Source organism: Typha latifolia, chromosome 14 (assembly GCF_019914945.1).
Source record: "Typha latifolia isolate L0001 chromosome 14, TyphaL0001v2, whole genome shotgun sequence".
NCBI lineage: Eukaryota > Viridiplantae > Streptophyta > Magnoliopsida > Poales > Typhaceae > Typha > Typha latifolia.
Genome location: NC_133099.1, coordinates 2,063,546 through 2,334,442, shown reverse-complemented (window position 1 = coordinate 2,334,442; position 270,897 = coordinate 2,063,546). Strand labels below are relative to the sequence as shown.

The window sequence follows — 270,897 nt, the reverse complement described above, 5'->3', positions numbered from 1 at the left end:
AGATAAAGCAAGCACTCTTCAGGAATGCAGGCTATGGAGGGAGGTGTTTGTAGAGATGAATCCAACTGGGGTAGAAGCAAGCTTCAGAAGCTTAGAGTTTATAGATGAATAAGTTATAAGATTTGCTTGCAGCTTCCTTTCTCCAATATTGGGTTGTAATCTCTTATAAATATTGTGGGGGCAAAAAAAAAAAAAAATTGAATGTAACTAACAAGTACTCCTTATGTTAGAGTGTTTGATTTGACTATTAATTCTCATTCTCAAGTGGAGACTACCTCATATTTCTATCAATTATATTGATGGAGATGTCTAATGTCTTCCAACACTTACACTTGCCTAAGTGGGGACTTATCAAGACTTTGAAGCTTCCCTATACTTTCTTGCCTAAATTTTCTAAGCTTAATTCAAGATTCAGGCCATCAAGGATCTGGGAAGTATTGTCTTATTCATTGGCCCTTTGGTAAAAGCTTGTAGGGGACCAGCCCTAAATCCATATTTCACTCATTAGAGGATGATCCAGGCTATCTTTGACCCTTTAATCTCTATTTATTTTTCATAATTAAGCCGGCAAAGTAGAGTTGGCCATTTGTATTGTTCCTTATTATATTAAAAATGGCATCTCTTAGTGTGACGGTAGCTTGTGTTATAGCGACTATCATGTGTTAGAACATTCTTTTATTATCTGAAATTTTCTACATTGATCCTAATCCCTAATGTCGGCATTCTACTTTAAGATTAATATTGCCCTCATATATCATCGCCAGATAATGTATATCATATCTTTTAAAATGTTTCTTAGTTTGCGATATATATATATATATATATATACACACATATATATACTGAATATGGAAAGATAAAAATTATTTCTATAATAAAACTAAATTAGGGTTAGATGAGGTTTAAAAATTATTAGGTAACGGGTGAATAAATATATATCATATGTTTAATATAGAAAATTATTATTACCATGTCCTTTTGCATTATTAAGCCACCAAAATTGATCACAAATGATCAACATTTGTTTGGAATGAAGGAGAAGAAGGATAGCTTGTGTACCAAAGCTTATGTAACATTGTTAGTAGCTATAACCTTTTTCGCATTAACCCTAGCTGGGCCAACATGGGCCGGGCCTAAAGGCTTCCAATTTGAATTTTGATAAAACCCTAATCCTGGCCTTGTCATAAGAAATGAAGCTACACAAAAGTTATATTGTTGGAATAATATGTAGAGTTAAAACCTCATATTTGCTAAAAACATCGAGGCAACACACCATACCTCGAGCTAAGTTTAATTTAACAAGCACCTCAAGAAATAGAAATGGGATATTTCCTTCATTTCAAATGATACTCTTATTTCACTCTTCTAATATGGTCTTTGAGGTTAAACAATCAATAGTGTGACTAGTAAAAAAAATACATCCTTTATACATAAACATCCATAAACTGTAAAATTTCATCATATTTGGGGCTATTTGCACTAAAAATTCCTAAAGTTATAGTAACAACAAGATTCCAAGTCTTAGTATTATTTAAGACTTAAAAAAAGGAGTGCAAATGCTGCCCTTCAGACTTGCTCAACGATCAACTCATCCACCGGGCTTTCTCCACCGGCACTACCATCGAAACAAACATTAGGAAACCTCGGCACTTTGCTCCAACTCACACGACTCGTCCCCTCCCCATCGCCCCACAGAGCATACGCCTCCTCCCCATGCGCTGCATCGTCTCCCACCTTGAGATCCTCCTCTTCCATCCTGAGAGGAACAAGTCGTCTCACAGCGACGCATATGGCACTCGTCACCACTGCGTTCCATCCAGCTACGAACGCAGCTCCGAGTAGTTGAACTCCGAATTGCTTCAGGCCTCTCATGAGGTAATCTCTGTGCGAGCCATAGAGCAAGCCGTGGGCGAACTGGTCCTTGCCGTAGAAGCGACAGACGAGGCGGGGGTGCGCGAGGAGGCCGACGAGGAGGCCGCCGAGGACTCCGGCCACAGCGTGAGTGTGGAAGACGCCTAAGGTGTCGTCGACGGTTTGGAAGAAGGGCAGGCGCTTGTGGAGGACCATCATCGTGTACCATGGCAGGGAGCCGGATATGACTCCCATTAGCATTGCAGCCCAGGGTTCCACGATCCCTGCGCATATATGTATTAATCAATGAAAATTTCTTTTTGAGGGAGAGATGAAATAATCCGGTTAGCTTGAGCCCTGCTCCATGACCGATTGTGTTTAGGCTCAAATTTAATTTCAAATAAACGTTCTCATTCAGTTTTGGTTGGATAAAAATGTACCATTTATATTTTATAGGTCAAGATCTAAAGGTTCATATTAATTTAACGATAAAACGCCAGCATGCCATTTGCAGAAAGAACCCTACTAGTATTAGCTATTTGATTACCACTTGGGACTTGAAAAGAGTGCAATGCGGCATGCAGACCTGCGGCGGGGGTGATGCAGACGAGGCCGGTGATCATGCCCTGGACGGCCCCGGTGACGGAGCTCTTGCGGTGGACGAGCATGTCGAGGGAGAGCCAGACGAAGAGGCTCGTGGCGGTGCAGAGGTGGGTGTTGAGCACGGCCAGGGAGGCGATGCCGTCGGCAGAGTCGGGGGCGCCGCCGTTGAAGCCGCTCCACCCGAGCCAGAGGAGCCCGGCGCCGCCGAGCATGTGGATGATGTTGTTCGGAGGGAAGTGCTGCCTATCATGGGCTATCCGAGGACCAACCTAACCGATGATCATCCAATATGGCAAATATATTAGAGAAATTTTCATTTCACACCTTACATTATGTGTTTATATTACGATTTAAGCCCTGCGTACGTACTCAAGGGTATTAAGGATGTAAATAATAATAATAAAGACAAAGATGGGAGTGCTTTTGCTAAATTTCTGCACTTCTTGGAAAGAGGTCATACCCAATAAGCGGCGGTAAACCCAGCCACCCCGGACGACAAGTGGATCACATAACCCCCGGCGAAATCCAACAACCCGCACCGGTACAAGAACCCGCCGCCCCAAATCGTGAACGCGCCAATCGTGTACGAGCACGTCAACCATAAGGGGACGAACAGCATCCAAGCGTAGAAGTTCATCCGGCCCAGCACCGAGCCGGCCAGCAGTATCACCGTGATGGCGGCGAACATGAACTGGAAGATCCCGTAAGTGGCATTCGGGAAGAACCCAACCTCACTGTAATCCAACTGGTAGTCTTGGGCCAGTAACAGGCCGGGTCGGCCCATTAAGGGGTTCCAAGGGGATCCGAAAGACATGCGGTGGGCCCACAGGACCCAGCAGACGAGGACGGCGGCGAAGGAGTAGAGGGCCATGAAGGCGGAGTTGACGGCCCACTTCTTCTTCACCATGCTGCCGTAGAGGATGATGAGGCCCGGGACGCTCTGGAAGCCGACGAGGGCGGTGGCGGTGAGCTGCCATGCGTTGTCGGACGTGGAGAGCCACGCCGTCTCCGACGGGGAGGAGGGGAGAGGTGGGCCCTGCTCTGAGGAGGTGGAGAAGGGATGCATCCTTGGAAGGGAAGGGAATGGTGGAGTACTGGTTTTGTTGGTGGAGGAGGAGATGGCATTGGAATCATCTTTCTTGTCCTCATTTTTGGGTGGTTTTGTTTTGTTTGGAAGCTAGGGAATTGAAAGGGATTCTCTCACCATTCTAGGAGATCGAGGGAGAGAGGGAAGTGTGGGTTTAGTTGATACAAAATTTGATGGAGATGGAGTCTACGAGGGAGTTGGAATTCCTATCTTGTGGAAGTATATGCCATGGAGATTGGAATCTTGTGAGTGTCCTCTTCTCACAGGAGCATTGGTGGGGGTGAAGTAGATGACTAGATGACACACTCACATTAATCGTTAGATCTAAGAATATATTCATGCAAATTAAAGATGGTCACGTCACTTGTTTGATCTAGGAATTCATGCCAAAGCTTTTAAAGATTCACTTTATAGTTTTAGATTTCTCTCCCTCCACGTAGTAGAGAGAGAGAGACAGAGCCTAGCTGGCAGTCTAGCTAAGAGAGGTTCATACTTACTTAATTCCAACGGTTTTCACAGTTTAGACAGTGACGATCGGTACGAAAGGGAGGCATACTAGCTTCTTCCTGTTCGTCCATTCGGGACGGGGCAGGCAGCCGACCACATACATGAAGAGAAGAAGAGGGTTCCTTTCCTCTTCTGGAAAGTTACTTTAACTTCTTTTATGCAATTATGAACGTAACGGAACTTTCTGGGTCATTCCGTTTTCTTGTTGTTTCCCACCTAGGTGAACCCAAAGCTAGAGCACAGGTAGAGCCAGTTGAAGCGTCCGAGCAAGTCGATCCAGTTTCTTCTGGTGTTCGGTGGCTACGTACTTAACAATTAGTTTAGGTCTTGTTTGGTTTGAGGCTAAGCTCGAACTCAATTAATTAATTTTATTTTTTAATTTTAATTTTTTTAAGAGTAAATTTGGTTAGATATATAAAAGATTAAAAAAATATTTAATTACTGAACCAGGTTAGAGGTCCTTAAACCAGTTTAGAGAGGTCTCTGAACTCAAAGCAAAAAACGCCTTAGAAATTATATTGAATCCCACCTAAAACCCTACTTAACTAGTGTATTATATACTAAGGATTCGGCATTTCTAGGGCAACTCACCTATAGTCATGAACTACTTACTGACTCATGATCACTCTCTCCCTTGCATGAACAGAGAATTCTAAAATCATAAATAATTAGACTAGGTATTAAAATAATTTATTTTATTAAAAATAGCACTAAAGAAAAAAAAACTCTCGATATGAATCACCAAACTTTAAGATCACAATGTTGAGTTTGTGTGCACAGACTTATTTATTGATTAGAATAAGAGGGGTTATCCTAATTAAAACTCTTTTTATTTGGAAAAATAAATCCTGGCCAAACTTGGAACAAGAAAATAGGATAAATCTTACTTATCTGAAAATCACCAATCTTTATAATATACATTTATAGTGACTATAATATATTAGAATATATTATTGAATTGTAATATGACTATAATATAAATATATTAAAGTATGTTTGGGGTGAAAATATTTTTATGTAAAATATCCAATTGTGATGCTATTTGTAATAGTATCTATATTATGTAAATTATGATGAATTAATTCAAATTACTTTGACTAGAAATTCTCCAAAAAAAAAATCAAGATATGATAATATACTAGTTGTAAAATAAAAAAATTATAATTTATATTTAAATTTAAACTTATTTTTTATCTTTATAAAAAAAATTAGAAATATCTATTTACATTAAACTAGGGACAAAAGCATTAAGGTAAATTAGTCATTTTTTATCCCTTATCCCAAGTTTCACGATCAAAAACCATCTTAATTATCTCATATTTTTATCCCAGTATTTATTCTTCTTTTTACAGTCAAACACCCAATAAATAATTGAGATTAAAAAAATCTTTATTAAGAGATTAGTCATAATTTATCCGAATCTCAATTTATTCTTATCCCTAATCAAATGGGACATAGATTTCTGGGCTTCCCGAAAGGCCTCAGCCTCAGCCCAGAAGATCAATCTTTCTTCTGGCCTCTTTAAAAATTTAAACAAATCATAGCCTAGCCCTTGCTTTAATGGAATATATCTTGAGGTGATGCTTTTATACCAAGGACAAATAAGATATTTATACTAATTTTGAAATACTTTAATACCTTTTTTAAATTTATAATCCTAATCTAACAGCTATAATAGTCAGTTTTCAACATCACATTATATTATATATATAAAAAGACATATTAGCCTAGAAAATTAAATTACGTGCAGCTAACTTTTACTCACATTCTTTTCTTCTGTTCAAATTTATATCTCTTAGATATGATTAACCTTAATTATAAGAGATAAATTTCAATTTAAATTTGATTCTATTTGTTATCAAATTTAAGTTTAAATTAATCTTAAACTAATGATACATGTATCTAAGTAATTAAAAAATAACCAAAGAGATAAGTTTAATTAAATTTTCATCAAGGTAACTATAAAAAATATCAATACACTAATCTTAATTAAGAGTATATATGTTTTTTATTTGATAAATGGTTAAGTTAATATAATTATCAAAAAAATAACGCGAAGGTGATATATATAAATCTGAAATTTAAAAAGATATATACATAAAAAAGATCAAGGGCCTGTATACAAAAGAACTCATTAATAAGTGTTGTTGAGCAGTTATATATGACTTAAATTTTTAATATTTTTATTATACTCTTAAGTATATCAATTGTTAGATTTTTATTATACTAGATAGAAGTTGAGGGTATGAAAAGAGAGCTAAGTTGCAAACTCTCGAAAATTTATTTAGTTTCCAAATTTGCGATTTCAAGCCACTTTCCATTCTCTTTACTATTTTAGGTCAAATTTTGAAGTATAATATAATATATGGCCTTAATAAAGTGTCTACATTCATAGACGTGACTTATATCTATAATAAAAAATCTTCAAACCTTATGGTCTTGTTTGGTTTGACCGGAATAAGTCACTTCTTTTAGAACAAGCTCTTTTTATTTCATAATAAGTGTGACAAATAGGGAAAAAAAAGTTCTTAAAACAAAAAATTAGAATAAATCTCGTGTTTTGAAATATCTCTATATAAGTTCATATACAAATTTTGTTTTAAAAAAAATAAATAAATGAAAATAAAAAATCTACTCGTATTTGGTCCACGTCCAATCTCCATGATTCGATGTTAATGAGCTTATTATGATATCAATTATTCATACGTGTTAGAAATGTGTGCATTATAATTGAAAAAGGCAATATATCAACATATGAGAAGGTCGTAACTTAGTAGCCTTTTTATGAACACGATTATCATATGCCAAATATTGTCTCTTACCAATTAAAATCCAGATTCAATGAATTGGTAGTCGATTCAAGCAAACTATAGGATATGTGCTGGTAAGTGTGAACAACTTGGGCCAAAAGATAGGTGAGCACGGGGTAAGCCCCTTGTGAATGAGTAGATCAGTTCGGATATAGTAAAACTCTATCCTCGTTAGTGTCCACATTCAATGAACCACTAGTAAAATGCAATTTTTATTCGACTTTATCCAATTAAGTTCGTTAGACGGACAATCATATATGTGTCAACGCATTATGCATTTTATGTAAATAAATTAAGTCAGAAAAATAGATATGTTAACGCGCATTCGATGATGAGTAAATCAGCTCGGACAAAACTTTATCCTCGTTAGTGTCCACATTCAATGAATCAAATGCATTCTACGTTTTATGCAAATAATTTAAGTCAGAAAAAATAGATACGTTAACACGCATCCGACGATGAGTAGATCAGCTCGGACATAATAAAACTCTATCCTCATTAGTGTCTACATTCAATGAACCATTAGTAAAATACAATCTGTGTTCAGACTTCATCCAATCAAATTGGTCTAGATAGACTGTCACATATGTGTCAATGCATTCTGCATATCATGCAAACAACTTAGATTAAAAAAACATACATATGTTAGCATGTATCTGGCCATGCCCTCATTAGTGTCCAAGTTCAATGAACCACTAGTAAAGTAAAATTTTTATTTAGCCGCACCTAATCAAGTTGGTCGAGATAGACTGTCAGATACATTTCAATGCATTCCAAGTATCATGCAAATAACTTGAATAAAAACAACCCCCTTTACTAATAACGCATTAGATCCTCCAAACATAGCATGCTCTAATTAATCCGTATACTCGTGTCTACATTAAATGAACCAGACATACACTTTCTAACCTACAATATTTTTAACCTTCTTGCACATCGTAGCCTGGACGAAGGATTTTAAGAAAAAAATAAGAACAATGCCACGTAGTTTTATGTTGTAAGGACGTGGTTTAAGTGGTGAGATATTTTAAACCCTAGCATTGGTCAGCTTGCAATCGACCGTTAGATCTCATGCTAGACAAATTTAAAGCAGTTTGACAACAAATCTAGAACTGTTACATAACCTTGGTTTTGAAAAATCTTGCAAAAGATGCTTCAATTTTAATCTCCATTGTTTCCTTGTGCATTGGAGAAGACATAAACAACTTAGATTCCAAAGATTTTATAATTTAAAAGATATGAATCCAGTAGACTTTGTGAATCTTTGAAATGAATTTGTGCCCTCAAAACCATGCCACATTTGTGATCTTTTTAATATAAGAACCACTAAACCATGCACTATATATCATCTTGCATTTTTTTAATAAATATATATATATATATATATATATATATATATATATATATATATATATATATATATATTCAAGTTCTAGTGCTACTATTATGTCCACATTCAATGAATCAACTTCTCAACGTATATTTGCACACAAAATCTAAATAAATGGATCGCTCTTTTATTATTTTATTGTCTCACTTTGCTGTCCTTCATTTTTTAAAAATGTTTTGGATAAGATTCTTCAATTATTCTAATAATACTTCTATTATTTTGTATATAGTAAAAGAGAGAAAAAAAAAACCGTACATAAAATAATAGCGATCTGGTTATATATTATTTCACAAAGTAAAATGAAAATTATTAGAATTTTCGTACAAATGAGATATATTCTTTAAAGAAAAAAAATAAAACTAAATAGATGATTTCATTTTCACATATTATCCAGGAGATAAAATATATCATTAATGTGAGCAAGATATTCTTTAATTTATATACGGATATTAACTGCCTTTCTATGATTTAATCAGTATTTAACATTGGAATGGTCCAATGTTGAAAGTTTTTAATGATATTAATGCAGCAAAGGGTAACAATTAATAGATGTGCAGATAATTTACTCCGTATAGAACTAGAATGACATACTAATTCACCCTATATAGAACATAATCTATAGATTAATATATCTCTAAATCATATTTATGTAGAGAGAGAGAGAGAGAGAGAGAGAGTATATTACTAGGGATTAAAGTTTCCCGTGACAAAGGCCTCTAAGCAAGATTAGACTTATTCTAATCCACTTAGAATAGATGTATAGTTTGATATGAAAATGAGGAGGTAATAATACCCGCAAATTGATATCAAGCTAAAATATAGAAGGTAAACTATAATTTATCTCTTATTTAAAAAATTATTATTTTTTAAATGTTACAAAGCTGTTGATGCCGACATCTGCATGCTTCTCTCTCTCTCTCTCTCTCTCTCTCTCTCTCTCTCTCTATATATATATATATATGTACGAATTGACTTTTAAATATTTCATTAAAGAATTAGCATTATTAACTAGTAAAGAGTATTCTCAAAATATTCTTTATCTCCTCTCTCTGTTGACTTTTAAATATTTCATAAAGAATTAGCATTATTAACCAGTAAAGAGTATTCTCAAAATATCCTTATTTTTTTCATATTGTTTAAATATGAGAATAAAAATAGTTGGCACATAAGATTGACGGGCGGCGGCGGACCGTCAACCGTCCGGATTTTTTCAACCTATCATGCACTCCGATTGCCCCCATCGACCAAAATTGGATCTCCATGATCTTCAATATATTTTTTAAATCAGATCAGATATACTGAGAATATCTCTCATATCCTATACGACTCGTTCAAAACTCTACAATAAAATGATATTTTAATTGGTAATGTACGTTAAAAAGAAAAAAGAAAACGATATTTTTCTCTAATTTGATAAGAGTCCAGAACTGGGATAGAATAAGATAATGTCGGTGGCGGAATAAGTCATCGTATTCGTACCGCGAACAAGTCCTCCACTGGGTGAAACCGCGGCGAGTTACCGGCGTTAATGATCCAGGTTGGCACGCCATGCCACGCCGCGCCGCGTCGCGTAGCCTTGTCGACTCTTCGCGGCCTCGAAGGGCCATTCTGGGCCTATAAGTCCTGGCCACGTGGCGGATAAGCAGTTCGGATAAGACTCGTGGCAGAATTAAAAAGCCACGTCCAACTTGGATAGCAATATCCATCCCTAGAATAATATGAAGATGACGGAAGTGCATCAATCATCACGTTTATTTATTCGGGTCTTAATTCCACGTGCACGTTTATCCTCGTGGATAGAACTATTTAGTAATAACTTTAAATTAATTTGTACGACCAGAATTATTACTACTTCTTATTTGCTTACACTGACTTCGAACGACTTATCCTCCGGTCTTTATTAAAAATAAATAAAAATTAGAAAATAAACTTATCCTGCAGTAATGGATCAGACAAAAAGGACACAAATATTGCAAACAAGAATAAAAATATTTTTAATGAAATTTTATTAAATAGTTAACATTTGAGACATATCTATGTGAAAAATATAAGAGCTTTAAGAGGTATTTATATAAATATCAACTTTTGAAGGGTACAAGTGCAAAAATCCAAAAAAAAGAATACAAATTCTTGTGAGTTTATCTGATTACACTTAAAATCCATAAATATCCTATCATTTGACTTCTAAAAATGGCATTGAACAAAAAAAATAATTCAAAACTAAATCCTACTAAATTTCTTTGCAATTTTCTTTCATTATCTGCTGTTAGACTAATTAATCTCATATATTAGTACTAGCTGAGAGTTAATTTGATATGGATTGGTATTCCAATGGTCGAGATATTTGATTTCCTAGTAAAATAAAATGTTGGCAGTTCTACTCATCTCAGTAGCGATTTATAGTTTAATTGAGATAGTACCATAAATTCTTACTATACTGGGAAACATACAGTCTACATCTATGTGCTTAGGCTAAAATTCAGATTAATGCTAATTCTAACATATATACAGCTGTCTTGAGAGACAATAATTTTAACATAAAATAACTAAATATCTTCTTCTTTTTTTTAATTTGCAACAGCTAATTAGATTTCTTTTTAGCTGCGGATCTTCTATCTTATGCTTATTTCATCCTAATCTTTCTCATCTTTATATTTTTAAGGAAATTTATATATAACACCTTATTTTTTTAATAAACAAAATTATGATTTATATAATATATTTTTACTACTTACAAATCAAACCTTATAATTTAGCGAGTATATAGATAAAACATCATGTGTTAAATTTAAATTAACACCGTGAGAATATTCTATTAAATAGAGGTATTTTATTTCTAAAATAACTAAAATGACCTTAGTATAACTTAGTTGAGAGTAATTTCATAATATTTATAATATAATTAACTTAACCTAAATGTTTGGTTAAGTTTAACTAATAAATTAACAGTAGGGTATTTGCTGTATATGTTCGCTAAATTATAGAGTTCGATTTGTAAATAGTAAAAATATAGGGTGTGAATTATAATTTCGTTAAAAAAACATAGTGTTACATGCAAATTTTTCTATATTTTAAACATTATAAATATTCAAAAATAAGAGGGTATAAATAGTAAAATGATCAAAGCTTAATAATAATTTTAATAAAAGTAAATTAAATATATTATTATTTTTGGATGCAAAATCTAACTATTCTAGGTAGCTTTCCAACGGCAAATATTTGATGCAGAAATATATCTAACCAGGCCTCATGGAAAGTAGGTTAGTCATGTCTCCATTCTAAGGTCATACAACACTAAGTCCAATCAAAGGGCATATTCCATATATTCCCATCGTCATAGCAGTACAATCTTCCGAACTACCGTTCACAGAAATAATAATAATAATAATAAAAAAAAAAAATCGAGTAAGCTGCGATCCAAAGCTGCAAAATTATAAAACTCGATGCGAGATCTAGTTTTGCATCACCAACCCGAATAAAATATTAATTGCCAATTAGCGTTGTGTTGTACTCCTTATCCCCTTAACGGCTAAGAAAATGTCGCCATTCTAAAGTCATGCACTCCAACTCAAAATTCCGTTCCTCCTCTGACTGTGATTTTCTGGTCCACGTGTTTTTGCTCTTCTTCCAAGTCTTTAGCACGTTTACCACTTGCCACTTGCATACCTGCCCCTCCAACTTTATTTATTTATTTTTTACTTCATTGCCATTTTCATTATATTTTTTTTGCATTTCAACCCTTGGATTTGGGTCTTATCTACGAAACAAAGTCGTGGATATATTTTTTACCCCCTTTTGTTCTTCAGTGAAACTAAAATTTAAATAGATTTATAATCTATTTAAATGAAAAAAAAAAGACTTGCCAAAATGTTGGAAGAGGAGGACTCGTCGCTTTCAATACCTGAATTTAGGATGACATGAAAAGGAGTATCTTTAAATGATAAGTATGAAAGCAAAGGGAAGTGTTGGCTGATTTGGATCTGACTGTGTATATGAATGCAGTCAATTGGATAAGAATTTGGAAGAGTGAAAAGAAGGACAACTTGGGCAACTATTTGCTACTAGTATTATTATTTCTACTATTTAGATTTTGGGTGAATTGAGTAATTAATTAGAGACATCTCGTGAATAGTGTATGTCCTTATAAGTAAATATATATATATATGCCATATGAATTGCTTTCTCTTCTAATTATTAGGGAAGTTTTCAAATAACACCTTATAGTTTTAAGATTTCTTTTTGACATTGTCTTCTCCGAGAATTTTATATTGTGAACCGAGTTAAGGTCAATTTATTTGTGGAGATAATAGCAGTGATGTTAATAAAAATGGTGAGATATATAAGATAGAGAGCGAAAGGGATAATGCTAGATAATGATGGCGTGGGGTTTATCTGTGATTTAGAAATGAAAAAAGGGAGAGAAGATGGACAACATTAAAGAGATGGGGAATCAACGGATGAGGAGAAAAAAGCTAGCCAACGACTAGGGTTTGAGGGAGGAGGGACAAGAAAGTTAGCCTTACTATACTAAGGGGATTGATAGTCGAGAAGGAAGAAAATAGCGTCGGCTTTGGATCTAAAAAGAATGTTGAAAGATATGAGGTAGGAGACGATAGAAATGTCATTATTTTTTCATAATCCCAAAATGACTACTTTTCATATATTTAGGAGCTAATAAAAATTTAAAATAATTTAAATTAATTCTAACACAACGATCTCGGCGTCGGGCATTTGAACGCCATTGAACGGCATCTTGAACACCGTTAGATAGACTGCACTCTTAGATTCAAACGTTCGAACTACGACGACATCCATTCAAACACAAAAATCCAAGAGCAATCAACATATTTTGGCACTCGAACATTGGGCTGCCATTATTTGAATGCCAAAACCTGAGATCATTTATTCTTTAATGGGGTTGTGACTTTCAAACTCCTGCAGCAGTTGTTTGAATTTCAAAACCTGAGATCACTTATTCTTCGACAGGCCTATGACATTTAAATATTATGTTGCGACTGTTAGAACATCGTAGCCTGAAAATTGCTACTGTTGAAAATAAAATTCTAATAATAATATGATTTGACCTAGCAAATACCATGTCTCCTCTAAAGTGATCCTATCGGGCCAGGATCACATTATTTTGTAACTTACTCTCTTCCTTTTCTTCCCTATAATTTTTATATAATATCCTACTAATACTTAACTGCCATTAATTCGGTCTATAATTTATATAACTCTACTAATAAAATTATTAAAATATCATTAAATTTTTTTTAACCTAGACCTATATCCTTTTTCCTAATCTAATCACCTTACCCTACCAATCTATAAGGTAATTTAGGTATTTAAAAATTATATTTAATATTCTAATAAAATATTCCTTGGTAAGTAAATTCTCCATAATAATAAAAAATTGTCACTGAATCCCATAAGATCAACAAATTTAAAACTATTATTATTTAATATTAAAGATAACGATAATTTAAAAGAAACAATTTTTTTTTGAAATTGAAGAATTTTATATTTCTTTTTAGTCCTTCCATCATTTGTTTGTTAACTTAAACTTAACCCAAGACGTGGCTCGACATTTTTTTATAAAGTGGGAAAAGAAGGTCTTATTTGTAATATAGTTAAAAGGTAGGGTGTTATTTATAATTTTCTGAACGGTATTTGCTCATCAACTTCTTCTTCTTTTTTTAAATCGTATGCATCTATGTCAAGAGTAATTATAAGTACTTAGTAATATCCTCGGACAACTAAGTATCATCCGTACTATGCAACGTAGCATTTTAACTCTCTATTGGTCAATTTGAGCCTCTAATTTTTTTAATTGATATCTAAAGCCTACATAGAGTGGCAACCAGAGGGTTGAAATCGAAAAAAGTCGTACAAAGACGTGGAAATCAAGATAAGGCCACCATAATTAATCACGTTTTGACCAACAAAAAGCTAGTGGGCTCGGAGGATAATTATCGGATATTCTTAGCAACTATATAAGAAAACAAATCCCCCTCCCCCACTTCCTCATGCCTCCCATTTTCTCTTTCCTCTCCTCTCCTCTCCAAAACTGTAATTAGAGCTCTTCTTTCACTTCTCGTCACGTGAAATTTGAGAACGATCTTGGGGTCTTGGCCACGCTAATGGCAATGGAGGACGCGCCTGAGAGCTGCAGTAGCAAGGGGACGGACGTCTCGTATGGGAGCTCGCGGAAGCAGCAGCAGCACCAGCATAGGAAGTTGGAGGTCTACAACGAAGTCCTCCGCCGTCTTAAGGAGGCGGAGCTGCCGGAGACGCTGAATCCGAGATTCGACGACGAGCTCTGGGCTCACTTCAATCGACTTCCAGCACGGTAGGGTTTCTTGCGAAGAGATCCCGTCTTTCTTGTCGGGGATCTGAGTTTTGTGGACTAGGTTGAGCATAATTGGATCCTGGAGATGGTCACGCTTTTTCGTAAACCATGTAGCGATATAATTTGGCGTTTTGGTGAATGCTTGGTCTGGGTCTACTGTCTAGTCTTCTGATTTCTTATCGAGATTCTTATTGTAACATATCGGTTTAGGATGATGGCTCTGAGCTCACGTCATTAGCCCAGGGTCACGGTAGGGTTTATCTCCTCAATCTTTTGTCGTATATCACGGCAAGATTTTCATCTTTTTTTTTTGCAAATCGACGATCTGTTTTTCTAAATCAGGGTTGCGTGACTGATGACGAGACAGTTATTGTTTTGTAATCCATTTGATGGTATAATTTGGTGGAAGATATTTGATGTGCTTCTGCTTTTTTGATTTCCTATTCAAGTTCTTGTTGCAAGATATCTGTTTACTTTGATGGCTAATTTTGTTTCTTTCTGATTTGCCCACCTTGTTTGTCATATTTTGGTTTTATAGATATGCGATGGATGTGAATGTCGAGAGGGCAGAAGATGTTTTGATGCATAAGAAATTGCTCGAGCAGGCCCGAGATCCTGCAAACCGGCCTGCATTTTCTGTGCGAGTTGTTCAGGTAAAGGTCTTTTAATTGCTTTATGTTCTAAATATCAGATAGTGGATTAGATTTTGGTAGATTGATCTGAGTAGTCAAAGACTTGATTGGTAATTGCAGTAAATTTTTTTTTTTTGTGCTATTTAGGTAGACAATTTCGTTAAAACTCATTTGATTAAGATAAGATCTGATTCTAAGTAACAAAAAAAGGACAGTTATTTTCCTTAAGTAACCAAACTCTTCTGATGAAGAATAATTCCATCCCGTGCGTGGTCGATAAAGAATAGTTCTTTTCTTTATGCGCCTGCCCTTTATTTTACAGTGACTGTAACCAGTAATTTTATACTTAATTAGGAGCTGTATTAGCTTACATGCTCACTCCTCCCTATAGACCTAAACGTTGATGTAGGTCAACAGCATTCATTTAGATGAACTATTTTACTGAAATTTTCTTAATCTATTAATATTTTGATATTGATTATTTGACAATCTGTCTTCTAGTCCCTCTTTTATTTAGAAGAATGTAAAGTTGAAGTTTCTGATATTTAAGTGTCGCAAACTGGTATTGAAGTTGTCAGGCTCTACAATTTACTGAATGTCGTATCATATACTGATGCTAAATTTTTTCACAGATATTCTTACTTAAATTCTTTACTGTCTTGATATGCACGCTTCCAAATTTTGTTTAGTAGCATGTACATTCTGCAAGAGCTCCTTTAGCCTCCATCATGATCATGCATTTCTTATTCTGATCGCAGTTAAATGATTCTGTGTTATTGTTAAGTTATTGGAGCATGTATGTGATACTTAAAGAGTTTAAGTTTTAGTTAACTATTTTTTTCCCATGATAGACTTATTGTGATTCCTGAATGTCTTTCCATTTATCAAGGGCTTGAGTAATTGGATTAGTAATTTTACAGAGAACATAAATATAGGGTATGCCTACCTTGTTATGTGACTTAATGGAATCTCAAATTTTCTTTCGAGATAATTAAAAGATTTTGTGCTATCATTTTAGATTTTATCTGTTTTCTCTTGAAGCTCCATGTTCATTCTTGCCCTGCTTTCTGTTCTTTCAAGTTCTTTTATTACTTTCCATTTTGAAAGTAAACTCAACCATGGGCTACTAGTGCTATAGATAATAACTATGTATCTGATCCACTGCTTCATGGAAAAGTATTTGTCCTGTAGGTATCTCCAGTTCTCGATGGTAATCAGGGTGATTCTGTTGGTTCCAGCAATTCCGGGGAGGCAGTTTCTTCTAGATTGTTGTGTAGTCAGAGGTATGTTGTTTCTCTCTTTACTATTTGAATTGCCTCAAATGTGAAGATAACATCTTATCTGCTTGTTATAAGATGCCTTGTAGACTGTAGTCTATGGAAGATTCATTCCATTTTTCTTATTCTATTTCTCTTTTCTTTATTTATGTTGTACAATCCTCAGCATTCACCCTCCTCCTGCCTTTGGTTCATCTGCAAATCTTGAGGCACTTGCCCTCGAAGCCAGCAAGTCTCAGGCTCAAGATGATGATAGTGTTGCAGATCCTGTTCAACACTTTTCCAGGTGATTATTTGTTTTAATTGCTTTTATTGTTGAACCATTATACACAAGAATTATTAGATGGCATTCAGTATTTTAAAAACCTTATGATTTTAAAGATGTATGCTGATTGCTTAAAATGCAAACATCACTTCTAGTGAGCATGTCATTGAATATTCCCAATGTTGTTTTTCTGCATCAATAAACTTGCGATATTCATCAAGCCATAGAATTTTTTAGGAAGTATTTATCTTTTCATTCTGGCAACTGTGCTTGTCAACATCATAGAATGCTCATTCTTAAAATTGTGTCTGCTCTGCAGAACACACTAAATTCAAATATATTCTGATATAATTTCAGCCTTTCAGGCCCATGCATGAAATCACATTTTCAACAGACGACAAACCAAAGCTTCTTAGTCAGGTATTGTATTCCATTTAGAACTCAAGCTTCACGTCATCTTCTCAAAGGAAGAATTTATTTTGTATTTTAATTATCTATTCATTGAGAAAACTTCCTAATTATTTTACCATATTGAAGGAATAGATAAAACAAACAAGAAGCTCTAGTAAAGTATACTTGTTATATCACTATAGCAGTAAAATTTTAAGTGATTAAAAATGTAAATCAAGATAATAATATTTCTTTGGATAAATATGCATTATCTTCTCATAAAACATAAAAAGACTCATGCATAATATCTCTCTTCCCCCAACATGTGGTAAATATCTACCTGTATGAATAAAGGTATACAGGGAGAGATATCTGTCCATTGATAATTTTGGTACCCAATTCCATGTGTCTTAACAAAACCACTTTTAAGTGGAGCTTACAAGTTCTTTAACATTTAAATGACTAGGTATTGCAGTGTCACTTTATAAAGAATATCTGAGACGCATTTCATGATCCTCATCTTTATAATAAGTAAGTTTAGTCTTTGTCTACTAAAGAATCGGGAATGAAATTATGGTAGCCATTTTGTACCTTTTCTCTCGTTGATGACTTGTTTCACAAATCTATTCTGCAATAATATATATTACTCTGATATTTGCAGCTTACTTCTCTGCTTGGTGAGCTCAGTCTTAACATCCAAGAAGCACACGCATTTTCAACAAATGATGGTTACTCATTAGATGTCTTTGTTGTTGTTGGCTGGCACTATGAGGTATTCTTCATGTCTCAAATTCTAAATCTCTATTCTGTGGTCCCTGTTTAATTGTCTGTGAAAAAAAACCCTGACATGTTCAACATGCCTATGTATATATTATTCCTTCTTCATTTGCATTTTATGGATAGTTTTATCTGCAAAATGTGTTCTGCGTTTGATTTATACACATCCAGAGCAAGCTATATATTGATATTTCTGATATACTTGCTCAATACTACAATGAGTATCAAAGAGTTGGTGGTCTTTGATGAAGCAAACATTTGTATTTGTTAAAAGAATCAACTTTTCTCCTACTTCAGTATATATATATATATATATTTGCATTAATTCATCAAGCAACATGCTTAGTGTTTTTGACTATATTTAGGAAACTGAGCAGCTAAAAGGGGAACTGGCGAAGGAAATTCACAAGATTGAGGTAACTCTCTCTCTCTCTCTCTCTCTCTCTCTCTCTCTCTGGTCTTTCTGCAGTTCACCTATGTGCAGGGTAATTTATTGGACTGTTAAAGGGTATCCATTTCCTGAGAATTGGCTTTTGATGCTAACAGCATTGGTTTTCCATCACTTATTTTTATTATTTGCTTGTCTAAATCATGGTCTGTGTTAAATCTTTTTTAACGACAATATTGTGTTTGTTTCACAAAAACCATTTTAAAACTTCTCTCATTTTTTTAGATGATCCATTTCCCATTAATTCTGGTGTGTAGTTGTGTACTCCACAAAAATATAGCCTTACGTACAAACGTGACTGGCATCATGTACACCCTCACTCGCTTTTAATCTTCTACTTGCATTCTTTGAAGTTTGCTGTCTTCATCTCTTGAACTTCTGTTAAAAAATTATGCATCAGCAATCCTTAGGTTTGTGATTCTGTTTGGAAATCATTACAAGTTTCTTGCTTAATTTCTTGAACTGTTATTAGTTATTTATACATTAGTTCTCCTAGGTTTCTGACTCTGTTGGAATTCTGTACAGATTCAAACGTTGTCAGCATCTAATTCATGGCCTCCTCTAATGGAGAACACACAAGCTGCAGAGAAATTATCATCTGACCATGTAGCAATACCTACAGATGGGACTGATGTATGGGAAATTGATGTCAACCTTTTGAAATTTGGAAATAAAGTTGCATCTGGATCTTATGGTGATCTGTAAGTTTCACTTGCTGACCATCATAGAATCTCCTTTTAACATTGTATAGTCACTTCTCTTATTTTCTGTTTTTTTTCCAATTCCCAGCTATCGTGGTACATACTGTAGTCAAGATGTTGCTATTAAAGTACTCAAGCCTGAGCGTATTAATCTGGATATGCAGCGAGAATTTGCTCAGGAAGTCTTTATTATGAGGTTGGTTGAAACACTGCTTTCCCTTTATTTCGTGGTTGACAAATGACATCTGTTTGCTCCACATTTGTTTGGCTTAACACCAGTTAAGATCATGATGTTCTTATCATACAATTTTTTTTGTGTACCTGGTGAGCCATTAGTTTTGATGTTTCTGATTTTCTACTGTGTGCCGACAAACTTTTGTGTTTTACTGTGTTGGTCTTTACATTCGTCATATGGTTTTGGTAATTGCTGTAGAATCATATGCAACTTTTAATACGTCATATGATTTACATGGTTATTGATGATTTTGCAGCATGCCTACTTTGTTTTGCACTTGTGATTTTCTTGTCAATGTTTTATTTGTTCTAAACATGCATTATAGTCATAAAAGAATATGTTCTGACACTCATGTTATGTGTGACATGCTTTCTTTCATGGTTCTCTATAAGTCTATATCTATGCACCTTTCATTGTCATTTACTTTTCTTTCGTAGTCAGAGCTGTGGTATCTTTTTGAACAGTATAGGATCTGATTTTCTGAATGCATGTACTTTTAGGAAATACTTGTAGAAGTACATTAAGAAAGATACAAGTGACATGGAAGATGGCAATAGGATCTTATCTTTAGTACTTTGAGTGCATTTTGATTTTATTAAGCCACAGAGAGGAACAAAATCCCTTACCTCTCTTGGAAATCATTTGTTATTTATGTCAAATATCTCTTTTGCCTAATTTCCTTTTTCCCTTACTTCTATGCTTGCAGAAAGGTTCGCCACAAGAATGTTGTGCAGTTTATTGGTGCATGTACCAAGGCTCCATCCTTATGTATTGTTACAGGTAGGAGCTTAGAAATTGAGATTGTTACTTGATTTTATCTCACTGAGCATATAATGTAAAGGTGATAGTCACCTCATGTATAATTTTGAGTCTGAGGATCTTCTTCTTAATCTTTGTATTGTCCTCAGAGTTTATGTCAGGGGGAAGTGTATACGATTTTCTCCATAAACAAAAAGGTGTATTCAAGCTTCCAGCTTTACTCAGAGTTGCAATTGATGTATCAAAGGGAATGAGTTACTTGCACCAAAATAATATTATCCACCGAGATTTAAAGGCTGCCAATCTTCTTATGGATGAAAATGAGGTAACTTAAGGACATGCTGTGATTAGTACTTACCTAGAATAATCTAAGATCAGGATAAACTGATGGATCAGTCATGACATTTGTCATGGCTTAGATATTTTATGGTGACATGTAGCTTTAGCTGCTGTCCCTTAAATGTTTGATATCATTATCTATTTTGAACGTTTCAAGTCTCAACCACTATCTTCTTTAGTTATTTTCTATTTGCATTATATGTTAGCTTCTTTCTAGTTTCAACACACTGATGGACATTTTAATGTTTTCTCTAGCAGCCTGCTACTCTTGTCAAGACATTAAGCTAAATCATTGTTTCAATAAATTGACTTGCTTGTACGGAGCATATATTCTGAATCTCTTTTGGGAATTCCTATACCATCGATTCTTCTGTAGAATGCAATTGCTTCCAAATATCCAGACAAGAGAAAATGCCTTTTTGTTAATCCTTTTCCTTCAGCTTGTCACCTTTAGCTGGATGAACTTACAATTTGTTGATATTTTTCAGATCATTTGTCAGATTTTCCCAATGTTAATCTTTAAACAACTTGAGAGTTTAATTCATGCTGCATTTCTTCTTCCATCCTCAGACGACATCATGATTTTCCTTCATTAGCACTTGCCATGTGTATCCATTGTATGTGGAGAGACTCTGTACTCACCTATTTATATTCGTTGCCTCTTGTATGTATCTATTTTGTTAAGAAATTCTGCATTAAAACAAATATCAACAGGGGTGCTGGGCTGCTCGTATTTCCATGGGTTTGCCTTGGTATCATGTTCACTGATTCAATTGATTAGAAATAAATGAATCAATGTGTCTTGTCTTTTTCTTTTGTTTAATTACTTATGTACATGTCTTTTCTTCTTCCACATCAATCTTGTCTAATGTCCGCATCATCTATTTTACAATCCACCATCGCCCTTAGTATAGTTTGACTCTAAATAAATCATTTATCATACAGGTTGTGAAGGTTGCTGATTTTGGTGTTGCACGTGTCAAAGCTCAATCAGGAGTCATGACTGCAGAAACTGGGACATACCGTTGGATGGCTCCTGAGGTAATATCTTTGAGATATTCTGTACTTATTAATTAAGTTGCGATCTTTATTGATGTGAACAATTGCCATCATATGGTCTTTTCTATTTTGTCTAGGATGGTCCATTTATTTAGGTTTGGTCACATACATTTGATTTCCTAAATAGATGAGATGGGACTTATGCACCTATTTAGCATTTGTAAATATTGGAGCAGGTTCATTCTCAATCTATAAATGAAGAGCATGGGGAGATTGTTCTCTCTGAAAATTTTGCTGCTGCTCATATGTAGTGCTCAAGAAAGCCAGTATTTTCTTTTCTTTTTTTTCCCCTGCATCTAAGGTGGAACCAATACATACTTCTGAACTTCTAAGAGGGGTTCACTTAAAAGGTTTCATGCAAGATATCTCAACTTTAAGAAAGGTTTTCAATGTTATTCTTTAAAAAAGAAAAGAGGTTATCACTTATCACTTATCAAATGCAACTGAACACTATAGTGATGAAAGCAATGTCTTGAGGTGAGAACTAACAGAGGTAATATGTATATTAGTCCACATTATTATGAAGAATTGTTGCTATAAAGTTCAAACTCGAAGTAGGGAGAATTCTGATTGTGTGGTCGGTTTAGCAGCTGCTTACGTGCTGTTAAAGAAGTTCATTTGGAAACCAAATTGATGTAGAAAAGTCTTTTAAGTTTAATCTTTCAAATTGTGTGAGTAAACAAAGAATAAGGCAACAAAAGGCTATTGTTTAAGTTCAATTATATGTTTCAGTATTATGATCTTGTTTGTTGAAATATATGTTCTACAGTGGATTGCAGTACAGCAAGCAAGAATAAGGCAAACAGTGAGACAATGTTAAGAGTTGGCCTACAATAAAAACTAATACTTGTTAGTGCCCTATCATTATGTAGAGACTGTACCTATTAGACTGAAAGCGATTACACTAAAAGAAGGCACCAATTCGATATGCCCAGCCTTCATTTCTGGAGAGGTTGTTTTTGTGACTCAAAGCCATGACTACATCTGCACGGTGGTAAACCTTACCATCACACTAGGTGATGCCATCTAAGTACGTGGTAATACTCTGCCTACTGTAATGTGATGACTAGAGCATTAAATAGTCTTGAAGAAAAAAGATCACTGCAACCTCTTCAATTGCGTCAGCTTTAAATACTTAACGAATGCTTAAATGCAAGCAAACTGACTGAGTTTGCTGGGCTCTTTTTCTCCTATATACCCTTCTTAATTGCAACATCAGAAATAGAAATTTTGCGATCACTTGGTAAGACTAAATGAATGATCTTATGCATTACGCAATTTGAATTTGCCATTATATTATACTCTATCCGCTAAAAATACTTTGTGCCTCTATGTATTCCAGTTGGTGATTTTGACATTCATTTGCTTCATATTTTAGCAGTATAGATTCTGTATTGCCCATAGACATATTGCTTATTCATGGTCTCACTGTAGGTCATAGAACACAAGCCCTATGATCACAAAGCTGATGTTTTTAGCTTTGGAATTGTGCTATGGGAGCTCATTACAGGAAAGGTAATTCCAGCATTTTCCCAATACTGTATCAGTCATTAAGGTGGATGTGCATTTTCAGTTATTTGATATTGTGTTTATGTTTTACTGTACTAGATTCCATACGAGTACCTGACACCACTACAAGCAGCTGTAGGAGTAGTTCAAAAGGTATGCCTCATGTTCCAATCTCTTCGTGGTTCTGGTTGTGTTTGAATCAGTAGTAGGAAACCATCCATTTTTTTGTTGTCTATAGGAAGTGTTGTGCAAGTTCAGGAAAAAAGTTTTAACTTGACAGAAGCTATATTTGGTTCCCTTTCCAAAAGGATGTTTACAATTCTGTGATAGTTGGCTTTCATAAGTCTTTATATGTCCTTTGTTGGACTGTCTTCGTTTAGTATGTACATCTGTCACAATAACTAGATAAATGTTAATTAAGAAACAAAGTGGTCAATCTGGTGCAAACTTCCCTCAAAAAAATTGTAATCGTCATCTAGCAAATTTCAACATAAACTTTACAGTACATATTCCAGGAATAATCTGTGATGCTGGTTTGAGCAAGTTAAACTCATCCAAGTATCTCTTCTTGTCTCTGCTTAATGTGTTAAATATTCCTTGTGTGCAAATTGATTAGTTCCTATAAGGATGGATGGGGTTAAGGAAAAGAGTGATAAGGCATGCTCATTTAACTTGAGGTTAAATATGAGTAACAGATCAGCTTTTACTGACTGAATGGAGGAGCTTCAGACTAATGATCAGTCAGTCAAAGTTTTACTAGTTGAGTGATCATGCTTCTTTAAGATTTTAATCAATTAGTAACTTTTTCCCTTTCTACTTTTCTGTTCTGAGTTTTGGAGCTATTCAATATTAGAAACGAACTACAATGTTGCACTTGAGGATGCTGATACAGCAAAGTTAATTTTCTATGGGATTTTCCAAAAAATAACATGCGGCAACCTTTAATTACTATGTGGATGAACTAAAGACTTGAGCACGTATTCATATTCCATGTCTAAATATGCTATGCTCTTGGGATTATACATTATCAGATCTTCAAGACTGTACATCCTTGTCCATATTATTCATTGACATTTGCATAGGCTTGCTTACATATTTACATCATAACCTGGCAGATTCTTTTTTTATCTACTTTTTTTACATACTTAATCATTACAGCGATCCTTCTTTGTCTACAGGGCCTGAGACCTACAATTCCAAATAATACTCGACCAAAGATCGCTAATCTGCTTGAAAAATGCTGGCAGCAGGACCCAAATGAAAGGCCAGACTTTTCTGAAATATTAGAGACTCTTCAGCGAATTGCCAAAGAGGTTCAGCATCCAGTGTTTAATTGTTGTCTACTTGTTTCTTCACTTCCTTATTTGGCCTATTGTCTCTTATCCTCGTAAGTTTTTTTATAGAAGAAAATTAGACTCACTGTTGTATCAAACAGGTTGGTGATGACTCTGAAGATCGCCGCAAGGAGAAAACGTCAGGAGGGTTTTTTTCGGTTCTCAAACGGGTCCACTAGAGCGAAATGCTGTCCATAACTCAATCTGTGCTGCATAATCTCATAACAGGCAATATCCAGTCCCTTGGTAGAGGTAGTACGTTAAATATATGTACAGTGTTCTATTTGATGGCCTCGTTCGCAGACCAAGATCCAAATGATTCAGTTCCATTATTCTTTTTTATTTCATTGCCTTCTCATCATGTTAATGCTTTTGATTTGTTGTACTATCTCATTACATCGTCCATAACTAGGAAAGATGTTGTATAGATAGTATTACTGATCAATTTTCTCCTAACAAGTTTGTTGTATTAAGATGTCTCTTAGCCTTTGGGCTCTCTAAGAGAACTTCTGTTGGCTTGATTTCGTTTTGGTGGATATGAAACTTCTGTGATCATTAACTCGGTCATTCGTTTTTTGGATGCTTTTGGCATTGCCTTAAACTGTGGCAGGTGATGTCTTCCTTTTCTGATTCCTCCTAAGTTGGTAGCGTAATATAATCAATCTGGAGCATCTTGCATCTGCGTTGAACCTCAAAGTCCCTATATTTGATTACCATAAAAAAAAAGGGAAAAAGTTATTTTATGCACACTGTTTGCAGATTGATCAAATGGCTATTGTGCTAGAAATCGATTCCTGAGGTGTTCCTCATTTTACTAGTTATTTTTCCTTTCAGAACAAATCTTCTATCAGTTCTTTATGCTCAATATTCTATCTCTGTGTATTTTTGGCGTTTTTTTTTGTAATAACCGTCAAAAACATTATTTTGTGTGTATATATATACACTTCAAAGCCTATTGTTTTTGCATCAGTATCCTTCTAGTTGCTTTTTGTTTACTCTACGTTCAAAAGCTGAACCGTTTAATAGAAAAAGACGATGCCCTACGCGAGAGTAATAATAAATATACATATAACGTGAGGGTATTTTTATTATTTTATTATTAAATGAATTGAAATTAAACTATCGGTTAATTTTTATGAGTATCAATGCAATAAAGGTTTAAAGGGATATTCATATAAAAAACCTAATATTTTGAGGACTACATAAATAAATATAAACTTTAAAAAGGTACAAATATAAATAAAAGAATTTAAGAGAGTTGCCATGTAAAAAAGAAAATGACAAATTGAGATAAGAATGCTACATCAGTAATTCATGGCGTTCACCTGTCTGCAGGTGTGGTAAAAATATGGGGATGGAAATGGAGAAAAAGGGCAAAACTGAGAGAGAGAGAGAGAGAGAGAGAGAGAGAGAGAGAGAGAGAGAGAGAGAGAGAGAGAGAGAGAGAGAGAGAGAGAGAAGTAAAACAGAGCAAGAGTGGTTGTACTAAACTTGTGTCCCCCAAATATTTCGTGATGAACTCCACTTCTATTGAACTTATTCCCATAATTTCAACCTATCCGAAGCCTACAAGTTATTAACCCTTTAGCTTATGAACGATAGTATTCGGATTTGTAGGATTGTCACTAACCACTAAGTACTGTTGCAAAATCCCATTATCTAGATAGAACGACATAATAAATTCTCAATTTACTTTTCTTTTCGTTCTCTTTCTTTTCCCAAACATTGTGGTACTAAGCAAGCTGGCTAGAACATAATGGTGTTTCACAGAGTACATGCAAATTTGTTCTGTTGACTGAATTTAAAAAAGAAAGGTAAAGTGGAGCTAAGACCAAGCGAGTAGCCCTAGATTTACTTCTTTTTTTTAATTTATATATATAGAAAAACCGCAGGCTCAGCTTTTGCTTTCTTACTCTTTTTCTTTAAGAAAAATCTCGAGGATTAGCAACTGCCATAAGCTAATCCAGTCAGCATTGGTTGTATGAAACCAAGCTAACATATGCCTACTATTCACCCCCAATATGCAACCTATTCTTGAAGTAGCTCAGCCATGCAGATAACTTTGTACTTTTCTACAATATATTAAAGCTTATCAGCCAGGTATAAAACTCTCTATCCAGAAGGTTGGTCCAAACTCTAATGAAGTATCTCTGCAGTCTTTTGCTTTCTTACTCTTTTCCTTTGGACGACGTCCATTTTCTTTTCCCCTTTTCCCTTTAAGAATAATCTCTGCATCTGCAACTGAAAAATACAATGGCTGCAAGCTCAGATGCACGAGATGACGAGATGCATGCAATAATCTCGTTGCCATCGACCATGTAATTTTGCGACTACCACAAGCTAATCCACTCAGCTTTGGTTGCATCAAACCAAGCTAACATGAGGCCGGGTTCAAGAACTGCTGCAGGCCTCCAGGTTGCACTCTTTACCTTTTTTTCCTCTTCTTCTTTTTCTTTTTTTTGACTCTTTTCCTTTCTCTTTTTCTTTTTCTAATTCTTTCCTTCTTTGATGGCTTTCTTCTTCCTCACTCATAGCATCTCCTTTGCTTCTTGGCCGAGTCTATGAACCTGCAACATGTTAGATAAAGAGAGGGAGCTATTGCATCTGTTCAAGCATACCTGAGTGATGGAGCTCATGGCGACTCCAGGGGCGCCTATCGTGAAGGTATACTATGGCAGGCCGATGCTGCCTGACGTGTCGAGGGTACTGGCTTGTCTCTACGAGAAGGATGTCGAATTCAAGCTTGTTGACATGTATGAGGGCAAGCCCATGCCCGCTGATTTGCTTAAGCTCCAGGTAAACTTACCTTAGTCTCTTCCAATGTGGTCATTCTCTCCACATTTCATCAGCACGGAAGATGTCATGTAAGTTAAGCTCCATGATGAGTATAGTTGATCCATGAATGCTTTCTCCCTAATATTGTGCTTCTTTTCCTTCTTTGCAGGCATCAACAAGAGTTCCAGTCCCTGGCATTGAAGATGGATCTACATTCCTATCCGGTAACACATTTCTATTCTCGAACTCGAATCTTAGCATACTGAAAGGATTGATTCAGTTTGCTCATACCTTCTTTTATGAGGAAAAGATCATATCATCCATTCATTGTATCCTGTTTCTTGAGACAATCTGTTTCCAAAAGCAACTATCCCCCCTTTTTATTGAGCCACATGGTAGGTAAGGTAAGTCTGGAGTATGATAGATGGTTCATGATTATGTAGATTAATGTTATACAGAGAATGCATCCTGCTCTGAGATAGACCATGAAATAAAAACAAAAGCTTTGTCAGGATGTATAGGAAAGACTCTACCTTAATCTCAGCAAAACATCAACTAGTATCTCAAGAGTCTCAAAACTTGGTTGTGACCCAAGTCATTCACTCTCCTGCAATTAGATTTTTAACTAACAAACATGAAATTTTTTGGAGAATAGACAACAACTAGGACGGGCAAAATAGAGAGCCTATAAGAGCTTATGAGAAACAGGTGAAGCACCTTCACACAGAAAATATAAATATATATATTTAACAGCTACAAAATTCAGCGGGGCTATGTTTAGAAAATCAAATTATGTTTAAGTTATATTACTGATGATACAATGAAAAGGTGCTGTTTAAAGATAAGAAACCAAGCTTTCAAGTGAATAAAGAACAAGAACAGGGTCATATCTGAATAGAAGTGTTGAGAATCTACCTCTCTAACCTTCTCTTCTGGGCTTACCATCTCCCGGAATAATTTCTGATGCGCCTCAATTAGATACGATATTTGATCCTTTTTCATCACAAACCTCTCCTGGAATTCAAACATTACAACTAAGAATTTAAATGTTCTGGTTTGTGAATTCAGAATCCAGAGCAATATGCAGGTATATTTCAGGAAAGTATGTGGATCGTGGGAATAAATACCTCCTGGGACGGGATATGCTTGAGAGGGCTTCCATTGAACAATGGCTCAAGTCAGAGGAGCAGAGCTTTGATCCCCCAAGTTGGGCACTGGTCTTCCATCTGGCCTTTGCAATGCATACAAGGCTCATTGAACCGGATCGAGCTCTAATTGACCAGAGTGAGCAGAGGCTAGCCAAGGTCCTGGATGTTTATGAGCAAAGGTTAAGCGAGAGCAGATACTTGGCTGGTAATGAGTTCACTCTGGCAGATCTTTCACACCTCCCAAACTCTCACTACCTTGCAGACTCCAGCGAGTGGGCTTACCTTTTTCAGAAAAGGAAGAATGTCCAGAGGTGGTGGGAATTGATCTCTCATCGGCCCTCATGGACTAAGGTAGTGGACAAATTGAACGAAGTATGGGTACCGAAGGTGCTCATTAATGCTAAAGACTCTCCCGCATCTCAGCAGTCTTCATCACAAGTAATGAAATCTATGTCTCCTGCAACAAAGCCTCAAATAATCCACCAACCTATTCCAACTGCACTGAATGCTTCAGTTCAAATGAGTCCTCCATCAGGTCCTTCCTCTCAGCATGATGGTCCTCCATCTGTTAGTCCTCCATCTGTTAGTCCTCAAGATTCTATTGCCAAGTCTGATAAGCAATCTTCATCTACTGCTCAACCCACTCAAAATCTCACTTCTGCTCAGTCTTCCTTACAAGAACCTCTTGATAAGGCTACTCAAACATCATCAAAAGCTCAATTGGGGGACCAAGTCACTCCTACAACTTCTCGTGAGCCTCCAGCTGCCACTCCAACAAGCACACAACAAGATGCTACGAAAAAGAAGTTAAACAGTAAATCAGCAGAGACAGCTCCAAATACTCCTCCAACTCAGCCAGAGACTCAAGTTGCTCCTGCAATTGAACCTACTAGTGAAAGAGCATCTGGTACCAAGACAGATCCTGCTTCATCTCAGACCACTGAGAAGACACCCTCTACTGATTTCACCAAGCAAACCCCACAAAAGCCTTCTTCTCAGACCAGAGAACTTTCATCGAATACTCAATCTACTCCTCGAACCACCACAGCAACAACTCGTATTGACAAAAAAGCCAATGACTCAGAACAGAGGGCAGCATCATCCAGTAATGAACAGTCAGTTGCTGGTGTGCAGTCTACAGAAGTAGCATCCTTGAATGCTAATCCGAGCACTCAACCAGTCTCCACTTCTCAATCTTCAAAAGAGAAGGGCACTCAAAAAGATCGAGAAGCTACTGTTCAGCATTTAGAAGCAGCCTCATTAACTACCAAGCCTATTACTGAAACATCCACTGCTTCTCATGAGAACCTAATTCAATCAGCTCAAGCTCCAGTGCAGTCTATAAAACCAGGCTCTCGTGCTCAATCAGACACTGGAACAACCACTCAACCAGCACAAAAAGCTTCCATTCAGTCTACAGAACCAGAATTCTTGAATGCTAAGCAGCAAATTGACGAACAATCTGCCCCACAAGCTTCGGAAAAACCACTTCCTGCTCAAGTTCAAAAGGATGCAAGTCAACAAATACAACCAGCGACTTCTACTAGTGAGCAAACCACTGGAACAGACACAGCTACTCAGAACCCAACAAAAGAAGCTCCTAGAGATAATGCTCAGTCCACTTGACCAGTTTTATCACTATTGCTTACTGGTCAGACCACAACTATACCAGCTCAAACAGTGATTTCTGCATAGTTGACAGAACCAAGTTTCTTGTTTTCTCAATTGGTTGTTGAAAAATCCACTGCTTCTCTGAGCAGCACAACATCGTTACTTATTGATGAGACCACCTCCTAACTAGGTCAAACAACGACTTCTGCTAAGTCAAAACAATCAGCTTCATTAATTACTCAATCAGCAGCCGGAACAATCACTGCTTTAATGCACAACATGTCACCTTAGACCAACCAAACCACTACCAAAGTAGTCCAAAATATTAGTTACATTCGATCAATAAAATCAGCACCTTAACTTACTTAATTGTCCACTAAGTTGTATGTTTGCTTCATTGGCAATGATTCCTACTCAGCCAATAAAAGTAGAAAAAAACCTCTACAAGGCAATTAAGCAGTTTCAAATTCTATACTACAATAGAACTACCTTCTTTAGCTACCGAGTTGATCACCATTTTGTCCACCACTTCTCTAGACACCACAAATCAGCTTCATCACTATTGTCTATTTGTCAGACCACCACTATACCAGCTCAAATAGTGACTTTTGCTCAATCGAAAGAACCAGCTTCCTCAGCTACTTTGCATTGAGCCTGTTCAGCTCGATACTGTTCATCTTCAACCTACCTACATGAAAATCTGCATAACTTTCAAATCCGCATAACTTTCAAATGGAGAATCTGAATAAAACATATAATAGAAAGCTATTGAAAAGAGGAATCTAAGAATGTAATTTTAATGGATTAAAAGTCAGCATCAAGACAAAACTGAAACGGAAAAGTTTTTCCTAATACAATGGTCATGTTGTGATTTCCTCTCCATATAAACTCCAAATTGAAAGAAAGAAATTCCCCGTCCACAAGGGCCACCTTGGCAGAAAATTATAGTGGTTTTCACCAAAAAGAGATGAGCACAGATAAAGGTTTTTGCATGATGTTAATGACGATTGACAAATCAACAAGAAGATAACTCTAATACCAATGTTGATAAAGTTGCATGCAGATAATGAGTTCAGAATTACCTCAATCGCAATCCTAAGTTTGGATCTTTCACTTGTTACAAGCCTTGTCACCAAACACGAATATTTGATCTTGCTTCCTTATTCACATCTAATTTCGTCTCGTCTGTAATCCCGAGAGAGATCTAACTCCTTATCATGAGGGAACTAACCACATTTCTCTCAAATGTAATAACTTATCTCAACCAATGACGAGTCACCATAACAAATCCAGAGTCATCATGGCCAATATATCGGGATTCTGTTTACATTTGTGAGCGGGTCTTGGTTCGGATCCAATCCATCTCAATAGTTTACATCAAATATGTTCTGTCCCTCATGCTATATATAACATGCTTACTTTCGTAGTTGTCTAGTTTATATCTTTGCGCTTTCATCGATACTTTCCTTTTGTGGTCAGAGTTGTGGCATTTTTATTCTTATGCCACGCAATTAGAAAACAAACACTGAAACAAAACTTAAGAGTCTGAATACAAGATGTGGGTTGAACAAATGACCAATACTCTCTTGGTACAAAGATCAGGTCTTACTAAACTTTAACCAACGTACTAAGTCACCTTTAGACTTCAAATCATTGCGTCAGTGAGTCATAGCTCTAAGTCGTCACGTTGCCGAGCTGCTCCTCCAAACTACTGTACCGCTAAGTTGAGTTGAGCCGTCGAGCTAAGTCATTACACCAAACTACCAAATAATTTTTTCTATAATAATTACTTAGAGTTGGAGTCAGCCCTATGACAACCTTGATTGTAAAGGAGATACTAACTTTTCTAAATTTGGTTCGTACAAGACCTAAATAGTTGCTAATAATCTAAATGCATTTATTAGATGATAGTATTCTAAGCCGACAAGAGGTCTATTAGCTTATGTTAATGATAGTATTCAAACTTGTAAGATTATCACTAACCACTAATTAGTTTTGCAAAATCCCATTATCTAGAGACAACAACATAATAGAGTTTCTAAGTTTACTTTCTTTTCTTTTTCTTTTTCCTAACATTGTGGTACTAAGCAAGCTGGTTAGATCATAATGGTGTTTCACACAGGCACAGTACATGCAAATTTGTTCTTTTGACTGAATTTGAAAAGGAAAGACCAAGTGAGTAGCCCTTTTTTTTTTTTGATAGATAGGAAGCCTGTAGGCTCAGCTTGTGCTTTCTAATTCTTTCCCTTTAAGAATAATCTCGCGGATTAGCAACTACCATAAGCTAATCCAGTCAACGTTGGTTGCATTAATCCAAGCTAACATTTGCCTACTATTTACCCCCAATATACAACTTATTCTTGACGTACCTCGGTCATACAGATGACTTGTACTTTTCAACAATATATTAAGCTTATCAGCCAAGTATAAAACTCTCTATCCAGAAGGTTGGGTCCAAACTCTAATGGAGGATCTCTGCAGCCTTTTTCTTTCTTACTCTTTTCCTTTGGACGACGTCGATTTTCTTTTCCCCTTTTCCCTTTAAGAATAATCTCTGCACCTACAACTGAAAAATACAATGGCTGCAAGCTCAGATGCACGAGATGACGAGATGCATGCAATAATCACGATGCCATCGACCATGTAATTTTGCGACTACCACAAGCTAATTCACTCAGCTTTGGTTGCATCAAACCTTTTTCCTCTTCTTCTTTTTTTACCTCTCTCTTTTTTCTTTTTCTAATTCTTTCCTTCTTTGATGATTTTCTTATTCCTCACTCATAGCATCTCCTTTGCTTCTTGGCTGAGTCTAGGAACCTGCAAAATGTTAGATAAAGAGAGGGAGCTATTGCATCTTTTCATGCATACCTGAGTGATGGAGCTCATGGCGACTCCAGGTGCGCCTATCGTGAATGTATACTATGGCAGACCAATGCTGCCTGACGTGTCGAGGGTACTGGCTTGCCTCTACGAGAAGGATGTCGAGTTCAAGCTTGTTGACATGTATGAGGGCAAGCGCATGCCTGCTGATTTGCTTAAGCTCCAGGTAAACTACCTTAGTCTCTTCCAATGTGGTCATTCTCTCCACATTTCATCAATACATATGATGTCCTGTAAGTTAAGTTCCATGATTGAGTATAGTTGATCCATGAATGTTTTCTCCCTAATATCATGCTTCTTTTCCTTCTTTGCAGGCATCAACAAGAGTTCCAGTCCCTGGCTTTGAAGATGGATCTACATTCCTTTCTGGTAACACATGTCAATTCTCAAGCTATCAATTGTTTTTTAATGCCTACAAATTGAATCCTAGCATACTGAAATTTTTTAATTCATACTGATAAGATTGATTCGTTTTGCTCATACCTTCTTCTATGAAGAAAAGAAAATATCTTCTATTCATTGTTTCCAACTGTGTTTGCTAAATGGATGCAGCTGAGATAAGTTCTAAAGCAAATTCAAGCAATCTTCTAATATATAAGTAGGATGAATCTCCTCTATCTCAAATGCCACTAGTGTGCACCTTTAATCTCTCCAGGCATCCTACATGAGACATTATGGCTTCATTTGATTAAAAATAAAAATATTCATATATAGTGTTATACTTATTTTTTATTTGTAGTTTAGAAGAGAGCTATATTTTTTGTGTTTTGTGTAATACTAGGATAGAGGTTCTCTCCCTAATTCTGAGTTTGAATAAGAAAACAAAGATAAGGGGTCCAGTATCTATGGTATTAGTGAAATCATACAAATACTAACCATGGTATTAGTAATACTAGATTTCGTAGTGTTATGCTACAAACTATGAATAAGGGATCCTAATTCATATACGGGTCCATTATTCTTCAATCAAACGGAGCCTATGATGATTATGGATAAAGCACATCATAGTAAGAAATGGGTGAAGTCTAGCTCAAAAGTTTCAAGATATGCAGACTAATTTACCCCAAACGCAACTATCACCTCTTTTAAATGAGCCACACGGTAGGTAAAGTAGGTGATAAGGACATCAAACCAAACAATATCACACATATGGGCCAACACATGTAGACAGAGATGCACCGTTCGACTGGTTTCACTTTGGGATGGTTATTAATGTGTCATTTAGTCTTAGTTAGACTTTAATTAGTTGCTCTATCTCTTCTCATTTTCTGATATCTTCAGAATATTTCCAGACTAATTATTAGCACATTAGTCATCTCTTCTGATTTGTTTTTGTCTAGTCGGGTGATGGTTCACTTATGATAAGTTCACTTCCGGAATATCTTTTTCCTAATTCCATAATACAACTTCTTATTCTAGAATAACAGTTAAATAACAGTTAAATATCATAATAGTCATATTTCATAATACAAATATTATTAATCAAAATTACATCTTATACCACATACTAATCTAATTACTAATTTACCCCTGATTTGATTATAAGTTCTCTCAAATGTCTTATAATAATTCATTACTACTTTCTTCTCTTCTTAAACATTTTATCAATGTCTTATCGTAATTCAGTATTACTCTCTTTCTAACACCTATAACATGGATGGACATATCGGTCGGCACGCCTTGTGCCAACCGGCACTTGTCGTACAAGTAATGACACGACACTTGGCACGGGTGCGTGCCGACCGGCACGCGGCACGGGTGCGTGCTGGTCATTGTGCCATGTGGAGCCCTTTTTAAATTTTTTTCTATTTTCATCAATCATTATTAAATCAACTGATCAATTGATCATTTAAAAAGCTTAAATAAAATTGATAATAATGAGAGTAAAGATGATAAATTTATAATGGTGATGATGATAGTGATGGTGATAATAACAACACTTAGTTTGGTGGCAATTATGATAATGATGGGACATACGTCCCTATTACACAACCTTCTCAAAGAGAATTATTTTTTCAGAGGATTTGAGTCTGTAGGTAGCAGAACATCAGGAGATGTGCACCTACAGAATGATATGAGTTCATCATTATTACCATCATACCAATCACACCCACCAAAGCTAAAGCACATTTATTATACTCTATATCCACAATCTATATATACTTATGGTGTCTTTGTCTGTGCCGTTCATTCCCGTGCATATTCAATATCTATATCATATCATAAGAGAATTATAAAATTCCTATTTGTATGAAGACTATTTGAGATGTTCTAACGAGTAATACTATCAGTAACTGAGTTTTAAAAAATATCAACAGTATTTAATATAACATTCTCGTATTATTCACGACAAATGAAGTATTTGATCATCCTCGTCATTTTATGTTCAACTAAATATTAATTTTAATTATTAAACTATTATCACTTAATATCGTGTTCAATTATATAATAAAGCGTTCAATCATTAATATTAGTTTTAATGAATGACTTCAATCATAGTATGTATTGAATAATATTCATATTTAATTGTTGATTATCTTTAATAAAATAGGTCATTTACAAAATCATTTAAAAATAAAGTATTATAATGTAGGTTTTAAATTTTTAATACATATATTTAAACCAAAAACCAAAAATTGGCATATCGAAAACCCAAAAATATCTTTAAATAACCTAAAAGGTTTATTAAAAATATTATAAATGTGTGCCAGTGGCACATAAGGGCGTGCCACTAGCACGATAAGACGTGCCGTTCGGCACAGCCCGTGCCACTGGCATGGCCATTGTGGACCTATAATACATAATACTACCTCATATAGTAATAATATATTATTATTATTAAATATTATTTAAAAATAAATTCTTGAAATTAAGTATATATTACAAAATTACTTAATAATATAATATTTAGTTGGATATAATAAAAACATATTTATAATCTAATGTTTATAATATTTTTCTTTTACATTAAATAAGTAAAAATCAACTTAAAAAGTTTAAATATCAATAATTTAATATTCCATGAAAATAAGTATATTTTAAAACGTAGTATTATTATTATTAGATATTATTTTCGAATCTATATATTCAAATATAAATATTTATTAAAATTCTTAATAATATAATAATCAAAATATAATTATAAATTATCTTATTATTAAAATATTTTTTATATCTACTAATAGCATTAAAAATATAATATTAACAAACCAATATGTTTTCCAGTTAAATATTTATTCGAAGATAAAATAATATATTTACTATTTAAACTATGTATTAACCTAATCAAATCTTTCTTTCTTTAAATAATAAAATAAAAATTTTGCGAAAAAATAATATATGAAAGCTTAATATTTTATTATTAATAATCTTATGTTTAAGATAAAAGAAAAAATATATTTCCATGTAGAATAAAATTTTATTATTATCGACTATAAAATATTATAATATTATATAATATTTTTTATATAGTCATTGTATATATAAAATATAAAGCAAGGCATACTTAACGCCCGCGCCTTAGCATTGTATGTGTAACTCTCGCGCCGTAACTTTGCATCAAGCACCCTAACATTGCACACATAATAACATTGCATATCTAACACGCCACTCTTACATTGCATATCTAGCGTCCCGCTCTTGTATTGCATAGCTAGCTTCACACTCTAGCATTGCATACATAGAGTACAGTGCTTTAATTTCCATTATCCTATCAATCTACTTTATATCAAATTGAAAGATATTTTAGTAATTTTTTCTTCTCTACCATCATTTTATATCACATCACAAATAATTAATACACCCTTATTTTAAAATAAAAGTGAACAAAGGAATAGTTATTCCTAAAATAAATCTCTCATTTTGGTAATAATAAATAGGAATTGTTATTCATATTTCAACCCTATTTTAGATGTGAACAAGGCTTTAGGGTTTTCTATTGGCACTATAAATAGTTAAATACATTGTGCTTAGATAGTTTTTGGTGAAATAAAGACATTTTGAAGCTTTCTCCAAGGGTTCTATAAAGATCTCTTCTGATGAGAAATCGAAACCTACGGATTTGATATCCTCTTTTGTTTCTCTTGTGTTCTTCGACATTTCCAAGACACCACAAGACTTCTATGATTTCATTGAGAACCCAACCGTACAGACATTTTCACCTGGACGTCATTGGCTTCCAGATCTGATCCTTAGTATTATATTTCAGATTTCCTCTTTAGATTCAGTTTCAACACGAGGTTCCAATTCTGGATCGGATTTCACTTTCTCATTGTTTCGGACATAATCAACTGACGAGTATAATATCTGATAACATCTGTTTAGACCTCACATCTAATTTGTTGTCCTTAGATCAAATGTTGCTGGTAATCTTATCCCTTACACCAAAATATATGTTTTCACATTAGCTTTTTCTTACAATAGCCTTGTGCTGGAATTTTCTAAAACCTATTAATTTTTTTTACTGGAACCCATAAAATTGTCTATTTTGTTATCCTTAATCTAGCATCTTCCTTATTAGTGATTTGATCTTGATTTTGAGTGAAGGGCCCTAGTCAGAGGAACTATCCATGCTGCTAATAATCTAAGTCGTTCTGTTGAAACTTGAAAGCAAGGTATCTTGCTTGTGACCATATACTATAACAGAATTTCGTATGTTTATTTAGAGGACTTTCTATTTAACTAGTTTACCTTTATTTTTTTTATTTTTTTGACGAACATGCTCTAGCCCTCATTTCATTGAAACTTAAAACAAAATTAATCTAAAAAAATATTAATCCACAAGTCTGTCAAACCCCAATTATAGCATAGGAATTCCAACAACCAAACCATCTACCCACCAGTGTCAAGAATCCTACTTAGCCAAACAACAACCAGTTATAGCACCAGCAAAATATTAACACTAGAAAAACTACAAAAACATCTACAAACAAACAACCAGTTACAGGACGAAATGCAATTTAATCCCGTTGCTTCCATCTTCAGTCTAAATCCACTCGATTTAACTAGTTTGCCTTGATTTAAACTGTTTATTTACTGATTCTCTTAGTGTAGTAGTGTAGTCATTTACATGTTTGTCCTGCATCAGTTGGTCTGAGTGTGATAAATGGTTCATAATTATAAAGATTAATGTTACATGGAGAAAGCATCCTGATCTGAGATCTTGACTATATCTGTCAAGATCTCAAACTATATCTCAAGAACAAAAGCTGTCAGGAAGTATAAGCTCGAACTTAATCTCAGCAAAACCTCAACTTATTTCAAGAGTCTCAAAATTTGATTGTGACCCTTGTCATTCACTCTCCTGCAAATTAGATTTCAACTAGCAAGCATTGGAATTTTGGGAGAATAGACAACAATAGGATGGGAGAAATAGAAAGCTTATAAGAACTTGTGAGAAACAGGAGAAGCACCTACATAGAGAAAATATAAATATCTATTTAACAGCTACAAAATTTACTGAGGCATGATTTTTGTTGTATTTTCAGGTAGATACTATGTTTAGAAGATCACTTCATGTTAAGTTACATTACTGATGATACTATGAAAAAGTTCTGTTTAAAGATATGAACTAAGCTTTAAAAACAAGAACAGGATCATATATGAATAAAGTGTTGAGAATCTGCCTCTCAAACCTTCTCTTCTAGGCTTACCATCTCCAGGAATAATTTCTTATGTGCATCTCAAGTAGATATGATATTTGATCTGCTTTCATCACAAACCTCTCCTAGAATTCAAACATTACAACTAAGGATATAACTGTTCTGGTTTGTGAATTCAGAATCCAGAGCAATATGCAGATATGTTTCAGGAAAGTATGTGGATCGTGGGAATAAATACCTCCTGGGAAGGGATATGCTTGAGAGGGCTTCCATCGAACAATGGCTCAAGTCAGAGGAACAGAGCTTTGATCCCCCAAGCAGGGCCATGGTCTTCCATCTGGCCTTTGCTACGCCTACAAGTCTCACTGAACCGGATCGAGTTCTAATTACACAGAATGAGCAGAGGCTAGCCAAGGTCCTGGATGTTTACGAGCAAAGGTTAAGCGAAAGCACATACTTGGCTGGTCATGAATTCACTCTAGCAGATCTTTCACACCTCCCAAACTCTCACTACCTGGCAGACTACAGTGAGTGGGCTTACCTTTTCGAAAAAAGGAAGAATGTCCAGAGGTGGTGGGAATTGATATCTCGTCGGCCTTCATGGACTAAGGTGGTGGAAATATTAAATGAAGTAGAGGTATGGAAGGGGCCCATTCATGCTGAAGACTCTCCCACATCTCAGCAGTCTTCGTCACAAGTAATGAGATCTATGTCTTCTGCAACAAAGCCTCTAATGATCCGCCAAACTATTCCAACTGCAATGAGTTCTTCAGTTCAAATGAATCCTCCATCAGGTCCTTCTTCTCAGCATGCTGGTCCTCAATCTGTTATTGCCAAGTCTTATAAGCAATCTTCATCTACTGCTCAACCCAATCAAAATCCCAATTCTGCTGAGTCTTCCTTACAAGAACCTCTTAATAAGGCTGCTCAAACATCATCAAAAGCTCAATTGGAGGACCAAGTTACTCATACAACTCCTCATGAGCCTCCAGCTGCCACTCCAACAAGCACACAACAAGATGCTACCAAAAAGTTGATAGCCAGTAAACCAGCAGAGCCGGACCAAGTCATTCATACAACTCCTCATGATCCTCCAGCTGCTACTCCAACAAGCACACAACAAGATGCTCCTACTTCATCTCAACAACAAACAACCTTGCCTTCTCAGTCAGCAATTACTTCTCAGGCCACTGAGCAGACACCCTCTACTGATCAGCTCACCAATCAACCGCCACAAAAGGCTCCTTTTCAGATGAGAGAACTTTCATCAACTACTCAATCAACTTCTCAAACCACAAGAGAAACAACACAGACCACCAAAAAACAAGCTCAAAGAATTCCTGCTCAATCTACATACGAAGCCTCCCCAGCTGCTCAGTGGCCCAATAAAGAAGTTGGTGATTCAGAACACAGAACAACATCATCCACTAGTGAACCGTCCACAGAGCAAGTGCGACAATCAGTTTCTGGTGCTCATTCTACAGAAGTAGCATCTTTGAATGATAATCCGAGCACTCAACCAGCCTCCGATTCTCAAACTTTAAAAGAGTACCTGCCTATTGAAAAGCCCACTCAAAAAGGTCGAGAAGCTACTGTTCAGTATTTAGAAGCAGACTCATCAACTACTAAGCCTATTACTGAAACATCCACTGCTTCTCAGACCGCCACAAGAATGCCCTCCACAGATCAGACCCTCATTCAGCCAGCTCAAACTCCAGTTCACTATATAAAACCAGACTCTCCTGCTCAATTAGACACCGGAAAATTCACTTCTTCCCAAACTATCTTGCAGAAAAGTCCAACAGAAGAGACCACCACTCAACCAGCAGAATTAGCCTCCTCAGCTGCACCACTAGCTACAGGAGAAACCACCAGTCAAGTAGATGCTTCTCTAGACAGCACTCCATTATTACCAATTCATGAGACCACCTCTCAAATTGGTCAAACAATGTCTTCCGCTCAGCCAGAACAACCAGCTTACACAACTACTCAGTCAGCAATCGAAGGATCTACTACATCAATGCGCAACACAGCATCATCCACTATTGACAAGACCACTACCCAACCAGCCCAAAATATTATTTCTGGTCAGTCAACAAAATCAGCTTCTTCACTTACTCAATCACCGATCCAATCGTCCACTGCTTATATGGAAAGAAATATGTCAATGCAAACAGATCAAATCACCCCTCAAGAAGCAAAAATAGTGGCTCCGACTCAACCAACAAAACTAGGAGAAACTTTGGAGGGCAACCAAGAAGTTTTAAATTTTCAAACTACAACAAAAGCAAGTTCTTCAGCTACCGAGTTGACCACCATGTCATCAACCACTTCTTTGGACACCACAAGACCAGATTCAGTACCATTATCTTCAAGTCAGATCGATGCTTCTCTATACAACACTCCATCATTACCAATTGATAAGACCACCTCTCAAATTGGTCAAACAATGCCTTCCATTCAGCCAGAACAACCAGCTTCCACAACTACTCAGTCAACAGTCGAAGCATCTACCGCTTCAATGCGCAGCACACCATCATCTTCTATTGTCCAGACCACCACCCAGCCAAACCAAAATATTATTTCTGCTCAGGCAATAGAACCAGCTTCTTCACTTACTCAATCACCTAACCCCTCGTCCACCACTTACCTAGAAAGAAATCTATCAATGCCAGCCAATCAGATCACCGCTCAAGAAGCAAAAATAATGGCTCTGACTCAATCAACAAAACTAGGAGAAACTTTGGAGGGCAATCAAGAAATTTTAAATTCTCAAACTACAACAAAAGCAAGTTCTTCAGCTACTGAGTCGACCACCGTGTCATCAACCACTTCTTTGGATACCACAAGACCAGATTCAGCACCATTGTCTTCAAGTCAGATCGATGCTTCTCTAGACAGCACTCCATCATTACCAATTGATGAGACCACCTCTCAAATTGGTCAAACAATGCCTTTTGCTCAGCTAGAACAACCATCTTCGAAAACTACTCAGTCAGCAGTCGAAGCATCTACTGCTTCAATGCGTAACGCAGCATCATCCTCTATTGACAAGATCACCGCCGAACCAGCCCAAAATATTATTTCTGGTCAGTCAACAAAATCAGCTTCTTCACTTACTCAATCATCCACCGCTCATATGGAAAGAAATATGCCAATGCCAATAGATCAAATCACCCCTCAAGAAGCAAAAATAGTTGCTCCGACTCAACCAACAAAACTAGGAGAAACTTTGGAGGGCAATCAAGAAGTTTTAAATTCTCAAACTACGACAAAAGCAAGTTTTTCGGTTACTGAGTCGACCACTTCTTTGGACACCACAAGACCAGATTCAGCACTATTGTCTTCAAGTCAGAACGATGCTTCTCTATACAGCACTCCATCATTACCAATTGATGAGACCACCTCGCAAATTGGTCAAACAATGCCTTCCGCTCAGCCAGAACAACCAGCAACTACTCAGTCAACAGTCGAAGCATCTACCGCTTCAATGCGCAGCACACCATCATCTTCTATTGTCCAGAACACCGCCCAACCAGCTCAAAATATTATTTCTGCTCAGTCAACAGAATCAGCTTCTTCACTTACTCGATCACCGACTCAATCATCCACCGCTTATATGGAAAGAAAAATGTCAATGCCAACTGATCATATCACCCCTCAAGAAGCAAAAATAGTGGCTCCAACTCAACCAACAAAACTAGGAGAAATTTTGGAGGGCAATCAAGAAGTTTTAAATTCTCAAACTACAGTAAAAGCAACTTCTTCAGCTACTGAATCGACCACCATTTCATCAACCACTTCTTTGGACACCACAAGACCAGATTCATCACCATTGTCTTCTAGTCAAATCGATGCTTCTCTAGACATCACTCCATCATTACCAATTGATGAGACCGCCTCTCAAATTGGTCAAACAATGCCTTCCGCTCAGCCAAAACAGCCAGCAACTACTCAGTCAACAGTCGAATCATCTACCGCTTCAATGCGCAGCACACCATCATCTTCTACTGTCCAAACCACCGCCCAACCAGCTCAAAATATTATTTCTGCTCAGTCAACAGAATCAGCTTCTTCACTTACTCGATCACCGACTCAATCATCCACCGCTTATATGGAAAGAAATACGTCAATGCCAACTGATCATATCACCCCTCAAGAAGCAAAAATAGTGGCTCCTACTCAACCATCAATACTAGGAGAAACCTTGGAGGGCAATCAAGAAGTTTTAAATTCGCAAACTACAACAGAACCGAGTTCTTCAGCTTCTGAGTCGACCACAATTTCATCCACCACTTCTTTGGACACCACAAGACCAGATTCATCACCATTATCTTCAAGTCAGATTGATGCTTCTCTAGACAGCACTCCATCATTACCAACTGATGAGACCACCTCCCAAATTGGTCAAACAATGTCTTTCGCTGAGCCAGAACAACCAGCTTCCTCAACTACTCAGCCAACAGTCGAAGCATCTACCGCTTCAATGCCCAGCACACCATCATCTTCTATTGTCCAGACCACCGCCCAACCAGCTCAAAATATTATTTCTGCTCAGTCAACAGAATCAGCTTCTTCACTTACTCGATCACCGACTCAGTCGTCCACCACTTATATGGAAAGAAATACATCAATGCCAACTGATCAGATCACCCCTCAAGAAGCAAAAATAGTGGCTCCAACTCAACCAGCAATACTAGAAGAAACTTTGGAGGGCAATCAAGAAGTTTTAAATTCTCAAACTACAACAGAACCGAGTTCTGTTGTCCAAACCACCGCCCAACCAGCTCAAAATATTATTTCTGCTCAGTCAACAGAATCAGCTTCTTCACTTACTCGATCACCGACTCAATCATCCACCGCTTATATGGAAAGAAATACGTCAATGCCAACTGATCATATCACCCCTCAAGAAGCAAAAATAGTGGCTCCTACTCAACCATCAATACTAGGAGAAACTTTGGAGGGCAATCAAGAAGTTTTAAATTCGCAAACTACAACAGAACCGAGTTCTTCAGCTTCTGAGTCGACCACAATTTCATCCACCACTTCTTTGGACACCACAAGACCAGATTCATCACCATTATCTTCAAGTCAGATTGATGCTTCTCTAGACAGCACTCCATCATTACCAACTGATGAGACCACCTCCCAAATTGGTCAAACAATGTCTTTCGCTGAGCCAGAACAACCAGCTTCCTCAACTACTCAGCCAACAGTCGAAGCATCTACCGCTTCAATGCCCAGCACACCATCATCTTCTATTGTCCAGACCACCGCCCAACCAGCTCAAAATATTATTTCTGCTCAGTCAACAGAATCAGCTTCTTCACTTACTCGATCACCGACTCAATCATCCACCGCTTATATGGAAAGAAATACGTCAATGCCAACTGATCATATCACCCCTCAAGAAACAAAAATAGTGGCTCCTACTCAACCAGCAATACTAGGAGAAACTTTGGAAGGCAATCAAGAAGTTTTAAATTCTCAAACTATAACAGAACCGAGTTCTTCAGCTTCTGAGTCGACCACAATTTCATCCACCACTTCTTTGGACACCACAAGACCAGATTCATCACCATTATCTTCAAGTCAGATTGATGCTTCTCTAGACAGCACTCCATCATTACCAACTGATGAGACCACCTCCCAAATTGGTCAAACAATGTCTTTCGCTGAACCAGAACAACCAGCTTCCACAACTACTCAGCCAACAGTCGAAGCATCTACCGCTTCAATGCCCAGCACACCATTATCTTCTACTGTCCAGACCACCGCCCAACCAGCTCAAAATATTATTTCTGCTCAGTCAACAGAATCAGCTTCTTCACTTACTCAATCACCGACTCAATCATCCACTGCTTATATGGAAAGAAATACGTCAATGCCAACTGATCATATCACCCCTCAAGAAGCAAAAACAGTGGCTCCTACTCAACCAGCAATACTAGGAGAAACTTTGGAGGGCAATCAAGAAGTTTTAAATTCTCAAACTACAACAGAACCGAGTTCTTCAGCTTCTGAGTCGACCACAATTTCATCCACCACTTCTTTGGACACCACAAGACCAGATTCATCACCATTATCTTCAAGTCAGATTGATGCTTCTCTAGACAGCACTCCATCATTACCAACTGATGAGACCACCTCCCAAATTGGTCAAACAATGTCTTTTGCTGAGCCAGAACAACCAGCTTCCACAACTACTCAGCCAACAGTTGAAGCATCTACCGCTTCAATGCGCAGCACACCATCATCTTCTACTGTCCAGACCACCGCCCAACCAGCTCAAAATATTATTTCTGCTCAGTCAACAGAATCAGCTTCTTCACTTACTCGATCACCGACTCAATCATCCACCGCTTATATGGAAAGAAATACGTCAATGCCAACTGATCATATCACCCCTCAAGAAGCAAAAATAGTGGCTCCAACTCAACCAGCAATACTAGAAGAAACTTTGGAGGGCAATCAAGAAGTTTTAAATTCTCAAACTACAACAGAACCGAGTTCTTCAGCTACTGAATCGACCACCATTTCATCAACCACTTCTTTGGAAACCACAAGACTAGATTCATCACCATTGTCTTCTAGTCAAATCGATGCTTCTCTAGACATCACTCCATCATTACCAATTGATGAGACCGCCTCTCAAATTGGTCAAACAATGCCTTCCGCTCAGCCAAAACAGCCAGCAACTACTCAGCCAACAGTTGAAGCATCTACCGCTTCAATGCGCAGCACACCATCATCTTCTACTGTCCAGACCACCGCCCAACCAGCTCAAAATATTATTTCTGCTCAGTCAACAGAATCAGCTTCTTCACTTACTCGATCACCGACTCAATCATCCACCGCTTATATGGAAAGAAATACGTCAATGCCAACTGATCATATCACCCCTCAAGAAGCAAAAATAGTGGCTCCTACTCAACCATCAATACTAGGAGAAACTTTGGAGGGCAATGAAGAAGTTTTAAATTCTCAAACTACAACAGAACCGAGTTCTTCAGCTTCTGAGTCGACCACAATTTCATCCACCACTTCTTTGGACACCACAAGACCAGATTCATCACCATTATCTTCAAGTCAGATTGATGCTTCTCTAGACAGCACTCCATCATTACCAACTGATGAGACCACCTCCCAAATTGGTCAAACAATGTCTTTTGCTGAGCCAGAACAACCAGCTTCCACAACTACTCAGCCAACAGTCGAAGCATCTACCGCTTCAATGCCCAGCACACCATTATCTTCTATTGTCCAGACCACCGCCCAACCAGCTCAAAATATTATTTCTGCTCAGTCAACAGAATCAGCTTCTTCACTTACTCGATCACCGACTCAGTCGTCCACCGCTTATATGGAAAGAACGTCAATGCCAACTGATCAGATCACCCCTCAAGAAGCAAAAATAGTGGCTCCGACTCAACCAACAAAACTAGGAGAAACTTTGGAGGGCAATCAAGAAGTTTTAAATTCTCAAACTACAACAGAACTGAGTTCTTCAACTTCTGAGTCGACCACAATTTCATCCACAACTTCTTTGGACACCACAAGAGAAGATTTATCACTATTGCCTGCTGGTCAAACCACTACTTTTCAAGCAGGAAAAGTAACGACTTCTGCTCAACAAGACAATCAACCAGCTTCAAATTCGAAGATCACAATGGGGCCGACTTATTCAGCTACTCAGTCGACTGAGAAGTCGTCCACTGCTTCTCTGGCCAGCACACAATCAATGACCACTGATCATACAACTTCTGAAGCAGCAAAAACAGAATTAGAAAAAGCTCAACAGAGAAATCAAGTATCTTCAAATTTTAGAACAGCCACAAGGTCAGAACCTAGTGATCAGCCAAACACTGGATCAGCTCAAGATTCCACAACTTCTGGGTCTACTCAACCACCTTACAACAGAAATCCAACAACCTAATTGGATTCTTCAATTGATCCAACTAGGAAACCAAAATCTCCCACCTCATCTGACAACTAAGCACTTCATATCCATCAAGTGATATCCCGCTCGTTGTCCCTAAATGATATCCAGCCTCAAGCAGATCCACCTAAGCCAAGAATTCTACTTCCATGCATTGCTATATCAGGTCATTTAATTCCCAATCTCTCCTGCCTATTTTGAATGGTCCATTCTAGTGTTCTGTTTAACTCAATGAGTGCTTTCCTCTTTGTTTCATAATGGTGTTTGTTTTCAGAATTTATCTTTTATTGCTTTATATTTTCCTGATAGAAAAAAAAATGTGGCTTACTGGAAAGAGTATAAATCACACATTACCCGAAATAAGTTGCATAATTTTGTTTCTGATGTGATATCATCTGTGTATTTCTCAAACTAATTACTAGTTATGCATCTAAACAAGATACCCAAATGTGTGATGAAATTTCCAGATTGTCGTCCTGAAATTTTATTTGACAAAGTCAAATCAATGAGGCAAATCACATGCGTCTTCGAATGTCCATATCAAATTCAAAATCTTGTGTGCTAAACAGCATATAGTTGTTTAAAAAATATAAAGTTTGATATAGTAATAGTCTATGTATTTGAACGAAACTAAAACCTTTATTTTCAGTGCCTTCATTTGCTCTTTTGCAAGCCTTTTTCCTTCGTAACAAGTAAATAAGAACACCGTTATTCTTCAGAGGCATTTTAACATAAACCTGGAAGGCAAAACATGTAAAAGTAGAATAGTACCAAAACAACCTTGCTAAGGACACATGGTTTTTTTATTTTGAGTAAATTAAGGACATGAGTTGCTTCGCTAATGTCTCCTGCACATATTGAAGTCAATAAACAACCCACCACCGTCTAGCTCATCATCACATCTCATCTCTCCAATTCAATTGAAATATTACCCAAATCAACAAATACGAGAGAAAGCATACAAAATTAGATTAAAACTACAAAAACTTACTACAAAAATTATACTACGAGACTTTGCGGGCTGCTTTAACCTATAACCGCACGATAGAGCAAGCTGACGCCACGATGGAGAGAGAGAGACCAGATCATGGCCGACGACTTGCCGCCGGAGCTATTGCAGTTCATCTCGGACAATCTTTATCTTACTTCCCAACTACGTCCGAGTCCGTGCGGCGTGCAGATCTCGGCGCAGTCCACCCCCATATCCTCAGCCTCAAATTTTATTTTATTTTATTTTTTCTTCCTTCCTCGTGGGAGAAGGAAACATCTACAAAAAGAGAGTGCATTATTTTTATATTCACATGGTTGCTTAATTGATTTTATCTACAGCAAGTTCTGTGTGCATGCATGAACAAAACTTATATTAAGTGTATGTTTACATTTATCAATTATCATTCAAGAATCCGTCTGTTATTAGATACTTAAATAGACGACTGGAAATCAACTTTTCTTAGATAAAGATACCTAAATCTGATCTCATTGAGCTAGCTATTATAAAAGTATTAACTCATTTGTATCTAAACATTTTAACTCGTTTAATAAATAGAAACATTATCTAGACCCAACCCACACATGTTTGACACCACTTTATCCCCAAAGAAAGCAAATAAATATCTTACCAGCGAGCCTCAATATATAAATTAAAAATAATAATTATAAATCATATCTTATATTTTATTCATTTTATTATTCATATTTCATTTTTAAAAATTTTAGAATCTCACCTCTTTTTTTTCTTTTCCTTTTTGACTAGCGAATATCAATCAAATTATTAAAATATCTCCTCAAAAGAAAATAAAAATAATTTAGATATTTAAAATAATTTTGTGTATATAATAGAATATAAGATTAATTTGTAAAATTCCATCTTTTTTTAGTGTAACAGCTCAAGCTATTAACTATATCTTCTATTTGTCTTTTTACATTACTACTCTGTAGAGGCAATTGGAAATTTTTGCACTAAATTTTATGAAAGTGCTAGATTTCTTGTTTATCTTCTTATTATAGTTTTCGTATTAACTTAGTCGTCCTTCTCACTTAGCTTTTTTCTAAAACATCTTTTCAGAGGAGAATTTTATGTTCGATTAACGTAGAGTTAAAAATTAGAACATCTTCAAAGTATTTTGGTATCTTTTTTTTCATTCAAAATCGACAGGAAAGAAAAGAGGATTGACGTAAGTGAATTAAAATATATGGCGTCATGCATCTAAAATTATCTCAATAATTAGTTATGGAGACTATATAGATGATAACCTGATTATTATAATAACATTCAGTGGAGGTAGCAAGGATATCTTATCTTGGTCATGACATCTTAATTAGCTAACACTAATTTTAAACCACAGTGCAACAGCTAATCTCTGAAGAATATTACTACCAGTTTCATGCTAAATTCTAAGTCTAATATTTATGTATTATGACAAGAGTTAATATATATATCATTAACATTAAGCTTCATCAGCCTTCATTTCAGGTAGCTGAGCCTGTCCAACTTCCTTGGGCTGCACCAGCTTCAAACTTTCTCTATATTCCTGCATCTCTCTCTTGTATCTCTCCTTGTCCTTAATCCCATAATTCTGATAAACCTACAAGAAAACATAACAAAGATGCATTCAGCTCAGCTAAATATGAGAAAAAAAAAGATTGAATAGTGGCATCAATATCCATTCATATACCATTCTTTCCTCTTCGGAGAGTTTATTCCAGGATTCTCCTATCATCTTGCTGAACTCTCTCTCCCTGTGTGGATAGAGAGCTTTAAGCTTGGAATGCTTCTCAGCAAAGAAGAAGTTGTACGCACTCCTGTTCGGTTTCGGGTGCGCGGGATCTCGGTGTCGCCAGCCCCTCTTCCGCCGCCGTCTCAGGTAGTTCGTCCCGCCGTTGGAAGCGGCGGTTGTGCCGCCGGCAGCGACTGCCACTGATGCAGAACCAACTCCTATAGGCTGGTGTACATGGTAGAGCACTCCACGAAGCGTCTCTGAGCCGATCTTTACTGTGACTAAATACCCATGTTCAAATTTGCCATCAATGGATCCACTCACAGTGAAGTTGTAAGATCCTACATGAATCAACATTGAATAGTTCTTAGTTCAAGAGCTAATATATCTGAAACTTTTACAACCAAATATGCCACAAAGTCCACAACTTTGGCTGGAATTTTGCATGCCTGCTATGCCTGCCGTTGCATATGGGTTGGTGACTACTCTAGACTTGAGATTTAACTTCCACCAAATTACAACAAGTCTAATTAAGATTGCCTTAAATTCGGCACACATAATGAGGTAGGAACCAGAACCTTGGGCTAGAAATTAATGACTTGCAGAGCACACAAATAAAACAAAAAAGTAACCAAGTTGTAAGTTAAATTCAACTAGATTAATTAATATTTTCAGCGAGACTAACACACATAAAGGAGCAAATAAAAACATTAGTAAGATCAATAAAAGTCACACCTTTACTTTGTGGCTCAGGATTCAGGCTTCGTTTCCTATTTCTAGGCTTCTGCATTGTGGAGTCTGAGACGATGAGGCCATGATCAAGCTTGCTCAATGGAGTCTTGGTTTGTGAAGAAGCTGCACTCGAAAACCCAAAATTAACAAAAATCTTTGAGGAGGAGGAGAAGTATTGATCGATATACCTGAAGGAGGGATGAGTGGGCCCTGGGCCCTGAAGAAGTACACCTGTTCATAGTGGTGTAACAAGCTCAAATAGTACCTCCTTAGCACAAAGGAAGCACTGGTTGTAGTTGGTGGAAACTTGAACTCGGCAATGACTTCCCTCCATTTCTTCTCTTCAATAACCTAAACTAAACACCATTAGAGCTAGCTCATCCATGATGCTGCTACAAACTCAAAAGTATTGATTACCTTTTCAAGTCCTCCCCTCTTGGTCACTTCCACATACAAGAGATGCAAGTCCAGATCCTTCCCTCCAATCACAGGAATCCTTCTCATCACAAGAATATGCATATATATATATATAAATTAGATCAAAGTTAACAACTTTGAGATGGTCATATATAAGTATAACAACTACATACATGAACTTGGTGCCCATGGAGGAGTGGAAGCGACGAAGTGTATCCATGAAGGCTTCTTTGTCACCTACAATCCCATCATGGGTGTGAAGTGGTGAAGGGTAGAGCTTCTCCTTCTCCTTCACCTCCACCTCTGCAGCCATGGCCAACTTCTCCAACTCCATCTTCTCTACTACTTCTTCCTCGTCCCCCATCACCACTAATTAATGAAGTAGAAAATGGACAAAAGGGGAAGCCAGATGGAGAGTTAACTCCAGGGATGAGCAGCAGCTGGCTAAGCAAATGAAACCCAAATTAGCATGTACCTTTATGGGGGTGAGTAGGTACTCGCCAAAACCAAGCTAAGGGAGCAGCGCAGCCAACTTTATTAACAAAAACACTAATGGACGCGTGGATTTGTAACGGCTACTATTGGTAAGAGAAATAGGATATTATAGTAGAGCATGCGTACGTTGTAAATTAAATACGAGCGATTAATGAGTAGATGGACATGATATGTCATTAAATCATAGCAGCCAGTAGAATTCGAGTAGTTTAATCATCTAGGGGAATTTTCCAATAGCACCTATATTATAGTAACTTTTTATTTACACCTTGTATTTAAGGTATTTATAATTTGATCCCTTTTGCTTAAAGGGTTAATTTGATCTAGACCTCTCGACTTTCTTATTTATAATTTGAGAAATTTTGATATTTTATTTTAAGTATGCATGGATGGTTCTATTCACTTTTTTCTCGCAAGTTGGCTCTAACTCTACTAAGATTTTGGCCGTCTTTCCTCCCTCTTCATCTTTAGCAAACCCTTCCCTTCTCTCCTATCCCAACTGGGTGGGCTACGAGAGGAGGGTGAGAGGAAGGAAGAGGTCTTACTATTCTTGCATTTCTTTTTCCTTTCTTATTTGTTTCGTCTCTCCCTTCAACCTTCTCCCCTTGTCCTCCCCTCCCTCGCCGCAATTAGAGCCCCCCTCCCTTAATCATCTTCGCTACTTGTTGCCTTAGTGGGTTTCGTCCGTCACTAACTGCCTCGAGTTTTTAGCTCCCCCAGTATAATTAGCTGCATCGATCTTCTCTAGTGGTGGGATTACAATTGCAACCCCTTCGTTGTTCCCGATATTTGTTTAGTTTCTTTTGTATTTTGTCTTGCAATATTTTAGTTGGAGATTCTTCTCCAACTTTCGGGCAACTGTGCATCTATAACTTCGAATCGTGATGAAGTTGTAGGCAATCTCCAGATCTCTTATTGTATCTCTATTTGTGCAGTAGGATTTGATATCATGTTCTAATTATTGTGCTGTCTAACTCTTATATTTAAGTATAAAGCTTGTCTCAAACAGTCGTCCCTTTATTTCTTCCTCTCAATATATATATATATATATATATAGCAGACTATCTCCGTGAATAAAACTTGTGAACGTGAACTTTTCCTCGAAAATTAAAAAGAAAACACCTATTTTTATTCTCAATTTCCATCCTATCCTTTTCTCTCAAATAAGGGTAAACATTTATTGGAACCAAAATTGATCTCATGATACTCATCTAATATTCTTTTAACACAAAATTTAACCGGGTCGATGGTTTCGGTCCAGATTCTTGATCAATAGGGCGAAGAGTCAAACGATTTTATACAATTAAGATGGTCGATCTGTCAAAATAAATAATAATTTTTTAAAAAAAAATTAGTAATAATTTGAAGAATCTAAGTGTAATTATCCCTAATATAGCTTTACATAACACCCTAATTATAGGGTGGCAATCAGGTTGGATTAATCGAGATAAGATAGGATGGTGATTTTGCTAATATGATCGTGACTCATTTATTAAACGGGTTATAATTTTTAAACACAATAATGATTGGTCTGTTAAACAGGCTATGGCACAATTTATTAAAATTTATATAAGTTAATCAGATTATAAAGAGATTCTTTTAGATTATAAATATAAATACGAATTGACTCATTTATTATGACCCTAATTTCATTAAACTAAACTTAGACTTATCTAAAATTCGAATGACACACCCCTGCCTGGTTACCTCAAAACCCAAACTTCTTACAGCAACATTAGGGGTGTCAAACAAAAGTTAGCCCAAAACAAAACTACTAAAGATATAGTGTTTCATGTTTTTTCCAGGAGGTAATTATGATTTATGAGGGTCTCCTGCCATTACCTGGCTCCCCTACCTATCTATCTATCTATCTATCTATCTATCTATCTATCATCTATCTTATCTATTAAACCCCCCCTACATCTATATGATGATATGATCTACCGGCACCCTATTATACATTACTATATATAGTTATCAAGTCCTAAGACATGATGATAAAAAATAATAAATAAAAAAATAAAAAAAGAGAGAGAGAGTTTCCAATTAACCCTTTCGGTGTCTCGTTATTCTCGATACTAATAAAATAACTTCGCTGGGGTTTTATGGCGACCGTACGAAATGGGCAGCGAGTGTATCTGCGCCGTACCAGTAGTCGCAGACGAAACCGAATCGCTGCCATATCTTTTGCCGAATTCTCTCGACTTGGTGCTCCCTTTCAATCTTTGTTCTTGTGCCCTTCTCTGCCACGGTTAAGATCTTTGGTTGGACTGCAAAAGAATTTTTAGGGTTCTTTTTTTTCTCATACACGCCCTTCAAAATTTTCATATTTATATTGTATATTATATATAAATTTTACTTTTTTGCATATATACCCAGTTTTATAAATATTTTTTATATTAAATTATTAAGACTACAGATATACATATAAATATCAAAGTTAGATGAATAAGTAATATTGAAAAAGTTGCACATACATCTAACTATGACTTATTTTTATATAAACCCTTTTTTAACAAATTTTTTTACTTAAAAAAAAATACCAATAAATCTTATCATGCCTTTAAAAAAAAAAAACTGCAACTAAATTGCAAAAGTCACCCTTGAACGCACACTACCACCGCACACAAATACACTTAAAAGAGAGGGTGTTATATGCAAATTTGTTATTGGGATTTAGAGGTGGTTGGTGGGGCCGTGTTGTCTTATCTAGGGTTGGAGGGTGGTAACTGCAAAATCTGAGATAGTTTGTGTCCTTGGATGACCAAACATAAGATGGGTCATGATGCTTCATCTGTGGGGGGTGGAGTACAGACATGTGAGATGCTTCCCATTCCTTCTGCTACCAATTTGCTTTATTGTTTCATGTAACGCCTTCCCATAAAACTTTTGTTTCATTCTCCTGAACCTGGGGCATAAATTTTTCATTTTCAACCCTGAAATATTATCACATGATGTCTATGAAGTAGTAACACAGGCGTATGATTTACTTCATTGAACTCTTTATGAACTAACAATCTTCACACTTACAATAGGTAGGTGCCCTAAAGGGGTGGCATGCATTTTTGTTGGTTTCAAATAGTTTAGGAGGTAAAACTAGTAATTTTTTAAATATGAGGTGTTTGGTGTGATATGGGGGGTCATAGTTGGAGGTGAAAATGTGGTTTACTTCTTTCTTTCTTTTTTTTTGCCCTCCCTTAAATTTGTCTATTTTATATCTTAAATTTATTATCTCTAAAGATTATAAATAAAAAAAAGACTCTTCTCTTTTGGAAATTAAGAACGGAATTTGAGTGAATGCAATTAAATCATTGAATGCATTGATCTATTGAATGTTTGAATATACTTTTTTTTGGGGGGGAGGGGGAGAGAAATGTTTATTAAGACATGAAATTATATGACCTATAGGCTATGGAGCAAGGGTATCCGGGTTTGGGTCTAGAAGGGAAACTCCGAAACCGGGCCTAAGGTATCCCTTGAGCTAGTTCATATCCATGCTGGGTATGGGCCCAAGCCCAGTAAAATATTTTGTTTATTGAAATATTCTATAAAAAAAAAAAGAAAACAAATAAATATAATTCATCAAAGAAAATATAACCTTTTGAATAATTATAAATAGAAGATTTTTTAAAAAAAAATCATAATTGTAACTCAGTAGTTAGTAAGATTATTGAATTTCGCTATAGAAATTGGATTAATCAAAGGGTGTAAGATTTAGATTCGTAGGACTCATTTCCTAATAAAAGAATTTATTAAGTTGGCCGATCTATATCTCGGCGGGGGTTACGAGTTTACTGTTGATTAAAAAGGAATAGCAAGTCCATCCATGAGATATGCAGAAAAAAAATAAAAAAAAAATAAAGCCTGGAAGATGAAGATAAAAAGGAGGTATTGAGATTAGATCTCGATTCTCGACCATACTTTTGGTGTGAACATCACATTTCACATCAACCAAAAACTTACAGAGGAGAGTACAAGATTATTTCATCACGTAAGGGATGAAATGATCTGTATGGCTTTATCGCTGTATTGCGCATCCCAAGTACTCCTGACGTGGAGAAAAGCAGTCGACCAAGGAATCTTCTGGAGAAACGTGAAAGACTCTAGGGGAAAGATATTTAAGAAAAAGGAGTGAGAGAAGAAGAAATCTATCTCTCTCTATCTCTGTTGCAAAGAACGAGAAGAGAAGTCTATCTCCTGTTGTTAAAGACGAGGTAGTGGGTCACTAAGTTGGATTAAGAAGAAACTCGGAATCTTCAAAGTAGAATGACTGGTCAAAGAATAGAGGTAGGACCTGCAATGATAACTAGAATTGAACCCTTGCGCGGTTGAAGCGCAAGAAAGTTTAGCAATAGAGATCCTGCTAGATTTTGAGGATACTTTTACCAAATAACTAATGCTATTACTCATCACCTTTACCAAATGGCATGCATTCTGTCCTGCCACAACAAAAAAATTTCTCCCAGGTATAATAAGCTAATATGAACATGAGGAAGAAGTATACTTAAAAGATCCAGAAAGCTGCAAACTGGAGACCAGAAATGTTGTTCCTCTAATATAGAAGTAGACAAAAAGATTCTCAGTGCACCAGAATAAATAAGAAAACTTGAATTGTGTTATTTCTGTACAGGATCAACCACGAAAACTTAGTTCGCCACCAGTTGACGCCACCCCACTATCCTTTGTATGTGACAAAGGGCGTAAATTGCAAGTGCATAGCAATCAGTCCCTTTCAGGGGCATCTCCTGCATCTTTCCTAGCACTCAGGTTTCCAGTATATGACCACACCTTCTCGAGTTCACTAGCAATGAGTTTTGCCCCCTTCATGTCTTGCCCTTGGTAACTGCTTTTACTTATTGAGGGCTGCACTCTTCTAGGGCTTCCAATAACCGGGGTCGAGGAACAAAATGTGGGTGTTGCGAACGGCGATGCATATGGGGTGCTTTGAATTGAGAAGGGGCTGGGAGACATCCTTTTTTGAACCGGAAGTCCACCCAGTCCTCGATTAAATATAGTAACTGCCTCAGCAGCTGCGGACTTCTTTGTTGCATCATCTACAAAGATCAGATCATCAATCCTTGCCATTATGTTAAAAGCCAAACTCTCCATGACCCTCGAGTAACTTTCAAGAATAGACTGTCCTACATCCTGCAATTTCAAACAAAGGGCAAAGATACTTCAGATGCGATTATATATGCACAGGCTACAGTGGCAGAATAATAAGTCAAATTGCTAGTGTCAATCCTCGTCTAGCTACAATCGACAAGCATAAAGAGCTTCTGAGTAGTTTAACTGTTTGGCTAAATAGAAGATCTGCAGGGATGGACAGCAATTTGCATTTGTCAACAAAAGGTTCACAAACTATTCCCTTTTTACTAGCAGGAAAGCTGAGCAATGTTATAAGAATATCTAAAGGAAGAATACCACATCAATCATGAGAGAATGTGAAGGATGACCTTATTATATTGAATCTTGTTCATATCAAGAACAGTCTGTGGAAGACCAGGGTACCGTAGTCTTAAGCTCTGCAGAAGACCCTCAGCCCGTTGGGCCAGAAGTTGACTTCTTTCAGTGTCAGAAACAAGACCCTTCACCTTTCCACCCCAAGATGACTTCTTTGCTTTTGATTGAGCCTGTCCTTTTTGGCCTTTCAGCCTCCAAACGTGAACCGCTGCTTCAATCCTGTTTGCTATTTCCAATGTATGATGCTCAGATGATAGGTCCAAGCAATCAAGGAGACATTCCGGAGAAAATTGATCAGCTGTTATATAGCGGTAGATGATCTCCCCTAAGCATGATTTCCCACTCTGCATGTATGATCAAACATAATAACATCAGAGATCAACATGAATCAGGGCTAATCAAGTAATAAGAAACTATTTTCTCCTATTTCAAGTTGTCGATTACTGTACTTGTTAAAGCTTAAGAACGACACATTGCAAATAATGTCAATGGATATGTATGGCAGCTATAGAAGTGGTCGTTGAAAACAGCCATTGTGACATGTTGCTTCATGAGAAATGTAGAAAAGGTGTTTCCAGTAGCTGCTGGTGCATAATAAATCTCAAACAGTTTATGCTAACGATCAAAGCTAAAAGGGTGTCCAGTTGCAAGAGACTCCAAACGATCAATCATCTAGCACAATAAGATGTGCATAGCTTAACCCCATTATTCAAAGAGGCATTCTCATCATTCAACCCAATGCTTACCAGGGCATCGGGAAAGCCTTAACAATCACACCATGTCACCTCATGAAAAATCGTAGTTCAATGATAATAGACAGGTGGCTTCCAAAAGAATATCGCATCATTCTAGCTTTACTGGTTCCAAGATAAACAGGCATGTAACGATCGAGCACACACCAATATGCTCCAAGACAAACACAATGCAACCAAGTTGCACTCAAATGGAACTGTAGGAAAAAGGTGATTAGGGACAGCATAGAAAAGTAATTTATCATGGACTCTTGATAGATTTTCTTGAAAGTCCTTTTGATTAGATTTTGTTCTTAAATAGTAAGCATCTCTCTTGAATGTATTATTCCAATAGAATTTATAATGCTGCAAGCACTGTAACTGTGGTATATCTACCTGGATCACCATATTGGTTCTCAAAACATCTGATAACCCATCAAAAATCTCCACGTATGCCTCCAAAATTTAGATGTTTAAAGCCAACACAGTTTCATGTTTAACTTCAGCTTTATCTCTGCTGTTAAATTTTCTAAACTCTTTTTTATCCTCACAATGGGTGCTTTCCATTATTGGATCAGAATTTTTAAGCCTGAGCTCGGAGGTTATCATATCTACTTGCAAGTTGGCAGTTCACATCAGACATTACAAAAACTACGAGTACATGACAGCATCAATTAAGGGATGGTAGCTTCCTAGAAATTCAGATCTGACTATTAACAGACAAGAGGTTCACATAGAAAGCCATAACTAATGGCCCTGATCTGGAGAACAAACATCAGAAGCACCTTCAAATATTGACTCATTAAGTAGAAGGAATGACAGAAGAGCATAATAACATGAGACATATTTTTGGACTTGGTGCCACCACCAAAGCTCCTCAAAGTCATAACACCAACTTTGCCAATATATGCATTTAAAAAAACATAATCCTTTTCTCAAGAAATAAGATCATGGGCAAAACCAGGGAAGAAAACCAACAAGTAATAAAGATAGCTTTCCATAAGTTCCAGGAACAGTAGAAAAATTATTTGATGCACTATTTTCCCCCAATGCTTTCCATTCTACAGCCTTCCAATAATATAATTCATTTAAAACAAAATGATGGTATCTGTACTCCCACGTGAGTGAGCAAACTAAAAGAACACAAATAACATAAAGGCAAGGTACATAATATGTGAAAGCAAGAATGGCATTGGCAGTGGTGCTATGTAATAGCAATGGCATATCCTATAAGCAATAATGAAAGTGAGATCCAGAACAACCTCACATAAAAGTATGAAAATGAGATAGCTGCAAACACTTATAAATGGCTGCAGTTGACTTGATAAACGAGAATGAAAAGAACAAAGAGGCAACCGTGTCCGGTGTCCCGTGTCTTGATAAGTAATAGTTCTGAACATTGGAGTTGAAAAGGGAATCAATTTTAAGAAATAATAACACTTTCATGGCTAAATCTTAATAGAAGAAAGCTTTTCTTCAAACAAAGAAAAAGAAAAGGTGGTAATAGTAAAATACCGTAAAAATGAATATAATCTATTGAATTCTATACATGCTAGCTCAATCATTATATATATATATATATATATATATATATATATAGAGAGAGAGAGAGAGAGAGAGAGAGAGAGAGAGAGATCAATTTGCTAATATGCAGGCAGTAATAGGGTCGGTGCCAGTGATGATAAGAATCATAAGAAGCTAGGTAAAATCAGAAAAGGAAACAGTAATTGAAGAAATATCTTATATTCAAAATAAACAGAATAAATATGACACTTAAATAGAAGATAACAACTGTTAGTATTATGATTAGACGTATCATATATTAAATCCCTGATTTCAATGAGAAGCACCAGCAACCATCTCACCAAGGTTCAAAGACATCCAACAGACAAAACAGGTTTGGACATCCACAAGCAGAAAAGTCGTATATTTAGTTATTTAGCCAACAAAACTTTTAAGTAGAAAGAAAAATGACAATATTGGATATCTACTAAGTCGTTTAAGCATCATATATACCTCTAAATAAAGCAAACTTAAGATTAGATAATAAATCATATTGTCCGAGTCTATACCTTAGGCAATGTTTCCAAGTAGGCATCAGGGATTTCCATCTCGGCCAGCACCCCGCTATTGATAGCCATGGCAGCCTTCAATATCTGATTCGTGCAATCTCTACACTGCTGCAGCTTCTTCCTCGAATCCTCAGACAGACCATTAGGTGGCACTCTTGGACACGGGAGCCACCACTTCTCTTCCTGCCTCAAAGAAGGCCTCCCGAAAGAAGAAGAGGCATAGGCCCCGCCAGCATCCTCATCTGCATCGGCAACCAAAATCCCCCGATCGACATACCAAAACTCCGTCTCAAGGAACCCATCAAGCATGCCGAGAAGCATCGCATCGAGCTTCTTGAGTGCCGGGAGATTCATGTACAGATCAGTGCGCGGCCGAGGCACCATCACCTCAAAGGTCCCTCCACCGGGGAATTCTTGAAGCGAAGGGATGAGTTCCACAATGGAATCACTCACGCACAGGAGCCACTCCATCTCTCTCCGCCACATTGCCTTCTTCTGCGGAGCCAGGGGTTCCAGCCTCCACAATTCCCCGAACACCGTAGCTGCATCAAATTTTCCAGCCAAAAACCTCAACAAAATGTAGTAAAATCCACGATAAAAGGGACCGGTTAAAGAGATTATTCTCACCAGAGAGATTTGTGATAGCATTTGAGACGGCCAGGGCAGTGCAGACTCCTTTGCCGCCGCCCGACATGTCTTCACCGAGAAGAAGCTTTGCGAATCGCTCCTTCATCATCTCCACCTCTGAAAGAAAAGTTCGATTAGAAAAGGAAATAAGAAGAGTAAACCGCGAAATAAAGTAGATCTTCTACTAGATCTGAAACCAAAAGATACGCGACGAAGCACTACGAACCAGATAACTCAGTCTCCCTCTTCTCCAGTTTCCCTTTCCAGAACACCACCCCGTCCCCAGGCAAAATCCCCCTCTTCCCCGCCTCCGCCGCCACGGGCCGGGGCTTCTCAACCGTCAGAGGCGACGACGCGAACGAGCTCGACGCTCCGGCGGCCGATCCGCCGGCGGCACCGCCGCCGTACCTCCTGGCGGAGCACTCGCTCGAGGTCTCCGACTCGCTGACGTCAGCGGAAGGGCTGTAACTCCCGCAGCGGTCGTCGGAGGCGTCCTCCGACGAGACGCTCCCCATCGCCGGCTTCCGACCGCCCTCCAAACCCCCGAACCCTAGCCCTAGCTCGAGAAACCAAGAATGCCACACAGATCAGGTGCTCCCTTCGATGATCTCCTCCATGGAACCCATCCGATTTGGATCAACTTCGAGTTCGCTTCCGTGATTCTTGAAGCAAGTGGGAAAAGAGTCCTAAAACTGTCAAGAGAAGGAAGGGGTAGAGATAGAGAGAAAAAAGAACAGTACTGTAGTTGGAGTAGGAGTGGGGGAAAAAAAAAAGAAGGCGCGAGCCGACAACACTCTCTTCCCTCTCTCTCTCTCTCTCTCTCTCTCTCTCTCTCTCTCTCTACAAGTCTAGTCTTTGGTGCAGGGAGCAAAAAGCAAAAGAGAAGCCTCTTGCAGGCGACTGCTTCTTTACCGTATTCCGCCCTGTGGGAGCCACCGGCTTTGCTTTTATTGTCATCGTTATGGCAAGATTGATGCTATACTTGATGCTTGCAAACCCTTGATACTAATTTGACTATGGTGATGATGTGGCATGATCTTGGCATACTAATGTTGCCACGTTAGTGTACGTTACGCAAGTTTATGATGAGATCTCAACCATTTTTCTTATTTTATTTGGTCGTCGCCGTATAGATTCTTATTATGGACACGTCGTTTATCATTAATATAAGTTATAATTTTATTCTACCTATCTTATCATACTTATTTTTAGATTTCCTAGCAAAAACTAATAATTTAAATAATATACATCGTAACAAATAATATTTAAAGCACTTTTACTGTAAATAAAGGTAGGATTTATATATAAATTATCCATAAGATAAAAATACTCCGATATATGTACTTTATTTTATTTATTTTATTCTACTTATTTTATCCCTTATCTTTCATGAGTTCTTTAAAAAGAAGGGTAATTTTTAAATTTCCCTAACCATTTTAAATAATTCTGTAAGGTAAATTAAAAATGAAGTGATGTCATAAAAAATTAGAACCTATTGTAATTTTTTGTGCAAATGATTTAAATTTTATTAACCTTTTTTACCTTGATGTGTTGGGGGACAAAGATATCACTGTCTACAGTCACTTGACACCGTGTGCCACGTAGACAACAAAGAGGCAGTGACGATATCTGACGTGGACGTGAAGTGCTATTGCTCTGTTATATAATTTTGTCCTTTTTACGGGTTAAAAAGAAAAAGTAGATATATATATATTTCCCCGTGTGCACTGTTTGGTGTCCATAGCTTTCGATCGGAAGAGAATAAAAAACTGAATAGGAAAAGGATGATAGGAGCGTACGGTCACGTGAGAAGGGTTTGTAATAATCGCCCGGCCACGAGGGATGCCGCAGAACGTGACCGTTACGTTCGATTCCCCCGTCGTTCCGCAAGAATAACATTTGGATAAAAGTATTAAATGCATTTCATCCCTTCTACTTATCTATATAATTAATTTACGTTCTTATATTTTAGAAAGTCTCGAATCAGTTTCTATAATTAAAATAAAATCTTAAGTTTTTCTATTAAACTTAACGTAAAAATATTAAAATGACTAAAATATCTCTATCGTATTTATTAGATAAAACATACATATTTTGATATAATATAGCAAAATTATCAAAATTATTACAGTACTCTATTAAATTTAACAAAAAAAATACATTAAGAAATTTTTATAAATTACACCCTACATTTTATCTATTTTGTGATTCACACTTGATCTTTTATTTTTTTTTATAATTCTCATTTAATACTCTAACATTGTTTTGACTAACTAATATTAACTAAGTTACTAAAATATCCCTACTATTTTCTCTTATTTTGTATATCTCTCTATCATCTTTCTCACGAACCTCTTTCGCCGTCTTTTTCTCATCTTCCTCACTCCTCCTCCTTCTCTTATTGTTTAAGTTAATCGATAAAATGTACATTCTAATTCGTAAAAAGCCCAAAAACTAACTGTCTCGGTAAAATGATTCCGGCATAAGAAATTTCCAACGAGATCTACTTCGGTCAAAAATCGATAATACTTGCAATATTGTTAGCATAGCCATCTCTTGCATAAATAGGTAAATGCCCATTTTATCCCTCTGACATAACTCGCGTGGTTAGGCTCCTCGTGGCTGAGGAGTAAGGGTATTTTGGGATCGAAAACTAAAAAACTAGTGGAATCATAGGAAGGGGATATTTTGGGAATAGGTTTTCGCATATTATGCATCCTGAGTACTGACAAATAGTTTATTTTATATACATACACTGCGATAAAAATTAAGTTAATCTTTCGAAAACATCTCGACTTCATAAAAATATTTGACAAATGATTCAGTAAAAATTATGAATTTCTCTTTTTTAATTGAACATTGAGATTAAATAATACTAAATAAAATTAACCAGATATATCGGTCGTATGAATCGGAAGTATCGATCACTTTTTTAAATTATAAGGATAAATTTGTCATATTTTATTTCTCTCTTTTAACTATCTATTTTTTTTATAAAAATTAAAAATAAAAAAAAATTATAGGCGTTAATGCTTTTATTATTAAGAAAACAATTGTAAGAAGAAGCAATAAGAAAATACTTAAATTTTAATTATTTTATTAATTTATCTAGTCACATATGTAAAATATCTTATATACCCTTTAATTTATTTCAGTAGATAAATTATTTTTAATAACTAATTTGTTAGTATCGAATATATTTATCATCCAATTCCTTCAAAAAATTATACATTAATTGTATTCTAACAACAGTCAATGGAATAGGGAATATCTTATTACTTTTAAAATTTTAAAAAACCTAAAAATATCTCTCATTTAAATTTTATCTTATTTAAAAATATATATATATTCGAAAATAAAAATGAAATGAAAAGTGTTATTTTTTGATAAATCTTCATAATATTTAGTATACACAATGATATAATTATGTGACCAATTGGATGGAAGCTAACTAACTAACTAAAAAGGAATCACTACATATACTTAATAAGAGTATAATTGCAAGAGAAGGGAAAGGGCCACCTGCCTTCACGTGAATGCAAAGATGACAACGTACTTAGCCATCGACCTTAGATGCCCTTTTGCTTACGAGAGATAATAATTTCTTCTTTCTTTGAGGGTTGGAAGGGTGGGGAATGATGGAGATTTTGGAACCTTTGCCATTCTTTTTTTGGGACAAACCAATGGTGATCAAATCGTTGGCGTGACGAGCTCTTTATGAGGCATGAAGCCAAAGGGCAGACAGTAGTGTTTATCATCTTCTTCTTTTTTTTATAAGAAAAGAGGTTTGAAGATTTAATAATATTCTAGTTAAATAAGTGTTAGTCAAATTTTGTAATGTCATAATTAGTCTTATTATATATATATATATATATATATATATATATATGCGTGTGTGAAAGTTATCAAAATTGTCGAATGTGCATGATTGATAAGCCAACATACATCCAACTGTATTTTGTATCTTCGAACCGACCTAAAAGAATTCTAGTTTTGTAGCATAAAATAAGGTACAGGGGTGGAGATCCTAGGACCATTGTACAGAGTGTCATTCTGAATGCATCCCAATTTTTGGTGCTCACCTTGCTTGGAAGATTAAGCTTGTGGCAAGTATATAGATTGGTGGGGGAAAAGGAATCAAATGTCACTTTCTTGTCAACTATATGTAGATTCCTTCTAACTATTGGGTGTTTTCTTGATCATAATTAATGCCTCAAGTTGCAAACTTTAAGGGGCAAAATATGCCATTAAAGATTAACAGACTTGTGGGGCTTGGGATTAACTCAAATCCAAGATTCTTATTAGAGTTCCGAAGGTTTAATACACATTAAGTACAGATGCCACGCTTAAAAGATATGGTGGATGATAATATTTTATGGGAACTATATTAGAGGCCATCAACCAATCCTTTTCAGTTTATTAAATTTGGCAAATATATGAAGTTATTAAATTTCCATGGAGACACCAACCGGTCGAGTATTAATGGGGTTTATACCTTTGAGGAGTAATTGCTCATTGTTAGGGACTTAATTCGTATAGTTAAAGGGCTACCAAATGTTGGGAAGGAAACTAACCCAACCAAGAAGGTGTAGCAATTAATAGTAATTGGGAGAATACTATATAAGGTAGTAAGCTTTCAGGAGATATAAAAAAAGAAGTAAATACTAATTCACCAAGCAAGACAAACACAGAATAGTAATCATTTATGAGCTTCCTGTTCATCTTCCCATACAAAAAGCAGCAATAATTCTTTTGCTTTGAGTTTAAGGAACTCCACTGAACTGGTTTAAAGACCTGGTTTAGCAACCAAATATTTTTTTTATTTTTTTCATATCTAATTAAGATTACTTTTAAAAATTAAGACTAAAAAATAAGACTAACTAATCGAGTTCGAAGTTTAACCTCAAAACATATAAAGCCTAACATCAAACCAAATAAGGCCTTAACTTTTTAGTTAAAGACATTTTCCAACAACCCACACCTAAGGATTCCATCAAACAGAGAGATGGCCTTCCATATTTTTATTCTTGGCAAACCTTGATACCTGTTGGGTTTCAACATATGTACATCCAAGTGTATCATATAACAGGTTTTAAGAGGGGAAAAAAAACTGATACCATGTGAAGAATGATACCGTATAACATTGAAGATCTCTGTATAACATAGTTATTAGATTACAGCAGCTGTAGACAACTAGTGACCTAGGGAATTGCTTATTTCAACTGTTCTCTTATTCATTCTTTTGAAATTCTGATGGTAAGCAATAGCAACAAAAGTGGTGAATACATCATAGGTTTCATGTTCTTGGACACAAGCAACTAGCCTTGGTTTCAAAGTGACGAAGGGATGTGCTTGAGTAATACGTATCCAGAGAGCACAGCACGATTTCGTTCCTTCACCTTAGTTTGATATATGACTCTGCAAAGGAAACTTTTAGAATTGATTATTCAAATAAAGAAATAGAATTTACAATGTAGCTCAAGGAGGAATATTTACCTTGGGCCTTCAGGCCACATTTCTGTGACTAAAGTTTCTCCTGGATATACATGTAAAAGAAAACGGCCAAAGATGCTTTTGACTGCTGTCGGATCCCCATTGCAAAAAGATTTGATGATAGATCTGACTGCAAACCCAAGGGTACACAAGCCATGCAGTATTGGGCGAGTGAACCTTCAAAACAAAAGCCAATAAATCCGATTGGTAGAGACCAAACCAATGACAAAATCTCTATTCTCTAATAATGCTCGAGAATAAAACTAAGACACAAAGGGGAGCTTGAGAATAACAAAGCATCCCAGCATGATCCATAAATTCGCATATGTTCTCACTGAGAATGTAACTACATGATAAACAAAGAAGGCATTGGAGAAGAGGCAATCATGATATACCATCCCCAGAACTACATATAAAGGTTCCTACATTAATATCAGAAAATTCATTTAAATGAAAGGCAGAGCTCTCTCCTATGTCTGAAGATTCTCTTTCTCGCATGTAAAAGCTTTGATGCATTAGGACCTTCATTTCACATATGCCCGTTAGCTTTCCAGATCTAACAATGCCAGCAACAGAAAATTGACTCTCCACTATAATGGTAGAAGCAGAAGTTCATCTAGTGTAAGAGTTTAACACCCAAAAGTCAAAGATATCGGGCAAGTCCTAGATGAAACTGACAACAATGCACAAAGCAAGAAAGTATATAAAGAAAGGAAGGAAAAGCAATGGAAAATCATACTAGTCAAAAAGATCTCACAAGAAAGATCAGGAATGCAAATTACATACCCTGCAACCTGCGCAACCATAGGATCTGAATGCAAAGGATTGTAATCACCTGATAACCTGTACAGGAGAGCCTGCATCACACTGCAGTAAAGCATCAGGAAATATAGAGGACTAACTAATTTATTGATCAAAACAAAATATCAATACAAGTGTGTAAGACCCAAGGAAATTTTGATAGTATATTGTACGAATTTGTAATATATTCAGTCCAAGATTTAACTGAAGATTGGGAGCAAGAGAACATTCGCAACAGTGTGACAGAAGTTTTTCTATGTATAGAGATCTTTAATGCATAAGCTAGACACAATCTAATTTCTAAAGAAGAATAATCATGCCAAACAAGTAAAAGGATAGAGGTGTAAATATTTAGGGATTTTTATATAATTGCCACTAAAAACTTTTAAAATATTATAATTACCGTTACATTCTTCATAATATCATAATTACAACTGAAATCATTGTACTCTTTCAAAAATATTATTCCATTTAATTAAATTAACAAATCACTATTAAACCGAACTTAGATTAAGACCATTTTACCCTTGTATAAATTATTTCAAATAGTTCCAATTCTGAAAGCTATCCAATAGGACCAATACTTTACTATTATCATAGTACAAGGAAAAATATCTTCTTTTAAGTAGGACAAAAAATGCTAATAAATATTTTATGCTTTAAACTTCAAGAAAGACAGGTATTTTCTAGTTACTTATATGTGTTTGTTAATTTTAACAATAATCTGCTAGGAATATTATGTTAAAAAATTAACTATAATCGTAATTCTGAAAAGGTCAAAAGATTTTAGTGGCAATTATGATATTTTAAATAATATAATGGCAATTATAATATTTTGAAATTATTTAGTGGCAATTAAGTAAAAATCCAAATATTTAGCCGTGATGAAAAAGGTGAGCCTTACACATAAATAAGTGAAACATCACACAAATAGCTGACAAACACATGTCAAAACAGAAGAGGAGCTAAACTTAAGAGATAAAAGAAAGGTCTTAATGCAAAATATTGTTGATCACCAAATGGAGAATATTGCTAATCATGTCAATTGAAGTACAACTAATCTTGCTTTTAATCTTGGCAAGGTACTTTTTATGACCTTGTCACTAATGTGTTTCACTTTGATCTTTTCACTCAAAACAGATATTAAAGATAAGGGAGGAAGGACTAGGTGTCAAAATGTCTATTGCATCCCTTAGTGATCCATATATTTGAACAAATGTAATATCAAAGATAGTCAATAATATCCCTTTGCTTCTTCAAGGCTATGTATTGCATAAAAGTGACATGAAAAGAGATAAATTTCATTACAAGAAAAGGGTATAAACATGCAACAGGATAGGAAGAAAAGTAGCATGCCTGGGATACTTGAGTGTGGTCTTCATAGACAATGGATGGTTTGGATTTTGGAACTGAAACACGATCAACCTGATTGGCTGGATAAGATGCATACGAATATGGTCGTGAGGAATCTGAAAAGCCGCCAGCACCACGTAAGTACACAGTACTCCTGCGAAAGTCAGTATTACGTAAATCCACAGTGTACCCTTATTTAGCAATTCTGCTGACATGTTACTTACCTGTTCATGCACAAGATTTCACCAGAGTCTTTTAGATAGCTAGTAGTTTCGAGCTCAAGAATAGTGGCTTTCCCTGCAGCATATGATATTACTCAGATAATGGATTAAAAAAAAATTCATTCTGCCAATAAAGTTGTTCCTGTAGGCATGTATATAGATCCATTCCAGTAGGTTCCCAAGAACGAAACAGCAGCCAGATTGAGTGAATTGAAGTTAAGTATTCGAATGAATTTGTGTGGTTGAAGCTACTACATATAATGGAAAAGGCACATTCTGCCTTTTAAGTTTTAACCATAAATAGAAAGGAAAGTGAAACATAGAACCAAATGCCCAAATTATGTAGACGTAACTAATACCAGAAACACACCTTTGTCGTGCAAACCAGCAATAGCTACCTTGTTCAGAATCTGAACAAAAATCAAACAAATTCTTTGTCACTAACTGAAAAAAAAATTACACTAGTCATTGAATTTCTTAGATGCTGGCTTTAAACAAAGAACACAGCAATAGCTACCCTATTTGGGTAGTTCAGTTGGGGAGAGTAGTATCCCTTTGACAATATTTTAGGATCCCAGAATTTTACTTAAAATAACTTTCCCTCTCAGAAAATAAGATGTGGTTTAATCTGTGTAAAAAAGGATGAAAAAAAAGAGCATCTGAAAGTCAGAAGTGATAGACGAGACTGCCTTGCTCCACTAAATTATTGGATAGTAGTTGTGACCCCACTAACAGGATCAAAATCATGAAAACTTTTTACAGTGCATGAAAAAAATGGTTCTTCCATTTTGTACAAATTGTTTCATGAGTGTGTGCAAAAATTTGTCATCTTGATAACTAAAATTCCAAACCATGAACCATGTATATAGATCAATAAACTTATAGAACATATTAGTCACAACAATAATGCTTGCTGGCAAATGGCTTACGCTGCTATTTGAAGGAAAAGGCCTATAGATTTCCATGTATTGTTGACCATGCAATAACAGGCTTGGGTCATATCTGGACAAAATCAAAAAGCCCAATTCCAGTTAACTTTATGGCATAAGAATATAGAAAAAAAAAAAATATATATATATATATATATATATATGCAAGATGCAACCCCAACAATAACTAAGATTATCAATGAGTCATCATGAAAACAATCATGATCCGGAAGCAACAGCAACATGAAATGTACTTACTGTAGACCAGGCACATCTACAAGTCCAAGACCGTTGCCATTTTTGAAAGGAAATAGAGAAGCAAAAGTTGGCAAAACCTGCAAATCAATTAAGAACACGTAATCTAACTCTCCAATCCGAACATAACGGAGAAGAATACTACGAAATTTGTTAAAACATCAAACACATCAATAATGTAATAGTTGCTTTACAATAATGAAACTAAAACAAATCTATACTAGTGAGACAGATTGTATCTAATAAAACAATTACCCACGGACATAGATAACAAAACTTCACTGCATGAAGTCATCAACAAAGCAAAGCATTTAGTGTACAGCAATGCTATAAACAGAATAAAAATAATTTCTGACACCATAAATTTTATAGGACCACTGAAAGAGCCAAGAAAAATATGTTATGGGATTCAGATTAGTGACAGACTTACAGTATATCGTTCATCATGCTGCGGGTTGGTCATATTCTAAACAGAGGGCCATGCATACTATTTTAAAGGTTAAGAAAATCAAGTCTCTAAACCATCAGGTCTAACTAAGGTTAACATATAAATATAGTCTTCCAGTACTAAATATAAGTTAGAGCAATGATGTACTAAAATTTTCTTCAAATATAACTTGATTTTTCCGGCCTCCTATAAGATCTCTCCCTCAACTTCCTCAAATCTCTGTCAATAAATCTAGTCCCTCACTCTTAAATTCACTCCCATTTCAAGATCAATCATCACAATCTTACAGAAATTAATCCCAGAATACGAACTTCTGCTAACATTCTTTCTTCTACAGACTTATGTGATAATTAATCCTCAGTAATATCACACTCACACAGCGACGTATTATCAGGAGGAGTCATCAGAATCAACAAGATATTTGGCATTTATTATAACTTATTCTGATAAAACAGCACGCAGAATTTTAGTCACAAATTTATTTGACTAAATAGAAACAAGATAGTAAATTATTCACAGAAATAATCGAGCCAATCGCTTAAATAAATCTTTAAGCAAAATTTCTATTTGCTTTAAAACAAAGAACTAAACTTCGATCAAAGAAACAGAGCAAAACTAAAAATAAGAAATTAGACACCACGAAGTTGACCTGGATATACTCCTGCCCATCCCTGTGGTAAGCATACTTGAGCTCCTTCTCGTCCACCGCATCGCCACCGCAAGCTCCAACTCCGAGGGCATACAGCGCCACATCTCTTCATTCAATTTCCACCAAATTAGAAGCTCAAATTAGACGAAGAAAACAAAATCGCATAACCTTTTCATCGAACACCTTGAGATCGCGGTGGGGGGTGGAAAAACTAACCTTTCGGTGTACGAGAACGACGTCTGCGGGCGAGCGAATAAAGAAGAAGAATGATGTTGATTAGATCGGGAAAACAAAAAGGACAGAAGGAAAGAGATTGAGAAGAACGGAGAGAAGGAAGAGGGATGACCTCGGGGAACTTGTGAGAAATCACGAGATCCGGATCCATGGAGGACGTGGGGTTTCTGGAGATCCCGATATTTGGTGAGGGTTTGCACCTCCTCCTCCAAGGAGAGACGTGGGAAAAGGGAGTGAAGAAGGAAGGAATGCAGAGATGACTAACAAAACGGGAACGCAAAAATTTTGACTCCCTTAATAGAAGTAGTTCGCCACTTGGCCTTATCCGGTATAATAGGATTAAAAAAATTTATACGGATTTATTTCTTAATACTTCGTTTGGGGTATCTGGCCGGGCTATTTATCATTTTTCTTTTTTCAAAAAAAAAAAATCGCCAGAAAAGCTGTAAGGTGAAAGCCAATCCAATGGCTCATTCATAAATTAACAGAAGGCGAGAGAGGGGCAGGCTTCTGACGAACTAATAGGATATCTATTTTGTATAGTAGTCGAACACAGTATGAATAAGATAGTGTTTAATGCCGATGAAATTGATATTATTTGTGTCCAGCTAATTTATCTCAAAATAAATGAGTCTATAAATATTTTTAATTCCAAAATTTAAGTTGCAATTTAGGATGAGAGTTTTTTTTAATGCAAATAAGAAGCCTTATAATATAAGGGTATACACGCAAAATACCCTTAGCATATAGCCGAGGGACCTATCTCTAATTAAAAAGAAATAAATAAAAAGTGTACATAAGCAATCGATCTCTATCTATCTATCTATCTTCGTTTTCTAAGTGAGGGGGAAAAAAAAACAAGGAAAGAAATTAAGAATGGCATCAAACTGAACGTCGTCGTCTTCTCATGTCGTCCGCTCGGCTTATATCTTCTAAATCCTTCGATCGGTCATGGTGTTGGAGGATAACAACCGAGCCCGTATCCATGAAGTCATGGGAAGCCAAGAGATCCCCAATGGGCCCCAGCTCCGGGCACTCGTTCCATTCGCCGAGACCCGACGTCATATGAGTTTGACACACTCTCCCCACTATAAATAACGAGTACATCCCCACCATCGACCTCAGCACCGCCACCGTCTCCGGCCCGTTCCTCACGAGCTTCTCCTCGTAAGAGACGATCCCCGTCGCGACGAACCTACGAGTTAATCCAAACTTTTATATTTGCATATAAACCCCTCAAAATCTTTGATATAATTTCTTAAACTAAGTTAAGCCTAAATCTACGTTTTATTTATGTCATTTCTCAAACTGAAATTATTAGTTTTATATAGGTTGAATTTGAAGATTTAAATAAAAAATTTCAACGTTAAAATATAATAAAAACATAGATATGTTTAAAATATTTGTCATATATTTATTATATGAAATTCAGTTTATATTATATGTTTATAAATTTTATCCAATTATTTTTAATTTTATCTCTAATTAGTATTTTAAAATTCAGACATATAATTAGTGAAATTTGATATAAAGAATAAGAATTAAATATATTTTATCCTCGTATACTGAGTCTCCTCTCTTACTTTTATCTCAATGTTTAAAACAGTATTATGGATATTTTCTATTTATAGTTAATTTAATTCATATATATAGTAATTATTTATTTAGTAAACTCAAGATCAAATTAATTTTATTGCCATCTTCCTAATTTATGTCTTTTTTTAGAAAGATGAGAAATAGATTTAAAATTAAATATAAGTTATAATTTTATTTTTATAACTATTATATTTACTTCTCATGATTAATTTACCAAAAATTTGTTTTAACTTAATTCACTATAATTTATACTATATATAAATATCAAATAATATCTACAATCAGATTTTAATATATTATCAAATATATAACAGCCACGTTGTTGTTATGTCAGCATTTGAATCTAAATTGGAATAGAGATTGGTCGTTCTAATTTATTACCAAGAGCAAATTAATTATTTTTTGTTTGGGATAAGAAGAGAGTGGGATAACTTATTTTTTTTATCCCAAATAATTCCTGGGATAATAGAATAAATATCACGAATAAACATCTTTTGCCAAGATGATTAAAACTAAAATTAGGGCGGTCGAATTGATAAATAGCCTTGCGATAGAGTGTGAATAAAAATACCTGTAATAGAAGTTTGACAGGAACTTATCGTCCTCAACACGCTCATCACCCTCCTCATCTTCGTCAGGGATGGACGTGGTGACTCCGCTGGAGGCCCAGGACGACGACCCCATCCCGACGCTATCACTCGCGGATGCATCTCTCGACGTCGCCGCCGACTTGAACCTGACGACCGTCGCGCCGACCCGAGGGTGCATCGCGAGCCGGCTCGCGTACGCCAACGCCTCCCGGTCGTCCGGCCCGCCGAAGAATAAACAAACCACATAGCGTGCAGAATGCTCTAACGTGCTCGTTGTCGACGACGGTGGTGGCCTCGTTGACTCCGAATCCGACTCCGACTCCTTTTCCCGGGCGACCCTCTCGAGCCGCCGGTTCACGAATATCCCGACCGTGCACGGCGCTTGCCGGAGGACCTTTAAATTAATGTTTTGCCGCCCCTCTTTGCGGCAGATCATCTTTCCGTCGTACCTCTGCTCCTTGTGGAAGGGTAAGAGAACGAGTGACGCCTTGACGTCCTCCGCGCCGTTGCACACGTCCTCGTACATGGTGTCGTACGACGACGCCGCGGTGATCTGCCGGACAGAGATGCCGGTCTCCTTGGTGAAGGCGTCGACGACGATGTTAACTCTTCGTGTTTCCTCGCCGCTGTAGTTGCTGTCCTCCTCCTCCTCCTCCTCCACCTCCTCCTCCTCTTCCTCCTCCTCCTCGTCGTCGTCTTCGGTGCGCTGGTGGTAGAGGCGGGTGATGGCGTACTTCTGGGTGAGCTCGACGAGGTGTAGAAGGTAAACGGTGAGCGGCGAACCAGTGAAGCATGCGGACATCTCGGCGAGGGAGAGGATGCTACGGGCCTTGTCGGGGTCGTGGACGCAGACGAGGAGGCGGAGCTCTTGTTGTGGTTGCAACCATTGGAGGCCGTAGGAGCGGTACCGGAAGGCGTGCCTCTGCTTTCTTACGAGGATGGCGGCCAGCGGGCTGGCGAAGAGGGTGTTGAGGAAGACGGTAACGAGAACGGGGGCCACGATTCGAGGATCCCATACCTGCAAATCAAAGCTCGCTCCTCAAGAATAATGAGTTTGATTTTCTCATTTAGTCGGTGCATAGCGATATTATTTATGAATTAATGCTTTGTGTATCTTTGTATAAAGTCTTAAACTTAAAAATTTTATGCACATTTTGGTCAAATAATAATAATAATAATAATAATAATAATAACTTACTCCTTGGTTGATAGCCAGGGAGATGGTGATGACATCCACCTGCCCTTTAACGTTCAATAGGAACCCCAACACCACTCCCTCTTTGACCGGAATCCCAAGAAAGCTCGACGCCGCCACCGTCCCGGCCACCTTGCCCAGCGTACTCAACCCAACCATGAGAACGACCCATGACGCCGCCGTCTCCCACCTGTCCCCGGAGAACATCGCCATGTCCATCCTCATCCCGGTGGACCCGAAGTAGACCGGCACGACGAAGGCATGCACCGGGTAGCTAAGCTTTTTGATGAGCGTCCTCGCCGTAGGGCCCTCGCGCGGAACCACCAATCCCATCAGGAAGCACGACATCATGCAGTTGTACCCCAACGCCTCCGTCCCGATGGCGATCACGATTACCAGGAAGAGCAGAGCCACCACAGCGGAGAGTCTGACGTTGCGGCGGCTCTTGCAGCATGCGTTCATCCTCCTGGTTAAAATTTGATTGGATTCAATTCATCGTTGGCAAATAAAATTTTGTGCTGTTGGAAAAATGAAATAGTATCTATATTCGAGATTAATAAGCTTTTGGGTCAAATTCGATATCTGACACACTTGACGATCCAGCGCACGGTCCCGACCGCCGCCGCCGTGACGACGATCATGAGAAGGCTGAGCACGGCCAGGCTCCCGGAGCCCCGCAAGTCGTCGCCATCCGGCAAGGTGACCGCCACCGCGAGGATCAGAAAACACGCCAAGTCTACGATGAGCGCTGCGGCGATCGCGAGGCGGCCGATCTCAGAGTTGGTGAGCTTGAGCTCGGTGACGATGCGGACGACGACGGGGGAGGAGGTGCTGGCAAGGAGTAGGACGAAGTCTAAGAAGAAGATAAACCCACAGCCGTGGCTGTTGTTGAGGATGCTGTGCACGGAGTGGGCAAAGATGGCGCCGAGGGCGACGCAGGCTGCAGCGCCGCCGGAGGCGAGGATGACGGAGCGGTGGCCCGTGCGCCAGATGTAGTCGAGGTCCATCTCGAGGCCCAGGAGGAACATGAAGAGCATGCGGCTCACCATGACAAGGCTGTCGAGGTTCTCCTCGTTGTCGTTTTCTGTGAACTCTAAACGACCCAACGCTATCTTCGCCGCCACAACTCCTGCCTTCGATGTTTATGTAAATAAATAATATTAAAGGTCTTTTCTACATATTAGCACGAGCAAAGATCTCCATTCGCCTCTTTTTTCTTTTTAAGTTTTGCGCATAAGTCCCTATGTTCAAGTGTAATGATAAGATTCAAGGATATAATGCGTACAAGTAGCTGGGAGATGATGCTGGGCTGGCCGAGGCGTTTGAGGACGAGGTGGAAGACATTGGAGAGGGTGATGAGGACGACGATCTCGAGGCAGACGGAGAAGAGGATATCGCCGCTGTCGGACTTACATCCGCCGTCCATTTTGTTTCCTTCGGGATATCGGTGACGAGCACGTATCCAAAGCTCCCAAGGTATGGAACTCGTCGTCTTCTTTCTTATCTATAGATACGTTTGTCTCTCTCGGTTGGGCGTTTGGGCGAACGAACTGCTTCGTTTTCTATCTTTCGCCTCGTCCGGTAAAGTTGTTGATAGTAGCTGTCTAAGAGTGTTTGGCTCGAAGTGATCCGTTTCTAAGCTGAGTTAGTTAGAGGGCTAAGAGAAAACAGAGGGTCTCAACCATTATAATTTCAATCGTAAAAAATAAGGTGAATCACAAAATAGATAAAATATTTTAATATATATTATATTAGATGTCAGTAAATTTATAATCATTATAGTCAATTATTTTGTCCGTTTGCTCGAACTTGGCCCATGTCTGCCCAAAAAAGTTTGGGCTAAGCCCCTGCCCAAGTAACTAAGTCTAAAGCATTTCTTCTAACCCTGTTATTACCCTAAAGTGCATTTCCCTGTTACAATCCAAACATGATTTCTTTTGAACGATCGAATTAACCACATGCTAAGATCCAACAAGAAGATGTAGTTGCCAATAATAAGGAAATTAAGAACGTATTGTAGAAGAAATACAATATGTAGTATGAAATGAATTCTTAAGTTCCCTCTATATAATGCCTTACAGAAGTTGGAATAATGCCACAAATATAAAATGGAGATACAAATGAGACAATTTTCTTGAGTTTAATTGTGATATAATGTAGTTACGACCTATCTATGTGAAACAATCCAATGACCTGAGAGGAGAAGAAAATAAGAAACTATTTGGAGTCTCTTCTCTAGATAGAAGAACTTACGACCTGCGACACTTGAGTGCTTCAAACCGGGCGGCAAGCTCTTCGTAATCTGGCAACTTTGGGTGAACACGAGAGCCTACGTTTCCCTTGAGTGTATCGGAGTTACTACAAGAACTTGACTTTTCTTCAAAGTGATCTCTTGGAGGAGGAGGTACTACACGAGGAAACCTTTTAAGAGGGCCCTGGACTCCGACTGAATGTGTCTCCATTTCAGATGCTTCATCACCTTCTGACTCCAGCCCATCTGAGTCATCGAACTTAATATCGGAGTGCTTTTTTCGCCCACTACAACTCCTTCTTCTCGGTATCTTTCTACTATCCAAATCCAAGTTATCCACGCTATCACTTTCGACATAGTCCTGTGAATTGAAAGTCTTCTGTGTGCGCTTCACCTCATCTCTAGGGAACTCATTCTCAGTCGTTGAATTCAATGTTTGCGCTGTTTGCCCAGCATGACTGTTCCTTCTCAATATCTCTCTACTCCTCAAATTTGCAGTATCAATGTCATTGTTTTCTATGTAGTTTGATCTGTTAAAGCTCTGTGAGTCGAAAATCCTCCCTGGGTGCTTTAACTCGTTTACTGAGTTCTCATTTTTCATGGTGAACTGAGCAGAAGAACATGATGATTGCAGGTCGGGTTTAATGAAATCATCCACTTGTGTATCAAAACTACCTGTTTGATCAAATGGATAAGAGTTCCTTTTGGAAAGATAAACTGCAGCCCGTGCAGCATAAACTGCTTCGTCTGCAGACTCTGCTGCTGCTTGAGCAGCTGAAGCGGCATCTTTGAATTGCAAAGTGGCATCTTGATCATCGCAATATCTATGATTATATATACAAAAATAAGAAGAGTAAAATCATGAAACATCAAATGATTGATTATCTGCAATAACAGTCAAGGAAAGATGAAAGGCAGTAGAAAACCTGCGGCTAGTCTTATTTGTTTCTAAACTATTTGGTGGTAGAGTTGTCTTCACAGGAATGCTGCTAGCACTGACAAATGAGCATGGTCCTCCCTGTTAAACATAGCCAACATAACTGTAAAGCCACTGATTTGCAAGACAATTTAGCTAAGAAGATAAACATAGAAGAGAGAAGTAGAAAGTTGTATACAGACCAAAAGTTCTTCTGGAGGCTTGAGAAGCTCCTGCTCAGTTTCCTTTGTATCCCATTCAACCTGGTATTCCTTTGCAATCTCCTTCAAGACCTTTAACTTTACTTCACCAGTAGGCTTCCTAACTGATAACTTCTCGATCAGCTTTACACAAAAGAAATCAAAGTTGAGAGCTGAACTAGTCAAACAGATAGAAGCAAGTAGAGATATGGATAAACATGCAACAAGATCATGGTTTTCCTTTTATTTTTCAAGTGATAACTAAGAAATATTAAGCATTGAAGGTCTGATACTTAGGCATCTCATAGCTTCAACATTCAATCTAGGTCTACGAAAGAATGCATCAACAATACAAATTAACCTTCAGAATACATTGTCAGAAAATGACTCCTGACAACTCAATAACAATTTATTACCAATCGATTTACGCCCGAATCTGGACGTAGATCTGAGGCGGCGGAGACGAAATCTTTTCCATACTTCTTTTCAAATATATCACGAATTCGGCTAAGTTCAGGGATTTCCGAGCACCTTGGAGCTGCAAATATCAAACTAGAAATACCTTCTCTCAGATCCGCTGGACATTCCCTGAAGAGAGATAGCTCACAATTCAGGATCTACTTGCATAACAGAGATAGTTCACAAAGAATCAGGTGGCATTTAAACAGACCTCTGTTTCGCAATGATAGGAAGACGGACCACAATTAGCTCACAGAAAAGCTCAATGATCTCATTAGCCGCCATCACATTCTGCTCTCTAATCACATGCTCAACCTACAGAGAATCAAATATTTATCAATCACTCTTCGCAATCCTCTGAGTCTAAAACCCTAGCAATTCATTAGCCATTAGAGAACAGAACCCGAACAACCACGAACTACGACAAAGAACAAAAATGAGATGAACTTAGAATCGAGAGTAGGATAGCACGCACCCGGATCCGCGCCGTGTCGTCCCGACCGGACTCGAGGAGCATGGCGATGTCGCGCCGCATCTGCCGGACCGTCACCTCCCGCTTGTTCCGCAGCAACTTCATCCGCGCCGTCGCCATCTTGGCCTCTGCCTTGCTGCCATTGGTTCGATCCAAGAGAGGGGGAAACGGGAAGATTAGATCAATCTCCGAAAAGAAGAAGAAGAAGAAGAAGAAGAAGAAGAAGAAGAAGAAGAAGAAGAGGACGAAGAGAGGGAGAGGGAGGAGACCTACCATTTCGAGGAGTTGAAGCGGCGGCGGAAGAGGGAGACGGCCGAGCCCATGAGCTTGCGGAGGGTGGGGATGGGGGATTTGGAATCGGGAGCCATTTGAAGGAGCGAGGAGTTTCGAGGAGTGGGGGAGCGGCGTGGGGAGTTTGCAACGGTAAAGTCGGAGTTTTTCTTCTTCTAATTCTTTTAATTTTCTCTCCTTTTAATTATTATAATGTATGACAGGTGGAGTTTGGAAGCTTTCCGTCTCTAGAAACGGGCGAGTCCGTTCTTTCCATTTGATTCGGGATTCGAACCCATAATTCTGTACGGGGACTGGGTATTGACTCATAACGACGTTGTGGGGTCCAACGAGATTTTCCTACGTGTGTACGAGTATTTTATTTTTCGAATATATATATATATATATATAACACAAATTATAAATCAAATTGTGATTTAAAGTAATGTGAAAAATACTGGATACTAGTTGATGGGGTTGTCAAATTACTATATAAGTCTAAAATGATATAGATATTTTATTCTACAATTATGCATTTGGTGAAAGTAATACAATGATAGAAAGATGATAACTAAGATTTGAAGTATGTAATTTTATACATGGTGTATATTAAAAGAAAGAGATTTGGGATAATTTTAATATTTTAATATCTATTTTTGTGAGAAAAAAGAAATCTTTCGTAGTATTTTTTTCCCATTTAATGGTTTTCATATTAGTATAGATCATAAGAAGCAAGATGATGAGGGTAATTTAAGTTAGACATAACTATAAGGGAGTATTTTATAATTTTTTTTATTAGGTTATATAATCCTCTAGATCATCAGTTAAACGAAGGCTCGAAGAGGTTTCCATCATAAAATTGGCAAAACTTATGGAAAGAAATCTATGATAAATAATGACCTTGCGAAACCCTCTATTACAAAGTTATAAGCCCTTTCTTTTATAGAGATTATAAATTTGAAGGCTAAATATAAACTAAGCAGGAAGAGTTATACTCTCTCTAATACACATATTGGACAACTTGGCATATATAAGTGATAAAAATCCATCAGATACCAATTCAAACATTCATGTGGATTTAAATTCACGACCAACAAATCCTTTTTTTTAAAGACAATTTTGAAATAAGTATTAGGTAATCCAAATATTCAGAATAATCCCCCGAAAGAGGAGAATACGAGGTGCTATATCGAGATGGGCCGTCGAGATTTATTCCTCTTTGTGGGCCTCCTTGGACTCAAGCCCAATTTTGCTTCAATTTGTCACTGAAGTACATTTATCCTGTAGTATGTCAATAAATAATCAAAATGGCGATTTCATTTAAGGGCTTCTTTTTTTTTTTTAAGAATGGAACTAAAAGATTTAGTCTTAATTTTTTAAAAATAAATTTAATTAAATATAAAAAAGATAAAAAGCTAAACTAGTTCAGAGAGGGCTCCTAAACTCAAAGCAAACGAGAGGTTACAGATTAGCCACCACGGTTACAAAATGCTTCATTAGAGTTGGAGACCAAAACAAACATAAAACTAGAAAGACATCGTTCATCTTATGTACACCTGTATCCTAAAGATCAACCCATATTAACAACAAAGTTTTGCTGGAGGAGCAGTTGATTAACTTTGTCTCAGATATTATGCAGACTGAGCGAATAGAGATCAACTCTGAGAGGGATTTACTTGGTTAATCTCTTAGCATATTTTTGAACAATGCTGTGCAGTCGTCAAAAGTTCTTCCTAGCATTTGAAAGACTAAAAATATCTATCAAGGTGAAAGCTCTTTTATGGCTGATCTATAACAACAAAATCCTTACCAAGGATAATCTGAGTATGAGGGGTTAGAGTGGAAGTCTTGCTTGTGTCTCTGCCAAAAGTGGAGATTGTGAAGCATCTTCTCATGAGATATCATTATGTTAATAACATCCAATAAAATAAGTGTTTTTAGATTTTTTTTTTTTTGTTCCCATGAAAGAATAAGATTACTTATTAGGAGCCCGTTTGATTTGAGTTCGAGGAGAGTCTTTGAACACATTCGGGGTTGAATAAACAAACATCTTTTTATCTTTTTTATACTTAACTAAGTTCGTGGGTGAGTTTATATGGCCGATTTGGTTGGAAAGGGATAAAAAAAATTCTCGGAATAAATGTATCATGATAAACAAGAGTGCTTTTTAACTATTTGATAATCAAAAGCAATTCAATGTTATTTTATAGCTTTTAAAAGATCTATTGTGCTTTAATCATACGAAAATTACTCAAAAACATTCAAAAACAATTTAGTGTTATTCCATAGCTTTTAAAAGATATATTGTGCTTTAATTATAGAAAAATCACTCATAAACATCCAAAAGCAATTTAGTACTATTCTATAGCTTTTAAAATATATACTATGTTTTAATTGTAGGAAAATCACTTAAAAACATCAGAAAGTAATTCAGTCTTCTATTTCCAAAAGAAAAGAAAAAGAGTGTTCTTTTATAGCTTTTAAAAGATAAATTGTGCTTTAATTAAAAGGAATTTAATCAAAGGCATTCAAAAGCAATTCAGTGTTAATTAAAAGCATTCAATGTTTTGTCTTTACTAATATTCACACTTTATCCTATATATATTTATTATTTAATTTTATTTTTATTTTTCTCATCTCAAAAATTTTATGAGTTAATTTTAACCTAACAATATCTAACAAGTAAAAATTATTTAAGACTTTTAAAAATAAAATTTTAATTCCCTTTTTATTTTTTTTAATCTTTATAACACATCACAATCGTATTAAGATTATTTTCTATCTAAGAGTAATTGACTATTAAAATACTTTTGAGATATTAAAATTAATATTAATATAGTATAATGTGAATAATAATAAAAATAAAATATTAGGATGTTTTTAATGAGTTTCTCTTAATTATAATAGTGACTATTGACTCCTAGTAAAGCATAAATAAAATTTCAAAGGCCAACATAAGAGAAATGGGTCAAATGACTTCAAAACAAACGTCGAGAATTTATAGCCAATTAATCATACATCAATGCATCATTTCCCATGCATCCATTTTGTACCATCATATGTAGCAAAATAATCCAACCTTTATCCCTTCTGCACCTATTCTTTTATGCAAAATTAATTCAAGTTGATTAATTTCTAAATTAATGTTTCCAGTTTTATTTGAGTTTTTGACCAAACTACTCTTCTTCCAAAAACTTGTTTACTGTAAGAGTATCCTCGAACTTGTTTACCAAATGGGATCTAATTTATTATAGTCCTATAAAAAAATGATGAATTGATGAATATTTTTTTCTTGGACAAAAAACGTTAATCAGTTCAGCATTTTACAGTGAGTTAGACCATATTTGATAAATAAATTTAAGGATAATTAATTTTGATAAAAAAAATTAAAATATTTTGGTTAAAAAATCATTTTATTTATTCTTTTTCTTTTTGATTCATCGTCTATGTTAAATGTATGTATCGGTCACACATATTTAATAATCTTTTAGTATTTATATTTAAGTCCTAATGGCCTAAGATGGTGGAGTTTATGATGCATATAATTTAACTTAGGTGCTAATTGTATAAAATAAAAATAAAAATAGCATGGAATAGGAAAAGTGATGTCAGAAGCCAATCATGTGATAGGCGGTTTCTTTTCTTGACCGTATGTGTTTGTCCCAATTAATGAGCCACATGGCAAGGAAGATACTCCAACGTAACGCTGACTCCTGTCCACTGCCTCACGTGCGAGCTGCTAATGCACGTGAGCCACGTTCCTTATCACGTCCCATCGCGCACTCATAGTTAGGAAATTTATTGAAAACACCCTATGTTTTACCCCTATTATTATTTGCAATTCACTAAAATATTAATCCTAATGCTGGCAGGTGAGGTGAATTCAAATTTTACTGTACAACGCATTACAGGGTGAATTTATTTACTTCTTGTAATTTTATTTATGCCACTTTATTTTTTTTTTAAATTATTATATCTGAATTTAAAGAATAAGATTTCAGATAATAAAAATATACTTCTGTTTAATATATTTGTTATTTAAAATATGATTTATATTATTTTAGATACGCTGTAAATTTTATTTAATTCTCTACAGAATGAAGATTTCTAAATTCAACCTATAATTTTAAAAAAAATAACAATTTTACTTTAATATAAATCAGATTTTTTTTCTCATAAAATAAAATAGTAGGACTCCACTACAATCCACTAATGGTGCTTTTTGTGACCTAGAGGAGAGGAGAGGAGAGGAGAGGAGCGGTGGTGGATTTCTCGGCTGCCTGCCGGCATTAGCAGAACATCTACTCCTCCCACCAATTATGGATGGTGGGATTTGATGCTAAAAAGGAAGAGAGCAGTGTAAAGAAAACGAAAGAGAAGAGAATGGAAGGGCAGTACACAAAGGTTAATGCGACCCCACACCACTATGTGCTCATGAACCAAGTGGGCCACCCTTCCTATCTCTCTCTCTCTTTCAACTCACTGCAATCCCAAAATGCTTCACTTTGGATGAGTGATTGACAAAACTAGTCACCTTTCATTTTGTTTTTCTGTACTAAAATAGAATGCTCTTAAATTTATTATTAAAATTGGTATATTTTACTGTAGATATAACTAAAGCTCTAGACTCATAAATATTTTACATTTTTACACAACTGCTTATTTATATTAACGCTAAGATATCAAATATTTTAGCATTTTATCGGTAGGATTTCATTTAAGTTAGTGTTTCAGTAATTTAAGTTAAATTTTTTATTTTTATACAAAAATATTTATCTTGATAGTATTTTTACCTAGAAGTGAAACGCTGATGATTTCAGTCTATATTAGTAAATAAAATTTAAAACATAAGAAAATTAATAAACCACCCTTTATTAAGATGTTGTTGGCTTCTTCCTCAATCTTGCATCCAATTTCATCACTAGTGCTTACAAACAACTGCAAGTAATTTTTTTCAGGGGTTAAATTTGCTCAGCTTTGTTACAAAAATCTGAGTTTAAAGGGAGGGGAAAAGATTTCAGGATTCAGCAGCAAGAAGTGACAAAAGTTTATTGTCAATATCATTCAGATCCTTAACGTGATTTTTATTTTTAATTTGTCCATTTTGGTCCTCTAATTATTTGCTAATAGTTTAGCCAATGCTTTCTAGATAAATCTTATATGTTTGTAAGGTAATTTTATCATTTTATTCTAACTAGAGTTGATGAAATAGAGAATATTATATTATTTTTGAAAAAGAACAAAATAAAATTAGAAAAAGATTTTATATAATTACTACTAAATTTTTTTAAATATCACAATTACTGTTGAAATCATTGTGCTTAAATATGGTTCAATTAGTTAAATCTAATTAATCATAATTAAAACACAATTTAGACCAAAAAAAAAAAAACTATTTCACCATTGTATAAATTACTAAAAATACTTTATAAGCTATCTAATATATTACTCAATACTATAATACAACAAAATATAATAATAATTTTGAAAGAGTCAACATTTTAATAGTAATTCTGATATATTAAAGAATATAGTGACATTTATAGTATTTGAAAAACTTTCAGTAATAGTTATGTGAAAATTCCAAACACACTCTATCTTAAAACTTATTTAAGAGTATTAATATTATCTTTATATTTATAATTAATTTAATTTATCTACATTAACAAAACCAACAGATAAACCTTTCCCTATCATCTTAACAAATAGTTCATAAATCTTTACCACTAGATCACTACAAGAAGAACATGCCTTAATTAAGAAAAATATCAATTTTGATGATATCATAACCTTGTCAAAAAGTACTTTAAGCCCAAGATTTCAGTGAATTATCTCATCCAGCAATTGCATTTTTCCCCAGAATACCCAAAGCTTCTAAATTATTATCCATCTAGAATGTAGTTAGGGTGAGGGTTTTCAAAAGGGATTTGAGAATAGTAGCTTAACTACCATATCTAATCCTTTCTTTCTTTGCCTTTAATTCTTCTAAACTTAAAGACTTAGATCACTAATCCACAAGTCCATATTAAGGAAGCCATTGAAACCCACATCCTACCCACCAACTTTATCTTGAATTAGTATTGCATTTTAATGCTTACTGAGATAATATTTGGATAAATATCCACCCACTCTAACCAACAAAAGAAAAAGGTGAGTATTGCAAGCTAAGTAGGACCTCCATTTGAGCTCTTTTGTGGACACTGAGAAGTCCCACCAAATCCACAAGATTATATGGGAAAAGATACGCAACTGTGGAGAAAACTTTAGATGGGTCGTTTGAGAAAGAAAGAATTTGACAAATTAAAATAGAGAAATATATTTTTATATAGAAAATTATATCTTATGCTATGTGATTATGCCTTAGATTCACTTCACCACCCCCTATTTCATTTATGTCATATTTATATTGAAACTTTCATTTTTTTTTAAATTATTTTTAACTAATTTACTGTTAAACAGATAGATGCGTTTAATTTGAATATAATTGTCTGATCGCAGTAGGGTAAAATATAATTTTTCCTATTCTATAATACTATACGGTTAGTTTAGGGGGAAAAAAGAGGGGTCAGATTAAAAAAAAAAATTAAAGATAAAAATGTTAACCGCACAAAATAATAAAAATGTATGGTGTTATTTAAAATTTTCCCTATATTATTTAATTAATTATCCTAGGAGGGAGGGGCGTCTATTTGAGAATAATATGAGCATCGTCTTTGGGTACCCAAGTTGGTGAGAAAATTAATTATCATTCCAGTGCTTTTAAAATGCTTCGTACGGAATCCTCTATAGCTATTTCTAATTCCCTTCATATAAATATATATCGATAACTCCTAAGTTTGACTCCCAATAGTTAGTTACTGGAATCAGTGGAGTGGTTTCTTTTTAAAAAAAATGTGATTCTAATTAGTTTAATCTAATTATATTTAAAGTTAACAATCATCTATTTTCATATAAACCCCTTTGATCTCCTCAGCAGTGTCAGTGAGATTATTTCAGTGAACAGTTTTGGATGTTAGAGACAGTGCTGGTCCCTTAAATTCTAAGAATTTCCATTTGACTTAAGAGTCCATTATTGCAAAAGAGAAACCTTAGCTCATATATATATTATGTGCAAGAAAGGCCCTTCTATAACTAAGTTTTGGATGTTAGAAAATTGAAAACACCTCCATAAACGGTGTGCCAATTAAAACCAAGCCTTCCAAAATAGTGGACTTATTATGCAATTAAGCGACTATTTTGTCACATGCGAGTGAGCTGGACTTAAGGTTTTGGTGCCACTTGGTGGTAAACTGGTACTAATATTTATTGCCAAACAGCTGAGCTGATGCCAAAAGACAGCCCACGCTATTTTCCTATTTCCCCCCCGTCCTACCTGATTAACTTGTCTGAGGGACAAATGACTCTATGCCGAAATTTACAGATAACACCCTATAATTCTACTGATTTTGTAGGTTAGAGATGACTGATATTATGCCGCTCCGTCACAGGGTGTTAAAAACAAAAATTAGGGAAATTCTCAAGAAAGCTCCTATATTGTGGAGTTTTATGTTCTAATCCTATCTCGTCACTATTTATAAGGCCCCATTTACTTTGTTCCATCTTTGTTATTTTTGAAATAAATTTTTTCTTTCAGAAATAGATATTCTTTATGTTCACTTAAATGAGAGTATGCTAATTGATTTTGATTTGATATAAAGCAAAAATAAATAAAAAATATATGTTATATTTTTTATAAAAATTACTGTTAATAACTTTGATTTGATATAAAGTAGATCGATAGTAAAAATATTAAGAGTAAATTAGTTAATTGGGTTAGGGTGTTATATAAAATATAATTTTAATAAATAATATTTATATTATAGAATGAGATTATTATAAAGTTTAGAATAAGGGCGCGTATAAGAAAAAAATTATTTCTAAAGTGAATCGGGGCTAAAATAAAAACGGTGCAGAGGCTGTAAAAGTGAATCGGGGCTCATATTTAACAATTATATTATTTTGTATTAAAATTAAGTTTTCTTTTTAATTGTTCTGAAAAGATAAGCCTTTTTTTTCTGTTCAAAAAGATAAGAAAAAATGATAAATTAAATTTAGAATCATAAAAAGCTTATAATGCAGAGGCTTTTCTGAAAATTTCAGAAAAAAACTTTAGTTGCAGTCTGGTTATTTGCAAATATATATATATATATATATATATATATATATTGGATGCATATATTCTGTAAATGAATCATTTATTTTTTATATTGGATGCATATATTTTGTAATAAAATAATCATAATCTATATAAGAGGTTTGCACAAATACTTAATAACTAAAGACTTTTTTTTTAAAACAAATGCCCTATTTTACCCTTAAAAAAGTTGACAGAATATATATGGATATTGCTTGATTTATTTTTATTTTTATTTTTGCATAGATATCTCTTAAAGATTCAAAAACCTTATAAGTAACTACTACAATTTTATATATTTAACTGTAAAAGTAAAAAATATACAGTTCATATATATCTTTCATCTATTAAATTATATGATTGTCATTAACGGATATCAAAAAATAAATTGAAGGGTACTCATGCAAAAAGCTGAGTTTAAAAAGATAAAATCTCGTAAATATGAAACCAGCCAAAGACTCAATGTTAACCTTTTATTTTATTGGTCATTTTGCATGAATTCTCTTCTAAAATCTCTCCATCTCTCTCTCTTTTTCATGATGCTCTTCAATTAAAAGTTAAGTAAAGTTACAATTTTATTAATTAAATACATTCATCTCAGTCAAAAGATATCCTTGACTTGACTTTTGTCTGTGAAGTTTTTTAAAATGTCAATTTTTAATGATTTAAGAAGTTACCTAAATGGTAGCTAATAATAAAGTTTTGACTTTGAGAAATGTAGTCATCAAATAGAACCCTAATTTATTTGGGTTATATATATATATATATATATATTAGTGAATTTTTTTTAAAATATTTTAATTACCACTGGATTTTGCAAAACGGGTTAGTACGGTTAGTTTTAACGAAATATTCGTAGAATATTTTAAATAGATGGTTATTAAAGTTAACAGATGCCTATAAAGATTGAAATATATTTTTTTTCTTGATGTATGGAGTATGAAATTTTATTATTAACTTTTTTTATGAAAAAAATAAAACTCTCTTTTAATAATAGCAATTATATATTTTAAGAATGATTTAAATAATTATACATTAGCAAAATAATTTTATTTTAATCTAAGTTCAGAATTATCGTAATTAATAAGATTTAACTGATGGAATGATACAGAGAAAGTATGAAAAAAAATAGTAGAGAAGAGTTTCCCACCATAATAAATATTAAAATATCAGAAATATACTTTCCAATTTAAGTTTTTTTCTATTTTCCTTGTCTAAGATTATAAAACTCAAATCTTAATTATTACATCTATTCAAATATATGATTATGGAATAAAGAATATAATATATATTAAAAATATTGATAGAAAATTCATATCTACTCAAATAATTAAATAATTAATATTATAGAGATATTGCAGTAATTTATACTTTCTTCGTTAAGTTAAGTTTAGATGAAAAATAATAATTTCATATTATTCTAAATCTCAAGAGGCTAAAGAGAGGGATGTAATTTAATTTTTATCCTTATTTTTACAGCACAGTAAAATTCAGATTTGAACAGAAAATTTGGTGAAGTTCAAGGTGTTATTTGCAAATTTGTGGCGATTTCTACCACCTCTTTCCTCTCGCACTCCGATAAATCTCGAGTACTATCCCTCCCTCAGAACAAGAATAAAATAATCCGAGCATCCCACGTCGGTAGCAGGCATCAAAGTACGGATGTCTCTATCTTTCTCCCATCTCCAACCTTGTCTCCCTCCTCCCGAGAACGGAAAAAGATAATTCCATGTCTCGTGCTCCATAATTCCCCTCTACTTTTCCCCTTTCCTCTTCCTTCCGCCATTAGAGCGAGCTTGGAAGACGCCGCATTACCCTTCCAAGGCCGCATCTTCCCATCGAATCTGACCTCTAGCCTCTCCCCACTCTTCTTGGTCTCTGCCTCCGATGGGTTGCGGCGGCTCGAAGCTGGAGGAGTTGGAGGCGGTGGCCCATTGCCGCGAGAGGTCTCGCCTTCTCGCCGACGCCATAATGTACCGCTACGCCTTCGCCGACGCCCATGCTTCCTACGTGCGCTCTCTGAGATCGATGGGCTCTTCCCTCGACGCCTTCCTCCATGCCGTCCCTTCTCCTTCCTCTCCTCACCTTCCGCTTCCGGTCCATAGGAAAGGCGACCCGCTTCCTCCTCTCTCGCCTTCTCCTTCCTCGGAGCACTCCCACTCCCACATCCAGTTCCGCTCCTCCGATTTGGACTCCGACGACGACTACGGCGACAGGGGAGGCGGCGGCGATTCCCACTTCCATCTCCACTCCGAAGGGGAAGTCAATGTCAGCTATGCGCGCAACCAACCAACTGCTTCCTCTGTTTCCTACGAAGAGAAACCCAAAAGCCCCCAGCCCATCTACCATTATGAGTATGGCTACTCGAATCCGGCCCAAAGGTCGAACTTTTCCTCTGCATCCTATGAGGAGAAGCCCAAAAGCTCCGAACCTATCTACCAGCACGACTACGGCTACCCGTATCCGGCCCCAAGATCGAATTTTAACGACTACCCATATCCTTATTTGAGCTACGGTGGCAACAACGGCTACTACGGGCGCTCCTCGCCACAATCTGACATCCCTCCCCCCGCTGCTGAGGAGGCGCCGCCGCCGCCGCCTCCGTCGCCGCCTCGGACCTCCGCTTGGGACTTTCTTAACCCATTCGAGTCGTATGATAGCTATTACGCAGACTACACGCCAAGCCGGAGCTCGAAGGAGGTCAGGGAAGAGGAAGACATCCCTGATTTAGAGGAGGAACACGCGGCTGTCAAGAAAGTTTATAATGACGAAAAGTTCTCGCCTTCCACCTCGGTGGACGCTGTGAAAGAAGAGAGGATGAGTAATGCGGGGGAGGATATTAGTAGTGGTAGTAGTACTATTAGTACTAGTAGTAGCTTGGAGCATGATGTGCATTTGGTGGAGAAGGATGTGGTGGGTGATGAGGTGCATGGGAAGGCCGAGCAGCGCAATGTGGCTCCGGTCGCGGTGACTAAAACTTACCATGATGACTCGGAGGTGGTGCAGGAGATCAGTACCCAGTTTGCAAGGGCGTCAGAGGCGGCGGACCAGGTGTCGAAGATGCTTGAGGTTGGAAAGAAACCCTACTACCAGAAGAATTCTGCATATAAAGGTGAATTCCTTTTGTTGAATTGTTAAACTATATGCAGTTGAACTCTTTTGTTCATCTGTGTTTGTTGCAAAAAACTTGAAACTTTTGTTGGCCTCACGAACAGTGTCTGTGAGGATGATTTGTGGACTGCCTCCTGCCTCTAATTCTGTGGATGAGAACTTGTTGCAATTCGAAGAAGAGATGGCGATGGGATGTGGCAATCTTTCTTCGACATTGCAGAAACTGTATATGTGGGAAATGAAGCTCCTTGAGGAAGTCAAGGTGTGGCATATCTCCTCTCTTTCTTTTAAAGTTCAATGCATGATATTGCTGCCTATTGATTTATTAAGCCACGGTCAGAATCTTCTTTGAGAAGAGGCTTATGATGGTAAATTAATAGGTGAGTTGAGACTATTTGTTGACTTGGACCTCCTATTTATGATCGAGATCTATAAGATGGCACTTTCGGTTCTATCCATTCCCTCTTTTCTGTTGCTCGTTTATTGATTTTCACCATCTTCCATTAAATTCCAATTATCAATTTTGTCATATGTATGCAATGCTACGTCCACATGGTATTATGAACTTTTTGGACTGTGAAATTCTTTTTCTTGATCTTAAGATTCCTTTATTTTTTTCAATAATTTTTAAAAGTTCCCTAAGAATATCTTTTCTAATAGTGTCTTTCCATTCGTTTGGTTGACCACATTTTAAAATGATACTTGTTGCTTTTTTAATTTCTCCATAGTATCTGCTACCAGCTGCTCTTTTCCAGTTTTCAGTTGCTTGACCCTCTTGGGCTTTTGTCTAGTTTTAACTGTTTTTTTCACTCTACACAGGCTGAGGAGAAGATGCGGGTGCTCTATGATAGGAAACGTGCAGAACTGAAGCGCCTTGATGAGAGAGGTGCTGAGGCTTATAAGGTTGAAGCAGCTCAAACTTTCATCAGGAAGCTATCCACAAGGATAAAAATAGCAATCCAGGTTGTTAACACTATCTCTAACAAGATCAGTAAACTGAGAGATGAAGAGTTATGGCCGCAGATATGTGAGCTGGTCCAAGGGTACGCTCTTTCTTTATAGGTTTTATCTTTGGGTGCACATCATATCCTGGAAGAAAATTTTGTGTCAAGATGAGCAGACATGTATCCATGAAACCTACTAGCGGAGAGATTCTCTTAACTAAGGTCCTATGTCATTTTATCATCACATGATGCATTACAACATATCATTCCTTCAATTTTTTCTTTTCTTCACCTCCTTACGGCGTCGGCAAACGTCCAAAAATGTGGCATCTGTATGTTTGCTGGTGCCATGGTCTTTGTGTTAAAAAAAGAAAGTGGTCTAGTATTATGCTGCTTAACCAATCATTAGCACTGATATGAGAGAACAGGCTCCATTTTTCATTGTTAGATAATAAATTACTTGATATTTTGTCAAATCGCCCGATATATCTGGCTGGAGTTAGCTTGTTTCTTTAACACGACACCTGGATATTGCCAGAAATTTCATGTCAACTGCTGTTTTAATTTTAGAATACCAGTATCACAACTTACCTAGCATATCCTTGTGAATGATGGTCTTCACATAAATTACCTTTGCTTCTAATTAGTAAGTGTGCTGTGTCCGAATAGAAAATTGATGTGATTTTTTTATATTTGAGTACCTACATTGATGACAACAATCTTGCAGGTTAATGAGAATGTGGGGAAACATGTTAGAATGTCATCGAACTCAATGCCAAGCCATATTAGAAGCTAAGAACCTTGATTCTATTGTATCCGCCGTGAAGCTTAATGATGCTAATATGGAAATAACAAAACAGCTCGAGCTGGAGCTACTGGACTGGGTTACAAGTTTCTCTGCTTGGATAAATGCCCAGAGGAGCTATGTTAAAGCATTGAATGGTTGGCTTGTTAAAGGGCTTAATTATGTACAGGAAGTAACTGATGACGGGGTTCCTCCCTTTTCTCCAGGAAGATTAGGGGCGCCACCTGTTTTTGTTATCTGCAATTACTGGTCAGAGAGTATGGATAGGATTTCCGAGATGGAAGTGGTGAATAATATGCAGTCTTTTGCCACAATGGTTTTGCATCTGTGGGAGCAGCACAAGTTTGAGCAGCGGCAGAGGTTAATGGCAAATAGAGATATGGACAGGACACTTAAATTAATGGAGAGGGAGGAACAACTAATGCGCAAGGCATTGGAAGCACAAAACAAGAAACTTGTACTAAGCTCCAGTCAGAGTGGTGTCACATTATCTGCAGAGGTGGTAAATCAGGGGCCTACTGTTGAAATTAGCAGTTTACAATTAAGTTTGCGACAAATTTTTGGAGCCATGGAAAATTTTACTGCTGGTTTTGCTAAAACATATGAGGGACTCTACTTGCGATCTGAAGAAGAGAAGGAGAGGTTAGCAAGAAAAAATGCTAAAGTTCCATAGTTTCATTCAAGGCTTAATGTCACACATTAAGATTCACCAGCCACTCAGCCCATGGTTAAGAAACTCATACTTGTCATTTGAATGAGTAGCGACAAATGTCCGGAGATTATGGTTGTATGGGGAAGTTGCTGTTGGGCAGTGTGTCCTGTCCAGTTTGAGGAACTAGTTGTTGGATCATTCATTTGGATGTGAAAAAGGGATTCTTTCCTGATACTTTAGGAAAAGCTTTATTCAGATATTTTCGTTCATCAGGGCCCGTTACAGCTAATCCTCAGGGCCATCTGGTGTACAGTAGTGTACAATATTGCTACTCAACTTACCCCGCTGCATTTGTAATTGGATTACATCCTAGTGGAACAGATTGGCACCAAGAGTGTAACTCAGGCTCTCTTTGCTAATTTGGTGGAGAATTGCAGAGAAATTGAAGCATCAATTTCTGTGCCTATTGGTGTAAGAAGATGAAGGAACTGTGTAAAGCCAAGGAACAGTGCTTATATATAAATATATCAGCTGCCCTTAACGGCAAGTGACCAAATCAGCTCTGTAAGCGCCTGCAATTAATCAGCTACTCCTACACATTGAACTTGATCATAGTTATTGTTGTCTGGGCAACTAGATTGGATCAATACTGCAGGGATCAGCATTCTCAAAGTCTTTCACATCTGTTAGCATTGGGGATAATATCGCAGTCCCAAGACTCCGCGTTTCTGTATAGTGTTCTGGCGACCATGCAATCGAATATTTATCGTGTTTAATGAGTCATGAGTTATTATTAGTTGTCTAGAGTAGCGAATGCTTATTAATATGATTAGGATCTCTTTAAATGCTAATGTGAATCCTGGGAGGAGTTCGTTGAATCAATGCAAACCTTAAAAGAGTGAAGACAGCGAATGTTTTGTTGGTTTAGTGAGTGCAGGAAAGTAAAAATTCTGAGCCTCCTTTTGTAGCTTTTTTCTTCTTTTTTTTTCTTCAAAGTTTTCTTTTATTACGTGCTTTTTATCATTTCATTCGATTCATTTCTTTGGCTTTGTATATTGAAGTATTATGTAATTTTATTGAGCCGAGTATATGGATTGGTACATAGATGATCGGTTGGGTTATTAACTAATTTATTCGTGTTGGCTCTGTTGCCGATCGTGACAATGATGTCAAAGACTTCATTCGAAGAAACCACAAAGTCAAAGCCCCAGAGAGAAAAAAAAAACACACAATTGGATTTTGCTACACGATTTAAAAAAAAAGAAGTCTAAAGGAGATATACTTTCCGCTCAATTTATTCTCTTGCGTTATGCTACACGATATCCAACACTCCATTTTTTCTAACAAGACTATCCAACTCGCCTTCTAGAGATTGTCTGATTGGATTACTGCCATTCAAATAGAGTGGCTTATAGTGCTTTGAATTATTATTATAAATGCTTTGAGATTAATTTTCTCATTCCCTATGGTCCACAATCCACATCAAACCACATATATTATATACATATATTAACTATCATGATGCCATCTCATACATACTTTAATCTCTTCATAATCCTTATTCTTTTGTTCAACAACCAATTCTGACAAAGAAAAAGCATCATAACCGGAAGCTACGCCGAAGCAGTTCACAAAACTTAGTTTATCCTTCTATTAGTTCCTCTGTCGCTTTTAATTGGTACAAACGGAGACTCTTATCCTTTCTATAGTGTTAAATAGTACACTAGTAATAATGATAGAAAGACAGCAAAGAGAGCCACGTCTAGAAAGAAGAAGAAAAGTCTTGTAATTGGAATCACCCAACTAATATCTTATAACTGTACTTATCCTTGCACTTGACTCAGTGGGCAGTACTTAATGACCCTAAGATTCGAAAAATGAGAAATCAAGTCGGGTATTGGATTTGGATCCGATTACTGCATCCGATAAGATTGGTACAGAGTAATCATCTAGTTATGCTCGGGTTGATAAGCGCTTTTCTCTTGGAATTTAACAAATAACGACCCATCTTGTCATGATATTATACTTGCTGTATTTTCCGCTATTTACAACCCCTCTCGGCTCTAGTCCATTTTCGACTATCTTCTCAAAGCCCGAGTACTAATTAGACGGTCAAAGAGTCGTTTCCGAAATTATCTACATGACTAGGGTGTTATTTGCAAATATGTGTTTATTTAATTTCCGGAAGAAGAGTCAAGGCTCATATTTTGGAAGGCAAGACTTCGCGACCAGTTCCAAGCTCTTGTCTATATAAGCACGCGTTAATTCTTCCTCCAAGCTCACAGCTACAATCTCTTCTTAGACTCCTAAATTAGAAGAAGAATCTATAGATATATGCTACAAAAATGAAGGCGTGGATCTTGGCGATCTTATGCTTGTCCTTATCGTTGGTGGGCACCTTAGCCGAGCAATGTGGAAGGCAAGCTGGAGGTGCCTTGTGTCCTAATGGGCTATGTTGCAGCCAATTCGGTTTCTGCGGAAACACGGATCCTTACTGCGGCAAAGGTTGCCAGAGCCAGTGCGGCGGCAGCGGCCCGACACCAACGCCGCCGACCCCGGGTGGCGACGTCGCGTCGCTAATTAGCCAGGCATTGTTCGACCAAATGCTCAAGCATCGCAACGACGGTGCTTGCCCTGCGCGCGGGTTTTACACTTACAACGCCTTCATCGCCGCCGCCAATTCTTTCGGCGGCTTTGCGACGACCGGCGATACGACTACTAGGAAGAGGGAGATCGCTGCTTTCTTAGCACAGACGTCTCATGAGACCACTGGTGAGTTTGTCGTTAGTAGCCATAGAATTAGTCTAACATGGCCTGGTAGTTTAGCTAAGGATAAGTGGATTTGAGATGTTTGTAACTATGCTCCAGTCAGGGTCTTTGAGTCCTAATTAATTCATATTTATATTTGTAGGTGGATGGGCAACTGCACCGGATGGCCCTTATGCTTGGGGCTACTGTTTCCTCCAAGAGCAAGGTGCTACTTCTGACTACTGCGTTCAAAGCACCCAATGGCCTTGTGCTCCAGGAAAGAAGTATTATGGCCGAGGACCTATTCAAATCTCCTAGTAAGTACCACATAATCACCTAACTAGTAACCAAATACTTATGTCCTAATCAAGTCTAATTTGGGACAAAATTATTTCAGCAACTACAACTATGGGCCGGCTGGGAAAGCTATTGGATCAGACCTACTCAGTAACCCAGATTTGGTTGCCACGAACCCAACTATCTCATTTAAGACTGCACTCTGGTTCTGGATGACACCACAATCCCCTAAGCCCTCATGCCATGCCGTGATCACAAACCAATGGACGCCGTCGGCCGCCGATGTATCAGCCAACCGGCTTCCGGGCTACGGCGTGATCATCAATATCATCAATGGAGGACTTGAGTGTGGGCATGGACAAGATGATAGGGTTAAAGATCGGATTGGGTTCTACAAGAGGTACTGTGACATTCTGGGCGTTAGCTATGGAAATAACTTGGACTGCGGCAATCAGAGGTCTTTTGGCACTTTCGTAGATGTCATGAAATAAAGACCTTATACTACATGCTACGAAAGTTGTATTAAATAAAGTATCTCTTATATTCTACATGAATTGATGAGATAGTGATGTTGAATAACATATCTCTTGCTCTCAAAATAAAAAGAAAAAGGAAAAGGAAAAGGAAAAGGAAAAGGAAAAGGAAAAGGAAATTATCTTTGCTTGCCACTTCCATTTTGTACAATGTCAGTCACAAGTCTGGCCTTTGGCTCTCCATCTAATAAGCCCTTTAAATGTAGGTCTGGACGGCTACCTAAGAACGTCACAAGGCTTTTATATATTCTTTTATTATTTTAGGGGAAAAAAACTTAATTAATCAGCTGGCTAGGTTGAGATCCGAGTCCAATAACTAAAACTGAAAAAGAAAAGGGAAACACCCTCCAAATACACCAAATCCATAATTCCTAAAATTAAAAATATAATTTTCACCACTGGGTGTTTAAAGTATTTTTTAAAATTATTATTTGTCTAGTTCCTTACGCCTTTATTATTTTTTATACCATGGCATGTGGGTATTTATTATTCGAAACCCACATTTTAATTTCAATATTTATAAAACATTTCATGTTAATTTTCTTAATGGATAGCTATCACATAGATGAGTTAAATTAGTTATAGACACAAAATGTTCTTAATACTTTTCACTAAGTTTTAAGTTGAATAAAAGTAAAAAAAAAAAAATCAGATTTTACTGGCTAATGAAGAGGTAAAAATATCCTCTACTCTGTTATTAAATTAAAATTAAATTTAAATTTAACTTGAGACAACAAAAAAGCAAATGACAGAGCAGAACAATATATAATATACTATATAATGTTGTTTTAACAAATAAAAGCGAACTATTGGGTGTTTATTATAAATTCCCTTATATGAAAGACATTTGACAAGGAAACGTAACCCACTTTTTTTTTTTTAATCTCTACTTTGGCTATGCTTCAAATAATATACAATGACATCTCTGCAAGTAATATTGAGATACGTGGCAGTGTGGTTATAATCGTTGTAAACGTGCTCTGCAACACTTAGACAACCATGTCAACAAATATAGGACCACACTGGGTTGGTGCTACCAACTCAGAGTTATCCACATCTCTTCCCCTCGTGCTAATTATATAATTGTACGGGGTTAATTGTAAAAAAAAAATCCTTTTTCACCAATTTACAAAGCCGACCCCAGAGCTCTCTCTCTCTCTCTCTATAAGAACCCATTAGTTCTTCCTCATAACTCACTACAGCTACAATATCTTCTTAAGAACATATATGCTATAAGAATGAAGGCGTGGATCTTGGCCGTCGTATGCTTGTGCTTGTCGCTGGTGGGCACTTTAGCCGTGCAATGTGGATGGCAAGCAGGGGGTGCCTTGTGTCATAATGGGCTATGTTGCAGCCAATACGGCTATTGTGGAACCACTCCCCCCTACTGCGGCCCAGGTTGCCAGAGCCAGTGCGGCGGAAGCCCGCCTCCGCCTCCGCCTCCGCCTCCTCCTCCAACGCCACCGACTCCGCTGCCGCCTCCGGCGCCGGGCGGTGGCGTCGCCTCGCTAATTAGCGAGGCACTGTTCGAAGAGTTCCTTAAGCACCGCAACAACGCTGCTTGCCCTGCGCGCGGGTTTTACACGTACGAGGCCTTCGTCGCGGCCGCTAATTCTGTTAGCGGCTTTGCGACGACTGGTGATACGGAAACTAGGAAGAGGGAGATCGCCGCTTTCTTGGGGCAAACATCTCACGAGACCACTGGTGAGTTTGTAGTTAGTTGGCCAAGTAGTTTAGCTAAGGATAAGTGCCTTTGAAGTGTTTGTAACTATATTTGTAGGTGGATGGCCAACTGCACCGGATGGGCCTCATGCTTGGGGCTACTGTTTCGTCCGAGAGGTAGGTGGTGATGCACTTAACTACTGCGTTCCGAGCAACCAATGGCCTTGTGCTCCAGGCCAGAAATATTTTGGCCGAGGACCTATTCAAATCTCCTAGTAAGTTCCTGATTAAAAAAATGGTAACTTTTACGTGTTAATCAAGTCTAATATATAAAACTATCTCAATCAGCAACTACAACTATGGGCCTGCTGGGGAAGCAATCGGGTATGACCTACTGGGTAACCCAGACTTGGTTGCCACGGACCCATTCATCTCATTCAGGTCGGCACTCTGGTTCTGGATGACACCACAATACGATAAGCCCTCATGCCATGCCGTCATCACCGGGCAGTGGACGCCGTCGGCCGTCGACATAGCGGCCGGACGGTTTCCGGGCTACGGTGTGATCACCAACATCATCAATGGAGGACTTGAGTGTGGCCATGGGACAGATGCTAGGGTTATTAACCGGATTGGGTTCTACAAGAGGTACTGCGACATTCTGGGTATTAGCTACGGGGATAACTTGGACTGCTTCAATCAGAGGTCTTTTGGCATTCTAGTAGATGTCATGAAATAAAGGCCTTGGGGCTACCTAAGTTGTACTAAATAAAACTATCGCTCCTTCAATTCTTCATGCATGAATTGATGAGAGTGTGTGATGTTAATCAAGTATCTCTCTCTCCCTCTCTATTGATGTTGTAGTATAAAATCCCAATTTCGCCACTGAGCTATATTCAGATAAGACGTTATTCCCCATATGAGATCATTACTTCAGCGTGCTACTACCATCTATTTTCACGTTTAAATGCTCAAAGAAGTAAGAACAACGAAAAATAATTCATGTTTGTTTGCACTTAATAAGGTGGGTCATATTAGGACATATGTCGAGAATAGAGGGAGGGAGAGTAAATCGGCGTTTTTTCTTCTTCTCTTTTCTCCATGAGATGGGTCCCACTGGGATATGTGTCCAGAAATAGAGGAAAGATAAGTTTGCATTTAATTCCGTGGATCCTATTGGAAAACATAAATACAATTAAACCCCATCCATCCACGCCTCCACGGTCTTAAATTCAAATCTTCTTATCTAATTATTTATAAATTATAAACAGTACATAATTAATATATATATATATATATACATAGATTAAAAATCTAACGTGTCATTTATTTTGACAGCCTGAATAGATGATAAGGATGACGGTGGGCATAAAAGATTAAAATCCCAGCTTGTATCTTTCATTGGACAACTACAAGGAGCCTAACTCATTTGACACGTTTTAGTTATTCTCTCTTCTTCGTTGCTGTGAAATTAGTTAACCTCATTTAAAGCTATATATATTCTCGTACCTGGAGATCCAATTATTGCATCAAATTCTATTTTGTCCTACGTTGACAAAATTGACAAAAATCATCCTGTGAAATTGACTTTTGATATTTATGTATACTAAAATTAATATTTTCATGTATACTTTCTCAAAACATATATATATATATATATATATATATATATATATATATATATATTTGTGTAGATACCTTTCTGGTTAAATTTTAAGCTAACTCTGAATAATCTAACAGGAAAAGAAGAAAAATATTTTAAATATAAGAAATACTTACAAACTAGAATAAAGATATTTTTTTTAATCTTTCTACATTTAAGTTATTTTTATTTTTTAATGATTAATTAACTTCAAGTGGTATTTATGCAAAAATAAGAATTTTAAATGGTTGAAACATACAAATTTTTTTTTAGAGTATAAACGTAGATATCAATTTTACAGTGCATACAAGCCAAATAAAAGATTTTTAAAGGGTATATATATGAAAAAAAAAATGAAAATTTATATTTAGGTTTAATTTATATCTAGACATCCTTTTGCTTGTATAGTGGCATGTCATCCTGTGAAAATATCAAGAACATGGCATGCCACCCACTATTCAACTTGCGTTGTGACTTTGGGTCTACGAAATTTCAACTCTGGAGACGTGAGTGCAAGACACGAACTTATAAGATATATATACCACTCCCAATCTGTTTGTCTATGTCTCTATGGTATCTCCTTCTCTCAAACTCCTGCATTAAAATGATCAAGGATTCAATCACAATGAATGTCAGGATCATGGCCATCACAACCTTTGCCTCGTTGTTCCTGGCCACCACCCTCGCCCAGCAATGCGGAACTCAAGCAAAGGGTGCCAAATGCCCCAACGGGCTATGTTGCAGCCGATACGGCTACTGCGGAACCACCTCAGCCTACTGCGGCGCCGGTTGCCAGAGCCAATGCGGCGGCGGTAGCGGTGGAGTCGCCGCGCTTGTCAGCCAGGCGGCGTTCGACAAAATGCTTAAGCATCGCAACGACGCTGCTTGCCCTGCGCACGGGTTTTACACCTACAGTGCCTTCGTCGCCGCCGCCAATTCTTTCAGCGGCTTTGCGACGACCGGCGATACGGCTACTAGGAAGAGGGAGGTCGCCGCTTTCTTGGCACAGACGTCTCATGAGACCACTGGTGAGTTTGTAGTTAGTAGTCGTAGAATTAGTTTATAATAAGTTGTCATAGAATTAATCTAAGATTTAGAACTAATTGTAGGTGGGTGGGCAACTGCACCAGATGGCCCATATGCATGGGGCTACTGTTTTCTTAAAGAGAAGGGTGCTACGTCGAACTATTGTGTTAAGAGCACGCAATGGCCGTGTGCTCCGGGCAAGAAGTACTACGGCCGAGGGCCTATTCAGATCTCCTAGTAAGTGTTTGATAATGAGTTAGTTACCCTAAAAGCTAGCTATAAACTATTAGTAATTGGTGACTTGTCTTTTGACACGCTCCTTGTAAGGAAATTTTAGCTAATTAATTAAGCTTGACATCTGTTTGATTGTATTATTTCAGCAACTACAACTATGGGCCGGCTGGGAAAGCTATTGGGTCTAACCTACTGAGTAACCCAGACTTGGTTGCCACGGACCCAATCATCTCATTCAAGACTGCACTCTGGTTCTGGATGACTCCACAATCCCCTAAGCCCTCATCTCATGCTGTGATCACCGGGCAGTGGACGCCGTCGGCTACCGACCGATTGGCCGGGCGGCTTCAGGGCTACGGCGTGATCACCAACATTATCAATGGAGGAGTTGAGTGTGGGCATGGGCAAGATGATAGGGTTAAAGATCGGATTGGGTTCTACAAGAGGTACTGTGACATTCTGGGTGTTAGCTATGGAACAAACTTAGACTGCTACAATCAGAAGCCTTTTGGCTAATTCTATGGCGTCTGTGAAATAAGGTTGTTTGGAATAAATATGCTTATTTTGATATTTATGCAATAGCGTGCAGTGTGATGAACAGGTTTTACACAATAATATTGTGCATGAAATATGAGTGAAAATTTTCTAATTAAATTCTCTCTCTTTTTATTTATGAAAAGAAGCAATTAATTACTTACAAGATCCGAACTAATTCAGCACCGAATTGATCAAAGAGAATGAAGCCTCTAAGAGGTTGGGGCATATCCCAAAGCCAATATTCTCTACAAAGACGGCCTAACTTAGCTGCCATGTTGCCTTGTCTATAAGTACATACAATGTTAACATTTACAAATAATGTAAAATATTGATGCATTCCTATACAGTAGTTCCCTCGCTATCATGTATGAGCTCCACTGGCTGTAAGCAGTCGAGCTCATCCAAAATCACCTTCTTTGCACCCCACTTTTGAGTTGCACAAAGGCCTGCTGCAGTTGCCATAGCTTTTCCCCGGAGAGGTCTACAACCTTGCTTACAGGTTCCCACTTGCACATAGAGACTCTTTGTCAGAATCCCTCAAAGACAAATCCCAATCCACCTAGTTGAACCAAGGGATCAAAAGATTCGTCCATATTAACTCCAGCTACGTGGAGAGGGCTTCTAGCTAAGAAAACTGAGCTTGCAAAGAGTTAGAGAAGGTCCAGAGCGGTCAGTCGGACAGAACACACGAGCCAACCCCAGCACTTTATCAGCAAGGAACCTGGGTGGCACTTAGCACTTCCTAAAGCAATATAACTCTTATAAAGCCGGTAATTACTCCTCCTACTACTAAACAGGTGGTACGAATCGTTTAGAGGAGCAATTTGATGACATTAATTGATGACGGACATCTTTTAAAATTTAAACTAAACGACTTAGTATATTAGTTAAAACTTAGTAGAGTCTAAATACTTTTTTATTTAGCTCCAATCCCATACTTAGCCTTCGACTCTTAAATGATAAAAAATACAACTTGAAAATCTGATAAAAAAGGTGTGATTAAAAGCGGCGGCAAAATCTAACCATATTCTCTCTTTGAAAATATGTATATATAAAATGAAAGCGTGAATTTCTGAACAGATTTTGCGGTAGGACTTAAAAAAAAATTAATACCTTTTAGCCATCGGCTTTGCCTCGTGATCATGGAAAACATATTCGAAGATGGGGAGATGATGACAGTGGTAGTATTTTGAAGTTGTGAAATGGGAAAAATGCGAATTATTCTAAAAAGTTCAGTTGAAAAACAATACCAATTTTATATTATAACAGTCTCTCATGTCGACTAGATTCAAGATAATTAATAGACCCTAGATTTGGATTTTAAATTAAACGGTGCAAATAGGCTTGATGAGACTCAAACTCACCCAAAAAGAAAAAGAAACTCACCAAACTCCATGTTAGTTTACCAAATTAAAAAAAAAAGCACTAATTAACATGAATTAGTCATAATAGCACGGCTTATAATTAAGAAAATTTCTAGTTAATTATAAGATAAATAAGCTTTCCACTTCCATTTCTTCTCTTGCATTATACTACACGATATCAATCCAACACGCCACTATTCATCTAATGATAGAAAATGCCATCAAATTAAGACTCACTTTTATTATTATAAATGCTCGTGTCATCTCACACATCTCTTAATCTTTTCTTAATCCTTTTTTTATTTCGTTCAACAACTATTTATGTGACGAAGAACATCGTAACCGGAAGATACTTCGAAGCAAGCGGTTCACAAAAATTAGTATACTTGTAATTATAATAGATAGATAACAGTGAGCCATGTTTAAAAAATTAAAAATAAAATTCTTGCAATTGGCTCTACTTATTAAAATATTGACTCTAAAATGCAAAATTGACAACAAAAATTTAAGCTGATAAAAATCGATGAACTTAATCGCTTATAATATAACACTTCCCTTCACGTTTAGTTCGAAATAGCCCTTGTGGGATGATTAAAAAACAAAAACAAATAACTAGTGAATATTAATCGGTCATTATAGCAGGGCTTATAGTCAAAGACTTCATTCAATTAGAAATCCTAAAGACCAAAGCCCCAAGAAAGAAAAAAAAAAGTTCTTTGGACCAAAACTACTATCACCAGCTATTTATAAAGGAACTAATCTTTCCTATCTTACACCGCCACACGCCATTTTTGACAGGACTCTCCAAGACGCCATTGTTGTTCAATTAGAGTAGCTTGGTTGCTTTGAATTCTTATTATAAATGCTTGAGCTAACTTTATATTTCTCTATTGTCCACAATCCATATCAATCTGTAGTCCATAACGGGCATCAAATCTAATAGATTATAGATATAACCAACTAACTTCAGTAAAATTGTAAGCACCTTCCCAAAAATTTCTATAACTAAAGGGGTCGCTAGGTTGACTCCATTCTCAAGTAATTATTAAGAAATTTTGTTTTTTTAATAATTTAATTATTTTAGTAATTCAATGGTGTAATAACTTGAAGTGATGTTTTGGTAGCTCGGTGATGCAAAAGTTTAGTATGTTGGTAAAATTTGCTAGAATCGATTTATAGTTTGATGGTGCAATGCCTCTGTATTTAAAAAGAATCGATATTTTGTCTAATTTATATTTAACTTTCGGACTCTTATATGATAAAAAAAAACTAGCAAATATATAAATTAAGGATAGATTATAAAATTGTCTCTTATGATTTTGTCTAAAATTAAACTTCCATTTGTATTATTTTAGTATATTATGATTTAAAATAATATAAAATTATTAATTTTTGCATTCAAACTTCCTCTCTGTTGTTGGTGTTAATTTGTACAAAGGAAGACTCTTACCATTTTTATACTAAGAAATAGTACACTTGTAATTATAATTAGATAGATAACAGTGAGCCATTGTTGTTTTAATGATTAAATAGAGCCATTCAAATAGAGTAGCTTAGTTGAATTATTATTATTATTATTATTATTATTATTATTATTATTATTATAAATGCTTGAGCTAATTTTCTTTTTCTCTATAGTTCATAATCCACATCAAAGCAAGCAGGCATATAAATTAAGGGTAAATTATAAAATACCCCTATGATTTTGTCTAAAATCAAACTACTCATATACTTCTACTTATATTATTTTCTCCTTTCCTTTTATGATTTAGAATAATATAAAACTGTTAATTTTTTTGATAAAAATGTATAAAAAAAATAAAAAAATTATTAGAGACATTCAAACAATGAAATTATTAATATTATCGAGGTATTATGATAATTTGTACTTTCTATGTTAAGTTTGAATAGAAAAGATAAGGGTTTTATATTAATCTAAACCACATGAGTAGTTTGATGAGGGTTAATTAGAAAGTTACCCATAAATTAACTAACATGATGTCATCTCAAACGTGACCTAATATCTTCTTAATCCTTTTTGTTCAACAACTACTTATGTGACAAAGAACACCATAACCTTCTCTTAGTTCCTCTGTCGCTGTTAATTGCTACAAACGAAGACTATTATCCTTTCTATAGTGATATATTATAGTACACGTCATCTTGACAACCTCAATTATTCCATTTTTTTTTATTTTTCTGCTATTTATTACAGTTCATATTGTCAATTTTTGTCTGATATGAGTTAATTTTTTCTACTCATTTTGATATTCAAATTGGTATTTGCTATCAGAAATATGAATACGAATAGAAATGAGTTAAAAGTAATATCCAAATCAATATCAGTTTTGACATATAAATTAACCAAGGATATAAAAGACTAATTTTGTACTTTAAACTGAATCACTAATCTAGCTACTTTTCTTATAGATTTCAGTTATACCAAATATTCTCATAGATACAGAAAGATATTATTTGTAGCATTCTGAGAAATATTCCCAGACCCAGTCGATTACTAAATAGACGGTGATAGATAGAGTCGTTTCCGAAAATATCTAAATTTTAGGGTGTTATTTGCAAATATCTGTTTCTTTAATTTACATATTTTGAGAGGTAACTAAGATTTGCGACCAGTTCCACGCTCTTGCCTATATAAGCACGCGTTACTTCTTCCTCCAAGCTCACAACCCCAATCTCTTTCTTAGACTCCTAAATTAGACGAAGAGTCTCTAGATATATGCTACAAAAATGAAGGCGTGGATCTTGGCAATCTTATGCTTGTGCTCGTCACTGGTGGGCACTTTAGCCGAGCAATGTGGAAGGCAAGCTGGAGGTGCCTTGTGTCCTAATGGGCTATGTTGCAGCCAATTCGGCTTCTGCGGAGACACGGATCCTTACTGCGGCCCAGGTTGCCAGAGCCAGTGCAGCGGCGGCGTCCCGACACCAACGCCGCCGACGCCGGGCGGCGGCGGCGTCGCGTCGCTAATTAGCCAGGCATTGTTCGACCAAATGCTCAAGCATCGCAACGACGCTGGTTCCCCTGCGCGCGGGTTTTACACTTACAACGCCTTCGTCGCCGCCGCCAACTCTTTCGGCGGCTTTGCGACGACCGGCGATACGACTACTAGGAAGAGGGAGATCGCTGCGTTCTTAGCACAGACGTCTCATGAGACCACTGGTGAGTTTGTAGTTAGTAGCTATAGAATTAGTCTAAGTTGGCCTAGTAGTTGAGCTTAATGAGGTAAGTGCCTTTGAGATGTTTGTAACTATGCTTCGCTGAGACCACTGGTGAGTTTTTATTTAGTAGTCATAGAATTAGTTCAAGTTGGTGTAATTAATTCACACTTATACTTGTAGGGGGGTGGCCAGCTGCACCGGATGGCCCTTATGCTTGGGGCTACTGGCATCTCGAAGAGCAAGCTGATAGAGGAGCACACTGCGCTCCGAGCGCTCAATGGCCTTGTGCTCCAGGCAAGAAATATTATGGCCGGGGACCTATTCAAATCTCCTAGTAAGTACCTCATAATCCCCTAATTAGTACCCAATTTTATGTCCTAATCAAGTCTAATTTGGCACAAAATTATTTCAGCAACTACAACTATGGGCCGGCTGGGAAAGCTATTGGATCGAACCTACTCAGTAACCCAGATTTGGTTGCCACGGACCCAACCATCTCGTTCAAGACTGCACTCTGGTTCTGGATGACACCTCAATCCCCTAAACCCTCGTGCCATGCCGTGATCACCGGGCAGTGGACGCCGTCAGCCGCCGATGCAGCGGCCAAACGACTTCCGGGCTTCGGCGTGATCACCAATATCATCAACGGAGGAGTTGAGTGTGGGCGTGGAGAAGATAATAGGGTTAGAGATCGGATTGGGTTCTACAAGAGGTACTGCGACATTCTGGGCGTTGGCTATGGAAATAACTTGGACTGCTTCAATCAGAGGTCTTTTGCCTCTTTCGTAGATGTCATGAAATAAAGGCGTTATTGCTACGCTACGTAAGTTGTATTAAATAAAATATTTCTTATATTCTTCATGATTTGATGAGATAGTGTGATGTTGTACAAAGTTTATCTTTTCTATCGATGTTGTATAATGTTTTCTTCTCTAGGCTTGGTTCGAATCCATTTAAGCCCGTTAAATGCAGCTCAAGCTCACTATGACCTGGGCCAAGTTACTGTTAAATGGCTATTTCTCCACTGAGGTATAGACATAAAATAATTGCTCGAAATGAACAGATTAGAGTAATTGGGTGATATATAAAATCATGAGAGGTAGGGTTGTGATTTATGAAATTTCCCAATAATGTGAAAATTATATTATGTGGTTTTTTAGGCCCCGGACTTTCATTTGGGCACTTAACTAGGGGGTGTAATGTAATCAAAAGCTACACTGAAGTTGGACTTGAAATTAACTTAGAGCCTAAGTTAAATGATCAAACTAATATTAAGATTAAAAATAATATTAACTAATCAAATTTGGAACTTAGCCTTAAAATAAATAAAGACAAGGTTTTATAGAAGAGCACATGAAGTACCCCTCGGTGGTGCTTTGAAATAACAAAAACCCTAGATTTCGTCAGGTCTCGAGCGAAACTTCTACAAAAAAAATTAGCCCTAAAACACTGCAGATTAATAAATAGGCCTTAAATCGAGACAAGATAATTACACTTTGATAAACTGTGGGCCATTTTCACATAGATTTTTTTTAAAATTTTATTTACTAAAATAAATTATACTCCAAACTAAATACTAAAAGAAATCTAAAAGGCCCTATAATTTAGGTTAATGAACCTGCTCACATCAAAGGATTCAAAGCGAGCTGTCATCTCATACTTAAAATTTTACTCCGTTTCTTTCTCCAATTATTCCCTAATATGTGACAGAGAAATCAACTGCAAGATGTTCTCACGAATCACGAAGCAGTTCATTCCTAATCCCCTTTGGGTATTGTTACCTTGTCTCTGTAAATTGGTACAAAGGGAGACTATTTTATTATTTTGTAGTATGAAATAATACTCTGGTTCTTGGAGATTGGAACAAGATTAAATAAATAAATAAAAAGACGTGTCCTATTAATTGAGATCATGCCATTAATACTTTCAACTTGTCGTAGTAATTAATTGGAAATTGGAACAAGATTAAAAATTATTACCTGTTCGAATAAAATAATTTTACTCTTTTATACTACCAGGTCATTCTAAATTTTCTCTCACAATGCATATTTAGTTAACAGAAAATAGATTATTTAAATTTATGGGGTAAAATGATGTTAGTATAAAGTACAAGGGGTTAAGGTTAAAAAACTAGGGGGTTATTTGCAAAAGATCAAGAGCTCATAATTCATAACTCATACGGTTCATACCACGTCCGGTCTCTGTCTATATAAGCACGCATTCACCCTCCTAATTCACTCCAACTGCAAGCTTTCTTGGACTCCAAAATTAGAAGAAGATATGCTACAGGAATGAAGGTGTGGATCTTGGCAATCTTTTGCTTGTGCTCGCCACTGCTGGGCATTTTAGCGGAGCAATGTGGATGGCAAACAGGGGGCGCCTTGTGTCCTCATGGGCGATGTTGCAGCCAATTCGGCTTCTGCGGAAACACTGATCCTTACTGCGGCCATGGTTGCCAGAGCCAGTGTGGCGGCGGCCTGAACCCCACCCCTCCTCCACTGCCGCCAACGCCGCAGGGCGGCGGCGTCGGGTCGCTACTCAGCGAGGCATTGTTCGAGGAAATGCTTAAGCACCGGAACGACCCCAATTGCCCTGCGCACGGGTTTTACACGTACGACTCCTTCGTCGCCGCCGCCAATTCCTTCGGAGGCTTTGCGACGACTGGTGATACGGATACTAGGAAGAGGGAGATCGCTGCTTTCTTGGCACAAACATCTCATGAGACCACTGGTGAGCTTGTAGTTCGTTGTCATACTATTTGTCAAATTTTGGCCTAGTAGTTTAGCTAAAGAGGTAAATCAGTAAATGCCTTTGACCTGTTTGTAACTATGCTTCATCGAGACTCTGAGAATATAAGTTGACCTAGTTAATTCACATTTAAACCTGTAGGTGGATGGGCAACTGCACCAGATGGCCCATATGCTTGGGGCTACTGTTATCTCCAAGAGCAAGGTGCTACTTCTGACTACTGCGTTCAAAGCGGTACTCAATGGCCTTGTGCTCCAGGCAAGAAGTATTATGGCCGAGGGCCTATTCAAATCTCCTAGTAAGTACCTCATAATCACGTAAAATTAGTAAATTGATATCTTAGTCAAGTCAAATTTGATGCATAATTAAATTATCAGCAACTACAACTATGGCCCCGCTGGGGAAGCTATTGGCGTTGACCTACTGAATGACCCAGACTTGGTTGCCACGGACCCAATCATCTCATTTAAGACTGCACTCTGGTTCTGGATGACACAACAACCCCCTAAACCCTCATGCCATTCTGTGATCACCGATCAATGGACGCCGTTGGCCGGCAATGTATCAGCCGGATGGCTTCCCGGTTACGGCGTGATCACCAATATCATCAATGGAGGAATTGAGTGTGGCCATGGACCAGATGATAGGGTTAAAAATCGGATTGGGTACTACCAGAGGTACTGTGACATTCTGGGTGTCGATTATGGTGATAACTTGGACTGCTACAATCAGAGCTCTTTTGGCATTCTTCGTAGAAGTCATGAAATAAAGGCCTTAGGCTAAGTTATGTCGTATTCAATAAAAGTATCTATCCTTCAATTCTTCCTGAATTGATGAGATAGTGCGATGTTTAATGCCACTCCTAAGGCCCTGTTCAAATCCATCTAAGCCCGTTAAATCAACATATTATGATCATCTCTTTTGCAAGTTCAAATGCTCGTTAGGAATTTACTGCTAAAAATGTTTTCATCTCTGAGATATAAATTGATTTATAGGACGATATGACAACCTCGGTCTCTAACTTGTTTGCATATATTAGTTGGGCCTTATTGGGCCGAATGGATAATAGCAAACTGGGCTTCATATATACACACACATCGCCGGCCTTTTACTTGCTCTATAGGTTTAAATATGTAATCCTATATTTCTGGAGACTTATAACAAATAATTTTGGAGAATTTATTCAAAACACCCTACTACTTGACTTTATTATAATTCACACCCAACCATATAGATATCCAGTTATTTACCATTCGATCCATTGTTCACACCCATTGCTTATTATACCACCATCGGATTTTAAAGACTGATTCCCCATTATATTTTATCTTAATATTAAAAATATTTAATTAGAGTATTAAGGTTATTTTGTATCTATACTTAATTTAGATAACCTATATGGTAACTATCCTTTTAAGAGAAGTAATGTTAGGTGGTATCTGAGATATTAAAAAAATATGTGGCTAAATGATTAAAAAAACAATATGGTATCATTAATGTGAATAATAATATAGGCAGCATATTTCTATTTCTTTTATCAACATAGGCAGCATGTCGACAATTTGTAAGACATTCATAAAGTAAAAATATTTTCCTACTTTTTCACTGTGCTTTTTCCCCCACAACTTTGAAGTTCATGAATATATCTATCTATAGCATTATAATTTCAAATTAATTTGAATGTACCATCAATATCCGTAGACATGAATAATTCATTCAGATTCTAAAAAGCGAGGGCCATCCAGGTACAGGTCTTCGGTCTTCCCCGTATTTGGTTCAAACCACCAACTTGGCACCGGAGTGAGCGTCGACATTATTAGCCCTGCTCATGAATGAATCTAATAATAATACGAGGATACAAAGACAAATATCATAAATATCCTGGCACTAAGGTCTCTTGCATGGATGGCCATCACCAGCACCTGCCAGTCCGAGCAGCGCCAAGCATTCTTATTGCCCCCCACCTTGATAAGTTCTATAATGCCCTCCAACATTAATTGCAAGGCGTTCACACAGGAATCCAAGATCGACTTGGGGATACGGAACTCGAAGATTAGCTTCTTTTCGCAAAGGTGGAGGCCAGGGGGGAAGTCAGGGAAAGGGATTGTGTTTGACTAGAAAAACTCTCATCGTTGCCTCACAGTCGATCCTCAGAGGGTCTATCGTTGCATTATTGAGGAGCTAGGGTGCATTGCTAGGATTCAATACATTACTCTGTTAAATAAATAAAGTTTTGATTAAAAAAAAGAGAGCTATATTATCCTAGAAAAAATGTAGTTTTTTATATCTTAAAACGTGCATGGCTTTAATTTTTAAAGCTCTCGAAAAGAATCAAAGAACAGTGCAATCTCTTGGACTTAGTGTACCATATATACTTCTTCGCTGTTGACCAGCACTAAGGGAAGAGAGATAATATGAAAACAATACTACGATCCGTGGAATATATGGTGGGCAGAGGATAATGGCGAGAAATTCCCACAAAGATGGAGAAAGATGGAGTAATTGGCATCACGAAAACGTGCATGCATGTGCTTCTTTCGTCGTCTTCACTCAAGTCTTCTCTTATCCTTGCACTGCATTCTAGAATTAATGAATTAATTCTTGTAGAATCCTAACTAAGTTGACGAGTAGTTAGCAAGGTGTTAATCCTTAACTAGCATGCATGTTATAAGTTAAGCTTGAAGTTATGCTATGAGTTAGCAGGTTAGTACCCTATATTTCAAGATTATTATCCAAAAAACAGAGTAAAACGTAAGCTTCAACCTAATTAATTCGCCCATAATTAAGTCTTGCCACCTAATCAACCTAGCTCGTGTTCTGTCAGAGTCTACGTAGTCAAATTAAGTAATTAGATCTCACACGCTAAGCCGACGAATAATTCCCATCTCTTCCTCTATATAACCTCACCCTATTTCTCACCTATATGATCACTACTACAACCTGATTAGTTTAGAGTAATGAAGTTTTGGATCGTAGCAGCCATCTTAGCCTTATACTCATCGCTGGGCAGCTTAGCCGAGCAATGCGGAAGCCAAGCTGGTGGTGCCCTATGTCCTAATGGCCAATGTTGCAGCCAATACGGCTGGTGTGGAACCACCACAGACTACTGCGGCACTGGCTGCCAAAGCCAATGTGGCGGCGGAGGCGGCGGAGGCAGCGGCGGCGTCGCTTCGCTCATTAGCCAGTCAGTGTTCGACCAAATGCTTCTGCACCGCAACGACGCTGCTTGCCCTGCGCACGGGTTTTACACCTACGAAGCCTTCGTCGCCGCCGCCAATTCTTTTGGGGCGTTTGCGACGACCGGCGATACGACGACTCAGAAGAGGGAGATCGCTGCTTTCTTAGCACAGACGTCTCATGAGACCACTGGTGAGTTAGTGGTATTTAGTAGCTCATAGAAGTAGTCTACCTTCGCCTAGTAGTTCAGTTAAAAGAGGGACTAAGCGTTATTAAGAATAAGTACATTTGAATTGTTTGTAACTATGTTTCACTGAGAGACTGAGCGTTATACTTTTAGGTGGATGGGCAAGTGCACCGGATGGCCCATATGCTTGGGGCTACTGTTATCTCCAAGAGCAAGGTGCTACTTCTGACTACTGCGTTCAAAGCACCCAATGGCCTTGTGCTCCAGGAAAGAAGTATTATGGCAGAGGACCAATTCAAATCTCCTAGTAAATACCTACCTAAATTAATACTCAATTAAATATATACATATATTTGTCCATTACCTCTAATAAATTTATGTAAAATTATTGTAGCAACTACAATTATGGGCCGGCTGGGAAAGCTATTGGATCAGACCTACTGAATGACCCAGACTTGGTTGCCACGGACCCAACCATCTCGTTCAAGACTGCACTCTGGTTCTGGATGACTCCTCAATCCCCTAAGCCCTCGTCTCATGACGTGATCACCGGGCAGTGGACGCCGTCGGCCGCGGACGTATCGGCCAACCGGCTTCCGGGCTACGGCGTGATCACCAATATCATCAATGGAGGACTTGAGTGTGGGCATGGACAAGATAGCAGGGTCGAAGATCGGATTGGGTTCTACAAGAGATATTGTGACATTCTGGGTGTTAGCTATGGGGATAACTTGGATTGTTACAGCCAGCAACCCTTTACCTAATTCTGTAGTAGATGTTGTACTTGTGAAATAAAGCCAGGAAGCTACTACTTTATCATTTATGTCTTTGATGTATCGAATATATGTGTGTATATACACACACGTATATGCCCATTAACAATGGAAGGTGGGCATGAATTAAGTAATAAACAAGAATATGTGTGTGTTCCTTTCTTCGCAAGCTAATTTCACAGATTAATTTTAATGTGATGAGGATTATTTACTCTTATTTTAGAAAGAAAAAAAAAAGGATAAAGTTGAGAATAAAATGATCTTTCGAGATTTGAAATTTATATTTTTTTAATTGATAATTGCCACATAAATCTTTCAAGATGTCATAATTACCACTAAACTTATTGTGCTCTTTCAGGAATGCCATTTAATTAATTAAATCAAACTAATAGGGATTAAAATCTAAATTAGGCTTAAGAAATACTATTTTCCCTTAAATAAATCGTCTAAAATGGTTTAATTTTTTACCTAATATTACAGTATATTAAAAAATCTCTTCTTTCATCATAGATATTTAACATTCTAAACTTAAGAAAGAAGGATATTTTAGTATATTTTTATTATTAAAATATATGATAAATATTTGATTATAAAATAATTATAATGACAGTTATAAAATAATAAAAAAAATTTAAAAAAAAGTAACGACAATTATAAAATTTCAGAAGATTTGTAGCAATTATATGAAAATAAAACTGTTGATCTCTCTCTCTCTAAAAAAAACACCATTGATCTCGATGATGGATTAGTAGGATTAAATATTAATTATAACATTATTATCTTATTCTTTTAAAATAGAGAGTCTTCTGGAGGTGCTATGTCTAAATAACGCTAAAATTAATTAGTGGCACTCCAAGCTATATACTATGGAAAAGAATAGCTTGAGATTCCACAAGTTATAAAATCTACGTACGAAATTATTTCTTAGTCTACAAGTGGGAAATAACTTTGAGGACTTGACTTTCGAGCCTACTTTGCTTGCGGTCCTTAAAAGATAGATAAACAAATTATTATATATATATATATATATGTACTGTTGTATATAATTATAGCAATTGGGTCGGATTAATCGAGTTTGAGTTAGGTTAGACAATACCAACATGAACTCAGTTTATTTATTAAATATATTATATATGTCAAAAACGGTTCTAAAATGTATATATACATACATATATATATATATATATATTTAAATTTATATAAATTAGTTTGGTTATAACTATGTCATTTAGATGATAAACTAATTATTAGGGTTATAAGCCCATAATTAGATTATCATGTTATAAATAAATTATTATGGAGTCATAAACGGCTTGACAAATTTGGTGAGAAATAAATTTATCAAGTTAGAGGTAATAAATATAAATACAACTTATTTAATAATCGAGTTAAACAATTAATTTATGATCTGAACCTGATTATATTAAATTTAAAATTTTTAAAATTTTTGGGTATTATTTACTTTAGAAATAAGGTTGATTCTAGAATAGTTATTCACATTTATAATTACCAAAATGTGGTTTTTATTCTAGAAATAATTATTTTTTTGTTCACTTGTATTATAGAATAAAAATGTAATAATTATCTTTAATGTGATATAAAGTAAAGGAAGAGATAAAAAAAATATATTTTATTTTTTTATTATAAAATTAATATATATACCCTTTGATATGATATCAAAAAATAAATTATAATTGAGTTAACATGTGATATAAAATATAATTTTAATAAATAATATTTGTATTTTAGAATGAAGATATTATAGTGTTTAGCCGAACTGAACAGGGGCTTAGATTTGCTTCTTGTTATAGTAGTCTGATAAAAAATGATGCCACCCTTAGTTGTATATAGCGATATTGTTAACACCTTGTTGTATATATATATATATATATATGTATGTATTAGTTGGCTCCCACATTTTATATTTATTGGTTCGAGAAAACAGTATGAGTTAATTTTAACATAATACAAAATATTCTATTAAGTTATAGATAAAAAAAATTAAATACTTTAAAATATCCTTACATAAAATTGTCTGCCCAAGATAAAAATGATAGTATTGTATATATAACTGATCAACTGCCCAACTTGCCCGTCCCTAGCCTAACCCGGCTAGGTTTGGTCTCGGCTTAGCCTGAGCACGAACTATCAATGAGCGACATGGGCCAATCCTTTCCTCGCTCGGCCCGACCCTAAAACCTGTCCATCAACCCAACTTGAAAGTCTGGTTCGAAAGCTTGCTCGTCAACCTACACGAAAGCCCACATGTTTGGCTCACACGAAAGCCTGCCCTTAGTACTATGTGTTGTTTAAATATTTTTAACATATTCTATTTTTCTAAAAAAAAGAAGAATAAAAATATTTTTTAAAAAATAAGCTAACGGTAAAAAAAAAATTCTAAATATTTGCGCCAATCCGGCTCGACCAACCTGCTCTCACTCGAGTAAATAGACAGTAACGAACTAGACTATTCTAGCTCGGCCTGGCTCGATCCACTCACGAGCGAGCTGGCGAACACGATAGCCAGCTCGATTAGCCCAACCCGAACTCGGCTCAGCCCGCCCGATAACCGAGTCTATCCGCAAAGTTAACTTAAGATGAGATATTATGCATAATATATATATGAAAAATAAAGCCAATGTAAAGCCCGGAGGATAGGGTGTTGATAATAATTAAAACCAATTATAGAATATTTTTTTTAAAAGAATTAATTTCTCAAAGTCTAATCTACCCAATTGAGATAAATTAGATCTAGTTGATCCTAAATCAGATTAAACCTAGTTGAGCTGAACCAAATTAAGCCCCGGACAAATTTTAAATCGACTTTCTTTTTTGAGAAAAGATTGGGGATTAAACCATAGACTTTTATTAATAAAATGAACAAACTACAAAGTTTTTTTATAAAATTAATATGAGAATTAGAAGTGATAAAATCAGTTTTGCATCTTGATGGGTAGACTGCACCCCATCTGCCCTAAAATATTAATCTCCATTGAGAGTAGCAGTCCTCATCTAAAGTTTCTTCTGTTTCTCTCGTTCTAAATCAGCCACCAAAATAAAGAAATAAAGAAATAAATTATGTCAATATATATATATATATATAATTTTTCCTCCGATCCTCCCAGTAGTCTTTTTGAGTGAAGCAAGATTAAAGTTGAGATAAGATAATTGTTCTCTTTCGTAATCACCGAGAAGCACAGAAGGCCACATCTCCCTTCTCCAAAAATTCCATCTTTGCTGCATGAACGCATGCAAATTTCTAGTCCGAAGCCAATTAACGTCACTCTTAATTTGCCAAAGTTTAATTACAACTCTAGATATTAAGCACGCTGGTATAATAAGGAGACCACTGTTCCATCCAAGGGCTACGTAGCTGAGTTAGGAATGGATCCTGCATCCACTCGAGTCCACTATATTTTGGAACTTCTAGCTCAGTTAGGCTCATCGGCCGGCTTTGTACATCGACGGTGGCCGTCGTCATGGCCTCCACCTCTATTTTCACGACGTCCTGCTCCTGCTCCTCCTCCTCTTTAGCTAACACAGCATTCACGCGATTACCAGTCTTCTCTAATGCCGTCAACTTCTGAAAGCTCTCTTGATCGGAGCATGAAAGAGAATCCACTGGAGATCCAGAAGTTTGCGATGATCGTGCCTCCTCGAGCATCGCCGCCCTATGCTCGAGCTCTTTCAACGATGTCGCCTTCCGATATATCTTGCACAACACTATGTCCTCCTGCATGTTCCAATAGATTCTTTTAGCTTCCAAAAAAGAAAATAATTATATTAATTCCTTGAAGTGATTTGTGAATAGTGAAAAGCGCAGGGTTTAAACCGCAAAGATGGCAGCAACGCACTTATCGGGAACGATAAAGTTACTATCGTACCTTGGGAGGGGTTATTCCATCGGGGAGCCTGTACTCGTTCATGACCCAATCCGTCCTCGTCCCTCTCGGCGCTCGACCCTCGTAATAAACCAACGTCTTCTTCAGCCCAATCAGCCGTTTCGGGTCCGCCGCGGACCGGATTGGGCGATCCGACCCGGTCGCCTTCCAAAACCCCTTCCCCGTCGTCCGATTCGGCCGCCCCCCGTTCGATTGCTTCCGATCCCTCGGCACGTAGAAGTACCACTCCCTCTCCCCTATCCTCGCCAAACCTATTCATCCACCGGTAAGTGACGCTATTCGAGAATAAGTTCTCATCTGATCGGGATAAAGGGAAGTTATCTGTTTATATATATACGCACCGGGGAGCTCCCATGGATCGTAGCGGTAGATATTGACGGTGGTAATCACGTCGAACTGGAGTCTCTTGCCGTTCACGACGGTGCTGAGGTAAAAGTCGAGCAGCTCCTCCTCCGTCGGATGGAACCGGAACCCTGGGAGATCGACCTGTGAGCCACTTGAGTCCATGGCGGACAGGAATAGTTATCGTAGTGGGAGGAGTAGTTATTCTTCGAAAAAAAATCTTTGGCTTTTGATCTTGGATGGGTTTCCTGGGAGGAATAAATAGGCAGGGAGTGCCATTAGCTTGTGTTGGGTGGGGCCCACGAGACCTTCTCAATCCCCTAATTTCGATTTACGATGACTTTTACCGACGTGGAGAAGGACAGGGGGATCGGTGTTGTTCTTGGATTTATTAGTGATAATTTAATCACGGGGTTAGGTAAAGCGGCTTCCTTTATTATTATTATTATTATTATTTGTTGTTCAAAAATTGCATTTATTTAATGGTTCATATCTTATGTTTTCTTTGAATCCGCAGCATATAAACACTGAAAGACAAGGTGCGAATAAGAAATTCATTTAGAATTTAAAATGTAACTTTCCTTGAAATATTTTATAATTTGACACCTTATGATTTTCATAATTTTTATTTAATATAGGTTAACTTAGACGGTACTAAAAAAATATTCTGTTATAATATATAAAATAATTAATAAATATCTCATTATTTCCATCTTCTTTATTTTTCTTTTTTCTTCTCAAAAGAGAAGATGAAGAGAAAAATAAGAAAAGACGGTGGTGGAAGAGATAAGTAGGGAAGATAGTAGATTGATATAAAAAATAAGAAAAAAAAATGATAAAGATATTTTAGTAATTTAGACGATATTAATTAGTCAAAATAACATCATAGCGTTATATAATAATTATAAAAGGAAAAGAGAGATTAAATTATAAAATATTCAAAAGATAGAATATAAATCACAAAATAATTAAAATATAAAATATAATTTATAAAAATTCTAATATTTTACTATCGATGGTTCCAGTGGTCGAGGTTTTACGGCTCATGAGTCATGAGTCATGATTCCTGCACGACTAGACTTTAAAATGCTCAAATATATGGACCTCGGTTATTCTTCTCGTGGAAACTTAATAATAAATTGTGGTTATAATTTAGGCATCGTTAGATTGGATAAGTTTACAGCTGTTGTTTGAAATAACTCCTTTAGAATCATCTGAAATCAATAAACAAATTCGTTTTATACCTAACTCTGTTTAATTATTAATTAATCTTATGGTTTCTAAAGGTTAGGCTAAAAGTTGAAAAGAAAAGGAAAAAAGGTTAGTAGCACTTTAGATTTGACATTCTTATTATACAGCTATCAGTAAAAGTCGTACAAAATTCTAATAGTTATAATTAATTAAACATATTTAACGATCTTAATTATATTTATAATAAAGCTAATGAACTCGTAATTTTTAGACAAAATTACAATTTACCTTCTATATTAGAACTCAATATTATATTATACTCTTGAAGAATAAAACTTTTTATCCTCTTAATAATGTAAAAATATTATAATCTTCGTCTCTCTGTAGGAGTCCAGGATAACTATAATTTAATCATCATTTGATACTAATCCTCCTAGGATCGCATGAATAAGTTGCTATATTAACCCTTTAGGGAATAAGTTTATTCAACCAGGACGCTTCCTTTGACTGGAAAAGGTTGAAGGAATTGAAAGAGCCGATAAGATCGAGAATAAACATTGATGGTCTGCATAAAGGACAATCTGATTGGCATTTATTCTCTTCATTTACTGAGTCGTCCGGAATATCTTCCATGGCCTTGGTCATAGTTCACGGGATCTTCCAGATAACTCCAAGATAAGGTGTTGTTCTGTTGGCCCAGAATTAAATTTTCTTGGGATAGCCACTTATCCTATTCTTCCACTAACGATGTGAATATTTGGAATCGTTCAAAGCTTATGCTTTCTTTTTTTCTTTCTTTTTTCTACGGTTTTACCTCTAGATAGTTTACTACTATACCCCCCTCTCTCTCTCACAGGAGTCAAGAGTCAAGAGTCAAGTCTTCATCTATTGGAATGTGGGAACTTTGTGGACAAGAGGGAAACTAAGATTAAGATAGAAAGGGACAATATTATTTTATTATTTTTAGGGTTTTTTTTTTTTAACTTGTATACTTTTAAAAAGTCTCTTATTTATTCATATATATATATATATATATATATACGTTATTTATTATAAATACCTTAAAAAAAACAAAAACAAAAGTACCCTTATAGACAAATATATTGCACCGGAACCCTAATCCCTATATTTTTCTTTTATTCCTTTTATATAACAACTTTAAAAAACATATAAATAAATAATAGTATCGAAAAGTGCACCTTTTTAACGCTTATGTATTAAAAAGAAGTCTTTATTACCGAGAAACTATCCTATATAAATATCGTCCAACTTTATCTCTATTCTGATTATAGGTTATTCGGAGAAACTATCGTATGAAAATCGTACAACTTTTTTTTTTTATAATATTTATTTCTAATCTTAGAATGATTCAACGTCCACTAGAAAGGAACTTTCCTTTAGTGGATGAGTCGTCGTAGCTCCGGCCAAGTCGTCTTGTTTTAAGTTTCCATCATCAAAGTGAAGGCCAAAGCTAGCGGAAGAGCCATGATCTACTATATTCCACAAAGAAGTTTATAGTTTATTGGTCAATACTTAGGTTTGTTTCTTCTAGTGGGATTACGTTATCCTGATGACTGCACCAGTGGAGGAGGAGTCTTCGGCGGAAAGTGAAGTCTTCCTGGTGGCGGACAAAGAGACCACTGACTTTGGCTCAACCGATTACTCTAGGGTTCCCATTCTTGCATTGATTCAAGGGGACAATTACTTCAACTTATGAAGGGATTCTTTTTAAGCGGCACGATATAAATAGAAATTTTTACAAATCACGCCTCATATTTTACGCTCTGCCTCTTAAGAATTTATAATACGTTATAAAAATTATATGGTATTTTAATAACTTGGTCGACGCTAGTTAGTTATAAGAAAAAAATAATGGGTCAAATTATAAAATTATTAAAGACGGCGTGTGAATCACAAAATTAGTAAAATACAGAGCGTGTTTTGTAAAATTCTCTAATATATATATATATATATAATTCTTCATTTGGCATAGGTTGGATATTAATAAATAAAGAATTTTACAAGTCTTGGGCCGTTTGTTGGCTGATTCGTCCATTAGCCCATTAGATATCATGCTTGGATATCAGTTGATCCGAGCTAGAATATTATAGCATGTTACCGTCCACTAGCCCAATTATTGCTAGTGCTTGATGTGAGCCGTATAAATCTGCATTAATTCCTGAAGCCATAATTATTAGGGAAGCATCAAGGAGCACTGCACAAAGAAACTTTACAAATGTCTCGCTCGAGACAAATTCAACAGTATTGGTTAATATATTGGCTAAGGGTCAGACATCTCTCTAACTAGCAATTTTATCAATCGTAAAGTTACTCATATTTTTAGGCAAACTAATCGGATTATAGATTAGCTTGTTTGTAGGTAGAAGCTTAGGCTTCCGGTGTACTTGGGATGGGAGTTATCTTTCTTCTTTGGTGCAAATTTTGGTCTCCGATTCTGGAGGAGACTATTATATTCACCAAGTTTAATTTTTAATATAATCTTTTCTTTTTTCTTAAAAGAAAATACCCTATTTTTTTATGATCTTCGAACAAACTTCAAACGACTTGAAACGTCCGACTCCTATTTATCATCTAATCTCTATAAGGCCTTGCATCGCAGTAGTAAGTAAAAGTAAGAATATTTTTTACATAATGACTAATTTTGTTTGGTCATAAATTTATCGATTACAAAATCTAACACATAACTCTCTTGAGAAATAAATCAAAACAAACCGACCTCGACCAACTCTAAGTTTGAAATTAGTCTCAAGCTATTTGATTGGTTAAAAGTATACAAGATTTATCACTTGCTCCTTAGATCGAGGTTCCGTGTAGGCCAATTATATTCAGCTTAGCCCTTAGCTTAGGCCATTTTCTTCGTTAGTTGAACTATAAACTTTCTTTGAATGACAGGAGAATGTTGATTGGCATATAAAGTTGCAGGACATTATTAAAATGAAACGGGAGTCGTCCCATATCTAGAGATGATCATTGTGCTTGACTTGCATAAGTCCGGCTTGAATCCGCGATTTTTAACCAGCTTAAGCCTGTCCGAGCCCGAGATGATAGTGGGCATCATAGCCCATGGGTTAAACTTTTGCTTGCCCAGCTTGAGCCTAAGATAGTAGGTGGCGTCATGGGTTAAGCCTTTGCTATCTCTGTTCTCATTCATAGCTTGTCTTATATTCCTATAGTTACTCAGTCCCACATCAAATATTTAGTAAACTAGATATTAATATATAAATATGTTCCTATGAAAGATAATTAAAATAGAGATCCATTATGTTTGGCCCAATAAGATATAATATCTTTTAAATTTGGCCCGTTATACTAGGCCCATAATGCCTAACCCGAGCATGATATTTGATAGGCCAGTGAACAGTAACAAGCTATAATTTTTTAGCTCGAGCTCGAATATGATCCGGTCCGAATAATTAGTGGATTAGATCATAAATAAATATTTAAGCCCGATAAGCCAAAAAAGCCTAGCCAGCTTATCACCCTAGGTGTCTCTACTAATATATCGTTGCATAGATGCAATCGTTGGGCAATCCAATCATCCTTCCCATCAATATCAAGCCAAGCATCCAAAGCTAATAAGTTCATCACAATGCCTACTACGTTTCCTTCTCTCTCATTCAAACCATTTCCTTTCTCTCCTCCAATAATATGAACCTCTTTTTGGTATCATCTATATCTATCATCTTGAGACAAAAGTTTAATTAGCATCGGATGCTAATTTGTAATCCCTCAAGCAACTATTCGTCTTTTCTCCTCCATTTCCTCCCCCATAAGACTTCCCCTCTTTCCTCACTTATTTGCTCATCCTTTGTCTTGTTGGTGCTATTAATTAGCTTGTTAATTATTTTGGACGTGCTCATAATTCTAACTCACATCTTTAGTTTCTCAAGCAAAACAACTTGGCATTGCATGCAATTGCATCCTTATAAAATAGCCTTACAAACAGCTTGAACACCCACAACATATTAAGAGCTACAAAGAGCAGTATATAACATCAATTTTTTATTTTTTAAGTGTTGCATTTGCATATTACATTAATTAGTCTCATGGCTGAGGAAAACCAAGTGACCATAAGCATTGTGAATACTGAAGGCAAAGCACAAGAAGAGAAAGAGACTTCTCATCCTAAACTTGGTTGCCACTCGGACTCGGGCTCGGGCTCGGATTCTGACTCCGGTTCTAGTTCTGGTTCTGAATCAGGGAAGGTAAGTATGAGCTTGATTGAATAAATTTGATTTATTTTTTCATAAATAATTGATTATATGTAAGATTGATTATGAAAAACTTCATTGTGGTAAATCAACTCCTTTTTACGAGCATTTGCCAAAATAAAAAAAATTCCTTCTTAGGTATATAATCGGATTATTCTCTTCTTCAACAAAAATGTCATTAGTTTATTTGCAAGGGAACGAAAAGGTATGTCATAGAAAAATATAATATTGTTAGAATATTGTTTATAAGCTAGAGATGGTTATTTATAAATATATCTTAAGAATAAGGGATCGATTCATATATTTATATAAAGGGAGGTGGTTTATAGTAACAAAGAATGTACATATGCTTATTTTTACCGATAAAAAGCCCCTAAATAAATAGAAATTATGCTTCAAATTTCTTAACATCCATATCTTAGAAGCTGTCAAGCGACAAGAAGATCCCCAAAACTCAAGGAGAGAAAGAGAAGGAGAAGAAGAAAAAGAAGCAGCTTAAGAAGAACATGAATAACAAATCAAGTAAGAAAAATGAGGGAGTCACATCAAAAGTTACTATAGAGGGTCTTGAGAAGCTCAAATTTAAGAGCTCCGACTCGGACAGTGATTCTGACTCGAAGTCGAGTGATGATTCTGATTCAAAATCAAGTGATGATTCTGACTCGAAGTCGAGTGATGATTCTGACTCAAAGTCAAGTGATGATTCTGACTCAAAGTCAAGTGAAGATTCTGACTCAAATAGTGATTCTGACTCGAAGTCGAGTGATGATTCTGATTCAAAGTCGAGCGATGATTCTGGCTCGAAATCAAGTGACTCTGGATCTAATTCTAGCGACGATTCTAACTCAGTAAGTATAAATTTATATCATCTCTCACTAAATTTTTAGTATAATTATTTAAAATATGAGTCCCGATGCCAAGTGGATATTGGAAGTGCTAAGTTTCTCTTAAAAGCAGTCAAGCGACAAGAAGATCCCCAAAACTCAAGGAGAGAAAGAGAAGGAGAAGAAGAAAAAGAAGCAACCTAAGAAGAAGAACATGAATAACAAATCAAGCAAGAAAAATGAGGGAGTCACAACAAAAGTTACTATAGAGGGTCTTAAGAAGCTCAAATTTAAGAGCTCTGATTCGAACAGTGATTCTGACTCGAAGTCGAGTGGTGATTCTGATTCAAAGTCAAGTGATGATTCTGACTCAAATAGTGATTCTGACTCTAAGTCGAGTGATGATTCTGATTCAAAGTCGAGCGATAATTCTGGCTCGAAATCAAGTGACTCTGGATCTAATTCTAGCGACGATTCTAACTCAGTAAGTATAAATTTATATCATCTCTCACTAAATTTTTAGTATAATTATTTAAAATATGAGTCCCGGTGCCAAGTGGATATTGTAAGTGCTAAGTGTCTCTTATTCACTAATTTATCTCTTCTTTTTTCTTATTTTTGAAATAGTCAAGCTATGATGATAAGTCCACGAAGAAGATCAACAAGCACACAGCAAATGTGGTAAAGGAAAAGTTGCTAGGAGGTAAAGATAAAGTAGAGGAGAAAAATGATGAAGCTATCGAAGAAAAGGATTTTTCGAAGGAAGAGGCAGAGAAGAGAAGAAGATAGATGAAATTAAGCCTGATATGGAAGCATCAACGGTCACTAAAATTACAAAAATAAGTGACGATAAAAAAAGAAGAAGATTTCTTCAACAAAAAGAATTGAGATATTAAAAATAAATCGAGAAAAAGGAAAAAAGAAAGATGTCTGTGAACACAGTGTATATGTGTGATTGGTGTCTTTGTTTATTTATATTTATTTTTTATCTTTTATTTTCCTGTGTGTGGTTTAGATGCTTTTCAACCAATAAAGTATTGTACAAAGTTTATTTCATAAGGAAATATGTACATTTTGCATATGAATAAATAATTACTTCCATGTATTAAATAATCAAATGCGAGAGTTGTAGCTTGTAATTCTTTATTTCAGAAATATATATTTTTTAATTCTGAAATACAATCTTATTTCATAATAAAAGCTAGATATTGTAATAACTCTATTTTAGAATATAAATACTATTTATTAAAATTACATCTTATACCATATACTAATTCAATTACTACTTTACTCTTGATTTCTATCTTACAAACTTATTTTTTATCAAATCAAACGGTATCTATGGTAATTTAATAAAAAAATATTTTTTAATTTTATCTTCACTTATATCATATGAAAGTTAATTATTACACTATTATTTAAAATACAAGTGAACATAAGAATAATTATTCTTAAAAAAACTTTATTTTAAGAATAACAAAAAATTCTATAATTGATTTTATTCGTGAAGTATATAAAGTCTTATGTGATGCAATCTACCTCGCTATAAATTTTAATATTATCTTTATAGTTTTTTCTATAAAAAGTAGTTAATTAAAATTTTATTATAAAATATAATAATTATTGTTTTCCATCTGCTTAAGATTTTAGAGTAGTTGATTCAATAATATAAGGTTTTGGGTTTAGGGTTTAGGGTTATTGGCGACCAAAACTAAATATTCCATCTCTAATACCATTTTATCAGAAATAGTATAATATATGCAAAATAGTGGAGTCGGATTATAAATCTAGAATGGCGAAGTCTTTGTCACAAAGTTATCCAAGGTGTTATTTGAAACAAAATTTTCTTTTTTTTCCCAAGGAAACATTTTAGGTTTTTTTTTTTTTTATATATTTGCCATCGAAAACTTTCAAAATATCATATATTATCACTATATTTTTCAAAATATTATAATTGCACCGACATATTGTGATATTTTAAAAACGTACTTAAAACACAACTTAGATAAAATATTTTATCTTGCATAAATTATTAAAAATAATTTGAAATTATTATGTGTATTTATTAACGTTAATAACAATCTATTAGCAGCAATACTCTATTGAAAAATTAAACATGATGGCAATTTCCAAACATTCAAAAGATTTTAGTGCCATCCTTAACCTATTTACTATTTAGAAATCCATCCTCATGCCATGCAATTTCCTTTGTGTCCTCCAATAAGAAGCACTTCTTTTTGGTATTTATCTATATCTATCTATCTTGAGACAAAAGTTTAATTAGCATCCGATGCTAATCCCTCAATCAACTAGTCGTCCTTGTCCATAAGACTTCCCCTTTTTCTTCAATTATTTGTTCATCGTTTGTCTTGTTAGTGCTATTAATTAGGTTGCTAATTATTTTGGACGTGTTCATACTTCCAACTCACGTCTTTAGTGTCTCAATCAAAACAACTTGGCATTGCATGCAATTGTATCCTTATAAATAGCCTTACAAACAACTTGAACACCCACAAGATATTAAGAGCTACGAAGAGCAGCATATAATATCAAATTTTTTTAATATATTTTTAAGTGTTGGATTGGCATATTATATTTAGTAGTCTCATGGCTGAGGAGAACCAAGTGCCCATAAGCATTGTGAATATTGAGGAAGAAGAGATATCTCCTGCTAAGCTTGGCTACCACTCCTCCGGCTCGGACTCGGGCTCAAATACTGGTTCCGGTTCCGGTTTCGGTTCTGGTTCTAACTCGAGAAAGGTAAGCATAAGCTTGATATAATAATTTATTTTTCATAAGTAATTGCTTATATTTTGGATTTATTATGAAAATTTTCATCGCTTTTAGATATCGGTAAATCAACTCCTTTTATGAGTATTTGTAAAAGAAAATTTCTTTCGCAGGTATATAATTGGATAATTCTTTTCTTTCTTTTACCAAAAATGTCTTCCGGTAGGTTTGTTTGTTTGCAAGGAAAAAGAACCTAAATCAATACAAGTTATGCTTCCGATTTCTTAACATCTATATTTTGGAATCAGTCAAGCAGCAAGAAGATCTCCAAAACACAGGGAGAGAAGGAGAAGGAGAAGGAGAAGGAGAAGAAGAAGAAGAAGCTCAAGGTCAAAGGGAAGAGCAAGAATAACAATTCAAGCAAAAAAATTGAGGGAGTCACAGAAGATGTTACTACAGAGGGTCTTGACAAGCTTGAATGTAAAAGCTCCGACTCGAACAGTGATTCTGACTCGAAATCAAGTGGTAGTTCTGACTCAAAGTCAAGTGGTGATTCTGACTCGAAATCGAGTGACTCTGGATCTAAGTCAAGTGACGATTCCAACTCGGTAAGCATAAATTTATATTATCTCTCACTAAATTTTTAGTATAATTATTTTAAAGTACGTCAGTGTGAAGTGGATTTTATAAGTGCTCATGTGCCTCTTATTCACTGGTTTAACTTTTTTTCCTTTTTTTTTTTTTGAAATAGTCTAGCGATGATGACAAGTCCAAAAAAAAGATCAACAAGAATAAAGCAGACGTGGTAAAGGAAAAGTCGCTAGAAGATAAAAATGAAGTCGAAGAGAAAAATGATAACACTATCGAAGAAGAAAAGGATTTGTCGAAAGAAGAAAAATATGAAGAAGAGAAGAAGATAGACGAGGCCAAACAAGGCGAGGAAGCACCCACCGTCACTAAGCTTACAAAAATTGATGACGATAATAAGAAAGATGATTTCTTCGACAAAAAGAATTGAGATAACGAAATAAAAATGCAAGAAAAAGAAAGAGATATCGGGATCTCAATAAGAATCAGCCTCCCGTGATCATAGTGCGTGTGTGATTGCTGTGTTTATATATTTGTATGTATCTATATCTTTTATTTTCTTTTGTGTGGTTTGGATGCTTTTATTCTACAAATGAAGTATTGTACAAAGTTTATTTCATGAGAAAATATGTACGTTTTATATATGAATAAATGATTAATTCCATGTATTAAATAATCAAATGCTAGAGTTGCAATTCTTTATCGGATGCAATCAGCATTACTACAAATAGGCAATTTAATTTAATTTGAAAATTTTCTAAAATATCATAAATTGCCACTATATTTTTCAAAATATTTTAATTGCACTGAAATAATTGTGATATTTTGAAAACGTAAATCCTTGAGTTAATTCTAACGAAATGTTTAAAATACAACTTAGATAGAAAAAAAATTCCAAACTTCAGAAGGGGGGACATTTTAGTTATTTACACATATTTACTAACCTTAATAATAATAATCTATTAGTAATATTTTATTAAAAAAAACAGAACATTATGACAATTTCCAAACAATCAAAAGATTTTAATGGCATCCTAAATTTATTTACTATTTAGAAATCCATCCTCATGCCATGCAATTGTATGCCAACATCTTTTACCATTAGAGACATTAATAATAATAATAATAATAATAATTCTCTCCCATGTATATTCATAATACTTGATTAACTAATTAAGTTATTCTTTACCTCTTGACTTAGATCAAAATTAATTTTAAGCCGGGCTCGAACTTTGGAATCATCCACTAATCCTTGTCCTTAAGTTTCACAAACGAAATTATATTTAGTAATATTACAGTGCTAATTAAATCTAATATCACTCATATATTCACATATCCCTTGTTCATGAAATGCACATTTTAAGCCCCACTGTCTTCCTTTCCTGCCACCCTTCAGTCCTGGCTTCCATCAATGCTAATGTGAGTGTTAAATTATTCTCTGGCAAAATAATTTTTTCCTTCAGAATTTTTGTAATCCAGCCCTTGAGCCCTAGTATCCGATGCCAAGTGTCGAAAGCCGATTCGCCATTGCTCCAATTATTTAGAATGAGACCTTCTCTCCCTCAAATTATTTGTGTTCATAATTCCCACTCTCAATGATCAAAAGGTGGCATTTCGTTCAATTACTTCCCTATAAATAGCCCCATATCTAAATCTTAGCACTCCAAGAAGTATTCATAAACATTATAAGATATATAATATATATACATATATTTTCATTAGCTTGCATTATATTCTCATTCGTCTCAAATGGCTGCCACCAACGTTGTTGTCGACAAAGCTCAAACAGAAGAAGTTGAAGTGAAAGATGAGGGTGTTCCTGCTGACCTTGAGTGTCACTCGGATTCGAGCTCTAAATCCGGTTCTGGTTCTAATTCTGGTTCTGATTCTGACAAGGTAAATTTAGACATAATTAAAATTTTAAGAAAAATAATTAGAAGTTTCAAAAACTCAAAAAGGATTATATTCTCCGAGGCTAATCCAATCTTCTTTTTTTGTTTTGTTATTGTTCTCATCTTTAGAAGAAATCCGACAAGAAAGACAAAAAGGACAAGAAGAAAAAGAAAAAGAAGAGCCTCAAGGTGCAGAGCAAGAACAACAAGTCGAGCAAGAAAACGGAGGAAGTCACTGCAAACGTTAACAAAGAAGGTCCTGATAATCTCGAATGTAAAAGCTCCGACTCGGACAGTGGCTCCGACTCCAAATCTAGCTCGGTAATATTAAATATAATTACGATGATAAAAAAGCTAACGCAATTTCTTAGATTTTAAAAAAAATTCTAATATTTGATTTCTTTTTTTTATTTTTGTGTTTTTATTTCTTACTTTCTCGAGACAGTCGAGCGGTGACGATAAATCTAGCAAGAAAAAGAAAGGGAAAAATGAGGCGTTAAATGAAGAATCTATCGAAGGAAAAGTAGAAGAAGAGAAGAAAACCGATGAAGCTACAAAGGAGAAGAAACCAATTGAAGAAGAAGGGAAGGAGGAGAAAAAAGTTAATGTGGAAGCAACTCCATCAAGTGAAACTGAGAAGAAAGAAGAAGCTACAAAATAAAGAATTATATTTGCAAAGCAAAATGAAGAAGATATTTGCATGGAGGAAATTGCCAGAATAAGGAGCAGCATTTGAGTGATGGTTGTTGTTTTATTTCTCTTGTGTGTGGTTTGCAAGTTTTCATTATATGAATAAGTAGTATACAAAGTTTATAAATGGTCATGGTCTTTATACATCTCGATAAATAAGTAGTAGAAATAATTTATTTTTATTTCTTTTTTTCTTCAGACCAAAGTGAGAATTTAATGGTATAAATAAAAAATAACCTTACTGATAAAACCGAAAGAATAAGAAAAGGTTTTTTTTTTTTTGGTAAGGAAAAAAAGGTAACTTTTATGGTCTTATTTGCAAAAAAAATATTTTCTATGTGTATATATGGGTAGATTATTCTTTTCTTTTAATGATAAAAAAAGGATCTTTAGATGTTTTAATTGCAAGGTGGGAAAAGGAAGAAACGAGGTTTTATGAGACTGATATACTAACGAAGAAAAGTAGAGGTGGTTATTTGCAAATATACTAACTGGGAGTCTGGGAGTAGATTCGTAGATTTGTAATAAGGTTAAAATGTGGGTGGTTATTTGCAAAACAACTGCAACCCATTTATTATGAAGAAATTTATTTTCCAAATTTCGTTATAAAAAATGAGTTCGGTCTTTGCACAGACCCGTGTCGATTTAATTTTGTTGAATTCGAACTCAGATCTATTTTTAAATTAAATTTAATATTATATTTTCCATCCATTTATCATCCTATATTGTCGCATTCAAATTCAAATTCAACTTCGGATTCCTTATGAGTAATCAATATACTATGAAATTTTAAATAGTATAATAATCTTATTCCAAAGCAAAAAATTAGAGCATAATATTTTAATCATCTCACATAAAATAATACAAGTTAAGCAAATATAATAATACTAGAAAGATTATGTTGCGAGAGACTTGAGATCATTCATACTCTATTAGGATTAGAGTAATCTAAGACTTCTAATTATATAATTTATGTATTAGACTATATATTAGTTTTGCAGACAAAAAAAAAATAAGGAAAATTTATATATAGCATCGTGCTTTATAATATAATTATGATTTATACTTTATATTTTTATTATTTATAAATTGAGTCATCTAATTTAATGAATATGTGCAGAAAATATCTTGTGTTATATTTGAACTAACACCGTCAGATTATTCCGTTAAATAGAGATATTTTATGAGCATGTTAGCTCGCACCGAGTCCATGCCCTAGGTTTCACAAAATAATGTAGTCATATTCCAATGCCAATCAAATGAAATATTACATATGTGGCCTTGCATGGCAGTGTCTTCCTTTGCCTGTCATCCTCCAAATCCTAGCATCCAATGCTACTGCAAAGTATTAATTATTTTCCCACGAAGTAATTATGTGAGAATCTTTCCTATCCAGCCTTGGAGCCCTAGTATCCAATGCCCCCATCGAATAACCTCTTCGCCCTTTCTCATATAACCTTTTTCTCCCTCAATTATTTGTGAATTTTGTCTTATTTTTATCCAATTAGTTTGTTAATTATTTTGGACGCCTTCATAATTCCCACTCACATCTAAAAGCCTCTTAATGATCAAAAGTTGGCATTTACTTCACTTGCATCCTTATAAATAGTCTCATATGCCAAAAACATGTACTCCGAAAAATATCTAAAAATATTACAAACTTTTCTACTCGCATTTCATTGCATTCGCATGCATCTCAAATGGCCGCCACTGCTGTTGTTGTCGAGAAGGCTCAAGCAAGAGAAGGTGTAACTAAAGACGAGATTGTTCCTACTAAGCTTGCTTGCCACTCCTCTGACTCGGATTCAAGCTCCGGTTCTGATTCTAATTCTGGCTCAAATTCTGATTCTCATAAGGTAAATTTAAATTCAAGTAAATTAGAAGTTTTAAGAAATCAAAATATTATGTACTTCAAGTTCTAATCATTTTATTCTTTGAAAACAGAAAAAGAGCTCAAAAACACATGGAGAGAAAGAGAATGAAAAGAAGAAAAAGAAGCAGCTAAATGCGAAGGGCAAAAACAACAAATTTGTTAAGAAAAGAGGGGAAATCATAGTAAATGTTAATCAGGATGGTATCGAATGTAAAAGCACTAACTCGGACAGCGATACCGACTCTAAATCTAACTCGGTAAAATTAAGTTAATTAGAATTTAAAGTTTTATATTAAACTTACATGAAATACAACTATGGCTTATTCTTTTACCTTTTTTGTTTCTTATTTTTCTGCGATAGTCGAACGACGACGGCGACAAATCTAGCGATAAGCTCAAGGAGATAGACAATAAGATACTGAAAAAATCGGCAGAAGAAAAAATAGATCAAGAAAAAAATAAGGATGAAGATACAGAGGAGAAAATTTTCTTAGATCCCATTAAAGAGATAGGAGAAGAGGAGGAGAAAATTAAGGAGATCAAGCAAGGAGTAAAAGCAACTCCATTCACAAGTGAAGTTGACAAAAGTAAAGAAGCCGCAAAGGAGAAGAGTTTTTTTAAGAAAATGAAGGAGTTATTTATCGGACACCGCAACACATAGGAGAATGAGGAATAATGCCGATAAGAATAAGATCCAAATTTGGGGATTGTTGTGGTGTTAATGATATTAATATGCATGTAATGATTTGAGTGATGGTTGGTTTATTTATATTTTCACTCTTGTGTTTTTTTTTTCCTTCATGCTTTTATTCTAGGTATATATATATATATATATATTTGTACAAAGTTTATTCATTGACATAAATGTTTTTATGCATATGAGCGTCACAAGGACCAAGCGTTATTTAAGATAATATATTCTTTATTCTGAAATTTTGGATAATCTTTTTATAGATAACCACCCATGTTTTGGATTTATTTATGTTAATCAAATTCTACTTATTATTATTATTATTATTATACTATACTTAGAATATTTAATTATTTCAAGAACGCCCTTCAAGAGATTTACTACAAGGTGAGAAAAAGAAGAGGACTGTGTTCATTACAGTATGCCGTGCGAGCTAACCAAAGGTGGCTATTTGCAATAATGTTAAAGTATAGGTGGTTATTTGCAATAATGTTCCCGGTAAAAGAAGGGCATAATATTATTCGGATCCAAATTCGATTGGGCCGGGTATCGGATTCGGATCCACTATAAACGTCGTCTCAAAGACTTAAACCCCTTCTCCTTCCTCACCGGAAACCTAAAACCCAAACCTAGAAGACGAAGAAGAAGGAAAGCAGAACGAAATGGGTAAGCTTCCTCCTTCCATGCGATCCGCGAAGCTTCCCCTCTCGCTCCTCAAATCTTCTCCTTCGTCTTCTTCCCCTCCTCCTCCTCCTAAACCCTATTTCCCAGTCCCCAGATCTTCTCTCAAGACCAAAATGAAGAAGAAACCCCAAGCTCAAGCGCAAATCCAAGCCGCGCCGGTTCCCCTCTTCCACTCTCCTCTCCTCGCCGATGCCATCTCCCTATCCACCTCCCTCCTCTCCTCCTCCCCTTCCATCTCCCCCAACTCCCTCCTCCAATCGTTCTGCGACGCCGGCGCATCCCCCGCCGACGCCATCTCCCTCTTCCTCCACCTCTCACCTTCCTTCTTCCTCCCCGACCGCTCCACTTTCCACCTCCTCCTCGCCCACTCCTGCCTTTCTTCTTCCTCCCCTTCATCAACCTTCCAAGTTCTTAATCTCATGTCCTCCGCCGGCCTCCCTCCCGAAGCCTCCTCCATCGACCTCGCCGTCCGCGCATTGATCTCCGCCTCCCGCCTCGACGACGCCTGTGAATTCATCCGCCGAGTGATCCGCCTGGAGCCCAAACCCGTCATGCCCGACGTGTATTCGTATAATTTCCTCATCCGCCGCCTCGCTCGTGCCCGCCCCGTCTCCTCCGTATACTCATTCATCGATGAGCTCCGTCGTGACGCCGGCCTTAAACCCGACCTTGTCACGTTCACCATCCTAATTGACGCTGTTTGCCACGGGAGGAATCTCCGTGAGGCAATGCGGCTTCTTGGCGTTCTTGCGGATGCCGGGTTCAAGCCTGATTGCTATGTTTATAATACGATTATGAAGGGGTACTGTATGCTGGATGAGTGCGGCGGGGTCATGGAGGTGTACAACCGGATGAAGGACGAGGGTGTGGAACCCGACTTGGTGACGTACAATACGCTTGTTTACGGGCTCTCGAAGGCCGGGATGGTTAGCCAGGCGAGGAAATTCTTGAATGTGATGGCCGAGATGGGGCATTTCCCGGACACGGTCACGTATACAGCGCTGATGAGTGGGATGTGCAGGAAAGGTGACGCCTTGAGGGCAGTTGCACTGCTGGGTGAGATGGAGGAGAAGGGTTGCAGCCCAAATGAGTGCACTTATAACACCCTTCTTATGGGATTGTGCAAGGCCAAGTGCTTGGAGAAGGGGGTGGAACTGTATAAGGTGATGACCACGAAGGGCATGAAGCTGGATTCACCAGCTTATGCGACGTTTGTGAGGGCATTGTGTCGGGCAAATAGGGTCTCCGAGGCGTATGAGGTATTTGATTATGTGCTTAGTAGCAAAAGCTTAACGGATGTGACTGCTTACACGGCGTTGGAGAGCTCTCTCAAGTGGCTGAGAAAGGCAAAAGCGTAGCTTATCATTGGTTAGTTTTGATCCATGGACCACCTTGTTTTATGTTGTTTTTCTTAGTTGCTAACTGATTATGCTGAAATTTGTGTTTGTTAGAATCAGGCAATTAAGCCCAGATATGTGCTAAGGCCTAAGGCTCGTTAGGATATTTAGTTTTCAATTCTTATAAAAATCTAAATTTCTTGTGGAAAGATGAGCAACATTTGGTGTATGGCATGGTTATATTGGAAACTACGCCGAAAATGTCTCATTTGGACACTTTAATTTTAATGAATTTTCACATACACTAACCTGAGCTGTTTATATGTTTCACTGTTTGATATGTTAGTTAGTGGGTACTATTTTGTTCTCTTTTGGACCATGTAGTTGATCCAGATATGCCAATTTTTTTCGATGATATTTTTCTATCCTTCCATTTATTCATTTCTGTAACATGTGAAAGAATATCATTTCATTATATTATTGGATAGTGCAACTTTATATATGGCTGATTGTAGCAAAATGGCGCTTCCATGACCCAATTATGCCCAAATATTTGATACATATAGGCTATAGGTGTTGTGTAAGATGAAAGGCTCAAAGGCAGGAACTTGCTGTCTTTCAGCAATTTGGTTGTGCTTTTATTTTGTTTGGTATATACTTCATTTGTGAAAGATGGGCTCTTAGTCTTGTTCCTTTTTTGTTTCTTTGGCAGCTGAATAAGCAAGGAATAAATAGGCAAAGCTTATGTGGTGGTTCACTGAATCGTTTTTCAAGGTTGAAGAAATGCAGTCAAACTCAGATTCAAGCCATTTTTGAAGGTACTATTCTTGGTGAAATAGAAGCATAATCTGGTATTCCTTTACCATGTCGATTTAGAAGACATATACTGCAACGTCAACCGAGGCAAAATTTTGCATTTCAAATTATTGTGTGTATGGAATGATTGATATCAGCTACAATCCACCCCCTATTGACAGCATCATACAACAAAAGGTGATACAGTGCTTATCTATTCCTGGCAAAACAATTATATCTGTCCTTCAAACCATTATCAGAAACTCTCCTTAGGAGGCATTCTCCATGCACCATGAGCTGTGGCATTCATAAAAGCAGTAAGATGCCTGAAGTCATTTGGGGCAGCTATATGTTCATGGCACTCGAGATCTAAGACAAACATTTGGGCCAGCAGGTGTCATGGTGAAGTTTACCATCTCTCTTATTATGAGATTTTTCATAATTCCTGTATGTGTAACTGATGCAATGAGCTACTTTACTCTCACCTTTGAAGGAGTAACTTTTGGTGCTATTTATATCGAAGCATAAAGCTAGTATTTGTGTTCCATTTTGATTTAATCTTACATGTGCATGAAGTGTTAAAAATGTCATATGTAACAACGGAAACTAGTGATGGACATATGTACAGCGCGATGAGTCTTGTACTGGGTCTGTAAGACAAGAAAGGTATCTGTTTCCTATTTTTAAACATAGTTGACATTCTGATCCAAGCAAATTGCAAGATCTTAATTCTGATTTATGATTACAATGTTCTTACTAAGTATTATTACTATCAGAGTTTGAGCTACATCGAATTGCTGCCTTTGTGTGTTCATTTCTTAAAAGTACAAATATAATGGACATTGGCGACATCAGAGACTTATCTTCTAGTCCTTTCAAAGTCATCTAATCTTGGAAGAGTTATTTCTAGTTGTGCACTTAGGTTAATGCTCATTTGCACGTTTGCCATTGAATTTAACATATGAAGCTTGTGCAGTGGATGGCTGCCAATGATTGAAACCTGTAGAAAGAGTTCGGTCACCCACTTCATGAGAAAAATTGCAAGAACAGGAGACGGAAAGTACACGACCTGTTTGGTGAATTGTCTACAAGAACCACGTTGCAAGCCTCAACATACATAGACAGCACCAGTTTTTTTTTAATCTATCGTTGCTAATACACAAGCAGAGGGGCAAAGGGTCAGATCAAGAAGATGCCAGATTCGAGATCTACATGTTCTTCAACAACCAAGCAATTGAAGAATTTTATAAGAAAAACAAGGGGTTATAGGTTTTCCCTTATCAAATCATAAATGGAGCATTTGTAGTACCCATGTGGTGGATCTTGCTGCTGATAATTGAAGCATGACAGCCTTGTTGCAAACCTTTTCCAGTAGAATATAAGTTAAGAAGACAAGGTGTTTACAACAATGTCTGCAAGAACCATGTTGCAAACCAAGACCTACATGGACAGATCATGGGAGTCGGTTTAATGGGATTCTTGTTGTCTCCCCATCTAACTACATCACAATTTGTCATCATTGTTTATAAGTAGGGGCAGCCAAAGCATCAATTCAGCAATCATCTCTTCCTCTCTTCTTCAATAGCCATACAGCAAAAAAATAGTCCTTGCAAGCTTAAGGCGAAAAGATGGCTTGCCATCTGCGATCAACCAGTTTGCCCACAAGATCGAATTCGCTTGTGCTCAAGGTTGAAGAGGAGCTGCAGATGCTAAGAACTTGTATAAATTCATTCTCCTCAACAGGACCAATGTTGTTTGATGGACTAAAAAGGCTCGGAGATTTGTATGAATACATTGAGGAGCTTCTTTGCTTGCCAAGCAATCAAAGTGGTCTCTCCCATTCCAACCAAGAGAAATGGGTGGAGGAAGAACTGGAACAGTCTGTCAGGTTGCTGGACATTTGCCGTGCAACCCGGAATAACTTGTCTGCCATGAAAGTTCACATTCAAGACCTGCAAATTGCTTTCCGAAGAGGAGGAGAAGCTGCTATTCAAAGCAAAGTGCAAGCTTTCGTTCGCTTGGTGAAGAAGGCAAACAAGGATATCAAGAAGCAGACAAGTAACAAGTGTGGATCTACTACTCCTGTTAAAGAGGAGTGTGATTCCTTAAAGATGGTTAGACTCTTGATAGATGCTAGAGAGATCGCTGTCTCTCTTTTTCAATCTATTCTATCATTTTTCACAGAACAAATGGTTAGAGCAAAGACTAGCAAGTGGTCTTTTGTCTCAATGACATTCCACAAGAGGAAACCGGCATGCGGCGAGGCAAAAGTGGAGGATGATGCCTCAATCTTCTCTTATTCTTGCAAGGATTTGGATGACGAGAGGGCATTGAGAGCTCAAAAGCAATTGCAGTCATTGGAGATCAGCATAGAAGGTCTAGGCAATGGATTCGAATGCTTGTTCAGGCGTATGATCCAATGCAGAGTTTCTCTTCTAAATATCTGCAGCTCATAAGATCTCTCTTGAGACCTCATACTTCTTGTACACAGATCAGCATCCGCGTTTTATTGGATTCACTGATCCTTTTGTATACAACTCGAATTTATATCTGATTTTATACAATCACAAGAATCTTTGTTATTCTCAGGTTCTTCTCATGATCTTGTTAATTGCCATTTGCTGCTCAATAATCCTGTGAACTCTATGGTATTGAAAGGCATCCTTGTTGGCAATTAAACTGTTAAACTTGGAAAGTCTTCGTGATTGATCATAAGATGAACAGGAGAGCATGCATATCAGTCTAAACGATGCCATATGCTTGTCTAAATCTTTTTAAACAATTAAGTTTTCTATTGATCCTAGACAATTATTGGGAAGAAAATTACTTTGTAATTTTATTGCTTAGTTCGACGGAGATTAGTTGATGACTCGATGAGGTTTAATTGAAAATATGTCTCAACAAAATATAAAGTTTAAAATATAGATTAAACGGCTTGATATATTTACTAAAATTTAAGGAAAACCTAAATTATTTTATTAGCTTTTGTTTAATTCATATATAGCTTGTGGGCTATTGAACGAGAAAAAAAAATAGAGGGGTTCAAATAAAAATTTCCCTACATACACATGGATGTGCGGGGAGCCGGGGACGTTAGGGGGTCATTTTTTATCCACGTGTGGTAGTACAAAATACACGTGCAAACTGATAGAAGGGTGAAATGGTAATTAAAACGGCTAGGCTTCCAAAGCACATGAAGCTTATTCGAAACACGAGGAAGAGTTCATTCATGTGGCGAATTAGAAAAAGTTCAAAAGGGAAGGTACGCCATCTGTTTGTGATAATGACTACAAGAACCACGTTGCAAGCCCAGAGCTACATGGAGCGCACATGGGAGGTGGATCATTAAGATTCTTGTCTCTAATCATTTCACAAGTAGAGGGAGCGAAAGGATCAGCTCAAGACGACGCCAGATCGAGATCTGCGTGGTTCTTCAAAACGCCAAGCACTTGAAGAATATTTTAAACGAGGTGCACGCCTCATCATTGAATCGTGGGCAATAAAGTTATCGCAGTGGATCATTATTGGATCTTCTACCAATCCAATCCGCTCACGACTTGTCACTAATAATTGAGGCATGACAGCCTTGAGATGATGAAGAAGACCACCTGTTTGAAACAATGTCTGCAAGAACCACGTTGCAAACGAAGGCCTACATTGACGGCAGATGGAAGTTAGTTTAATGAGATTCTTGGTGTCTCCCCACCTATCTATCTCATAAATAGGGGACTAGAGGGAGCCAAAGGTTCAATCTCATCCCAGCATCTTTCTCCTCCCTCTTCCTCATTAGCTTACGGCGACAAAGATGGCTTGCCATCTGCGATCCATCAGCTTGCCCACGAGACCCAATTCCCTTGTGCTCAAAGTTGAAGAAGAGCTGCAGAAGCTAAGAGCTTGCGTGGCTTCACCCTCTTTAACCGCGCACATGTTGTTCGACGGATTGAAAGGTCTTGGAGATTTGTATGAATGCATCAAGGAGCTTCTTTGCTTGTCAAGCAACCAAAACGGTCTCTCCCACTCCAACCAAAAGAAATTGGTAGAGGAAGAAATGGAAGAGTCCATCAGGTTGCTGGACATCTGCGATGCAATGAGGGATAACTTGTCAGCGATGAAAAATAATGTTCAAGATCTACAAGTTGCTCTTCGAAGAAGAGGAGAAGCCGCCATGGAAAGCAAAGTGCGAGCTTTCGTTCGCTTGGCGAAGAAGGCAAACAAGGATATCAAGAAGCACAGTAGCAACAAATGTGGATCTGGTTCTCCTGTTAAAGCAGAGTGTGGTTCCTTAAAGGTGGTTAGATTGTTGACAGAGGCTAGAGAGATCACCATCTCTCTCCTCCAATCTTTTTCGTCAGTTTTGGCAAAACAAATGATCAAGCCAAAGACTAGCAAGTTGTCTCTTGTCTCAAGGACATTTAACAAGAGGAGAGTGGCATGCAGCGAGGAGAAAGAGGATGATGATGCCTCAATCTTCTCTTCCTGTTCTTGCAAGGATTTGGATGGTGAGATGTTGTTGAAGGCTCAAAAGCAATTGCAGGCATTGGAAATAAACATTGAAGGGCTAGAAAGTGGAATAGATTGCTTGTTCCGGCAGCTGATCCAGTGCAGAGTTTCTATTCTGAATATCTTCAGCTTATGAAGAGTCTCTTCAGAACTTAGACTTCTTGCACAAAAGTGATCAGTATCCACATTTTAAAGGGTTCGCTGATCACCTTTACTTCTTGCTCTTCTGTATACAAATCAAGTGTATAGTTCCTGTTTCAAATGAAATTTTTTATACGATAACAAAATCGTTGATCTTATCAAGTTCTTTTATCTTTGAGCAGAATATATTCAAGTACTAGTCTCAATATATCATGTCCTGCACAACTGTGAAAACTGTCACCAAAAACAGGGTATTTTACTTATCCTAACCTTGATAATGATGAGAAAAAGCTTAAGTGTGATCCATTATACTGACCAGCATAATGGTCTTCAGATTATAATTCCTGTATTGTCTTGCAAAGACCATTTTTTCCCCGCTTATATGTGATGCAAATAACAAGGTGTAAGTCACAAAACACTTCAAATTAGTGTACTTTCTACACAGTTATTGCAAACAATATTACTGCTTTTATTTGTCAAATATCCTGTTTCTATCCTTATAAATTCAAATTAATCTCCAAGGTTTTATATATGGAGATTTTCTCATGCAGAGGTACTCAGAGGTAGTATATTGTACATTATCTAAACGAAAAAGGAAAATGTTTAATCTCTAGACTTCATGTTTATGACTTTTTGTAATTTTTCTTGCTCTTCTCTGGTTATTTCTATTGGCAGGCTTTGTTTGCATAGTTCTGCTGCAGTCTTCAACTCTTATTTTAGAGAAGAAATTGATTGATTTAGTTACTTAACCTTGAATTCTTTGCTTCTCGCTCTTGTATTAGGTCATCTCAGAAACTGAATTGTCTTTTGCATCTGTTTTGGTTTGAAGCACTTAAAGAAACTAGGCAGCTGCATCCATTTAAATGAGCAACTGAAGCTCCTAATTTCCTATTACTTGATTTTGTCAAAGATGAGCATCTGAACCAGCGATTCATGCCATGCTCAAGGTAAGAATCTTAAAATTTGAGCTTTGTTGATTAATTCATGTTCTTAATTATTTGCAAGTGGTAAGGATGAATTCTTTTACTCCAAATATTTATGAGACAATAACTCTTGGGGCTATTTGTCAGAAGCTTAAGTTATGCGGTGATATAATTTATATAAATAGTTAGAAATTGTGTCCCTTTCAGGTTGCTGCATTATGTGTGTTTGAGATCATCTATTAGTCTGTCAAGATTCATCAAATCAAGATGCAGTCTATACAAGGATTGTTTTTGATGCACGAGTGGCCCTGAAGTAAACTTATACAAACTCACCGAAGACATGGTAATTAAATAGCTAGATTGAAGCATGGGTGGTGCATGAGAGCGGACTATTACTAGAAAAAGAGTTTCGTACACAAGCTGTTTGCGGTAATGACTACATGAACCACATTGGAAGTCGACAACTAATGGCGACAACATATAAGAGGTGGGTTGCTGCAATTAATCTAATGTTGCTAAGTGACAAGTAGGGGGAGAAAACGGATCAGCTCAAGAAGATGCCGGGATCGATATATTCGTGGTTCTCCAAACACCAAGCACATGAAGAATTTTAAAACGAGTTCTACACCTTTTCATCAAGTCGTGGGCAATATAATTTTCTCATCAGACCTATTATTGTCTCTTTTCTGAATATGCTCACCACTTGTAGCATCCGTGCGGTGGATCTTGTCGCTAATAATTGTGTCAAGACAGCCTTGAGATGGTGAAGAAGACAACTTGTTTGAAACAATGTCTGCAAGAACCATGTTGCAAACAGAGACCTACATTGGCAGCACATGGGGGTTGGTTCAATGAGATTCTTGGTGTCTTCAACTATCTATGACTTAGTTTCTGATCTTGCTTTATAAATAGGGACTAGAGGGAGCCAAATATTCAATCCCATCACATTATTCTCTCTCTCTCTCTCCCTCTCTCTCATTAACTTTTACGGCAAAGATGGCTTGCCATTTGCGATCCATCAGCTTGCCCACGATACCCAATTCGCTTGTCCTCAAGGTTGAAGAAGAGCTGCAGAAGCTAAGAGCTTGTGTAGCTTCATCCTCGTCAATGCCGCAGATGGTGTTCGATGGATTCAATAGTCTGGGAGATCTGTATGAATGCATCAAGGAGCTTCTTTGCAACCAAAATGGTCTTTTCCACTCCAACCAAAAGAAATGGATTGAGGAAGAAATGGAAGAGTCCATTAAGTTGCTGGACATCTGTGGTGCAACGAGGGATAACTTGTCCATGATGAAAATTAATGTTCAAGACCTACAAGCTGCTCTCCGAAGAGGAGGAGAAGCTGCTACGGAAAGCAAAGTGCAAGCTTTCGGTCGCTTGGCAAAGAAGGCAAACAAGAATATCAAGAAGCAGACAAGGAACAAATGTGGATCTAGTTCTCCTTCCAATGAAGATTATCATTCCTTAAAGATTGTTAGATTGTTGACAGAGGCTAGAGACATCACTATCACTCTCCTCCAATCTGTTCTGTCAGTATTGGTGAAACAAATGGTCAGACCAAAGAGTAGCAAGTGGTCTCTTGTCTCAAGGACATTTCAGAAGAGGAGAGTGGCATGCGACGAGGAGAAAGAGGATGACAATGCTTCAATCTTCTCTTCTTATTCCTGCAAGGATTTGGATGATGAGAGGGCACTGAGAGCTCAAATGCAATTGCAGACATTGGAGGTCAGCATAGAAGGTCTGGAGAATGGATTAGAATGCTTGTTCCGGCGGATGATCCAATGCAGAGTTTCTCTTCTGAATATCTGTTGTTCATGAAGAGTCTCTTGGAACTTAGTTTCCTTATACAAAGTGATCAGTATCCGCATTTTAAAGGGTGCATTGATCACTTCTACTCCTAACACTCCTGTATACAATTCATCTAGTTCCTGTTTCAATTAAAAGTTCTACACAATCACAAAAACTTTGATCATGTGAAGTTCTTCTACCTGATTCTGTGAATTGTTTTGATTGGATTGTCTTGGTGAACTTCTATTTTAATGCGGGGATAGTCTCAAAGGCATGTAGATATCCAGCTCCAAATTCTTATATAACGAGATATGGTCATGTAGAGCCAGTTGTTCTGAGAAGAACTTCATATTTATGATTAACATAATTATATATTTTTTACTCTTGCCTCTTTACTTCTATTGACATGCTTTGTTTGCATAGTACTACTGCATTCTTCAACTGTTATCTTAGAGAGGAAATTGATAGCATTCTTTGTTTCTTAACTCTGAATTCCTATTACTACATATCAGAAAGTGAATTTTCTTTTGTATTTGCTTTGGCTTGATATACTTGAAGAATCTAGGAAGCTGAATCCATATATAGCAGCACTGATGTACTTATCATGCATAAGCTAAGCATCTTCAACTTTCAGATTTGTTGATTAATGCATGTTAACAATTCTTTGCAGTGACAAGCCCAAGTCATTGTTCTCCAAAAATTTCAAGACTAGTTCTATGTTGTTGTTTTCATTGGAGGCATGATATTTTTTTTAAATGTTTGGATCAACTTGTTCTTTAACAATTTTATCAAATGTTTCAATATTTCATAGTAAGAAAAAGATAAGATGCAAAGCCACATATGTACAACAAGCTGTAAATTTTCATAATTATATTGGGTCTAAAAGATGACAAAGATTTTATGAATTGTAATTTATAAGGTCTTGATATAAGTGGTTATCAGAAATTATATCCCTATCAGATTGTCGCAATTATTTTTGGTTATATTATATGTGGGCAATAGAATATAATTGAGATTAGTTCTTCTGATTAGGGTTTGGCTTCCAAGTCATCAAAACAAGGATGCCTTGGAATTGCTTTTAATGGACGTGTGGCCCTCCCTGCGAGAAAGCACGAAGGAAGTCGGCGAAGCGATGGTAAATTAGTAATTAAAATACCTAGTCCTCCTAAATCTGTGAAGCTTGTGTGGTGGATCTTGTTGGCAATGATTTGAAGCATGAGTAAGAAAGAGATCAGGTATCCACGAGGAGTATTACAAGAAAGATAAAGTTCGTACACAACCTGTTTGTTGTAATGACTACAAGAACCACGTTGCAAGTGGACACCTAACATCGACAGCATATGAGAGGTGGGATGCTGCGATTAATCTATTTTTCTATTGTTGCTAATTCACAAGTATGGGGAACAAACGGATCAGCTCAAGAAGATGCCGGATCGAGATCTGCGTGGTTGTAAAAATCCAAGCGCTTGAAGAATTTTTAAAACGAGTTCCACGCCTGCTCATTGAATCGTGGGCAATATATATTTGTCATTGGATCATCATTGGCTCATCCACCAATCCGCTCGCGACTTGTAGCATCCGTGCGGTGGACCTTGTCGTTAATAATTGAGGCATGGCAGCCTTGGGATGATGAAGAAGACCACCTGTTTGAAACAACGTCTGCAAGAACCACGTTGCAAACAAAGGCCCCACATATGACAGCAGATAGAAGTTGGTTTAATAATAAGATTCTTGATGTCTCCTCACCTATCTATGTCATAATTCCCGGTCTTGCTTTATAAATAAAGGACTAGAGGGAGCCAAAGGTTCAATCTCATCACAGCATCTTTCTCCTCCCTCTTCCTCATTAGCTTAAGGCGACAAAGATGGCTTGCCATCTGCGATCTATCAGCTTGCCCACAAGACCCAGTTCCCTTGTGCTCAAGGTTGAAGAAGAGCTGCAGAAGCTAAGAGCTTGCGTGGCTTCACCCTCTGCAACCGCGCACACGGTGTTCGACGGATTGAAAGGTCTTGGAGATTTGTATGAATGCATCAAGGAGCTTCTTTGCTTGTCAAGCAACCAGAATGGTCTCTTCCACTCCAACCAAAAGAAATTGGTAGAGGAAGAAATGGAAGAGTCCATCAGGTTGCTGGACATCTGTGATGCAATGAGGGATAACTTTTCCGCAATGAAAATTAATGTTCAAGAGCTACAAGTTGCTCTTCGAAGAGGAGGAGAAGCCGCCATGGAAAGCAAAGTGCGAGCTTTCGTTCGCTTGGCGAAGAAGGCAAACAAGGATATCAAGAAGCACAGTAGCAACAAATGTGGATCTGGTTCTCCTGTTGAAGTGGAGTGTGGTTCCTTAAAGGTGGTTAGATTGTTGACAGAGGCTAGAGAGATCACCATCTCTCTCCTCCAATCTGTTTCATCAGTTTTGGCAAAACAAATGATCAAGCCAAAGACTAGCAAATTGTCTCTTGTCTCAAGGACATTTAACAAGAGGAGAGTGGCATGCGGCGAGGAGAAAGAGGATGATGATGCCTCAATCTTCTCTTCTTATTCTTGCAAGGATTTGAATGATGAGACGGCATTGAGAGCTCAAATGCAATTGCAGAGATTGGAAGTCATTATAGAAGGTCTGGAGAATGTATTAGAATGCTTGTTCCGGCAGATGATCCAGTGCAGAGTTTCTCTTCTGAATATATGTTGTTCATGAAGGGTCTCTTCAGATCTTGGACTTCTTGTACAAAGTGACCAGTATCCAAATTTTAAAGGATTCACTGATCTCCTAGCCCTTCTGTATACATCTCAAGTGGATAGTTTCTGTTTCAATTAAAATTTTGTACAATCCCAAAAACTTTATGGTCATGTGAAGTTTTGTACATGATTCCATGAATTCTTTCTCTTGCATTGTCGTAGTGAAATTTTTTCCAGATATTCTCAAAGACGTAGTTATACAACTCCAAATCAGAAAGTGGATTTCTTTTTGAATCCATTTATAGCAGCAACTGATGTTCCCTTCACTTGATTTCTTCTAAGATGAGCATCTGAGCCAGCAATTATGCCATCTTAAAATTTGAGCTTTGTTCATTAAGTCTTTACAAGTGATAAGGATTAATTATTTTACTCCAACTATTTTTGGGACTAATTCTTAGTGCTAGTTGTCAGAAGCATTAGTAAGGTGTTCATATACATTGTTGGAAAATTTTATCCCTATCATATAACTGCAGTTTTTAGTGCTTAAATGTGTCCAATGGAATATAATTGACATTAAGTTGTTCTGATTAGGGTCCTTTATTAGTCTATGAAGCTTGTGTGGTGGATTTCGTTGGCAATAATTGAAGCATGTGTAAGAGTTCATGAATCGACCCTCATGTGGAGTCCTACTAGAAAAATGCACACCGTACATAACCTGTTTGTCGTAATGACTACAAGAACCACGTTGCGAGTACACAAATAACAACGACAGCATATGAGAGGTGGTTTACTGCGATTAATCTATTGCTGCTCAAGAAGATGCCAGATCGAAATCTGCGTGGTTCTTCAAAACACCAAGCACTTGAAGAATTTTTAAACGAGGTCGACACCGCGTAATTGAGTCATGGGCAATATGTTTTTTTTTTCTCTCATCTGATCATTTGGCTCTTCTCTCAATACGGTCACCACCTGTAGCACCCGTGCGGTGGATCTTGTCGCTAATAATTGAGGCATGACAACCTTGAGATGATGAAGAGGGCAACCTGTTTGAACAATGTCTGCAAGAACCACGTCGCAAACGAAGGCCTACATTGACGGCACATGGGAGTTGGCTCAAGGAGATTCTTGGTGTCTCCCCAACTATCTATGTCATAGTTTCTGATCTTGCTTTTATAAATAGGGGCCTAAGAGGAGCCAAAGCTTCAATCTCATCACACTTCGTCTTGCCTTTCTCTCTTCTCCATAAGCTTAGAATCTTAAGGCGACAAAGATGGCTTGCCATCTGCGATCCATCAGCTTGCCCACAAGACCCAATTCATTTGTCCTCAAGGTTGAAGAAGAGCTGCAGAAGCTAAGAGCTTGTGTGGCTTCATCCTCTTCAACGGCACAGATGGTGTTCGATGGATTGAATAGTCTGGGAGATGTGTACGAATACATCAAGCAGCTTCTTTGCAACCAATGCGGTCTCTCCCACTCCAACCAAAAGAAATGGGTAGACGAAGAGATGGAAGAGTCCATCAAGTTGCTGGACATCTGTGGTGCAGTGAGGGATTGCTTGTCTGGGATGAAGATTAACGTTCAGGACCTGCAAGCTGCTCTTCGAAGAGGAGGAGAAGCCACTGTGGGAAGCAAAGTGCAAGCTTTCGCTCGCCTGACGAAGAAGGCAAACAAGGATATCAAGAAACAGACTACCAAGTGTGGATCTAGTTCTCCTCTCAACGAAGATTGTGATTCCTTAAAGGTCGTTAGGTTGTTGGTAGAGGCCAGAGAGATCACTATGTCTTTCTTCCAACTAGTTTTGTCATTTTTGGCGAAACAAATGATCAAGCCAAAGACTAGCAAGTGGTCTCTTGTCTCAAGGACATTGCACAAGAGGAAAGCGGCATGCGGCGAGGAGAAAGAGGATGATGAGACGAGATTGAGAGCTCAAACACAATTGCAGACATTGGAGATCAGCATAGAAGGCCTAGAGAATATATTAGAAGTCTTGTTCAGGCAAATGATCCAATGCAGAGTTTCTCTTCTGAATATCTGTTGTTCATGAAGAGTCTCTTGGAACTCAGTTTTCTTGTACAAAGTGATCAGTGTCCGCATTTTGAAAGGATACATTGATCATTTATTATACTCCTAGCCCTCCTGTATACAGATCATGTGTATAGTTCCTGTTCCAATTAAAAGTTCTCCACAATCAAAAAAACTTTGATCATGCGAAGTTCTTCAATCTGATTCTGTGAATTGTTTTGCTTGCATCGTCTCGCTGAACTTCTATTGTAACGCTGAGATGGTCTCAAATGCAACTAGAGGAGATATGCTCACGTAATTCTCTGTTAGATCGCTGTCGTCTCGGTGATTCTAGTTTTCAGAATTGTGATTTATAATGTGTTGATATAAGTAGTTATCAGAAATTATATCCCTATCAGATCGTTGTAGTTATTTGAGCTTGGCAATAGAATTTAATTGACATTAGTTCTTCTGATTACGGTTTGGCTTCCAAGTCATCAAAACAAGGATGCTTCGGAATTGCTTCTAAGTTCTAATGCACGTGTGGCCCCCTCCAAGTAAGCACGTAGGAACTTGGCGAAGCCATGGTAAATTGGTAACTAAAATACCTAGAACTCCTAAATATATGAAGCTTGTGTGGTGGATCTTGTTGGCAATGATTGAAACATGAGTGAGAAAGAGGTCAGGTATGCACGAGGTGTATTACAAGAAAAATAAATCCCGTACACAACCTGTTTGTGGTGATGACTACAAGAACCACGTTGCAAGTCGACACCTAACACCGACAGCATATGAGAGGTGGGTTACTGGGATTAATCTATTGTTGCTAATTCACAAGTAGGGGACCAAAAGGATCCGCTCAAGAAGATGCCAGATCGAGATCTGCGTGGTTCTTCAAAACACCAAGCGCTTGATGAAATTTTAAATTGAGGTCTACACTTCGTGATTGAGTCATGGCAATATATTTTTCTTATCGGGTCATTATTGGCTCTTCTCCCGTTGCTCTCACCACTTGCAGCACCCGTGTGGTGGAACTTGTCGCTAGCAATTGAGGCATGACAGCCATGAGGTGATGAAGCAGACAACCTGCTTGAAACAATGTCTGCAAGAACCACGTTGCAAATGAAGACCTACATTGACGGCACATGGGAGTTGGTTCAACGAGATTCTTGGTGTCTCCCCAAATTTCTATGTCATCGGTTCTGATCTTGCTTTATAAATAGGGGACTAGAGGGAGCCAAAGGTTCAATCCCATCACAATCATCTTTCCGTTCTCTCTTGTTCACTAGCTTTCAAGCTTTCAAGCTTTCTACAAGAAAAATGGCTTGCCATCTGCGATCCATCAGCTTGCCCACAAGACCCAATTCACTTGTCCTCAAGGTTGAAGAAGAGCTGCAGAAGCTAAGAGCTTGTATGGCTTCATCCTCTTCAACGGCACAAATGGTGTTCGATGGATTGAATGGTCTGGGAGATGTGTATGAATACATCAAGGAACTTCTTTCCTTGCCAAGCAACCAAAACGGTGTCTCCCACTCCAACCAAAAGAAATGGGTAGAGGAAGAAATGGAAGAGTCCATCAGATTGCTGGACATCTGTGGTGCAATGAGGGATAACTTGTCCTCAATGAAAATTAATGTTCAAGACCTACAAGTTGCTCTTCGAAGAGGAGGAGAAGCCGCTATGGGAAGCAAAGTGCAAGCTTTCGCTCGCTTGGCGAAGAAGGCAAACAAGGATATCAAAAAACAGACTACCAAATGTGGATCTAGTTCTCCTCTCCATGAAGATTGTGATTCCCTAAAGGTCGTTAGATTGTTGGTAGAGGCTAGAGAGATCACTATGTCTTTCTTCCAATCAGTTTTGTCATTTTTGGCGAAACAAATGATCAAGCCAAAGACTAGCAAGTGGTCTCTTGTCTCAAGAACATTTAACAAGAGGAAAGTGGCATGCGGCGAGGAGAAAGAGGATGATGATTGCTCCATCTTCTCTTCTTATTCTTGCAAGGATTTGGAAGATGAGAAGGCATTGAGAGCTCAAATGCAATTGCAGACATTGGAGGCCAGCATAGAGGGTCTGGAGAATGGATTAGAATGCTTGTTCAGGCAGATGATCCAATGCAGAGTCTCTCTTCTAAACATCTGTAGCTCATAAAACTTCTCTTCAGACCTTATACCTCCTGTATGCTGGTCAGCATCCACCTTTTAAGAGTTTGCTGATCAGCATAAATTTTGCTCTTCTGTATACAACTCAAATGTATAGATATTCCAATTGAAAATCGATATTTTATATTATTACTATCACATAAACTCCTCTGTTATGCCTTTGTCTGGTTCTTTAGGCTTGTGGAAATTACTTACAAAATGATACTGAACAATGTACTAATTCACTGTTATGTCGTTAACCTTTCGATCTTTCTATATTTCGACAAACAGAGCACCAATTAAGATGCATAGTAACATGCAAATTTAGCCCGTAAATTAATTTGTCGTACTGCTGAAAGAACTCTTCTGAAACAATGTTGCATGCATCTGTAATTTTGTTCTCCAGGAATAAAAGGTTAATCTATTCAATCTGTTTGTGTAGAACTTGTGCAGTCTTTAACCATTATCTTGGAGTATAAATTCTTAGCCTAATTTGCTTCTTAATTCTGATTTCCTCTTTGATTAGTGCTCTGTCAAATGCAAAGGGAAAACATGGATGAATGAATGGAAATATTCTAGGAAATTACAAACTGGGGATTTGGTAGTTTAATAATAAAAGAATCAACGCACGAAGCTACATCGAGTGTAATTAAGCCATAATAATTAAGTAGCAAGTAGGGGAATCTCTTGCAGTGAGCTAGCTGTATGATTCCTTACTACATGATAACATGAAGCAGTTGAAGAATTTTTATAACCTTAACCTCGTGTTCATTTCTCAAATAAGTTTTCTCATCATATAATTGAAGACTTATTTTTAGATCAACTACCAACTTATATAACTCAGCTTGCGGTGGAACCTACTAAGAAATGTGAATAAGCTTCTAGGACCAAGCAAAGATTCTATTGATCTAACAACATATAACGCCCGTGACGACAATTGAAACATGACAGCATGACAGATTGAAATATGGGGAAGTGCCGGGGTGCCATTAGTACGGAGCATTAAACAAGAAAGGAACGAAGACGACCTGTTTGTTGTAATGCCAACAAGAACCACGTTGCGAGCCTAGACCCAGATCAACAGCGCATGGGGACTTGGGGATCGATTTGATCATGACGATGACTATTGATTCTTCCAAAAAGGAAGTTGGGGGAGTGGGTGAGCGGAATTATCAAACCAATGAAGGCTACTCGTGCAGTGGATCTTGCTGTTGATAATTGAAACATGACAGCCTCGGACATTGAAATGTTCAGACGTCGAGTTCACCTGTAGGAGTAAAGAAAGTGGAATACACAGAATTTGCTTGTTGTATGGCTGCAAGAACCATGATAGCACATGGGACCTTGGTTTATGGAGATTCTTGATGTCTACCCATTCAACTATGTTCATGTTTTCTTATTTGGCTTATAAGTAGGGGCTGCTGAAGGATCAAGCCTATCACAACTTAATTTCCCAACAGAGAACTATCATTGCACCAACAGAGAACTATCAATCCATTAGCCTCCCCTCGAGACCTCATTCCCTTGTGCAAAAGGCTGAAGAAGAGCTACAGAAGCTAAATGCCTGCATGGCGGCCTCCTCCTTAACATTCTAAATGATGTGCGACGCACTAAAAGAGGATGGTGATCTATTTGTCGTGGTTAGGCTGTTGATAGAAGCTAGAGAGATCACTATCTTTCTCCTCCAGTCTTTGTCTGTTGAAATGTATAGCTGTTCCAATTGAAATCAGATATTTGATTTCACATGATTATAGAAAGCTTTGCTATTTCCCAATTTCTTATCCTGATCGTTTGCATTGGTGTTTCCTTCTATTGGTTCTAGACTTCTAGTTTCGTTTGATATATTTCAGCTCCAACTTTTGTGAACAACTTACAAAATCTGTCAGAGGAATCCTAGTTGACAATGTCATTAACACTTGGAACGATTTTAAGCATGATGAGAATTGGATCAGTCTAGAAGATTAATAGCAGAATCATATCTTTCCCCTTCAATTTACTTCTTGCACTGCTGCTGATAAAAATCCTCCAGAATAATGTCATATGAATCATAGTTAATGTGCTGATTCATTTGTCTTACAATTATGGCTGTAAAAATTATGCAAGCTTCAACTAGTATCATGGAAAACAGTCACTTGGCATCATTTCTTCCTTAACTCGGAAGTTCTTGCTAATTTTTCATTTGAAGTTTATATCACAGAAGTGAAATCTTTCTATCTGTTCGGCTTAAAAGTAACTGAAGGAGATCAAAGTGGCAGACACCCAAAGGAAAAAAATCAACGTGAAAATTAGCAATAGTTACAGAGTCTTAGTATAACTAACCAAAATTTGTTTTCTTTTTTGAAGTAAAAGTCAAAATTATGGCCCTGTTTCATTACAAAACTGTAACCCTTTTTGCATCTCAGAACCACAACTAACAAAAGAGTAATGCAGAACCTCCAAACAAGCTGAAGAACAGTACAAACACTAAGTGTAACTAGCCAATATTAATACGTAAGTCGGTGTACAGTGCAGTCAACCGAGTTTGCCCGGGTTAACAAAGTCGTCGCCGAGAGAAGTCTTCCTGCCGAATTCTTGTACGAGGTTGATACTTTTTCACTCCTCAAACGAGGCATGACGCGCAACTGGCTCAGGAAATGTCGAGGAGGTATACATCTCACGATTGAAATCATAGACAACCATTACTTGGATCACCAACAACATATGACAGTATGACACCCGTGCACTAGATATTTTTCGTTGAGAATTATTGAAAGATGACAGCTCGAAGGATGGAGAGAAGTCCCGGGTATCCAATTAGTACGGAGCATTAAACAATATGGGAACGAAGCCGACCTGTTTGTTGTAATGCCGACAAGAACCAAGTTGCAACTGTAGTCTGTGTAGATCCACGCCGAGAGCACATGGGAGCTTCAAAAATCAGATCTTCGTAGTAATGGTTCTTGATTTATTTCTATCATATTGATGAACCCACCACCAACTTAGACACCCGTGTGCTAAGATTTATTAGTGGATGCATCACCTAATTTATGGAGCCCGTGGTGATGGCTACAAACAATTGCTCTGCTAGTAATTGAAACATGACGGCCTTGAACGGTGAAGAAGTGTTGGCCTCAATTTATTGATGATTAAAGAAGAAAGGAGCGAGTACGACATGTTTGTGGAAATGGCTACAAGAATCCGACCGCACATCCAGACCCGGCTCACTCAGATGCTCCTTGTAATGGTTGTTGATTCGTCCATAAATAGTTCTTTTAATGAAACCACTGAATGCCTTTTTCTTTCATTTCGGATCGAATACCAACCTAATGCGCTCATGCAGCGGATCTTGCTTCTGATATTGAAGCATGACAGCCTTGAGTATTGAAGGGTCAACTTCTGTTTCATCTGTTGTACCAAAGATAGACTAAAGAAGTTAACTTGTTTGCAGCAATGTCTACAAGAACCATGCTGCAAACAAAGACGTACATTGGCAGCACATATGAGTTGGTTGATTAGATTCTTGGTGTCTCCCATCAAACTATATTTATGGTCTGAGTTTGGTTTATAAGTAAGGGAAGCCAAAGAATTGTTTCCATCACAACTCCTTTCTTCATCAATTGCTTTACAGAAGAGTGCCATTACAACATACAGAGCAAAGATGCCTTGCCATAATCGATCCACCAGTCTTCCCTCAGCACCTCATTCCTGTGTGCTCAGAGTTGAAGAAGAGCTGCAGACGCTAAAGGCTCGGGTTGATTCCTCCTCCTTAACAATGCAAATGATGTGCGATGCATTGAAAGATATCGGGCATTTGTATGAATGCATCGAGGAGGTTTTCTGCTTGCCGAGCAACCAAAACTGTCTGTCTCACCCACAACAAAGGAAGTTGATGGAGGAGGAACTTGAAGGATCTGTCAGGTTGCTAGATCTCTGCAGTACAATGCGGGATAACATGGGTGCAATGAGAATACACATTCAAGATTTCCAATCTGCCCTTCGCAGAGAAGGTGCTGCGGCTACTGCAAACAAAGTTCAAACTTACATTCGCTTTGCAAAGAAGGCAAACAAGGATGTCAAGAGGCAGATTGGTAACAAGTTTACTTCTTCCATCAAAGAGGATTGTGATCTCTTACTAGCAGTTAGGCTATTGATAGAGGCAAGGGAGTTCACTATGTCACTCCTCCAGTCTGTTTTCTCACTTGTGTCAAAACAGATCATCAAACCAAAGACTAGCAAGTGGTCTCTTGTCTCCAAGACACTTCACAAGAGGAAAGTGGCATGTGTGGAGCAAGAGGATAATGACAGGAAGGCACTTGAAGCTCAAAAACAATTGCTGACATTAGAGCTCAGCATTGAAGGCCTAGAGAACGGATTGGAATGCTTGTTCAGGCAATTAATCCGAAGTAGAGTTTCTCTTCTAAATATCCTCAGTTTATAAATGTATGCTCAGACCTTGTGTCTTGTATGCAGCGTTCTGAATCCACCTTTTAGAGGATTCAGATCAGCATCAAAACTTCCCCTTCTGTATACAACTTAAAATGAATTATGTATGACATACTTTTCAATTTGAAAATGGATTGTTGATTTTATACAAGCACAATCACTTTGCTGTTACATGACTGTTCTAAGATTTCATGCTCAGTCTTTTTGTTTGTACTGGCTTGGGTGATAATTTTCATGCTGACACATTATGGTGTGAGGATATACCCTAAGCCTAATCCTATGTAGATCTTGCAAACTTGCATTGGATATGTTATTAAAAATTAAGTTATCGATCCGTGGAACAGCAATACTTCTCCACGATCAAATTGGGGGTAGGACCATATCTTCAATATTGCTGCTAAATCATTTATTTAGAATATTTCATAAATAACTTCTTCAAAAGCAAACCCTATTCATCACTAGCTAACTTCTTCACAAGAACATCCTTAGCTTGTCATTCCAATGATCAGAGTCCACCTTTTAAAGGATTTGCTGATCACCTTTCGTCCTTCGCATTTTGTCTACAACTTAAATGCACAGCATTCTGTTCCAACTGAAATTTGATATTTGATTTTATGCAAGCACAAGCATTTCGCAATTGGATATATATTGGATAATGAATCCTATGAAAGTTTTCCAGAATAGCAATGGATGATGCAAACATATCCTTGGAGCATCCTCATAACTTCACTATGGCCAGCAAGCTGAAGAAGGCATTAATCCTTTTCACAAGAATAACTATCTGGTTTGCTTTTTTTTTTGTTCTTTTTTAAAAGGAAACGATTATATTAAGATGCTAACTGGGTACAAAATCTCCTAAACAATTGGAGATTAAAATTTGAACAAATTCAAAAGGAAATCTTCCATCCCAAGTACACCCCAAGTCGAGGCTTTTTCTCTTTTTTGCAAACCGATCAGCAACAAGATTAACTTGACGAGATGTATGAGTAACTTTACAATTATTAAAATTATTAGTTAGATTTTTAATATCATTATTATTAGCGTGTTCACTTGCCCTTTGTGGTCAATGTTTTTCTATAAATAATTTAGTTACTCAGTGTAGCTTTGCGTTCTTGCATCTAAATGTAATTATTATTCGATCCATGCATTTTATTATTTATTTCTAAAAAACACTTTGAATTAGTTTTACCTAAACAACGGTAGAAATGAGAATATCCCATTACTTTTGATAATAAAAATAATTAAAACACTTAAAAATACCCTTTATTTGATTTTTAAATCAAGTTCTCTATTTTTTTTTATCTTAATCTAAAAAACTTATTTAAATAGTATCGCGGACATTTATAACCGACAGTTAATAAAACTAACAACAAACTATTTCTGAGGTATTTTAAGCAAAATATAAAAGTTTAATGATAAATATCTATTATATAGTAGGGTGTAAACTACGCTGTCTGCTGCTAATAAGTCGAATCATTTCCTCTATCCAACACCAAAAGTATGATGCTCGTGCGGTGATAACCACAAGATCTTGTCACTAATAATTGGAACATGACAACCCGGATCGACAAAGAAGTGCGGGCACCCAATTCACATGGAGTAGTAAAGAAGAAAGAAATGAATACGACCTGTTTGTGGAAATGGCTACAAGAATTATGTTGCAGACCAAGACCCACATTGACACCACATGAGAACTCGCCTACTGAAATGTTCCTGGTAATGAATACTGATTCTATCAATAAATGGTTGTTTCTTTAAAACTATTAGCGAATTTCCTTTTTCTTTTTGGATTCAATTCAACACCAAATTATGGCGCTCGTTCTGCCGATCTTGCTGCTTATAATTGAAGCATGATTGCCCTGGGCAGCGAGGAAATGTCAGGCTTCCATTCAATCTATTGCACTAAGCAAATATTAAAGAACACAACTTGTTTGCAATAATGTCTGAAAGAACCATGTACAAGAGCAGGACCTACATTCATAGCACATGGGAGTTTGGGTTCTTATTAAGTTCTCTTGGTCTCCCCATCCAACTACATATCTACATTATTGGTTCTTAGTTTTGTTTAAAAGTAGGGGGAAGTCCACGGATCAAGCCAATCACTTGAACAATCTCTCCTTTCTCTCTTCTTCAATAGCCATACAGGAAAAGAGCTCTTACAAGCGAAAAAATGGCTTGCCATCTGCGATCCATCAGCTTGCCCACAAGACCCAATTCACTCCTGCTCAAGGTTGAAGAAGAGCTGCAGAAGCTAAGGGTTTGTGCAGCTTCCACCTCCTTAACACCCCAGATGATGTGCGATGCATTGAAAGGGATCAGAGATTTGTATGAATGCATTGAACTGCTTTTCTGCTTGCCAAGCATTCAAAATGGTCTCTCTCACCCACAACAAAAGAAATGTGTGGAGGAGGAACTTGAAGGATCCATCAGGTTGCTAGACCTCTGCGGGAAAATGCGGGATAATTTGGGTGCAACGAGAATGCACATTCAAGACTTGCAGTCTGCTCTACGCAGAGAAGGAGCTTCTGCTATTGAGAGCAAACTTCAAGCCTACATCCGTTTCATGAAAAAGGCACACAAGGATGTCAAGAAGCAGATGAGTGGCAAGTGTGTATCTATTTCTCAGAACAAAGAGGATAATAATCTTTTTGTTGTGGTTAAGATGCTGATTGAAGCAAGGGAGATCACCATCTCTCTCCTTCAATCTGTTGTCTCATTTTCGTTGGGGCAAATGATCAAACCAAAGACTAGCAAGTGGTCTCTTCTCTCAAAGACATTACGTAAGAGGAAAGTGGCATGCGAGGGCGAGCAAGAGAATGATGATATCTTCATCTTTTCTTCTTATTTATGCAAGGATTTGGATGGCGAGAAGGTTTTGAGGGCTCAACAGCAATTGCAGATAATCGAGCTCCGCATTGGAGGTCTCGAGACCGGATTAGAATGCCTGTTCAGGCAATTAATCCGAAGTAGAGTTTCTCTACTAAATACATTTAGCTTGTGAAAGTCTGCTCAGGCCTTGTACCTCTTGTGATCAATGACCAGAATCTGCCTTTTAAAGGATTCTGATCGGCATCAATTTTTCCTCTTTTGTCTACAACTGAAAATGTATAGCATTACTGTTCCAGTTGAAACTAGATAGTTTATCTTATGAGAAAACAAGATTTTGCATTTAGTCGATTGATGAAATGATTTCATGCTTCATCTTTTGCTCGTACTGGATCGCGAACTACTTTTATTCACTTGAAAACATATTCTAACTGGAGTCTTATAAAGATATTACAGTTGTTGGATGATGTTCTAAATTATATTATCAACGCTTGGTTGGATATAAAATTATAAATGTGTCATCGAAACGCTGGTAAAGGCATTCATTTAGAAGACTTTTTCCTTCACAAGCCTACAATTATCCTGTATGTGTTACAATTATATTTGCAGTCTTCTTACGACCTGAGTTTTGATGTGCGCTACTTACTCTTATTGATGTTCTGTATATGTAAATTAATGTATTTCTACTCTAGTCTTCAATCATTATCTCTCTTTTTTTTGACAAAATTCAATCATTATCTTTCAAAGTTCTTTGTTTGTTCCTTTAACAGAAAAACTTCACTGATTATGCTATTATAAGTCCATATCAGAAAGTTGAAAGTTCTATTATATCATGTTAGTCACAGTTCTTATAGTTTTCTTACATTTCTTTCTACGTTGACCTACATGCGAATGTTCATATGTTTATTTGAAACCGCCCTAATTTTGTATCCGAAAAGTATTATCACTTTGAATTGTTCCTTAACCATGAATTCAATTACACAGGGGATGCGATACTCCTGGAATGCCAAAAGGAGATAAAGCTAAAGGAGAACAACTCCATGTAATTCTTTAACCACAAGAGCAAAAGTAATATCTTTTTTTGTTTTTTTTTCAGAATCAATTGTCTGACCAAATTCAATCTTCACTTCCACTTGAGTAGACATGTTATAAGGTTTTTTATATGTACATACTGCATTACTGCATAGTGTTACCTTATTATTGAAGAGGACGTTTTCAATATTTGGAATCATATCCTCTTGATACAAGGTGCAAGTCTTACCTTCATGACGCCTTGCCGAACTGTTCACTAATTTTAACAATTAGTGGTCTAAATTCTAAACTAAAATTTGGAGTACTTCTATTTAAGCTTTTGTGTGGTGCTTATTTTGAGAGAAATAGGGGAGTTTTGTCTCTATTGCGCCATTAGAATGCCGGTGGATGGTTGGAGTCATTCGCGCTTTTAATAGTCTTTCTTTTTTCGTAAGGAAAATTTTCAAATAACACCCTATATTTTCATCATCTTTACTATTACTATGATATACTACCGTTGATGAGAAGAAAGGGCCAGGCTATAAAGTTAGAAAACAGGGTGTTAATAAAAAACTGATAAAATGTAGGGTGTCATTTGAATTTTTTATTTTTTATTTCTAAAAATGAGGCTCAGTTTGCAGCTTATGAATGGTTCAGGCAGGCTCAAAGTGTAATAAGAAAAAAAGTAAACATAAAAAAATGAAGACAAATGCCGTGCAGGTGTTGACGCTGCTTGTGTCGACCAAGATAAGATCGAGAGGGGAAAAGCTTTCGGTGAGTTGTCGGCCCGGAATAATGAAGTCTTGAAGAGGTGCAACTGTGCAAGGCACTCAATTTACATGGAGTCGTAAAGAAGAAAGAAATGAATGCGACCTGTTTGCGGAAATGGCTACAAGAACTATGTTGCAGACCAAGACCCACACTGACCCCACTGCGAGCTCGCCTATTGATATGTCCCTGGTAATGAATACTGATTCCAGCATTAAATGGTTTTTTCTTTAAAAGTGTCGGCGAATATTTTTGTTTTCTGGGTTCAATAAACCAAGTTATGGCATTCGTGCTGCCAATCTTGCTGCTTATAATTGAAGCATGATTGCCCTGGACAGCGAGGAAATGTCAGGCAGTCAGACTTCCACTTCATCTGTTGCATTAAGCAAATATTAAAGAAGACAACTTGTTTGCAATAATGTCTGAAAGAATTATGTACAAAAGCAGGACCTACATTGATAGCACATGGCAGTTTGGTTCTTGTTAGGTTCTCGGTGTCTCTCCATCTAACTACATGTCTACATTATTGGTTCTTAGTTTGGTTTATAAGTAGGGTGAAGTCCATGGATCAAGCCAATCACTTGAACAATCTCTCCTTTCTCCCTTCTTCAGTAGCCATACAAGGAAAAGAGTTCTCACAAGCTTACGGTGAAAAAATGGCTTGCCATCTGCGATCAATCAGCTTGCCCACAAGACCCAATACCCTTGTGCTTAAGGTTAAAGAAGAGCTGCAGAAGCTAAAGGCTTACTCAGCTTCCTCCGGCTTAACAGCCCAGACGATGTCCGATGCATTGAAAGGGATCAGATATTTGCATGAATGCATTGAAGAGCTTTTCTGCTTGCCGAGCAATCAAAATGGTCTCTCCAACCCGCAACAAAAGAAATGGGAGGAGGAAGAACTTGAAGGATCAGTCAGATTGCTAGACCTCTGCAGGACAGTGCAGGATAACCTGGGTGCAATGAAAATGCACATTCAAGACTTGCAATCTGCTCTACGCAGAGAAGGAGCTTCGGCTATTGAGAGCAAACTTCAAGCCTATATCCGTTTCGTGAAGAAGGCAAACAAGGATGTCAAGAAGCAGATGGGTGGCAAGTGTGGATCTATTTCTCATAACAAAGAGGACAATGATCTTTTTGTTGTGGCTAAAATGCTGACTGAAGCAAGGGAGATCACCATCTCTCTCCTTCAAAATTTTCTGTCATTCTTGTCGAAGCAAATGGTCAAACCAAAGACTAGCAAGTGGTCTTTTGTCTCGACGACATTACATAAGAGGAAAGTGGCGTGTGAGGAGCAAGAGGATGATGATGATATCTTCATCTTTGCTTCTTATTCATGCAAGGATATGGATGGTGAGATGGTTTTGAGGGCTCAAAAGCAATTGCAGATTTTTGAGGTCAGCATTGGAGCTCTCGAGAATGGATTAGAATGCTTGTTCAAACGACTAATCCAAAGTAGAGTTTCTCTACTAAATACGCTTAGCTCATAAAAGTCTGCTCAGACTTGTACCTCTTGCGATCAATGATCAGAATCTGCCTTTTAAAGGATTCTGATCAGCATCAATTTTTCCTCTTTTGTCTACAACTGAAAATGTATAGCATACTGTTCCAGTTGAAATTGGATAGTTTATCTTATGAAAAAACAAGATTTTGCAATTGATCGATTCATGAAATGATTTATTGCTTCATCTTTTGCTTGTATTGGCTCGTGAAATACTTTTCTTTTAGATATATTCACTTGAAGATATATTCTAACTCGAGTCCTCTAAATATATTACAGAATTTTCAGTTGATGTCCTAAATTATGTTACCGACCCTCGGTTGGAAACATATCATCTAAATGATAATGAAGGTATTAACTGAGAAGACTACACAGTTGTATATGTATCATTAACTTTTTCCTTCACAAGTTTACAATTATCCTGTATATGTTATCTTTAACCTGAGTTTTGATGTGGGCTACTTACTCTTATTGATATTCTGTATATGTTAATTTGATGTTTTCTGCTCTAGTCTTCCATCATTATCTTTTTAAGTTTAAGTCCATATAAGAAAGCTGAAAGTTTTGTTATATCATGTTAGACTGTTAGTCACAGTTCTTAAGTTTTCTTACATTTCCTACATGCTGAAGCTCTATCTTCATGGAAATGTTCGTATGTTTATTAGCTACAGCTCTAATTTTGTATCCAAAGGTATTATCACTTTGAATTGTTCCTTAACCATGAATTCAATTACGCAGGGGTGTGATGGCAAAAGGAGAGAGATAAAGGAGAACAACTCCATGTAATCCTTATAATGGCGAGAGAAAAGTAATCTCTTTTTTCTTGTTTAAATACTTTTCCATAATCACTTTTCTAACAAATTCATTCTTCACTTCCACATGACTGAACATTTTATAAGGTTCTTTATATTTACCTCTAATAAACCATTTCGGATGTTCTACCTCACTCCAAGAAAGAAAAACTCAACCCTAGCTTTATTAGGGTTTGGCTGCGTGTCTTTTTCGTCGCGGATGACCTCCTTCTCTCCCCTTTCCTAACTAACTCTAGTCGAGCTAATGGAAGAGACCTACACTAACCAAACCCTTTTTAAGTCATATCTTACCAAACCCTTCCTCGCCAAATTAAAAACTTCTTTTAAAATCTAATCACCGTATCCTACCACACCAAATCAAAACTCTCTAGTTTCCCTTGAACCATAATCTAGTCTCTTTCTTCAAGCCAAACCCATAACATAGAGAAATGAAAAGAGGGCATAACCATAAATATTGGTTATAAGCCCTTAAACAAAATGGAGGTTAATTCTTGTTTGATACCCGTCTGTTTAAAAATGGCTGGGTTAAGACGTTAAGTTAACTCAGATGTCGGAAGAAAAATATATTAAAAAAAAGGAGGGTAGGGTGATAAAATGACGGGTTGTTAATTGGAAAATGATGAAACATAGGGCGTTATTTGGAATTTTCCAACTTATGAAATGGTTCAGGCTCAAATTGTATTAAGAGAAAAAGGAAAAAGAAGAAAACAATACCGATGCAGCTATAATGGCTAATTGGCTATGCAGATGTTGTCGCCGCTTGTTTCGACCAATATAAGAGCGCGAGGGAATAGGCTGTGGGAGTGGGAGTTGTCTGCTGCTAATAATTGAGTTATTTCTTCGATCCGCCACCAAACATATGATGCTCGTGCGGTAATGGCTACAAGACTTTTTTCGCTGCTAATAATCGAAACATGACAGCCCGGAACGACGAAGTCTTGAAGAAGTGCAGGGCACCCAATTCACATGGATTAGTAAAGAACAAAGAAGTGAATACGACCTGTTTGCGGAAATGGCTACAATAACTATGTTGCGGTGCAGGACCCATATTGACACCACATGCGAGCTCACCTACTGAAACGTTCCTGGTAATGAATACTGATTCTATCATTAAATGGTTGTTTCTTTAAAACTATTGGCGAATTTCCTTTTTCCTTTTGGATTCAATTCAACACCAAATTATGGCACTCGTTCTGCCGATATTGCTGCTTATAATTGAAGCATGATTGCCCTGGACAGCGGGGAAATGTCAGGCTTCCATGCAATCTGTTGCATTAAGCAAATATTAAAGAAGACAACTTGTTTGCAATCTGTTGCATTAAGCAAATATTAAAGAAGACAACTTGTTTGCAATCATGTCTGAAAGAACCATGTACAAGAGCAGGACCTACATTGATAGCACATGGGAGTTTGGGTTCTTATTAAGTTCTCTGTGTCTCCCCATCTAACTACATTTCTACATTATTGGTTCTTAGTTTTGTTTATAAGTAGGGGGAAGTCCACGGATCAAGCCCAATCACTTGAACAATCTCTCCTTTCTTTCTTCTTCAATAGCTATACAGGAAAAGAGTTCTTACACGCTTACAGCGAAAAAATGGCTTGCCACCTGCGATCCATCAGCTTGCCCACGAGACCCAATTCCCTTGTGCTCAAGGTTGAAGAAGAGCTGCAGAAGCTAAAGGCTTGTGCAGCTTCCTCCTCCTTAACAGCTCAGATGACGTGTGATGCATTGAAAGGGATCATATATTTGTATGAATGCATCGAAGAACTTTTCTGCTTGCCAAGCAATCAAAATGGTCTCTCCCACCCACAACAGAATAAATGGGTGGAGGAAGAACTTGAAGGATCAGTTAAATTGCTAGACCTCTGCGGGACAATGCGGGATAACTTGGGTGCAATGAAAATGCACATTCAAGACTTGCAATCTGCTCTACGCAGAGAAGGAGCTTCAGCTATTGAGAGCAAATTTCAAGCCTACATCCGGTTCACGAAGAAGGCAAACAAGGATGTCAAGAAGCAGATGGGTGACAAGTGTGGATATATTTCTCAGAACAAATCGGATAATGATCTTTTTATTGTAGTTAGACTGTTGACTGAAGCGAGGGAAATCACCATCTCTCTCCTTCAATCTGTTCTGTCATTCTTGTCGAAGCAAATGGTCAAACCAAAGACTAGCAAGTGGTCTCTTGCCTCAAAGGCATTAAGTAAGAGGAAAGTGGCATGCGAGGAAGAGCAAGAAGATGATGATATCTTTGTCTTTGCTTCTTTTTCATGCAAGGATTTGAATGACGAGAAGGTTTTGAGGGCTCAAAAGCAATTGCAGATATTCAAGCTCAGCATTGGAGGTCTTGAGAATGGATTAGAATGTCTATTCAGGCAACTAATCCGAAGTAGAGTTTCTCTACTAAATAAGCTTAGCTTGTAAAAGTGTGCTCAGAGTCTCAGACCTTGTACTTCTTGTGATCAATGATCAGAATCTGCCTTTTAAAGGATTCTGATCAGTGTCATTTCTGCCTGTCTACAATTGAAAATTGTATAGCATACTGTTGCAGTTGAAATCAGATACTTTATCTTATAAAAATACAGGGATTTTTCTATTAGTTGACTCTTGTAACATTTTCATGCTTCATCTTTTGCTTGTACTAGCTTATGAAATACTTTTCAATTTCATGTAGAAATTTTATGGTGTATAGGTATTTTTTCTAACCTGTGTTCTTTAAAGATTTTACAAAATTGTTGGATGCTGTTCTAGCACAAAATTGTGTTAAAAACCCTTATATGGATAGAAGCCTATCATTTAAGCACTGATAAAGGTACTCATCAAGAAGATTACTGATAATTAGCATACTTGGCCCTTCAATTTTAATTATTTCACATCTTCCGGAATGATGCTTCCAAAGCAATTCTATATGCATCATTAACATTATTTTTCCTCCACAAGTGTATTTATTATCCTGTTTATGTTACACTGTCTATCTTCTTACAACTTCAGTATTGATGTGTGCTCCCTAATTTTAGTGATATCTGGTGTTTGCCTGCCTGGTAATTACATTCTTGTTGTTGTTTGTTCCTTTAACAGCTATTCTTTCTGATTATGCATTTTAAGTCCATATCAGAAAACTGAAATTTTTCTTATTTCATGTTAGATCGCAATTCTTATAGCAGAAGACATTCTAAGTCTTCGTGCAACATGATACTATTCCTTGATTCATAAGAAGAGGGGAGAAAAAAAAAGGGGAAGCCTGGTACTTGAAGAATGAAAAGATGATTGCATGTAACTATGACATTTTATTATGCCTACTTAGGTTCTCTTTGGACCATTGCTCACGTAGTCTTAATCTTATTGTTTGATGAGATGCACGTACATCATCTGAAGGTGAGGGAGAGCTGGTAGATGCATTACTGATTTGCAAGAAGACCAATTTCTGATGCTATAATCGCCATGAAAGTTGTCACTGCTTCTTTTAATCAACAGAACACCGACAGGAAATACGTTCTGGTGGGTAGTCTGCTGCTAAATTGCTAATATTTATATCATCTCTTGGATCCACCACCTAACATATGATGCTCGTGCAGTGATGGCTACAAGATCTTGCTGCTAACAATTGGAGCATGACAGCTCGGAAAATGAAGAAGTTCCAATTCACAGGAATCCTGAGAAGAAAGAAATGAACACGAGCTGTTCATGGTAATGGCTACAAGAAGCCCATTGCAGACCCAGACCCACATGGACAGCTCATGCAGTCTTGCTAATTGAGATGTTGCTGGTACTGAATCCTGATTTTTGCATTCTATAAGGTTTTCTTATGAAATCATTAAAGGTTTTTTTTTTTCGGAACATTATGGCCTTGAATTATGAAGATGCCCAACCATCTCTTGTACTAAAGAAAAATTTAAAGAATACAAATTGTTTGCAAAATTGGCTACAAGAATCACGCTGCAGACAAAGACCTGCATTGACAGCACATGGAAGCTTGGTTGCTGAGATTCTTGGTGTCTTGTGGTTCTGAGTTCGGTTTATAAGTAGAGGGAGCCAAGCTTCGAATCTCACCATTCCATCTCTGTTTCACTCCTTCAGTTACCTTGATAGAAAAGAGTCCTTGCAATATTACGGCGCAAAGATGGGTTGCCACCTCCGATCTGCCAGCCTTCCCTCAAGTCCTAATCCTCTTGTACTCAACGTAGAAGAAGAGCTGCAGAAGCTAAAGGCTTGTGCAGCTTCCTCCTCAGCACCGCAGATGATGTGTGATGCGTTGAAAGGGGTCAGAGATTTGTATGTGCGCATTGAGGAGCTTTTCTGCTTGCCAAGCAACCAAAATATTATCTCCCATCCACAGTGTAAGAAATGGCTGGAAGAGGAACTTGAAGTGTCTGTCAGATTTCTGGACCTCTGCGGGGCACTGCAGGATAACTTCGGTGCAATGAGGATGTGCATCCAAGACCTCCAATGTGCTCTTCGAAGAGAAGGAGCTTCTGCAATTGAAAGCAAAGTTCGAGCTTTCATTCGTCTCACGAAGAAGGCAAACAAGGATGTTAGGAAGCAGACGCGTAATAAGTGTGGACCAATTTCGCTCATCAAAGAGGACAATGATCTTTCAACAGTCGTTAGATTGTTGATAGAAGCAAGGGAGATCATCGTCTCTATCCTCCAATCTGCTCTGTCCTTCTTGTCGACACAAATTGTCGAGCCAAAGACTAGCAAGTGGTCTCCTGTCTCAAAGATGTTTCACAAGCAGAAAGTGGCACGCAATGAGGAGCAAGAGGATGAGACCTTTGGGTTGTCTTCTTACTTCTGCAAGGATTTGGATGATGGAAGCCTACCAAAGGCTCAAAAGCAATTGATGTCATTAGAGGTCAGCATTGGAGGTCTAGAGAGTGGAGTAGAATTCTTATTCAGGAGGCTGATCCAAACCAGAGTTGCTCTTCTGAATATCCTTAGCTCATAAAAAGATCTCATTACGCCTTATTCATCCAATATCCGATGATTGGAATCCATCTTTTATAGGATTCATCAATCATTATGAGTTCTTCCAATTTTGTATGCAAATTAGATGTACCATATACCGTTGTAATTAATGTCAAACATTTGATTATATACAATGGTCTTTCTCATTGTTGATTTGGTTTCCTACTAATACTCTTATGCGTTGTCTTTTGCTCGTCAGTTCCTAATGACTCGGGGAATAGCTTATGAAGTTATGATTAGATATCGATTATTGCTTGTAGAGATATTCCAGCTCCAAATCCTGTGACAGATTCACAATTATGTTCTGGATGATATTTCCGGTGATGATTACATTTTTCATAAGACTGCTCAATTTTGACACTATATGTTTACTTTAGCCTTGTGGTTTACTTCCTTTTCGCAGTTACATGAATGATTTCCGGGCAATGTGTCATTCTTTATTGAGCAACTCCTCATAATAATAGATATTATTTTGTTTAAATTCACAATTTATAGGTTTTATAATTTTGAGGTCTCGTTGATATTAATAGCTCTTTTGCCTGCCAGTATTGTTTCATATTCTTTTATCTGCTTTGGTAAATTGATATGGAAAATTACGTTATATATATATATATATATATTGGCATACCCATGAAAGTTAAATTAAAATTTGATCTCTTATTCTTTTTGGATACATTACTCTCAAATAAGAGCATCCTTTTTTATATCACCTATTAAATACTTCAAATTTTAACATATAATTAATTGGAAAGTAACTAAGAGGGCATTCATGCAAAAACAATAGATTTTTTAGAGTATTCATGCAAGTACGAAATTTGGAGGGATATACAAGAACATAAGGAGCTTTTGAGGAGTATACATGCAAGAAAATAGTATATATATATATATGCTTTACTATATTGGCCCGAGTTGACATGACTAATCTTGATTTAGGCATAACCGAGATGTGTATATGATTAGCATCAATTGGGAGTACAATTTCCAAAATGCTTTGATTAAAGCTGCCGCATCATAAGCTTGTTGCAGCTGAAACATGAAGGTGACAGGAGACGAACAGGAGTTGTTTGTGGTAATGGCTACAAGAATCACGTTGAGCACCAACGCCCACATAGACATGAGAGAGAGAGAGAGAGAGAGAGGGAGAGGGAGAGAGAGATTCTTGGTGTCTCCTCGTCAATGAAGGCTTAGTTGGGTCTACCACCAGTCCATAATATGATCTCGTTTGGTGGATCATTGCAGCTAGTGGTTGAAGCATGACAACGTTAACAATGAATAAATGCACACGAGATGTTTGTGGTAGTGGCTACAAGACCCACTTTTCACAAGATTCTCGGTGTCTCCTCATCTCAAAGGTTTCTTGATGGTTTATAAATAGAGAGGAGCTCAAGGATCAAATGGAACAACCACTTCCTTCTCTTGCCCTTCAATTGTTTCAGACTAAAACAGTCTCTGTTACCTAGACCAAAAGATGGCTTGCCATATCCGATCCGTCAGCTTGCCGTCAAGATCTCACTCCGCCTATCTCAAGGTTGAAGAAGAGCTCCACAAGTTGAGGGCTTGCATGAATTCATCCCCCTTAACAGCCCAGATGATGTGCGATGGGCTCATGGGGCTCGGAGATTTGTACAGATGCATCGAGGAGTTTCTTCGCTTACCAAGCAATCAATCCCAGAAAAAGGAATTGGTAGAAGTGGAGCTGGAAGGCTCTATCAGATTGTTGGACCTATGTGGTGGAATGAAGGATAACTTGGCTGCCATGAAAGAGCATGTTCAAGATATTAGATCAGCCTTGCGACGAGGAGATGCAGCTATTGAAAGCAAAGTACAAGCTTATATTCGATCGGGGAAGAAGGCAAACAAGGATATCAAGAAGCAGATAGGTAGCAAGTCTGGAGCAAATTCTACCATCAAAGAAGACCAAGGTCTATCAAATGCAATTTGCCTATTGACAGAAGCAAGAGAGATCACTATCTCATTCCTCCAGACCATTTTGACATTCTTGTCCACAAGAATGGTGAAACCGAAGACTAGCAAGTGGTCTCTTATCTCAAGGACATTGCACAAGAGGAAAGTGACATGCGAGGAAGGAGAGGATGAGGATGATGCCTTGTTCTTTCCTTATTCCTTCAAGGATGATGAGGGGAAGATGGTGAAGGTGCAAAAGGAATTGCAGACATTGGAGGTCAGCATTGAAGGTCTAGAAAGGGGATTGGAATGTTTGTTCAGACGAATGATCCAAAGTCGAGTTTCTCTTCTAAACATCCTTAGCTCATAAAATTCCTTTAGATCTCCAATATCCAGTGATAGCCATCCAATTTTTTGAAGGATTGGTTCATCACCTTCCAAATTTTCCCATGTGCATAAGTTTGATATTGTATACTTTGTTGTTCTTCCTCAAATGATATATACTTAAGCTTGCATCAATGCAAAGTTTTGTGTCACTCTCAACTTGAATGCTAATTTACCATGACTATATGCATTGTAAGTAATAGTACAGAGAATGGCTTAATCATTGCCGTTAAGCTTGCGAAATAATACTTGATAATGTTTTTATTGAAAACTACATAGTTAACTCTTAGAACCGCCTCACTTTATTTTTTCTCAATGATCTGTATAGGTAGGGGCATATCATTAGTTATGTTAATAAATGACAGAACTGAGAAGATCTATCCGAAGCATATCTTAGTCTAACGATTTATCCTCTTCGAGGGTTCTCTCAACCGTATGATTTGGTTTAGTAGTTTCTCAAAAAAATATACATGTATTCTTGAGTAGTCTCATTTTGTATCTATAACCCTTGTAATTCCTTATTCTCTTATCCTCAACGTCGCCTTACTGATAGTTATATACTTCGTTTTTTATTTTCTGGAAGTGCTTAATATTAGTTATTTGATAGTTATATACTTCGTTTTTTATTTTCTGGAAGTGTTTAATATTAGTTATTTGTTTAGAAATATATGTTCGCTCTGAAAATTGGTATTCTTATTTTCTTATTGCACTCTGTTCCTTGGTATGAAGAACATCGATTACTTTTTATGACACTAGATGGTCTCCTTTATTACATGCTGACAAAGAGACAATTACGGACCTTAAATGAGGCATTAGATATAATAACTTTTGGATTAAGCTTTTATAGATCTAAAATGTCATTGATATTGACAGAGATTTCCCTAAAAGCATGGGTTGCGACCTAAGGTGGCATGAGGCGATTCAAAGGTATTGATGCAGACTTGCTACTTCTTTTTTTCCACTGATGTCATCTTACATTCATCATACATGTATGAGTTTACTCATTTGATGACTTGAAGAAAAGTTGTCTACAGAGTACAGACCTGATTTTATTTTACTTTGCATGGAGTGATCATTATTATAGATGCAGGGACAGTTTGAAGCATTGCTAGAGAAACTTCACGCTCCCTATGCGCATAGGACCAAAGAAGCAGCAGCATCTTTATGTTGCTTGTGATTCATCTTAAGAGGCTGTGGAGCAACTTATGGGTCTTATGTGGGGGATCTTTGCTGCTAATAATTGAAACATGTTTGATCACATACAACGAAGAAGAGTCAGGAATCAATTCAATTCTTGAACTAAAGAAAAAGCAATGACCACAATTTGTTTCAGGTAATGGAGATAAGTGGCCCATTGCAAAATCAGTGTGCTGAACTTATAATATTGAATGATGGAATTATTGACATGTTAAACTTACAATTTCTTCACATATATATACTTCCAACTGACTTATTCCTGAAAATTATTTATTCTTTGTTGGAATATCTCTCTGTTCACTCTTTTTTTGTAGTAGAGTTTTCATACCATGGTCTACTTGAGGACTTCTAATTTGATCTCCGTGTTCCGGATATAATTCTGATAAATGAACAAAGAAGGAAAACAGACTGTAGACATTGTGAATTGACCTTGCTTGTCATATGTTTTTTGCTGCAATTTTTTTTCCTTTGCAGTCATGCCTAATAGCTATCAGATTACAGTTCATATTTCAATATATGATAAGGCATCTAACTGAATTTGTTGGAAACCTTACAGGGTATTGTCAACACAAGCAGGTATATGACCCTCGTGCATTTGACATTAATACATAAAAACTGCATGTCTGATGACAGAACCAACTCCTATAATATGGATCTGGCACCAGACAAGTTGCTACCTGCCTGGAAGAAACATAGCAAATTCCCCCCTGCAGGCTGATGACAACAAAAGTGAAGCTTAGTTGGCTAGATTCTACTTGTCTCTCCAGGCTGTTTTAGGTATCTGGTATATAAGTAAGGGGTTCTGAAAATCAAGGATCAATCCAAGATCATCATCCTTCTCTTTCTTGCCTTTCAATTGCCATTCAAGCTAGTGATAACAAAGATGGCGTCTTTTGCCGAATTTCCAGTTCAACCTCGCCATGTTCGATCATTTAGTGCACCTTTAGGATCTCATCCCCTTGCTCACACCATCAAAGAAGAGCTACAGAAGATGAAGAATTATATGGCTTTGTCCGCTCCATCAGCGGTAACAACATGCGATGGGCTGAGAGGGCTAGGAGAACTATACAACTGCATAGATGAGCTTCTTCGCTTGCCTCACAACCGAGAAGCTCTCTGCCATCCACATCAAAGAAAATGGTTGGAAGAGGAGCTTGAGGTGTCTCTGAAGGTCTTAGATCTTTGTGGCATCATGCGAGATAGCTTTGCCAGAATAAAAGAGCAGGTTCAAGACCTTCAGTTGGCCCTTCGACGACGAGAGACAGATATCAAAATTAAGGTGAATTCTTACATTCGTTTTGGAAAGAAGGCCCAGAAGGATGTCAAGAATTGCTACAGATTACTGAAGCAAATGGATGGCACATCAGTTTCTTGTTCTACTTCTGATGATGATCTTACTAGAATTCTGAGAGAAGCAAAAGAAGTTACCATCTATACACTTCAATCAATTATCGCCTCCTTCTCTGCTTCGAAAAGTTCCAAGGCTACTAGATGGTCTTTTGTCTCAAAGGCGACGAACAAGAGGAAGGTTGCCTGCGAGGGGGAGGACATGGATACTAATTACATGCGCAGCATAGATTTAGCATTTTGTTCTTGCAAAGATACTGATGATGGAAGGGTACTGAAGGTCGAAAACCAATTGAAGACATTGGAGAGTATGCTAAACAATCTCGAGATGGGATTAGATTGCTTGTTCAGGAGACTGATTCAAAACAGGGTCTCTCTTCTTAACATCCAAAGTTTATAAAGATTCCATGAGCTTCTCTACCCATTTAAACTCCATCATTAGCATCCACATTTTTATGGATTTGCTAATGGCTCTTTTACCATTATTTTGTACATGTGTCCAAATGTATATCTATTATTGAAAAAGAAGAAGAATCAAATACTCAGTTTTGAAGAGTTTTTACATAAATTTTAGTTTGTTTAAAGATCGAACTCCCATTTGGTTCTTTTCTTGATCGAAAGAAATGACTTTGGTGTAAGAATGTTACTCATTAGAATATAAAATATAAAAATCACCGTTCTCTAACAACTTAAGTTTTTAGAGTAATTGGTGAATTAATCCTAAGCTTTTAGAGTAATTAGTGAGTTAATATTACTGACCCAATGCATTCCCCACTTGTATTGTAGCAGAATAAATAGAAATAGTGTCAGACATACTCTAACTAAGGCAAGTAGATAATAAAACAATATTAATGATTTTTAGCTGCTTGAAAACTCAGTTAATTATCAGGAAACTCACTCTTCAAAGCTGCTCTAAATGTCCAATTATCGGCGCAGTAACTTGTATTAAGGTTAATTGTCCTATGTTCCAAAAAATAGATTAAAATTAGATAATTCACAGCAAAGAAGGTGATTCAAATTAGACAGATATTTTTCCAGTCTTAGGCGCAGGTGCAACATATAAGAGAATATGTGAATGCTTCCAATGAATCTATCTTATACATAAGCAAGATTAAAACCATAAAAGATCTCAACAAGAGGCTGATATCAATATCTAATCTGGCATTCCTTCACATGTATGCTGATCTAAGATTGCTAGAAGAAATTTTTAATTGATGCCCAATTGCCAGTGTAGCTAATAAGTTAAGCCTGGGCCTGATAGTGGCAGAAGCCCAACGGGCTTCTCTGTTTTTAATAATCTTCAGCCCAGAACAGAGGTCATAAGTAGAACTCCTAGACCTCAGTCGACCTAACCTACTATTATATATATATATATATATATATATATATTTTAAAATAGAGTTTTGTAAAGCTTATTTCATTATTGAATTAATTACTTGTTCTATATGTAATATGTCTACGTTGATTTTATTTAGAGAGCTTTACATATATTTGCCAGTAGAAACTTTCAAAATATCATAATTATTATTATATTCTTTAAAAAAATTTAATTGTCACTAAAATCTTTTTTACTACTTTAGAATTATCATTGTAGTGAGTTTTAAGGAAATATTCCTAACAATTTATCGTTAAAGTGAACAAACACATATAAATGACAATTTTTTTTGTGAAATATAGAATATAGAATATTTATCAACAAATTTTGTCTGCTGATAAAACTATTTAAAATAATTTATACAAAAGAAAGATAATCTTTTTATTTTAATTTAAGTTTAATTTTACTTAGGATTAGTTAGATTTAACTAACATATATATATATATATATTGAAAGAGTGGTACTATCTCAGTGGTAATAATGCTATTTTGAAGAATAGTTTGATAATTATGGTACTTTGAAACTATGTAAACACCCTTTTATCTGATCACTTTGTCAGAAATCTGCATAAAATGGTAAAAGTTTACTTTTTTAAATGTTTCCGTTCAGCTTAAGCAAAGATTCCAAATATCAATTATTGGTTAGTATATCCCTAACCTATGCGGACCACCAACCGCTAATAATAATAAAAAAAAAGACTGGCGTTTTACCTTTCCATCATTTAAGACCAACACAATCTCAACAGAAAGGTTCTCAAATGACACATTATGGGTGGAAGTAAGACCACTGTCACAAAAGCCAAAGTGTGTACATTAATAATGCTTTAATAATGCTTCCCTTCAACTCTACAGATGATCTCTATAGTTTACAATTCTATACATTGATTATTAAATCATACAATTGGAGTGCACTATGCACGTCTTCAGCACCAGCCGACGCCTTCCCAAAATAGGAATTTAAATTTGAAACTCCTGCCATTGAATCATGCATGTGCTCAGCATCCAAATTTAATGGTCCCATTATTCGTATAGAAGGAAATAAAAAATAAAGGTAGGACGAAAGAGAGAACAGTGAGCCCACAATTCCACATGCAATTCTTCTATAGGAAATTTCTAAAAGCTGTGTCTCGACAACGACGTCTGACCTTTGTTCACCTATCAAATCTCTAAAGATGTCCTTCATGTTTATCACAACCAAAAGTATCCCTTTTTTATTCTATGATTTAAAAAGAATGAACGCAAGGGAAAGGAAAAAGGAAAAAAATTTATCACTGTTTAAACTGAGACTACTTTGTCTGACGTGGAATTAGAGTGACCAAAGCTTAAACCGCAAATGGTCTCCGGGGTTGGGCTGTCCCACTTGGCCGTTCTATTCCGCAGGTACTCCAAGTCCTTAACGCAATCCGGCGCTCTCATCTCGGCTACCTTTCGCCTTACCTTAGCCACTCTCTGCCCCGCGATTTTATCGAACACCTTCTCCCACCCTTCCGCCCACTCCCCGCTCCCGTCGCAGAGATCCGCCGTCCCGTTCCGCGACTCGATCCATCCCCAACCCCTATCCATCTGACTCCCCACCTGCGCTGCGCATGAGCGCTTGCACACGGCCAGGCAAGGCCGGCATTTGGCCCCGCTGAGTGGGCCCCGGCTTCCCATGGATGCCACGGGCACGCCGTACAGACCGGGGGGGTAACTGTACTGGCGGTTACTCACCACGCAGAAGGGGAACGGGTGCTCGTAGGCGGTGACGTTAGCCGAGCTCAGCTGGGCCTGGAAGGCTGCCTCCGAGTTGAGGTTGTTGTACCCCGCCAACGCCAGCCGCGGTATCAGCGATAGCCTGGCGAGCGCCACCGCCGACGTGGTGCGGTCCCCGACCCCGAGCCGGTCGTTGAGGCCGCCGAACTTCGAGCCTCCGGGGACCACGTAGGCGCCCGGCCGGAACGCCTCAGGCATGAGCGGGCCGGACCAGTAACCGTCCACCCGTGTCCGCACGATCCAGTCGTACGACGCGCTGTTTCGAGATTCGTGCGATCTGATCATGTCGAGGCACCCCTCCACCAAATTGAAGTATTGTAGCAATCCCTACCGAAATTAGCAAACTCAACTTCTAGATAGAGAGATAGAGCTATAGAGAGAGAGAGAGAGAGAGAGAGAGAAAGAGAGAGAGTTTGAGCATACCTGGATGCCATTGGGGGAGTTGCTGGGAGTTAGAACACGGACTTGCGACTCCGTCTGCGGTATAGGATCTGGAGCAAAGATCCGAACCGCGGCGATCCGGGGAGCGTCCTTGAGGATCCCAAACTTGTACGAGTTCTCATCCAGAGGACTATGGAGAAACAAATCGGCGTTCGGATACTGCTTTAGTAAGTACTGCACGATGGATGAGCCCGTGAGCTCGAACCTCCTCGCACCTCCCACGAGGCAGATCGCTATCCGGGCCTTATCCAGATCCCGCTTCCCTATCCGCCTCTTATCCGCTTCCGACTCCGGAGAGGAGCTGGCCGAGCGGAGCCTATCGGATAGGAGAGATCGAATAGGCGAGAGTGAGAATCTCGAATTCGCACTCGAATAAGATAATGTGAATAAGAGGAAGAATAGGAGCGGGAATAGGACGATAGCGTAATACCGCCATCCCATCCACTTCTTCGAGGCGCCGTTACGTGTCGGGGAGCTCATCGTGTCATCTCGTTCTGGATTCCGCCATGGATGGAAGGTTAGAGTTGAGCCGAGGAGATTATTAGGGTTTTGAAGGAGATGGATCGAGGCGAAGAAGAACGATGGGGATTTGAGGTGCGAACGTTATAAATAATGTATATCGCTGTATTTAACTTTTAATAAGTACGTCCAGGCGCTGAGGAAACTGGCGGTGCGGAATTACAGGACGGTTTTCTCCTCGGGGGAGGCGGGAATTGGGAATTTCCAGGGAGTATAACGGTAAATGGTCTTTTAGTGGAGTGCGGGTTCGAGACTGCATGGTTTTCGTGTGTTGGAGAATCGCGTCTCAGAGTGCGGCTGCGTGACACGTGTTTGCTCACCTGCGAATTTTTAAATTGGGTGCGGACCGAAATGAATAAAACGTGGGTTGGACTAACTCGAACCGACTCGTTTTTACCCGGAATATTAATGACGAGATTATCTCCATACTGGGTTATCAAACTATTAACGTATTTATACAACGTTTCCCTTTTTGCAAGAAAACTCTCTATTTACTTTGCATGCCCTTCTGTCATTCCTACTATTTGCGTACCTACACTTCAAGATCTTTAACTACACGTCAAACCATTAACAAATCCAAGGATAAAAATATCTTTAACTAATTAATAGTATATGCATATAAATAAGGAATTTTAGAAGAGTGTACTTGGGGAGAAAAAAACCCATATAGGATTCATTATGTTTGGACCTAACTGGGACCCACACAGTGGAGCAACGTCAAAGAGATGATCAAGTAGGAATACCAAGGCAGTAGTACGTTCCTACAGTTTTGGGTTGTAGATGAGCAGTTAAAGAGCTGGCTATTTATTGGTTGGCTAGTGGCTACCTATCAATGGATATACACGACAGACAATACAACTATGACGCTCAGCTGCCCGATTATCTTTCTTTTCCCACTTGTTATTGTCTATTATCTTTGTTTCCCCAGCAGGAGTCCCACTTGCCATTATCTCTTTAAACTAATCACTTTTTTTTCTTCAAAGTTTCATGGTAGTCTTAAATATATGTAAATATAATTATACGATGAGTTTTTGACCAGACTATTATTATAGAAAATTATCAAACTATTACATTATATATATAAATCACTCTCAGTTCTCTCAAACAAAGGATTATATATAAAGTAAATTTTTTTCTTAGACAGCACTATATGTCTATATGTAAAGTAGATTGCTCAGTGGCTCACAAGAATTGTTGTTTAGCTGATAACCTTCTGTCGAGTATATTTTTGAGGCATTACAAGTAAATACAAGATAAAAAAATAAATATTCATATGAAAGAGTGTAAATAATAATAATAATAACAAAATATGAGATATTTTTGAGATTTTGTAAAAAATAAAGTTTAGAAGTTGCATTCAATTTCTTATGAAATGTTTTTTATTTATTTATACGGAGGATAACCTGTGGTGCTCATGGCAGACACGATTCCATGTGATGACAAAACAAAGCTGATTCAATGGGGCCTGTGTGTATTATTATTGGCCTTGTAGCTGATAAGAATGAGTTGTCTTTTGGGCATAAAATGCAACTTGATCACAGAGAGTTGTAGCACATTGGCCAAACATTTCATATCGTTTTGAGTTCTTCTGGATCTAGTGAGAAGTAGACAAGTAGTTTCTCCAAATCAAAATGACTTTTCTTAATATAAGTAACAAGTAAAAGGACAAACGAGTCTTTGTCGGAAGAAATTTGCGTGGTTGAACATCTTTCTTGTATTTAGACAAGTAAAAAATCTAGTACGATCGTAGCCTTAACATCATATATACTATTAAATGCAGGAGTAAGCAAACAGCTTGTCAAGCACCTAACAATTGTTGAAATCCTTTCTCTACCACCACCAACCTTTGTGATCAAACATGCCTTCTTATATACTTTCTGCTTCTCTTTTGGCCCAATAAGATGTTTCAGTTTCATCCAGAGGTTGGTGAAACAGTCATAGAAAATGCTTATATGTGGTCTGTAGATAAAATTGTCCTTCTGATACACCCCAGGATTGTGTGTCTGTCTCTGTCATGAGAAATAAGACAAGAGTATTAGTTTAATGTCAAACAAACAAATCCAGAAGAAGTTGTAGATGATTACATAAGGAAATAACAATCTAGCAGAGTGGATATCAGGACCGGAACAGGAACAGTGATTCCATTTGCATCTTACTCTTCCTGTCTGGACAAGGTAATTCGCCAGAGACAAGAAAAAGAAAATTCCAGAAAAGCTCCAAAAGACAAGAAAACTGATATCATTCTAATTTCTAACCAAGCGCAGAGGAATCGACTTCTTGCTCCCAAGAAATGTACGAAAAAATTGTGTTCTCTTTCGTGATGTTTCAATCAACATCTGAGGTTGAAGTTTCATAATAGTTTGTATTATTTTATGGTTACTGATTCTTCAGGACATCTAATTTCAAGGCTAATCTATGATATGCTGATTTGTGTGTTTCAACTTTCAACTGACCAATTCCTACACAAGCATTTTTTAAACTACTGACTTGGCTTTCCAACATCAGATCTGAATCAAAATACCAGGACTTTGCAAAAACATAAGTAAAAGAAAAGATATTACAACACGCGATGGACATGCTGGTGGACTATTATAATTCAAAATACAGCACTCTACAAGGAGAATGACATCTCTAGAAGTCAAAATCCTCCTGCAATTGCTGAATTACCTTTGAGCTGTTGAAACTGAGCTTCTATGTTTTAGAGTAGAAGCACCAACAGATGCTCTTTGATGATTTAAACATCCTTCCAGTTCGCAAAAAAGAATGTGACGAAAGATTTTATCTATAAGCAGGAGTGAATGATATACAAAACCTTTAATCTGAGAGAATCTTTTCCAACTCAAGATCCTCAGGTCTCACAAATAGACCACAATCCAAGTCTAATACTCTGATCCATTTCTGTCGACCTCCTATAGAGTCCCATCCTCGGCATAATACAAGTTGCGGAGCTTAAACTGTCATGAGTATAGTTGTTATACAGCAATACTATTACCTAGATTGTCTTTGGTCCTTTCCCACTTTCATCGAGGGTTTTCCATTGAACTCCCCCAATAAATTCTCTGTGGTAAGTCAAATTCCTCCCATCAATTCATTTTGAGCTCTTGGTCCTACTGTCCTATTGCACCTAAAACATCTACTGAGGAAGTGCAGTCGTCATGAGTAAAGTGCAGTCATCGTACTCACGGTGAAACAGAAGACATTCCTTCAACCAGCTAAAGATTCAGCAATATTATAATTGTTGTTAGTCACAAATGCATCAGTTCCATCAGATACCAAGAGACAAAAACAAAAACAAAAACAAGAAGAAAAGAAATTAAAGAAAATAAAAGCAAAAGAATCAAGAGCAAACATAAAAGACAATAATGAGAATGGATCCAACTCCTTGCTGGCTAAAGTTTCTGACTTTCTTAAAGATGGAAACAGGAAACATCAGTTTCATGGACTGCAACAGTCTTCAACTAGAAAAGTTACAGTAAGAAAAAAGAAGATTCAAGCTGTATAAAAAAGTATACCAACTCAAGTCTTGTAAGACAGATGCAAGAGGCAGCCAAAGATTATACAAGCTAGAAGTCCCTAAGCATCTTTACATAGACAACAAGTTCTTTTTTATACTATATCTAGCAGAGAAGGAAGAATAAGAGCTTAATTACACACTTGGAAGATAAAACAGCAAAACAAGAACTGTATTTCACTATTTCTACAAATCGCAAATATGAGGAGGTATGCAAGCCACTAATCCCTTCGAAGGAAATGTCATTTACACTAAGTTGGTGGCATAAAAAAATTGTGAAAAATAATTAAGACGATACACTTCTTGTGTTTATCTGGCTAAATAACAAGTTTAGTGCTGCTCAATGAGAAGACGAAACCCAATTTAGCAAGCTTGCAGGAGACAGAGACAAACTTCCTGTTACACGTTCTTCTTTCTTAAACCTTGAATCCAACGAGCCATATCTTATTTATTATTTCTTAAAATCAATATATTGAGCTTAAAAAAGGAAAAGAAATGTAAGAAAACCCACATCTTCAACATCCTATTGTGAGCTTAACATTTGAATACTTAACTCAATTCTATGCCCTCATAGGATTTCAGCCAAATAGATGTTCTCGTTTGAACCAAGCATCTAAGACAGTACCTGGAAACTTAGTCCTATAGAAAATTTGGTAAATACCCATTTCCTATCTCGGTAAGCACTATTACTTTTTCCATTCAGAACGTCATTAACAAATAATTCAAATAGGAAAACGAGACTTTACTTCTCCCCAAAGTGACTTCCTTCGGCATTACAAAGAACTCAGCAGCTACAACGATAGATCAAATATTTGGGAAAAAGAGGATACCTTGGTAGGAAACGGGTTGAATTGGAATAATAGCTGGAAATTTATTCGACTTTCGACGAGATCCGAGGAGCTGCGGCGGAGATTGCTGTCATGACTCAACTATTTTCATATGAGACGAATTCGGTGGCCTTTGTACGTGTCAAGATGGGCTCTCTTTCCAGAAGTCGTCAATGACACAGTCCGAAGACTCCTCAAGAAGCGCCGAATCCTATGAGGAATAGGCAAATTCGGCGACGTATTAGGAGCTGGTGCTGACTTGGTCGATACCTTCTGCTATGGTTTTTTTCGCATGTCTACCTTTCCAAATATCTTATTTATGTGTATACCCCGGGTATAATACCCGATGACGTCGTTACTTTCGAGTGTATCCAGCAAAACACTTCACATAGATTTTTTTTTTTTTTTTTTTGCATGGATAAACCACAAAGCCAGTAAATACTTAAAATTTAATTAATTTGTTATAGAAAAGTAAAAATACTCCATTATTTGCGTGAGCAAAAGCAGAGAGGCTCAGCAAGTATTCTACTTGATATTATTTTGGAAGAACTACATTTAAGTGAATAAAATGAAAAACTAGGGTTTCTAATTCATGGGTTGGAAATATAAGTTGCAAAAGAAACTGAAAAATATAATATCTAAAATATTTAATATATTAAAATATTAATATCATTTCTTAAATATAATTTTCATTCTTTTGTTAGATTTTTTTTCTCAAGCGGCAAATCCTCTCCCAAAATTACTCTATTACTTGTACCGCAAGCCATTACGAGTACGAGGCGGTTGGATACCGGTTCGACCGGTTCAATTGCTAAAAAAGAGCCGGTCCGAGCCGCAAACCCTTGGTGGGAAATGAGAAATAGCATCCCAAGTCGGAGCTTTTGCCATCTCCTAACTGCTAAATTCGTCACTTCTCCCGAAAGCACCGCACCGTTCTTCCCCAGAACCTATTTCCGGTCCGTTCTTTATTCTTCACTTCATCCAAGCGGAAAGAAGCGGTGGGGAGGGACGAGTGCGAAGTGAAGGCCGCCTTAGTATCGGTAACCTATCGAGAATTTCTCTGCTCTTATCCTCCTATCTAGTGCTAGAATTTTGTATCTTGTTCGCGATTCTCTGCTGAATTTTCTATGTTGACATTCTTGGCTGTAATATTTTTTTTATATATATAATTTATTGCGTTTGGTAATATGATCGTATGATTTGAATTTTTTTTTCCTTCTCTTTTGCTCGAATTAGGAGACAAATGTTGTATTCTTTTTTCGTTGTTGTTTTGGAACGGGAAACCTAATCAGAGAGTGGTTGACGTTACCAAGAACAGTTCCAATTATGTGTTAATATGCTTATATTGTGATTTACTTTGTTTAGCATTTCTGATCATAATGATGGCTATTTTAATTATAGGAAACAAGCAGGTACACGGCAAATGCTGTTTTCATGATATAGCTCCTCTTATTTTCCTTTTACCTTTTCTTTTCAATGTGGGGTTGTCTATGTGACCTTGTTCCGGAACTTCTTACTATTTTGGTTTAGTTCTTTACTGAATTTGGTGTAGGTGTGGGATGGCAGACTGTCATGAGATGAGAGTCGGATCTTTTTTCTTCTTTTTTTCAATGTTGCTTATCTATGTTGTGTTTTTTTAAAAACCTCTCATAGTATTGGCTAGGTTTATGCATTGACGGGCAAATGAGGATGTCATGGGAAGCAGCAGTTTTCTGATCTGTGGTTTGCCTATTTCATCTTGTTCTAAACCTTTTTCTGATTTTGTAGAAGTTCTATATTACATAATTGATGAACATGGGATGAGAGTTGGAGAGAGTGGGCTTGGATTTTGGGTAGTATCATAGTATATGCCTAGTAAATACTGTGGCAATGGAACAAAAATTCTGTGAAGTATATGGTTAGAAACTTAGAATATACTGAATATCTGGAATGAGAGGGTCATCTGTAGCAGAGGCCTGTAAGAGATCTTGATTTTGGTTATAGTCAATTTGTGGAGGAGGCCAAAGTGGCTTAGATGAGGCAGTGAGACATGATCATTCTGCTGCTTTACTTTCTCAAATGCTTTGCCAGACAAATAATAACTTAACTGAACCATTTAATGAACTTAAAACCTACGGGTTTGGGTTTGTGACTTTTATGCTTAATTTGCAGTTTCTGTTGTTGCAGTTTTTGAAGGATCTAGTTGAACAAATTTAGTTTTGTTTTGTTTTGTTTCCTTGCAGATAGTGAATGATCTAATATACAATATCATTCAATACTGTGGCAGAAACTAGAAATTTGCCTCAATGAAGACAATACAGAAACATGGACTTCTATGTGGATTGACTGCAAGCCATTATGAGCGAACAACAAATAAAAGAATTAACTGTTCCTCTATGCAGAACTGCGTAGTTGGAAGCCATAGAATTAATAGAAGTTCTTCTCTGCTTGTAAACCATGCAAAGTTTTCCTCTCTAACTTTATGTAGAAAGCGTTCCATCTTAGTAGCCAACGATCGGTCACTTTCAGAGTGTGGTGTGGATCCAGATAATGCTGATGAAAAGTTCAATCAGAAGGATGATCATTCTTCAGAGAGCATTAAAGAGGCTATCGTGTGAGTCTTCTTAATCTCAAGTTTATAATAATCCAGAATGATTAGTATTTGGCTGAGTTAAGGAGAGAATACTTTTGCATATGTTTTAAAATAAGTTAATTATTGGTGAAACATTAATCTCTCAAAGGAGTATATCAGCACAGTACCTTATTGGTCCTTCTAATTAATAAGTGTCAGCATGGCCAGGTGATATACAAGTTTAATTGCTTAACCATGTATCTCATTTATGCAATTATATCGATAATGACTATCCTTTCTGTAATAATATTCTAGTGGTTCATCTTTCTTAGTCTTTTCTAGTTGAAATATTCCTAATTTGAGTGGAGATGTCATCAAAATTGTCATATTTCCTTCTTTCTTTTTTACCCTAAATAAGGGAAGTAGTGTATGATATCCTCATAGAAATTAAGGTTTCATTTAATTGAAACTAGATATCTCTTTCAAATTGGAAAGATTAACTCAGTGAAGCTTGATATTTGCAGTCTTGGCGCAGAAGGAAGAGGAAATAATTTCATTAGTGCTCCAATAGGTAGTGATTAAATAAGCATGACCAGACATGTATTTTCTTTATTTGTAGTGTGCTTTATCCTCTTCCTTCTCTTGTTTCTTTCTGTTCATTTTGAAGTTGTATTTTTTTGTCATACTCTTCTTTCCTTTTTCTTCTTGTTCACCTTTCTCTTTTATCTTTTTTTTTCTTCTTCTGCTTGCGTCGAGACACACATAATTGGCTTCTAGAATGATAAGAGTATGACCTCGGTAATGGAGAAGCTTTTCTACCGAACAGTTGTAGCATAAGGCGTCGATATATGACGTATTAACTTTACCTCTATTTACCATAAAATTATCTACCTGTCTTGTTTTTTAACTTCTTCAAATTCTTATGAGGTTTTCTGGTGTCCAGTTTAACCATCACTGTATATCTATATGTATGATGGAGTTTTTTCTTCACTTATGTTGCTTTTCAGTAAGTTAGTTCGGGATCCTTTTGGTGGACTGCATCTTGGAAGTGTTGGAAATGAGCTTCTACTTCTTGCTTTACCAGCTATTGTTGGGCAGGCTATTGATCCTTTGGCACAACTGATGGAGACAGCATATATTGGTAGATTAGGTATGTTTTCCATGTTTTTATATCCTGTTTGTGTTTTACAGAAGAGATAATATATTCAGCTAACAAAGTTTAACTTTTATCCATGCTAATGATTTGTTGTGGTGTTGGTTACTCCAATTTCATAATTTTTTTATCTAATTATTTTTCTTTATCAATTTGAAGATCTATTTATCCATTTTTCTTTGTGGATAGAACATACATCGATATAAACATATGTATTACTATTGTGTAGTGTATATACTAATATTTGTTTTGATGGATCATTTGTCTCCTTTACTGCAGAATTTCAAAAAGTCATTTTTATTTGAGATAACATTGAGAACATTTCAAATAATATGATTCCTTTCAGTTAGTTATTTCTATGAAGAAACAGTTCTATCTGCCGTTTATATGATGGTAGAGGGTTGACAGGAGTAGAGATCTAGACGACTTTCTGGACATGCAATTTTTTAAAGAGGCATGCCTTAATCTGATGTATCAATCTGATTAAAGAGACTTTTCTGTCTCCTTACTCTTCTAAAGCTAGCTTGCCTTGATTTTTATCTGTTGTTTGTGTCACCTTTTTCCACTGTACAGCAGGGATTAATTTGGGTGATGCTTAAGAGTTTCCTCATGCTTATTATGTGAACTGTTAGTCTTTGATTTTTCTATTATTTGTGGATGAAATGTGGTGAGTCTTTCTATTCATTGTGGACTGTGCTGTCTGAACTCTGAAGGTCCTTTGGAATTGGCTTCAGCGGGTGTTGCTGTGTCAATTTTTAATATCATATCAAAGCTATTCAATATTCCTCTTTTGAGCATCACAACCTCATTTGTGGCAGAAGATATTTCAAAAAATTCCAGCAGCCAATTTATATCAGGTACCCCATGATGAAATGAAAATTGTTTGTTAAATATTGATTTTTTTTTTTTTGACTCCTCTTTGATTGAATCCCAGATAGGGCATCTCAGAAAGAGACATTTCAGGATGCCAAAGTTTCTACTGAGATTGCAGAAAGAATGAGACTACCTTCTATTTCCTCTTCCTTACTCTTAGCTGCTGGTATTGGAACAATTGAAGCCTTGGCTTTGTTCTTTGGGTCTGGATTATTTCTCAACATCATGGGTGTGTCACCTGTAAGTTCTCATCTTTCTTTGTATATTGGTATTATTTTACATTGTTGTTGAAGTTGCAATCAAATGTCTCTTATATTTTGAGTTTTTGACCATTATTTCTACACAATTTTTTCCTAACTTTCTATATGTAATGGCACGGGCACGTGCACTCCCCCACGCACCCATACAACATGCGCGGCGCACGCGATAGGACAAGTGGAGCCCGTCACGCACAGATACACACCTGTACTCACATAATCCATCACCAAATAAATTGTACTATTAACCAAATAAATCCGTTAACATATAAATATCCTAGTTAAACCTATTAATATATCAATATCTAAATCCACAATAATTATACTAGATAGCTACATAATTTAGCAGGGCCCACACAGGCCACGACAAATCATGAAGATAAAATCACTAACACACGAGTATACTATACAATTTATCGTCTGATGTAATGGAGTACAAATAGTACAACTCAGTATCTATATAAAACTATCTTCTATACCGTCTCGCATCTATAGTTCACCTTATCTTTACTCTAAAATGTCTTTTTAAGATATCTCAAATCGCGATTACGTACCACATATCTGGAGGTTTAGAAAAAAAATAAAGAGAGTCATGAGTTAAAGACTCAGTGAATATATCTCATCTCGAATCAGTAATACAAAAACAGAAAGTAAATCATGTACTGGATAATATGAATCACATAAGAGCATTATGTCATGAATGAATATATGAACGTATCCTCAATAATATATAGATGAAATGTAGATATCATGATATAACTGATCAAAATATATAATTCTCAACAATATAAAAATAATCTCCATATCATACCATTATCATAGCTTTCTCTTAAATATGACATATATGATGTATGTCGACTATGACCATGCTATGATATCAAATGCAACTATATATGATGCATATTAATCACTAAAAAATTAGGTATATCAGATGGTAATGAAATTATATGCATTTTTCGACATCTTAGTCATTAATGTCATCTTTGAATGTCATATCATACTAGACCACTATGCATAGTTAACACTCGATACCCGGTCTCATCAACATGCTCAAAAGCTCAAAGTATACTGCCATCCGCAAAGAGTATCTCAATCATAATCATACCTTGTCATTCGCTAAGGGTATCAAAATTCATTCAAACCGAGCACCCTTTTAGCTGATAGAAACTACGTGAGGATAACTTGCCACATATGCCATGACGAATAGTATGTGTCCAAATGTCTACTGTACACACAGACTAACAACCTTGGATGTAAGGTCACGGGATCGCGATTACGTCGAGTGATCAATCATTCGCCAAGCGTGTCCTAACCCTCGCGCCCACTCGGGTATCTTCACGTTTTCTATCTACTATTCTATCAATTAGATTTTATGCTTTCCTTTTAAATGACAGATCATATGCATTTTATCCAGCACTATAATAAGTCATGTAACTCAGGAATTTAGGTGGAAGAGGAGTCAAGAGAAAAATAATACAATGCAGTCTTCAACCATGTATCTAACACATGCATACTCATGCTAGAGATCATCTCGATATAAACTCATAACAATATAGTCATCTCCGATCATCTATATATCATCAGTATACTCGTATCCAAGATTAGTCTAATCAAATGAATGATGAAATATGCTCAACTGAAATTATCTCTAAATAAGATCATATAATCATGCTGGAGGCTAAAACATACGTTACATAATATATAATATATCATAATTTGAAAAAGACGTCTAGAAAATAAAATTACTCACCATCTGATCAGAAGACTCAACACACGTATTCCTCATGTTCATCAATTAACCATCACTCATTGCTAGTAAGGTCCTCGAGGTCTCAAATAAAGGGTCCGGAGTCACCGTCGGTCCGGAGTCGGCGCTGCGGCGGCGGCGGGCCCACCGGATCCAGATGGCTGGGCCGGGCCGAGGTTGGGAGTGCGTGGCACCTCTAGCACGCGCCATTGCAACATGGCACGAGGTCGGTCACGTCGTGCCATGCAAATTTAATATTCTTTTTAAAGGATAAGTTGTTACACTACACGTACTTGATAATTCCTTTTTTTGCTTCTCTTCCATGCATGACATTTAGGCTTTTATTGCAACAGTAATTTTAGCTTTCACATGCATGGTGTTTTATTTAAAATGAATGTTTCAACATTCTGTAATTTTTTATTTTTTATTTCTCCTGAACAGGCTTCACCTATGCGGTATCCATCACAACTATTTCTTTCATTAAGAGCCTTGGGTGCTCCTGCAGTTGTAGTTTCTTTGGCAATCCAAGGTGTCTTCCGTGGTTTTAAGGATACGAAGACTCCTCTACTTTATGTAGGCAAGTTGCAACAACTATTGCAATCATTATTTTGCATGACTTCTAAATAGAGTAGTTATTGTTAGTTGTTAATATCCTTAAAGGCTTAGTTATGTGTAATATTTGTAATACTGATGCATGCAATTCACATGTGTTTGGATATATAAAATACATCATTCGCTTTAAGTTGTTGGAGAAAGAGAGGATGATGATGGTTATGATTGTTTGGCTCAGTTATCATGAATCTTATTTCTCTATGCTGCAGATAAGAAGTGTTAGCTGTTTAAAATTCATAATTTAGTCGAATATGCTTATTTACTATTCTTAACATCAAACTGGAGAAATATTTTCTTTTTTCTTGAAAGTAGGACATGTTGGTTTAATATTAACTTGTGTTACCCCTTTCATCTTTGGAATTTCCTTATCAATTTTCAGGCAATTCTGAAACTGTTTTGTGAATTGGTCATTTGCGATGTGTAAGTGTGTAACATGCATCTTCACTGTAAATCAGTCATTTGATACATGTTTGCAGGTTTGGGCAATCTTTCATCTCTGGTTTTACTTCCAGTACTTGCATATTCTTTACATCTTGGCGTAACTGGAGCTGCTCTTGCCACAGTTGCATCTCAGTATGTCCTACATTGTTTTCCAAATTATTCTATTAGTATGTAAGGAAAGAAATAAATAGAAAATTTTAGTGCTTTAGTTGATTCTCTGATCTGATTATGCTTCTGAATTCTGATTCAACTTGTGTCTGTGTGCATACGCTTGCCTGTGTATGTATAGTAATCCATTGATTGTCTTGGTATGCTTAAACATATGTTGACACTTGTTTATGCAATCCCGTTTTGATGTGTGTGCGTTCTTCTTCCTTTATTTTTGGCTGCATTAGATCGATTTTCTTCTGGATTTTAAGAATAAGATCTCAATTTTCTACTTTTTCTCAAGATGTATACACAAATTAAATCAGTGCAAGGGCTCTATCAGTAAATATTGCGGGCTAAATGATTGAATTTCTGCCATTTCTTTTTTGTTACTACCACAAATAGCCTCCTAGTACAGGAGACTATTGTCGATCATGTGTTAACTTCAACGATGTATGTGTTATGCAACATATAAGCCTTCATGAGAGAGGTTATCTTCTTGAATTATGCCCCACTAGGTGCACCAAGAGATTCTTAGACAGTCCTACATGCCTCAATTAAATTGATTTTGCTCAAACAAAGTACGGGTCCTAGACCTTATTTAATTTATCATCTTATGATCTAGCATTTGTATCAACAACTACTACTAATATGGTCTTTCACCTTTGAGTTACTTGTGTTAAATATGACTGCATATAAAATCTTGTTTGTGTTGAATACAACTGCATATGAAATCTAATTTGTCGAAGAGACTATCAAATGGCATTTCAGTTGCTGCTTATGTTGATCATTGATCATGAAACCGTCATTTAGTTACTCATCTATAAAGAAATTTTCACTTCCTTTAGCTCTTCCATGATATTTGTTTCAGACTTTCAGTTCTCTGAAGTACTTTCATCACCATTTGATTGATGTAACCTTTTCCGTGCATGTCCAGGTATATCACTACTATTTTACTTATTTGGTCTCTGAGTAAGAAAGCTGTTATATTGCCTCCAAAGATCGGAGATCTGCAATTTGGCGGGTATATAAAATCTGGTGAGTGCTGAATACAAGGGAGAGCTGGGTTGAAAAACTGTCATTAATGGTTTGTAGTGTTCTCATTTCTGAATAGATGTTACATGTTGAAGCTGGCTGCTGATAATATTTTCAAGTCTCTATCATTCTTGTGGTACTTATAGCCATACAAATTTTCTAAAATATGAACAAGTTATTGCATATTAAGAGCTTACTTTAATGGTCAGTGGAGATATTTACTTGTTTTAGTTACTATTATTCAGCTTGACGTTGTTTTCTGCGGTGATACATGCTGTCAAGGAACTGCTTAGGGCAAAAGGGCATATAAAATAGGCTGGTGCATATGCAGGTCTGCAGGGGTTAGCCCTTTGTAGGGTTGACCAAGGGACTCCAAGTGCATATGCAGTGGCATCGACATATTTTGACTTCTTTAGAGAATGTAAATTCAAATAACACAGCTGTCCTTTATCTTTAAGATTGAGGTAGGAGTCTTGATACACCATAAAACTGAAACACTAAAGTTAAATTTGAGTTACTCCTGAGCCTAATTTTCTTTTCCTCGACAAGATGGTTAACCTGTTCATGTTTGTATATGCAAATAAAAAAAAATAAAGATCAAATGTTGTATGTGAAAATTTAAGTTTCCAAAGCACTTCAAAAATTCTCCTAAATGCCATGCAGAACCATCTATATAGTTCATATTCTCCTAGAAATTATACTGTACAACATGAGAGTTGCCTGCTTTCTTGTTCAGTCTTCATATTACCTTGTATCAAAAGTTTCCATGTGTAATAGCACTCTATGGGTGTCCAAATGCATGAGGCTCCCACTAACATCAGGTTTATGCAACCTTACATTGTTGAAAAGATTGTTTCGATGACTTCATAGATCTGCAATTTTCTGCGTCAGTATGCATTGATCTTTTTCTTGTATTACTTAGTTTTGAATCTTTTGATAATATTCTTATGACCCACCTGAGATTAAGTCTTAGAATTCCATAAATAGTATTCCTTGTGTAGTTCCTTTTCTTCCTCTAATTGACAAGGCTGATATAAGGTTCTAAATAATTTTGAAATTCTTAGGGGGAATGCTGCTGGGGAGGACTCTTTCTGTCCTCATAACAATGACTCTTGGCACATCCATGGCTGCTCGACAAGGTCCGTTGGCTATGGCTGCTCATCAGATATGTCTGCAAGTATGGTTAGCAGTATCTATGCTTTCGGATGCATTAGCTGTGTCTGCGCAGGTATGCTGCTTATTAAACTTAGATCATTGTTTCTGAACTTTTGACATTAAACTTAACGTTATTTTAATCATCAAACCGTTGATCATTTTGGGATGTATGCAGCCAAATCTGTAGGATTTCTTTGAATGCATTATGACATTGTTTGTGCATGCTTGCCATACAAATGAATTATCATGCCTCATTAGCTACAAACTACCTAAGACTGCATACATTTTCTCTCCTCGTATCCTGTGTAAGAGGAACCCGTGCATTGGGATGTCTTTCTCTTTATTTGCTACTTACTACCTATACTTTTCATTCTTTCCACATTCATCAAACTCAATATTAGCATTTGTCATACTCATCCAAATGTTGTTGTCAGATGAATTTATACTTTACCAGTATTTGTGACAGATACTGGATCTCTGTTAATGCAGTATCTTGTGAGGCATGAAGTTAGATGACATGTGATTTACCCTGTGATGTAGGTAATAGATAATTAGTTACCGTCATACCTGTTAATCTAAAAATTTGATACGCAATCAATCATGTAGGATGAATAAGTATCTAAATTGTGACTTCTCCACAATCCCATGCTTATCATAGTAAAAATTTTAAATACAAATACATGGATTGTGCAGTGAAGAGCTCGTAAATGTGGTGTGGGAGAGTTCAAGAGGGAGAGGAGGGGAAGAGGAGAAGAAACTGGAAGCAGTGTGCTGCCCTTCATTCATAGATCACAAATGTGATTTAAGTTTTGACGTAACATGTTCAACGTGTAGCCATCAGCATACAATCTCTTTGAAAGATTAATATAAATGTGACTTTAGTCTGCATGGGACGTTACATGTAGTTTGACAAGCAACTATGTTGACTTAGAGCACCTATCTAGACTATCTGTAATCCCTTTAATCTGATGGATGTTCTGGCCAGTAGTTTCAATTTTGTCAGCCATGCCTTTGATTTCTTCATTTTAACCATCTTTTGTGTGTTGTCTCAGGCATTGATTGCAAGTTCCTTTGCTAAATGTGACTACCAAAAAGTGAAGGAAGTTACATCCTGTGTCCTTAAGGTAATGATTTTTTTTCTATTTTGGGTAAATCAGAATTCCTTGCCCGCTTGTGTTGATGAATAAGGGGTATTCTCACTTTCTTTTGTTCAAAGAATGTTTTAACCACATTTTTCTTTTCCAGACTGGCGTTCTTGTTGGTATAGCTTTAGCCATTGGCCTATGTGCCTCTTTTGGTAATCTTGCAGAACTTTTCACTAAAGACCCTGGAGTATTACAGATTGTGAAGAGTGGAGTGTTGGTAAGTGCTTTAATCTTGTTTGCCCAAATTGGGACATTGTTTGGATCTTCTTTTGAGTTTTATTTTGGTTTCAGTTTGTCAGTGCAAGCCAACCAATTAATGCTCTTGCTTTTATCTTTGATGGTCTTCACTATGGCATCTCTGATTTCTCATATGCAGCTTCCTCTATGGTATGCTTCACTTTCTGGAAACTAGAAAAATAGAAAATGGCCCGTGCTTCTTAGTTGTACAAATTTGGCTTCCATGTTTTCATTGATGATCACATGTTTTATTGGCTTTATAGATGATCGTTGGGGCGACATCTTCCCTGTTTCTGTTATATGCTCCGTCAGTGTTCGGCCTTGCTGGAGTTTGGGCTGGTTTGACCCTTTTCATGAGCTTGCGGATGGTGGCAGGATTTTTGAGGTAACCAATCCTTATGTTTCGTGTGTCATAAGTTCTCTATGCTATCCTGAGACTGCACTTGGTGTAGGCTTGGGGCTACATTTTGTTTCAATGAAACAGGGCATTAGTTATGCCATTTATCAGCAAAAAAGAAAGTTCTCTATGCTTTCATTTCTTCAACTATGTTCATCTTCATGCTGTATCATATGCTTGGATATTACTTATAGTTGAAGTTTATACTTGTGCTTGACCAGTAGTCTCTCAACATTTCAAGCAGGAGATTTTTGAACTTATGTCGCCTAGTGGTTGACATTTTTTTTTTCAATTTATCACGTTAGATATTCCATCCTACATCTTTTAAAGCACATGGTGGTGGAGAATTTTTTGTTCTTTCAAGAGAATTTTCTGATGCTATTATCATGGTATATGATATTTCAGTCAGCTGATATGGAGCTTGTTTCTATTTACAGATTATGGTGGAAAGCAGGCCCATGGTGGTTTTTGTACCAAGAGGAACCAAAGTATGAGGTTCGTGAAACATTACACTTTTGCTTGACATTTATTATCTATCGGGTGGATCTTTTGTGTGAATTGTTGCCTCAAAAATTGATCATTCTCATGCTTGTAGAAAGATATCTTGTGTAGCAAATAATGTCTATAGAAGTGTTTGGCGGGTACAATAACAAGCAGATAGTTACTTAATAGAGGAATTTTGGAGGAAGGTAATCAACAACCACTTTAACTCACAACAAGTTGGTACTATCACCAACTGATCATGAGATGAGAAAAATCTTTTAGGTCTTCTGGGCCTTCTGAACAGAGTACAAATTGTTCCAGAATCCAGTGGAGAGTAAAGGGAGATTAAGTGGTGATCAAAATTTGTTCCTAAAATTTGGGTTATAATGTGGAAGTAAGGAAGATAGATGGTCCCTAGCTCAAGCAAAAAAGAAGTTCATAGTTCCTGGAGCTCTTTAAAAAAATCATATCGTTATTGCTGTTAACATTTTCAATCTGTGAACATTTTGTGCTAGAGCATTTGCCAGAGAGAACAACAAAAATGATGGTTTGAACAAAATAAGCGTTGACGTTAGTTTCTTTTCATATCATAAACATCATGGACACTTCTTTTCACATCGCAAACATCATATACACTTCAATATTGCTTCACAGTGGGTAATATTATGACCATTTTCTTTAATTGAGTCATATGAGCAGCATGTTTCATCTGATACCTATGTACTAATATTGTTGATATTTGCTGGTCCTCCATTATGCAGCTTTTACAACCTTCGATTTCAGTGCTTCCAATTGCAGCTGACAAGCTAGAGTCAGAGTCGAAAGTTGAATGGGGATCTGACACAGTAGTGTACGATTATGCAGTCACTACTGAATAAAACAAGCTATTTCAGAGTGATCTGCGACCAAGAGCTAACATTCTTTTCCAGGAGCACTTACATTTTTGGGGAACATTGGGATATAGAAATCATGATTTCTTTGTCTGTAAGCTGTCTTACATTGTCAATCTTGGTCAATGATCGGGGTGCTTTCTGTACAGGGACAATATTCGTTCGTTTGGCTCCTGATTTTTAGTTTCAATTTCATTCTCTTGTTCTTATTTGGCCCGCGTAAACAAAAAGATACGGAAGGATAGTATAATATTTGGTACTAATCATATAACAACTGGACATTGTCAAACCGCAAACATGTTTGCTGTTTATCGTGTAATTAAGTGAATGAGCTTCTTCTAAATTGCAAAGGTGTTTGAAAGTCGCATTCAATAAATTAACTAGCCTGTCATAACTGTAACAGATGAGATAGTGGAGTTTCCCTGTCTGCTTTTGTTCTTTGATATTCTTGAACAAAACATGAACACTAATAATACTGAAGATAGCATAAATAACCTAAAATAAGTTCTTAATTCTTGGATACCAAAATCAAGGCCCTCCGTCCTGCCGCTTTCTCTGCTACTTCCTGTCTTACTACCATCTAATGAATGGTCACCAATAGGAACCCATTTCTGCGCTGCAGTAGAGGAAACCGCTTGGATATTATCTAGTCTGCTCAGCCCCTCCTCGAAAAGCATCAGAAATGCCATGCACCATTTGTCGACAACCCTCTGAAAACCAAAACAAATTCTGGTTAGACATTTATTCAACTTACATGAGATAGTAATACTTTAACAGGATCTGCGTACATCAAAGATGATTTTGTCAACTGGATTGAACATCTTGAAGCAGTCATTTGACGAAGCTAACATATCTCCATATATCTGCGCATCATGAAGTGAATTAAAGACGAATTTTAGTAGCAATAACTGGTCAATCCAGAATTCATCTGTTAGCGAGAATTCATCTGTTAGCAAACCTCAAAGGTGAACGCCATCGGCACCTTGGCAACATCATGCATGTAATCAGTTGTCGTTCCATGTGCAAGATACCTGGAAATTAGCATTGTTGCTTGTAATTTGGCAATAGATTGGATGCCCAAAATTAAAGTTGCTCTGTTATAGTGTTTACCCAACAGAGCCCCCCCCTGACCCAACTAAACACTTGTCTTGAAAGTGCCGATGGTTCAAGACCTTTAAGACCGACCTCATCAAATGCGATGCCACTCCGTCTGGTGTGGTATTCTTGTGATCATATGGCATAAACAAAGCCTGTAACATTCATATAAGAATGACATGAAGGATTTAAAATAGCAACATTCCACCTTCATTAGTGACTATGCACTATCCTCCTTTATAGCACGGTAAGATTCCAATCTACTTATAAATATAAAGAAGAGCATAAATATCTAAAATTCCAAATTAATTATTCTGAACTGTTGGGAAGAAGTATAATAGATTGAGTTGTGAACATTGTTCTGGTGCTCAATCAAACACAAGAGATGCAACTTATCTGCCATTTTTGGTTCAGACTTCAGAGTATGCTTTTCAGAGGGATGTCTATTTTATACTGTTCATGGACATCTGGAAGATTAATGCAAAGAAGCAGGATATCGATGGAACACACATCTGGAATAGATCAATGCAAAGAGAACGGCTAACTGACTAAAGGCAAAGAAGGTTTTTACTGCCTCCATATATATTACACAAAATAACTAAATTTTGCTTTTATCTAGGCAAGCCTTTTTTTAAAAAAAAAAAATTCTTACCAGTGGATCATAAGCTTAGCTTTTGCTGACTTGCACCAATATTATATGTGATTAGCTCATCACGTGATATTGCAGCTATGCATCTCCCATGGAATAAGGAATGGCAGGAAAGTAACTAGTTCTATACTCATCTATTTTGAATACAAAAGTCCAAGCCCAGCATGGCCAACACCCTAACTGTTCTGAGACAAAAGCTCATCTAAACCTTGACCAACCTCTGGGTCAATTTAGTTGTCACAGACCAACAAAATAAAGGTTTGCAAGAGAAAGATATGATTACCTCCATTCCAGAGTGTACATTCACCCAAATATGTGGATCAAATGACCTGGAGAGCATTCGCATTATTTGAACCTCAGGTTCACTGAAAGGAGCAGTACCGGGATTTTCCTCATATGGGTCATAGTCCTGTAAAACCATAAACAGAATATCATTCTTAAATAGGAATATTGTTTCTTAGATGTCTATACATAGTTCTCGAATAACTTATAGCAGATCAAGATAGCAGAAAGCGAGAAAGTACAGCTGTAAAGTTCTGCAACATGTGGCCATTCACAATAAGCAGAATGTGTTACTTTAGATTAAAAAAAGGACCTAGCTATGCAAAAGTCTTCTTATTTTCAATTATCTGATTCTTTCACAAATCTGAATGAGACATGAGATCAATAAAAGGACAAGTTTTTAAAGAGGTCACGACACAAAATAAAATTTGACAGATATACAATGCCAATTTCAGAAATATTACGCTTCTGCATTAGAGAGCAACACGTAATAGACCAACCTTCTCCTTTTTTCCCCAGTCAACACTCCAATTTCTGTTTAGATCAACTCCTCTTCCTGCAGGAAACCAGAAAATTTAAGCAAAATGATGCATGGTCATGAACTGCATAATTTGAAAGCATATGCAGCACCATTTCTCCTCTCACAAAGATCTCCTGCTTCAACACGTTTGCGACCATTTAAATTTTCCATTGGCACCACCTACAGATCAAACTCCCTGTTATACTAAATCTATATTTTGCTTTGACAACCATTTGTTCATTTCATATAAAAGACAATCTAAACAGCAGTATTCTATGGAACTGCTAAACAATAGACATATAATATAATAACATGACATTGTTCTACATATACAGAACTGTCAAACATATTATATTAATTAGTTACTTTCCTTATACTGTAGAATAAAAAGCTAATGACCTTGTATAATCTATGATGATGACAAGCTATAAAAAGAGTATAGAATGATTGGCCTCCACAAATTGCTCAATTCTTTTTGATAGGCCTATATATTGAATTATTCAATTAACAACTTAGAACTCTTGCCCCAGGAGTAACAATCAGAGAAGGACGAAAGCTACAAATAGAGTCAAAATATGGATCAATAGATGCCTAAGTGATCAATCTAACTGATGCATTGGATTCTTCAACTCCATATACATCTGATGGGGAGAAAAGAATGTGGTGCCAAGGGAGTCATTTCTTAGAGAAATAACAAACCCATGAGAGAGATGAAGAGAGCCAATACACAAAAATGAAATATGGGAAAGGGTGTGTGTGTGTGTTTGTGAGAGAGAGAGAGAGAGAGAGAGAGAGAGAGAGAGAGCAGTATATTGGAGGAAGAAAGAGAATAGATAGAAGGAAGAAGCAATTTAAAGGGTTTGAACTAATGTTTGGGTCATAATATGATTCCAAAAAGAAAAATGGAAAGCTAGCTTGATAAGAATTTCAATAGTATTACATTACACATGATTTGTTGTTTTCAATGCCAAAATTCACAATTTATTTCTATCAATTCTACACAATACCGTAGCTATTATATACAAATTCAAAGTTAGAAACTACTCTCCTGTACCTTTATCACAAGTTTATCCAGCATTTTCTCAAAGGATGTTAGATTGATGCCAGGTATAGCATGCTCTTCTGTCAAAAAAGAAAGCAGATGGAATGCAACCTCAGAAGTAATAAGTTCCCTTCCATGCTGACCAAAGCTCTGGAAGACAAGGAATCTTTTGTCAAAACTGCAAGCAATTAAAAATCCATAGCAACATCAAACAATTATTGATTGTAAAACTGAAAACTGTATTTGTATCATTTGGATTCAAAAACTCCAAGCGTGAACTTTTCGATCGGTTTCACTCTTTATTATGAACATCACCAATAACTTTTGCAGGATAATACAAAATACCAAAACAAAAAAAGATGTTGTCCATTCAAACTGTATGGCGGGATGCGAAGCAAAAATAAAATGATAACTCACCAAAAGGATCCGATACTTGGACTTCTCATCTATCTGCTTCACCACATGATTGTATGTAATAACCACTACCTCGGCTAGATAGGCCTTGTTGCTTGCTCGCATGGTCTCCATCTATGAAACATCATCCAAAAGCGCAAATGACAAATTAGTCCCCAAAAAGTTAGCCAACAAACACCAACGGGAAATGGCTTAAAAACTACTCACGCTCAACCTATCGGGATGCCGTTTCACCAAGGAGCTAACCTCGCTCAATAAAGCATCACTGTCAGGAAGAAATCTACAAGCTTACACATCTTGATTATAAAAAAAAAAGAGCAGAACTGTCTGTTAACATTATGTTCAACAAAAACAAATCAAGGCCAATCGAAGAGCGGATCTGTCTATTTTCACATATAAGAGAGCAACTTTCAAGAATTATTTGTTTTCTGAAAGGGATTCGGTCAACTTTACAAGCATCCTCCTATAATCAAGAGGAGAATGTAAATGATACCCTAAATGAGGACAATCACTCCAGAGAAGCCTTTTGATAGGAAGAAAAGGCAAGAGAAAGTGAAACGATCCAAATTCAATCCAAGAACCATCCAATCCACAAGCCTATAGGGAGAACATCTTGCAAGAATAATGTGTTCTACTAGTAGATTATGCAAAATTGAACATCTTAAATACCCGCTTTAAATCACAAGAGGACGTCAGAAACGACCGCCTAAAATGTTATATCAATCTAAAGAATTCAACATAAGAACAAAAGGCTAGCTAAACTGAAACACTGTTAACGCTATGTCCATCAAATAATTACTAATCCATCCTATACGGCAAGAAACTTGAACGAGCTTAATGACATGGATTGGCTCAAATCTACACGCACCCCAACGTTAGAAGAACGAAGCAATCAATCCAAAGAAGCCAATAGCAATAAAAACTTGCAAGAATTGCACGCATCCATTTTGAGTCAAGGATATCGATCTAAAAATGATCCAATAAAAGAAATGATTTTCTGGTTGTAAGAATCTTTAAATTCTCAGAAAATTGTTCAAGATAAACACGCATCCACTTGGAATCAAGAAGAGACATTAAAAAAAGGAGAGACCAATCCAATAAAAGAAAGGGCGACGCGTACTTGGAAGGGTAAATTAGCCGGCTTACCTCGAATGGTAGAGATCGCGAGGGATCTGAGTGAGAGAAGGGTCGGAAGAATTGGCGCCATTAATGGAGGTGGGGAGCCGAAGAAGAAGGGCGACAAAGAAGAAGAAGAAGAAGAAGAAGAAGAAGAATGAGAGGGGAGGAGGAGAGAGGAAAGAGGCCATCCGCGACGAGAGGGCTCCTCCCTCGCTCGTTCGTCTATTCTTCTCCTTTCTTTTTCTTCCGCTTCGGATCGTTTTTATTTCCTTTTTCCATGCCAGCTATTCCTCGTTCTAATCTTTCAGACTCCTTTTATTTTGCATTTCGAACCTTGGCATTTAACTAATCCACAAATCGCACCCTACCTATTTTGTTCGAATGGCGACATAGATCGGATCAAATTTGAATTATAATTTCAGCTGTTAAAATAATAATAATAATAATAATAATAATTTCAGTTGTTTATTACTATTTGTCTCATTGGAGAGAAAGTGAGGGTAATTTTAGCAGTGTTTATTATTTCATTTCGATTCTTTTCGTGGTTTTATGCTTGATGAGTTAGTTTCTCGACTAAATTAGTACTCCTCCAAACTTTATTTACGACCTAGATCACATCATAAACTTTATATCAAAAGAATTTTTTTTCATAGCTCAGCATCCACGGCATAAGATCGGGAATAAATCACTGAATTGATTAGTACTTTTTACTTAGAAGATGATTCGCTGTCGACTACCTTATCAATGTTTCTATAGTGGCAGGGCAATACATCTCAAAAAATTACTAAGACATAAATTTAGTATACCCAATTTAAGTATGAATTGAAAATGTTATTATGTTTAGTGTCTCTTGAAAAAGAAAATACTAAATATTTTAATATTTTATGTGATTAAAAAATGCATTTTATAGTCTATTTCAATAAATAAAGTTTGTGAGAGAGAGTTAAGTTAATGTGAGCATGTTTGCGTGTGGACGTCTTAGCTCAGTGCTTTTCCTTGCTCCTAAAGGGTTGTAAATTTTTATGGGTTTGCCAATTTTTGTGGGCTTGTGTTAAACCTTAGGTGAGCAGAGCTTGAACCAGAATATATATATCAAAAGTTTTTAACTTGTTTTAAGATTTAGTTGTTTGAGCTCAACCATTCGGCTTGAATAATAGGTTTGATTCAGCCTTACTTAAAAATAGTGTAGTTCCAAACTTAGTTGCGCTCGGCTCGAGCTGGTTCTGGTCCAACTTGAGTTCAACTTAACATAGACTTGTCTACACCCCTGCTTACACATCCACTTAAATGCATCTTAAGTTTAACAACAACAACAAAAAAATCTCTTTCTAGGAGCCAACAACTTGATCACATTTAAACTCTATGAATAGCTTCTGGCCACTTTGTTTCACATTGTAAGAGATACTGGAGAAACTAGGGCCCAATTGTGTATCAACATTTGTGCACAAAGACGGACATGGACTAGCAATTAACAGCCTGCACATTAACGCTACAGTCTAGAAAGACGATCAAATTCAAGAGAGCGGAATAAAAAAGGTCACTCCTTGCTCTGTATGGAGAAGAGAACAGTATTAAATACGAAAAAATGGGAGTGAAGTATGAAATCTGAAGCCAAGTCCGATACAAATCATAACACAAGAAAATTTTGAGAAGAACGAATTGAAATGCCATTCTTTGGTACTTTTCCCTTTATCTCTCCTTTTATCACAACTTTGCTGGCTAGGTAAAATCCCGTCGCCAAAAACCTTTCATCCCCATCACGCTGGCAATAGCAAGATTGGATCCCAGCCACCTGGTAGGCCCTTGACGGAGTTTATCATTGGGAGATGCGGGCACCTATGCAAAGGAATTAACAACTTTACAGGAGAGAGAAAACGTTATATGAGAAAATGTATGACTTAAATCTAGCAATGCACATTGACGAAAATGGAAAAGCTTTCATCCCAGAATAGTTCAACTCAAATTGCACTGCAGATATGCTGCTAAAGGACGTTTCGTTGTAAGGTGCATATCTACAATGAAAGGAACACAGGCGTGCTCCATCTCCAGAAATTTACATCAGCATCAAAACAAACAAACAAACCCCAAATGAAATTAGATTCACATTTTTCTTTCCGTCAACTATATGTGAAGATAAAAGATCTCGACTTCCTAAGCACTATATGTGAAGATAATGAATTTCACCATATACTTACTCTTCAACATCGACATGTGGTACTTCTGTCTAAATCCTGTTTAACCTAGTAGTGCACTTGCTCCCTCCAAATCACAATGCTTTCAGACTACCCATTGCAATAACAGCTATTCTCCTACTCCAAATTGTAATGGACTCATTTATCCTGAGACAAAATGGGTTCTGAGGTTTCAAACCTTTAGTGGAGAAAATTTGGAAATACTGCTAGAAATTTGTGCAATCTGGCCCATCCATATTATGAAAACTGAGAAAAAATCTCGAAGTAAGTGAAAAATAGCAGCCCAGCAAAAGAGAAAACCTCTGAAAACAATAAGCAGATATTCCAAGACTTGGAACTTTTAAGACTTCGACAAGTAACTACAAAAGGATGCAACTCTATCCTGTCCCTCTCTAATATGTATCCTAGGAAAAGCATTATTACCTATAATGCACCATATATCTAGGGAGCAATTCATATACATAAACACTTGTGTCAATTAATCTTCTCCTCATATCTTTGATCTCTAGATAATTGCTGCACTGTTTACACCATCTAAAAGGAAGAATTGCATATGCTTTTCCTATTTAGCCTCACTGCTGATAGGATTTACTGGAAATTATTACCTATGAATACCAATCATTCCATTTCATGAATGGAAGTTCCTTTTTCATAAATAATCGGCTAAAAGCAGGTCATGCATATATCTGCATGCACAATGCAATGATGGGGGAAGATGATCGCTGACTGGATCAATTTAACAATAACTAAGCAGGAGAATAAAGGTCATTTTGCTGTATAAGTAAACCATTGAAAGACATTACATGAAATTTCATGAAGCCAAGTGCCATGCACAGGGTTTGTATCACCAGGTGCAATATTAAATCCAGAAGAACAACAACAAAAGAATTTGTTTGCTCTTAGAAAACTCTTGGTATTAACTACAAAAGTGATAACATGGCTAATCATATTATTCTGCAAGAAACTGAATACCTGCCTAAATCATATAATTCTGCAGGAAACTTAAGAGACACAATGTTAAAATAAGTAAAATAAGCATTATTCCAGAGTTTCAAAACTTATTGCATGCTGCCCAAAATGAAATAGTGTACTCAATATAAAGAAGCATGACAGTAGTAAACTGTTTTCTTCTATATTTCACAATAACAATTCGAAATCAGTAACTCTAAATTAGAAACAGGGTAACTTCTTAATTATTGCAATCTACTGATTCTGAATCTAAACTTAAAAAAGAAAAGAAAAGAAAATCAATAGCAGGTAGCAAAAAAAACTCTTCCAAGTGAGGAAAGATAAAAGAAACAAAAATAACAGGTCACAGTATTTAAAGGGAATATGAGTTTTCAGATAAAAATACCCTCCAGTGGTCTCTAAATCTGAACAAATTTTCCTTCACACCACCTACAAGATAATATCATATCCAAAACATGCTATTTACTTGGATGGATTGTTTCCACCACCTCCCAATCCCATCTTCTGCCCCAAATCCGCAAGCTGCTGAATAAATTCCACCCCATTGAGAATTTCTGTTGTCCCATATATCACATGTTTGGCCGGTTGTGAACGTTGCGCTAGCTCCATCAAGCTCCTGTACTCAACATAGTTACCACCACCTATCATGAAGACAATAGCTTCTCTGAATGGTCCCTTGAATTGTGCTCCAGATCCTGATCTTGGGGCTCGAGGATCAAATAGAAGGTAAGAATCCACCTCAGGGTTTGGTTTCCCTTCCATTAAGGCTTCCACTGTCCTCGTCAGTGCCAGTTGTCTCCCAGCAGATAAGAGATTCTTCACACCTGCAGTCACAGCACTAATGGATTGTCCATAAAGTTTCTCAGCCCAATCAACAATATTGCTCCTGCTAGCTGAGCTCGAAGAAGCAGCCAATGATGTATTCAAAGACTTAATCCTCTTCACGTACTGAAATGCATACATGTCCACCTCAGACTCCCTTAGTGCAGCTTCTATCTGTTCCAATTCAGTTGATGGCGGTGCCTCAAAAGAAAGAAGGTAAATAATAGCAAGCCGAAGCTTGTCCTCCTTAGTTCCTTTCCCTCTGAGAAATCCCAACAACATATTACGATCCACACTGCCTTTGGTCAGCATGTCATTCTCGCAGTCATAGTAGCCATCCAAAGACCTCTCCTTGATATGGCCCAATAGGACGGTTGCAATGTTGGTATGCTTGTCAATCATCTTCTTGCGCTCTGTGAGTTCTGGAAGTGAGTTCACTGCATTCATTAAATGCTTTGTATTACCAATCAGATCTGTGCCGTCAAACTCAATGCCATCCTTCCCGCCAGTCCTCCGGTTCACATCATCAACGTCTTGCTTATATTTACTCAGCTGGATCTCAATCTCCTCGGCAACTTTTGGGAATGGAGACCAACTGTTCGAAACCCAGAAGGGATCCGAGTCATCCAATTCATAAGATTTAACGGCGGCTTTCTCACCGGGCAAAGTAACTCTGTTCAGCTTCAAACCTAGCACATCATGCACCAGCGGGCAGTAGCTCCAATCATGCTGGATTCCAACAGCGAGCTCGAAATTACGATCGAATAAGCAAAGAACAGGGCGCTGAAAGGCGGAGGCCATCCCACCACCCTCTGTAAAAAGATTCTGTTTTGAGAGCAAGTGATCACGTAGCCGGTTATCCAGCGCTGCTGCGACCATCTCTGCTGGCCCACCTCGTGCGCACCGGATCACCGGCACAATGCCAAGCGTTGCAAGAACGCCGAAAAGCCCATTCACAATCTTTTCGATGATCTCCTCGATTTCACGGTCACCGGCAGCCGGATCGTTGATCTGGAGGTACGTTTGCGGTTGGGCAAGCGAGAAGAGGGTATCTTCTAAAGAGATGAACTCCATGTACTGGTCGAAGAGCTTCGAGATGCGGGCGACGGAATCGGTCTCGACGGTGCGGGAGGCCAGGCGCTCGAGGAGGGAGCGGGGGAGCGAAGAGGAGAAGTTGAGGTGGAAGGAGTCGTAGAGGGATCGGGCGGCGTCGGCTGCTATGCGTTCGACGTTGTCGGGGGTCGGGCGGACGAAGTAGATGGCGGGGACGTCGGGGATCTGCTGCCGTTCCTTGTCGATGGAGAAAAAAAGTGTGATCCCGTGCTTGCGGAGGTCGTTGACACGGATCAAGGGGGAGAGGATGGATCGACAGAATGAATCCATGATCAAGATCTTGTAAACTTCCTCGGATTCATTTGTGGATTGTGAAGAGATCCCGCTAGAGTTTGGGGATTGATTTAGGTGTAGCATACGAATGATGAGACCTGGGAAAAATGAGGAGAAAGGAGTTAGGGTTTGGGGGAAGAGGAAAGGAGAGAGTAGAGGAGATCGGGTACTTACTCGTTTGCTTCTGCCGGAGATTAAGCGCCATGATCGGAAGGAGAAGCTAGGGTTCCTGAATCAAATCAGATTAGGGTTTTGGGGAAGGCAAAAGAGGATTAGATCTAGATCTTGGAGATTTGAGAACGGGGAAGAAGAGTGGAGACGAAGAGGAAGAGGAAGAGGAAGAGAATGGAATGGAGCGAAGCCGCGGTTATTTTGGGAATTTCAACAACATAAACGCACAGGAGTTTACTCTAAAGTCGTCAACTTAGCTAAAGCATCACCGACTTCAGATGCTTCTCTTATGTATTTATTCTCACAATGACATCCGTGTCCTTCTAAGTGAGCTTGTACGGCTACAATCGCCCACCCCCCATCTTTTCGTCTCCTCTCCTCTTCTCTCGTCTCTCTTCTCTCCTCCGAAGCTTGGCTTGTGGAAATGGCGGAGAGGCCCAGCTTTCTTCGCAATAACTATTGGATTCTGAGGCATGGGAAGAGCATTCCCAACGAACGAGGCCTCATCGTCTCTTCCTTGGTGCGTTTCTCCAAGAAATCTCTTCGCCTTCTCTCCTTTTTCTTTCCCTTGAATTGATTTGGATTAGAAGGCAGTGTATACATCTGTAGTTGCTTCTTTCTTTAATCTAATTCCAGGAGCTCTCTTTCTGTTATTTTTATTTTTTTTTAAGAAATATCTAAGTACCATTTTGTTATTATTTTATATGTGGAAGCTCGATTTTTCCTATGGAATCCACACAAAAGATGATAATTTTTCCTACTGCTTGCCTTACTTTTGTTTCCCTCATGGGACAGGGAAGAGGATAATAACAGTAGCAAGGCAGAATTGTTAATCTGACCATTATTGGCATCCCAAATTCTTGGAATCGACTATGCAAGCTTAATGTATCTGATAGAGATTATTTCAAATCATGTGGATTCACCTTACTTGTTTCCAGTAAATTGATCACGCTGCCAAATCATGAAAAAAAAGAGAATATTTCCTATATTACTCCCTCTTTCAGATGCATGAGATCGAAAATTTTCATTCTGTATTTACGTGATATATTACATTGTGTCTTCGGAATGCCCTTTTATTATTGTTGGCCCTGTATAATCAGTACGATCCTTTGCAGGAAAATGGTACAAACCCAGAATTTGGATTGGCTTCTCAAGGTATTGACCAAGCACGATTGGCTGGAGAATTACTTCAAAAGGTAGTGATTTTTATAAGATATCATTGAGTTTCTTGCATTGATAATGATTACTGAGTTGAACTATACTTGTTCATGGTTATGTTGTATATTATTGGGCCGAGTTATGGAAAATGGTGGGACAGTGTCTGAATGTGCTTTTAGTTGCCTTAATACTTATTATCTTAGAACTCAAGAAGATTGTATGTATGCAGGTCCTGAAGGAAAGGAATATTCTGCCAGATGATGTCCGAATTTGTTATTCTCCATTCGCAAGAACTGTTGATACTGCTAAAGTAGTCGCTAGTGTATTGGGCATCTCATTTGAAAGTTCTAGGTGCAAAGTAAGTAACTTACATCCACACATCTTAGATTGGCTGTGATTTCCATTGGAACTTCTTATCTTAACATTCATAGATTTAATTCATGACAATAGAGTACTTTGTTTCCTTAGGGCTGGTTATTACTTTTGGAATCAAGAGAGGCAGAGGCAATTTTGAGCATGAATATAAATGGCTTATAAATAACCTTTTTACATCTTGGTTTATGCATCACAGAATATAATTATAAGCAATGAGATTTCATCTTGTTGGTTTTATTCACAGCCTATATATGTCATGTCGTGAGAAGGCTATTATAGACAAGTGAGAGGACATCTTACACTAATTCAATGACAAAGGAATAGTCTCTTAGAAATCCTTGAGCTTGTTGAATTGACATCATGCCTGCATAATATGGAGTAAGATAAAATATCATTTCTATGATAGATCTACCTAGTTTTATTTCTGTTATTCCGTATTTGAAATATTCCTGTAATTCCTTCTTTATGTACACCATTTTTTTGCAGTATCATATGTTTATGCATTATCATCTCTTCTACTGTCTTGAACCGTCCATTTTCAAGTAAGCTCCACTTTTCACAGCTGGAAAGAGTTCCTATTGCTTCTTAAACACTCTGTGCATGGACCAGAATGCATTTGCATCTACTTGATTGTTCCTTCAATACTTGATTTGAAGATTCTTGAAATGCTTATTATTTTGACAAAGCCTGACAAACCATGAAAGTTGGAAGTATAATTCATGGAAATCTTGGTTACCGATTTGCCTAAGAAAGAAGGCTTTTCATCTTTAAGTTAATGCTATCTTCATGTTGAAATCTCCTAGAAATCATGATTCATGGTTTCACTTTCACCTGATTACCTTAATACTGTCATTATTCTTGTTTTTGGAACTTATTTGTTCTGTCTTCTGTAGGAAATGATAGAAATCCGTGAAAGGTATTTTGGACCATCATTTGAGCTACTTTCACATGATAAGGTGAGCTCATTTTAATTTTATTATATAATAAAATAATCATGTTGATGGCTTGAACTATTTCCTGTGAAGGGTTTGTAGATTAGATAAACTCAAGTAAATCAAACATGCTTACCTAATCAAACCCATTCCGGTGGGCATATATAAACCTCAAAAGTAAAGACAATGAATCAGAGCAGAATCATAGAATGATAAATATATTCATTTGAAGTTTAACTTTGTATATATATGTATGTATCTTTGTTCAGTTAGTAATTAACTCGCACATTCATTGTCAGTATGCTGAGATATGGGCACTTGATGAGAAAGATCCTTTCAGGTCACCTGAAGGTGGCGAAAGTGTTGCCGATGTTGCTTCTCGGCTTGCTACTGCTCTGGCAGCTATTGAGGCAGAGTTTCAAGGGTATGCAACTTTTTCCTTGAAATCTACTCCTATTCTCCATTAGTTTCATTCTCAAGCTAAACAAAGATCAAGTGTTCTTCAGATATCATTTCTCTGCTTTCTTGATACAAGCATGAGCTTCATCTTGAAGTATCTTAGCTCACCGCTTCCCAAGTTGTGTATGCACTATGCAAGTTCTCAAATTCTTTGCTGCACCTTAGTTTGATCTATTACTAATAGTCAATCTAATTTGAAGAGGCATCACATTAATCTCTGCAGATGTACAGTTCTTATTGTCAGTCATGGTGATCCTCTTCAAATATTGCAAACAGTACTCAATGCAGTGAAGGAAAACCCGTCTTCCAGTAAGGAGGATATTGTCTCAAAAATAAAGGAAGTGACAGTATCTTCCATCTTATCTGAACACAGAAATTTTGCCCTGTTCACCGGAGAACTGCGCCAAGTCATATGATACGGAATTATTTGCATTTCTTATCTTAGACAAAGAGTGGAATTATTTCGTTGATATCATTTTGCTTTCCGAAATCATTTGCAAAAGCATGTATTTGAATGCAACTGCTTAATAGACAGATAACATCTGGCCATTCTATATTGCAACATAAGTCTTTTATCAAAATTACGAAATTATCAGATTGTGTTGTATGAGGTAGCTTATTGAGATTTTGTTAAATAACTGCTAAGCTTTCGCGTAAATGGACCTTGTATTTCTCTTTTTTTTCGTGGGATTGCCCTGCCGATTTTGTTAGCTTAACGTATAGGGATGCTCTAGTTATTTCTTTGGATATCTCAAAGGATTTTTGTGCTCTTTTTGAGGTAATACAATTGCCTCTTCCACTAGAAAAAAAAAAAGGTAAAAATGTAGCGTACTTTGATTATCAATTATCACAAACATGAACTAGGTAATGCTCCTCAAAACTAAAACAAAACAAAAGGAGAGAGGAGAAAGAAGGAGAGAGGAGAAAGAACGAAAGGAAAATGAAAGTCCCTGGGTTCTGACTTCTGAGACTTGAGTGAGAGCAAACAAAAGAATGCAAATCTCAAAGCTAATATCTCATGCAATCTAGGTGTTCTTTTTGGCTCACTTTTGACTTTCCATAGAGGCTCTCCATGGTCCATTAGTACATTATTAGAGTCTACTATTAGTCAACCTTTTGACAATTGATTACATGTTCACAAGTCAACATATCACTAAGGTTTTAAAATTTTGCTGCATACTCAAGTTGGCAAAACCTATGCACATGAACGGTTAACCACATGATTATTTTATTCATATCCCAGTTCACTATAATGGTTCACGAAACAAAGCTTTCAAAAGCTTTAATTGTAACCTTCCCATCCAAATTTAAAAAAAATGGAGAAATTAATATAAAAAAAAGACCATGTATTTTATTTTTATTATTATTTATACTTTACCTTATGAGTATTTACTATTCGATCAAGAGCTTCCTTCCACTTCCCCCCGCCTCCATCGATCACCTCCGGAACCAGCGAGGGGCCCAGCCGCCGGGAGTCGGAGCGACTACTTGATGGCCCACATCCATGCGCTGGTCAGCCTCTTCGACCAATCGTGTTTGCGGGATATCGACGGCGGACTGGCACAGGAGAAGTCGGAAGAGATGATCTGGTCGCCGTCGGGTTGACGTTGGGGGGAAAGGTGGCGATCTACAAGATGAGGGATATGAAGAGGCATATCGAGTTGCCGGAGGAGATGCGAGAGGACGCCATGGAGGCCTTCATCACGATCAGGGACGATTCCAAACTTGTCTCATTTAGTCTTTTACTCACAGTCCTAAGATTATTTTCTTGCTTTAATGATAAGAACATTAATTATATCTTAGACTCAGAATGTCAATTTGAAGCATAACAGCTAAAAAGGGATAGTTTAGCATATATTTCGATAACTGATTACATATTCACAAGTCAACATATACTAAGGTTAAAATGTTGACGACCTTATTGTAATACATATGAACAGCTAATATGATAAGCTTATTAATATCCCAGTTCCATTATATGATAAAGCTCACTTTAGTAGAGTACTGGCTCCAGTCTCCTCTGCAACACTCTTTTCGCCACTGTCACCTGGAACCAGAATCTTAGTTTCCTCCAGAGGGGCCTCTTGTGTCACCATTGTTATAGCCGTCTGCTCGGTCTTACTTGTCCTTCCAAAGGTTTCGGGCTCTTCTTCAACCTTGTAATATGCCTGATAATGCAGAAAATAGATACTTGTGAAATGAGTTCGTCTATTATTTGACAACTAAATTGAAATAAAGATTATAATATATTGATGATACCACACAGGTGCGCGGTGGCGATAGAACTTTAAATGAGTTGGGTCGGTTGTTGAAATTTGTTTCAGGCACTCCTGGTATACCTTCAGGAGTTGTAAAATGGTCTGCATCATGACCAACCTGCAAACATACAAAATAAGAATGCACTTTCTGTCCATAGAGTATTGAAATCAGAAAATCCAACTTGATTTAAGGTGAATCTTCTGTGTACATGTTAAATCAAGCGTCTCGTTTTCTTTTCTTTTTAAGATTCGAAGAGCAAATTATGAATGGTTGTGCACAAAACTGTTTCAGGCTTTAAACTATTAAGAATGAAAAAGAAAAAGTTGGAAATGCAAGATAAAGCTAATGAAGTTCACTACAACTATAGGGTGATGAAGTTTAAAAGAAGACTACAAGATGAGCAAAAGAGCATTGCTTAGAAGCATTGATGGAACAACATTCTATTTGATAATTTTGTGGACCTTTTCCTACATGATCTATCTTGGTTAAAGTAAGATACTAATTTAATTTAGGATAAATTACAAATTACAACTTAGTGGTTATGCCTAAAATCAAAATAGCCCCTAAACTTTTATTCATATCATTTTGCCCCCAGAAGCCTAGACTAGTCTGAAAAAACTAAGCGTCAGTTAATAGAGTAATTAAATTGTTGTAATATCCATGTGATATTAATTATCCCACTGTTTGAGCAACAATAAATTCTTTACCCATATTTTTAAGATGATTGTAATATTTCATTTCATAATCATGTATTACATAGTGATAGAGAAACAATAACTAAAAGTTGAGTTGCAATCTTAGGTGATAGAGGATAGCAGAGAGTGAAAATATATTTGGGTTTAAGTTTGAAGGATAGGATACGATGAGTAACTTTAATAGAAGGAGAAGGATAGTTTTATAATTTAGGCAAAGATTAATTTATAATTTACCTTTAAATTTAGTTTTATTAGACAATGGATAGTTATGTTGCTATATGTATTTCTGTGTATTAGTTTATCTTCACACTCTTTCTCTTAATGTTGTGAAAAAATCATAAAGAACACTTCTCTCTCAATCCTATTGAGAATCAAATCCAATTTGATGGCTGCATGGGAAATTGAATTCAAGCTGTTTGTAGCAAACTATGTTGAAAAACAAAATGACAACTTACTCTTCCAAATCCACCAAACTCAAAAGCATCACTATCCAATGCAACTCTATACTTTCCAGCCAAGTCACACCCAACTTTGTACCTGTATGTGTTGTAAAAGAGGCAGATATGTTGTTCAAGTTAATCAACAGTGAGCAAGAAACCTAAGGCCATAGTACAAATATAGAGACATACCCCTCATAGGTGTTTTCAGGATGAAAATTGAACACAAAAACTAAGTCTCCACGTTCAAAAACAATTACCTGAAGATGAAATATGGTCGATAAAACAATCTTTAATAGTAAATGAAGTGAAAATAAGTAAAGTCTCATTCTATAGAGTTTTTAGCAAATACTATAGTAAGTATGTAATCTTGCATAGATACACACTAACATAAACACCTCAGATTAGAAAAAAAGCAGAGGAACAAGATAGACACTATGTATTAGACGTGTCAGCTCCTAATTAATTGTTTACCATGATTCAGGGTTGGAAATGGGAGGGGGAAGGGGAGAGGTAGAGGGGGATGCAGGGTGGGGGAGGGGGAGGGGAGCAAAATGATCCAAATCTTGATAGTTGGTATTTTTCTTATTTCATATCTTAGGCCCAATCAGTATGTAATTTAATAATTGAAAAAGAGCAAGGCAAATATTCTAGATCGTGAGTTCATAAATAAGTATTTCATATAGCCACAACAAGAAAAGAATCAATAGTGTTTTATCAATTCTAATAAAATAGAACCTCCTATCTCTCAAAAAATAGAATAGAACCTTCAACCCATTGAGATAATGTCATTGTTAGGTACAGTAAAAAAGAATAAAGTACCAAAGAAATGTGATAATAAAAAAAGCACACAAAGAAAGATGTACGAAAACATAAATGCAACATTTTACCTTGTCCTCCTCATTTGTGCTGCTCACTATCTGCTTTGTTGATGACAGGAATGAAAACCTCTCATCAAGCAAATTCATCGCCCTATCAAATGCATTCATGTACTGTCTCCACTCCAAACAAAAGAAAGATGCTTTATCAGACATATACTCTACATGGAAAAAAGCATACCTAGAAAATAAAACAGTGTGATAGAATAAGCAGAACAAACATTAAAATGTTCTGTGAAAAAGGGTGGCTCAAGTCTATTATAGTGGTGCATTTTGGATAAAGATACCACTGCCATTTGCATCTGTATGAACATAATGATCCAGGACAAGCCACATTGTACTTCACATTGCATGGCAGAAACAATCCAGCACAAGTAACGAAAAGATTGACAGAGATAATCAATAGGTTTAAAAATCTCAAGACAAACAATGGTGCTATCCTCATTGCAATAGCTAAGTACAAGCCACCAAGAATTATAAAGATATGTAAAGACAAATCTAGACCAATAAATCCGAATATACGGCCTTCAAAATATCAATAGAAAAATTGATTTCGTCAATGAGCATGAATCAACAAATAAAGCAAAGATGCACCAAATACCCAGTACAAGGAATTCATGACTGATGTGAAGAGTCTGAAGACATATATAGACCTTGTATCTGAGGTGATCAGTGTCAACAAGGTTCCACTGGCGTCTGCATTTATCATAGGTCCAACTGTTGCCTTCTCTTGGGAAGTCAATCCATTCTGGATGGCCAAACTATAGCAAGCGCATGTTAGACATATGGAGTAAATAGATTACAAGTAGAAAAAAAAAACCAACCAATGTTGATTAAAGTTCCAGTATTTCAGTAAACATCACAAATTCCACATTTCCAGTCTCATTCTCTTATGTACTATTACCAGAAGAATTCTGAAAAACTATCAGATACACCACTTCAACAGTTAAAACAAAGGAGAAAATGCTAATACTCTTGTACCTCTATTCCTTGTTTAGAACTTAAATTTTTGAAGAGGATTACGGTTGCAAACAAGGAAAGCAGCCCAACCATCTTTTAGAGATAATCAGACTGAATCATGATGTGTACTTTCAAAAGAAAAACACATAATGCATGAAACATGTAACGGATTCTCAATCAGAAGTAGCACAAAAAAGGTTGTCAAACTTCCCCTTTAAATATCGGGCAACCTGCCAAGACAAGTGAGTACAAATCTCAAGTTAATATAACCCACAAACTTTGTGCAGTTTATGGCTTATGCAAAATTTGTTTATTCATGAGGAAACATGTGAGGGTTTAGATCTGTTTCTGAAAATTTCTTGTGTTCCCATCCAGTAATACTTGCTCTGAACAGTCATAGACTATATATCTCTTAGAAAAACTAGGTTGAAAAAACTTCATAGTAAGTTGTGATGTAGATTTATTCAAATTGCAGATGCGTAGGAGACTTTCTTGAGTTCTTCCCTAATTATGTAGTAAATATTTTCTTAAATGCAGATAATCATGATTAAATAGTGAATTTTCCCTATCAGAAATCTTCACATAATAAGAATTATGATTACTTTCTTCCAGTTCCTATTTATGTCACCTTCCTTACAGGTATCAATAAATATCTACCAGATAAAACACCTACTAATAATCTATACAAACAAGGTAAAAGAAGAAAACTTTCACATTCAGTAAGTTACGAGCAACTAGCAAGATAATCTAACAAAAGATATTGAAATCCTAAATATTACCTCGTTTCCCATAAAATTAAGATAGCCTTCACCTCCCAGAGCCATGGTTATAAAGTGAATCATCTGCAATGAATTCTTAATGACTTAAGACATGTAGAAAAAAAAAAGATAGGTGGATTGCATAATCTGAATAATGGCACAGTAATGGTAAGGCTGTGAAATTACTTATTGATCTAACATAGATAAAGCACTTAGAACTAATTAGTTACGAGTTATGACCAGCACATTTATTAACTTTAAATGAATTACTTAGATAAACTCATAAAAGCCCAGATGCAAACCTTATGGAGTGCAATCCCTCGTTCAACTGTGGGTGAAGCAGGTTGTAAATCCGACATGCCAGAATACATTTCCTTATCCATCAACAGAAAAGCAACTGTTTTGTCTCCTACAATAGACTGCAAAAAGAGATGGAACTTCTTGAAAATTATTCATAGAGATAAAAGTGAAATCCTTAAACCTTCTCCAGGTTGTAAATTTGGAGATCAAGTTATTTCAGGTGTTAGCGCATCAGAACTCCTTTTGAAAGGATTTAGTTATTTAAATCTTAAAGAATCTATTGCATACCACTTTTCAAGTTTCCAGTTTTAACTTGCCCTATAAACAGTTCTGAGTACTAAATCTATTACACAAATTTTTCTGGGATAATTCAAATGGACTACATTGATGTACCTGGTCATGAGACTCCGCATATGCGAGACACTTTTCACTATATCTCCTGTTAGTTAGACTCAAAACAATATCTTGCATCGACCACTCAGTATCGATTTTGTTCTTCAAGAAGTCAATCCATTTATCAGGAATAGCCATGGCCAAACGGTAGTTGAAACCCACTCCACCTTCATAAACAGGTCTACACAGAGCCGGCATACCTGAAACATCCTCAGCAATGACAGTTGCATCTGGCAAAAGGTTATGAATCAACTGATTTGCCAACATCAGATAAACAATGGCATCCACATCTGTTGCCTCACTAAAATACTCGCCATAGTTTCCAGAAAATGCAGTGTTGATACCATGATGACGATACAGCATTGACGTCACCCCATCAAATCGGAAACCATCAAACATGAATTCATCCAACCACCATCTCAAATTAGATAAAAGAAATCGCAGAACTTCCCAGTTAGCATAATTGAATAATCGACTATCCCAAAGCTTGTGGTAACCCCTTTCCCCGGCATGGAAGTAGGAATCCTGAGTGCTTTGTCCAACATCAAACCCATTTAGTCCATCTGTAGCATTGTTGCTTGCATGGCTATGGACAACATCCATCAGAACACACAATCCTAAACTGTGTGCTTTGTCTATCAGATACTTGAGATCCTCTGGTGTTCCTGATCTACTACTAACAGCAAAAAAGTTTGTGACATGATACCCAAAAGAAGCATAGTAGGAATGTTCCATAATAGCCATTAGTTGAACAGTGTTGTAGTTATTTTCTCGTATGCGAGGCAGCACATCATCAGCAAATTCTCTGTATGAGCTTACACGTGGTTCTGAGCTACTCATCCCTACATGAGCCTCATATATACGTGGAGCTGCAGGTTTTGGAGGGCGGGGATATTTAAATATGTACCTGCATGAGAGAGCAGCAAAAGAATGTATTATGATAATGTTTTAACTACTTGATGAATTACATGTGTAATCTAGTTATACACACAATGTGTTTTTCAATGCATCTTTCATATAACATGAGGACAAGGCTTCAGACCTTTCTGAAGGCGGTGGATTCCAGTAAACTCCATCATATGGTGCTGCAAATCGAGTAGCATCAACAGTGGCATATCTAATCCAAGCTGGAATCCTGTCAACCCATATTCCATTACCGTGCTTAAAGCGAAATTTAACTTTGGAATTGTGAGGGATGGAAGGTTTGCCCTCATTGTCTGGAATTCTGATTGTCCAAACACCAAACTCGTTTCTTTCCATCTTGTGGTTAGAGCCATCCCAGCCATTGAAATCCCCAATAAGTTGTGCTTCCCTATGTTAACAACATGAAACGCTCAACAATGTTATGTATGCTTCAGAATCTGAAAGTACATGAACAGAATCATCAAAGTCAAGGCAGTGCGATGAAGAAATAAATTTGATCTCGTTGTCTTCCATCAAGATGTGCATGAGTTGGTCGACCAACACAGACTAAGTGGTCCATAGACTTCATAAAGTGTCTCTGCTCTCTAGATTGTAAACTTAAGATACTTTTGAGTGTTAATTTGTACTTGTAGATTGGCCACCGATTTATTCAGAAGGCTTATTTGTTCAGTAGGAAACAAGCTAACCATATTCATCACTATAACATTTTGGCCAAAAAACACCAATTTCATTGGCTTCAACCAAGATGTCTTGGCCCAAGTGAAAACCCCAAGTTGTGGAATATTGAACATCACAGAAATTACTAGACTTGATATATGTGAATTTAGTGTGGTTGCTAATGGTAGGAAAGAAGGTAATTAACCAGATTTAGAAGATAAAAGTGCATGTGGCCTGAAAACTCACTGTGCAGCAGGAGCCCATTCACGGTAGACAATTCCATCCTGTTCTCTGTTAAAGCCAAATTTCAGGTAGCCTACAAAAGGTACAGGAAAACAGGACCACATTACCAGAGATAGTTTTATGGTAAAGACTGATTCTCCTGTGAGGCACTTCTAATTTCTAAAAACAGACTAATCTAGCAATAAGTATGTCCAGTGCTTACTAGTATAATCTAACCTTGGGCAAAATCCTGAAGACTTCCTTCATACTTTTCAAGCAATGATTTTTGCTCAATGTATCTATTTGATCTATCTATCAGATGGTCTTCAAATTGTCTCAAAGATGGATCCACATCAAATATTCCAAGATGTTCAGCATCTTCCTCTACAGGTGTCATAGATGACCTGTCCTTCAACATAGTCGCAGTTGAAAAATCCTGCTCAACCTAGCAATCATATTAAAGTTCAATAGCAATTAGCATAACCATATAAAGGAAAGTTCAGGTCTATGATTGTCTAGAAGATCGTTATCTGTAGTGACAAGATCCTCAAGCAGTTTACCTTCGGACTTACTAAAAGTCCATGTGGACACCAAAAGGGATATTTTGTAGGAAATCTTATGGATGATATATTGGCACTTAACTGCAGTTGAGGAGTTAAACCCTGCAAGTGGTGGAAAGAGAATGGGTGACACCATGAAAAAAAAAAAAAAAGAAGAAGAAAGAAACATCTTAAGGACATTTGCATAATGTATGTGCTAATTTAAATAATCTAAAAGATCAAAGTTGTTGCTTAAAGCAAGTTATCAAATTGGTACTATAGCAACAGTCAGATTTTTATAGGTACTGAGGTTTTGTAACAAAATTTGAGTTGCAAATCTTTCCTCAAGTTAGCATATGGCACTCGTTCTACAACTTATATTTATGTAGTATGTACCTATCGCCATCGCTATGATATAATCAATGTACAGAAGAGATAATTACATCTACAACCCCCTGAATTATTGTCCATTTCAATATAGACCCCTTCATTTGATTTTCATGACATATTGGCTCCCTCAAGTATGGAAAAACTCTGCAATACTCCTTCCGGTAGTTATTTGCCAGAATTTCTGTTAAAAAATGGCATACAAATGTCACGTAATCAACTTTAAGCTCTCTAGGAATCATTTTTACCCTCATTTGAAGGAAAGAATAGAGACGAAAGTTGAGGGTAAAATAGTTATTTAATGTTTTTCGTTAGCACCGTTAGAGAGGTTAGATATTTTTCATATTCAAGGGATCAATGTGTACCAAAAGGAAGATATCGGTACATATGAAAGTGGGCAATAGTTCTTGGTGTCTTACTGTAATTATCCCTGTATAAAATCAAATATATACTCTTTACTAGATAAGGCATGATCAAGTTACTCAGTCGACCCATAAATGATCAAACGAAACATTACTAAACAATAACGCACACAGCAACAAAAATAGCCATCATATTGAAGAAATCTCAAAACCCAGTTAAGATCGTTGTACTTTAATAAAACACAGCTCAAGAAGCTATTAAATTAAAATAAATAACACATTCTTTATTATTATTGTTGTTCTAAGGCACGATCCAGTTAGCCAGTCTACCCATAAATGATCAAATGGAAGATCGTACTGCAACAACAAAAAATAACAATAAAAAAGCCAAAAACAATTAGCCAATTGCCAAATCCCAATTGCAGTAAGATCGTACTACCGCACTCCGTAAATGCCATCATCTAAGCATGACTGCACTCATCAATCATTTAAACCAAAAGAAATCAACAGAATCCCGAAGTGATCCACTCCAAATGCCTGAAAAAAAAAGGTAAGAGAAAAGAAAGATAAGATGGCAAAACCATACCTCTCGGTAAGTCTTCCTGCTATGCCGACCAGGTGTTTGATGCAGGAACAGAGGAGACGAATAGCAGAGCATTTCTTCGCTTCCTAACACTCTTCTCCACACTCTCGCAGTCTTTCACAACCTTCTCGCTGCGGCATTCGGAGCGCAAGAGGGATATTTAATGCGTTTCACTCAGCCTTTTGCTTCCTAGTTTGGAGTTTTGGACCCATTCGCCCTCGCGCTCAGGCTTCCGCTAGAAACAAGCAGGGTGGGTGTGATATTTACGAATCTTATATGGGGCCAAAGTGAAAAGAAAAAGAGAAAGGTCGCCGTGCAAAACAGAAAGTAACACGTGTGAGAAATTCACGGTCGAGGACTGCCATCTCGCTGAGCCAGATGGATAGATGTCATCTCCTCTTTGACTCTTTGTCGTGTTCTCGTTTACGGTAGGATTCGGCAATGTTACAGTTAGAGCATAAGTTCAGTTATACGAGAGAAAAATAATAATAGAATACGTTTATAATTTACAGTTTAAACTTTTTGTAAATCTAAGTTAATCAGCGGTGGGAATGGTAAGAGATAAATATACTTTCCAATCAAAAATCTAACGATTATAACTTAATATAAATTATAGAAAGATTACGTGGATGAGTATAATAAAATCGAGCCAAAGAGGATATATTATAAATTACCCTATTTTCAATCTAATTGATTCGTATTAGTTCTTAATTGTGGTTTATAGTCCTTGTCTCCTTGAGCATTGCACTCCTCCAGAAACCTTAGCATTAATGCTTGTGAAAGAAATTATTTTAGTCCTTCCAGTTTGCAACTATGTTGACTTTTTCTTTCTTTTTTTAAAGAATTTTTTTGAGCAAGTCCCTGTTCTTTGCAATTTTCCAAATCATTGCTCTATGTGACTATGTTTCAAGCCGAAAGGAATAAGACTTCCGGAAGTTGCAACTTTGCGGCCCACGAAGATCATAATAAGGGGCTCCGAAAAATTGCCACAAGGATAGACTCGAGTACAAAATTTTCGGCTAATATAGAGCCATAAACATTCATTTCAATATCCAGACAACCAATCAAGAACTCACAAACCCACATGCTTCTCTTCAAGCCAAATCTTGAACTAAAAACCCACAGGGGCAGGGTGCAAAAGAACTCCCCAAACACAAGTACACAGGCAAAAGTCAAGACATTAGAAAAGAACTCTCTCTTCTTCTTTTTTTTAAATTAGGGATTAGTTACAGCGAAAAACACAGGTTCTTTCAGTGAAAATAACCGTATAGTTCGATGAAACAAATGCAAAGGTTCCACACATTAGAATCACCCGAGGCAGGGCCTGTCAAAATAACACGGAAGAACCTGAATGGAAGCAAGGCGGTAGGTCCATTTATCGACCATGATGCAAACTGATCAGGCCTACAGATAGTCTGGTCGTTGTCGTGAACTCTCAAATTAGTCCAGTTTTCTCCATCCATAGATCCCTGATAAAGATTTCAAAAGTTTCTGAATCTCAAGATGTTTTTTATTTCTTTCTTTCTTTCTTGCTTTATAGAAATGCTATAGAACAAAATGATTCACCTGGAAAGCCCACGATCTCATGAAAGTTGTGGAGCCATCCTGTCTCAAGGTGTAGTAGTTGCAGATAAGCTGTTATCATGGAGCAGGAGCACAAATAATTTGTCTTAAGCTAGCCATGACAACAGCATTCAGGAATATATACTTGAGAACAAAATAGGAGGCACCAAGAATTGGAAGGAATGAGAATATGAAACATGACCAAGATATTGAGACCACTAGGAGGAATGAATAGCGATCTAAATACATGAAGAAACATAAGCTAGATTCAAGCCAATTCCAGTTCAGAATCTGAAACATACTTTAAAAAATTGTTATTAGAGCTGTTTTGACGGTTTCAGGTCGGGTGGGAACAACACTCAGAGAAGTTTAGGCGAAACATCTCAGTTTTGGATCAAACTTCAAGCCAACATACAGCTTTACATGTCCCAAAGGCATAGAAATGAATTTTGCTTCTGCTACTACATCAAATCTATCAACTTGTTTGACTATATTAATCAGAGTTGAAGAGCATGAATGATGAAACACAGAACAATCTAACAGTTCTACTGAAGGATTTAATGTGTATGTGAAAGAAGAATATCCTGAAATTCCTTCAAAGAAAAAATTGATGCATAAGTTGTGCTTTAAAGAAAATCATCCTGATCAGAGATTAAGAAATCTCAATTTCAATATTTCAAATGGGTTGCTGAAATTGACCTGGTGATCTTGACCAATGTCTACCATCCACCATGAGCAATTGTGGCCATCTTGAAAACGTGGTCCAGCAAAGGAGGTCCCCTAGAAAGCTAGATCATAGTTATCGTCCAAGATAATAAAGGAAATACTAGTCATCAAAGGATATCAATATTCATACCTGATATGCCCTTGACACCAAAACTTTTGGGTCAGTGTACCTAGAAGAGGGACTACTAGCTGTCACAGCAATTTTCTGGAATATACAAAGATAAGTCAAGTCAAAATTACAGAAAGAAAATTTTATCTTGAATTCAAGCAAAGAAAGTACATTCAAATTTACCTTAGCTAAAACAGGATTCACCCACTGGTGTTCTCCATACGATGTTCCAGCATAATAAATAACTCCATTGTTATCACCATCACATATATATTGGAGCTCTTTATAGCTTGACGGTCTATGTTGAAACCTCACACTAATGAAAGAAAATAATACAGCTCAAATAACTAATTCAACTTGCAATTTAGTATAAAATAATCACCTAGTTGAAATTTAAGTACAAAATCACCTCTGACCAATTGCTGGCATTGGCAATCCTGTGCAAGAATATTGAATAGCCTCCTTCACCTGTCATAGAAAAAGATGGTACTTAAATTAAACGTCGAGGAAGGGTGAGAATATCAAAATGATATGCTCATGACGCCAATAACTGACCAACTGCCCGAATACAGGGATCTGGCTGCTAAGCCTGCTATTCTCTAGCTGCAGAAAGGCAATGCAAATCATTAACATTCGGAAAAATTATGAAAATGTTTCTCAAGAAAAGTCCAACTCCAAGCTCATAGCCTGCAAAACATACCCTCTGAAGTAGAAGAGATGGCATTAAAGGAAACCGCACAAAAGGCAATAGAATATCAACTGAAGAAAGCCTCTCTCCAAAAATATGGTCAGGTGTTGAAGAACTTAAAAGCTCATCTACTGTGGCCCAGCCATAGATTTCACGGGCTTGCATGCACCACAATAAAATTGCATCCAGTACTTTTTCTTCTGATGTTACAGTCATATCAGCATGCTGCAAAATCCATTTTTAGCATGACTAATAATTCACAGAAACAACCATGCCTAAATTCATAAAACTTTCGTATCATATTATGTTCTAAACTTCCAACATTTTATCCTATTAACTGATACTGCACAATCATTATGGGTCTTTAGTCTTTACAACCAAAAAAGGAATCAGGGTTAGCTAGATTCAGAGGAATGATGCACTAGTAGTTGATATATGTACTGGTACTATCATTAAGTATCTGGAAATTTGCATGCAGTGGAGTAATAGTACAAACTTATGTTCTACTACACTAAACTCTTTCAGCTTTCACCTGGATATGGATTTCATCAATATCACACACTAGTGGCATTGCCTTTTTTAACATATGTCTTGACCAACATATATATTACCTTTCACAGAAGGATAATGCAACAGGGTACTACACATCTAATCAATGAGTTTACCTGGATTACTTCGAATTATATCTTAGATACAACTCATGATGAATTACAAAAATGAACAATTTACCACTTATGAAACCTACAGTTTCTATAATGATTATCAGAAACGCCATCTTATAATTGATCATTTCAGAATCTTGTTCCTTATTATGACCACATGTGCCCAAGGTTCCTGATACGAGGATCTTGTATCCATAAGAACTCCCCATTTTTTATCAAATTAATTGGGAGTGAATGAATAAGTTTACTTTACATATAGTAGATATGCAATCATAAAATATGTAGATGCAACAATGTCTGGGAGTCAGATTTGAACTCCACTGTGTTTTACATCCCCTGAACCACCTTTAAAACTAAACATGAAACAATGTCATTCTTGTCAGTGCCAACAGAATTGGAGAAACCTTTAAGGTATCCCATTGCACAAAGCTCCCGCTAGTGCGCGGTCTGGGAAAGGGAAGGGGACTATAACCATTTATGCAACAAGCCAACCAGTTATTGTAACATGGAAACAGAACTTGCCTCAAGGATGTTCTTAAATGTTGCCTCGTCTAACAACACAAATTCGGTGCTGGCAGTAGTGCAATAATCAAAGTGCATTGAGAAGTTACTCTTGCATGTTTCCTCGAGCAGTTTACAAGACGGGATTGATGAAACTGATTGTAAAATTGGACAAACTGTATCCTGCACCAAATTTTGAGAAGTTAGTCTCAAATCAAGCACCTAGCAACTTCTCCAAAATCTGAGGAAGCCTTGTCCATTAAATTGGAAAAATAGAAATAAGTCTTGATGGATGAGCTTCTTCCGGTAGGACAACACCAATCCTGCATATATATGTACATGAAAAAATGAATCAATATCTTGTATAGGTCACCCCTGAGGCAGTTATTCTAATGGCCTGATGTACAAACGCTCATCACCACCACGTAAGTTGCCATATCTTTGCATATAAATAAAATATGGTTTCCGGTAAATCATATAGGTAGAACAAAAGTTCTTGAATTATAGGTTCCAGGAGAAAAAGATTAGAAGTTTTAACCAAAAGAAGGATATTTAAATAATATCGCCTTAGTCCCTTGATAAGTGAAACCTCATCGCTATTGCTGAAATCAAACATGGTTATTTTTATCATTTCTTTTTCAAGGAAACAATATCGTCTTAGTCTTTTTTGAGTTCTTTTTTCCACTTATTAGTATGTCTTGAGTTAAACATTAGAAAACTTACCTTATTTACTGGGGCATATGAATTACATGCACAAGCAAGTTACCTCACCATTCTTCTATTGGCATTATATATAATATGAGCAGAGCATAAGATAATTGAAGGGAAAGATATGAATATTACATTACCAATGAAATAATCGAACAAACTGGATAGGTGGCAACTTATCAATCATTCATTACCTCGGTCAGATATTCAAATATTCGTTTACAGCATTCACGATGAAGGATAGTGACACCAAACTGGTCCGCCAACAAGAGCAGTTCAATTAATAAGGGACTGATTTCTGCAGTATCCAGGTCAAGTTGGCCGCTGTACATAAACTGAAGCATAAGATAAAAAGCTTCAGACGACATATCCCTGAAAGATATGTCTGAAGAACTGCTTTCAATCATTCCATTCGTGAACATCTGCTGGTATCAAATTCCCGAGAATTATAAAAGGAAAGATGATTGTTAGTGGATCCTAATTATACAAACAGGCATTTAAATCAAAGGCACAAAAGAAGAGCCATACAAACAAAACAAAATAAGATGACAAGAAAGATGGACATACCTTAGCAAACGGTGCACTCCACAAGCTTAGAATGACTTTGTGTGACCGTGCAACAAGACCGTACCCGTCTACATATATGTTTACATCACTATGTTCACCAGTTTCAAGGCAATACTTAAGCTTTTGCACATCAACTGGTACTTCAAATGGAAACACATTGAATTGGCGAATTTGGTAACCGCTATTTGTTATTTCCACTTTCTTACCAGAGTCAAATAATTTCTTGCTCGTCTTAAAACGTTCTATAATTTCTTCGCAATGCTTAATCAATGGAGAAACTTTAAACTGTATGCTCAAGTCCCGCAGAGAGTTTAGCTGCTTTTCTACTATCTAGGTCCCAGAAAGAAATTAAGGAAGCAGTATTAGAGACAGTAGCAACACCACTTGAAAGTAGAAGCATACAGGTAGATGGAGTGAGCAAGAAGAATGGCTGATTTACCTGAGTCCGACCAGTATAGATATACTCCAGAAAAGCATGGAGAACAGGATATGAAGTTGAAAGAAGGTGAATGACATTTCCACCAGCTAAATTAAAAGAAAAATCTCCAGAAGCACTCAAAATAACTTTATGGGCAGGAACAGCTTTTCTTTCAGCACTAACCACAAATATTGCATCTGAAAGATCCCAATTCTCCAGAAAGTTTGCAAGACCCCACTTTTCAAAGCCATCAGTTGCTTCTTCAGGCCCTTCATCTCCACTAGCATCTGCTTCATACTCTCTGTAGTCAATATGGCTCCAGAGATTATTGTGATGTGGTGTCAACGGCAACACATTGATATTTCTATAACCTACATGTTTGTCCCAGCTGCTTAGCCCGATATACTGAACGTTGAAATTGGGCGCTGTGTCCCGCCATTCGAAAACAAGGTTCTGGAAAGGTTGCCTTCCTTTGCCAATACTTATTAGCCCATCATATATGCTGACCCAATAGCTCTGGAATGCTGAAGAACAACAGAGCCCAATACCAGCAACATCCACTACAGTCTTCCCATCTACTTCAATCTTCAATCTTCGATTCCTATGACTACCCAAAATTATAGTATAGTGAGGACTGTTGTCCATCTTGTAATGGTAGTGCTGGCTTCCTACTTGCTCCCGGAAAACCAAAGTAACATCGTTTTGAGCAAAAGCATCGAAGGCGATGCATCCACGACCGGCCTCCTTAAATCTCAGCTCCTCACGCCAGGCACACTCGAAAGGAGCAACAGTAAGGAACTTCTGTTTCTCGACACCCATATTTCCTGATCAAACCCAAAAAAGGAAGAATTAACACCAGTGAAGATATAAAAACAAGGGCTTTTCTTAGGTCGATCTCTGAAATGAATCAAGATGAGGAGGAGGAAGGTTTCATAACATTTATATAATCTCAATTATAACCTACATCTTATCCAGCAACAATAATATCTATAGCAAGTGGGCAAACTAAAAGAATAAAATAATGCTGCAAAATAGTAGCACTACAAGTAGTCTATGTTTCCTGTCAAAACAAAGGACCCACAAAATTTTCTTTTTTCCACCAGAAGATAAGGATACCAGATTCCTAGAAAAAGACACTCAGATTTTTCTTTTCTTTTCTTTTTTTAACATTGTTTGCTCTCAATTTTTTTTCGGCTATGAACGAAGAGATATGAAATTCCTTAAAAAGAAGAGAAAATGGAAGAAAACTCCCACCAGAAAAAAAAAATTATATATAATTTGAGGAATTATTTTCCCTAAACCTTGTAATAGATCAAGGAGAAATAAGAACTGGAAAGATTTGAGCCTAGTCACAAACATCACTGAATTAGAAGCATCTCGAGTAGAGTATTCTCCACATCAGCTATTCTTTTCCTTCCAATATGACTAAGAAACCATGCCCCACCACGAGATAGTATTAGAGTTAATTCCACACATATAACTTTTTATATAATAAAAAAAAGTTCAAGCCTCAAATCTAGGGCTTCATTTCTGCAATAAAAGAAAAAATATTGATCACTTGTTATCGTGATCTTTTACCTAAAATCCTCCACACACAAGGAAAACTGACCTCAAATTCCTATCAAACTTCCATGAAAATCTCTGCGGAAAAAAGAGAGGAAAGAGAAAATCGAACATGGATGACGCTAGGATCGCCGGAGGAACGGAAAGCTAATGGTACTCAATCAACTTACTGATCAGAGATCCGGTCGGCTCAATATCCCTTCTATTTTCTCCATCTCTCTCTTTCTTCGTACGGACTTCAACGCTATCGTGGTCTTTTTCGTTTCTTTTTTACACCTTGTCCTATTTTCTTATTAGATCTTCCGACGGACGGAGAGGCAATTTGGAGCGATGGATCTGGAGTCGACACGTGGATCAACAGGCGTATGATTCCGCATGGGACAGAGGATCTCTTACTTTTCCCGAGAGAAGAAGATGAGATCGGCTAGAGAGGATCTGGATCCACGTCAGCTTTCTTTGGACTTTCTCACGGCGTAGCGGATCGCCTGCATCAATGGTCGCAGGATTTTCAAATCACGTACTCAGTACTCTTTACCGACCTTTTCTTTATACTCGTACAAATATTTAAAGCGAAATGATTTAATAAAAACTATTAATATATCTCTTCTAATCGAACGGTTGAAATTAAATAATACCAGATAAAATTAATTAAAAGTATTAGTCACTTTTCTAAATTGTAAGGATAAAATTAGTCATATTTTATTTCTCTCTTAACTATCCATTTTTTATAAAAAATAAAAATAATAATAAATTGGTAGAAGTTGACAGTCATATTAAGAAAACAGTGATAAAAATAAGCAATAAGAAAATACTTAAATTCTAATTTTTTTTATCGATTAAGTAATAAGAAAATACTCTTTAATTTATAAAGGATATAAATTATTTTCAGTAACTAATTAGTTAGTATGAAATCATTGCTCATATTTAAAATAGGTTTTATCAAGGGGTAATAAAAGCTTGACCTCATCATAGGCTCCAAATACATTCAAATTGAATCTAATGCTGATGCTTTTAAGCTTGGCTAGATTACAAATTTACAATCCTAGCTGAAAACAAAGCCTTTTTTTTTTCTAAGGTTATCCAAAGATTATATATGACTTCCAAAGGTAGGTTTTTTTTTTTTTTCTTTTTTTCAAATATCCCTAGACTTTTAATTTGGATTCTAAATACTTGTTGCATCTAAACATGTCAGATGGAAAAGTCGAAACTATAGGTACTATGAGCCGTCTCATTGTTAATTCGGCTTGTTTCAACCCTAATATTAGCCAAATAGAAATTCATCTTTTGCATATGAACAAAAAGTATCGATCATTTTTTTTAAATTATAAAAATAAATTAGTCATTTTTTTTTCTCTCAGCTATTTATTTTTTAATAAAAAAATAAAATAATAAGAAATTGTAGAAATTGGCGCTCCCGTTATAGGAGACGATTACAAGAATAAACAATAAGAAAATACTTAAATTTAAAATTTTTTTTTTCAATTAATCTAATCAGATATGTAAAATATCTTATATACTATCAGCAGATAAAAATTATCTTTAATAACTAATTTGTCAATATCGAATGATTATAAACCATAACCACTCGCAGTTCCCAAAACCCCCGATCGATCGACATGGAACCCTGGGAGAGAGCGGTCGCTTCCCAATCCGAATCAGGGAACAGGTACCCGCGCTTCGACTTCGACCTCGACTTGAACAAGCCCGAGATATACGAGTGCTGCGGTGCGGTGTACTACCCGCCGCCTCCAGTTATCCTGAGGACGCGGCGCCTGGAAGAGCGGCGACGGAGGTCCGAATTACTGAAGTCTATGCGGAGACGGAGGAGGGAGGAGCGGCGCATACATCGGGCCATGGCGAAGCCGTTCAAGAGAAGGGAGAGAGCAATGGCGGCGTTAGAGAACTTCAGATCGATGAGGGCGGAGATCGAAGCGATCGAGAGGAGAGCAGAGAAGAAGGAGGGAGAGGAGGGAGGAGCGGCGCATACATCGGGCCATGGCGAAGCCGTTCAAGAGAAGGGAGAGAGCAATGGCGGCGTTAGAGAACTTCAGATCGATGAGGGCGGAGATCGAAGCGATCGAGAGGAGAGCAGAGAAGGAGGAGGGAGAGGAGGAGCACCGAAGGGTTACGGAGATGATGAAGGGTTTGCTTTCGTCATCCACTGAGAACAAGTGATCGGGTGTTAGAGGAGAGGGTTTGAGTTCTAATCGTCTAATCCGTTCTTTTCTTTTGACTTTACTTGACCCCTGGCCATTTATTAATGAAGTTTATTTTTTCAGAAAGAAAAAAGTTTGGAAACATTATATATTTATATGACTCTCTCTTTATAATATTCTTTTTGTGGAATAAGCCATACAATTATTCTAATTTTTAAGAGAGCTAATAGTACTATAATCTATTTCAATTTTTTAGTTAAAATTAGTATAAAAATTAATAATTATATTTGGTGTGATATAAATTTAACGTTAGAGTTTTAAAGAACAGTGAGTTTGTATTAAAAATTAGTTTAATTTTATACCAAAGGATAACAATAACATTGATCGGAGATAAATAGTAGTAATATATATATATATATATGAAATTATAATATTGTTATTATAAATATGAAATTAAAATATTTTATATATTCGTACTACATTATATTTAACAAGAACTTCCTTCACTTAAGTCCGCACTTACTCTTATTTTTGAATACCTATAATAAATTAATTTTATACTGCAAAAATAAAAATTTATAAGCATATAGTAACTTATGTCCTAGTGCAAGTATATGACCATTTACTATATTGTAATACAAAGTTATAATTGTTATGTGAATATATAGCCATATATAGTGTGGTAGTATAGACTTATGTAATTATTGTGCAGAGTTATGTAATTATTATGCATATATAGAGTCATGTAGTGTGTAGCAATAAGAATTTATGTAGTTATTATATGGACATATAGCCATGCAGTGCAAACTTATGCAGCTATTGTATAGCCTTATTTTTCTGTGCTATTTTGCAGTATAGATATATATTTTACTTTATGTATCTTTTGAGAGAAAAGAGGGAGGAGAGAAAGAGAATATATTTGTTACAGACCAGATTTGGACTAATCCGAACATAAAAAAACTATAAAAATTTAGGTGGAGATAGCCTCATGAGATAAGGTTCTAATGGCTCTGGTTTTACCTAAATCAGAGGTCGAGACGAAAAGTTAGGTCAGAGATAGTAGAACGGTAAATATCTAACATTGTGGCGGTTGTCGGAAGGTGGCGGATGGCCAAGGGTGGTGGCAGATGGTCGTATTGTAGGGTGGTTGCTGGAGGTAGGAGGTGGCTAGAGTTTAGAAGGTTGGAATGTTTCTACGACTAATGATCTACTCCTAGAAAGTTAAAGCGATCTAACGACTAAATAAAAGATCAGGATGAAAATAATAATTAGCTAAATTCAGATTTCTTCTAATGATCAATGATCATTATCAAACTTGACTCGACTCGACTTGACTCGACTTAACCCATGTGGTCGGATCGTAACAATCGAACATGCTTCCGACACCTTGTTCTTAAGGTGACTAGTCTCTCACGTCCCTGTGCTCATACAACTTGTCGTGCCAATTAGTGGATTCGAGTCCGCCTAGGAACATGATGTAGGCTGGCTGACACTTGCATTTATATCACAGTAAAAACACAAGCCTTTTCTTCGACGCTCTTCCAAGTCGTTGGGTATAAAACGGCTCATGATCATCTGTCAGTTAGGCTGAGTCGTTAGTGCAAGCTGATTTGAGGTAGATGCCGTCTCTAGTGGGCTGTGGGCTTGGGCCATCTTTCTTCTTTCCTCCTTGCGTATCTAATTCAAATGATCCAACTTGGACTCCATCAGAACGGCTAAGAAGAAGGCCTTGTCAGAAGTAGTGGGCCTCAAAGCCTTGACCTCAACCTAAATGTCAGGCATGAGCCCACTAAAAGGTACTCTTTAAAGCCGAGTCAGACCAGTTAGTGTCTTGGTTGCATATCCACTCAAACTCCTTCCGCTAAGCTCGAACTGTTATTGACTGAGTTAACTTGGTCAACCTGACATGAAAGTCTTCGTACTGGGTTGGATCGAACCGAGCACAAATTGCATCCGCAAAGTCCTGCCAAGACTCAAATAGTGAGTCTGCTCAGGCGATTGGTACCACCTAATCGTCAAGCCCTCCAAGTGGAATGAGGCTAGCTGAACCTTCTAGTGGTCGGGCGTGCCATGCTACGTGAAAAACTGCTCCGCTAGATAGGTCCAGTCTAGCGGGTCTCCTCCAGATAATTTTGAGAAATCAAGCTTGACGGTCCGAGCTTGGATTCCAAAATATGGTCTATCATCACGAGCGAAGTGATCTCGAGGTTGAGACTAGTCTCTCATGGGTGATAGGCCCACGGGTTCAGCTCATGTCGCACTCGAGCTACACGCGGGTCCGGCTCAGTTTGGTGATGCAGACCCATCGGTTCATTCCACTATTCTTCCTTGGGCTCGTACTCGTGCTCGGGATCTTGTTTATGGGTTCCAAACTGGTTCACATGAGGTGATCGAACCGGTTCGCGAAAATTTGGCCTACCTCAAAAATCGTGCGCTTCATCTCCTTCATTCCAATAACCTAACCCTAACCCTAAGGCTGAATTTGGAATTCGGCCTAGGAGCGCCGCCGCAGGGTGCATGGGGGGCGGCGACGGCTGGGTTCGGTCGGGGGTTGCTGACTGTCAGCCCCTGGCCGGTCCTTGTGGTGGTGGAACGACGGCGATCGGCGGAGGAAGGCCAAACTCGAGCTCAAGCTTGAGCTGGTGTAGCGGCGGCCCTAGTGCGTCGTCGACCGGTCCACCGACCCCCAGTGGCTGCGAAAGGGACCAGTGGCCCCACTGCAGGGGAGCGGCGGTGGCAGAAAGAATCTGTTTATGACCGGTGGCCCCACGATGTTGTCCTAGCTTCACCTAATATCCTTGGTCCTTGTCGACCTCTAAGGCTAGATGCTCTATGCTATGCTTCATAGAGGCTTCTCTTTTTAAGGAAACAAAGAAGTTTTTTTCCTCTTAGCTCTCTGTCCCAATCAACTAATAGACAAAATTCTTTGTTATTTAATATTCAAGTTTGCATTTAGTAGAGCACATTTGCAATCTACCATCCTAATATTTTTCTTTGCTTACCTTGGCTTAGCGAGTTATAAGTTTAGTGTTAAACTATGGCTGTCAAATTTGTATCAAGGTTGTTGAAACTGTCATGAGCTGAGCATGCTGGCATAGGATGAGAAGCCAGAAATGGTTGAGATTTAGTAGAAGGACAGCAACAGAAGGCGAGGGAAGAAGGGACAATTGGAGAGGAACAAGTCAGTTTATGTGCCAAGGAAGATGGCATGAGTGGCTGTGGCAATCGGAAGGTGGATCTTGAGGATATACTGCTTCTAATAGAGTGACATATGTCTTAAATATATAACATTGTAATGGTACATACACAATTTTGAACAATTTATTGGTACAACTATGAGCTTTGAGTGACAACATATTTATTAGCTGATTGGTTATAGTTGTCTCTTTTCGTTATAAACTAAATAGTTTTCTGGAGAGATGCTTTTCATTATAACATTTTGTTTTCTATGTTTGAATAGCAACAATTTTATAGATAAAATGATTTCCTGTTTAGCTAATAGATTTATGATTTTGGATTGTTCAATTAATTTTGTTTATCCTCTCATCATTTTTATTACAGATATTTCATGTTTCTCTTATTTTGATACCTGTTTCAATAACTGACCTCAATCTCCTTACTGTAGGGGACAGTGTCAGACAGGTGGTGACTCAGGTAATAAGATTGTGCAGAGTTGATTACTTCATTTCATTCGATTTTAAAGAAGGGGTATTTACATCCAAAAGAACGAATGATATATAACATTAGCATGAATTTCCTAGTTATTTACGTCAAAATCATTGAGTGATAATACTTTTAAAATGGGGAAGTTTTTAACAGGCGTTTTGCTTCTATTTTCAGTCTTATAAATATCATAATGATAATAATGAAGGTTACATGAAATTTCAAGTCCTGCAGTGCATCTATTAATACAGTATAAAAGACCTTATTTAGCCACTATATAGCTAGTTCTTTGACAGCATACTAGTTCTTCATGCTGCATTGCTGCAGGCGTCCCAGGTGGCTACAGACTATCACATTTGATGAACATGTTCAGTGGACATGGAGAGGCCGGTGGTCTTCATGCTCCCAACACCTCTAATGGTAAAATTTCAGGCGTTTCCCTTACAGCAGCTTTATGGAACGCAGCTATCTCAGCTTCAACAGATGGGCTTCCTGGACAGGCAAGAGAACATCCTCGCGCTAACTGCCTCCGGTGGCGATGTCCACGCTGCAGTTGAGAGGCTTTTAATGAAGCTGGGTCAATAGATTCAATAATGTTAGGATGTTCTCAGCAATATTGCCATAGCTTACATAGATGTGCATAGCGTCAACTTCACAGTGAAATTGCCATTGAAATATTGTTCTACAGGTATAACTATGGAGCATTGAGCTTCAGGAGCTTTGGAGGTCTCTCTTGATCTCTGTTTCTTGAGACGATATATGATCACCGTCGATCTTTGTAACCATACACTTAAAAGGGTTCCTTTTCTTCTGAATTTGTCAGTGATCATAACCCCTTTTCTGTTTTTCTTTCTTTTGAGAAAGCCTGTAGGCAAACAGTTTTATTAATCTAAACAGTCGATACATTAATTGTAATTAATAGGGCAGCAATCATTTGACATAAGTTTTATATTTAGTTATAGTAGACAACACTAATAAGAAAATTAAAGTTTAAAGTTTAAAAAAACAAATAAAATTTATGGAGGAAAATATGACCTTGACTAAAGTCGCTGGGAAAAAGAAGGGGGTCTGGAAACACTAGCAGAGTAAGGGAAAAAGTCTCTCTTTCACTGACCACTCGGTAATCGTAGCTCCTGGCTTTGTGTTTGTGTTCCCTATTATAGAGCTAATAGCTGCTGTTCACGGTCATTGTAAGCTGTAGCATAATATCCCCATTGTTACATAGAAATGCATCTATTAGTGTGTTGGGGGAAAATAGAAATGCATCTCATGCTGCATCCACCGTTCCTTGGATATTCTCTCCTCGTGGACCGTAGATTTAGCCCCCTCGTAGAAATATTTCGGTGTCCCGCCCGAATAAGCTATGTAAACCCTAACAAAGTAACAAATAAAGAAATCTCTCTCTAAAGGAGGAATGGAGAAGACAATTTCGGACCTGCGTTGACCGGCATTGCTACTGGAGGTAGTGTGACCTTCTGCCTATCTATTCCTCCTCAATTTTTTTTCTTCTTGTTGTCAACTACGGGTGAGAGTGGTCTAGTTGATGCTTCCTGCCTGTTAAATTGGGCGTCGGATGCTTCCATGTTAGGTTTCGTTTAGTTGAGTGATCGAATAAGAAGAATTGGGTATCCAAGACGACATTTTTTTTCCCCGATACAAGAAGCCCAGTATAAGATTTAAATTATGGTGAGTGATCCTATTAGCTCTCTCCAAGTTGTGGTAAACCATCCTGTGGTCGAAATCCAAGGTGCAGAATTGTATTATTTCCTTGAACCAGTTGACTGCCTTGACTGTGTTTCGTGAAATTTTCAGGACTGCCGAGCATTACTTATAGTTAGTTGGATTTATATCTGTACGTGGATTTGCTATTTATTTGTACATTTCATTCAAGTTATGCAATAGTATATGCTAAATGCATGCTCACTTTATTACTCGGGGTTTTGTCCAATTAGAGAACATGCAAGCGCAGTTCAGTTGGATGACCTGTTTACACTATCCATCAAGAATTCCATTCTAGTTAGCTCAATAGGTTCCTGCAAATTGTTCTTGTGTATGTTCTTTTTCTGCACATGAAAGGGGCCTATAATGGGGCATGCAACTGTACTGGGTTTTTGGCATGCATTACTGCATTGGCAGCCAACTGACACGCCCTATAAGTGGCTGTTCGAGATGCCCTATCCCATAAAAAGTAAATCTGCACTATCATAGGTATTGAGTCTCAATCTACGTTTGATCTACCACAATCGAGTTGAGGTATAGGTATAGGCTTTTCCAAAATGAACTGGATTAAGGTATAAGGAGCAGCAGATCTATAGAAATCTTATTCTGAAGTTTGCTTCTTTTGTAATTATAGCAGAATCATGCAGTTTTTCAGCATGATTTGTTTTCTGTCAGAAAAGTGCTGTAAACTTTATAATTGAATATGAACTACTTATTGTTTCAATGCTAGCAGTGGACTGGCACAATGAAGATGTGCAAAAGCCACAATACTAATGATGATAAATAGAAGCAGGCACATATATAATGCAGGATAGTATAAGCTTTAAGGCAATTCAACAATAGCTTATCAACAAGGTGCAATTCAAAAATTAGATTGGCGCCACTTCAGAAAGGTCTCACTCCCCTGTGAGTGAAGTTTGCAGTTCTTTCATCTCCTTTGTGACAAGATGCTAGAGCCAGGAGAACAACAAAGGCTTGTCTCCTTTTCGTTCATAAAAATCTTAACTCTCACAAAGGAAGATGAAAGCCCTTTTCATAGGTTTTTAACAAGGCCTATCATTTAAAAAGGTTATTTGACAACCAATCACACAGCTGCTATGAGAAGTAACCATATTTAGCTTAATGTTTTGAGAGTGGTTGACCATGACCAGTATTGCTAGATCACCTTACCTCAATATATCTACTGGTCCTTCCTAATAATGAGTTCTATCAATTTGATATGCCGCACCAAAAGTAGTGTTTGATGGAGTTCGAATTTTCCCAATACATGGTTTCCTACATTCCTATCTTATTCTCAGGAACTCCCAACAATCATGCTCAAAGGAATGACTGAACTTTGATACATACTCTGATATTCAACATTGGCTAGGTTGGTTTTGACCCAAATATTTAGCATTGCCGGATTTCTAGCCTTCCCTTTGTCAGAGTGCCTGTTTGTACATTTCTAATTAATGTTATGATATCTGTTTGAAGCAATCTTTTGTAAGCAATCTCCCTTCCCACATTTTCATTCCAGCCGCTTATCAGAAATGAAGAAAAAAGGATTTTAACTATCATAATTTTTCTCTAAGAGATCACGATTTCATTTTTCATTCCCGTCTGATTTTCCAATTTGGCAGTCTTACAAATTTTCTCTTGCAGTAATATGATATCATATTTTTGTCTTACTCCTTTTTTTTTTGTGTGTGTATTTCATATCGGTTGATTTCTTCAATGAGAGTTTTTGCATTCCCTTAAAGTTTGACTATTGATAAGTCTTAGTGATCTTTGCTAGGAAGTCCAATTTCCTGCATATGTTTTTGAATCTTTCCATTCATATTCCTTCCTTTCTGTTCCTTGGACTCTTCAGCTTGTTCTGTTTGTATTGTAATATGATTCTTCAGATGGTAGATAACTTCAGTCAGTACGGACTAGAAAGTGGTGGGACTGCCATGCTGGCTGGGGACAAGCAAAATACATTCTCAGGGAAGAAAGTGGCTCTAAGGGAGTTGCCATACGAATCGGAAAACATCATTACTAAGACACCAGGTAACTCTCCACTTCCTAAAGACAAAGGAGCCAGTCTTGATTCCATGAATTTACTGGGTACCAAGAGGCAGCAACCTGATAATCTGTCAAGTCCTTTGAACTACCAGGTCCCAGACAATTCTGGTATAAATGGCCATCTTGTTTATGTGCGTAGAAAACTTGAAAATGAGCAAGGTAAGATAAGCACTTCCATCAGTGAGGAAAGTATGGATCCTATGGAACTGAGGAAAATTAGCAAAACTGGGAGGGAAGATCAAAATGCACATCAGGAGCAGGCCAATGATCCTAATATGCCTTTTTTACCTCTACATGTGTCTTCTGCTTCTACTGCCGCCTCGTCTGGTGGTCTGTCGCATCCCCACTCTCTTGGAAAGCCAGTCACTGGGTTGGCAGTGTCTGTGCCACATGAGTCTACTTTTACTAGCAGGAATCCCCTTTCAGCTGATCAACAGAGTCCAAGGAATCAAGATGGGAAAGAAAGGTTTCTTCGGCTGCAGATGTTCTTGAAGAACTGTGACCAGTCAAGCCAGGAGGACTATATTCGAAGTAAGCAACTTTGCAGAAGTCATATCATTGATGGATCAAGATTTATGCCATTGCCACTGACTTAAATCCTTTGAATGTATTAGTGCTTCGATCTTTATCAGCAGTTGGACGAAACGAGCATGCCGTGGAATTGGAGAAAAGGGCAATACATCTATTACTGGAGGAAGGTAATCCAAACTTTAAAATCCTTCCTCCATGTGATTCTATGCTAATCTACTATGAAGTACAGATATATTGGATACCGGTACGGTATCGATACGGCTGGTGGAGTATTTGAATTGAAAAAAATATTAATTTTTCGGTACCGCATTGATACAATTCGGATATGGGAGATATGGCTCTAATATATTTCTTGATCATCCAATTATTTTTCTTTTTTCTTTTTTTTGCTAAAAGATGATATAAAAAAAAAAAAATATATATATATATATATACGATTATCCAATCCTTTATATTTTAAATCTTTGCTTATTTGATAGTGAATTAAACATATAACGTGAAGGCCATTTAAAAATCTAAATTAATTGTAGATTAATAATTGAATTAGGTCTCAATATTTTACTAACATTTTGAGTTTCATATAAGTTTCTATTACAATATTATTTTAAAGATTTAGGCATGTAGATATTAAATATGTAGTTTTCTTTTTTTTTAATTTTATCATTTTTGAGATACTCATTTTTTACTATATATTATATTGATTGACAACAGATTGAATATATATTATTTGTTTATTTATTGGCGTATTCATGCCACATCCTTATCTTACTTTTAAAAATTTGTCGTATTTCCGTATGCATATCTTTGTATTCCTATATCACGTATCCCGTATCCGTATCATACTTTTAAGAGTTTATTTATTTATTACCTACTCTTTAACTGTTCATCTATATATCATGCTGTGGGAGTTAGTCATCACACAACAGGCTGATGCTTTTCTTGTCGGCAGGGAAAGAGTTGCATCGTATGAAAGTTTTGAATGTATTGGGGAGAGCTTCGCCAAAGGATCACACATTGGTATCCACTCAGGCCCTCTCTCTACAGACTCAGCTCCAGAGATGAAGACACCACGCGGAGAAGAATGCTATATGCAAGTCCATTGCTGCTGAGCAAGGAGATTTGGTTGCTTTCTTTTAGTGTATGAGACCGCTCCAAGTTCAACATTTTTAATGGCGTAGATCAAATTTGTTTTGCCAGTGCTCTGCTCAGAGAGTTTTAAACTCCTTGTGCCATGCCAGCCTATGCTGCACTAATTTTTTTTCAATCCCAGGGATGTTGGGGAATTTTTCATGTAACTGTTAACTGTAAGATAGTAGTCATCTTATATTACGTGCTATGTGGTTATTCCTTAGTATATTGTTTATATGTAGCTTAAAATTAGTTTAGACTTGGGTTAACGTAAAATATATAATATTGTTGAAATGTACTTACCATGGAGTAGATATATAAATGTGTCAAAAAAAAGAGAGATTTTTTATATAATTGCCATTGAAAAATTTCAAAATATTATAATTACCACTACATTCCTCAAAACATTATGATTGCTATTGAAATTATTGTACTCTTTTAGAGAAATCTGTTAGTTAAATCCAACTAGTGATAATTAAAACACAACTTAGATTATGTTATCCTTATATAAATTATTAAAAATATAGTTTAAAAAGCTATCTAATGTTTTATCCAACATTTTATGTAAGATAATTATTGAGAAATAAATTATATCCTAAACTTAAAAAGAGGAGTATTTACTTATTTGTATGTGCTCGTTAACTTTAATAATTATCCCTTATAAATATTTTGTTAAAAATTAACCATAATATCAATTCTAATTTTTAAAAAGATTTTAGTATCAATTCTGATATTTTAAAAGAGTTTAGCGGAACTAAAATTAGTAATTCTCTTTTCTTTTCTGTTTCAAGAACAAGAAAGATTTGGATGACATTAGGGGATGAACCCTTGAAAGCTGACATCTCATCTTATTAGTTGGTGTGAACGATTCCTATTGGAAAAAAAACGAAATAAAGACTTGAAATCTACAACGAAGAAAAAAAGATCGCCTTTAAATCTCTCTCTCTCTCTCTCTCTCTCTCTCTCTCTCTCTCTCCTCTTTTGCTATCCAATTCACCCCTCTTCTGAATATATAATCTCCATGAAGAGGTTTTCTTATTAAAGAAGACAGCATGGAGACGTTCTTAATTCGCTCGCTCGAGAATCCAAGGTGCGAATTGCCGTATTCTTCTTCTGCCCTGTTTTAATGCTCTTCTATTCGTCTCTCTTACCTTTCCCAGAAATTAACTTTCCTCTGCCCGAATCCGATGCATGCTAAAATAGTAAAATTAGTTAGTTTTCGTGGTTTTATTTGGCGTTCCGCCTTCAAATTTTGCCCTCCTCGAAGTCCGGTTTTGATCGAATCTGGATGCAGTTACAACTTAATAGATCCGAAACCGACTCCGAATCAGCTTCTCGGATCTTGACCCGTTTGCTCTCTCCTGCAGAATAGGAGTTGGTGATCGGCCATGCAACGCGCAGCAAGTGCGCTAATTCCCGAAGTCTCTGTTCCTTGGAGTCTTGGCTTTCAAGATATGCATGCGTAGTTTCGAAAACAAGGGATAAGATCAAGAAGGAGAGTGGGGCGGCTCCATGGCAGCTCGTCGCAAGCTTCAGTGGTACACATAATATATATACCAAGCCGCATGGTAGCTTCGTAGTCTATGTTATAAGTATCTAACATCTAATTGTGTACGCCTTTGTGAGTGATATAGTTGCAGGAACTTGCTTCCTTGTTGTTTTAAACCCCCTCCTTGTCCAATGTCGCCGATTGGGGTGAGGTTATACGTGCAAGATCGATACGTATGTGCTGTTCGATGTTCTTTTGTTTGTTTCTTTGTTTCAAGTAGTCGGTTGTTGATGTGCAATAAGATTTTGGCGTGCAGGTTGTGATAGATAACGGAATTTTCCAGCTGACATTGTCGAAACCTGAGGGAATCGTAACAGGAGTTGGATACAATGGTGTTGATAATCTTTTGGAGACTCTTAACAAAGAAGACAACAGAGGGTATGGCATATTTTGATCATAGTCATGAAGTTTTCTATAAGTTGTCTCCTAATTAGCATCACAAATAACAATTATGTAAATGGGTCATGCAAAATTGCAAATTGAAGGTGTAACTGAGCTGGGTTATCCTGGTTATGGTAGGTACTGGGATCTTGTTTGGAATGAACCTGGAAGCACCGGTGTATTTGATGTGTAAGTGTAAGCTCCTCCTCTGCTAACGTGGTTACAAGTTTCCGTATGGATGATTTTTGTCATTGTCTTACAGGATTAAAGGTACAGATTTTAGAGTAATAATTCAAAGTGACGAGCAGGTTGAAGTTTCTTTCACAAGAACGTGGGATCCCTCCTTCAAAGGCAAACTTGTGCCTTTGAACATTGACAAAAGGTGAGCCAGAATCAAAATCTTCCTTTCTTCATGTAGTTGAGTTAGTCACAAGATATTTGATTCCCCAGAGTTCTGTAGGTTCATTGTGCTTCGTGGCTCTTCGGGATTCTACACTTATGGGATCTATGAACACCAGGAAGGCTGGCCAGACTTTAGTATGGGTGAAACCAGGGTCGCTTTCAAGCTGAGGAAAGACAAGTAAATCAAGTTTCACCTCCTCCTTTTGAGTTTTTACATTTGTGAATTTTGTAGTTAAATTACAACCGTGTGAATTGCAACAATTGATCTACGTGTGTTATATATACTAAGTTGATTGTTAAAACTAAGAAGTATGGTATTGATCCAAGTTGCCTCAAATGTCACAGTTATCTGTATTTGGGTTCCACTTTTTTCCTTTTACATCTTACATTGACAGCACCATGCTCTTTAATTTCCTCTGTCTTCATACTTACATATCAGTTGGATGCTGTGCTTTCCACGCAATTGTAGGTTTCACTACATGGCAATAGCTGACAACAGGCAGAGGATAATGCCCATGCCTGATGATCGCATGCCTGGAAGATGTCAACAGTTAGCATACCCTGAGGCTGTTCTCCTCACAAATCCCCTCAATCCGAACCTTGCAGGAGAGGTAATTAATTTGATTAGTAATGTAAGAATTCCCTCCAAGTAGTGAATTTAAAATCACAGTTTCCATGTTTGGCAAGGTGGATGACAAATATCAATACTCCTTTGACGATAAGGACATCAATGTCCATGGATGGATATGTTTCGATCCTCCTACGGGATTTTGGCAGATAACACCCAGTGATGAATTCCGAACAGGAGGGCCCCTCAAGCAGAATCTAACTTCTCATGTTGGCCCTACCACCCTAGCTGTAAGTTCCTGAATTTATTGTTCTTGTTTTCAGGCTCTCTTCTCCAACTAGACATTGAAGTTATGCAACATCAATATGCTGCCATTCCTGGAATTCCTTTATGTCCATTTCTCAAACCATTAGAGAACAAGGATTATGCTGCTGACCCAATTAGTCACAATAGAAGACTTTCTATCCATTGCAGTCATTTTGTATGAATAGTGAAATAATTTGGCCGTCTGCTTTTTGGTTGTACGTTAACCAGTTTATTTGAGATGCTAGTCTAAGTTCACAATGTTGATCAAACTGGTCCATTTTCTTTATTTCAGATGTTTTTAAGTGCTCACTATGTTGGGGATGATCTTGTGCCAAAGTTCACGAATGGAGAATATTGGAAGAAAGTATTTGGGCCTGTCTTTATTTATTTCAACTCCTCTTGGGATGGAACAGATCCAACTCTACTCTGGGAGGATGCAAAAGTTCAGGTTGTAATTCAGCCTTTCTTGTTCATTTTTTAAATGTCTCATCTTGGTATAGGTGGAGCTATGTACAGAGGAAAAAAAGACTATTTTGTAGAATGCCAAAATTGTTGGTGTTGGGATTGTAAAGCGATTAAACCAGGAGTATATTTTTAAAAATAATTTGTGGTTCCTATGCCACAGAATGGCTCATTAATGAGATAAAGGTCATCCGCTACAAACTTTTCTCGTCTATTATTTGTTGACAACATATATGAAGATTACGAGCTCTACATTGTTTGTATTGCTCCTTTTAATTTCTGACACCAGTAGAAATCAATCTTTTTTGGAATTTGATAACTAATTAGACACTGGAATTTTGTAAGACATACTTTAATGTTGCACAAAAGTTTGGCATGACCACTGGCAGAGTGACATTTTGAACGTAATGATACTTATCCAGTTCCTTCTTCTTGTCTATGAATTCAGATGCTGGTTGAAGCAGAAAGTTGGCCATACAGTTTTCCGCTTTCAGAGGACTTCCAAAAGTCTGAGGAAAGAGGTTCCATAAGTGGTAGACTGTTCGTTCAAGATAGGTAGCTCCTTTTTTTAAACAGTTTTTGCTTACAAATTAGTTAATATTGGCAATTTACTATGATTGAGTAGAGTTCTGCACAGTGAATTATAATTTATTCTCTTTTCATTTATACGGCCACTGTCAGAAACCTAGAAGTTGAAATTTGATGACATATGTACAGTCATTATTTTCCTTAAATAGAACAGATTTATGATCTAGTCAATATTTATATTTTGATTTATTTAGATATTGTCATTAACTGATGTTGGAATTTCCATACCTGATAATGTGATCTAAAATTCATATAGCCTCTTAGAGATCCTTCTCATAGTATTTGCAGTTCTCTGGATCTACATCTTATCAAACTGGCTTATCTACTTGGCGTGAAATTAATGTCATCTGATATACTTGGAAAATGTGAATCAGGTATTACAATGATGGTGAAAATGCACCAGCAACCACTGCTTACGTAGGTTTGGCTTTACCTGGAGAAGCTGGATCGTGGCAAAGAGAATGCAAGGTAAAGAAGTGTATATTACAAACTATCTGTATCTAATTATGGTACTCTTATCATATGGGTGTGCTCATGAGAAACACACCTAGGCCAAAGAATGTAGTCTTTATCTTTCACCTCAACATTCTCCAGGGATACCAATTCTGGAGTAGAGCTGATACGAATGGGAATTTCTCTATCAGCAATATACGAACTGGTGAATATAATCTTTATGCATGGGTTCCAGGTTATATTGGGGATTACAAATATGATCCAACGATAACTATCTCCTCAGGTTAGTGTCGAACTATCTATCCTGCCACTATAGGCTGTTTTCTGTTGGTAAAAAAATATTGGGCCATATTGTGACAATGCCATAACCTTATTTCATATTGTTAAGCAGGAGATGATATTTATCTGGGGGACCTTGTATATGAACCACCTAGAGATGGTCCTACATTATGGGAGATAGGCATCCCTGATCGCTCTGCTGCAGAATTTTATGTCCCAGATCCTGATCCTAGATACGTCAACAGACTATATGTCAATCATCCGGATAGGTCATATGAATTGACTGCTATTACGTATTCAAAGATGATGAGAGCCAATTAAAGTCTTGATGCTTTATAAATTTTGAAAAGTTCAGATTGCCGCTTCTAATATTGTGTTCAATTAAAATATTCGTCTTGCAGATTTCGACAGTATGGCCTATGGGAGAGATATGCAGAATTATATCCTAGTGCTGATCTGATTTACACAGTAGGAGTCAGTGACTATAGGACAGATTGGTTCTTTGCTCATGTAACAAGGTGTGTTAATAAAAGACTTCAGCTAAACAATTATGAAAACTAGCTTCTTACTATTTTTGCATTACAGGAAGACTGATCAGAACTCGTATCAACCAACTACTTGGCAAATCAAATTCGAACTTGACAGTGTTAACCAGAGTGGAAGTTATAAGCTTCGAGTGGCACTTGCATCTGCAACACTTTCTGAATTACAAGTATATTCAGATTTCAGCAATCTTTCTTTCATCCTCACTTTTATTCCATGGTTTCTTATTATATAGACTAATCTAATCCCTCTCTTTGAATAAGGTCCGCTTCAATGATTCAGCAGCAAATCCTGCTCACTTTACGACAGGGCTTATTGGTAGGGACAATTCGATTGCAAGACATGGAATTCATGGGCTGTATCGGCTGTACACTGTTGACGTGCGAAGTACTTGGCTTGTTGAAGGTGAAAATACAATCTTTCTCACTCAACCAAGGTGTTCAAGCCCTTTTCAAGGAATTATGTACGACTATATACGTATGGAAGGACCGTCATAATCCAATGCAGATAGCAGAAACTAATTATTCTTTCAGCAGAGGGATTTAATCTGTAACACTTAAGAAGTTTAAATTTAAGTGTAATCAAGTTATATGTAAGATTTCATAGTGCAAAGCAATAAAATTTCAAGAGGAAAGTTGTTCAAAGTTTTCTAATGTTCTTATCGACGGAAGAACCTCCACTCATACATGAGTACTCCACTGGAAGAATGAAATTGTTTAGTAGTCAATATGACAGGGTTACACAGAGAATCAAAGATGTCATAAATTAATCTACTTAGCTTGTTTCTTATATCAAATATAATCCAAGTGGTTTAAGGTTGAATGCCATGTATTTAATAGTTCATAGTTTAAAAGAAGAAACAAAGGAACAATACTGAAACCCTTGTAGTGGTACCCTCACATACATTCCACTGGCACCATAAAGAAAATAAAAAACAATATGCTGAAATTATTCTGTGGGCTATTTCCACTGGTAGAGAAGATTTTTGAATCCAATTCATAATATTATATAGATTATGGCTCCCAATAATAGTTCCAATACCTTAACCCTATAAAAAAATGCACTTCATAATTTGCAAGTTAATTCCACTTTATAATTACATAAGCAAATATTGACTAGATTTTAGGTATGCATTATATTTTTTTTTTTTAAATGCACATTGCTTATAAAGATGTATACATTCCACTTAAACAAAACCTGCTCTCTTTCTTAACTTTATAAAAAGTGTGCACTGTAAAAGTAAAATAGCTCTTGTTTTGCTGGGAGCTTTTACAGTTTAATTATATTATATTTTCTAATTTAGTATATAAAGTTAAGTATATATATATTTTTATAATAAAAGTAAATATAATTTACATATACGGTGCACACAAAACTTTATTATTATAAATTAAAAAATTAAAATAAAATTATATCATAAAAGCTGGTTTCACTGAAGTGATTATAAAATTGAATTATCTTGCATATCATCGGAACATTTAGAAGAGAGGCTTTTGCAATTCAATTATATTTAGTTTTTTAATTTAAAATAATATACTTTAGTATATATGGTACATATGTGTGTTTGATTATAATAAAATACATAGCCGATAGAAAATATATATACTCCATTTTATATGCTATATTAAACAAATTAATATAATTAAATTGCAAAAGCCGTTCAGAAGAGCATGTTTGCAATTTCGGATTAGTTTTTCCGAATGTATACGAAACGAACTCTATTATAGAGCTAATTGCAAATAAAACATTCAAAGGGGTGTATATCCAAAACTTCTCGCTATCATTGATCGATCGCAGTCGTGCCGATCTCTTTGCGGGACCCAGAGATGTCACAGAAAACGGCGCAAATTTGTCCTTACTCTATCTTGAGATTTAAGCTAAAGAGTCATCGTTCTAAGAGAGAGCCCAAGATAGGAACAGAAGGAATAGAGATCGGCCATGGATCCTTACAAGGTACCATCTTTTCCTCGTTCCTCCCCTCTAAAACAAATAGATACTTTTAGGCCCTCGAAGGTTTTCTTTGGGCTACTACGCGTTTGTGTTTTAAGTTTCAGATGATCTAATTATTTTGTTTCCGGTGGAGTTTTATGATCGAGTTGGTTTGATGTTTCTAACTGGATCGCTGTGCTCTTTTTTTTTTAATTTAATTTTATTTTTATCGCAGCATCGCCCATCGAGTGTGAACAACTCCAATTTCTGGACTACTAATTCCGGCGCGCCCATTTGGAACAACAATTCTTCTCTCACGGTCGGATCTAGAGGTAAAGAAATCGGATTTTGGCGACGGATTCACGAATTTAATTGATTCTTACAAATGAAAACCCCTTTTCTTGGGGAGGTCAATTTTATTTGCTTTCTCATAGATTAAATTACAATGAGGTAATTTGCATAATGTTTAGTGGGCTTCTGTACAATTTTATGGAGATGGCTATATTAAAATTATGAAGAAACAATCTGTATATGAAACTATCATGGTCTGATTTTTATTTATTTATTTATTTGTGTGTGCTTCCATTGAACAGGACCTATACTCCTTGAGGATTATCATGTGATTGAAAAACTTGCTCAGTTTGATAGGGAACGCATCCCTGAGCGTGTCGTTCATGCTAGGGGAGCTAGTGCCAAGGGCTTTTTTGAGGTGACTCATGATGTTTCTCACCTTACCTGTGCTGATTTCCTTCGAGCACCAGGAGTCCAGACTCCACTAATTGTTCGATTCTCTACTGTTATTCACGAGCGTGGGAGTCCTGAAACCTTGAGAGATCCACGTGGTTTTGCAGTGAAATTCTACACCAGAGAGGTAAAGTTTGGATCATCATATGCATATGCTCCATTACAGTAGGTTGCACTATCGATTTAGGAGTTGATTTCTTCTATCATGCACTAAGTCACCTTTTCTGCTTCTTTCATATTTATATGGTTTCTTATGTTTCTAGAACTTAGTTATATCAAGCTATAGATCTGATCTGAAAGTAGATTGCTTGTTTCATTGGAGCAATTTGAACCAAAAGGCTACAATATTTTTCAACTGTTAAACTTCGTTTCAGTCTCATGTGTTACGTCCTATTGTTCCAGGGTAACTTTGATCTTGTTGGAAACAATTTCCCAGTGTTTTTTGTCCGTGATGGAATGAAATTTCCTGACATGGTCCATTCTCTTAAGCCAAACCCAAAGTCCCACATCCAAGAAAATTGGAGAATCGTTGATTTCTTCTCACACCACCCTGAGAGTTTGCACATGTTCACCTTCCTATTTGATGATGTTGGTGTTCCTGCAAACTATAGGCACATGGAAGGTTTTGGTGTGAACACTTACACTTTAATCAATAAGGACGGAAAAGCTCATTATGTGAAGTTCCACTGGAAACCAACGTGTGGTGTGAGGTGCTTGCTGGAGGACGAGGCTGTGACTGTTGGAGGCAGTAATCACAGTCATGCTACCAAGGATTTGTATGATTCTATTGCAGCTGGAACATATCCAGAGTGGAAGCTTTTCATCCAGACCATTGATCCAGAACATGAAGATAAATTTGACTTTGACCTGCTTGATGTCACCAAGATCTGGCCAGAAGATATCATTCCTCTCCAGCCAGTTGGGCGAATGGTTTTAAATAAGAACATTGATAACTTCTTTGCAGAAAATGAACAACTTGCTTTCTGTCCAGCAATTATAGTGCCTGGAATTTATTACTCGGATGATAAATTACTTCAGACGAGAATTTTCTCTTATGCTGATACTCAGAGGTACCGACTGGGGCCAAACTATTTGATGCTTCCAGTGAATGCACCAAAATGTGCTCATCACAATAATCACCATGACGGCTTTATGAATTTTATGCACAGGGATGAGGAGGTATTCGTCCTTCCAATTTCTTTCTATTTCGTTGTTTTCAGGATAGTTGGAAAGGCATGGAGAACTTAATGTAGTTGTCTAGTTCAAATATGAGAATCCTTTTGCACTCATCTAATGTGGTTTGTAGGTCAATTATTTCCCTTCAAGGTATGATCCTGTTGGACATGCTGAGATGTTCCCGATTCCTCCCCGTGTTCTCACTGGGAAGCGTGAGAAAGTAAGTTTCTTAGGATATTTTTCTGCACTGAAATAGTTCTTTGTTGAAGGAATTGCTAGTCCTCATGCACATTCTTATTCTAAAATTCTTCTGCACCCATCTGTTGAAGGCCATTGCACTAGTATGACTTCCTCTAAAATACTTGCATAGAATCTGTAAATACTAAATGCTTTTTTACTGGAGAAAAACTCTTTCATGTTAAGTCTTGAGAATCGAAAAAATTCATATGCCGCCAATGCCCAATAAATTTTTTTTCCTTGTCTTATGTCGTCACTTGATTCTATGTTGTCTGCATGGTTGTGATTGCCACAGCCTGCTAGGTGCCTTCTCCATTCTTTCCAATGTGAGTTCTGTAAAGTGGATGGTATCCCATCCCATCTTAAAATGCACTCATATGATGATTTTTTGAATTACTAAGCTGTTGCTATTATTATGTTCTATCTGTCAGTACAATTGTTATGCATGTTGCTCACCAAGATAGTACATTTATTAGTATGACAATTCATGTTAAACTAGCTTCTTGTTATTGAACCCACTTAGTAGGTGCAAATTACTTGAAGGATTTTTTATTATTTTGTTGATCCCCCCCCCTGCCTGAAGTTTTCAGAGTGAACAACCAAATTGGATATGGTTATGCTTGCTTATTTAGGGAGAGACTTTATATTTTTCTTTTCTGGTGAATGCAGTGTGTGATTGAGAAGGAGGATAATTTCAAACAGCCTGGGGAAAGATATCGTTCCTTTGATCCAGCCAGGTTTTTGACTTCTTTCACTCTTATTTTCACGATTTTTTTCCTTCATAGCAAATTTCCTGAACTTTGGATCACTTCTTTTTCCTTCTATTTTCTAATAGGCAAGAGCGTTTCATCCAGCGTTGGATTGAGGCGTTATCCGATCCTCGTGTCACCCACGAACTCCGCAGTATCTGGATCTCATACTGGTCCAAGGTAAATTTCTGTATCTCTTTGAAGATATCTAAGTCTGTATCAGATCGAGTTAAGCTCCAATTGCAAGATTGTGGTAATCAGAACTTTTACAATTAACATTAAAGGTTTGGTTTCTTGACCTCTATTCTACCGTTGATGCAGTGCGACAAGTCTCTGGGTCAAAAATTGGCTACTCGACTCAGCATCAAACCAAGCATGTGAGAAACCAATGGATTTCCATGTCAATCTCAAATGCATGAAAAAAATGCCACAATGATGTTTACAGGGGCATACGAGTCCAGAGTCAAAGTGTGCTATTTTAATAGCGCTATCCAACATGAAAATCTAGTCGAACTTTTTGTGTTGATGTTTGTTTCCACCTCACACTATCAAACATGAATATCTAGTCCAATGTGTTTGCTTGCCTATTTTCAACACACAGTTGTTTTGTACTGTTGTATTATAAGTGCAATCTCCTTTGCTTGCCTTCCTCATGACATTATGCTTCATGTGTTTGTGGTATTCTGATTGGGCATCTTGATTCATCATGTTTTATGTCTTTTTTTCTTGCTCTGTAATGTTAGTAGAACTATTTATAGAAGTTGTCACACTCAGATTATAATTAATCCAGTTTCCTTCCTCTTTATAAATGCGAAGGTTTAACAATTTTGTAGGTTGCTTCTATAGACAACTAAAATTGTTAAAAAGTCTGGAAGAATAAGAAGTAATTAAAGTAATCCTTTTATATTTGGGTTACTTATACTTTTTTTAGTGGAAAAATATAATGGATAATTAATAGAAGGGGTCTTTCAGAATTTAAAATAGTTAAAAGGTTAACATGTCACAGTAAATAAATAAAGGGGTCTGTATGAAAATGAGCCATCATTTTCTTTCTTAAGCTCGAAGACTAGATAAATATTAGACAAGAGGTTAACCTCTCTAGATATATAGATACTTAGGCTCTATCAAATTATATGTTATTATGTCAAATTAAACGTCATTGAGACAACACTCTAAATTATCGCGTTACTGAGTTGCTCCTCAAATTTATAGTATGACAAATCTATCGTGTCAAACTCTTGAGCTATGCCATCAAATAATTTACTCCTCAATAATTACTACGGACTCTGCAACCTTCTTAATATTAGAGGAGGAACCAACTCATCCAACTGCTACATTTTTTTCTCTTTTTAATGAGAATTTTTCGGAATTTTGCACCTGGACATAATTTCATCCGTTTTCTTAAATAGAAAAAGTAAAGGCGACCAACATAACTAAAAAAATAAATATTGGAATATTATAACAACATGCACTATCAGGATGAATGCTGTAAGTTTTTTCTTAATTAAAAATTAACGATGTAAATATTAGAATCAATTAATTTATTATTGGTGCTAATACTTTTTTTGCCTTAAACAAATTGTTAAAGACTCTCAACTATTTTTTAATTTGACTGCTTAATTTTAAAACATAGAACCGTAAGTTCAAAAAGATAAATAACCAATCATTTAAATTTTATTTTATTATTTTGCATTCCTTGTGGTTTATACTAATGTGAAAAATTAGATGGCAGGTAATAGAGTCTCCTTTCATTTGTTTAGGAATAACTTTTTTTCTTAAATTTTATAATACAATCTTTTATTCCAAAACGACGGCTATTACAAAATACAAATACTATTTATCAAATTACATCTTATATCATATACTAACTCAATTAACAATTTACTCCTGATATATATATTTATCATATTACCCTATTATATATCAAATAAAAAATATTTATTCTAAATTTTATAAAAAATAAAATATATTTTTTCTATCTCTTCCTTTAGATAATTATTATACTTTTATTCCAAATAAAATTGAATATAAAATGATTAGTCATAAAATAAAATTCTTATTTGAGACAAACAAATAAATATATATATCACATGATTGCCCTTATTCCAAGGGTCACATTAGTCTGAACCATAAAGCAAAGCGATGCAAATAAAAATCTAAGGCATGGTTTGATTTTAGGGGATAATATATAGTAATAAAAAAGTGATTCTCATTAAAAAATATGAGTGTTTGACCAAATTAGCCCTCTTTAAAACTTATTTTCTCAAATAGATTCTACCTAAACTTAATACCAAAATTAGTAAATTCTGCATAAAACGTTGATAAGTTTAGTATTTTCTTCGAACCAAAAGTAAAAGTCTAATCATATTTAATTTTATATGAAAAAATATTGAAAAGTTGAGCGTTCTCTTAGAAAAAACTAAAAAAAAAGAAGAAATTTAGAAATAAAATTTGAAGGAGCTCTAATATTTTTTATTTTGTGTGTGGGTGATTTTGAGCATCTCCGAGAAATATACTATGTTATTCTGATTTATAGATCTATTTAGTATTTTCATGATTATATATCTTATAACTAAAATAGATAATCGAATATAAATGTACGGGGATTATAAAATTTTCTTTATATTTTTACCTATTATCTTTCTCATTTAGTATTTTCAATAATAAAACAATTTTCAATAATAAAACACTTTCCAAAGTTTTATATGTATATACTTTTTCTAGTAAATCACCGAATTATTTAATATTTATTTTTTCAATAAAAAATTAATTATAAATACATTTATTTTAAAAAAATATTGATCTGATTAATATTTTATTTTCTAATTGGATAAAATATTTAATAATTTAGCATTTTATTTAGAGGTACAGTGAAATTGAAACTTTTGCTATTAAATTTAGGGGGTAAACTATTTCAATAAATAAAATTAAAAATAGGTCTAATTTGGTCCCCCGCCCCCAACCCAAAAAACTCTGAAAATATCAGCACCCTCGAGAATCTAAAGGAAAATAATAATAATAATAATAATAATAATAATCTATTGTTCCCTTCTTCGGTCGTAGACAGAATCTAACCTGCCCCACCACGGGACACAATAGGTTAGCACAGTAGGGACCCAATCATTGTCCTCTTCTAGGAAACCGCCTGTTCGATTGCTCTAGCCTCTCCTTCTTGACCCTGCCATTCATTCATTGTATTTGAAATTGGGAAGAGAGAGTTTTTCTAAAACTTGAGAATCCACCTCTTCCACACAACTCAATTCTAATATTAGTTTGACTTTAGTAACGAACTGGGATTGGTTGGAAGAAGTATTATTTTATCTGAGGTGCATCAGAGAGAGACCACCTATTTGATTCCAGGATTCAGCAGAGATGCTTTTGGGAATGAACAAGAGGAGAAGATCCATCTCATAAGTAGCGTCCAGAGAGGAAGGAAAAATAGTAAGTTGGTTGATTTCTTTGTTACACTTGCTCTGGGTTACTATTGCAAGATACCCTGATGGAGTTTTGGCCAACAAAAGCCCTTTTGGCCTTGGTTTCAGAGTAAAAATAAGAGAGATTTTGGAAACTAGCTTTGTGCTCCTTTTTCTACTGCTCTTTGCTAAGATGATAGATTTTTATCTGTAGTTCTGACTTCCATAGATCATGGTTTGTGGATGGGGGAAATCAAGCTAGGATTGGTGTTGCATTTCATTTCTACCATCGGATTCTTAGTACTATCTTAGCTTCTTTCTGTCTTTCTTCTATCTGTTCTTTTTTTTTGGGGGGGGTGGGGGGTGGATCTTATATGATGGTTCTTTTATAGGTATTGATATGGTTGAAACTGTTTGATGACATTCTAAAGAAATTTAGTCATGGAGGAGGGTCCTCAGGCTGGTAGCTCATCAGGACTTGCTCTCTCGAATGGCCCAGTGGATTTAAACATGCTAGATAATTTTCTATTGGGAGATGGCTGGTTGGAGTTCCCGAATTCTTCTGATGCCTTGCAAATCGATACCCCTCGGTCGATAAATTCCTTCGATTCATTGTTGAACTTTTCACCTCTTTTTGAAGTCAGCGATAGTGCAGATCCTGTGCTCCTGGAAAATAATAGCCAAGTTGATACACAAAGGTCAGCTATGCCTGCAAATCCACTAATAGGCGAAACAAAAATGGAGGATTTTGATAGAACACAGGTACTTGATTCGAATACCATCAAGCAAGTAATGTACTCGGATCAGCCACGCGAATTGAAAAACAGTAGCTCAAGGCCTGATCTTGGAACTAGTTGGTGGATCCAGCCGAGCTGCTCCACTACTACTGTAAAGGAGAGATTCATGAACGCTCTAAGTTATATTAAGGAGACCCAAATAGCTGCTAATATTCTTGTTCAGCTATGGGTGCCTATAAAGAGCGGAAACCAACTCGTTCTGACAACTTGTGGCCAACCATTCTCGCTAGATCCCAACTGTGAGAAGCTTGTGCATTATAGGGAGGTATCCACAAATTACCAGTTCTCAGTTGAATGGAGCTCAGGTGGGAAACTGGGCTTGCCTGGAAGAGTCTTTTTGGGAAAGTTGCCTGAATGGACACCAGATGTTCAATTCTTTAGCAGCTATGAGTATCCGCGTCTTAGTTATGCTCAACATTTTAATGTTCGTGGATCAGTAGCGCTTCCTGTGTTTGAACAAGGCAATTGCTCTTGCCTGGGTGTTGTGGAAGTTATCATGACAATGCAGAAGACCAATTACACTTCTGAATTAAATAGCATCTGCAGTGCTCTCCAGGTTCAGATACATCTTGTCCTTCTGATTCTATGTACTGTACTGTCATATATAATTCCGCCATACTATGTCTCATGTTATTTGTACCATGCGTGCAATATATATGTTGACTCTAATGCTGTAAATTGCTGCTGTTTTCCTTTCTACTTTCCTATGTCTGACTCTTCCCTTCTATAATTCCTGAAAGTACTTTTATCTTCTATTGTGCAGAATTATTTTCTTATGCTAGTTTCAAAGAAGAAACCTTTGGCCAAAACCTTAGGATATAGGACTTAGGTAGCCATGCTTCATTTATATTTAAGATACTTTTCGTACTTTTAAAGTTTTGCATTGTTGATCCCAGATAACTGCCAATATAGTGTACGCATGATTATAACTTCTTCTGTGAAGAATGTAATATTTGGATGGTAATAGAAAATGCAAGACGTGGTCAAATGGTGGCAATTTTTTTCTTTTTCTAGATTTTTGCTAAATGAAGCTATTATTTCAGGCAGTTGATCTCAGAAGTTCTGGAGTTTCAAGTATCCCTCATGTAAAGGTGAGCTGACATGCTACAAATTGAGATAGGAAATCCTTTATGTTTACTCAAGTAATGAGAGTGGTTATTCCTTTTTCAGATAAATAGTGCGTCCTACCAAGCTATTCTACCTGAGATACTAGAAGTCTTAACTGCCGTTTGTAAGACGCACAAACTGCCATTAGCTCAAACTTGGATTTCATGTGCTCAACAAGGTAAAAGAGGCAGCCGGCATTCCGATGAGAACTACAAGTACTGCTTCTCTACTGTTGATGCTGCATCTTATGTGAATGACCCTTCAGTTTTAAATTTTCACGAGGCATGCTCTGAACATCACTTGTTAAGAGGACAAGGTGTGGCAGGCAGAGCTTTCATGACAAATGAACCATGTTTTTCGTTGGATATAGCTTCTTCCAGTAAGTCAGAATATCCCCTGTCTCATCATGCTAGGATGTTCAATCTAAAGGGTGCAGTTGCAATCCGCCTGCGAAGTACTCTTACTGGGACAGCTGACTTTGTATTAGAGTTCTTTCTACCCACTAACTGCATAGAATTTGAGGAACAGAAGCTGATGCTTGATTCATTGTCTAGCACGCTACAAAGTTTTTGCCAGACTTTACGTGTTGTTACATCCAAAGAACTGGAGGATGAGGCTAACTTAGAAATAAGCAAATTGAATTCATCCAATGTTCCTTTTGATATGTATGTTTCTAATGAAGTTCAAGGACAAGAAATTATTGACAACTTTTCAGTTAGAAATTATATGGCAGAGCCATCCGTGGAGGGATCATCTTGGATCACGAGTTTACTGCAGTCCAAGCAAAAAGAACCAAGTCTTTTGGAATTTGGTAAGAATGAAATTGGAGGATTCACTGTCACAACTCACGCAAGTAAGTTAGAGGGGCTACTACCTTCAGAAAAGGTATTCACAGAGTTTAGTCAGCTTCACCAGGATTTGGTTAAAAGTAACAAAGAATCCATAAATGGTATTCACAGCTTTCAAAATTCTAGGAAAACAAAAGAGAAAAGACGAATGAAGACAGAGAAGACTGTCAGTTTTCAAGTTCTTCGACAATACTTTGCCGGTAGCCTGAAGGACGCTGCTAAGAGCCTTGGAGGTTAGTGGTGTTCAATACCAAATAGATCCTAGATACAACTGTATTTTTATGTCCGTAAATGTTAAACAAAATGTAGGCATGTAGCAGCATTATATGTTATATGGTCTGTATAATGGTGAATAACAAATGGGACTTATTGTCTGCTTGATAAAATTAAACTTCAATCCGACAGTCATATCTTGTTATAATATATGTCAGTATCGTTTCCTCAAGTGATATCACTGTATAAATAGAGACAATTGGTCATAGTCATAGGGGCGATACTTACTTCAGTATGGATGAATATTAAAACATAAACCTAGAACATGTTGGAAGGATACATAAAAATATAGGATGCTGTTAGAACATTAATTATATAGATGCTGTTTGGTCTAGTGCAACAGATGGACTTGTCATAAGGATCTCATACATGAACTTTTAGTTAATATAACCATGTGTACCAGTATTCCTTTCATGCAGAATATTTTTTTCACACTGTTGAATCTCTTTTTCTTCTTGGAAATGGTTCAGATGTTCTTGAAGCTCTCAGTGTATACTTTCCCTCTGATTGTAAAAGATTTTGAAGTGATGAATGCATTTTTTGTGATCATTTATATCATTATCTCTACTTGTTCCATGCCACTATAAAAATTTTCACATATGTGAATGGCCAAATTCTTAGTGCATTAATTTATTAAACAACAATCTCGTGTCCTCAAATTTTGACTTTCTGTTTTCTCTCTAAACCTTGTTCTCTTTTCCAGTGTGTCCTACTACTCTGAAGAGAATATGCAGGCGGCATGGAATAACTCGGTGGCCATCACGGAAGATAAAGAAAGTAGATCACTCATTAAAGAAGTTGCAGCTCGTGATTGACTCGGTTCATGGTGCTGACATAGAACTTCTTACTTCCCTTCGCAAGAATATAGCAAAGGCCTCTAGATCAGCTAATAATGTCTCAGGAAACAGAACTTCTCCCCCTGTTAGTGAAAAAGATCATCCAGATGCCACCAAACAGCAACATCCTAAATCTAGTCATCATACCTCATCAACTTCTCCCTCCCCGACGTCAGGCAGCCAAAATTCTGCTTCCAGCCACTCTTGTTGTTCTGGGGCTAAGCAGTCATCACAGACTGCAGATCCCCGAATAGAAAATAGTGACGTAGATGTGCATCTCTCAGTTCAAGAGGCACCAATATGTCTGACAGGATCTGAAAACCATAAGTCCATTGGCAAGCATCGTTCTTCTGTAAGTCCACCCTCTTCACAGCATAATGCAGACGAATGCATGAGAGTTAAAGCCATGTATGGGGGTGATAAAGTAAGGCTCAGATTGGAGCCTACTTGGAGCTTCCAAAATATGAAAGAAGAGATCGCCAGGCGTTTTAGTATAGCCAGTTCTAGTTCTCTGAATCTCAAGTATTTGGACGATGACTCAGAGTGGATTTTACTTACATGCGATGCAGATTTACAGGAGTGCATTCATGTGTGCAGATCAGCTAATGCTCCAACAATCAAAATTTCAGTTCACCTTGTTCCAAACCTTAGCATCAAGGCGACCGAATCCAATAACTCAATGCATCTCTTAGAAAGCAAAGTCTTCAGCCTAGATACTAACAAGTGACAACAGGAGAACAAGCTACAATTTCCTTATGATGAGTTGTATAGTTCGGTGAATTTCTACTGTAGATTTCTAGATGGTTCACTCAGGATGTAGCTCTTAGTGCAGTGCTCTATTCTGTTAATACTGACTGAAATCGTACCGAGAGCAAATGTAAATAAAAACATTCATTTTGACTTGAAAGCATTAGTGATTTAGTGAGTTTTATAGGTTATATTAGCTTCAAGTATTTTGTACTGTTTGAAACTGTGAATCCATACTGACAAAATGATACTTGGTCAAATCACAATTAATAAGCATTCAGATAAACTCATTAAAATTTCGATCCAAAACTATCTCTATCAATTATTGGTGTCGATATTTTTCATCATAAACAACTTGCTAACTAAATTATTCATGCCATCATCAAACCAGAATACAGTTAAATTATTTTTTATGGGGTAAAGCATAATTTACCGTAATCTTTACTAATCATAAGAAATTTCCAATCCTGAAGCATATTAAGTTATTAACCATCATTAAGAATTACACACGGAAGGCACCGACCACAACAGTATGAGATCTTTTTCCTTTATAAATTCTGGAAAGAATCTTTATGCCGAGTTTGTACAGGTGTATTATACCCCTTTTTGCCCACTCACAATCTATCCTTCTCTTGGGACCCACTTGGACAACAGCAAGATATTCGCCTTAGGCTTTCCACATATCCACGTTTGGAATAACCTTCGTTTCGTGTAGCTATCCCTTTCTATTCTCCACCTTTATTCCTGGCTGCTTTGCGTACTCAAACTTGCTTATTTCTACTGCCCGATAACGATGTCGTGCCTTTTGCGTTTGTTGATATCACCGCCGTCGGATGACGGGTGGACGGTCGAAGCTGTAAGGATAAGTTCAGATATCCGGGAAAGCTTTCGGAACACAAAATATATAGCTCGATAACGACTCGGATAGCAGCCGGCCGTGCCTGCTCGGGATAAGATATTCCAATGATGTGATGCTGATGGACGGCTAGGATGGATCGTTCTATAACCCATCTGCCTGTCGTTATTTGGTCAATTTTGGTTAGTTTGCGCCACATGATGAAGCTTAGACTTGGGTTCGAAGAGTAGTATGATGCTTTCTAATTAATCCCAGGAAAGTAACACACCACACCCTAAATTTAAGGGAATTTCATTGTCTGAAATTTTTTTCAAAGTGTCATAATTATGATTAGAATTCTTAGAATACCCCACTTTCAAACACAAATTTATTACTAAATTTATAGAGATACTTACAAAATATTTCCGTAGGTTACTTCTAAGATCAACAGATATACCTAAATGACGAAAATATGAATTTTTTTTTTCTCAAGGTTTAAAATGTTAAATCTCACGACACTTGGAATTTAATCAAAATCCTCGCGTAACGGAAGATAAATTATTTTTTCTTAACAATCTTAGACTTTAGACTTTAATCTCAATGTAATTATAATATTTTAAGAATATATAGTACTATAGTAATAATCATTTCCTGTATTAAAAAAAAAACCCCCCACAGAATTAAGTTGACCAACATATGCATATTCTTCGGCAACGTTGACTGCTCTGCTCCCTCGCAAATCATACGGCAATCGGACACTACTCCTAATAGCAGTCAGCCTTGACGTCGGCCCGAGTCCGACTCGGCTTCTCGTCTATTTCCCCCCCTCTCCGAACGGGAATCGTACTACTTTGGTTTTTATAAATACCTACTTATTCCGCTTCAAACCCAATCAAGAAATCCTCGAGATACATTAATCACGTAAACGGAAACATCCTACTTTATTTCCTTAGCCACCAAATCAAATCCCTTCAACTATATACCAAGATTCCTCTTCGTTCTTCGTTCTTCTTCTTCTTCTTCTTCTTGTTATTTCGTTGTCTTCTTCGCTTTCTCTCTTTGTTTTTGGGAACCATGCGACTAAGGCTGCGGACGACGTCACTATTCTCACTCCTTATTGTCTCCGTCGTCCTCTTCGTCGCCTCCATGTCCCTCCACGTCAGCCGCGACCTCCTGTCATCCTCTACTCTCAACTCAATCGTAAGTGAGTCCGTGTATATGTCCTCCAGCAGCGCCGTCCGCGAGCTGCTCCACCAAGAGCCGAGCCCCCGAGTGAGCCAGAGTAGGCTCCCGTATCCGGCTCAAGCCGTACTTTTGCCGGATTGGGAGGCGCTCCTCCTCTACCCCCGAGGAGCCGTTGGCGGCGGCGGCAAGCTTCGCTGCCTCTTTGAGGACGGCTCCGCCTCTCCCGCGAGCTCCGCGGGCGTCATCCCAGGCTCCGACCTAGCCGCCTTCCGATGCCCCCTGCCTCGGAGCGTGCGCGGGCTCAGGCCGTTCCACTCCCCCCGGTTGATCTGGCCTGGCTCTCCGATCCTAAAATCCGACGTCTGGAATCGCCCCCCGGAGATGATCCGGTGGACGAGACTCGTCTACGAGGCGGTCTCCACCCCCGATGACGTCATCGTCTTTGCCAAGGGCATCAACAACCGCCGCGGAGCGAGCCGCCCAGCCGCCGACGTCAGCTGCGTCTATCTCTCCGGAGACGGCTCTGCCGTCGCCGTCGCCACCGCCACGAGCTCCGCCCAGGAGGTCTTCCGCTGCCCCCACCCGCCCAAGGAGGCGGCTTCTGGAACATCCGAGACTCTTCGGGTCTCGCTCTCGATCGCCTCGGATCCCGAGCCGATCCCCTCGCTGGCCACTTACCGCCCGCCACGTGCCACGCCGCGCGACAGCCGCGCACTAATGTGCGCCTGCACGATGGTGTACAACGCCGCCAAGTTCCTCCCCGAGTGGGTCGTCTACCACGCGGGAGTCGGCGTCGAGCGGTTCATCTTCTACGACAACGGGAGCGAGGACGACTTGGAATCGGCGGTTGCCCGACTCAACTCGGAGGGCTTCAACGTGTCGACCCGCCATTGGCCCTGGCCGAAGACCCAGGAGGCCGGCTTCTCCCACTGCGCTGCTGTAAACCGCGACACGTGTCAATGGATGGGCTTCCTCGACGTGGACGAGTTCGTCTTCTCCCCGGCCTGGTCCGGTTCGGCCGAACCCAACCGGTCCATGCTGACTTCTCTCTTACCCACTGAGCCGGACATCGGGCAGGTTTCTATCAGCTGCTACGAGTTCGGGCCCTCCGGAAACCGGGTCCACCCGAAAGGTGGGGTCACACAAGGGTACACGTGTCGAAGGCGGGAGGAGCAGAGGCACAAATCTTTTGTCCAGCTCGACGCATTGGACCGGTCCTTGGTTAACTCGGTCCATCACTTCGGGTTAACCGACGGGTTCGAGACCAAGCGGGTCCCAATCGGGTCGGCTCGGGTCAACCATTACAAGTACCAGGCATGGGCAGAGTTCAAGGTGAAGTTCCGGCGCCGGGTATCGACCTACGTGGCAGATTGGACGGACCCAGTGAACCCCGAATCTAAAGATCGAACGCCCGGATTAGGGTTCAGAGCGGTCGAGCCGACCAAATGGAGTAATATGTTCTGCGATGTGGAAGATACTCGCCTCAAGAACACAACCCAAAAGTGGTTCGCCGCGGCGGTGCCGGACTCCGACAGACGCCATCGAATGGCTTGGGAATTATGATAGTTATTACCACTTTACCAAGACATTTAAAAAAAAAAAAAAGAATTGGTGATGTAAAGATTCTTTCTTTCTTTCTTTTTTCACCCTTCTTTTATCCAACTCATTATTTTTGTGACAATTTTTTGTATATAACATTACGAATTTGATTCATGTAATCTTTGGTTACCTGAGTATAATCGAAAAGATACGCATGTTGGCAAGATCTAGCTGTCACTGTTACAGGATAACCATGAGTCCAAGTCATAGATGAGGTGGCCCTTGTCATAACTACTGGAAGCAGACAAGAGAGCCCAATCGAAACAAACTAAGACGGCTACCTGTCCATAATATTTTAAATCAACTAAAGGGGAGTTGTGGATAGGAAATAGCATTAAGCTACTATTAATATTCTACGAAAATAATAGAGAATGATAAAATACGAATTAAATATGGTATTTTTAATATATGATTGTAGAATTGTCAATTTTGTGATGTATTCAATAACTATATACGATGTGTTGAGTTTGCTATCAATATTGCTTGACATTATATATATATATATATGCAAGTGGAAACTGGAAAGGCATATGCATGCATGTCTATATCGGTGACGCATGTATAATACGAGAGAGAGAGAGAGAGAGAGAGAGAGAGAGAGAGAGAGCGGATATGAGAATTTGTAGTTAACTTAGTGAACAGTGATGGCCTATCCTTATCGTTGATTGTACGTAGTTGTAGAGGTGGCAATACAGTCGGTGGTTAGCGAGTCGGGTTAAATTGATACGAAACACGAACACCACTCATTTATTAAGTGGATCAAAATTTTTAAATATGAACACGAACACCACTCATTTAAATAGCTTTGTAGGGATTATAAATGGATTATCGGATTATATAAGTTATTATAATTCATATAAATTATTTAGGTTATAATCAGATTTTTCTTTCATATTATAAATAGATTTTTAATGTTATAAATATATTTATCTATATTATAAATAGTTTTTAAATTATTCCAAGCAAAATTAGTTTGTCGTGTCATAAATAGATTAACGTGTCAAATTTTAAACATGTTAAATAGCTCAAAGGTAATAAATTTGAAGATGATCTATTTAATAATTGGGCCAGGCGAATTAACCCGTTAATGTCCAAATTTAAATTAAACTAAAATTAAAAATATTTAAAAGTTAAATTATTATACTGAATTATTAATTCTAGTCAACTTTCACCGATCCTACTTACTTTTGTCTTATATCCAACCTTTCCTCCATAAATATTATGGTCATTGTATCTTGCTATTACTTCTCAGAGTAAGATATCATTAATACATACATGATCACTTATATTTGTTATATATTAACTCAAAATAGATATAGCTCTCGTTTAGTTGTGAGTCTTAATCGAGAATAAGTATGAGATTTTGCATATTTTAATAAAAAAATGTGTGATAACTTTAGCACACTCCCTCTCCGCTGAGATAAAATAATATACATAACTTAAGGTTATACACGATGATCATATTTATAAATAGTTTAGAGAAAAAATAATATTGAAATGCTATTTATAAATAAGAGATAATTAATTTGCAAATAAGAGAGTCTTATGCACCTTAGTTCATCAACCCAAGTAGTCTCCTATGGGTAGTGTACTTGTTATAACATTTAATTGTCTTGTTGGGTCTCTCTAGGATATAAACTGTCGTTAAAAATACAAGACTTTTGTATTTAAATTAAAATTCAATTCTGAGAATTAAAAAAAAAATTATCTTCTTTTATAATCTTACACAATGTGGATCATAAATCACAAACATGGAATTTTAGTTAATTAGTGCTCTCTAGAATTATGCATGTCTTTTTTATATCTTAGATATGCTGTCTTACGGCTTACAATACAGTGTGTAAATTTCCTTAATTTTGATTTAGACCTTAATTAATGAAATTATACCCTCGATTAACAATGGCGAAATGAAAAGAACAAAAAAAAGGGTCAAAAATTAGGGCACAGTTTCATAGTGAACGTGTTGACCAGTTCAATGGTCAAAAATTAAAGACCCACACGCCAAAAAATTTAATAATGATTAGGTATAGCAATAGAGTATTAATCAAATCTATAGGTTGGAACAAGGTTCCATCCAGTTCCTCACTCGTTTTATTGATAATAAAATAAAATGAGTAGGTTCATATTAGCACTTCATCATCAATTGATCTAAGCACTAACTTGATATATTACAGTGCTAGATTTTTTTTTAAATAAAAATATATAAACATAATATAGAAATAATTAGGATTAATTACAATTCATATAGATTCTATTATTTTCCGTAACACTTTAATTCTCTCAACTATCTAATTTCTCTTGCTCTCTTCACAATGTTAAAAGAAAATATCAATAATCTATCTTATTTTTTAGTCGATGTTGAAAGGAGATTATTGAATGAAACACTGCTTAAAAAAAAAGGGAAGACTTTACGAGGCATATATTAGTTATCCCGAAGATAAGGTAAGGAGTCAATTCATGGGTTTAGGTGTGATTATCCAAAATAATTATTCAGACAATCATCACCTGTCCAGAAGCTTGTTTAGGAAAATAATTTTGGGGCTCTTTAAGACTTTAACCCTGTAGTCCCTGTTGATGCTGCTGGTGTGACTGAATACTTGTATAAGTAGTCAAAGTATTCCTATGCCAAAAGGTTTGGTACACTATTTTTTGATGAATTGGTACAAGATGTCACAAAAGTACTTGTTCTGTAGCCAGTTGTAATAACTAGAGGTTACTTTAGAGGTTCCTCCTTTTCTCCTCTTGCTTTGTATTCATTCATCCAGAAGCAAATCCAACTGCTTCCATTTGTTTATCTGTTATTCTATCGCTTTCCGGCTTCAAGACCATTGAAAACAATTTTTTTTAAATGGTTTGCAAATTTTGTTGGCAAAAGCATCAAACTTTTGCCTAAACTTCGGCTCAGATGTCTAACTACGTAGGATTTCCAATCTCAAAATGTTTTTTACATAGATTTTATATATGGAGTATCTTTTCTAATTATTTAATTTTCTACTAATTACTAATTTTCTATTTAAATTGGAATTTTAATCTTATTTACTTCAGAATTATTATAGGTGATGCTCTACTATTTCTCAAAAAATGTTATTAGCTATATGTAATCCTCTTCATTCGTTTACTTTTGCAAGGATAAATCACAAAATTTCTTATTCCCCGACTGTGACACATTTTGCCACTTCCATAAAACACCAATAAGCATGAAGTAGCATAGATTCTAAATTGCAACCACTAGCAATTGTTAAGATAATTTACTATCCCACCCAGGCAATAGAATCAATGTTTAACAACCATTGATACACAATAAAATGTCATGCAAGACAAGTGATACGATACATAATATGAATAGTAGTAGGTAAAGAATTATAGTCTGTTTAGATAGATTCTACTTCAAAGAACCTCTCCTTCATTTGAAACACAATATCTTTATCTGATAAGGGTACAGGAACTTCTAATATCAAAATACGCCACTGAATAGAGATTCCCCAGATTCCACAAAATTCCTCACATTATAACCTCTTTAAAGATAAGAAAGAACCATGACACGTAACAACAACCTACTACCAAGGTTAAGGAAAACTACAAGGTAAGCAGAAAGTTCAACTTAGGGACAGAAAAATTATCTCCTGGAAGAATCTTCATTGTCTGGATCTAGATTTGGCTCTCCTCACCTCCTCTGGTGTCGATGGAAACAACTCCACGTACCTTGCCCCGATTGTCATCTTGTCCTTACACATCGCCTTCTTTGCTATTTCTGCAGATGGAAACTCGACATACGCCTCGCCAGTAGCTTTCCCATCTGGGCGGCAAGCAATGTGCACATTGTCCTCACTCAGCTCAAAGTCCCCAAAGAACTCTATGATGTCAGACTGGGTCGCGGAGTATGGAAGCCCACGAAGCTTAAGGACCTCAGTGTACTCCATCTGGTCTTTGTCCTCGTAGGATTTCTTAGGTCGGGCAGGAGGTGAGCTTTGACGGTATTCACTATCAAAGGCACCCCCATGATTCACCTCCGCGGCAATTGCACTGTAGTACTCATGCTTCTTGCACCGAAAGACCTCGACATACCGCCGCCCCATATTCTGCCTGTCCCTCTGGAGAGCAAATTCTGTTTGCATTTGTGAGGGAAAAACAACAAAAGCCTCACCAGAGAAACGCCCATTTTTGTGAACCAGTAAACAATCCACAATGTCCAGTCCTGCAAAGAACTTGTAGATATCAAGGTCATCACAGTTGAAAGGCAGTCCTCTGAGACGAACCACAGGAAAGTTGTATAAGCTGCCGCTAGCTCCGCTGTAGCTGCCGCTGTAAGGCTGATAGAAGCTACTGGTGCCCATCCCACCGAAATAGGGGTTTGATTCCATCATCCTTGGCCTCTTCGAGCCAACATCGTAGCCATCTGAAGCACTCGCACCAGTCACTGCGAAGTAGGGATTTGATTCCATCATTCGTGGCCTCTTTGTTCCCTCGTACCCGTCCGAAACCCCCCCGCTTCCCATCATTGCCCTTCACATTATTCAAGACATCCCAAGAAAAGGAGAGTACCCCCCACACTCAATTCCCATTTAATAAATTGACCCAACCCAAGTAAACTCAATTGTACTATCGATAAATTAGCAGCAGACCCTAAAAATGTTTTTGGTGATACAGAAATAACAGGCCCCCTATATCAGGAACATCTAAAACTAGCAAAAACGTGCTAACCAAGAAGTACCCATAGCAGATGATGTGAGAGAAAAACCACACAAGCACCACAAGCACCAAAACAAACACTTTTTCCAACTATCTACAGTCAAAATATGCCTGGTTCCAACAACATGCCATCAGATATCTAAAGTTACTGTGTGCAATGACACCAAAAAAATACTGTAACAAATGCAGAAGATAATAAAGAAGCAAAGGGGCAGGCATAACCAGGTTGCTGCAATTAAGGCAACTGAGGTCACAGTAATTATCTGAAACAAATAAGCGAGTCCACAGTGTGAGTGACATGAGAAGGGATAACGACATCTAAAGAGAGATCCTACTTGAGACCTGCATCGTATAGTATCTTCCTTTTTCCTATCGGCCCATGATAGAAGTTCAGTTTCATACTGTCACAGTTTCTAATGGAAATCCAGATTGCAGATACGCCAGGAACCTTGAGGCATTGAAGATCTTTCACTTTTTCACACTTTCTCCTATTTGTCAGCAAAACATTCCTCTTAATTTTATGTTCTACCCATTCCTTATGACAAATAATCAGATAGGAAAAAATTAGTTTGGTCGTCCAAAAAACATGCAAAGATATCAACCTCTTTTCTTTGCCTTTGTTTGGTATTAGTTGCCTTGGTAGTAGTCAAATGTTACCTTTTGAAGACAACTACGTATACAAGTTGAAGCACTTTCTAACAAACAGTAAAACTCCTATGCACTTGAAGCCTTTGCCTTATATTTAGTATCTGAACATAAGCTATTCTATAACTGTTTTTGCACCGATAATTCTTTTGCCAATTCAAAGAATTGTTAATATTTTTAGACTTCAAGCATCTACATTGAGAAACTTTCTTAAGGATATTTTATTATCAAGGTAAGCTCCTATTAAGTATTGACATATTAGAGGACTTCAAGTAATTGATTCTATGCCTCCACATGCTATTCAACATGCGAATAATCGCAACAGTTTTTTGGTCTACTAAAAATAACCTAAGGTACTATTTGGCACATCAAAGCAAGATAAATATTCCATTTCCCTTAATATTGTCTTATGTGTTGTTCAACTGATGCAACTGCAAACCTTTTATTCCTTTCATAGAAAGTGCTTGAGGATAAGTCCAGGTCCAGCTCTATCAAAATCCGGTAGATATTCAACTCTAAGATGTGAAAGCAACCATACCCAAATTTAAGGTATCAGTTCCATTTCAAATTTCAGATGGGCCTTTTGTGTCAACATTCAAGCTTTTATAATATTTAAATTTTAGTTTTGAACAATTTGATATGACTTCAAGCTTTTAATAGGATTATAGTATGTTCTGTAAAATTGACTATGTTAAACAATTCCACGGTACTAAAAGTGGATGCTCAAGTACAGGATTAACATCAGCTACCATCATGATATTGAAACTCACCAAACAATAAAATATTAGGCCTTGTTTGCTTTGAGTTTATAGACCATCCCTTAAACTGGTTTAGAGACCTCTAATTTGGTTCAGTAACTAAATGACTTTTTATCTTTTTTATATCTAACCAAATTCACTCTTCAAAAAATCAAGACTAAGAAATGAAACCAACTAATCAAATTCAGAGCTCAGCCTCAAACCAAACAAGGCCTTACATATCAAATGTCCTACTAAGAAACCAATCTATTGTAGTTACTTGCATCTAGAGAGGACAACATCTCCTAACTAAAATTTAGATTCTACCATCTCTTGGAAATAAAGGGTGAAAAATGAGAAATTTGAGACTTCACTAGGTTTCCCTCCAACAAACATAATTTCAATGCTGATTAAGTTTAAGGGATCCTCCATAAGCTGCAATATTCAACAGAGAAACTGGAATCCTGAAGCACAACAATCTATTCTTTTATCTAAAATTGGCTGCCCATTCAAAACATAATTTTTATTGAGAAGCTACAATTCGTACCTAGAAATTTTCTGGTCCAATAACCCTATAAACCAAGGCCTCAGCAAAATAACGAGAAGAACAATCATGATCAATATCCCTCCGACCCTACCCTTAGCCCACGAATAGTAGCAGCGAAGAAGGCCAAAGAAATCAAAGAACCTAAATTCTAGGTTAATACAGCAAATATTCTTCAAAGAACACGACCAAGAAAAATTAATCAACAGATATTATATTTCCATAGCCAAGAACAAGAAAAGTAAAGATTAGGGTTTTCTCGACTTACCCCCTCGACCCGTACATGATCGTTGCCCTATTCGCTTCTGCTTGAAAAACCAGAAGCCGTCGTCGCCGAAGCCCTAGCGTTGAATTCTTTTCTCGGAAGGAGATCAAATTGATCAATAGAATAGGAGAAATGGAGGAACACGCGACCGAGATCGAAACCCTAGTTTCGCGTTTAACAGAACGAGTTCGTCTAGTTTATAAATCGAAACAGGAAGAGCTCATGATCGGGTCGGATTAACCATTACTCTCTCTCGGACCTCCTCAAGCTAACCGACCTACCAGGCCCGATCCGAATGCTAGCGGATCGATAAACTCAGCCACTTAACCCGTTAACCCGCCTAAAGTAAAAGAAGTAAGAAGTGTATAGTTTTTAATTATTTTAATATCTTCAACCTTATAATCATACGAGCAATTTGTAGCTTAGTTTTGCTTTCTTCTTCCAATTAAGTATATTTTGCTCTTCTTTTTTCTCTTGTTATATTCTTCGTAGATCATTAAAAGTTGCATTGCGTTGCAGTGGGCCGAAATGAATTGTATACATATATAATTGGAACTAGTAAAGCTAAGCAGAATAAATGCAATTCATCTTTCTGATTCAAATAATGGCAATAGTAACTTTTCAACAAAATTGCATTTCATAATAGAACAAGAAGTACCAAGTATATGTCGATGGTGCCAATCACTGAAAATGAAGTAAAGAAAAACTAATGGATGATCAATTAGGCAGACAAGAAAACAAGCTCTCTTTTCTCATTTTATGAGGTTCTCAAAGATTGCATCCTCTATAGATTCCTGACCACAAAGCACAACCAATTCAATTCCTTTCGAGTAACAAATCATTAGTTGACTGAAGAACAATAAATCTATTCTATGATAGATGCAAGGAGATGATGGCACAATTAGTGATAAACACAAAACTTTTAGTGTTGCATAGCAACAGTGAACCAAAATTGGAGTCAAAAGTTACAACTACACATTCCTCATTGGAGAGTTTGAGAATCTACACATGAAAGAAGCTTTTCGAGAGTTTTTCACACAAGAACTTGCTGGTTCGAGAAGTCAAAACTAGCCATGGTATTATTCCAACCTGCATAAACATCAGTGAGACAATAAGGTGTAATAAATAAGACAAATGGTTTAATATTCCATTAATTTCTCTCCTAATCTAACAGTTCACATTGTATACTACTTAAAAAAATTAACTGAAAGTAACTGCTAATATGACCTGAAATACCGGTCTCTACCTCCAAAGTGGCAAAATTACTTTATTTTATTTTATTCCAATTTATACTTGTGTTTGTAATATTTATAATTTGAGCCCTATATTTTACAAATAGTAAATTAAACATAGGGCTCAATAAATATTAAAACAAATCAAATCAAATGGAAACTCCTCATATATTTAAGTTAAAAAAGTAACACTCAATATTTTGACTATATTACAAATAAAACTTCTTTATTATTATTATTATTGTTATTATTTACAAATAGGACCCTCTATTTGCTAAAAAATATCAAGTCACATCCAACTGTTGGTGCACGGTGTGTTTGGCTAACCGTCATACGAGTCAACTTGAACGGAGTCCAAATTGGTAGGATATGGCTTGGTATTTTTATAGCAAATGAAGAGTTTTATTTATAAATAATAAAATATAAGAATTTATTTGTAAGAGAGTCAAAATGTAGGGTGTTATTTTATGTATAGAAAGTTGAATCCACACCCCATTTATTGATATTTTTTAAAATCCTAGCCATCCTATCTCATTATCGGATTATCTGTTATACCCCTTGATTTATCAATAGATTGAAATTTCTTTTAATAAATAATCGGTTTGTATCATTGCTCAATAAATAATAAATGGTTTATAAAGTTCATGATAAATTGTAATTGAGATGAGTTATATCTACCATGACTTGGCCACTGGTAGCATCTCCAGCTCTCCAAGAAAATATCTTCCCTGACAGAAAACATTAACCAAGAGTTAATTCTTGAAGCAATTGCAAGTATGGAAACGACTTGACAGATATTTGCTGGAGCCAAATTTTTAAATTTTGATTAAGCAATCAAAGTGAATTTAAGAAGAGAACCACCTCTAGAATAATACAAAACAAAGTGTAGATACAACAAAAGTAGGAAGATTTAAGTGTTATCTATATCAATAAACAACAATGCTGAACGCGCAAAATGGCAAAGTAGAATTCCTGTGTAAACAAGTGTTAGCAAGGAACATAAAGGTCCTACTGTGCTACAAATCACAGTAAGCCAGCTTGGTTGAAGGATGTCCTGCTAAACCATCTAGGAAAATAACCTGACTATGACTAAAGAGACAATGTCATACTAAGTGCAATGCTTATGCAAAGTCCCTAGAATCCTCAACAAATAATACCTCGTAATACCAATTATTATGTACTTCTCATTGCTCTCATGTTCAGTAAGAAACTTTGTACAATATCAAGACGTTGGAGATCAAGAGCGACAGTTTGTCATTTTCTTTCTCAATTGATACTAACAGCACCATTTTAGGGATACTACTAATTGATTGAGTTATCGAATTGTTACAATTGTTTAATTGATTGTTTTGCAAAACTTTATTTTCAAAGTCTCTCTTTCAAAATTATTGGAATACAATAATTAATAATAACCATTCAATCAAACAGTTATACACTCAGATTTCTGCAGAAATTTGCTAGAGGCAATTGCTACAAGGCAAGAGCTATGTCCTAAATGCTTTGGAAGTAGGGTCCAAGCTTATCCAGAGACTATCTAATTCAGCACTACACCATAGTGTAGCCTAGTCATATTAAAGCAAGTATATATTAAATGAGATATTCAATAAGTAGGCACAAGCAGTGCAAAATAGTTTCTATGTGGTTATAAAATGGAAGGCTTGTTGATATATACCAAAAGGCTGCAAGAGATGTTGAGGAACTGCTGCGACAGGAATACTCCAGAACAACCAAATGAGTCCCGCATAAATTAGTACCTATTGTAACCATGCAGTGAAATATTCTTTGATATTGTCAGGTGAAAGAGCACAAAAAACATCACATACATGAAGATATACCTTAGATATCATTAGAACTCTTGCATACGAATCATATGACTTCTCCTTGTTGTTCTCCTCCTGATCTGTAGTACAAGTAGCAAGTGAATAAAAGAAAAATCTGACAAGAAACAAATGATAAAAAGAGGACAGCATTAACATTTGAGATTTAGGCATACTTCTTACTAATTCTTTCTCTTTAGCAGCAGCCAACCGTCTAAGTTTTGCAGCCTGAGCAAATGTTGAGGGCCTGCAACGTCATAAAGATGTAATTAAAACATTCCTAGGGTCACAGATGGATAAAGAAAAGATAATAATCACATCAACTTTAACAAATTCGATTGAATTGCTCACGTTGACAAGGAGCTAGCCTCTTTCAAAAGTTTGTTGATTTCTTCCCGCAGTCGACGTTGTTCGCCACTTCTTGATCCCCTCTGAAATATATAATGTATACGACTCTTAGTAAGAAAACAATCAATAATGCTAATAGAAGGAAAGAGTGTAGCATCTTCTAATCACTTCTTTCATCATGTAATCATCTACGATATCACGAGATTCATCACATCCCGCTACACCCAAATTCCTAAACCATCAGGAAATTAATGTTTACAGGCGCTGAAATTTCTGCATGGATATATGCCTTGCAGATGATACTAATCCAAACATACCTTACACAAATCAGCCCTTGCAGATGATAAATTCACACTGATCTCTTTGAAGGTAGAAGAAGAGAGTAAAGTTAATTTGTGCCGAAGAAACAAAAAGCGATCACCTTTTTGACGAACTCGAGGAGTCGATCGAGGAGATGTAGAGCGGCGACGAGGAGGAAGATGGAGAGAGGCGAAAGGAATCCACCGCCCATGGTTGCAGAGCTGGGATTTCCTACGGGGCCGTCTAGTTCTTAGCTAAGGATTCCATGGGCTACTTACCCTCGTAATCCAAATTAGATTTGATTCTGGCCCAAATCACAAATTCACAATGGGCTTAAATATGAGAATTTAATTGGGCTTAGTACGATAATTTAAGGCCTAGTAAATAATTAATCCAACAATAATTCTCTCCCAGAAAAGTTAGGTTTTCTTGCATGTAGACCCTGCTGAAATATTTTATTTGTATTTATACTTTGGATTCCAAAGTCGATTCTGAAGGGTATATATGTAAGTATAAACTTTTAATGGGTATAAATATAAATGAGAGATTTGAGAGGGGTATAAATGCAAAAACAAAGCATTCTATTTTAACACCGCAATAAGAAACGTGGGGTGGCCAATGGAACATTATCACGAGGGACGGATTCGTAATTCCATCAAATATAGGTGCATAATAAAATTATACCCCTACCCACCCTTCCCAGCTGCTTGAGATGCGGCCCCACCCTTTCCCAGGCTTCTCTATCCTCTATCCTCAAAACTACGAGAGCGAGAAAGCACACAAAGGAAACACATAGAGAGGAGAGAGTGAGAGGTATTATTATTGCCGAATGGCACGCCATCACACGGATCGGTGACGTGGCGTCACAATTTCAAATCCCGCCCAAACTTCCCTTTCGTCTATCGCCGACCGTTGGATATTTGATTCAATTCCCATTCCCACCCCTCACCCCTCTATTCTCTCCTTTCTTATCCCTCTCTCTGTCTGTTCCACTCTCTTATTCGCGACGACTATTCGCTGTCTCTCTTTCTCTCTCTCTCTCTTCTCCCCCCCTTTCCCTTTCTACCCTGGAGGCCAACCCGAACGCTAATTCGCAGGTAAGACCCCGTAATCTGCGTGATCCCGATTGATTTCGGGAGGTTTTCTCACGGATCCAGTCGATTCTTCGCAGTTCTCGCGATGAAGGGAGGGAAATCGAAGTCCGACAAGGCGAACAAGGCCGATAACAAGTTTGTCTCCGATCTTTTGCTATTTTCTTTCTAATTTTTTGGATTTGCTTCTGCTTTGACCGGTGCGTGATCGGATCTGGTGTTTGGAGATATTTTCGTGTCTTAATTTTTGTTATTTTGTGGCTTGATCTGTTTGAAGGCTTTCCGTCAAGAGGAAGGCGGCCGAGAAGCCGAGCAAGAAGCCGGTGAAGAAGGGAAAGGCCGGGAAGGATCCGAACAAGCCTAAGAGGCCTCCGAGTGCCTTCTTTGTCTTTATGTGAGTTTGTGATCTCCTCTTTTAATATTGTGGTATTCTAATCTGGATGTATTATAAACTTTATTCTCTCTTTTTTTTTTGTCAACAATAAATAGGGAAGATTTCAGGAAGCAATTTAAGGAGAAGAACCCTAACAATAAACTTGTCTCAGTTGTAAGAGCTCTTTCTATCTATCTTACCGTTAATTTTGTTTGCTAAATTTTCCGTAATATTTTACAATTAATATGTATTTTTCCCACATAACAATATTAGGTTGGGAAAGCTGGAGGTGATAAATGGAAATCCTTGTCTGAGGCCGTGAGTATCTCCTTTTTTCCCCCTTTTTTTTATTCCTCTTTCAGATAGTATTAGTCACTATGCTCTCATGATTCAGGCATTCTTTGTTTTTTTTTCCTCTAATTTCGTTTTAAAGGCAGCCTTTTTGGGAATTATTGAATACAGGAGAAGGCTCCTTTTGTTGCTAAGGCCAATAAACTCAAGTCCGAATACACCAAAATCCTTACAGCATACTACAACAAACAGGTTGATTTGAGTGAACTACATCCATCTTTTTGATCTGAAAAGAATCTTAGATATCATAACTATTTGGTAACATGAATTAGTAATTTGATCATATTTATCTTGCTTGATGAAACAGTCTGAGGGTGGGAACAGTAATGCTGATGATGAGGAGGAATCTGACAAGTCCAAGTCTGAGATTAATGATGATGATGAAGAAGAAGGAAGCGAGGAGGTGTTAAACTTTTAATCTCCCCATTTTCTCTGTTTTTCCTGTCTTTTATTTATAAAAGAAACGTCCAGTATATTGCTGTTCTAAATGTTTGTTTTTGGCTGTCCTATTTGATAGGAAGAGGAGGAGGATGACTAAGTCTAAAATGGACGTGGAAGAAAACGACAGTGAATGAAGTCATCTTACATTTCATTTTTTTCCCCCTTTAGCTTATAACTTTTGCTGGAAATGAAAAGCCTTAAAAGTGGGATTAGCTTACTTAATTACTGTAGAAATCGGAGACCATTTTGTCAGCCATGTGGCTGGACAGAGAGTGGCTTTGTCTCTGCCATCCACCTCCACATGTACTTAATTTTCTTTTGTAAGTGCTGATCTGATTTAAAAGGCATATATCTGTCTCCAATTACTTGTTTCTGTTTTGATCTTTCATGTTCATAAGCTCTTGTTCTAAAAAATGATTCAATACTTTTAGGCGACTGATATGATTTAATTAGTTTGATTGCAAAATCTATCCTATAATATTTTATACAACTTATTGCTGTGATGTCCATCTGAAGGAAAGAGTTTGAAATATTAGATTGTTGTCTGGCCTTTGCTGTATTATTTTTCTGGCTTATTTTTGGTGCTTTTGGTTGGGATTGTGAAATGTGATTGATTGTGCTCAAGCTATTCATTTGCATATATTTTCTTGGGGATTGTGGAATACAAGGATAAACTGTTGGCTTGTGTGCATACAAGGAATATGCTGCTTGATCTATTTATTCCCTGATGCAATATTATAATGTCCTTAAGAGCATGCAGCATAAGTTTTGGAGGGAATAGAGTCTTCTGCATTTATCTATGAGGTTAGTTTGGCGTTGGAATAAAGTGGGTATGAAACCACATAGGCCTCTGCATTTGACTATAATGTTGTGGGCTGATGCACTGCAGTTTGTTAACATGGCCTGGTTTGTATTTTGACCAAGAACTTTCATAAGGTAAGTGAGCCCTTCAGTGACTGTTTTGAGATTGAAAAGCACAGGGCAATATGATGATCCTTTAACTATCTTATGTTTATTAATTAGCAGGCCCTCATCAGACTGGAAAAAGGGAGATTTGCTCCTCATCCTATAAGTGAGAGTTAGGCAAATAGTTGATGTTCTTGATTAGTTGTTACTTAAATATATGACAGTGAGGTAAGTGATCTGGAAAGTTAAAACTGGGACTTGTATCAATTACTGAACTGAGGCATCTGCACAATGCCTAGATAATTTTCCTTGCCTTCGTGTCCCAAAGAACTAGATCTTAAAAAGACATTTTCTAGTAGGATGAGTTACATTAACTACTTTTATATTGTAAACATTACACTTAAAAGGGAAGTGATCTTAAATCACATGTTTGTGTAACATCCTAGGAGCTCAGAGGCAAGCAAATAAAACTAAATATAATTAACCAACTTAGATAAAATATAAAAGATTCTAAACTTTACCTTAAGTGATCATACAATATTGCAATTGGAATCTCACGGACTTATGAAAATATTAAAATAATATTAATTAACAAATGTTAATAACAGCTTCCGTAGCATAGTGGTAGTGCGTTCGCTTCGTAAGCGAAAGGTCGCGAGTTCGATCCTCGCCGGGAGCTTTCCTTCTTTCTTCTTTTAATAATAATTTTTGCAAGGCCCAAGTAACTCAAAACTAGGCTATATTTAATTTTCTAAAATTGGCCCAAGGCCCAATAAGATCCAATTAAATGACTCTTCTAGCAGCCACTCTTCTATTCCTCCTTTCCCCAATATTCTAATTAGATTCTTAAACCGATGGCTTCCACAGCTTAATTGCACTAAGCAAGTAGGCAGATTACAATAATAATAAAGAGAGGATTAAGGGGGAATAATTAGGTCATTAGCCAACTAATTTGTCTCCTAAGCTAATCCCTTTTGTGATATAGACCACACCTGACTTAAAAATTGGCCAATGGTGGTGACTACGCGGCGGCACATGGCATGTTGGAGTACTTTTAAGCACACCATCCTTAATTTGATCAAAAGCTATCCACTATATTTTTTATTTCATTTCATTCTATTTTGTAATAATCTTAGAGATAATAAAATTCTTCTCCTTATTTTTAATATAATTGGCTGAAAAAATTGAGCCACAGGTAAACATATCCACATGCAACACGTGTTAGGGTTCTTATCGCTTTTTTTTATAAAAAAAACATTAATTACATCTAAATCCTCTAAAAATATTGCTTATTTTCATTTATACTCGATTGATTCTATTCCGAAAACATTAAGCACGGTGTCTAAATAATGGATCTAGACTTAAAACAATTTCGAATAATGCATTATTATTATTATTATTATTATTATTATTATTATTATTATTATTATTTGTGATAGTAAAGTGAAGATTGTGAGAGCTAAAGACTTTAGCCATGGCTGGGTGATTTAAGATCTCAATTTCCATTACTCTATTTCGGATGCAAAGTAAAGCAAAGCAAAGAGAGAAGATGGTAGGTAGAAGAGCAACAAAACAAGTGTGACCACTAAGATGGATACTAGATTTTAAATTCAACGGCATACCTAATACCACATACAAAGTCAAACGACTCATGATGGCCTTTCTAATTTATAGCTATCAGTTCTTTAGATAAATCCCTAAACTTTTTTCTTCTATGGAAGAGATTTGAGCCTAAATTTATCATCTTTTATAGCAAAGTCTTCTTTTATTTATTTAATTTAATTTCCTTTCCCATTCCATACCCTACCTTATAAGTTTTTATTTCAGTCTATACCGTATCTTTCTATTATTTTTAATTATTGCTTTTTTAAATATAAATTATATATTTTTTTTAAAGGCAACTTGGGATGGTTTAAGATGCTTTTAGTATTTCCTTTAAAATATAAATGTTGAATTAAAACGAGTAAAAGAATAGAGTGTATAATATAATAAACATATAAATTCAGAGATTTTTGTAATTTAATTATATTTAATATTTTAATTTATAATAATGGACTCTAGTGTACGCCACATATACATAAGTTGTATACATTTTATTATAACATCGCCACTATAAAAACTATATATACTTAATTTTATATGTTAAATTAAAAAACTAACTATAACTAATTTGCAAAAATCTCATATAAATG

General features: G+C 36.9%; 49 protein-coding genes, 3 long non-coding RNA genes and 1 other non-coding gene across 101 annotated transcripts in view; 39 read left to right on the top strand and 14 right to left on the bottom strand.

The window, feature by feature from the left end:
- LOC140801034 (transcription factor bHLH93-like) overlaps window positions 1-291 on the top strand; it is a 1,697-nt gene extending 1,406 nt beyond the window's left edge. The window contains exon 4 of the mRNA XM_073156023.1: window positions 1-291. This exon is cut by the window's left edge and continues 34 nt beyond it. Within this exon, the coding sequence (XP_073012124.1) occupies window positions 1-53 (53 nt within the window). The 3' untranslated portion in view covers window positions 54-291.
- Window positions 292-1,566: 1,275 nt separating this feature from the next.
- Window positions 1,567-3,644, bottom strand: LOC140801116 (ammonium transporter 2 member 3-like). The gene is made up of 3 exons (XM_073156120.1): window positions 2,915-3,644; window positions 2,438-2,723; window positions 1,567-2,135 (listed from the first exon to the last, which is right to left on the bottom strand). The coding sequence occupies exons 1-3, from the start codon at window positions 3,518-3,520 to the stop codon at window positions 1,567-1,569; spliced, it is 1,461 nt and encodes a 486-aa protein (XP_073012221.1). The 5' UTR covers window positions 3,521-3,644.
- Window positions 3,645-14,272: 10,628 nt separating this feature from the next.
- LOC140800582 (serine/threonine-protein kinase STY46-like) lies at window positions 14,273-24,889 on the top strand. Its single transcript, XM_073155331.1, has 16 exons — window positions 14,273-14,597; window positions 15,136-15,250; window positions 16,421-16,512; window positions 16,673-16,792; window positions 17,137-17,191; window positions 17,823-17,933; window positions 18,304-18,354; window positions 18,912-19,087; window positions 19,176-19,283; window positions 20,029-20,102; window positions 20,231-20,406; window positions 21,366-21,461; window positions 22,914-22,994; window positions 23,088-23,141; window positions 24,167-24,301; window positions 24,424-24,889. The coding sequence occupies exons 1-16, from the start codon at window positions 14,389-14,391 to the stop codon at window positions 24,499-24,501; spliced, it is 1,731 nt and encodes a 576-aa protein (XP_073011432.1). The 5' UTR covers window positions 14,273-14,388; the 3' UTR covers window positions 24,502-24,889.
- A 1,464-nt stretch (window positions 24,890-26,353) lies between these two features.
- LOC140801139 (uncharacterized) lies at window positions 26,354-47,714 on the bottom strand. Of its 26 annotated transcripts, none has more exons than XR_012111361.1 (8): window positions 47,270-47,711; window positions 38,878-46,102; window positions 38,575-38,754; window positions 38,388-38,461; window positions 32,226-33,102; window positions 28,528-30,544; window positions 28,225-28,404; window positions 26,354-28,111 (listed from the first exon to the last, which is right to left on the bottom strand). It is a non-coding gene; the product is annotated as an uncharacterized lncRNA (long non-coding RNA). The 26 variants fall into 26 exon arrangements; XR_012111360.1 differs by lacking the exon at window positions 38,388-38,461 and adding an exon at window positions 33,220-33,396; XR_012111367.1 differs by lacking the exon at window positions 38,388-38,461 and having other exon boundaries at window positions 28,528-30,061; window positions 30,346-30,544.
- On the top strand, window positions 26,932-30,022 carry LOC140801138 (uncharacterized). Its single transcript, XM_073156144.1, has 3 exons — window positions 26,932-27,118; window positions 27,267-27,321; window positions 28,166-30,022. Exons 1-3 carry the CDS (start codon window positions 26,948-26,950, stop codon window positions 29,869-29,871), a joined length of 1,932 nt encoding a protein of 643 aa, XP_073012245.1. The 5' UTR covers window positions 26,932-26,947; the 3' UTR covers window positions 29,872-30,022.
- Window positions 32,658-46,638, top strand: LOC140801137 (uncharacterized). The gene is made up of 3 exons (XM_073156143.1): window positions 32,658-32,902; window positions 33,051-33,105; window positions 38,516-46,638. The coding sequence occupies exons 1-3, from the start codon at window positions 32,732-32,734 to the stop codon at window positions 46,273-46,275; spliced, it is 7,986 nt and encodes a 2,661-aa protein (XP_073012244.1). The 5' UTR covers window positions 32,658-32,731; the 3' UTR covers window positions 46,276-46,638.
- An 808-nt stretch (window positions 47,715-48,522) lies between the features above and the next one.
- On the bottom strand, window positions 48,523-50,594 carry LOC140801248 (high mobility group B protein 9). Its single transcript, XM_073156264.1, has 6 exons — window positions 50,318-50,594; window positions 50,145-50,223; window positions 49,916-50,078; window positions 49,731-49,850; window positions 48,954-49,336; window positions 48,523-48,863 (listed from the first exon to the last, which is right to left on the bottom strand). Exons 1-6 carry the CDS (start codon window positions 50,506-50,508, stop codon window positions 48,726-48,728), a joined length of 1,074 nt encoding a protein of 357 aa, XP_073012365.1. The 5' UTR covers window positions 50,509-50,594; the 3' UTR covers window positions 48,523-48,725.
- A 4,574-nt stretch (window positions 50,595-55,168) lies between these two features.
- On the bottom strand, window positions 55,169-60,408 carry LOC140801056 (rop guanine nucleotide exchange factor 1). The gene is made up of 5 exons (XM_073156053.1): window positions 59,759-60,408; window positions 59,533-59,649; window positions 58,906-59,447; window positions 56,096-56,446; window positions 55,169-55,787 (listed from the first exon to the last, which is right to left on the bottom strand). Exons 1-5 carry the CDS (start codon window positions 60,045-60,047, stop codon window positions 55,362-55,364), a joined length of 1,725 nt encoding a protein of 574 aa, XP_073012154.1. The 5' UTR covers window positions 60,048-60,408; the 3' UTR covers window positions 55,169-55,361.
- A 4,214-nt stretch (window positions 60,409-64,622) lies between these two features.
- LOC140801298 (enoyl-CoA hydratase 2, peroxisomal) lies at window positions 64,623-70,194 on the bottom strand. Its single transcript, XM_073156327.1, has 11 exons — window positions 70,028-70,194; window positions 69,898-69,920; window positions 69,682-69,787; window positions 68,588-68,664; window positions 68,330-68,402; window positions 67,771-67,810; window positions 67,404-67,476; window positions 67,183-67,333; window positions 65,812-65,882; window positions 65,029-65,202; window positions 64,623-64,950 (listed from the first exon to the last, which is right to left on the bottom strand). The coding sequence occupies exons 1-11, from the start codon at window positions 70,064-70,066 to the stop codon at window positions 64,863-64,865; spliced, it is 915 nt and encodes a 304-aa protein (XP_073012428.1). The 5' UTR covers window positions 70,067-70,194; the 3' UTR covers window positions 64,623-64,862.
- A 444-nt stretch (window positions 70,195-70,638) lies between these two features.
- Window positions 70,639-74,722, bottom strand: LOC140801114 (cation/H(+) antiporter 15-like). The gene is made up of 6 exons (XM_073156119.1): window positions 74,582-74,722; window positions 73,888-74,429; window positions 73,300-73,762; window positions 72,836-73,119; window positions 72,083-72,736; window positions 70,639-71,110 (listed from the first exon to the last, which is right to left on the bottom strand). The coding sequence occupies exons 1-6, from the start codon at window positions 74,720-74,722 to the stop codon at window positions 70,798-70,800; spliced, it is 2,397 nt and encodes a 798-aa protein (XP_073012220.1). The 3' UTR covers window positions 70,639-70,797.
- Window positions 74,723-75,310: 588 nt separating this feature from the next.
- On the bottom strand, window positions 75,311-78,047 carry LOC140800634 (uncharacterized). Its single transcript, XM_073155396.1, has 7 exons — window positions 77,868-78,047; window positions 77,598-77,730; window positions 77,334-77,437; window positions 77,080-77,251; window positions 76,667-76,807; window positions 76,474-76,565; window positions 75,311-76,371 (listed from the first exon to the last, which is right to left on the bottom strand). The coding sequence occupies exons 1-7, from the start codon at window positions 77,960-77,962 to the stop codon at window positions 75,546-75,548; spliced, it is 1,563 nt and encodes a 520-aa protein (XP_073011497.1). The 5' UTR covers window positions 77,963-78,047; the 3' UTR covers window positions 75,311-75,545.
- A 9,606-nt stretch (window positions 78,048-87,653) lies between these two features.
- On the top strand, window positions 87,654-92,516 carry LOC140801408 (uncharacterized). The gene is made up of 4 exons (XM_073156513.1): window positions 87,654-89,149; window positions 89,253-89,410; window positions 89,968-90,191; window positions 90,820-92,516. The coding sequence occupies exons 1-4, from the start codon at window positions 87,925-87,927 to the stop codon at window positions 91,568-91,570; spliced, it is 2,358 nt and encodes a 785-aa protein (XP_073012614.1). The 5' UTR covers window positions 87,654-87,924; the 3' UTR covers window positions 91,571-92,516.
- Window positions 92,517-93,751: 1,235 nt separating this feature from the next.
- Window positions 93,752-95,262, top strand: LOC140800839 (endochitinase-like). Its single transcript, XM_073155730.1, has 3 exons — window positions 93,752-94,321; window positions 94,461-94,614; window positions 94,695-95,262. Exons 1-3 carry the CDS (start codon window positions 93,895-93,897, stop codon window positions 95,083-95,085), a joined length of 972 nt encoding a protein of 323 aa, XP_073011831.1. The 5' UTR covers window positions 93,752-93,894; the 3' UTR covers window positions 95,086-95,262.
- Window positions 95,263-96,294: 1,032 nt separating this feature from the next.
- Window positions 96,295-97,707, top strand: LOC140801170 (endochitinase-like). The gene is made up of 3 exons (XM_073156173.1): window positions 96,295-96,831; window positions 96,908-97,064; window positions 97,138-97,707. Exons 1-3 carry the CDS (start codon window positions 96,366-96,368, stop codon window positions 97,526-97,528), a joined length of 1,014 nt encoding a protein of 337 aa, XP_073012274.1. The 5' UTR covers window positions 96,295-96,365; the 3' UTR covers window positions 97,529-97,707.
- A 1,364-nt stretch (window positions 97,708-99,071) lies between these two features.
- On the top strand, window positions 99,072-100,207 carry LOC140801113 (endochitinase-like). Its single transcript, XM_073156118.1, has 3 exons — window positions 99,072-99,459; window positions 99,541-99,694; window positions 99,838-100,207. Exons 1-3 carry the CDS (start codon window positions 99,072-99,074, stop codon window positions 100,205-100,207), a joined length of 912 nt encoding a protein of 303 aa, XP_073012219.1.
- A 4,052-nt stretch (window positions 100,208-104,259) lies between these two features.
- LOC140800651 (endochitinase-like) lies at window positions 104,260-105,662 on the top strand. The gene is made up of 3 exons (XM_073155412.1): window positions 104,260-104,770; window positions 104,950-105,103; window positions 105,182-105,662. Exons 1-3 carry the CDS (start codon window positions 104,341-104,343, stop codon window positions 105,570-105,572), a joined length of 975 nt encoding a protein of 324 aa, XP_073011513.1. The 5' UTR covers window positions 104,260-104,340; the 3' UTR covers window positions 105,573-105,662.
- A 1,352-nt stretch (window positions 105,663-107,014) lies between these two features.
- LOC140800649 (endochitinase-like) lies at window positions 107,015-108,444 on the top strand. Its single transcript, XM_073155411.1, has 3 exons — window positions 107,015-107,499; window positions 107,659-107,815; window positions 107,895-108,444. Exons 1-3 carry the CDS (start codon window positions 107,061-107,063, stop codon window positions 108,298-108,300), a joined length of 1,002 nt encoding a protein of 333 aa, XP_073011512.1. The 5' UTR covers window positions 107,015-107,060; the 3' UTR covers window positions 108,301-108,444.
- A 1,996-nt stretch (window positions 108,445-110,440) lies between these two features.
- LOC140800596 (endochitinase-like) lies at window positions 110,441-111,816 on the top strand. Its single transcript, XM_073155351.1, has 3 exons — window positions 110,441-110,886; window positions 111,035-111,188; window positions 111,276-111,816. Exons 1-3 carry the CDS (start codon window positions 110,475-110,477, stop codon window positions 111,643-111,645), a joined length of 936 nt encoding a protein of 311 aa, XP_073011452.1. The 5' UTR covers window positions 110,441-110,474; the 3' UTR covers window positions 111,646-111,816.
- A 3,094-nt stretch (window positions 111,817-114,910) lies between these two features.
- LOC140801049 (NAC domain-containing protein 6-like) lies at window positions 114,911-116,129 on the bottom strand. Its single transcript, XM_073156040.1, has 3 exons — window positions 115,898-116,129; window positions 115,539-115,807; window positions 114,911-115,387 (listed from the first exon to the last, which is right to left on the bottom strand). The coding sequence occupies exons 1-3, from the start codon at window positions 116,061-116,063 to the stop codon at window positions 114,968-114,970; spliced, it is 855 nt and encodes a 284-aa protein (XP_073012141.1). The 5' UTR covers window positions 116,064-116,129; the 3' UTR covers window positions 114,911-114,967.
- Window positions 116,130-120,964: 4,835 nt separating this feature from the next.
- On the top strand, window positions 120,965-123,263 carry LOC140800909 (uncharacterized). 4 transcript variants are annotated; one of them, XM_073155836.1, is made up of 4 exons: window positions 120,965-121,315; window positions 121,747-122,169; window positions 122,279-122,629; window positions 122,773-123,263. In XM_073155836.1, exons 1-4 carry the CDS (start codon window positions 121,157-121,159, stop codon window positions 122,932-122,934), a joined length of 1,095 nt encoding a protein of 364 aa, XP_073011937.1. In that variant the 5' UTR covers window positions 120,965-121,156; the 3' UTR covers window positions 122,935-123,263. The 4 variants fall into 4 exon arrangements, with proteins under 4 accessions (XP_073011937.1, XP_073011936.1, XP_073011934.1 ...); XM_073155835.1 differs by having other exon boundaries at window positions 122,276-122,629; XM_073155833.1 differs by having other exon boundaries at window positions 121,062-121,315; window positions 121,744-122,169; window positions 122,276-122,629.
- Window positions 123,264-124,652: 1,389 nt separating this feature from the next.
- Window positions 124,653-126,144, top strand: LOC140800735 (uncharacterized). Its single transcript, XM_073155548.1, has 3 exons — window positions 124,653-124,905; window positions 125,184-125,483; window positions 125,627-126,144. The coding sequence occupies exons 1-3, from the start codon at window positions 124,753-124,755 to the stop codon at window positions 125,891-125,893; spliced, it is 720 nt and encodes a 239-aa protein (XP_073011649.1). The 5' UTR covers window positions 124,653-124,752; the 3' UTR covers window positions 125,894-126,144.
- Window positions 126,145-126,630: 486 nt separating this feature from the next.
- On the top strand, window positions 126,631-128,172 carry LOC140800734 (uncharacterized). 2 transcript variants are annotated; one of them, XM_073155546.1, is made up of 3 exons: window positions 126,631-127,359; window positions 127,485-127,676; window positions 127,801-128,172. In XM_073155546.1, the coding sequence occupies exons 1-3, from the start codon at window positions 127,213-127,215 to the stop codon at window positions 128,014-128,016; spliced, it is 555 nt and encodes a 184-aa protein (XP_073011647.1). In that variant the 5' UTR covers window positions 126,631-127,212; the 3' UTR covers window positions 128,017-128,172. The 2 variants fall into 2 exon arrangements, with proteins under 2 accessions (XP_073011647.1, XP_073011648.1); XM_073155547.1 differs by having other exon boundaries at window positions 127,124-127,359; window positions 127,488-127,676.
- Window positions 128,173-129,422: 1,250 nt separating this feature from the next.
- On the top strand, window positions 129,423-130,851 carry LOC140800955 (uncharacterized). Its single transcript, XM_073155901.1, has 3 exons — window positions 129,423-129,901; window positions 129,990-130,175; window positions 130,280-130,851. Exons 1-3 carry the CDS (start codon window positions 129,746-129,748, stop codon window positions 130,577-130,579), a joined length of 642 nt encoding a protein of 213 aa, XP_073012002.1. The 5' UTR covers window positions 129,423-129,745; the 3' UTR covers window positions 130,580-130,851.
- Window positions 130,852-131,188: 337 nt separating this feature from the next.
- On the top strand, window positions 131,189-136,013 carry LOC140800953 (uncharacterized). 2 transcript variants are annotated; one of them, XR_012111330.1, is made up of 3 exons: window positions 131,189-132,661; window positions 133,343-133,448; window positions 134,402-136,013. XR_012111330.1 is itself a non-coding variant. In XM_073155899.1 (2 exons), exon 1 carries the CDS (start codon window positions 131,272-131,274, stop codon window positions 132,649-132,651), a length of 1,380 nt encoding a protein of 459 aa, XP_073012000.1. In that variant the 5' UTR covers window positions 131,189-131,271; the 3' UTR covers window positions 132,652-132,661; window positions 133,343-133,970. The 2 variants fall into 2 exon arrangements, 1 of the variants encoding a protein (XP_073012000.1); XM_073155899.1 differs by lacking the exon at window positions 134,402-136,013 and having other exon boundaries at window positions 133,343-133,970.
- On the top strand, window positions 135,054-136,013 carry LOC140800954 (uncharacterized). Its single transcript, XM_073155900.1, has one exon. The coding sequence runs from the start codon at window positions 135,054-135,056 to the stop codon at window positions 135,879-135,881; it is 828 nt and encodes a 275-aa protein (XP_073012001.1). The 3' UTR covers window positions 135,882-136,013.
- Window positions 136,014-136,652: 639 nt separating this feature from the next.
- On the top strand, window positions 136,653-138,212 carry LOC140801293 (uncharacterized). Its single transcript, XM_073156323.1, has one exon. The coding sequence runs from the start codon at window positions 137,231-137,233 to the stop codon at window positions 138,059-138,061; it is 831 nt and encodes a 276-aa protein (XP_073012424.1). The 5' UTR covers window positions 136,653-137,230; the 3' UTR covers window positions 138,062-138,212.
- A 564-nt stretch (window positions 138,213-138,776) lies between these two features.
- Window positions 138,777-140,961, top strand: LOC140801292 (uncharacterized). The gene is made up of 2 exons (XM_073156322.1): window positions 138,777-139,013; window positions 139,197-140,961. The coding sequence occupies exon 2, from the start codon at window positions 139,986-139,988 to the stop codon at window positions 140,805-140,807; it is 822 nt and encodes a 273-aa protein (XP_073012423.1). The 5' UTR covers window positions 138,777-139,013; window positions 139,197-139,985; the 3' UTR covers window positions 140,808-140,961.
- A 1,681-nt stretch (window positions 140,962-142,642) lies between these two features.
- Window positions 142,643-143,473, top strand: LOC140801112 (uncharacterized). Its single transcript, XM_073156117.1, has one exon. It carries the CDS (start codon window positions 142,643-142,645, stop codon window positions 143,471-143,473), a length of 831 nt encoding a protein of 276 aa, XP_073012218.1.
- Window positions 143,474-144,724: 1,251 nt separating this feature from the next.
- On the top strand, window positions 144,725-145,498 carry LOC140801109 (uncharacterized). Its single transcript, XM_073156110.1, has one exon. The coding sequence runs from the start codon at window positions 144,725-144,727 to the stop codon at window positions 145,496-145,498; it is 774 nt and encodes a 257-aa protein (XP_073012211.1).
- A 1,277-nt stretch (window positions 145,499-146,775) lies between these two features.
- Window positions 146,776-147,603, top strand: LOC140801108 (uncharacterized). The gene has a single exon (XM_073156109.1). It carries the CDS (start codon window positions 146,776-146,778, stop codon window positions 147,601-147,603), a length of 828 nt encoding a protein of 275 aa, XP_073012210.1.
- A 2,439-nt stretch (window positions 147,604-150,042) lies between these two features.
- LOC140801130 (uncharacterized) lies at window positions 150,043-152,186 on the top strand. The gene has a single exon (XM_073156137.1). The coding sequence runs from the start codon at window positions 151,231-151,233 to the stop codon at window positions 152,008-152,010; it is 780 nt and encodes a 259-aa protein (XP_073012238.1). The 5' UTR covers window positions 150,043-151,230; the 3' UTR covers window positions 152,011-152,186.
- Window positions 152,187-153,449: 1,263 nt separating this feature from the next.
- LOC140800607 (uncharacterized) lies at window positions 153,450-158,273 on the top strand. Of its 3 annotated transcripts, XM_073155362.1 has the most exons (4): window positions 153,612-153,731; window positions 155,826-155,883; window positions 156,573-156,812; window positions 157,233-158,273. In XM_073155362.1, exon 4 carries the CDS (start codon window positions 157,277-157,279, stop codon window positions 158,105-158,107), a length of 831 nt encoding a protein of 276 aa, XP_073011463.1. In that variant the 5' UTR covers window positions 153,612-153,731; window positions 155,826-155,883; window positions 156,573-156,812; window positions 157,233-157,276; the 3' UTR covers window positions 158,108-158,273. The 3 variants fall into 3 exon arrangements, with proteins under 3 accessions (XP_073011462.1, XP_073011463.1, XP_073011464.1); XM_073155361.1 differs by lacking the exons at window positions 155,826-155,883; window positions 156,573-156,812; window positions 157,233-158,273 and adding an exon at window positions 154,153-155,213 and having other exon boundaries at window positions 153,450-153,731; XM_073155363.1 differs by lacking the exons at window positions 153,612-153,731; window positions 155,826-155,883 and having other exon boundaries at window positions 156,531-156,812.
- A 584-nt stretch (window positions 158,274-158,857) lies between these two features.
- On the top strand, window positions 158,858-161,510 carry LOC140800606 (uncharacterized). The gene is made up of 2 exons (XM_073155360.1): window positions 158,858-158,926; window positions 159,678-161,510. The coding sequence occupies exon 2, from the start codon at window positions 160,333-160,335 to the stop codon at window positions 161,353-161,355; it is 1,023 nt and encodes a 340-aa protein (XP_073011461.1). The 5' UTR covers window positions 158,858-158,926; window positions 159,678-160,332; the 3' UTR covers window positions 161,356-161,510.
- Window positions 161,511-162,582: 1,072 nt separating this feature from the next.
- On the top strand, window positions 162,583-163,977 carry LOC140801309 (uncharacterized). Its single transcript, XM_073156340.1, has one exon. The coding sequence runs from the start codon at window positions 163,052-163,054 to the stop codon at window positions 163,874-163,876; it is 825 nt and encodes a 274-aa protein (XP_073012441.1). The 5' UTR covers window positions 162,583-163,051; the 3' UTR covers window positions 163,877-163,977.
- An 831-nt stretch (window positions 163,978-164,808) lies between these two features.
- On the top strand, window positions 164,809-166,326 carry LOC140801184 (uncharacterized). The gene has a single exon (XM_073156185.1). It carries the CDS (start codon window positions 165,365-165,367, stop codon window positions 166,169-166,171), a length of 807 nt encoding a protein of 268 aa, XP_073012286.1. The 5' UTR covers window positions 164,809-165,364; the 3' UTR covers window positions 166,172-166,326.
- Window positions 166,327-167,952: 1,626 nt separating this feature from the next.
- Window positions 167,953-169,297, top strand: LOC140801193 (uncharacterized). Its single transcript, XM_073156190.1, has one exon. The coding sequence runs from the start codon at window positions 168,266-168,268 to the stop codon at window positions 169,127-169,129; it is 864 nt and encodes a 287-aa protein (XP_073012291.1). The 5' UTR covers window positions 167,953-168,265; the 3' UTR covers window positions 169,130-169,297.
- Window positions 169,298-170,891: 1,594 nt separating this feature from the next.
- LOC140800569 (uncharacterized) lies at window positions 170,892-173,055 on the bottom strand. 3 transcript variants are annotated; one of them, XM_073155310.1, is made up of 3 exons: window positions 172,279-173,055; window positions 171,814-172,182; window positions 170,892-171,075 (listed from the first exon to the last, which is right to left on the bottom strand). In XM_073155310.1, exons 1-3 carry the CDS (start codon window positions 172,774-172,776, stop codon window positions 171,061-171,063), a joined length of 882 nt encoding a protein of 293 aa, XP_073011411.1. In that variant the 5' UTR covers window positions 172,777-173,055; the 3' UTR covers window positions 170,892-171,060. The 3 variants fall into 3 exon arrangements, with proteins under 3 accessions (XP_073011411.1, XP_073011410.1, XP_073011409.1); XM_073155309.1 differs by having other exon boundaries at window positions 170,892-172,182; window positions 172,279-172,612; window positions 172,727-173,054; XM_073155308.1 differs by having other exon boundaries at window positions 170,892-172,182; window positions 172,279-173,054.
- Window positions 173,056-177,997: 4,942 nt separating this feature from the next.
- On the top strand, window positions 177,998-190,619 carry LOC140800753 (protein DETOXIFICATION 45, chloroplastic). Of its 2 annotated transcripts, none has more exons than XM_073155584.1 (15): window positions 177,998-178,193; window positions 179,376-179,746; window positions 180,712-180,854; window positions 181,571-181,714; window positions 181,792-181,970; window positions 184,176-184,311; window positions 184,823-184,919; window positions 185,872-185,972; window positions 187,034-187,197; window positions 188,177-188,248; window positions 188,370-188,486; window positions 188,561-188,656; window positions 188,770-188,891; window positions 189,341-189,398; window positions 190,148-190,619. In XM_073155584.1, the coding sequence occupies exons 2-15, from the start codon at window positions 179,439-179,441 to the stop codon at window positions 190,262-190,264; spliced, it is 1,854 nt and encodes a 617-aa protein (XP_073011685.1). In that variant the 5' UTR covers window positions 177,998-178,193; window positions 179,376-179,438; the 3' UTR covers window positions 190,265-190,619. The 2 variants fall into 2 exon arrangements, with proteins under 2 accessions (XP_073011685.1, XP_073011686.1); XM_073155585.1 differs by having other exon boundaries at window positions 178,054-178,193; window positions 179,420-179,746.
- A 9-nt stretch (window positions 190,620-190,628) lies between these two features.
- On the bottom strand, window positions 190,629-201,161 carry LOC140800752 (SEC1 family transport protein SLY1-like). Of its 2 annotated transcripts, XM_073155583.1 has the most exons (13): window positions 200,941-201,161; window positions 199,438-200,864; window positions 195,425-195,465; window positions 194,486-194,543; window positions 194,282-194,392; window positions 193,877-194,014; window positions 192,933-193,002; window positions 192,803-192,858; window positions 192,304-192,429; window positions 191,387-191,526; window positions 191,235-191,307; window positions 191,065-191,139; window positions 190,629-190,986 (listed from the first exon to the last, which is right to left on the bottom strand). In XM_073155583.1, the coding sequence occupies exons 1-13, from the start codon at window positions 200,969-200,971 to the stop codon at window positions 190,657-190,659; spliced, it is 2,676 nt and encodes an 891-aa protein (XP_073011684.1). In that variant the 5' UTR covers window positions 200,972-201,161; the 3' UTR covers window positions 190,629-190,656. The 2 variants fall into 2 exon arrangements, 1 of the variants encoding a protein (XP_073011684.1); XR_012111301.1 differs by lacking the exons at window positions 190,629-190,986; window positions 191,065-191,139; window positions 191,235-191,307; ... (6 more) ...; window positions 194,486-194,543; window positions 195,425-195,465 and adding an exon at window positions 196,969-197,233 and having other exon boundaries at window positions 198,944-200,864.
- Window positions 201,162-201,294: 133 nt separating this feature from the next.
- Window positions 201,295-204,450, top strand: LOC140801393 (uncharacterized). Its single transcript, XM_073156494.1, has 6 exons — window positions 201,295-201,457; window positions 202,053-202,133; window positions 202,325-202,453; window positions 203,364-203,426; window positions 203,702-203,826; window positions 204,085-204,450. Exons 1-6 carry the CDS (start codon window positions 201,362-201,364, stop codon window positions 204,275-204,277), a joined length of 687 nt encoding a protein of 228 aa, XP_073012595.1. The 5' UTR covers window positions 201,295-201,361; the 3' UTR covers window positions 204,278-204,450.
- Window positions 204,451-205,678: 1,228 nt separating this feature from the next.
- On the bottom strand, window positions 205,679-214,462 carry LOC140801392 (1,4-alpha-glucan-branching enzyme, chloroplastic/amyloplastic-like). Of its 2 annotated transcripts, XM_073156493.1 has the most exons (15): window positions 214,219-214,348; window positions 213,327-213,454; window positions 212,905-213,006; window positions 212,582-212,789; window positions 212,369-212,438; window positions 211,584-211,853; window positions 210,542-211,448; window positions 210,151-210,267; window positions 209,870-209,932; window positions 208,784-208,891; window positions 208,143-208,244; window positions 207,445-207,512; window positions 207,271-207,352; window positions 206,121-206,237; window positions 205,679-206,029 (listed from the first exon to the last, which is right to left on the bottom strand). In XM_073156493.1, the coding sequence occupies exons 2-15, from the start codon at window positions 213,372-213,374 to the stop codon at window positions 205,850-205,852; spliced, it is 2,442 nt and encodes an 813-aa protein (XP_073012594.1). In that variant the 5' UTR covers window positions 213,375-213,454; window positions 214,219-214,348; the 3' UTR covers window positions 205,679-205,849. The 2 variants fall into 2 exon arrangements, with proteins under 2 accessions (XP_073012594.1, XP_073012593.1); XM_073156492.1 differs by lacking the exon at window positions 213,327-213,454 and having other exon boundaries at window positions 214,219-214,462.
- A 758-nt stretch (window positions 214,463-215,220) lies between these two features.
- On the bottom strand, window positions 215,221-222,020 carry LOC140800785 (BTB/POZ domain-containing protein At2g30600). Of its 7 annotated transcripts, none has more exons than XR_012111305.1 (13): window positions 221,891-222,020; window positions 220,179-220,981; window positions 219,740-220,069; window positions 219,367-219,594; window positions 218,486-218,647; window positions 217,314-217,526; window positions 217,169-217,216; window positions 217,023-217,081; window positions 216,797-216,929; window positions 216,635-216,709; window positions 216,478-216,566; window positions 215,782-215,850; window positions 215,221-215,684 (listed from the first exon to the last, which is right to left on the bottom strand). XR_012111305.1 is itself a non-coding variant. In XM_073155635.1 (13 exons), exons 2-13 carry the CDS (start codon window positions 220,974-220,976, stop codon window positions 215,466-215,468), a joined length of 2,415 nt encoding a protein of 804 aa, XP_073011736.1. In that variant the 5' UTR covers window positions 220,977-220,981; window positions 221,891-222,020; the 3' UTR covers window positions 215,221-215,465. The 7 variants fall into 7 exon arrangements, 5 of the variants coding, with proteins under 5 accessions (XP_073011736.1, XP_073011740.1, XP_073011738.1 ...); XM_073155635.1 differs by having other exon boundaries at window positions 216,478-216,558; XM_073155639.1 differs by having other exon boundaries at window positions 216,478-216,558; window positions 219,367-219,507.
- LOC140800787 (uncharacterized) lies at window positions 221,778-224,066 on the top strand. The gene is made up of 3 exons (XR_012111307.1): window positions 221,778-221,904; window positions 222,018-222,244; window positions 223,312-224,066. It is a non-coding gene; the product is annotated as an uncharacterized lncRNA (long non-coding RNA).
- Window positions 224,067-227,013: 2,947 nt separating this feature from the next.
- On the top strand, window positions 227,014-227,998 carry LOC140801384 (uncharacterized). The gene is made up of 3 exons (XR_012111420.1): window positions 227,014-227,174; window positions 227,502-227,530; window positions 227,867-227,998. It is a non-coding gene; the product is annotated as an uncharacterized lncRNA (long non-coding RNA).
- An 892-nt stretch (window positions 227,999-228,890) lies between these two features.
- LOC140801391 (uncharacterized) lies at window positions 228,891-233,186 on the top strand. Of its 3 annotated transcripts, none has more exons than XM_073156489.1 (4): window positions 228,891-229,001; window positions 231,142-231,832; window positions 231,916-231,999; window positions 232,782-233,186. In XM_073156489.1, the coding sequence occupies exons 2-4, from the start codon at window positions 231,142-231,144 to the stop codon at window positions 232,892-232,894; spliced, it is 888 nt and encodes a 295-aa protein (XP_073012590.1). In that variant the 5' UTR covers window positions 228,891-229,001; the 3' UTR covers window positions 232,895-233,186. The 3 variants fall into 3 exon arrangements, with proteins under 3 accessions (XP_073012590.1, XP_073012592.1, XP_073012589.1); XM_073156491.1 differs by lacking the exon at window positions 228,891-229,001 and adding an exon at window positions 229,051-229,225; XM_073156488.1 differs by lacking the exon at window positions 228,891-229,001 and having other exon boundaries at window positions 230,931-231,832.
- A 734-nt stretch (window positions 233,187-233,920) lies between these two features.
- On the top strand, window positions 233,921-239,135 carry LOC140801218 (uncharacterized). The gene is made up of 17 exons (XM_073156227.1): window positions 233,921-234,050; window positions 234,328-234,498; window positions 234,595-234,682; window positions 234,766-234,887; window positions 235,029-235,079; window positions 235,153-235,272; window positions 235,351-235,470; window positions 235,762-235,903; window positions 235,980-236,150; window positions 236,459-236,614; window positions 237,077-237,183; window positions 237,591-237,684; window positions 237,811-237,952; window positions 238,061-238,217; window positions 238,350-238,466; window positions 238,534-238,660; window positions 238,755-239,135. The coding sequence occupies exons 2-17, from the start codon at window positions 234,473-234,475 to the stop codon at window positions 238,986-238,988; spliced, it is 1,974 nt and encodes a 657-aa protein (XP_073012328.1). The 5' UTR covers window positions 233,921-234,050; window positions 234,328-234,472; the 3' UTR covers window positions 238,989-239,135.
- A 1,172-nt stretch (window positions 239,136-240,307) lies between these two features.
- LOC140801219 (catalase isozyme 1-like) lies at window positions 240,308-243,979 on the top strand. Its single transcript, XM_073156229.1, has 8 exons — window positions 240,308-240,444; window positions 240,656-240,752; window positions 241,014-241,291; window positions 241,567-242,343; window positions 242,471-242,560; window positions 243,247-243,314; window positions 243,413-243,506; window positions 243,648-243,979. Exons 1-8 carry the CDS (start codon window positions 240,430-240,432, stop codon window positions 243,705-243,707), a joined length of 1,479 nt encoding a protein of 492 aa, XP_073012330.1. The 5' UTR covers window positions 240,308-240,429; the 3' UTR covers window positions 243,708-243,979.
- Window positions 243,980-246,641: 2,662 nt separating this feature from the next.
- LOC140801394 (protein NLP1-like) lies at window positions 246,642-251,538 on the top strand. The gene is made up of 5 exons (XM_073156495.1): window positions 246,642-246,771; window positions 247,171-248,092; window positions 248,580-248,627; window positions 248,707-249,724; window positions 250,468-251,538. The coding sequence occupies exons 2-5, from the start codon at window positions 247,181-247,183 to the stop codon at window positions 251,325-251,327; spliced, it is 2,838 nt and encodes a 945-aa protein (XP_073012596.1). The 5' UTR covers window positions 246,642-246,771; window positions 247,171-247,180; the 3' UTR covers window positions 251,328-251,538.
- A 1,494-nt stretch (window positions 251,539-253,032) lies between these two features.
- Window positions 253,033-255,130, top strand: LOC140800824 (glycosyltransferase family 92 protein Os08g0121900). Its single transcript, XM_073155706.1, has one exon. The coding sequence runs from the start codon at window positions 253,257-253,259 to the stop codon at window positions 254,928-254,930; it is 1,674 nt and encodes a 557-aa protein (XP_073011807.1). The 5' UTR covers window positions 253,033-253,256; the 3' UTR covers window positions 254,931-255,130.
- A 3,216-nt stretch (window positions 255,131-258,346) lies between these two features.
- Window positions 258,347-262,039, bottom strand: LOC140801057 (uncharacterized). 3 transcript variants are annotated; one of them, XM_073156057.1, is made up of 2 exons: window positions 261,850-262,039; window positions 258,347-259,469 (listed from the first exon to the last, which is right to left on the bottom strand). In XM_073156057.1, exons 1-2 carry the CDS (start codon window positions 261,864-261,866, stop codon window positions 258,602-258,604), a joined length of 885 nt encoding a protein of 294 aa, XP_073012158.1. In that variant the 5' UTR covers window positions 261,867-262,039; the 3' UTR covers window positions 258,347-258,601. The 3 variants fall into 3 exon arrangements, with proteins under 3 accessions (XP_073012158.1, XP_073012156.1, XP_073012157.1); XM_073156055.1 differs by having other exon boundaries at window positions 258,347-259,383; window positions 261,850-262,018; XM_073156056.1 differs by having other exon boundaries at window positions 258,347-259,161; window positions 261,850-262,018.
- A 572-nt stretch (window positions 262,040-262,611) lies between these two features.
- LOC140800638 (protein GET1) lies at window positions 262,612-265,849 on the bottom strand. Of its 2 annotated transcripts, none has more exons than XM_073155400.1 (7): window positions 265,665-265,849; window positions 265,247-265,326; window positions 265,072-265,142; window positions 264,914-264,978; window positions 264,751-264,832; window positions 263,757-263,806; window positions 262,612-262,935 (listed from the first exon to the last, which is right to left on the bottom strand). In XM_073155400.1, the coding sequence occupies exons 1-7, from the start codon at window positions 265,752-265,754 to the stop codon at window positions 262,849-262,851; spliced, it is 525 nt and encodes a 174-aa protein (XP_073011501.1). In that variant the 5' UTR covers window positions 265,755-265,849; the 3' UTR covers window positions 262,612-262,848. The 2 variants fall into 2 exon arrangements, with proteins under 2 accessions (XP_073011501.1, XP_073011502.1); XM_073155401.1 differs by having other exon boundaries at window positions 263,757-263,801; window positions 265,665-265,846.
- Window positions 265,850-266,444: 595 nt separating this feature from the next.
- On the top strand, window positions 266,445-268,161 carry LOC140801469 (HMG1/2-like protein). The gene is made up of 8 exons (XM_073156613.1): window positions 266,445-266,640; window positions 266,715-266,772; window positions 266,912-267,028; window positions 267,124-267,181; window positions 267,281-267,325; window positions 267,470-267,550; window positions 267,666-267,761; window positions 267,876-268,161. The coding sequence occupies exons 2-8, from the start codon at window positions 266,723-266,725 to the stop codon at window positions 267,894-267,896; spliced, it is 468 nt and encodes a 155-aa protein (XP_073012714.1). The 5' UTR covers window positions 266,445-266,640; window positions 266,715-266,722; the 3' UTR covers window positions 267,897-268,161.
- A 1,151-nt stretch (window positions 268,162-269,312) lies between these two features.
- Window positions 269,313-269,384, top strand: TRNAT-CGU (transfer RNA threonine (anticodon CGU)). The gene has a single exon. It is a non-coding gene; the product is annotated as a tRNA-Thr (tRNA).
- The last annotated feature ends 1,513 nt before the right edge of the window (window positions 269,385-270,897 follow it).

Excerpts from the sequence above, each read along its gene's own strand:
- LOC140801109 (XM_073156110.1), top strand. The coding sequence starts at position 144,725 with ATGGCTTGCCATCTGCGATCCATCAGCTTGCCCACAAGACCCAATTCA.
- LOC140801309 (XM_073156340.1), top strand. The coding sequence starts at position 163,052 with ATGGGTTGCCACCTCCGATCTGCCAGCCTTCCCTCAAGTCCTAATCCT.
- LOC140800785 (XM_073155635.1), bottom strand. The coding sequence starts at position 220,976 with ATGGGTGTCGAGAAACAGAAGTTCCTTACTGTTGCTCCTTTCGAGTGT. Across the intron at positions 220,070-220,178 it reads TCTATACTGGTCGGACTCAG|ATAGTAGAAAAGCAGCTAAA; the intron begins GTAAATCAGCCA and ends TCTGGGACCTAG. Across the intron at positions 217,217-217,313 it reads CATCTCTTCTACTTCAGAGG|CTAGAGAATAGCAGGCTTAG; the intron begins GTATGTTTTGCA and ends GCCTTTCTGCAG.
- LOC140800638 (XM_073155400.1), bottom strand. The coding sequence starts at position 265,754 with ATGGGCGGTGGATTCCTTTCGCCTCTCTCCATCTTCCTCCTCGTCGCC. Across the intron at positions 265,327-265,664 it reads TCCTCGAGTTCGTCAAAAAG|AGGGGATCAAGAAGTGGCGA; the intron begins GTGATCGCTTTT and ends TATATATTTCAG. Across the intron at positions 264,979-265,071 it reads AGAGAAAGAATTAGTAAGAA|ATCAGGAGGAGAACAACAAG; the intron begins GTATGCCTAAAT and ends CTTGTACTACAG.
- LOC140801056 (XM_073156053.1), bottom strand. The coding sequence starts at position 60,047 with ATGGGGAGCGTCTCGTCGGAGGACGCCTCCGACGACCGCTGCGGGAGT. Across the intron at positions 59,650-59,758 it reads GAGGGAGACTGAGTTATCTG|AGGTGGAGATGATGAAGGAG; the intron begins GTTCGTAGTGCT and ends CTTTTCTTTCAG. Across the intron at positions 59,448-59,532 it reads TGCTATCACAAATCTCTCTG|CTACGGTGTTCGGGGAATTG; the intron begins GTGAGAATAATC and ends AATTTGATGCAG.
- LOC140801298 (XM_073156327.1), bottom strand. The coding sequence starts at position 70,066 with ATGGATCCGGATCTCGTGATTTCTCACAAGTTCCCCGAG. Across the intron at positions 69,921-70,027 it reads TTTCTCACAAGTTCCCCGAG|ACGTCGTTCTCGTACACCGA; the intron begins GTCATCCCTCTT and ends GCTCGCCCGCAG. Across the intron at positions 67,477-67,770 it reads TGCTGGTTTGCACGACAAAG|GGAAAGCCACTATTCTTGAG; the intron begins GTGTGTTTCTGG and ends CATATGCTGCAG.
- LOC140801193 (XM_073156190.1), top strand. The coding sequence starts at position 168,266 with ATGGCGTCTTTTGCCGAATTTCCAGTTCAACCTCGCCATGTTCGATCA.
- LOC140800909 (XM_073155833.1), top strand. The coding sequence starts at position 121,157 with ATGGCTGAGGAAAACCAAGTGACCATAAGCATTGTGAATACTGAAGGC. Across the intron at positions 122,170-122,275 it reads CTAGCGACGATTCTAACTCA|CAGTCAAGCGACAAGAAGAT; the intron begins GTAAGTATAAAT and ends TTCTCTTAAAAG. Across the intron at positions 122,630-122,772 it reads CTAGCGACGATTCTAACTCA|TCAAGCTATGATGATAAGTC; the intron begins GTAAGTATAAAT and ends TTTTTGAAATAG.
- LOC140800651 (XM_073155412.1), top strand. The coding sequence starts at position 104,341 with ATGAAGGCGTGGATCTTGGCAATCTTATGCTTGTGCTCGTCACTGGTG. Across the intron at positions 104,771-104,949 it reads GACGTCTCATGAGACCACTG|GGGGGTGGCCAGCTGCACCG; the intron begins GTGAGTTTGTAG and ends TTATACTTGTAG. Across the intron at positions 105,104-105,181 it reads GGACCTATTCAAATCTCCTA|CAACTACAACTATGGGCCGG; the intron begins GTAAGTACCTCA and ends AAATTATTTCAG.
- LOC140801138 (XM_073156144.1), top strand. The coding sequence starts at position 26,948 with ATGGAGCTCATGGCGACTCCAGGGGCGCCTATCGTGAAGGTATACTAT. Across the intron at positions 27,119-27,266 it reads CTGATTTGCTTAAGCTCCAG|GCATCAACAAGAGTTCCAGT; the intron begins GTAAACTTACCT and ends CCTTCTTTGCAG. Across the intron at positions 27,322-28,165 it reads TGGATCTACATTCCTATCCG|AATCCAGAGCAATATGCAGG; the intron begins GTAACACATTTC and ends TTGTGAATTCAG.
- LOC140800569 (XM_073155308.1), bottom strand. The coding sequence starts at position 172,776 with ATGAGCTCCCCGACACGTAACGGCGCCTCGAAGAAGTGGATGGGATGG. Across the intron at positions 172,183-172,278 it reads ACTCCCCCAATGGCATCCAG|GGATTGCTACAATACTTCAA; the intron begins GTATGCTCAAAC and ends TAATTTCGGTAG.
- LOC140801108 (XM_073156109.1), top strand. The coding sequence starts at position 146,776 with ATGGCTTGCCATCTGCGATCCATCAGCTTGCCCACAAGACCCAATTCA.
- LOC140800954 (XM_073155900.1), top strand. The coding sequence starts at position 135,054 with ATGGCTTGCCATCTGCGATCAACCAGTTTGCCCACAAGATCGAATTCG.
- LOC140801293 (XM_073156323.1), top strand. The coding sequence starts at position 137,231 with ATGGCTTGCCATCTGCGATCCATCAGCTTGCCCACGAGACCCAATTCC.
- LOC140800596 (XM_073155351.1), top strand. The coding sequence starts at position 110,475 with ATGAAGTTTTGGATCGTAGCAGCCATCTTAGCCTTATACTCATCGCTG. Across the intron at positions 110,887-111,034 it reads GACGTCTCATGAGACCACTG|GTGGATGGGCAAGTGCACCG; the intron begins GTGAGTTAGTGG and ends TTATACTTTTAG. Across the intron at positions 111,189-111,275 it reads GGACCAATTCAAATCTCCTA|CAACTACAATTATGGGCCGG; the intron begins GTAAATACCTAC and ends AAATTATTGTAG.
- LOC140800753 (XM_073155584.1), top strand. The coding sequence starts at position 179,439 with ATGAAGACAATACAGAAACATGGACTTCTATGTGGATTGACTGCAAGC. Across the intron at positions 180,855-181,570 it reads AGCATATATTGGTAGATTAG|GTCCTTTGGAATTGGCTTCA; the intron begins GTATGTTTTCCA and ends TGAACTCTGAAG. Across the intron at positions 188,892-189,340 it reads ATGGTGGCAGGATTTTTGAG|ATTATGGTGGAAAGCAGGCC; the intron begins GTAACCAATCCT and ends TTCTATTTACAG.
- LOC140801184 (XM_073156185.1), top strand. The coding sequence starts at position 165,365 with ATGGCTTGCCATATCCGATCCGTCAGCTTGCCGTCAAGATCTCACTCC.
- LOC140801114 (XM_073156119.1), bottom strand. The coding sequence starts at position 74,722 with ATGGACGGCGGATGTAAGTCCGACAGCGGCGATATCCTCTTCTCCGTC. Across the intron at positions 74,430-74,581 it reads GCATCATCTCCCAGCTACTT|GCAGGAGTTGTGGCGGCGAA; the intron begins GTACGCATTATA and ends TAAACATCGAAG. Across the intron at positions 71,111-72,082 it reads CTGTCAAACTTCTATTACAG|GTTCGTCGCGACGGGGATCG; the intron begins GTATTTTTATTC and ends ATTAACTCGTAG.
- LOC140801292 (XM_073156322.1), top strand. The coding sequence starts at position 139,986 with ATGGCTTGCCATTTGCGATCCATCAGCTTGCCCACGATACCCAATTCG.
- LOC140801130 (XM_073156137.1), top strand. The coding sequence starts at position 151,231 with ATGCCTTGCCATAATCGATCCACCAGTCTTCCCTCAGCACCTCATTCC.
- LOC140800634 (XM_073155396.1), bottom strand. The coding sequence starts at position 77,962 with ATGGCTCCCGATTCCAAATCCCCCATCCCCACCCTCCGCAAGCTCATG. Across the intron at positions 77,252-77,333 it reads CCTATCATTGCGAAACAGAG|GGAATGTCCAGCGGATCTGA; the intron begins GTCTGTTTAAAT and ends ATCTCTCTTCAG. Across the intron at positions 76,566-76,666 it reads AGCCTCCAGAAGAACTTTTG|GGAGGACCATGCTCATTTGT; the intron begins GTCTGTATACAA and ends TATGTTTAACAG.
- LOC140801219 (XM_073156229.1), top strand. Across the intron at positions 240,753-241,013 it reads TCTCACGGTCGGATCTAGAG|GACCTATACTCCTTGAGGAT; the intron begins GTAAAGAAATCG and ends TCCATTGAACAG. Across the intron at positions 243,315-243,412 it reads CGTTCCTTTGATCCAGCCAG|GCAAGAGCGTTTCATCCAGC; the intron begins GTTTTTGACTTC and ends ATTTTCTAATAG.
- LOC140800824 (XM_073155706.1), top strand. The coding sequence starts at position 253,257 with ATGCGACTAAGGCTGCGGACGACGTCACTATTCTCACTCCTTATTGTC.
- LOC140800734 (XM_073155546.1), top strand. The coding sequence starts at position 127,213 with ATGGCTGCCACCAACGTTGTTGTCGACAAAGCTCAAACAGAAGAAGTT. Across the intron at positions 127,360-127,484 it reads CTGGTTCTGATTCTGACAAG|AAGAAATCCGACAAGAAAGA; the intron begins GTAAATTTAGAC and ends TCTCATCTTTAG. Across the intron at positions 127,677-127,800 it reads CCGACTCCAAATCTAGCTCG|TCGAGCGGTGACGATAAATC; the intron begins GTAATATTAAAT and ends TTCTCGAGACAG.
- LOC140801393 (XM_073156494.1), top strand. The coding sequence starts at position 201,362 with ATGGCGGAGAGGCCCAGCTTTCTTCGCAATAACTATTGGATTCTGAGG. Across the intron at positions 202,454-203,363 it reads TTGAAAGTTCTAGGTGCAAA|GAAATGATAGAAATCCGTGA; the intron begins GTAAGTAACTTA and ends TGTCTTCTGTAG. Across the intron at positions 203,427-203,701 it reads AGCTACTTTCACATGATAAG|TATGCTGAGATATGGGCACT; the intron begins GTGAGCTCATTT and ends ATTCATTGTCAG.
- LOC140800955 (XM_073155901.1), top strand. The coding sequence starts at position 129,746 with ATGGCCGCCACTGCTGTTGTTGTCGAGAAGGCTCAAGCAAGAGAAGGT. Across the intron at positions 129,902-129,989 it reads CAAATTCTGATTCTCATAAG|AAAAAGAGCTCAAAAACACA; the intron begins GTAAATTTAAAT and ends CTTTGAAAACAG. Across the intron at positions 130,176-130,279 it reads CCGACTCTAAATCTAACTCG|TCGAACGACGACGGCGACAA; the intron begins GTAAAATTAAGT and ends TTTCTGCGATAG.
- LOC140801394 (XM_073156495.1), top strand. The coding sequence starts at position 247,181 with ATGGAGGAGGGTCCTCAGGCTGGTAGCTCATCAGGACTTGCTCTCTCG. Across the intron at positions 248,628-248,706 it reads CAAGTATCCCTCATGTAAAG|ATAAATAGTGCGTCCTACCA; the intron begins GTGAGCTGACAT and ends TTCCTTTTTCAG. Across the intron at positions 249,725-250,467 it reads CGCTGCTAAGAGCCTTGGAG|TGTGTCCTACTACTCTGAAG; the intron begins GTTAGTGGTGTT and ends TCTCTTTTCCAG.
- LOC140800953 (XM_073155899.1), top strand. The coding sequence starts at position 131,272 with ATGGGTAAGCTTCCTCCTTCCATGCGATCCGCGAAGCTTCCCCTCTCG.
- LOC140801170 (XM_073156173.1), top strand. The coding sequence starts at position 96,366 with ATGAAGGCGTGGATCTTGGCCGTCGTATGCTTGTGCTTGTCGCTGGTG. Across the intron at positions 96,832-96,907 it reads AACATCTCACGAGACCACTG|GTGGATGGCCAACTGCACCG; the intron begins GTGAGTTTGTAG and ends CTATATTTGTAG. Across the intron at positions 97,065-97,137 it reads GGACCTATTCAAATCTCCTA|CAACTACAACTATGGGCCTG; the intron begins GTAAGTTCCTGA and ends TATCTCAATCAG.
- LOC140800582 (XM_073155331.1), top strand. The coding sequence starts at position 14,389 with ATGGCAATGGAGGACGCGCCTGAGAGCTGCAGTAGCAAGGGGACGGAC. Across the intron at positions 16,513-16,672 it reads AGATTGTTGTGTAGTCAGAG|CATTCACCCTCCTCCTGCCT; the intron begins GTATGTTGTTTC and ends TACAATCCTCAG. Across the intron at positions 20,103-20,230 it reads ATCCTTATGTATTGTTACAG|AGTTTATGTCAGGGGGAAGT; the intron begins GTAGGAGCTTAG and ends TATTGTCCTCAG.
- LOC140800649 (XM_073155411.1), top strand. The coding sequence starts at position 107,061 with ATGAAGGTGTGGATCTTGGCAATCTTTTGCTTGTGCTCGCCACTGCTG. Across the intron at positions 107,500-107,658 it reads AACATCTCATGAGACCACTG|GTGGATGGGCAACTGCACCA; the intron begins GTGAGCTTGTAG and ends TTAAACCTGTAG. Across the intron at positions 107,816-107,894 it reads GGGCCTATTCAAATCTCCTA|CAACTACAACTATGGCCCCG; the intron begins GTAAGTACCTCA and ends TTAAATTATCAG.
- LOC140800752 (XM_073155583.1), bottom strand. The coding sequence starts at position 200,971 with ATGGCGCTTAATCTCCGGCAGAAGCAAACGA. Across the intron at positions 195,466-199,437 it reads GCTCAGCTAGCAGGAGCAAT|CCTTCTCTCACTCAGATCCC; the intron begins ATTGTTGATTGG and ends AATTCTTCCGAC. Across the intron at positions 192,430-192,802 it reads ACTGGGGAAAAAAGGAGAAG|GACTATGACCCATATGAGGA; the intron begins GTTGGTCTATTA and ends ATGGTTTTACAG.
- LOC140800839 (XM_073155730.1), top strand. The coding sequence starts at position 93,895 with ATGAAGGCGTGGATCTTGGCGATCTTATGCTTGTCCTTATCGTTGGTG. Across the intron at positions 94,322-94,460 it reads GACGTCTCATGAGACCACTG|GTGGATGGGCAACTGCACCG; the intron begins GTGAGTTTGTCG and ends TTATATTTGTAG. Across the intron at positions 94,615-94,694 it reads GGACCTATTCAAATCTCCTA|CAACTACAACTATGGGCCGG; the intron begins GTAAGTACCACA and ends AAATTATTTCAG.
- LOC140801112 (XM_073156117.1), top strand. The coding sequence starts at position 142,643 with ATGGCTTGCCATCTGCGATCTATCAGCTTGCCCACAAGACCCAGTTCC.
- LOC140801137 (XM_073156143.1), top strand. The coding sequence starts at position 32,732 with ATGGAGCTCATGGCGACTCCAGGTGCGCCTATCGTGAATGTATACTAT. Across the intron at positions 32,903-33,050 it reads CTGATTTGCTTAAGCTCCAG|GCATCAACAAGAGTTCCAGT; the intron begins GTAAACTACCTT and ends CCTTCTTTGCAG. Across the intron at positions 33,106-38,515 it reads TGGATCTACATTCCTTTCTG|AATCCAGAGCAATATGCAGA; the intron begins GTAACACATGTC and ends TTGTGAATTCAG.
- LOC140801392 (XM_073156492.1), bottom strand. The coding sequence starts at position 214,290 with ATGCTCTGCTATTCGTCTCCTCTGTTCCTGCATCAAACACCTGGTCGG. Across the intron at positions 211,449-211,583 it reads AATCCACCGCCTTCAGAAAG|GTACATATTTAAATATCCCC; the intron begins GTCTGAAGCCTT and ends TCTCTCATGCAG. Across the intron at positions 209,933-210,150 it reads GAGGGATTGCACTCCATAAG|ATGATTCACTTTATAACCAT; the intron begins GTTTGCATCTGG and ends AATTCATTGCAG.
- LOC140801391 (XM_073156488.1), top strand. The coding sequence starts at position 231,052 with ATGTTTTTGAATCTTTCCATTCATATTCCTTCCTTTCTGTTCCTTGGA. Across the intron at positions 231,833-231,915 it reads CCAGGAGGACTATATTCGAA|TGCTTCGATCTTTATCAGCA; the intron begins GTAAGCAACTTT and ends TGAATGTATTAG. Across the intron at positions 232,000-232,781 it reads ACATCTATTACTGGAGGAAG|GGAAAGAGTTGCATCGTATG; the intron begins GTAATCCAAACT and ends TCTTGTCGGCAG.
- LOC140800607 (XM_073155361.1), top strand. The coding sequence starts at position 153,567 with ATGACAACCCGGATCGACAAAGAAGTGCGGGCACCCAATTCACATGGA. Across the intron at positions 153,732-154,152 it reads CGCCTACTGAAATGTTCCTG|CCATACAGGAAAAGAGCTCT; the intron begins GTAATGAATACT and ends CTTCTTCAATAG.
- LOC140801113 (XM_073156118.1), top strand. The coding sequence starts at position 99,072 with ATGGCCATCACAACCTTTGCCTCGTTGTTCCTGGCCACCACCCTCGCC. Across the intron at positions 99,460-99,540 it reads GACGTCTCATGAGACCACTG|GTGGGTGGGCAACTGCACCA; the intron begins GTGAGTTTGTAG and ends AACTAATTGTAG. Across the intron at positions 99,695-99,837 it reads GGGCCTATTCAGATCTCCTA|CAACTACAACTATGGGCCGG; the intron begins GTAAGTGTTTGA and ends GTATTATTTCAG.
- LOC140801049 (XM_073156040.1), bottom strand. The coding sequence starts at position 116,063 with ATGGACTCAAGTGGCTCACAGGTCGATCTCCCAGGGTTCCGGTTCCAT. Across the intron at positions 115,808-115,897 it reads CGATCCATGGGAGCTCCCCG|GTTTGGCGAGGATAGGGGAG; the intron begins GTGCGTATATAT and ends GTGGATGAATAG. Across the intron at positions 115,388-115,538 it reads ATGGAATAACCCCTCCCAAG|GAGGACATAGTGTTGTGCAA; the intron begins GTACGATAGTAA and ends TGGAACATGCAG.
- LOC140801218 (XM_073156227.1), top strand. The coding sequence starts at position 234,473 with ATGGCAGCTCGTCGCAAGCTTCAGTG. Across the intron at positions 234,499-234,594 it reads GCTCGTCGCAAGCTTCAGTG|TTGCAGGAACTTGCTTCCTT; the intron begins GTACACATAATA and ends TGAGTGATATAG. Across the intron at positions 237,184-237,590 it reads AGACTGTTCGTTCAAGATAG|GTATTACAATGATGGTGAAA; the intron begins GTAGCTCCTTTT and ends AATGTGAATCAG.
- LOC140801408 (XM_073156513.1), top strand. The coding sequence starts at position 87,925 with ATGGGTTGCGGCGGCTCGAAGCTGGAGGAGTTGGAGGCGGTGGCCCAT. Across the intron at positions 89,150-89,252 it reads GAAGAATTCTGCATATAAAG|TGTCTGTGAGGATGATTTGT; the intron begins GTGAATTCCTTT and ends CCTCACGAACAG. Across the intron at positions 89,411-89,967 it reads AGCTCCTTGAGGAAGTCAAG|GCTGAGGAGAAGATGCGGGT; the intron begins GTGTGGCATATC and ends CACTCTACACAG.
- LOC140800735 (XM_073155548.1), top strand. The coding sequence starts at position 124,753 with ATGGCTGAGGAGAACCAAGTGCCCATAAGCATTGTGAATATTGAGGAA. Across the intron at positions 124,906-125,183 it reads CTGGTTCTAACTCGAGAAAG|TCAAGCAGCAAGAAGATCTC; the intron begins GTAAGCATAAGC and ends TTTTGGAATCAG. Across the intron at positions 125,484-125,626 it reads CAAGTGACGATTCCAACTCG|TCTAGCGATGATGACAAGTC; the intron begins GTAAGCATAAAT and ends TTTTTGAAATAG.
- LOC140801116 (XM_073156120.1), bottom strand. The coding sequence starts at position 3,520 with ATGCATCCCTTCTCCACCTCCTCAGAGCAGGGCCCACCTCTCCCCTCC. Across the intron at positions 2,724-2,914 it reads GGTTTACCGCCGCTTATTGG|GTTGGTCCTCGGATAGCCCA; the intron begins GTATGACCTCTT and ends ATCATCGGTTAG. Across the intron at positions 2,136-2,437 it reads CTGCATCACCCCCGCCGCAG|GGATCGTGGAACCCTGGGCT; the intron begins GTCTGCATGCCG and ends ATATATGCGCAG.
- LOC140801469 (XM_073156613.1), top strand. The coding sequence starts at position 266,723 with ATGAAGGGAGGGAAATCGAAGTCCGACAAGGCGAACAAGGCCGATAAC. Across the intron at positions 267,182-267,280 it reads ACAATAAACTTGTCTCAGTT|GTTGGGAAAGCTGGAGGTGA; the intron begins GTAAGAGCTCTT and ends TAACAATATTAG. Across the intron at positions 267,762-267,875 it reads AAGAAGAAGGAAGCGAGGAG|GAAGAGGAGGAGGATGACTA; the intron begins GTGTTAAACTTT and ends CCTATTTGATAG.
- LOC140800606 (XM_073155360.1), top strand. The coding sequence starts at position 160,333 with ATGGGAGTTTGGGTTCTTATTAAGTTCTCTGTGTCTCCCCATCTAACT.
- LOC140801248 (XM_073156264.1), bottom strand. The coding sequence starts at position 50,508 with ATGGGGGACGAGGAAGAAGTAGTAGAGAAGATGGAGTTGGAGAAGTTG. Across the intron at positions 49,851-49,915 it reads CCCACTCATCCCTCCTTCAG|CTTCTTCACAAACCAAGACT; the intron begins GTATATCGATCA and ends TTTCGAGTGCAG. Across the intron at positions 49,337-49,730 it reads TCCTGAGCCACAAAGTAAAG|GATCTTACAACTTCACTGTG; the intron begins GTGTGACTTTTA and ends TGATTCATGTAG.